Here is a 280,153-nt window from a genome sequence, read left to right as displayed (position 1 = left end):
CGGGCCCGCAGGGGCCAATGTGGGGCAGAGGCCGCAGCCCTAGGGGCCTACGCCAGGCAGGAGCTGGGCCTGGCCAGGCCGACTTCGGGACGCTTCGGGCCCGCACAGGCCATCAGCGGGAGGCAGGAGCTGGGCCCAGAGGGGCCGACGTTGAGGAAGGCAGCTTTGGGCCGGAAGGTGCCGTCGGGCTGGGCGGGAGCTGGGCCCGGAGAGACCACCGCGAGGCATGAGCTGGGCCCAGAGGGGCCAGCGTGAGGCAGGAGCTGGGCTTGTGGAGGCTGCCGGGCGGCCGGCACGAGCGTGGCCGGGGAAGGCCGCCGGGAGGCGGGAGGTGGGCGTGGAAAGGACGCTGAGAGGCGAGGCGAGGCGAGGCAAGAGGCGGGCCCGGAGCGCTGGACCGGAGGAGGCTTCGGGCCTACGAATGCCGCCGCCAGCTGGGCAGGAGCCGAGTCAAAGGACGCTGTTTGGAGGCGGGAGCTGGGCCTGCGGGCGCAGCCGCAAGCACAGAGCTGGGCCCGGAGAGGCCGGGAGGCAGCCACTGGGCGGGGGGAGGCCGACCTGAGGAAGTTCTGGGCCTGGAGAGGCCGCCACGAGGGAAAAGCTGGGCCTCAAGAGGCCGCGGCGAGGCACGAGCCGGGCCTAAGGAGGCCATCGGGACGCAGGAGCCGGGCCTGCGGAGGCTGCCGGGAGGCAGGAGCCTGGCCTGGGGAGGCCGCGGCCAGGCACAAGATGCGCCTCTTAAAGAGGCCCTCGGCAGGCGGGAGCCGGGCCTGCCGGGGCTGCCGCGAGGAAGGAGGAAACGTGGCCCGGGGAGGCCCACGTGAGGCCACAGCTGGGTCGGGAGAGGCCGCCGTCAGGCAGGAGCCGGGTCTCTCCGGGCCGCCGGGAAGCCGAAGGTGGGCCTGGAAGGCCTGAACGCAGGGAAGCCTGGGGCCTACAGAGGCTGCCAGGAGCTGGGCAGGAGCTGGGCCGAACGTGGTCGTCGTCAGGCAGGAGTTGGGCCCCTGGACGCAGCCGCGAGGGAGAGCCGGGCCCGGAGAGGCCGACTGGAAACAGTTCTGGGCCTGGAGAGGAGGCCGAGGGGCAAGAGCCGGGTCTGGAGAGGCCGCCAACAGGCAGGAGCTGGGCCTGAGGCGGCCAGGCTGAGGCCGGAGCCGGGCCCGCAGGGGCCAGTGTGGGGCAGAGGCCGCACCCCTAGGGGCCTACGCCAGGCAGGAGCTGGGCCTGGCCAGGCCGACTTCGGGACGCTTCGGTCCCGCACAGGTCATCAGCGGGAGGTAGGAGGTGTGCCCAGAGGGGCCGACGTTGAGGAAGGCAGCTTTGGGCCGGAACGTGCCGTCGGGCTGGGCGGGAGCTGGGCCCGGAGAGACCACCGCGAGGCATGAGCTGGGCCCAGAGGGGCCAGCGTGAGGCAGGAGCTGGGCTTGTGGAGGCTGCCGGGCGGCCGGCACGAGCGTGGCCGGGGAAGGCCGCCGGGATGCGGGAGGTGGGCGTGGAAAGGATGCTGAGAGGCGAGGCGAGGCGAGGCGAGGCAAGAGGCGGGCCCGGAGCGCTGGACCGGAGGAGGCTTCGGGCCTAGGAAGGCCGCCGCCAGCTGGGCAGGAGCCGAGTCAAAGGACGCTGTTTGGAGGCGGGAGCTGGGCCTGCGGGCGCAGCCGCAAGCAGAGAGCTGGGCCCGGAGAGGCCGGGAAGCAGCCACTGGGCGGGGGGAGGCCGACCTGAGGAAGTTCTGGGCCTGGAGAGGCCGCCACGAGGGAAAAGCTGGGCCTCAAGAGGCCGCGGCGAGGCACGAGCCGGGCCTAAGGAGGCCATCAGGACGCAGGAGCCGGGCCCGCGGAGGCTGCCGGGAGGCAGGAGCCTGGCCTGGGGAGGCCGCGGCCAGGCACAAGATGCGCCTCTTAAAGAGGCCCTCGGCAGGCGGGAGCCGGGCCTGCCGGGGCTGCCGCGAGGCAGGAGGAAACGTGGCCCGGGGAGGCCCACGTGAGGCCACAGCTGGGTCGGGAGAGGCCGCCGTCAGGCAGGAGCCGGGTCTCTCCGGGCCGCCGGGAAGCCGAAGGTGGGCCTGGAAGGCCTGAACGCAGGGAAGCCTGGGGCCTACAGAGGCTGCCAGGAGCTGGGCAGGAGCTGGGCCGAACGTGGTCGTCGTCAGGCAGGAGTTGGGCCCCTGGACGCAGCCGCGAGGGAGAGCCGGGCCCGGAGAGGCCGACTGGAAACAGTTCTGGGCCTGGAGAGGAGGGCGAGGGGCAAGAGCCGGGTCTGGAGAGGCCGCCAACAGGCAGGAGCTGGGCCTGAGGCGACCAGGCTGAGGCCGGAGCCGGGCCCGCAGGGGCCAATGTGGGGCAGAGGCCGCACCCCTAGGGGCCTACGCCAGGCAGGAGCTGGGCCTGGCCAGGCCGACTTCGGGACGCTTCGGGCCCGGACAGGTCATCAGCGGGAGGTAGGAGCTGTGCCCAGAGGGGCCGACGTTGAGGAAGGCAGCTTTGGGCCGGAAGGTGCCGTCGGGCTGGGCGGGAGCTGGGCCCGGAGAGACCACCGCGAGGCATGAGCTGGGCCCAGAGGGGCCAGCGTGAGGCAGGAGCTGGGCTTGTGGAGGCTGCCGGGCGGCCGGCACGAGCGTGGCCGGGGAAGGCCGCCGGGAGGAGGGAGCTGGGCCTGGAAAGGCCGCTGCAAGGCGAGGCGATGCGAGGCGAGGCGAGGCAAGAGGCGAGGCGAGGCAAGAGGCGGGCCCGGAGCGCTGGACCGGAGGAGGCTTCGGGCCTACGAAGGCCGCCGCCAGCTGGGCAGGTGCCGAGTCAAAGGAGGCTGTTTGGAGGCGGGAGCTGGGCATGCGGGCGCAGCCGCGAGCACAGAGCTGGGCCCGGAGAGGAGGCCGGGAGGCAGCCACTGGGCCGGGGGAGGCCGACCTGAGGAAGTTCTGGGCCTGGAGAGGCCGCCACGAGGGAAAAGCTGGGCCTCAAGAGGCCGTGGCGAGGCATGAGCCGGGCCTAGGGAGGCCATCGGGACGCAGGAGCCGGGCCCGCGGTGGCTGCCGGGAGGCAGGAGCCTGGCCTGGGGAGGCCGCGGCCAGGCACGAGATGCGCCTCTTCAAGAGGCCCTCGGCAGGCGGGAGCCGGGCCTGCCGGGGCTGCCGCGAGGCAGGCGGAAACGTGGCCCGGGGAGGCCCACGTGAGGCCACAGCTGGGCCGGGAGAGGCCGCCGTCAGGCAGGAGCCGGGTCTCTCCGTGCCGCCGGGAAGCCGAAGGTGGGCCTGGAAGGCCTGAACGCAGGGAAGCCTGGGGCCTACAGAGGCTGCCAGGAGCTGGGCAGGAGCTGGGCCGAACGTGGTCGTCGTCAGGCAGGAGTTGGGCCCCTGGACGCGGCCGCGAGGGAGAGCCGGGCCCGGAGAGGCCGACTGGAAACAGTTCTGGGCCTGGAGAGGAGGCCGAGGGGCAAGAGCCGGGTCTGGAGAGGCCGCCAACAGGCAGGAGCTGGGCCTGAGGCGGCCAGGCTGAGGCCGGAGCCGGGCCCGCAGGGGCCAGTGTGGGGCAGAGGCCGCACCCCTAGGGGCCTACGGCAGGCAGGAGCTGGGCCTGGCCAGGCCGACTTCGGGACGCTTCGGGCCGGCACAGGCCATCAGCGGCAGGCAGGAGCTGGGCCCAGAGGGGCTGACGTTGAGGAAGGCAGCTTTGGGCCGGAAGGAGCCATCGGGCTGGGCGGGAGCTGGGCCCGGAGAGACCACCGCGAGGCATGAGCTGGGCCCAGAGGGGCCAGCGTGAGGCAGGAGCTGGGCTTGTGGAGGCTGCCGGGCGGCCGGCACGAGCGTGGCCGGGGAAGGCCGCCGGGAGGCGGGAGCTGGGCCTCTCCGGGCCGCCGGGAATCCGAAGGTGGGCCTGGAAGGCCTGAACGCAGGGAAGCCTGGGGCCTACAGAGGCTGCCAAGAGCTGGGCAGGAGCTGGGCCGAACGTGGTCGTCGTCGTCAGGCAGGGGTTGGGCCCCTGGACGCGGCCGCGAGGGAGAGCCGGGCCCGGAGAGGCCGACTGGAAACAGTTCTGGGCCTGGAGAGGAGGCCGAGGGGCAAGAGCCGGGTCTGGAGAGGCCGCCAACAGGCAGGAGCTGGGCCTGAGGCGGCCAGGCTGAGGCCGGAGCCGGGCCCGCAGGGGCCAGTGTGGGGCAGAGGCCGCACCCCTAGGGGCCTACGCCAGGCAGGAGCTGGGCGTGGCCAGGCCGACTTCGGGTCGCTTCGGGCCCGCACAGGCCATCAGCGGGAGGCAGGAGCTGGGCCCAGAGGGGCCGACGTTGAGGAAGGCAGCTTTGGGCCGGAAGGTGCCGTCGGGCTGGGCGGGAGCTTGGCCCGGAGAGACAACCGCGAGGCATAAGCTGGGCCCAGAGGGACCAGCGTGAGGCAGGAGCTGGGCTTGTGGAGGCTGCCGGGCGGACGGCACGAGTGTGGCCGGGGATGGCTGCCGGGAGGCGGGAGCTGGGCCTGGAAAGGCCGCTGCGAGGCGAGGCGAGGCGAGGCAAGAGGCGGGCCCGGAGCGCTGGACCGGAGGAGGCTTCGGGCCTACGAAGGCCGCCGCCAGCTGGGCAGGAGCCGAGTCAAAGGAGGCTGTTTGGAGGCGGGAGCTGGGCCTGCGGGCGCAGCCGCAAGCAGAGAGCTGGGCCCGGAGAGGAGGCCGGGAGGCAGCCACTGGGCCGGGGGAGGCCGACCTGAGGAAGTTCTGGGCCTGGAGAGGCCGCCACGAGGGAAAAGCTGGGCCTCAAGAGGCCGCGGCGAGGCACGAGCCGGGCCTAGGGAGGCCATCGGGACGCAGGAGCCGGGCCTCCGGAGGCTGCCGGGAGGCAGGAGCCTGGCCTGGGGAGGCCGCGGCCAGGCACGATATGCGCCTCTTCAAGAGGCCCTCGGCAGGCGGGAGCCGGGTCTGCCGGGGCTGCCGCGAGGCAGGCGGAAACGTGGCCCGGGTGGGCCCACGTGAGGCCACAGCTGGGCCGGGAGAGGCCGCCGTCAGGCAGGAGCCGGGTCTCTCCGGGCCGCCGGGAAGCCGAAGGTGGGCCTGGAAGGCCTGAACGCAGGGAAGCCTGAGGCCTACAGAGGCTGCCAAGAGCTGGGCAGGAGCTGGGCCGAACGTGGTCGTCGTCGTCAGGCAGGAGTTTGGCCCCTGGACGCGGCCCCTGGACGCGGCCGCGAGGGAGAGCCGGGCCCGGAGAGGCCGACTGGAAACAGTTCTGGGCCTGGAGAGGAGGCCGAGGGGCAAGAGCCGGGTCTGGAGAGGCCGCCAACAGGCAGGAGCTGGGCCTGAGGCGGCCAGGCTGAGGCCGCAGCCGGGCCCGCAGGGGCCAATGTGGGGCAGAGGCCGCAGCCCTAGGGGCCTACGCCAGGCAGGAGCTGGGCCTGGCCAGGCCGACTTCGGGACGCTTCGGGCCCGCACAGGCCATCAGCGGGAGGCAGGAGCTGGGCCCAGAGGGGCCGACGTTGAGGAAGGCAGCTTTGGGCCGGAAGGTGCCGTCGGGCTGGGCGGGAGCTGGGCCCGGAGAGACCACCGCGAGGCATGAGCTGGGCCCAGAGGGGCCAGCGTGAGGCAGGAACTGGGCTTGTGGAGGCTGCCGGGCGGCCGGCACGAGCGTGGCCGGGGAAGGCCGCCGGGAGGCGGGAGCTGGGCGTGGAAAGGACGCTGAGAGGCGAGGCGAGGCGAGGCGAGGCAAGAGGCGGGCCCGGAGCGCTGGACCGGAGGAGGCTTCGGGCCTACGAAGGCCGCCGCCAGCTGGGCAGGAGCCGAGTCAAAGGAGGCTGTTTGGAGGCGGGAGCTGGGCCTGCGGGCGCAGCCGCAAGCAGAGAGCTGGGCCCGGAGAGGACGGGAGGCAGCCACTGGGCCGGGGGAGGCTGACCTGCGGAAGTTCTGGGCCTGGAGAGGCCGCCACGACGGAAAAGCTGGGCCTCAAGAGGCCGCGGCGAGGCAAGAGCCGGGCCTAGGGAGGCCATCGGGACGCAGGAGCCGGGACCGAGGAGGCTGCCGGGAGGCAGGAGCCTGGCCTGGGGAGGCCGCGGCCAGGCACGAGATGGGCCTCTTCAAGAGGCCCTCGGCAGGCGGGAGCCGGGCCTGCCGGGGCTGCCGCGAGGCAGGAGGAAACGTGGCCCGGGGAGGCCCACGTGAGGCCACAGCTGGGCCGGGAGAGGCCGCCATCAGGCAGGAGCCGGGTCTCTCCGGGCCGCCGGGAAGCCGAAGGTGGGCCTGGAAGGCCTGAACGCAGGGAAGCCTGGGGCCTACAGAGGCTGCCAGGAGCTGGGCAGGAGCTGGGCCGAACGTGGTCGTCGTCAGGCAGGAGTTGGGCCCCTGGACGCGGCCGCGAGGGAGAGCCGGGCCCGGAGAGGCCGACTATAAACAGTTCTGGGCCTGGAGAAGAGGCCGAGGGGCAAGAGCCGGGTCTGGAGAGGCCGCCAACAGGCAGGAGCTGGGCCTGAGGCGGCCAGGCTGAGGCCGGAGCCGGGCCCGCAGGGGCCAGTGTGGGGCAGAGGCCGCACCCCTAGGGGCCTACGGCAGGCAGGAGCTGGGCCTGGCCAGGCCGACTTCGGGACGCTTCGGGCCGGCACAGGCCATCAGCGGCAGGCAGGAGCTGGGCCCAGAGGGGCCGACGTTGAGGAAGGCAGCTTTGGGCCGGAAGGAGCCGTCAGGCTGGGCGGGAGCTGGGCCCGGAGAGACCACCGCGAGGCATGAGCTGGGCCCAGAGGGGCCAGCGTGAGGCAGGAGCTGGGCTTGTGGAGGCTGCCGGGCGGCCGGCACGAGCGTGGCCGGGGAAGGCCGCCGGGAGGCGGGAGCTGGGCCTCTCCGGGCCGCCGGGAAGCCGAAGGTGGGCCTGGAAGGCCTGAACGCAGGGAAGCCTGGGGCCTACAGAGGCTGCCAAGAGCTGGGCAGGAGTCTGGCCGAACGTGGTCGTCGTCGTCAGGCAGGGGTTGGGCCCCTGGACGCGGCCACGAGGGAGAGCCGGGCCCGGAGAGGCCGACTGGAAACAGTTCTGGGCCTGGAGAGGAGGCCGAGGGGCAAGAGCCGGGTCTGGAGAGGCCGCCAACAGGCAGGAGCTGGGCCTGAGGCGGCCAGGCTGAGGCCGGAGCCGGGCCCGCAGGGACCAGTGTGGGGCAGAGGCCGCACCCCTAGGGGCCTACGCCAGGCAGGAGCTGGGCGTGGCCAGGCCAACTTCGGGTCGCTTCGGGCCCGCACAGGCCATCAGCGGGAGGCAGGAGCTGGGCCCAGAGGGGCCGACGTTGAGGAAGGCAGCTTTGGGCCGGAAGGTGCCGTCGGGCTGGGCGGGAGCTTGGCCCGGAGAGACAACCGCGAGGCATAAGCTGGGCCCAGAGGGACCAGCGTGAGGCAGGAGCTGGGCTTGTGGAGGCTGCCGGGCGGACGGCACGAGTGTGGCCGGGGATGGCTGCCGGGAGGCGGGAGCTGGGCCTGGAAAGGCCGCTGCGAGGCGAGGCGAGGCGAGGCAAGAGGTGGGCCCGGAGCGCTGGACCGGAGGAGGCTTCGGGCCTACGAAGGCCGCCGCCAGCTGGGCAGGAGCCGAGTCAAAGGAGGCTGTTTGGAGGCGGGAGCTGGGCCTGCGGGCGCAGCCGCAAGCAGAGAGCTGGGCCCGGAGAGGAGGCCGGGAGGCAGCCACTGGGCGGGGGGAGGCCGACCTGAGGAAGTTCTGGGCCTGGAGAGGCCGCCACGAGGGAAAAGCTGGGCCTCAAGAGGCCGCGGCGAGGCACGAGCCGGGCCTAGGGAGGCCATCGGGACGCAGGAGCCGGGCCTGCGGAGGCTGCCGGGAGGCAGGAGCCTGGCCTGGGGAGGCCGCGGCCAGGCACGATATGCGCCTCTTCAAGAGGCCCTCGGCAGGCGGGAGCCGGGTCTGCCGGGGCTGCCGCGAGGCAGGCGGAAACGTGGCCCGGGGGGGCCCACGTGAGGCCACAGCTGGGCCGGGAGAGGCCGCCGTCAGGCAGGAGCCGGGTCTCTCCGGGCCGCCGGGAAGCCGAAGGTGGGCCTGGAAGGCCTGAACGCAGGGAAGCCTGAGGCCTACAGAGGCTGCCAAGAGCTGGGCAGGAGCTGGGCCGAACGTGGTCGTCGTCGTCAGGCAGGAGTTTGGCCCCTGGACGCGGCCCCTGGACGCGGCCGCGAGGGAGAGCCGGGCCCGGAGAGGCCGACTGGAAACAGTTCTGGGCCTGGAGAGGAGGCCGAGGGGCAAGAGCCGGGTCTGGAGAGGCCGCCAACAGGCAGGAGCTGGGCCTGAGGCGGCCAGGCTGAGGCCGCAGCCGGGCCCGCAGGGGCCAATGTGGGGCAGAGGCCGCAGCCCTAGGGGCCTACGCCAGGCAGGAGCTGGGCCTGGCCAGGCCGACTTCGGGACGCTTCGGGCCCGCACAGGCCATCAGCGGGAGGCAGGAGCTGGGCCCAGAGGGGCCGACGTTGAGGAAGGCAGCTTTGGGCCGGAAGGTGCCGTCGGGCTGGGCGGGAGCTGGGCCCGGAGAGACCACCGCGAGGCATGAGCTGGGCCCAGAGGGGCCAGCGTGAGGCAGGAGCTGGGCTTGTGGAGGCTGCCGGGCGGCCGGCACGAGCGTGGCCGGGGAAGGCCGCCGGGAGGCGGGAGGTGGGCGTGGAAAGGACGCTGAGAGGCGAGGCGAGGCGAGGCAAGAGGCGGGCCCGGAGCGCTGGACCGGAGGAGGCTTCGGGCCTACGAATGCCGCCGCCAGCTGGGCAGGAGCCGAGTCAAAGGACGCTGTTTGGAGGCGGGAGCTGGGCCTGCGGGCGCAGCCGCAAGCAGAGAGCTGGGCCCGGAGAGGCCGGGAGGCAGCCACTGGGCGGGGGGAGGCCGACCTGAGGAAGTTCTGGGCCTGGAGAGGCCGCCACGAGGGAAAAGCTGGGCCTCAAGAGGCCGCGGCGAGGCACGAGCCGGGCCTAAGGAGGCCATCGGGACGCAGGAGCCGGGCCTGCGGAGGCTGCCGGGAGGCAGGAGCCTGGCCTGGGGAGGCCGCGGCCAGGCACAAGATGCGCCTCTTAAAGAGGCCCTCGGCAGGCGGGAGCCGGGCCTGCCGGGGCTGCCGCGAGGAAGGAGGAAACGTGGCCCGGGGAGGCCCACGTGAGGCCACAGCTGGGTCGGGAGAGGCCGCCGTCAGGCAGGAGCCGGGTCTCTCCGGGCCGCCGGGAAGCCGAAGGTGGGCCTGGAAGGCCTGAACGCAGGGAAGCCTGGGGCCTACAGAGGCTGCCAGGAGCTGGGCAGGAGCTGGGCCGAACGTGGTCGTCGTCAGGCAGGAGTTGGGCCCCTGGACGCAGCCGCGAGGGAGAGCCGGGCCCGGAGAGGCCGACTGGAAACAGTTCTGGGCCTGGAGAGGAGGCCGAGGGGCAAGAGCCGGGTCTGGAGAGGCCGCCAACAGGCAGGAGCTGGGCCTGAGGCGGCCAGGCTGAGGCCGGAGCCGGGCCCGCAGGGGCCAGTGTGGGGCAGAGGCCGCACCCCTAGGGGCCTACGCCAGGCAGGAGCTGGGCCTGGCCAGGCCGACTTCGGGACGCTTCGGTCCCGCACAGGTCATCAGCGGGAGGTAGGAGCTGTGCCCAGAGGGGCCGACGTTGAGGAAGGCAGCTTTGGGCCGGAACGTGCCGTCGGGCTGGGCGGGAGCTGGGCCCGGAGAGACCACCGCGAGGCATGAGCTGGGCCCAGAGGGGCCAGCGTGAGGCAGGAGCTGGGCTTGTGGAGGCTGCCGGGCGGCCGGCACGAGCGTGGCCGGGGAAGGCCGCCGGGAGGAGGGAGCTGGGCCTGGAAAGGCCGCTGCAAGGCGAGGCGATGCGAGGCGAGGCGAGGCAAGAGGCGAGGCGAGGCAAGAGGCGGGCCCGGAGCGCTGGACCGGAGGAGGCTTCAGGCCTACGAAGGCCGCCGCCAGCTGGGCAGGAGCCGAGTCAAAGGAGGCTGTTTGGAGGCGGGAGCTGGGCCTGCGGGCGCAGCCGCGAGCAGAGAGCTGGGCCCGGAGAGGAGGCCGGGAGGCAGCCACTGGGCCGGGGGAGGCCGACCTGAGGAAGTTCTGGGCCTGGAGAGGCCGCCATGAGGGAAAAGCTGGGCCTCAAGAGGCCACGGCGAGGCACGAGTTGGGCTTAGGGAGGCCATCGGGACGCAGCAGCCGTGACCGCGGAGGCTGCCGGGAAGCAGGAGCCTGGCCTGGGGAGGCTGCGGCCAGGCACGAGATGCGCCTCTTCAAGAGGCCCTCGGCAGGCGGGAGCCGGGCCTGCCGGGGCTGCCGCGAGGCAGGCGGAAACGTGGCCCGGGGAGGCCCACGTGAGGCCACAGCTGGGCGGGGAGAGGCCGCCATCAGGCAGGAGCCGGGTCTCTCCGGGCCGCCGGGAAGCCGAAGGTGGGCGTGGAAGGCCTGAACGCAGGGAAGCCTGGGGCCTACAGAGGCTGCCAGGAGCTAGGCAGGAACTGGGCCGAACGTTGTCGTCGTCGTCAGGCAGGAGTTGGGCCCCTGGACGCGGCCCCTGGACGCGGCCGCGAGGGAGAGCCGGGCCCGGAGAGGCCGACTGGATTCAGTTCTGGGCCTGGAGAGGAGGCCGAGGGGCAAGAGCCGGGTCTGGAGAGGCCGCCAACAGGCAGGAGCTGGGCCTGAGGTGGCCAGGCTGAGGCCGGAGCCGGGCCCGCAGGGGCCAGTGTGGGGCAGAGGCCGCGCCCCTAGGGAACTACGCCAGGCAGGAGCTGGGCCTGGCCAGGCCGACTTTGGGACGCTTCGGGCCCGCACAGGCCATCAGCGGGAGGCAGGAGCTGGGCCCAGAGGGGCCGACGTTGAGGAAGGCAGCTTTGGGCCGGGAGGCGCCGTCGGGCTGGGCGGGAGCTGGGCCCGGAGAGGCCACCGCGAGGCATGAGCTGGGCCCAGAGGGGCCAGCGTGAGGCAGGAGCTGGGCTTGTGGAGGCCGCCGGGCGGCCGGCACGAGCGTGGCCGGGGAAGGCCGCTGGGAGGCGGGAGCTGGGCCTGGAAAGGCCGCTGCGAGGCGAGGCGAGGCGAGGCGAGGCAAGAGGAGAGGCGAGGCAAGAGGCGGGCCTGGAACACTGGACCGGAGGAGGCTTCGGGCCTACTAAGGCCGCCGCCAGCTGGGCAGGTGCCGAGTCAAAGGAGGCTGTTTGGAGGCGGGAGCTGGGCCTGCGGGCGCAGCCGCGAGCAGAGAGCTGGGCCCGGAGAGGAGGCCGGGAGGCAGCCACTGGGCCGGGGGAGGCCGACCTGAGGAAGTTCTGGGCCTGGAGAGGCCGCCACGAGGGAAAAGCTGGGCCTCAAGAGGCCGCGGCAAGAGCCGGGCCTAGGGAGGCCATCGGGACGCAGGAGCCGGGCCCGCGGAAGCTGCCAGGAGGCAGGAGCCTGGCCTGGGGAGGCCGTGGCCAGGCACGAGATGCGCCTCTTCAAGAGGCCCTCGGCAGGCGGGAGCCGGGCGTGCCGGGGCTGCCGCGACGCAGGCTGAAACGTGGCCCGGGGAGGCCCACGTGAGGCCACAGCTGGGCCGGGAGAGGCCGCCATCAGGCAGGAGCCGGGTCTCTCCGGGCCGCCGGGAAGCCGAAGGTGGGCCTGGAAGGCCTGAACGCAGGGAAGCCTGGGGCCTACGGAGGCTGCCAGGAGCTGGGCAGGAGCTGGGCCGAACGTGGTCGTCGTCGTCAGGCAGGAGTTGGGCCCCTGGACGCGGCCGCGAGGGAGAGCCGGGCCCAGAGAGGCCGACTGGAAACAGTTCTGGGCCTGGAGAGGAGGCCGAGGGGCAAGAGCCGGGTCTGGAGAGGCCGCCAACAGGCAGGAGCTGGGCCTGAGGCGGCCAGGCTGAGGCCGGAGCCGGGCCCGCAGGGGCCAGTGTGGGGCAGAGGCCGCGCCCCTAGGGGCCTACGCCAGGCAGGAGCTGGGCTTGGCCAGGCCGACTTCGGGACGCGTCGGGCCCGCACATGCCATCAGCGGGAGGCAGGAGCTGGGCCCAGAGGGGCCGACTTTGAGGAAGGCAGCTTTGGGCCGGGAGGCGCCGTCGGGCTGGGCGGGAGCTGGGCCCGGAGAGGCCACCGCGAGGCATGAGCTGGACCCAGAGGGGCCAGCGTGAGGCAGGAGCTGGGCTTGTGGAGGCTGCCGGGCGGCCGGCACGAGCGTGGCCGGGGAAGGCCGCCGGGAGGCGGGAGCTGGGCCTGGAAAGGCCGCTGCGAGGCGAGGCGAGGCGAGGCGAGGCAGGAGGCGAGGCGAGGCAAGAGGCGGGCCCGGAGCGCTGGACCGGAGGAGGTTTCGGGCCTACGAAGGCCGCCGCCAGCTGGGCAGGAGCCGAGTCAAAGGAGGCTGTTTGGAGGTGGGAGCTGGGCCACCGGGCGCAGCCGCGAGCAGAGAGCTGGGCCCGGAGAGGAGGCCGGGAGGCAGCCACTGGGCCGGGGGAGGCCGACCTGAGGAAGTTCTGGGCCTGGAGAGGCCGCCACGAGGGAAAAGCTGGGCCTCAAGAGGCCGCGGCGAGGCACGAGCCGGGCCTAGGGAGGCCATCGGGACGCAGGAGCAGGGCCCGCGGAGGCTGCCGGGAGGCAGGAGCCTGGCCTGGGGAGGCCGCGGCCAGGCACGAGATGCGCCTCTTCAAGAGGCCCTCGGCAGGCGGGAGCCGGGCCTGCCGGGGCTGCCGCGAGGCAGGCGGAAACGTGGCCCGGGGAGGCCCACGTGAGGCCACAGCTGGGCCGGGAGAGGCCGCCGTCAGGCAGGAGCCAGGTCTCTCCGGGCCGCCGGGAAGCCGAAGGTGGGCCTGGAAGGCCTGAACGCAGGGAAGCTTGGGGCCTACAGAGGCTGCCGGGAGCTGGGCAGGAGCTGGGCCGAACGTGGTCGTCGTCAGGCAGGAGTTGGGCCCCTGGACGCGGCCGCGAGGGAGAGCCGGGCCCGGAGAGGCCGACTGGAAACAGTTCTGGGCCTGGAGAGGAGGCCGAGGGGCAAGAGCCGGGTCTGGAGAGGCCGCCAACAGGCAGGAGCTGGGCCTGAGGCGGCCAGGCTGAGGCCGGAGCCGGGCCCGCAGGGGCCAGTGTGGGGCAGAGGCCGCACCGCTAGGGGCCTACGCCAGGCAGGAGCTGGGCCTGGCCAGGCCGACTTCGGGACGCTTCGGGCCCGCACAGGCCATCAGCGGGAGGCAGGAGCTGGGCCCAGAGGGGCTGACGTTGAGGAAGGCAACTTTGGGCCGGAAGGTGCCGTCGGGCTGGGCGGGAGCTGGGCCCGGAGAGACCACCGCGAGGCCTGAGCTGGGCCCAGAGGGGCCAGCGTAAGGCAGGAGCTGGGCTTGTGGAGGCTGCCGGGCGGCCGGCACGAGCGTGGCCGTGGATGGCTGCCGGGAGGCGGGAGCTGGGCCTGGAAAGGCCGCTGCGAGGCGAGGCGAGGCGAGGCGAGGCAAGAGGCGGGCCCGGAGTGCTGGACCGGAGGAGGCTTCGGGCGTACGAAGGCCGCCGCCAGCTGGGCAGGAGCCGAGTCAAAGGAGGCTGTTTGGAGGCGGGAGCTGGGCCTGCGGGCGCAGCCGCGAGCAGAGAGCTGGGCCCGGAGAGGAGGCCGGGAGGCAGCCACTGGGCCGGGGGAGGCCGACCTGAGGAAGTTCTGGGCCTGGAGAGGCCGCCATGAGGGAAAAGCTGGGCCTCAAGAGGCCACGGCGAGGCACGAGCTGGGCTTAGGGAGGCCATCGGGACGCAGCAGCCGTGACCGCGGAGGCTGCCGGGAAGCAGGAGCCTGGCCTGGGGAGGCTGCGGCCAGGCACGAGATGCGCCTCTTCAAGAGGCCCTCGGCAGGCGGGAGCCGGGCCTGCCGGGGCTGCCGCGAGGCAGGCGGAAACGTGGCCCGGGGAGGCCCACGTGAGGCCACAGCTGGGCGGGGAGAGGCCGCCGTCAGGCAGGAGCCGGGTCTCTCCGGGCCGCCGGGAAGCCGAAGGTGGGCCTGGAAGGCCTGAACGCAGGGAAGCCTGGGGCCTACAGAGGCTGCCAGGAGCTGGGCAGGAACTGGGCCGAACGTTGTCGTCGTCGTCAGGCAGGAGTTGGGCCCCTGGACGCGGCCCCTGGACGCGGCCGCGAGGGAGAGCCGGGCCCGGAGAGGCCGACTGGATTCAGTTCTGGGCCTGGAGAGGAGGCCGAGGGGCAAGAGCCGGGTCTGGAGAGGCCGCCAACAGGCAGGAGCTGGGCCTGAGGTGGCCAGGCTGAGGCCGGAGCCGGGCCCGCAGGGGCCAGTGTGGGGCAGAGGCCACGCCCCTAGGGAACTACGCCAGGCAGGAGCTGGGCCTGGCCAGGCCGACTTTGGGACGCTTCGGGCCCGCACAGGCCATCAGCGGGAGGCAGGAGCTGGGCCCAGAGGGGCCGACGTTGAGGAAGGCAGCTTTGGGCCGGGAGGCGCCGTCGGGCTGGGCGGGAGCTGGGCCCGGAGAGGCCACCGCGAGGCATGAGCTGGGCCCAGAGGGGCCAGCGTGAGGCAGGAGCTGGGCTTGTGGAGGCCGCCGGGCGGCCGGCACGAGCGTGGCCGGGGAAGGCCGCTGGGAGGCGGGAGCTGGGCCTGGAAAGGCCGCTGCGAGGCGAGGCGAGGCGAGGCGAGGCAAGAGGAGAGGCGAGGCAAGAGGCAGGCCTGGAACACTGGACCGGAGGAGGCTTCGGGCCTACTAACGCCGCCGCCAGCTGGGCAGGTGCCGAGTCAAAGGAGGCTGTTTGGAGGCGGGAGCTGGGCCTGCGGGCGCAGCCGCGAGCAGAGAGCTGGGCCCGGAGAGGAGGCCGGGAGGCAGCCACTGGGCCGGGGGAGGCCGACCTGAGGAAGTTCTGGGCCTGGAGAGGCCGCCACGAGGGAAAAGCTGGGCCTCAAGAGGCCGCGGCAAGAGCCGGGCCTAGGGAGGCCATCGGGACGCAGGAGCCGGGCCCGCGGAAGCTGCCAGGAGGCAGGAGCCTGGCCTGGGGAGGCCGCGGCCAGGCACGAGATGCGCCTCTTCAAGAGGCCCTCGGCAGGCGGGAGCCGGGCGTGCCGGGGCTGCCGCGACGCAGGCTGAAACGTGGCCCGGGGAGGCCCACGTGAGGCCACAGCTGGGCCGGGAGAGGCCGCCATCAGGCAGGAGCCGGGTCTCTCCGGGCCGCCGGGAAGCCGAAGGTGGGCCTGGAAGGCCTGAACGCAGGGAAGCCTGGGGCCTACGGAGGCTGCCAGGAGCTGGGCAGGAGCTGGGCCGAACGTGGTCGTCGTCGTCAGGCAGGAGTTGGGCCCCTGGACGCGGCCGCGAGGGAGAGCCGGGCCCGGAGAGGCCGACTGGAAACAGTTCTGGGCCTGGAGAGGAGACCGAGGGGCAAGAGCCGGGTCTGGAGAGGCCGCCAACAGGCAGGAGCTGGGCCTGAGGCGGCCAGGCTGAGGCCGGAGCCGGGCCCGCAGGGGCCAGTGTGGGGCAGAGGCCGCGCCCCTAGGGGCCTACGCCAGGCAGGAGCTGGGCTTGCCCAGGCCGACTTCGGGACGCGTCGGGCCCGCACATGCCATCAGCGGGAGGCAGGAGCTGGGCCCAGAGGGGCCGACTTTGAGGAAGGCAGCTTTGGGCCGGGAGGCGCCGTCGGGCTGGGCGGGAGCTGGGCCCGGAGAGGCCACCGCGAGGCATGAGCTGGACCCAGAGGGGCCAGCGTGAGGCAGGAGCTGGGCTTGTGGAGGCTGCCGGGCGGCCGGCACGAGCGTGGCCGGGGAAGGCCGCCGGGAGGCGGGAGCTGGGCCTGGAAAGGCCGCTGCGAGGCGAGGCGAGGCGAGGCGAGGCAGGAGGCGAGGCGAGGCAAGAGGCGGGCCCGGAGCGCTGGACCGGAGGAGGTTTCGGGCCTACGAAGGCCGCCGCCAGCTGGGCAGGAGCCGAGTCAAAGGAGGCTGTTTGGAGGTGGGAGCTGGGCCACCGGGCGCAGCCGCGAGCAGAGAGCTGGGCCCGGAGAGGAGGCCGGGAGGCAGCCACTGGGCCGGGGGAGGCCGACCTGAGGAAGTTCTGGGCCTGGAGAGGCCGCCACGAGGGAAAAGCTGGGCCTCAAGAGGCCGCGGCGAGGCATGAGCCGGGCCTAGGGAGGCCGTCGGGACGCAGGAGCAGGGCCCGCGGAGGCTGCCGGGAGGCAGGAGCCTGGCCTGGGGAGGCCGCGGCCAGGCACGAGATGCGCCTCTTCAAGAGGCCCTCGGCAGGCGGGAGCCGGGCCTGCCGGGGCTGCCGCGAGGCAGGCGGAAACGTGGCCCGGGGAGGCCCACGTGAGGCCACAGCTGGGCCGGGAGAGGCCGCCGTCAGGCAGGAGCCAGGTCTCTCCGGGCCGCCGGGAAGCCGAAGGTGGGCCTGGAAGGCCTGAACGCAGGGAAGCTTGGGGCCTACAGAGGCTGCCGGGAGCTGGGCAGGAGCTGGGCCGAACGTGGTCGTCGTCAGGCAGGAGTTGGGCCCCTGGACGCGGCCGCGAGGGAGAGCCGGGCCCGGAGAGGCCGACTGGAAACAGTTCTGGGCCTGGAGAGGAGGCCGAGGGGCAAGAGCCGGGTCTGGAGAGGCCGCCAACAGGCAGGAGCTGGGCCTGAGGCGGCCAGGCTGAGGCCGGAGCCGGGCCCGCAGGGGCCAGTGTGGGGCAGAGGCCGCACCGCTAGGGGCCTATGCCAGGCAGGAGCTGGGCCTGGCCAGGCCGACTTCGGGACGCTTCGGGCCCGCACAGGCCATCAGCGGGAGGCAGGAGCTGGGCCCAGAGGGGCTGACGTTGAGGAAGGCAACTTTGGGCCGGAAGGTGCCGTCGGGCTGGGCGGGAGCTGGGCCCGGAGAGACCACCGCGAGGCATGAGCTGGGCCCAGAGGGGCCAGCGTAAGGCAGGAGCTGGGCTTGTGGAGGCTGCCGGGCGGCCGGCACGAGCGTGGCCGTGGATGGCTGCCGGGAGGCGGGAGCTGGGCCTGGAAAGGCCGCTGCGAGGCGAGGCGAGGCGAGGCGAGGCAAGAGGCGGGCCCGGAGTGCTGGACCGGAGGAGGCTTCGGGCGTACGAAGGCCGCCGCCAGCTGGGCAGGAGCCGAGTCAAAGGAGGCTGTTTGGAGGCGGGAGCTGGGCCTGCGGGCGCAGCCGCGAGCAGAGAGCTGGGCCCGGAGAGGAGGCCGGGAGGCAGCCACTGGGCCGGGGGAGGCCGACCTGAGGAAGTTCTGGGCCTGGAGAGGCCGCCATGAGGGAAAAGCTGGGCCTCAAGAGGCCACGGCGAGGCACGAGCTGGGCTTAGGGAGGCCATCGGGACGCAGCAGCCGTGACCGCGGAGGCTGCCGGGAAGCAGGAGCCTGGCCTGGGGAGGCTGCGGCCAGGCACGAGATGCGCCTCTTCAAGAGGCCCTCGGCAGGCGGGAGCCGGGCCTGCCGGGGCTGCCGCGAGGCAGGCGGAAACGTGGCCCGGGGAGGCCCACGTGAGGCCACAGCTGGGCGGGGAGAGGCCGCCGTCAGGCAGGAGCCGGGTCTCTCCGGGCCGCCGGGAAGCCGAAGGTGGGCCTGGAAGGCCTGAACGCAGGGAAGCCTGGGGCCTACAGAGGCTGCCAGGAGCTGGGCAGGAACTGGGCCGAACGTTGTCGTCGTCGTCAGGCAGGAGTTGGGCCCCTGGACGCGGCCCCTGGACGCGGCCGCGAGGGAGAGCCGGGCCCGGAGAGGCCGACTGGATTCAGTTCTGGGCCTGGAGAGGAGGCCGAGGGGCAAGAGCCGGGTCTGGAGAGGCCGCCAACAGGCAGGAGCTGGGCCTGAGGTGGCCAGGCTGAGGCCGGAGCCGGGCCCGCAGGGGCCAGTGTGGGGCAGAGGCCGCGCCCCTAGGGAACTACGCCAGGCAGGAGCTGGGCCTGGCCAGGCCGACTTTGGGACGCTTCGGGCCCGCACAGGCCATCAGCGGGAGGCAGGAGCTGGGCCCAGAGGGGCCGACGTTGAGGAAGGCAGCTTTGGGCCGGGAGGCGCCGTCGGGCTGGGCGGGAGCTGGGCCCGGAGAGGCCACCGCGAGGCATGAGCTGGGCCCAGAGGGGCCAGCGTGAGGCAGGAGCTGGGCTTGTGGAGGCCGCCGGGCGGCCGGCACGAGCGTGGCCGGGGAAGGCCGCTGGGAGGCGGGAGCTGGGCCTGGAAAGGCCGCTGCGAGGCGAGGCGAGGCGAGGCGAGGCAAGAGGAGAGGCGAGGCAAGAGGCGGGCCTGGAACACTGGACCGGAGGAGGCTTCGGGCCTACTAAGGCCGCCGCCAGCTGGGCAGGTGCCGAGTCAAAGGAGGCTGTTTGGAGGCGGGAGCTGGGCCTGCGGGCGCAGCCGCGAGCAGAGAGCTGGGCCCGGAGAGGAGGCCGGGAGGCAGCCACTGGGCCGGGGGAGGCCGACCTGAGGAAGTTCTGGGCCTGGAGAGGCCGCCACGAGGGAAAAGCTGGGCCTCAAGAGGCCGCGGCAAGAGCCGGGCCTAGGGAGGCCATCGGGACGCAGGAGCCGGGCCCGCGGAAGCTGCCAGGAGGCAGGAGCCTGGCCTGGGGAGGCCGCGGCCAGGCACGAGATGCGCCTCTTCAAGAGGCCCTCGGCAGGCGGGAGCCGGGCGTGCCGGGGCTGCCGCGACGCAGGCTGAAACGTGGCCCGGGGAGGCCCACGTGAGGCCACAGCTGGGCCGGGAGAGACCGCCATCAGGCAGGAGCCGGGTCTCTCCGGGCCGCCGGGAAGCCGAAGGTGGGCCTGGAAGGCCTGAACGCAGGGAAGCCTGGGGCCTACGGAGGCTGCCAGGAGCTGGGCAGGAGCTGGGCCGAACGTGGTCGTCGTCGTCAGGCAGGAGTTGGGCCCCTGGACGCGGCCGCGAGGGAGAGCCGGGCCCGGAGAGGCCGACTGGAAACAGTTCTGGGCCTGGAGAGGAGGCCGAGGGGCAAGAGCCGGGTCTGGAGAGGCCGCCAACAGGCAGGAGCTGGGCCTGAGGCGGCCAGGCTGAGGCCGGAGCCGGGCCCGCAGGGGCCAGTGTGGGGCAGAGGCCGCGCCCCTAGGGCCCTACGCCAGGCAGGAGCTGGGCTTGCCCAGGCCGACTTCGGGACGCGTCGGGCCCGCACATGCCATCAGCGGGAGGCAGGAGCTGGGCCCAGAGGGGCCGACTTTGAGGAAGGCAGCTTTGGGCCGGGAGGCGCCGTCGGGCTGGGCGGGAGCTGGGCCCGGAGAGGCCACCGCGAGGCATGAGCTGGACCCAGAGGGGCCAGCGTGAGGCAGGAGCTGGGCTTGTGGAGGCTGCCGGGCGGCCGGAACGAGCGTGGCCGGGGAAGGCCGCCGGGAGGCGGGAGCTGGGCCTGGAAAGGCCGCTGCGAGGCGAGGCGAGGCGAGGCGAGGCAGGAGGCGAGGCGAGGCAAGAGGCGGGCCCGGAGCGCTGGACCGGAGGAGGCTTCGGGCCTACGAAGGCCGCCGCCAGCTGGGCAGGAGCCGAGTCAAAGGAGGCTGTTTGGAGGCGGGAGCTGGGCCTGCGGGCGCAGCCGCGAGCAGAGAGCTGGGCCCGGAGAGGAGGCCGGGAGGCAGCCACTGGGCCGGGGGAGGCCGACCTGAGGAAGTTCTGGGCCTGGAGAGGCCGCCACGAGGCAAAAGCTGGGCCTCAAGAGGCCGCGGCAAGAGCCGGGCCTAGGGAGGCCATCGGGACAAAGGAGCCGGGCCCGCGGAAGCTGCCGGGAGGCAGGAGCCTGGCCTGGGGAGGCCGCGGCCAGGCACGAGATGCGCCTCTTCAAGAGGCCCTCGGCAGGTGGGAGTCGGGCCTGCCCGGGCTGCCGCGAGGCAGGCGGAAACGTGGCCCGGGGAGGCCCACGTGAGGCCACAGCTGGGCCGGGAGAGGCCGCCGTCAGGCAGGAGCCGGGTCTCTCCGGGCCGCCGGGAAGCCGAAGGTGGGCCTGGAAGGCCTGAACGCAGGGAAGCCTGGGGCCTACAGAGGCTGCAAGGAGCTGGGCAGGAGCTGGGCCGAACGTGGTCGTCGTCGTCAGGCAGGAGTTGGGCCCCTGGACGCGGCCGCGAGGGAGAGCCGGGCCCGGAGAGGCCGACTGGAAACAGTTCTGGGCCTGGAGAGGAGGCCGAGGGGTAAGAGCCGGGTCTGGAGAGGCCGCCAACAGGCAGGAGCTGGGCCTGAGGCGGCCAGGCTGAGGCCGGAGCCGGGCCCGCAGGGGCCAGTGTGGGGCAGAGGCCGCACCCCTAGGGGCCTACGCCAGGCAGGAGCTGGGCCTGGCCAGGCCGACTTCGGGACGCTTCGGGCCCGCACAGGCCATCAGCGGGAGGCAGGAGCTGGGCCCAGAGGGGCCGACGTTGAGGAAGGCAACTTTGGGCCGGAAGGTGCCGTCGGGCTGGGCGGGAGCTGGGCCCGGAGAGACCACCGCGAGGCATGAGCTGGGCCCAGAGGGGCCAGCGTGAGGCAGGAGCTGGGCTTGTGGAGGCTGCCGGGCGGCCGGCACGAGCGTGGCCGGTGAAGGCCGCCGGGAGGCGGGAGCTGGGCGTGGAAAGGACGCTGAGAGGCGAGGCGAGGCGAGGCGAGGCGAGGCAAGAGGCGAGGCGAGGCAAGAGGCGGGCCCGGAGCGCTGGACCGGAGGAGGCTTCGGGCCTACGAAGGCCGCCGCCAGCTGGGCAGGTGCCGAGTCAAAGGAGGCTGTTTGGAGGCGGGAGCTGGGCCTGCGGGCGCAGCCGCGAGCAGAGAGCTGGGCCCGGAGAGGAGGCCGGGAGGCAGCCACTGGGCCGGGGGAGGCCGACCTGAGGAAGTTCTGGGCCTGGAGAGGCCGCCACGAGGGAAAAGCTGGGCCTCAAGAGGCCGCGGCGAGGCACGAGCCGGGCCTAGGGAGGCCATCGGGACGCAGGAGCCGGGCCCGCGGAGGCTGCCGGGAGGCAGGAGCCTGGCCTGGGGAGGCCGCGGCCAGGCACGAGATGCGCCTCTTCAAGAGGCCCTGGGCAGGCGGGAGCCGGGCCTGCCGGGGCTGCCGCGAGGCAGGCGGAAACGTGGCCCGGGGAGGCCCACGTGAGGCCACAGCTGGGCCGGGAGAGGCCGCCGTCAGGCAGGAGCCGGGTCTCTCCGGGCCGCCGGGAAGCCGAAGGTGGGCCTGGAAGGCCTGAACGCAGGGAAGCCTGGGGCCTACAGAGGCTGCCAGGAGCTGGGCAGGAGCTGGGCCGAACGTGGTCGTCGTCGTCAGGCAGGAGTTGGGCCCCTGGACGCGGCCGCGAGGGAGAGCCGGGCCCGGAGAGGCCGACTGGAAACAGTTCTGGGCCTGGAGAGGAGGCCGAGGGGCAAGAGCCGGGTCTGGAGAGGCCGCCAACAGGCAGGAGCTGGGCCTGAGGCGGCCAGGCTGAGGCCGGAGCCGGGCCCGCAGGGGCCAGTGTGGGGCAGAGGCCGCACCCCTAGGGGCCTACGGCAGGCAGGAGCTGGGCCTGGCCAGGCCGACTTCGCGACGCTTCGGGCCGGCACAGGCCATCAGCGGCAGGCAGGAGCTGGGCCCAGAGGGGCCGACGTTGAGGAAGGCAGCTTTGGGCCGGAAGGAGCCGTCGGGCTGGGCGGGAGCTGGGCCCGGAGAGACCACCGCGAGGCATGAGCTGGGCCCAGAGGGGCCAGCGTGAGGCAGGAGCTGGGCTTGTGGAGGCTGCCGGGCGGCCGGCACGAGCGTGGCCGGGGAAGGCCGCCGGGAGGCGGGAGCTGGGCCTGGAAAGGCCGCTGCGAGGCGAGGCGAGGCGAGGCGAGGCAGGAGGCGAGGCGAGGCAAGAGGCGGGCCCGGAGCGCTGGACCGGAGGAGGCTTCGGGCCTACGAAGGCCGCCGCCAGCTGGGCAGGAGCCGAGTCAAAGGAGGCTGTTTGGAGGCGGGAGCTGGGCCTGCGGGCGCAGCCGCGAGCAGAGAGCTGGGCCCGGAGAGGAGGCCGGGAGGCAGCCACTGGGCCGGGGGAGGCCGAACTGAGGAAGTTCTGGGCCTGGAGAGGCCGCCACGAGGGAAAAGCTGGGCCTCAAGAGGCCGCGGCGAGGCACGAGCCGGGCCTAGGGAGGCCATCGGGACGCAGGAGCCGGGACCGCGGAGGCTGCCGGGAGGCAGGAGCCTGGCCTGGGGAGGCCGCGGCCAGGCAAGAGATGCGCCTCTTCAAGAGGCCCTCGGCAGGCGGGAGCCGGGCTTGCCGGGGCTGCCGCGAGGCAGGCGGAAACGTGGCCCGGGGAGGCCCATGTGAGGCCACAGCTGGGCCGGGAGAGGCCGCCGTCAGGCAGGAGCCGGGTCTCTCCGGGCCGCCGGGAAGCCGAAAGTGGGCCTGGAAGGCCTGAACGCAGGGAAGCCTGGGGCCTACAGAGGCTGCCAGGAGCTGGGCAGGACCTGGGCCGAACGATGTCGTCGTCGTCAGGCAGGAGTTGGGCCCCTGGACGCGGCCCCTGGACGCGGCCGCGAGGGAGAGCCGGGCCCAGAGAGGCCGACTGGATTCAGTTCTGGGCCTGGAGAGGAGGCCGAGGGGCAAGAGCCGGGTCTGGAGAGGCCGCCAACAGGCAGGAGCTGGGCCTGAGGTGGCCAGGCTGAGGCCGGAGCCGGGCCCGCAGGGGCCAGTGTGGGGCAGAGGCCGCGCCCCTAGGGAACTACGCCAGGCAGGAGCTGGGCCTGGCCAGGCCGACTTTGGGACGCTTCGGGCCCGCACAGGCCATCAGCGGGAGGCAGGAGCTGGGCCCAGAGGGGCCGACGTTGAGGAAGGCAGCTTTGGGCCGGGAGGCGCCGTCGGGCTGGGCGGGAGCTGGGCCCGGAGAGGCCACCGCGAGGCATGAGCTGGGCCCAGAGGTGCCAGCGTGAGGCAGGAGCTGGGCTTGTGGAGGCCGCCGGGCAGCCGGCACGAGCGTGGCCGGGGAAGGCCGCTGGGAGGCGGGAGCTGGGCCTGGAAAGGCCGCTGCGAGGCGAGGCGAGGCGAGGCGAGGCAAGAGGATAGGCGAGGCAAGAGGCGGGCCTGGAGCACTGGACCGGAGGAGGCTTCGGGCCTACTAAGGCCGCCGCCAGCTGGGCAGGTGCTGAGTCAAAGGAGGCTGTTTGGAGGCGGGAGCTGGGCCTGCGGGCGCAGCCGCGAGCAGAGAGCTGGGCCCGGAGAGGAGGCCGGGAGGCAGCCACTGGGCCGGGGGAGGCCGACCTGAGGAAGTTCTGGGCCTGGAGAGGCCGCCACGAGGGAAAAGCTGGGCCTCAAGAGGCCGCGGCAAGAGCCGGGCCTAGGGAGGCCATCGGGACGCAGGAGCCGGGCCCGCGGAAGCTGCCAGGAGGCAGGAGCCTGGCCTGGGGAGGCCGCGGCCAGGCACGAGATGCGCCTCTTCAAGAGGCCCTCGGCAGGCGGGAGCCGGGCGTGCCGGGGCTGCCGCGAGGCAGGCGGAAACGTGGCCCGGGGAGGCCCACGTGAGGCCACAGCTGGGCCGGGAGAGGCCGCCATCAGGCAGGAGCCGGGTCTCTCCGGGCCGCCGGGAAGCCGAAGGTGGGCCTGGAAGGCCTGAACGCAGGGAAGCCTGGGGCCTACGGAGGCTGCCAGGAGCTGGGCAGGAGCTGGGCCGAACGTGGTCGTCGTCGTCAGGCAGGAGTTGGGCCCCTGGACGCGGCCGCGAGGGAGAGCCGGGCCCGGAGAGGCCGACTGGAAACAGTTCTGGGCCTGGAGAGGAGGCCGAGGGGCAAGAGCCGGGTCTGGAGAGGCCGCCAACAGGCAGGAGCTGGGCCTGAGGCGGCCAGGCTGAGGCCGGAGCCGGGCCCGCAGGGGCCAGTGTGGGTCAGAGGCCGCGCCCCTAGGGGCCTACGCCAGGCAGGAGCTGGGCTTGGCCAGGCCGACTTCGGGACGCGTCGGGCCCGCACATGCCATCAGCGGGAGGCAGGAGCTGGGCCCAGAGGGGCCGACGTTGAGGAAGGCAGCTTTGGGCCGGGAGGCGCCGTCGGGCTGGGCGGGAGCTGGGCCCGGAGAGGCCACCGCGAGGCATGAGCTGGACCCAGAGGGGCCAGCGTGAGGCAGGAGCTGGGCTTGTGGAGGCTGCCGGGCGGACGGCACGAGCGTGGCCGGGGATGGGTGCCGGGAGGCGGGAGCTGGGCCTGGAAAGGCCGCTGCAAGGCGAGGCGAGGCAAGGCAAGGCGCGGGCCCGGAGCGCTGGACCGGAGGAAGCTTCGGGCCTACGAAGGCCGCCGCCAGCTGGGCAGGAACCGAGTCAAAGGAGGCTGTTTGGAGGCGGGAGCTGGGCCTGCGGGCGCAGCCGTAAGCAGAGAGCTGGGCCCGGAGAGGAGGCCGGGAGGCAGCCACTGGGCCGGGGGAGGCCGACCTGAGGAAGTTCTGGGCCTGGAGAGGCCGCCACGAGGGAAAAGCTGGGCCTCAAGAGGCCGCGGCGAGGCACGAGCCGGGCCTAGGGAGGCCATCGGGACGCAGGAGCCGGGACCGCGGAGGCTGCCGGGAGGCAGGAGCCTGGCCTGGGGAGGCTGCGGACAGGCACGAGATACGCCTCTTCAAGAGGCCCTCGGCAGGCGGGAGCCGGGTCTGCCGGGGCTGCCGCGAGGCAGGCGGAAACGTGGCCCGGGGAGGCCCACGTGAGGCCACAGCTGGGCCGGGAGAGGCCGCCGTCAGGCAGGAGCCGGGTCTCTCCGGGCCGCCGGGAAGCCGAATGTGGGCCTGGAAGGCCTGAACGCAGGGAAGCCTGGGGCCTACAGAGGCTGCCAGGAGCTGGGCAGGAGCTGGGCCGAACGTGGTCGTCGTCAGGCAGGAGTTGGGCCCCTGGACGCGGCCGCGAGGGAGAGCCGGGCCCGGAGAGGCCGACTGGAAACAGTTCTGGGCCTGGAGAGGAGGCCGAGGGGCAAGAGCCGGGTCTGGAGGGGCCGCCAAGAGGCAGGAGCTGGGCCTGAGGCGGCCAGGCTGAGGCCGGAGCCGGGCCCGCACGGGCCATTGTGGGGCATAGGCCGCACCCCTAGGGGCCTACGCCAGGCAGGAGCTGGGCCTGGCCAGGCCGACTTCGGGACGCTTCGGGCCCGCACAGGCCATCAGCGGGAGGCAGGAGCTCTGCCCAGAGGGGCCGACGTTGAGGAAGGCAGCTTTGGGCCGGAAGGTGCCGTCGGGCTGGGCGGGAGCTGGGCCCGGAGAGACCACCGCGAGGCATGAGCTGGGCCCAGAGGGGCCAGCGTGAGGCAGGAGCTGGGCTTGTGGAGGCTGCCGGGCGGACGGCACGAGCGAGGCCGGGGATGGCTGCCGGGAGGCGGGAGCTGGGCCTGGAAAGGCCGCTGCGAGGCGAGGCGAGGCGAGGCGAGGCAAGACGCGGGCCCGGAGCGCTGGACCGGAGGAGGCTTCGGGCCTACGAAGGCCGCCGCCAGCTGGGCAGGAGCCGAGTCAAAGGAGGCTGTTTGGAGGCGGGAGCTGGGCCTGCGGGCGCAGCCGCGAGCAGAGAGCTGGGCCCGGAGAGGAGGCCGGGAGGCAGCCACTGGGCCAGGGGAGGCCGACCTGAGGAAGTTCTGGGCCTGGAGAGGCCGCCACGAGGGAAAAGCTGGGCCTCAAGAGGCCGCGGCGAGGCACGAGCTGTGGCTAGGGAGGCCATCGGGACGCAGGAGCCGGGACCGCGGAGGCAGCCGGGAGGCAGGAGCCTGGCCTGGGGAGGCTGCGGCCAGGCACGAGATTCGCCTCTTCAAGAGGCCCTCGGCAGGCGGGAGCCGGGTCTGCCGGGGCTGCCGCGAGGCAGGCGGAAACGTGGCCCGGGGAGGCCCACGTGAGGCCACAGCTGGGCCGGGAGAGGCCGCCGTCAGGCAGGATCCGGGTCTCTCCAGGCCGCCGGGAAGCCGAAGGTGGGCCTGGAAGGCCTGAACGCAGGGAAGCCTGGGGCCTACAGAGGCTGCCAGGATCTGGGCAGGAGCTGGGCCGAACGTGGTCGTCGTCAGGCAGGAGTTGGGCCGCTGGACGCGGCCGCGAGGGAGAGCCGGGCCCGGAGAGGCCGACTGGAAACAGTTCTGGGCCTGGAGAGGAGGCCGAGGGGCAAGAGCCGGGTCTGGAGAGGCCGCCAACAGGCAGGAGCTGGGCCTGAGGCGGCCAGGCTGAGGCCGCAGCCGGGCCCGCAGGGGCCAATGTGGGGCAGAGGCCGCAGCCCTAGGGGCCTACGCCAGGCAGGAGCTGGGCCTGGCCAGGCCGACTTCGGGACGCTTCGGGCCCGCACAGGCCATCAGCGGGAGGCAGGAGCTGGGCCCAGAGGGGCCGACGTTGAGGAAGGCAGCTTTGGGCCGGAAGGTGCCGTCGGGCTGGGCGGGAGCTGGGCCCGGAGAGACCACCGCGAGGCATGAGCTGGGCCCAGAGGGGCCAGCGTGAGGCAGGAGCTGGGCTTGTGGAGGCTGCCGGGCGGCCGGCACGAGCGTGGTCGGGGACGGCCGCCGGGAGGCGGGAGCTGGGCCTCTCCGGGCCGCCGGGAATCCGAAGGTGGGCCTGGAAGGCCTGAACGCAGGGAAGCCTGGGGCCTACAGAGGCTGCCAAGAGCTGGGCAGGAGCTGGGCCGAACGTGGTCGTCGTCGTCAGGCAGGGGTTGGGCCCCTGGACGCGGCCGCGAGGGAGAGCCGGGCCCGGAGAGGCCGACTGGAAACAGTTCTGGGCCTGGAGAGGAGGCCGAGGGGCAAGAGCCGGGTCTGGAGAGGCCGCCAACAGGCAGGAGCTGGGCCTGAGGCGGCCAGGCTGAGGCCGGAGCCGGGCCCGCAGGGGCCAGTGTGGGGCGGAGGCCGCACCCCTAGGGGCCTACGCCAGGCAGGAGCTGGGCGTGGCCAGGCCGACTTCGGGTCGCTTAGGGCCCGCACAGGCCATCAGCGGGAGGCAGGAGCTGGGCCCAGAGGGGCCGACGTTGAGGAAGGCAGCTTTGGGCCGGAAGGTGCCGTCGGGCTGGGCGGGAGCTTGGCCCGGAGAGACAACCGCGAGGCATAAGCTGGGCCCAGAGGGACCAGCGTGAGGCAGGAGCTGGGCTTGTGGAGGCTGCCGGGCGGACGGCACGAGTGTGGCCGGGGATGGCTGCCGGGAGGCGGGAGCTGGGCCTGGAAAGGCCGCTGCGAGGCGAGGCGAGGCGAGGCAAGAGGCGGGCCCGGAGCGCTGGACCGGAGGAGGCTTCGGGCCTACGAAGGCCGCCGCCAGCTGGGCAGGAGCCGAGTCAAAGGAGGCTGTTTGGAGGCGGGAGCTGGGCCTCCGGGCGCAGCCGCGAGCAGAGAGCTCGGCCCGGAGAGGAGGCCGGGAGGCAGCCACTGGGCCGGGGGAGGCCGACCTGAGGAAGTTCTGGGCCTGGAGAGGCCGCCACGAGGGAAAAGCTGGGCCTCAAGAGGCCGCGGCGAGGCATGAGCCGGGCCTAGGGAGGCCATCGGGACGCAGGAGCCGGGCCCGCGGAGGCTGGCGGGAGGCAGGAGCCTGGCCTGGGGAGGCCGCGGCCAGGCACGAGATGCGCCTCTTCAAGAGGCCCTCGGCAGGCGGGAGCCGGGCCTGCGGGGGCTGCCGCGAGGCAGGCGGAAACGTGGCCCGGGGAGGCCCACGTGAGGCCACAGCTGGGCCGGGAGAGGCCGCCGTCAGGCAGGAGCCGGGTCTCTCCGGGCCGCCGGGAAGCCGAAGGTGGGCCTTGAAGGCCTGAACGCAGGGAAGCCTGGGGCCTACAGAGGCTGCCAGGAGCTGGGCAGGAGCTGGGCCGAACGTGGTCGTCGTCAGGCAGGAGTTGGGCCCCTGCACGCGGCCGCGAGGGAGAGCCGGGCCCGGAGAGGCCGACTGGAAACAGTTCTGGGCCTGGAGAGGAGGCCGAGGGGCAAGAGCCGTGTCTGGAGAGGCCGCCAACAGGCAGGAGCTGGGCCTGAGGCGGCCAGGCTGAGGCCGGAGCCGGGCCCTCAGGGGCCAATGTGGGACAGACCGCACCCCTAGGGGCCTACGCCAGGGAGGAGCTGGGCCTGCCCAGGCCGACTTCGGGAAGCTTCGGGCCCGCACAGGCCATCAGCGGGAGGCAGGAGCTGGGCCCAGAGGGGCCGACGTTGAGGAAGGCAGCTTTGGGCCGGAAGGTGCCGTCGGGCTGGGCGGGAGCTGGGCCCGGAGAGACCACTGCGAGGCATGAGCTGGGCCCAGAGGGGCCAGCGTGAGACAGGAGCTGGGCTTGTGGAGGCTGCCGGGCGGCCGGCACGAGCGTGGCCGGGGAAGGCCGCCGGGAGGCGGGAGCTGGGCGTGGAAAGGACGCTGAGAGGCGAGGCGAGGCGAGGCGAGGCAAGAGGCGGGCCCGGAGCGCTGGACCGGAGGAGGCTTCGGGCCTACGAAGGCCGCCGCCAGCTGGGCAGGAGCCGAGTCAAAGGAGGCTGTTTGGAGGCGGGAGCTGGGCCTGCGGGCGCAGCCGCGAGCAGAGAGCTGGGCCCGGAGAGGAGGCCGGGAGGCAGCCACTGGGCCGGGGGAGGCCGACCTGAGGAAGTTCTGGGCCTGGAGAGGCCGCCACGAGGGAAAAGCTGGGCCTCAAGAGGCCGCGGCGAGGCATGAGCCGGGCCTAGGGAGGCCATCGGGACGCAGGAGCCGGGCCCGCGGAGGCTGCCGGGAGGCAAGAGCCTGGCCTGGGGAGGCCGCGGCCAGGCACGAGATGCGCCTCTTCAAGAGGCCCTCGGCAGGCGGGAGCCGGGCCTGCCGGGGCTGCCGCGAGGCAGGCGGAAACGTGGCCCGGGGAGGCCCACGTGAGGCCACAGCTGGGCCGGGAGAGGCCGCCGTCAGGCAGGAGCCGGGTCTCTCCAGGCCGCCGGGAAGCCGAAGGTGGGCCTGGAAGGCCTGAACGCAGGGAAGCCTGGGGCCTACAGAGGCTGCCAGGATATGGGCAGGAGCTGGGCCGAACGTGGTCGTCGTCAGGCAGGAGTTGGGCCGCTGGACGCGGCCGCGAGGGAGAGCCGGGCCCGGAGAGGCCGACTGGAAACAGTTCTGGGCCTGGAGAGGAGGCCGAGGGGCAAGAGCCGGGTCTGGAGAGGTCGCCAACAGGCAGGAGCTGGGCCTGAGGCGGCCAGGCTGAGGCCGGAGCCGGGCCCGCAGGGGCCAGTGTGGGGCAGAGGCCGCGCCCCTAGGGGCCTACGCCAGGCAGGAGCTGGGCCTGGCCTGGCCGACTTCGGGACGCTTCGGGCCCGCACAGGCCATCAGCGGGAGGCAGGAGCTGGGCCCAGAGGGGCCGACGTTGAGGAAGGCAGCTTTGGGCCGGGAGGCGCCGTCGCGCTGGGCGGGAGCTGGGCCCAGAGAGGCCACCGCGAGGCATGAGCTGGGCCCAGAGGGGCCAGCGTGAGGCAGGAGCTGGGCTTGTGGAGGCGGCCGGGCGGCCGGCACGAGCGTGGCCGGGGAAGGCCGCCGGGAGGCGGGAGCTGGGCCTGGAAAGGCCGCTGCGAGGCGAGGCGAGGCGAGGCGAGGCGAGGCAAGAGGCGAGGCGAGGCAAGAGGCGGGCCCGGAGCGCTGGAACGGAGGAGGCTTCAGGCCTACGAAGGCCGCCGCCAGCTGGGCAGGTGCCGAGTCAAAGGAGGCTGTTTGGAGGCGGGAGCTGGGCCTGCGGGCGCAGCCGCGAGCAGAGAGCTGGGCCCGGAGAGGAGGCCGGGAGGCTGCCACTGGGCCGGGGGAGGCCGACCTGAGGAAGTTCTGGGCCTGGAGAGGCCGCCACGAGGGAAAAGCTGGGCCTCAAGAAGCCGCGGCAAGAGCCGGGCCTAGGGAGGCCATCGGGACGCAGGAGCCGGGCCCGCGGAGGCAGCCGGGAGGCAGGAGCCTGGCCTGGGTAGGCCGCGGGCAGGCACGAGATGCGCCTCTTCAAGAGGCCCTCGGCAGGTGGGAGCCGGGCCTGCCGGGTCTGTCGCGACGCAGGCGGAAACGTGACCCCGGGAGGCCCACGTGAGGCCACAGCTGGGCCGGGAGAGGCCGCCGTCAGGCAGCAGCCGGGTCTCTCCGGGCCGCCGGGAAGCCGAAGGTGGGCCTGGAAGGCCTGAACGCAGGGAAGCCTGGGGCCTACAGAGGCTGCCAGGAGATGGGCAGGAGCTGGGCCGAACGTGGTCGTCATCGTCAGGCAGGAGTTGGGCCCCTGGACGCGGCCGCGAGGAAGAGCCGGGCCCGGAGAGGCCGACTGGAAACAGTTCTGGGCCTGGAGAGGAGGCCGAGGGGCAAGAGCCGGGTTTGGAGAGGCCGCCAACAGGCAGGAGCCGGGCCTGAGGCGGCCAGGCTGAGGCCGGAGTCGGGCCCGCAGGGGCCAGTGTGGGGCAGAGGCCGCACCCCTAGGGGCCTACGCCAGGCAGGAGCTGGGCCTGGCCATGCCGAGTTCGGGACGCTTCGGGCCCGCACAGGCCATCAGCGGGAGGCAGGAGCTGGGCCCAGAGGGGCCGACGTTGAGGAAGTCAGCTTTGGGCCGGAAGGTGCCGTCGGGCTGGGCGGGAGCTGGGCCCGGAGAGACCACTGCGAGGCATGACCTGGGCCCAGAGGGGCCAGCGTGAGGCAGGAGCTGGGCTTGTGGAGGCTGCCGGGCGGCCGGCACGAGCGTGGCCGGGGAAGGCTGCCGGGCGGCCGGCATGAGCGTGGCCAGGGAAGGCCGCCGGGAGGAGGGAGCTGGGCCTGGAAAGGCCGCTGCGAGGCGAGGCGATGCGAGGCGAGGCGAGGCAAGAGGCGAGGCGAGGCAAGAGGCGGGCCCGGAGCGCAGGACCGGAGGAGGCTTCGGGCCTACGAAGGCCGCCGCCAGCTGGGCAGGTGCCGAGTCAAAGGAGGCTGTTTGGAGGCGGGAGCTGGGCCTGCGGGCGCAGCCGCGAGCAGAGAGCTGGGCCCGGAGAGGAGGCCGGGAGGCAGCCACTGGGCCGGGGAAGGCCGACCTGAGGAAGTTCTGGGCCTAGAGAGGCCGCCACGAGGGAAAAGCTGGGCCTCAAGAGGCCGCGGCAAGGCATGAGCCGGGCCTAGGGAGGCCATCGGGACGCACGAGCCGGGCCCGCGGAGGCTGCCGGGAGGCAGGAGCCTGGCCTGGGGAGGCCGCGGCCAGGCACGAGATGCGCCTCTTCAAGAGGCCCTCGGCAGGCGGGAGCCGGGCCTGCCGGGGCTGCCGCGAGGCAGGCGGAAACGTGGCCCGGGGAGGCCCACGTGAGGCCACAGCTGGGCCGGGAGAGGCCGCCGTCAGGCAGGAGCCGGGTCTCTCCGGGCCGCCGGGAAGCCGAAGGTGGGCCTTGAAGGCCTGAACGCAGGGAAGCCTGGGGCCTACAGAGGCTGCCAGGAGCTGGGCAGGAGCTGGGCCGAACGTGGTCGTCATCAGGCAGGAGTTGGGCCCCTGCACGCGGCCGCGAGGGAGAGCCGGGCCCGGAGAGGCCGACTGGAAACAGTTCTGGGCCTGGAGAGGAGGCCGAGGGGCAAGAGACGGGTCTGGAGAGGCCGCCAACAGGCAGGAGCTGGGCCTGAGGCGGCTAGGCTGAGGCCGGAGCCGGGCCCGCAGGGGCCAATGTGGGACAGACCGCACCCCTAGGGGCCTACGCCAGGCAGGAGCTGGGCCTGCGCAGGCCGACTTCGGGACGCTTCGGGCCCGCACAGGCCATCAGCGGGAGGCAGGAGCTGGGCCCAGAGGGGCCGACGTTGAGGAAGGCAGCTTTGGGCCGGAAGGTGCCGTCGGGCTGGGCGGGAGCTGGGCCCGGAGAGACCACCGCTAGGCATGACCTGGGCCCAGAGGGGCCAGCGTGAGGCAGGAGCTGGGCTTGTGGAGGCTGCCGGGCGGCCGGCACGAGCGTGGCCGGGGAAGGCCGCCGGGAGGCGGGAGCTGGGCGTGAAAAGGACGCTGAGAGGCGAGGCGAGGCGAGGCAAGAGGCGGGCCCGGAGCGCTGGACCGGAGGAGGCTTCGGGCCTACGAAGGCCGCCGCCAGCTGGGCAGGAGCCGAGTCAAAGGAGGCTGTTTGGAGGCGGGAGCTGGGCCTGCGGGCGCAGCCGCGAGCAGAGAGCTGGGCCCGGAGAGGCCGGGAGGCAGCCACTGGGCGGGGGGAGGCCGACCTGAGGAAGTTCTGGGCCTGGAGAGGCCGCCACGAGGGAAAAGCTGGGCCTCAAGAGGCCGCGGCGAGGCACGAGCCGGGCTAAGGGAGGCCATCGGGACGCAGGAGCCGGGACCGCGGAGGCTGCCGGGAGGCAGGAGCCTGGCCTGGGGAGGCCGCGGCCAGGCACGAGATGCGCCTCTTCAAGAGGCCCTCGGCAGGCGGGAGCCGGGCTTGCCGGGGCTGCCGCGAGGCAGGCGGAAACGTGCCCCGGGGAGGCCCACGTGAGGCCACAGCTGGGCCGGGAGAGGCCGCCGTCAGGCAGGAGCCGGGTCTCTCCGGGCCGCCGGGAAGCCGAAGGTGGGCCTGGAAGGCCTGAACGCAGGGAAGCCTGGGGCCTACAGAGGCTGCCAAGAGCTGGGCAGGAGCTGGGCCGAACGTGGTCGTCGTCGTCAGTCAGGAGTTGGGCCCCTGGACGCTGCCGCGAGGGAGAGCCGGGCCCGGAGAGGCCGACTGGAAATAGTTCTGGGCCTGGAGAAGAGGCCGAGGGGCAAGAGCCGGGTCTGGAGAGGCCGCCAACAGGCAGGAGCTGGGCCTGAGGCGGCCACGCTGAGGCCGGAGCCGGTCCCGCAGGGGCCAGTGTGGGCAGAGGCCGCACCCCTAGGGGCCTACGCCAGGCAGGAGCTGGGCCTGGCCAGGCCGACTTCGGGACGCTTCTGGCCCGCACAGGCCATCAGCGGGAGGCAGGAGCTGGGCCCAGAGGGGCCGACGTTGAGGAAGGCAACTTTGGGCCGGAAGGTGCTGTCGGGCTGGGCGGGAGCTGGGCCCGGAGAGACCACCGTGAGGCATGAGCTGGGCCCAGAGGGGCCAGCGTGAGGCAGGAGCTGGGCTTGTGGAGGCTGCCGGGCGGCCGGCACGAGCGTGGCCGGGGAAGGCCGCCGGGAGGCGGGAGCTGGGCGTGGAAAGGACGCTGAGAGGCGAGGCGAGGCGAGGCAAGAGGCGGGCCCGGAGCGCTGGACCGGAGGAGGCTTCGGGCCTACGAAGGCCGCCGCCAGCTGGGCAGGAGCCGAGTCAAAGGAGGCTGTTTGGAGGCAGGAGCTGGGCCTGCGGGCGCAGCCGCGAGCAGAGAGCTGGGCCCGGAGAGGAGGCCGGGAGGCAGCCACTGGGCTGGGGGAGGCCGACCTGAGGAAGTTCTGGGCCTGGAGAGGCCGCCACGAGGGAAAAGCTGGGCCCCAAGAGGCCGCGGCGAGGCACGAGCCGGGCCTAGGGAGGCCATCGGGACGCAGGAGCCGGGACCGCGGATGCTGGTGGGAGGCAGGAGCCTGGCCTGGGGAGGCCGCGGCCAGGCACGAGATGCGCCTCTTCAAGAGGCCCTCAGCAGGCGGGAGCCGGGCCTGCCGGGGCTGCCGCGAGGCAGGTGGAAACGTGGCCCGGGGAGGCCCACGTGAGATCACAGCTGGGCCGGGAGAGGCCGCCGTCAGGCAGGAGCCGGGTCTCTCCGGGCCGCCGGGAAGCCGAAGGTGGGCCTTGAAGGCCTGAACGCAGGGAAGCCTGGGGCCTACAGAGGCTGCCAGGAGCTGGGCAGGAGCTGGGCCGAACGTGGTCGTCGTCAGGCAGGAGTTGGGCCCCTGCACGCGGCCGCGAGGGAGAGCCGGGCCCGGAGAGGCCGACTGGAAACAGTTCTGGGCCTGGAGAGGAGGCCGAGGGGCAAGAGCCGGGTCTGGAGAGGCTGCCACCAGGCAGGAGCTGGGCCTGAGGTGGCCAGGCTGAGGCCGGAGCCGGGCCCGCAGGGGCCAATGTGGGACAGACCGCACCCCTAGGGGCCTACGCCAGGCAGGAGCTGGGCCTGCGCAGGCCGACTTCGGGACGCTTCGGGCCCGCACAGGCCATCAGCGGGAGGCAGGAGCTGGGCCCAGAGGGGCCGACGTTGAGGAAGGCAGCTTTGGGCCGGAAGGTGCCGTCGGGCTGGGCGGGAGCTGGGCCCGGAGAGACCACCGCTAGGCATGACCTGGGCCCAGAGGGGCCAGCGTGAGGCAGGAGCTGGGCTTGTGGAGGCTGCCGGGCGGCCGGCACGAGCATGGCCGGGGAAGGCCGCCGGGAGGCGGGAGCTGGGCGTGAAAAGGACGCTGAGAGGCGAGGCGAGGCGAGGCAAGAGGCGGGCCCGGAGCGCTGGACCGGAGGAGGCTTCGGGCCTACGAAGGCCGCCGCCAGCTGGGCAGGAGCCGAGTCAAAGGAGGCTGTTTGGAGGCGGGAGCTGGGCCTGCGGGCGCAGCCGCAAGCAGAGAGCTGGGCCCGGAGAGGAGGCCGGGAGGCAGCCACTGGGCCGGGGGAGGCCGACCTGAGGAAGTTCTGGGCCTGGAGAGGCCGCCACGAGGGAAAAGCTGGGCCTCAAGAGGCCGCGGCGAGGCACGAGCCGGGCTAAGGGAGGCCATCGGGACGCAGGAGCCGGGACCGCGGAGGCTGCCGGGAGGCAGGAGCCTGGCCTGGGGAGGCCGCGGCCAGGCACGAGATGCGCCTCTTCAAGAGGCCCTCGGCAGGCGGGAGCCGGGCTTGCCGGGGCTGCCGCGAGGCAGGCGGAAACGTGCCCCGGGGAGGCCCACGTGAGGCCACAGCTGGGCCGGGAGAGGCCGCCGTCAGGCAGGAGCCGGGTCTCTCCGGGCCGCCGGGAAGCCGAAGGTGGGCCTGGAAGGCCTGAACGCAGGGAAGCCTGGGGCCTACAGAGGCTGTCAGGAGCTGGGCAGGAGCTGGGCCGAACGTGGTCGTCGTCAGGCAGGAGTTGGGCCCCTGGACGCGGCCGCGAGGGAGAGCCGGGCCCGGAGAGGCCGACTGGAAACAGTTCTGGGCCTGGAGAGGAGGCCGAGGGGCAAGAGCCGGGTTTAGAGAGGCCGCCAACAGGCAGGAGCCGGGCCTGAGGCGGCCAGGCTGAGGCCGGAGCCGGGCCCGCAGGGGCCAGTGTGGGGCAGAGGCCGCACCCCTAGGGGCCTACGCCAGGCAGGAGCTGGGCCTGGCCAGGCCGAGTTCGGGACGCTTCGCGCCCGCACAGGCCATCAGCGGGAGGCAGGAGCTGGGCCCAGAGGGGCCGACGTTGAGGAAGGCAGCTTTGGGCCGGAAGGTGCCGTCGGGCTGGGCGGGAGCTGAGCCCGGAGAGACCACCGCGAGGCATGAGCTGGGCCCAGAGGGGCCAGCGTGAGGCAGGAGCTGGGCTTGTGGAGGCTGCCGGGCGGCCGGCACGAGCGTGGCCGGGGAAGGCCGCCGGGAGGCGGGAGCTGGGCGTGGAAAGGACGCTGAGAGGCGAGGCGAGGCGAGGCAAGAGGCGGGCCCGGAGCGCTGGACCGGAGGAGGCTTCGGGCCTACGAAGGCCGCCGCCAGCTGGGCAGGTGCCGAGTCAAAGGAGGCTGTTTGGAGGCGGGAGCTGGGCCTGCGGGCGCAGCCGCGAGCAGAGAGCTGGGCCCGGAGAGGAGGCCGGGAGGCAGCCACTGGGCCGGGGGAGGCCGACCTGAGGAAGTTCTGGGCCTGGAGAGGCCGCCACGAGGGAAAAGCTGGGCCTCAAGAGGCCGCGGCGAGGCATGAGCCGGGCCTAGGGAGGCCATCGGGACGCAGGAGCCGGGCCCGCGGAGGCTGCCGGGAGGCAGGAGCCTGGCCTGGGGAGGCCGCGGCCAGGCACGAGATGCGCCTCTTCAAGAGGCCCTGGGCAGGCGGGAGCAGGGCCTGCCGGGGCTGCCGCGAGGCAGGCGGAAACGTGGCCCGGGGAGGCCCACGTGAGGCCACAGCTGGGCCGGGAGAGGCCGCCGTCAGGCAGGAGCCGGGTCTCTCCGGGCCGCCGGGAAGCCGAAGGTGGGCCTGGAAGGCCTGAACGCAGGGAAGCCTGGGGCCTACAGAGGCTGCCAGGAGCTGGGCAGGAGCTGGGCCGAACGTGGTCGTCGTCGTCAGGCAGGAGTTGGGCCCCTGGACGCGGCCGCGAGGGAGAGCCGGGCCCGGAGAGGCCGACTGGAAAAAGTTCTGGGCCTGGAGAGGAGGCCGAGGGGCAAGAGCCGGGTCTGGAGAGGCCGCCAACAGGCAGGAGCTGGGCCTGAGGCGGCCAGGCTGAGGCCGGAGCCGGGCCCGCAGGGGCCAGTGTGGGGCAGAGGCCGCACCCCTAGGGGCCTACGCCAGGCAGGAGCTGGGCCTGGCCAGGCCGACTTCGGGACGCTTCGGGCCCGCACAGGCCATCAGCGAGAGGCAGGAGCTGGGCCCAGAGGGGCCGACGTTGAGGAAGGCAACTTTGGGCCGGAAGGTGCCGTCGGGCTGGGCGGGAGCTGGGCCCGGAGAGACCACCGCGAGTCATGAGCTGGGCCCAGAAGGGCCAGCGTGAGGCAGGAGCTGGGCTTGTGGAGGCTGCCGGGCGGCCGGCACGAGCGTGGCCGTGGATGGCTGCCGGGAGGCGGGAGCTGGGCCTGGAAAGGCCGCTGAGAGGCGAGGCGAGGCGAGGCGAGGCAAGAGGCGGGCCCGGAGTGCTGGACCGGAGGAGGCTTCGGGCGTACGAAGGCCGCCGCCAGCTGGGCAGGAGCCGAGTCAAAGGAGGCTGTTTGGAGGCGGGAGCTGGGCCTGCGGGCGCAGCCGCGAGCAGAGAGCTGGGCCCGGAGAGGAGGCCGGGAGGCAGCCACTGGGCCGGGGGAGGCCGACCTGAGGAAGTTCTGGGCCTGGAGAGGCCGCCATGAGGGAAAAGCTGGGCCTCAAGAGGCCACGGCGAGGCACGAGCTGGGCCTAGGGAGGCCATCGGGACGCAGCAGCCGTGACCTCGGAGGCTGCCGGGAAGCAGGAGCCTGGCCTGGGGAGGCCGCGGCCAGGCACGAGATGCGCCTCTTCAAGAGGCCCTCGGCAGGCGGGAGCCGGGCCTGCCGGGGCTGCCGCGAGGCAGGCGGAAACGTGGCCCGGGGAGGCCCACGTGAGGCCACAGCTGGGCGGGGAGAGGCCGCCGTCAGGCAGGAGCCGGGTCTCTCCGGGCCGCCGGGAAGCCGAAGGTGGGCCTGGAAGGCCTGAACGCAGGGAAGCCTGGGGCCTACAGAGGCTGCCAGGAGCTGGGCAGGAACTGGGCCGAACGTTGTCGTCGTCGTCAGGCAGGAGTTGGGCCCCTGGACGCGGCCCCTGGACGCGGCCGCGAGGGAGAGCCGGTCCCGGAGAGGCCGACTGGATTCAGTTCTGGGCCTGGAGAGGAGGCCGAGGGGCAAGAGCCGGGTCTGGAGAGGCCACCAACAGGCAGGAGCTGGGCCTGAGGTGGCCAGGCTGAGGCCGGAGCCGGGCCCGCAGGGGCCAGTGTGGGACAGAGGCCGCGCCCCTAGGGAACTACGCCAGGCAGGAGCTGGGCCTGGCCAGGCCGACTTTGGGACGCTTCGGGCCCGCACAGGCCATCAGGGGGAGGCAGGAGCTGGGCCCAGAGGGGCCGACGTTGAGGAAGGCAGCTTTGTGCCGGGAGGCGCCGTCGGGCTGGGCGGGAGCTGGGCCCGGAGAGGCCACCGCGAGGCATGAGCTGGGCCCAGAGGGGCCAGCGTGAGGCAGGAGCTGGGCTTGTGGAGGCCGCCGGGCGGCCGGCACGAGCGTGGCCGGGGAAGGCCGCTGGGAGGCGGGAGCTGGGCCTGGAAAGGCCGCTGCGAGGCGAGGCGAGGCGAGGCGAGGCAAGAGGAGAGGCGAGGCAAGAGGCGGGCCTGGAGCACTGGACCGGAGGAGGCTTCGGGCCTACTAAGGCCGCCGCCAGCTGGGCAGGTGCCGAGTCAAAGGAGGCTGTTTGGAGGCGGGAGCTGGGCCTGCGGGCGCAGCCGCGAGCAGAGAGCTGGGCCCGGAGAGGAGGCCGGGAGGCAGCCACTGGGCCGGGGGAGGCCGACCTGAGGAAGTTCTGGGCCTGGAGAGGCCGCCACGAGGGAAAAGCTGGGCCTCAAGAGGCCGCGGCAAGAGCCGGGCCTAGGGAGGCCATCGGGACGCAGGAGCCGGGCCCGCGGAAGCTGCCAGGAGGCAGGAGCCTGGCCTGGGGAGGCCGCGGCCAGGCACGAGATGCGCCTCTTCAAGAGGCCCTCGGCAGGCGGGAGCCGGGCGTGCCGGGGCTGCCGCGAGGCAGGCGGAAACGTGCCCCGGGGAGGCCCACGTGAGGCCACAGCTGGGCCGGGAGAGGCCGCCATCAGGCAGGAGCCGGGTCTCTCCGGGCTGCCGGGAAGCCGAAGGTGGGCCTGGAAGGCCTGAACGCAGGGAAGCCTGGGGCCTACGGAGGCTGCCAGGAGCTGGGCAGGAGCTGGGCCGAACGTGGTCGTCGTCAGGCAGGAGTTGGGCCCCTGGACGCGGCCGCGAGGGAGAGCGGGGCCCGGAGAGGCCGACTGGAAACAGTTCTGGGCCTGGAGAGGAGGCCGAGGGGCAAGAGCCGGGTCTGGAGAGGCCGCCAACAGGCAGGAGCTGGGCCTGAGGCGGCCAGGCTGAGGCCGGAGCCGGGCCCGCAGGGGCCAGTGTGGGGCAGAGGCCCCGCCCCTAGGGGCCTACGCCAGGCAGGAGCTGGGCCTGGCCAGGCCGACTTCGGGACGCGTCGGGCCCGCACATGCCATCAGCGGGAGGCAGGAGCTGGGCCCAGAGGGGCCGACGTTGAGGAAGGCAGCTTTGGGCCGGGAGGCGCCGTCGGGCTGGGCGGGAGCTGGGCCCGGAGAGGACACCGCGAGGCATGAGCTGGACCCAGAGGGGCCAGCGTGAGGCAGGAGCTGGGCTTGTGGAGGCTGCCGGGCGGCCGGCACGAGCGTGGCCGGGGAAGGCCGCCGGGAGGCGGGAGCTGGGCCTGGAAAGGCCGCTGCGAGGCGAGGCGAGGAGAGGCAAGAGGCGAGGCGAGGCAAGAGGCGGGCCCGGAGCGCTGGACCGGAGGAGGCTTCGGGCCTACGAAGGCCGCCACCAGCTGGGCACGTGCCGAGTCGAAGGAGGCTGTTTGGAGGCGGGAGCTGGGCCTGCGGGCGCAGCCCCGAGCAGAGAGCTGGGCCCGGAGAGGAGGCCGGGAGGCAGCCACTGGGCCGGGGGAGGCCGACCTGAGGAAGTTCTGGGCCTGGAGAGGCCGCCACGAGGGAAAAGCTGGGCCTCAAGAGGCCGCGGCAAGAGCCGGGCCTAGGGAGGCCATCGGGACACAGGAGCCGGGCCCGCGGAGGCTGCCGGGAGGCAGGAGCCTGGCCTGGGTAGGCCGCGGCCAGGCACGAGATGCGCCTCTTCAAGAGGCCCTCCGCAGGCGGGAGCCGGGCCTGCCCGGGCTGCCGCGAGGCAGGCGGAAACGTGGCCCGGGGAGGCCCACGTGAGGCCACAGCTGGGCCGGGAGAGGCCGCCGTCAGGCAGGAGCCGTGTCTCTCTGGGCCGCCGGGAAGCCGAAGGTGGGCCTGGAAGGCCTGAACGCAGGGAAGCCTGGGGCCTACAGAGGCTGCCAGGAGCTGGGCAGGAGCTGGGCCGAACGTGGTCGTCGTCGTCAGGCAGGAGTTGGGCCCCTGGACACGGCCGCGAGGGAGAGCCGGGCCCGGAGAGGCCGACTGGAAACAGTTCTGGGCCTGGAGAGGAGGCTGAGGGGCAAGAGCCGGGTCTGGAGAGGCCGCCAACAGGCAGGAGCTGGGCCTGAGGCGGCCAGGCTGAGGCCGGAGCCGGGCCCGCAGGGGCCAGTGTGGGGCAGAGGCCGCACCCCTAGGGGCCTACGCCAGGCAGGAGCTGGGCCTGGCCAGGCCGACTTCGGGACGCTTCGGGCCCGCACAGGCCATCAGCGGGAGGCAGGAGCTGGGCCCAGAGGGGCCGACGTTGAGGAAGGCAACTTTGGGCCGGAAGGTGCCGTCGGGCTGGGCGGGAGCTGGGCCCGGAGAGACCACCGCGAGGCATGAGCTGGGCCCAGAGGGGCCAGCGTGAGGCAGGAGCTGGGCTTGTGGAGGCTGCCGGGCGGCCGGCACGAGCGTGGCCGGGGAAGGCCGCCGGGAGGCGGGAGCTGGGCGTGGAAAGGACGCCGAGAGGCGAGGCGAGGCGAGGCGAGGCAAGAGGCGGGCCCGGAGCGCTGGACCGGAGGAGGCTTCGGGCCTACGAAGGCCGCCGCCAGCTGGGCAGGAGCCGAGTCAAAGGAGGCTGTTTGGAGGCGGGAGCTGGGCCTCCGGGCGCAGCCGCGGGCAGAGAGCTGGGCCCGGAGAGGAGGCCGGGAGGCAGCCACTGGGCCGGGGGAGGCCGACCTGAGGAAGTTCTGGGCCTGGAGAGGCCGCCACGAGGGAAAAGCTGGGCCTCAAGAGGCCGCGGCGAGGCATGAGCCGGGCCTAGGGAGGCCATCGGGACGCAGGAGCAGGGCCCGCGGAGGCTGCCGGGAGGCAGGAGCCTGGCCTGGGGAGGCCGCGGCCAGGCACGAGATGCGCCTCTTCAAGAGGCCCTCGGCAGGCGGGAGCCGGGCCTGCCGGGGCTGCCGCGAGGCAGGCGGAAACGTGGCGCGGGGAGGCCCACGTGAGGCCACAGCTGGGCCGGGAGAGGCCGCCGTCAGGCAGGAGCCGGGTCTCTCCGGGCCGCCGGGAAGCCGAAGGTGGGCCTGGAAGGCCTGAACGCAGGGAAGCCTGGGGCCTACAGAGGCTGCCAAGAGCTGGGCAGGAGCTGGGCCGAACGTGGTCGTCGTCGTCAGTCAGGAGTTGGGCCCCTGGACGCTGCCGCGAGGGAGAGCCGGGCCCGGAGAGGCCGACTGGAAATAGTTCTGGGCCTGGAGAAGAGGCCGAGGGGCAAGAGCCGGGTCTGGAGAGGCCGCCAACAGGCAGGAGCTGGGCCTGAGGCGGCCACGCTGAGGCCGGAGCCGGTCCCGCAGGGGCCAGTGTGGGCAGAGGCCGCACCCCTAGGGGCCTACGCCAGGCAGGAGCTGGGCCTGGCCAGGCCGACTTCGGGACGCTTCTGGCCCGCACAGGCCATCAGCGGGAGGGAGGAGCTGGGCCCAGAGGGGCCGACGTTGAGGAAGGCAACTTTGGGCCGGAAGGTGCTGTCGGGCTGGGCGGGAGCTGGGCCCGGAGAGACCACCGTGAGGCATGAGCTGGGCCCAGAGGGGCCAGCGTGAGGCAGGAGCTGGGCTTGTGGAGGCTGCCGGGCGGCCGGCACGAGCGTGGCCGGGGAAGGCCGCCGGGAGGCGGGAGCTGGGCGTGGAAAGGACGCTGAGAGGCGAGGCGAGGCGAGGCAAGAGGCGGGCCCGGAGCGCTGGACCGGAGGAGGCTTCGGGCCTACGAAGGCCGCCGCCAGCTGGGCAGGAGCCGAGTCAAAGGAGGCTGTTTGGAGGCAGGAGCTGGGCCTGCGGGCGCAGCCGCGAGCAGAGAGCTGGGCCCGGAGAGGAGGCCGGGAGGCAGCCACTGGGCTGGGGGAGGCCGACCTGAGGAAGTTCTGGGCCTGGAGAGGCCGCCACGAGGGAAAAGCTGGGCCCCAAGAGGCCGCGGCGAGGCACGAGCCGGGCCTAGGGAGGCCATCGGGACGCAGGAGCCGGGACCGCGGATGCTGGTGGGAGGCAGGAGCCTGGCCTGGGGAGGCCGCGGCCAGGCACGAGATGCGCCTCTTCAAGAGGCCCTCAGCAGGCGGGAGCCGGGCCTGCCGGGGCTGCCGCGAGGCAGGTGGAAACGTGGCCCGGGGAGGCCCACGTGAGACCCCAGCTGGGCCGGGAGAGGCCGCCGTCAGGCAGGAGCCGGGTCTCTCCGGGCCGCCGGGAAGCCGAAGGTGGGCCTTGAAGGCCTGAACGCAGGGAAGCCTGGGGCCTACAGAGGCTGCCAGGAGCTGGGCAGGAGCTGGGCCGAACGTGGTCGTCGTCAGGCAGGAGTTGGGCCCCTGCACGCGGCCGCGAGGGAGAGCCGGGCCCGGAGAGGCCGACTGGAAACAGTTCTGGGCCTGGAGAGGAGGCCGAGGGGCAAGAGCCGGGTCTGGAGAGGCTGCCACCAGGCAGGAGCTGGGCCTGAGGTGGCCAGGCTGAGGCCGGAGCCGGGCCCGCAGGGGCCAATGTGGGACAGACCGCACCCCTAGGGGCCTACGCCAGGCAGGAGCTGGGCCTGCGCAGGCCGACTTCGGGACGCTTCGGGCCCGCACAGGCCATCAGCGGGAGGCAGGAGCTGGGCCCAGAGGGGCCGACGTTGAGGAAGGCAGCTTTGGGCCGGAAGGTGCCGTCGGGCTGGGCGGGAGCTGGGCCCGGAGAGACCACCGCGAGGCATGAGCTGGGCCCAGAGGGGCCAGCGTGAGGCAGGAGCTGGGCTTGTGGAGGCTGCCGGGCGGCCGGCACTAGCGTGGCCGGGGAAGGCCGCCGGGAGGCGGGAGCTGGGCGTGAAAAGGACGCTGAGAGGCGAGGCGAGGCGAGGCGAGGCGAGGCAAGAGGCGAGGCGAGGCAGGAGGCGGGCCCGGAGCGCTGGACCGGAGGAGGCTTCGGGCCTACGAAGGCCGCCGCCAGCTGGGCAGGTGCCGAGTCAAAGGAGGCTGTTTGGAGGCGGGAGCTGGGCCTGCGGGCGCAGCCGCGAGCAGAGAGCTGGGCCCGGAGAGGAGGCCGGGAGGCAGCCACTGGGCCGGGGGAGGCCGACCTGAGGAAGTTCTGGGCCTGGAGAGGCCGCCACGAGGGAAAAGCTGGGCCTCAAGAGGCCGCGGCGAGGCATGAGCCGGGCCTAGGGAGGCCATCGGGACGCAGGAGCCGGGCCCGCGGAGGCTGCCGGGAGGCAGGAGCCTGGCCTGGGGAGGCCGCGGCCAGGCACGAGATGCGCCTCTTCAAGAGGCCCTGGGCAGGCGGGAGCCGGGCCTGCCGGGGCTGCCGCGAGGCAGGCGGAAACGTGGCCCGGGGAGGCCCACGTGAGGCCACAGCTGGGCCGGGAGAGGCCGCCGTCAGGCAGGAGCCGGGTCTCTCCGGGCCGCCGGGAAGCCGAAGGTGGGCCTGGAAGGCCTGAACGCAGGGAAGCCTGGGGCCTACAGAGGCTGCCAGGAGCTGGGCAGGAGCTGGGCCGAACGTGGTCGTCGTCGTCAGGCAGGAGTTGGGCCCCTGGACGCGGCCGCGAGGGAGAGCCGGGCCCGGAGAGGCCGACTGGAAACAGTTCTGGGCCTGGAGAGGAGGCCGAGGGGCAAGAGCCGGGTCTGGAGAGGCCGCCAACAGGCAGGAGCTGGGCCTGAGGCGGCCAGGCTGAGGCCGGAGCCGGGCCCGCAGGGGCCAGTGTGGGGCAGAGGCCGCACCCCTAGGGGCCTACGGCAGGCAGGAGCTGGGCCTGGCCAGGCCGACTTCGGGACGCTTCGGGCCGGCACAGGCCATCAGCGGCAGGCAGGAGCTGGGCCCAGAGGGGCCGACGTTGAGGAAGGCAGCTTTGGGCCGGAAGGAGCCGTCGGGCTGGGCGGGAGCTGGGCCAGGAGAGACCACCGCGAGGCATGAGCTGGGCCCAGAGGGGCCAGCGTGAGGCAGGAGCTGGGCTTGTGGAGGCTGCCGGGCGGCCGGCACGAGCGTGGCCGGGGAAGGCCGCCGGGAGGCGGGAGCTGGGCGTGGAAAGGACGCTGAGAGGCGAGGCGAGGCGAGGCAAGAGGCGGGCCCGGAGCGCTGGACCGGAGGAGGCTTCGGGCCTACGAAGGCCGCCGCCAGCTGGGCAGGAGCCGAGTCAAAGGAGGCTGTTTGGAGGCGGGAGCTGGGCCTGCGGGCGCAGCCGCGAGCAGAGAGCTGGGCCCGGAGAGGAGGCCGGGAGGCAGCCACTGGGCCGGGGGAGGCCGACCTGAGGAAGTTCTGGGCCTGGAGAGGCCGCCACGAGGGAAAAGCTGGGCCTCAAGAGGCCGCGGCGAGGCACGAGCCGGGCCTAGGGAGGCCATCGGGACGCAGGAGCCGGGACCGCGGAGGCTGCCGGGAGGCAGGAGCCTGGCCTGGGGAGGCCGCGGCCAGGCAAGAGATGCGCCTCTTCAAGAGGCCCTCGGCAGGCGGGAGCCGGGCTTGCCGGGGCTGCCGCGAGGCAGGCGGAAACGTGGCCCGGGGAGGCCCACGTGAGGCCACAGCTGGGCCGGGAGAGGCCGCCGTCAGGCAGGAGCCGGGTCTCTCCGGGCCGCCGGGAAGCCGAAGGTGGGCCTGGAAGGCCTGAACGCAGGGAAGCCTGGGGCCTACAGAGGCTGCCAGGAGCTGGGCAGGACCTGGGCCGAACGTTGTCGTCGTCGTCAGGCAGGAGTTGGGCCCCTGGACGCGGCCGCGTCGGGAGAGCCGGGCCCAGAGAGGCCGACTGGATTCAGTTCTGGGCCTGGAGAGGAGGCCGAGGGGCAAGAGCCGGGTCTGGAGAGGCCGCCAACAGGCAGGAGCTGGGCCTGAGGTGGCCAGGCTGAGGCCGGAGCCGGGCCCGCAGGGGCCAGTGTGGGGCAGAGGCCGCGCCCCTAGGGAACTACGCCAGGCAGGAGCTGGGCCTGGCCAGGCCGACTTTGGGACGCTTCGGGCCCGCACAGGCCATCAGCGGGAGGCAGGAGCTGGGCCCAGAGGGGCCGACGTTGAGGAAGGCAGCTTTGGGCCGGGAGGCGCCGTCGGGCTGGGCGGGAGCTGGGCCCGGAGAGGCCACCGCGAGGCATGAGCTGGGCCCAGAGGTGCCAGCGGGAGGCAGGAGCTGGGCTTGTGGAGGCCGCCGGGCGGCCGGCACGAGCGTGGCCGGGGAAGGCCGCTGGGAGGCGGGAGCTGGGCCTGGAAAGGCCGCTGCGAGGCGAGGCGAGGCGAGGCGAGGCAAGAGGATAGGCGAGGCAAGAGGCGGGCCTGGAGCACTGGACCGGAGGAGGCTTCGGGCCTACTAAGGCCGCCGCCAGCTGGGCAGGTGCTGAGTCAAAGGAGGCTGTTTGGAGGCGGGAGCTGGGCCTGCGGGCGCAGCCGCGAGCAGAGAGCTGGGCCCGGAGAGGAGGCCGGGAGGCAGCCCCTGGGCCGGGGGAGGCCGACCTGAGGAAGTTCTGGGCCTGGAGAGGCCGCCACGAGGGAAAAGCTGGGCCTCAAGAGGCCGCGGCAAGAGCCGGGCCTAGGGAGGCCATCGGGACGCAGGAGCCGGGCCCGCGGAAGCTGCCAGGAGGCAGGAGCCTGGCCTGGGGAGGCCGCGGCCAGGCACGAGATGCGCCTCTTCAAGAGGCCCTCGGCAGGCGGGAGCCGGGCGTGCCGGGGCTGCCGCGAGGCAGGCGGAAACGTGGCCCGGGGAGGCCCACGTGAGGCCACAGCTGGGCCGGGAGAGGCCGCCATCAGGCAGGAGCCGGGTCTCTCCGGGCCGCCGGGAAGCCGAAGGTGGGCCTGGAAGGCCTGAACGCAGGGAAGCCTGGGGCCTACGGAGGCTGCCAGGATCTGGGCAGGAGCTGGGCCGAACGTGGTCGTCTTCAGGCAGGAGTTGGGCCGCTGGACGTGGCCGCGAGGGAGAGCCGGGCCCGGAGAGGCCGACTGGAAACAGTTCTGGGCCTGGAGAGGAGGCCGAGGGGCAAGAGCCGGGTCTGGAGAGGTCGCCAACAGGCAGGAGCTGGGCCTGAGGCGGCCAGGCTGAGGCCGGAGCCGGGCCCGCAGGGGCCAGTGTGGGGCAGAGGCCGCGCCCCTAGGGGCCTACGCCAGGCAGGAGCTGGGCCTGGCCTGGCCGACTTCGGGACGCTTCGGGCCCGCACAGGCCATCAGCGGGAGGCAGGAGCTGGGCCCAGAGGGGCCGACGTTGAGGAAGGCAGCTTTGGGCCGGGAGGCGCCGTCGGGCTGGGCGGGAGCTGGGCCCGGAGAGGCCACCGCGAGGCATGAGCTGGGCCCAGAGGGGCCAGCGTGAGGCAGGAGCTGGGCTTGTGGAGGCGGCCGGGCGGCCGGCACGAGCGTGGCCGGGGAAGGCCGCCGGGAGGCGGGAGCTGGGCCTGGAAAGGCCGCTGCGAGGCGAGGCGAGGCGAGGCGAGGCGAGGCAAGAGGCGAGGCGAGGCAAGAGGCGGGCCCGGAGCGCTGGAACGGAGGAGGCTTCAGGCCTACGAAGGCCGCCGCCAGCTGGGCAGGTGCCGAGTCAAAGGAGGCTGTTTGGAGGCTGGAGCTGGGCCTGCGGGCGCAGCCGCGAGCAGAGAGCTGGGCCCGGAGAGGAGGCCGGGAGGCAGCCACTGGGCCGGGGGAGGCCGACCTGAGGAAGTTCTGGGCCTGGAGAGGCCGCCACGAGGGAAAAGCTGGGCCTCAAGAAGCCGCGGCAAGAGCCGGGCCTAGGGAGGCCATCGGGACGCAGGAGCCGGGCCCGCGGAGGCAGCCGGGAGGCAGGAGCCTCGCCTGGGTAGGCCGCGGGCAGGCACGAGATGCGCCTCTTCAAGAGGCCCTCGGCAGGTGGGAGCCGGGCCTGCCGGGTCTGTCGCGACGCAGGCGGAAACGTGACCCCGGGAGGCACACGTGAGGCCACAGCTGGGCCGGGAGAGGCCGCCGTCAGGCAGCAGCCGGGTCTCTCCGGGCCGCCGGGAAGCCGAAGGTGGGCCTGGAATGCCTGAACGCAGGGAAGCCTGGGGCCTACAGAGGCTGCCAGGAGATGGGCAGGAGCTGGGCCGAACGTGGTCGTCATCGTCAGGCAGGAGTTGGGCCCCTGGACGCGGCCGCGAGGAAGAGCCGGGCCCGGAGAGGCCGACTGGAAACAGTTCTGGGCCTGGAGAGGAGGCCGAGGGGCAAGAGCCGGGTTTGGAGAGGCCGCCAACAGGCAGGAGCCGGGCCTGAGGCGGCCAGGCTGAGGCCGGAGCCGGGCCCGCAGGGGCCAGTGTGGGGCAGAGGCCGCACCCCTAGGGGCCTACGCCAGGCAGGAGCTGGGCCTGGCCATGCCGAGTTCGGGACGCTTCGGGCCCGCACAGGCCATCAGCGGGAGGCAGGAGCTGGGCCCAGAGGGGCCGACGTTGAGGAAGGCAGCTTTGGGCCGGAAGGTGCCGTCGGGCTGGGCGGGAGCTGGGCCCGGAGAGACCACTGCGAGGCATGACCTGGGCCCAGAGGGGCCAGCGTGAGGCAGGAGCTGGGCTTGTGGAGGCTGCCGGGCGGCCGGCACGAGCGTGGCCGGGGAAGGCCGCCGGGAGGCGGGAGCTGGGCGTGGAAAGGACGCTGAGAGGCGAGGCGAGGCGAGGCAAGAGGCGGGCCCGGAGCGCTGGACCGGAGGAGGCTTCGGGCCTACGAAGGCCGCCGCCAGCTGGGCAGGAGCCGAGTCAAAGGAGGCTGTTTGGAGGCGGGAGCTGGGCCTCCGGGCGCAGCCGCGAGCAGAGAGCTCGGCCCGGAGAGGAGGCCGGGAGGCAGCCACTGGGCCGGGGGTGGCCGACCTGAGGAAGTTCTGGGCCTGGAGAGGCCGCCACGAGGGAAAAGCTGGGCCTCAAGAGGCCGTGGCGAGGCATGAGCCGGGCCTAGGGAGGCCATCGGGACGCAGGAGCCGGGCCCGCGGAGGCTGGCGGGAGGCAGGAGCCTGGCCTGGGTAGGCCGCGGCCAGGCACGAGATGCGCCTCTTCAAGAGGCCCTCGGCAGGCGGGAGCCGGGCCTGCCGGGTCTGTCGCGAGGCAGGCGGAAACGTGACCCCGGGAGGCCCACGTGAGGCCACAGCTGGGCCGGGAGAGGCCGCCGTCAGGCAGGAGCCGGGTCTCTCCGGGCCGCCGGGAAGCCGAAGGTGGGCCTGGAAGGCCTGAACGCAGGGAAGCCTGGGGCCTACAGAGGCTGCCAGGAGCTGGGCAGGAGCTGGGCCGAACGTGGTCGTCATCGTCAGGCAGGAGTTGGGCCCCTGGACGCAGCCGCGAGGGAGAGCCGGGCCCGGAGAGGCCGACTGGAAACAGTTCTGGGCCTGGAGAGGAGGCCGAGGGGCAAGAGCCGGGTCTGGAGAGGCCGCCAACAGGCAGGAGCTGGGCCTGAGGCGGCCAGGCTGAGGCCGGAGCCGGGCCCGCAGGGGCCAGTGTGGGGCAGAGGCTGCACCCCTAGGGGCCTACGCCAGGCAGGAGCTGGGCCTGGCCAGGCCGAATTCGGGACGCTTCGGGCCCGCACAGGCCATCAGCGGGAGGCAGGAGCTGGGCCCAGAGGGGCCGACGTTGAGGAAGGCAGCTTTGGGCCGGAAGGTGCCATCGGGCTCGGCGGGAGCCGGGCCCGGAGAGACCACCGCGAGGCATGAGCTGGGCCCAGAAGGGCCAGCGTGAGGCAGGAGTTGGGCTCGTGGAGGCTACCGGGCGGACGGCACGAGCGTGGCCGGGGATGGCTGCCGGGAGGCGGGAGCTGGGCCTGGAAAGGCCGCTGCGAGGCAAGGCGAGGCGATGCGAGGGAAGAGGCGGGCCCGGAGCGCTGGACCGGAGGAGGCTTCGGGCGTACGAAGGCCGCCGCCAGCTGGGCAGGAGCCGAGTCAAAGGAGGCTGTTTGGAGGCGGGAGCTGGGCCTGCGGGCGCAGCCGCGAGCAGAGAGCTGGGCCCGGAGAGGAGGCCGGGAGGCAGCCACTGGGCCGGGGGAGGCCGACCTGAGGAAGTTCTGGGCCTGGAGAGGCCGCCATGAGGGAAAAGCTGGGCCTCAAGAGGCCACGGCGAGGCACGAGCTGGGCCTAGGGAGGCCATCGGGACGCAGCCGCCGTGACCGCGGAGGCTGCCGGGAAGCAGGAGCCTGGCCTGGGGAGGCCGCGGCCAGGCACGAGATGCGCCTCTTCAAGAGGCCCTCGGCAGGCGGGAGCCGGGCCTGCCGGGGCTGCAGCGAGGCAGGCGGAAACGTGGCACGGGGAGGCCCACGTGAGGCCACAGCTGGGCGGGGAGAGGCCGCCGTCAGGCAGGAGCCGGGTCTCTCCGGGCCGCCGGGAAGCCGAAGGTGGGCCTGGAAGGCCTGAACGCAGGGAAGCCTGGGGCCTACAGAGGCTGCCAGGAGCTGGGCAGGAGCTGGGCCGAACGTGGTCGTCGTCAGGCAGGAGTTGGGCCCCTGGACGCGGCCGCGAGGGAGAGCCGGGCCCGGAGAGGCCGACTGGAAACAGTTCTGGGCCTGAAGAGGAGGCCGAGGGGCAAGAGCCGGGTCTGGAGAGGCCGCCAACAGGTAGGAGCTGGGCCTGAGGCGGCCAGGGTGAGGCCGGAGCCGGGCCCGCAGGGGCCAGTGTGGGGCAGAGGCCGCACCCCTAGGGGCCTACGCCAGGCAGGAGCTGGGCCTGGCCAGGCCGACTTCGGGACGCTTCGGGCCCGCACAGGCCATCAGCGGGAGGCAGGATCTGTGCCCAGAGGGGCCGACGTTGAGGAAGGCAGCTTTGGGCCGGGAGGTGCCGTCGGGCTGGGCGGGAGCCGGGCCCGGAGAGACCACCACGAGGCATGAGCTGGGCCCAGAGGGACCAGCGTGAGGCAGGAGCTGGGCTTGTGGAGGCTGCCGGGCGGACGGCACGAGCGTGGCCGTGGATGGCTGCCGGGAGGCGGGAGCTGGGCCTGGAAAGGCCGCTGCGAGGCGAGGCGAGGCGAGGCAAGAGGCGGGCCCGGAGCGCTGGACCGGAGGAGGCTTCGGGCCTACGAAGGCCGCCGCCAGCTGGGCAGGAACCGAGTCAAAGGAGGCTGTTTGGAGGCGGGAGCTGGGCCTGCGGGCGCAGCCGTAAGCAGAGAGCTGGGCCCGGAGAGGAGGCCGGGAGGCAGCCACTGGGCCGGGGGAGGCCGACCTGAGGAAGTTCTGGGCCTGGAGAGGCCGCCACGAGGGAAAAGCTGGGCCTCAAGAGGCCGCGGCGAGGCACGAGCCGGGCCTAGGGAGGCCATCGGGACGCAGGAGCCGGGACCGCGGAGGCTGCCGGAAGGCAGGAGCCTGGCCTGGGGAGGCTGCGGCCAGGCACGAGGTACGCCTCTTCAAGAGGCCCTCGGCAGGCGGGAGCCGGGCCTGCCGGGGCTGCCGCGAGGCAGGCGGAAACGTGGCCCGGGGAGGCCCACGTGAGGCCACAGCTGGGCCGGGAGAGGCCGCCGTCAGGCAGGAGCCGGGTCTCTCCGGGCCGCCGGGAAGCCGAAGGTGGGCCTGGAAGGCCTGAACGCAGGGAAGCCTGGGGCCTACAGAGGCTGCCAGGAGCTGGGCAGGAGCTGGGCCGAACGTGGTCGTCGTCAGGCAGGAGTTGGGCCCCTGGACGCGGCCGCGAGGGAGAGCCGGGCCCGGAGAGGCCGACTGGAAAAAGTTCTGGGCCTGGAGAAGAGGCCGAGGGGCAAGAGCCAAGTCTGGAGAGGCCGCCAACAGGCAGGAGCTGGGCCTGAGGCGGCCAGGCTGAGGCCGGAGCCGGGCCCGCAGGGGCCAGTGTGGGGAAGAGGCCGCGCCCCTAGGGGCCTACGCCAGGCAGGAGCTGGGCCTGGCCAGGCCGACTTCGGGACGCGTCGGGCCCGCACATGCCATCAGCGGGAGGCAGGAGCTGGGCCCAGAGGGGCCGACGTTGAGGAAGGCAGCTTTGGGCCGGGAGGCGCCGTCGGGCTGGGCGGGAGCTGGGCCCGGAGAGGCCACCGCGAGGCATGAGCTGGACCCAGAGGGGCCAGCGTGAGGCAGGAGCTGGGCTTGTGGAGGCTGCCGGGCGGCCAGCACGAGCGTGGCCGGGGAAGGCCGCCGGGAGGCGGGAGCTGGGCCTGGAAAGGCCGCTGCGAGGCGAGGCGAGGCGAGGCAAGAGGCGGGCCCGGAGCGCTGGACCGGAGGAGGCTTCGGGCCTAGGAAGGCCGCCGCCAGCTGGGCAGGTGCCGAGTCAAAGGAGGCTGTTTGGAGGCGGGAGCTGGGCCTGCGGGCGCAGCCGCGAGCAGAGAGCTGAGCCCGGAGAGGAGGCCGGGAGACAGCCACTGGGCCGGGGGAGGCCGACCTGAGGAAGTTCTGGGCCTGGAGAGGCCGCCACGAGGGAAAAGCTGGGCCTCAAGAGGCCGCGGCAAGAGCCGGGCCTAGGGAGGCCATCGGGACGCAGGAGCCGGGCCCGCGGAAGCTGCCGGGAGGCAGGAACCTGGCCTGGGGAGGCCGCGGCCAGGCACGAGATGCGCCTCTTCAAGAGGCCCTCGGCAGGCGGGAGTCGGGCCTGCCGGGGCTGCCGCGAGGCAGGCGGAAACGTGGCCCGGGGAGGCCCACGTGAGGCCACAGCTGGGCCGGGAGAGGCCGCCGTCAGGCAGGAGCCGGGTCTCTCCGGGCCGCCGTGAAGCCGAAGGTGGGCCTGGAAGGCCTGAACGCAGGGAAGCCTGGGGCCTACAGAGGCTGCAAGGAGCTGGGCAGGAGCTGGGCCGAACGTGGTCGTCGTCGTCAGGCAGGAGTTGGGCCCCTGGACGCGGCCGCGAGGGAGAGCCGGGCCCGGAGAGGCCGACTGGAAACAGTTCTGGGCCTGGAGAGGAGGCCGAGGGGCAAGAGCCGGGTCTGGAGAGGCCGCCAACAGGCAGGAGCTGGGCCTGAGGCGGCCAGGCTGAGGCCGGAGCCGGGCCCGCAGGGGCCAGTGTGGGGCAGAGGCCGCACCCCTAGGGGCCTACGCCAGGCAGGAGCTGGGCCTCGCCAGGCCGACTTCGGGACGCTTCGGGCCCGCACAGGCCATCAGCGGGAGGCAGGAGCTGGGCCCAGAGGGGCCGACGTTGAGGAAGGCAGCTTTGGGCCGGAAGGTGCCGTCGGGCTGGGCGGGAGCTGGGCCCGGAGAGACCACCGCGAGGCATGAGCTGGGCCCAGAGGGGCCAGCGTGAGGCAGGAGCTGGGCTTGTGGAGGCTGCCGGGCGGCCGGCACGAGCGTGGCCAGGGAAGGCCGCCGGGAGGCGGGAGCTGGGCGTGGAAAGGACGCTGAGAGGCGAGGCGAGGCGAGGCGAGGCAAGAGGCGGGCCCGGAGCGCTGGACCGGAGGAGGCTTCGGGCCTACGAAGGCCGCCGCCAGCTGGGCAGGAGCCGAGTCAAAGGAGGCTGTTTGGAGGCGGGAGCTGGGCCTGCGGGCGCAGCCGCGAGCAGAGAGCTGGGCCCGGAGAGGAGGCCGGGAGGCAGCCACTGGGCCGGGGGAGGCCGACCTGAGGAAGTTCTGGGCCTGGAGAGGCCGCCACGAGGGAAAAGCTGGGCCTCAAGAGGCCGCGGCGAGGCATGAGCCGGGCCTAGGGAGGCCATCGGGACGCAGGAGCCGGGCCCGCGGAGGCTGCCGGGAGGCAAGAGCCTGGCCTGGGGAGGCCGCAGCCAGGCACGAGATGCGCCTCTTCAAGAGGCCCTCGGCAGGCGGGAGCCGGGCTTGCCGGGGCTGCCGCGAGGCAGGCGGAAACGTGGCCCGGGGAGGCCCACGTGAGGCCACAGCTGGGCCGGGAGAGGCCGCCGTCAGGCAGGAGCCGGGTCTCTCCAGGCCGCAGGGAAGCCGAAGGTGGGCCTGGAAGGCCTGAACGCAGGGAAGCCTGGGGCCTACAGAGGCTGCCAGGATCTGGGCAGGAGCTGGGCCGAACGTGGTCGTCATCAGGCAGAAGTTGGGCCGCTGGACGCGGCCGCGATGGAGAGCCGGGCCCGGAGAGGCCGACTGGAAACAGTTCTGGGCCTGGAGAGGAGGCCGAGGGGCAAGAGCCGGGTCTGGAGAGGCCGCCAACAGGCAGGAGCTGGGCCTGAGGCGGCCAGGCTGAGGCCGGAGCCGGGCCCGCAGGGGCCAGTGTGGGGCAGAGGCCGCACCCCTAGGGGCCTACGGCAGGCAGGAGCTGGGCCTGGCCAGGCCGACTTCGGGACGCTTCGGGCCCGCACAGGCCATCAGCGGGAGGCAGGAGCTGTGCACAGAGGGGCCGACGTTGAGGAAGGCAGCTTTGGGCCGGAAGGAGCCGTCGGGCTGGGCGGGAGCTGGGCCCGGAGAGACCACCGCGAGGCATCAGCTGGGCCCAGAGGGGACAGCGTGAGGCAGGAGCTGGGCTTGTGGAGGCTGCCGGGCGGCCGGCACGAGCGTGGCCGGGGAAGGCCGCCGGGAGGCGGGAGCTGGGCGTGGAAAGGACGCTGAGATGCGGGGCGAGGCGAGGCAAGAGGCGGGCCCGGAGCGCTGGAGCGGAGGAGGCTTCGGGCCTACGAAGGCCGCCGCCAGCTGGGCAGGAGCCGAGTCAAAGGAGGCTGTTTGCAGGCGGGAGCTGGGCCTGCGGGCGCAGCCGCTAGCAGAGAGCTGGGCCCAGAGAGGAGACCGGGAGGCAGCCACTGGGCGGGGGGAGGCCGACCTGAGGAAGTTCTGGGCCTGGAGAGGCCGCCACGAGGGAAAAGCTGGGCCTCAAGAGGCCGCGGCGAGGCACGAGCCGGGCCTAGGGAGGCCATCGGGACGCAGGAGACAGGCCTGCGGAGGCTGCCGGGAGGCAGGAGCCTGGCCTGGGGAGGCCGCGGCCAGGCACGAGATGCGCCTCTTCAAGAGGCCCTCGGCAGGCGGGAGCCGGGCCTGCCGGGGCTGCCGCGAGGCAGGCGGAAACGTGGCCCGGGGAGGCCCACGTGAGGCCACAGCTGGGCCGGGAGAGGCCGCCGTCAGGCAGGAGCCGGGTCTCTCCGGGCCGCCGGGAAGCCGAAGGTGGGCCTGGAAGGCCTGAACGCAGGGAAGCCTGAGGCCTACAGAGGCTGCCAAGAGCTGGGCAGGAGCTGGGCCGAACGTGGTCGTCGTCGTCAGGCAGGAGTTGGGCCCCTGGACGCGGCCGCGAGGGAGAGCCGGGCCCGGAGAGGCCGACTGGAAACAGTTCTGGGCCTGGAGAGGAGGCCGAGGGGCAAGAGCCGGGTCTGGAGAGGCCGCCAACAGGCAGGAGCTGGGCCTGAGGCGGCCAGGCTGAGGCCGGAGCCGGGCCCGCAGGGGCCAGTGTGGGGCAGAGGCCGCACCCCTAGGGGCCTACGCCCGGCAGGAGCTGGGCCTGGCCAGGCCGACTTCGGGACGCTTCGGGCCCGCACAGGCCATCAGCGGGAGGCAGGAGCTGGGCCCAGAGGGGCCGACGTTGAGGAAGGCAACTTTGGGCCAGAAGGTGCTGTCGGGCTGGGCGGGAGCTGGGCCCGGAGAGACCACCGCGAGGCATGAGCTGGGCCCAGAGGGGACAGCGTGAGGCAGGAGCTGGGCTTGTGGAGGCTGCCGGGCGGCCAGCACGAGCGTGGCCAGGGAAGGCCGCTGGGAGGCGGGAGCTGGGCGTGGAAAGGACGCTGAGAGGCGAGGCGAGGCGAGGCGAGGCAAGAGGCGGGCCCGGAGCGCTGGACCGGAGGAGGCTTCGGGCCTACGAAGGACGCCGCCAGCTGGGCAGGAGCCGAGTCAAAGGAGGCTGTTTGGAGGCGGGAGCTGGGCCTGCGGGCGCAGCCGCAAGCAGAGAGCTGGGCCCGGAGAGGAGGCCGGGAGGCAGCCACTGGGCGGGGGGAGGCCGACCTGAGCAAGTTCTGGGCCTGGAGAGGCCGCCACGAGGGAAAAGCTGGGCCTCAAGAGGCCGCGGCGAGGCACGAGCCGGGCCTAGGGAGGCCATCGGGACGCAGGAGCCGGGCCTGCGGAGGCTGCCGGGAGGCAGGAGCCTGGCCTGGGGAGGCCGCGGCCAGGCACGATATGCGCCTCTTCAAGAGGCCCTCGGCAGGCGGGAGCCGGGTCTGCCGGGGCTGCCGCGAGGCAGGCGGAAACGTGGCCCGGGGGGGCCCACGTGAGGCCACAGCTGGGCCGGGAGAGGCCGCCGTCAGGCAGGAGCCGGGTCTCTCCGGGCCGCCGGGAAGCCGAAGGTGGGCCTGGAAGGCCTGAACGCAGGGAAGCCTGAGGCCTACAGAGGCTGCCAAGAGCTGGGCAGGAGCTGGGCCGAACGTGGTCGTCGTCGTCAGGCAGGAGTTTGGCCCCTGGACGCGGCCCCTGGACGCGGCCGCGAGGGAGAGCCGGGCCCGGAGAGGCCGACTGGAAACAGTTCTGGGCCTGGAGAGGAGGCCGAGGGGCAAGAGCCGGGTCTGGAGAGGCCGCCAACAGGCAGGAGCTGGGCCTGAGGCGGCCAGGCTGAGGCCGGAGCCGGGCCCGCAGGGGCCAGTGTGGGGCAGAGGCCGCACCGCTAGGGGCCTACGCCAGGCAGGAGCTGGGCCTGGCCAGGCCGACTTCGGGACGCTTCGGGCCCGCACAGGCCATCAGCGGGAGGCAGGAGCTGGGCCCAGAGGGGCCGACGTTGAGGAAGGCAACTTTGGGCCGGAAGGTGCCGTCGGGCTGGGCGGGAGCTGGGCCCGGAGAGACCACCGCGAGGCATGAGCTGGGCCCAGAGGGGCCAGCGTAAGGCAGGAGCTGGGCTTGTGGAGGCTGCCGGGCGGCCGGCAAGAGCGTGGCCGTGGATGGCTGCCGGGAGGCGGGAGCTGGGCCTGGAAAGGCCGCTGCGAGGCGAGGCGAGGCGAGGCGAGGCAAGAGGCGGGCCCGGAGTGCTGGACCGGAGGAGGCTTCGGGCGTACGAAGGCCGCCGCCAGCTGGGCAGGAGCCGAGTCAAAGGAGGCTGTTTGGAGGCGGGAGCTGGGCCTGCGGGCGCAGCCGCGAGCAGAGAGCTGGGCCCGGAGAGGAGGCCGGGAGGCAGCCACTGGGCCGGGGGAGGCCGACCTGAGGAAGTTCTGGGCCTGGAGAGGCCGCCATGAGGGAAAAGCTGGGCCTCAAGAGGCCACGGCGAGGCACGAGCTGGGCCTAGGGAGGCCATCGGGACGCAGCAGCCGTGACCGCGGAGGCTGCCGGGAAGCAGGAGCCTGGCCTGGGGAGGCTGCGGCCAGGCACGAGATGCGCCTCTTCAAGAGGCCCTCGGCAGGCGGGAGCCGGGCCTGCCGGGGCTGCCGCGAGGCAGGCGGAAACGTGGCCTGGGGAGGCCCACGTGAGGCCACAGCTGGGCGGGGAGAGGCCGCCGTCAGGCAGGAGCCGGGTCTCTCCGGGCCGCCGGGAAGCCGAAGGTGGGCCTGGAAGGCCTGAACGCAGGGAAGCCTGGGGCCTACAGAGGCTGCCAGGAGCTGGGCAGGAACTGGGCCGAACGTTGTCGTCGTCGTCAGGCAGGAGTTGGGCCCCTGGACGCGGCCCCTGGACGCGGCCGCGAGGGAGAGCCGGGCCCGGAGAGGCCGACTGGATTCAGTTCTGGGCCTGGAGAGGAGGCCGAGGGGCAAGAGCCGGGTCTGGAGAGGCCGCCAACAGGCAGGAGCTGGGCCTGAGGTGGCCAGGCTGAGGCCGGAGCCGGGCCCGCAGGGGCCAGTGTGGGGCAGAGGCCGCGCCCCTAGGGAACTACGCCAGGCAGGAGCTGGGCCTGGCCAGGCCGACTTTGGGACGCTTCGGGCCCGCACAGGCCATCAGCGGGAGGCAGGAGCTGGGCCCAGAGGGGCCGAAGTTGAGGAAGGCAGCTTTGGGCCGGGAGGCGCCGTCGGGCTGGGCGGGAGCTGGGCCCGGAGAGGCCACCGCGAGGCATGAGCTGGGCCCAGAGGGGCCAGCGTGAGGCAGGAGCTGGGCTTGTGGGGGCCGCCGGGCGGCCGGCACGAGCGTGGCCGGGGAAGGCCGCTGGGAGGCGGGAGCTGGGCCTGGAAAGGCCGCTGCGAGGCGAGGCGAGGCGAGGCGAGGCAAGAGGAGAGGCGAGGCAAGAGGCGGGCCTGGAGCACTGGACCGGAGGAGGCTTCGGGCCTACTAAGGCCGCCGCCAGCTGGGCAGGTGCCGAGTCAAAGGAGGCTGTTTGGAGGCGGGAGCTGGGCCTGCGGGCGCAGCCGCGAGCAGAGAGCTGGGCCCGGAGAGGAGGCCGGGAGGCAGCCACTGGGCCGGGGGAGGCCGACCTGAGGAAGTTCTGGGCCTGGAGAGGCCGCCACGAGGGAAAAGCTGGGCCTCAAGAGGCCGCGGCAAGAGCCGGGCCTAGGGAGGCCATCGGGACGCAGGAGCCGGGCCCACGGAAGCTGCCAGGAGGCAGGAGCCTGGCCTGGGGAGGCCGCGGCCAGGCACGAGATGCGCCTCTTCAAGAGGCCCTCGGCAGGCGGGAGCCGGGCGTGCCGGGGCTGCCGCGAGGCAGGCGGAAACGTGGCCCGGGGAGGCCCACGTGAGGCCACAGCTGGGCCGGGAGAGGCCGCCATCAGGCAGGAGCCGGGTCTCTCCGGGCCGCCGGGAAGCCGAAGGTGGGCCTGGAAGGCCTGAACGCAGGGAAGCCTGGGGCCTACGGAGGCTGCCAGGAGCTGGGCAGGAGCTGGGCCGAACGTGGTCGTCGTCGTCAGGCAGGAGTTGGGCCCCTGGACGCGGCCGCGAGGGAGAGCCGGGCCCGGAGAGGCCGACTGGAAACAGTTCTGGGCCTGGAGAGGAGGCCGAGGGGCAAGAGCCGGGTCTGCAGAGGCCGCCAACAGGCAGGACCTGGGCCTGAGGCGGCCAGGCTGAGGCCGGAGCCGGGCCCGCAGGGGCCAGTGTGGGGCAGAGGCCGCGCCCCTAGGGGCCTACGCCAGGCAGGAGCTGGGCCTGGCCAGGCCGACTTCGGGACGCGTCGGGCCCGCACATGCCATCAGCGGGAGGCAGGAGCTGGGCCCAGAGGGGCCGACGTTGAGGAAGGCAGCTTTGGGCCGGGAGGCGCCGTCGGGCTGGGCGGGAGCTGGGCCCGGAGAGGCCACCGCGAGGCATGAGCTGGACCCAGAGGGGCCAGCGTGAGGCAGGAGCTGGGCTTGTGGAGGCTGCCGGGCGGCCGGCACGAGCGTGGCCGGGGAAGGCCGCCGGGAGGCGGGAGCTGGGCCTGGAAAGGCCGCTGCGAGGCGAGGCGAGGCGAGGCAAGAGGCGGGCCCGGAGCGCTGGACCGGAGGAGGCTTCGGGCCTACGAAGGCCGCCGCCAGCTGGGCAGGTGCCGAGTCAAAGGAGGCTGTTTGGAGGCGGGGGCTGGGCCTGCGGGCGCAGCCGCGAGCAGAGAGCTGAGCCCGGAGAGGAGGCCGGGAGACAGCCACTGGGCCGGGGGAGGCCGACCTGAGGAAGTTCTGGACCTGGAGAGGCCGCCACGAGGGAAAAGCTGGGCCTCAAGAGGCCGCGGCAAGAGCCGGGCCTAGGGAGGCCATCGGGACGCAGGAGCCGGGCCCGCGGAAGCTGCCGGGCGGCAGGAACCTGGCCTGGGGAGGCCGCGGCCAGGCACGAGATGCGCCTCTTCAAGAGGCCCTCGGCAGGCGGGAGTCGGGCCTGCCGGGGCTGCCGCGAGGCAGGCGGAAACGTGGCCCGGGGAGGCCCACGTGAGGCCACAGCTGGGCCGGGAGAGGCCGCCGTCAGGCAGGAGCCGGGTCTCTCCGGGCCGCCGGGAAGCCGAAGGTGGGCCTGGAAGGCCTGAACGCAGGGAAGCCTGGGGCCTACAGAGGCTGCAAGGAGCTGGGCAGGAGCTGGGCCGAATGTGGTCGTCGTCGTCAGGCAGGAGTTGGGCCCCTGGACGCGGCCGCGAGGGAGAGCCGGGCCCGGAGAGGCCGACTGGAAACAGTTCTGGGCCTGGAGAGGAGGCCGAGGGGCAAGAGCCGGGTCTGGAGAGGCCGCCAACAGGCAGGAGCTGGGCCTGAGGCGGCCAGGCTGAGGCCGGAGCCGGGCCCGCAGGGGCCAGTGTGGGGCAGAGGCCGCACCCCTAGGGGCCTACGCCAGGCAGGAGCTGGGCGTGGCCAGGCCGACTTCGGGTCGCTTAGGGCCCGCACAGGCCATCAGCGGGAGGCAGGAGCTGGGCCCAGAGGGGCCGACGTTGAGGAAGGCAGCTTTGGGCCGGAAGGTGCCGTCGGGCTGGGCGGGAGCTTGGCCCGGAGAGACAACCGCGAGGCATAAGCTGGGCCCAGAGGGACCAGCGTGAGGCAGGAGCTGGGCTTGTGGAGGCTGCCGGGCGGACGGCACGAGTGTGGCCGGGGATGGCTGCCGGGAGGCGGGAGCTGGGCCTGGAAAGGCCGCTGCGAGGCGAGGCGAGGCGAGGCAAGAGGCGGGCCCGGAGCGCTGGACCGGAGGAGGCTTCGGGCCTACGAAGGCCGCCGCCAGCTGGGCAGGTGCCGAGTCAAAGGAGGCTGTTTGGAGGCGGGAGCTGGGCCTGCGGGCGCAGCCGCGAGCAGAGAGCTGGGCCCGGAGAGGAGGCCGGGAGGCAGCCACTGGGCCGGGGGAGGCCGACCTGAGGAAGTTCTGGGCCTGGAGAGGCCGCCACGAGGGAAAAGCTGGGCCTCAAGAGGCCGCGGCGAGGCATGAGCCGGGCCTAGGGAGGCCATCGGGACGCAGGAGCCGGGCCCGCGGAGGCTACCGGGAGGCAGGAGCCTGGCCTGGGGAGGCCGCGGCCAGGCACGAGATGCGCCTCTTCAAGAGGCCCTCGGCAGGCGGGAGCCGGGCCTGCCGGGGCTGCCGCGAGGCAGGCGGAAACGTGGCCCGGGGAGGCCCACGTGAGGCCACAGCTGGGCGGGGAGAGGCCGCCGTCAGGCAGGAGCCGGGTCTCTCCGGGCCGCCGGGAAGCCGAAGGTGGGCCTGGAAGGCCTGAACGCAGGGAAGCCTGGGGCCTACAGAGGCTGCCAGGAGCTGGGCAGGAACTGGGCCGAACGTTGTCGTCGTCGTCAGGCAGGAGTTGGGCCCCTGGACGCGGCCCCTGGACGCGGCCGCGAGGGAGAGCCGGGCCCGGAGAGGCCGACTGGATTCAGTTCTGGGCCTGGAGAGGAGGCCGAGGGGCAAGAGCCGGGTCTGGAGAGGCCGCCAACAGGCAGGAGCTGGGCCTGAGGCGGCCAGGCTGAGGCCGGAGCCGGGCCCGCAGGGGCCAGTGTGGGGCAGAGGCCGCGCCCCTAGGGGCCTACGCCAGGCAGGAGCTGGGCTTGGCCAGGCCGACTTCGGGACGCGTCGGGCCCGCACATGCCATCAGCGGGAGGCAGGAGCTGGGCCCAGAGGGGCCGACTTTGAGGAAGGCAGCTTTGGGCCGGAAGGCGTCGTCGGGCTGGGCGGGAGCTGGGCCCGGAGAGGCCACCGCGAGGCATGAGCTGGACCCAGAGGGGCCAGCGTGAGGCAGGAGCTGGGCTTGTGGAGGCTGCCGGGTGGCCGGCACGAGCGTGGCCGGGGAAGGCCGCCGGGAGGCGGGAGCTGGGCCTGGAAAGGCCGCTGCGACGCGAGGCGAGGCGAGGCGAGGCAGGAGGCGAGGCGAGGCAAGAGGCGGGCCTGGAGCGCTGGACCGGAGGAGGCTTCGGGCCTACGAAGGCCGCCGCCAGCTGGGCAGGAGCCGAGTCAAAGGAGGCTGTTTGGAGGCGGGAGCTGGGCCTGCGGGCGCAACCGCGAGCAGAGAGCTGGGCCCGGAGACGAGGCCGGGAGGCAGCCACTGGGCCGGGGGAGGCCGACCTGAGGAAGTTCTGGGCCTGGAGAGGCCGCCACGAGGGAAAAGCTGGGCCTCAAGAGGCAGCGGCGAGGCACGAGCCGGGCCTAGGGAGGCCATCGGGACGCAGGAGCCGGGACCGCGGAGGCTACCGGGAGGTAGGAGCCTGGCCTGGCAGGCTGCGGCCAGGCACGAGATGCGCCTCTTCAAGAGGCCCTCGGCAGGCGGGAGCCGGGCCTGCCGGGGCTGCCGCGAGGCAGGCGGAAACGTGGCCCGGGGAGGCCCACGTGAGGCCACAGCTGGGCCGGGATAGGCCGCCGTCAGGCAGGAGCCGGGTCTCTCCGGGCCGCCGGGAAGCCGAAGGTGGGCCTGGAAGGCCTGAACGCAGGGAAGCCTGGGGCCTACAGAGGCTGCCAGGAGCTGGGCAGGAGCTGGGCCGAACGTGGTCGTCGTCAGGCAGGAGTTGGGCCCCTGGACGCGGCCGCGAGGGAGAGCCGGGCCCGGAGAGGCCGACTGGAAACAGTTCTGGGCCTGGAGAGGAGGCCGAGGGGCAAGAGCCGGGTCTGGAGAGGCCGCCAACAGGTAGGAGCTGGGCCTGAGGCGGCCAGGCTGAGGCCGGAGCCGGGCCCGCAGGGGCCAGTGTGGGGCAGAGGCCGCACCCCTAGGGGCCTACGCCAGGCAGGAGCTGGGCCTGGCCAGGCCGACTTCGAGACGCTTCGGGCCCGCACAGGCCATCAGCGGGAGGCAGGATCTGTGCCCAGAGGGGCCGACGTTGAGGAAGGCAGCTTTGGGCCGGGAGGTGCCGTCGGGCTGGGCGGGAGCTGGGCCCGGAGAGACCACCGCGAGGCATGAGCTGGGCCCAGAGGGACCAGCGTGAGGCAGGAGCTGGGCTTGTGGAGGCTGCCGGGCGGACGGCACGAGCGTGGCCGGGGATGGGTGCCGGGAGGCGGGAGCTGGGCCTGGAAAGGCCGCTGCAAGGCGAGGTGAGGCAAGGCAAGGCGCGGGCCCGGAGCGCTGGACCGGAGGAAGCTTCGGGCCTACGAAGGCCGCCGCCAGCTGGGCAGGAACCGAGTCAAAGGAGGCTGTTTGGAGGCGGGAGCTGGGCCTGCGGGCGCAGCCGTAAGCAGAGAGCTGGGCCCGGAGAGGAGGCCGGGAGGCAGCCACTGGGCCGGGGGAGGCCGACCTGAGGAAGTTCTGGGCCTGGAGAGGCCGCCACGAGGGAAAAGCTGGGCCTCAAGAGGCCGCGGCGAGGCACGAGCCGGGCCTAGGGAGGCCATCGGGACGCAGGAGCCGGGACCGCGGAGGCTGCCGGGAGGCAGGAGCCTGGCCTGGGGAGGCTGCGGCCAGGCACGAGATACGCCTCTTCAAGAGGCCCTCGGCAGGCGGGAGCCGGGCCTGCCGGGGCTGCCGCGAGGCAGGCGGAAACGTGGCCCGGGGAGGCCCACGTGAGGCCACAGCTGGGCCGGGAGAGGCCGCCGTCAGGCAGGACCCGGGTCTCTCCGGGCCGCCGGGAAGCCGAAGGTGGGCCTGGAAGGCCTGAACGCAGGGAAGCCTGGGGCCTACAGAGGCTGCCAGGAGCTGGGCAGGAGCTGGGCCGAACGTGGTCGTCGTCAGGCAGGAGTTGGGCCCCTGGACGCGGCCGCGAGGGAGAGCCGGGCCCGGAGAGGCCGACTGGAAACAGTTCTGGGCCTGGAGAGGAGGCCGAGGGGCAAGAGCCGGGTCTGGAGAGGCCGCCAAGAGGCAGGAGCTGGGCCTGAGGCGGCCAGGCTGAGGCCGGAGCCGGGCCCGCACGGGCCATTGTGGGGCAGAGGCCGCACCCCTAGGGGCCTACGCCAGGCAGGAGCTGGGCCTGGCCAGGCCGACTTCGGGACGCTTCGGGCCCGCACAGGCCATCAGCGGGAGGCAGGAGCTGGGCCCAGAGGGGCCGACGTTGAGGAAGGCAGCTTTGGGCCGGGAGGCGCCGTCGGGCTGGGCGGGAGCTGGGCCCGGAGAGGCCACCGCGAGGCATGAGCTGGACCCAGAGGGGCCAGCGTGAGGCAGGAGCTGGGCTTGTGGAGGCTGCCGGGCGGCCGGCACGAGCGTGGCCGGGGAAGGCCGCCGGGAGGCGGGAGCTGGGCCTGGAAAGGCCGCTGCGAGGCGAGGCGAGGCGAGGCAAGAGGCGGGCCCGGAGCGCTGGACCGGAGGAGGCTTCGGGCCTACGAAGGCCGCCGCCAGCTGGGCAGGTGCCGAGTCAAAGGAGGCTGTTTGGAGGCGGGAGCTGGGCCTGCGGGCGCAGCCGCGAGCAGAGAGCTGAGCCCGGAGAGGAGGCCGGGAGGCAGCCACTGGGCCGGGGGAGGCCGACCTGAGGAAGTTCTGGACCTGGAGAGGCCGCCACGAGGGAAAAGCTGGGCCTCAAGAGGCCGCGGCAAGAGCCGGGCCTAGGGAGGCCATCGGGACGCAGGAGCCGGGCCCGCGGAAGCTGCCGGGAGGCAGGAACCTGGCCTGGGGAGGCCGCGGCCAGGCACGAGATGCGCCTCTTCAAGAGGCCCTCGGCAGGCGGGAGTCGGGCCTGCCGGGGCTGCCGCGAGGCAGGCGGAAACGTGGCCCGGGGAGGCCCACGTGAGGCCACAGCTGGGCCGGGAGAGGCCGCCGTCAGGCAGGAGCCGGGTCTCTCCGGGCCGCCGGGAAGCCGAAGGTGGGCCTGGAAGGCCTGAACGCAGGGAAGCCTGGGGCCTACAGAGGCTGCAAGGAGCTGGGCAGGAGCTGGGCCGAACGTGGTCGTCGTCGTCAGGCAGGAGTTGGGCCCCTGGACGCGGCCCCTGGACGCGGCCGCGAGGGAGAGCCGGGCCCGGAGAGGCCGACTGGATTCAGTTCTGGGCCTGGAGAGGAGGCCGAGGGGCAAGAGCCGGGTCTGGAGAGGCCGCCAACAGGCAGGAGCTGGGCCTGAGGTGGCCAGGCTGAGGCCGGAGCCGGGCCCGCAGGGGCCAGTGTGGGGCAGAGGCCGCGCCCCTAGGGAACTACGCCAGGCAGGAGCTGGGCCTGGCCAGGCCGACTTTGGGACGCTTCGGGCCCGCACAGGCCATCAGCGGGAGGCAGGAGCTGGTCCCAGAGGGGCCGACGTTGAGGAAGGCAGCTTTGGGCCGGGAGGCGCCGTCGGGCTGGGCGGGAGCTGGGCCCGGAGAGGCCACCGCGAGGCATGAGCTGGGCCCAGAGGGGCCAGCGTGAGGCAGGAGCTGGGCTTGTGGAGGCCGCCGGGCGGCCGGCACGAGCGTGGCCGGGGAAGGCCGCTGGGAGGCGGGAGCTGGGCCTGGAAAGGCCGCTGCGAGGCGAGGCGAGGCGAGGCAAGAGGAGAGGCGAGGCAAGAGGCGGGCCTGGAGCACTGGACCGGAGGAGGCTTCGGGCCTACGAAGGCCGCCGCCAGCTGGGCAGGTGCCGAGTCAAAGGAGGCTGTTTGGAGGCGGGAGCTGGGCCTGCGGGCGCAGCCGCGAGCAGAGAGCTGGGCCCGGAGAGGAGGCCGGGAGGCAGCCACTGGGCCGGGGGAGGCCGACCTGAGGAAGTTCTGGGCCTGGAGAGGCCGCCACGAGGGAAAAGCTGGGCCTCAAGAGGCCGCGGCAAGAGCCGGGCCTAGGGAGGCCATCGGGACGCAGGAGCCGGGCCCGCGGAAGCTGCCAGGAAGCAGGAGCCTGGCCTGGGGAGGCCGCGGCCAGGCACGAGATGCGCCTCTTCAAGAGGCCCTCGGCAGGCGGGAGCCGGGCGTGCCGGGGCTGCCGCGAGGCAGGCGGAAACGTGGCCCGGGGAGGCCCACGTGAGGCCACAGCTGGGCCGGGAGAGGCCGCCATCAGGCAGGAGCCGGGTCTCTCCGGGCCGCCGGGAAGCCGAAGGTGGGCCTGGAAGGCCTGAACGCAGGGAAGCCTGGGGCCTACGGAGGCTGCCAGGAGCTGGGCAGGAGCTGGGCCGAACGTGGTCGTCGTCAGGCAGGAGTTGGGCCCCTGGACGCGGCCGCGAGGGAGAGCCGGGCCCGGAGAGGCCGACTGGAAACAGTTCTGGGCCTGGAGAGGAGGCCGAGGGGCAAGAGCCGGGTCTGGAGAGGCCGCCAACAGGCAGGAGCTGGGCCTGAGGCGGCCAGGCTGAGGCCGGAGCCGGGCCCGCAGGGGCCAGTGTGGGGCAGAGGCCGCGCCCCTAGGGGCCTACGCCAGGCAGGAGCTGGGCCTGGCCAGGCCGACTTCGGGACGCGTCGGGCCCGCACATGCCATCAGCGGGAGGCAGGAGCTGGGCCCAGAGGGGCCGACGTTGAGGAAGGCAGCTTTGGGCCGGGAGGCGCCGTCGGGCTGGGCGGGAGCTGGGCCCGGAGAGGCCACCGCGAGGCATGAGCTGGACCCAGAGGGGCCAGCGTGAGGCAGGAGCTGGGCTTGTGGAGGCTGCCGGGCGGCCGGCACGAGCGTGGCCGGGGAAGGCCGCCGGGAGGCGGGAGCTGGGCCTGGAAAAGCCGCTGCGAGGCGAGGCGAGGCGAGGCAAGAGGCGGGCCCGGAGCGCTGGACCGGAGGAGGCTTCGGGCCTACGAAGGCCGCCGCCAGCTGGGCAGGTGCCGAGTCAAAGGAGGCTGTTTGGAGGCGGGAGCTGGGCCTGCGGGCGCAGCCGCGAGCAGAGAGCTGGGCCCGGAGAGGAGGCCGGGAGGCAGCCACTGGGCCGGGGGAGGCCGACCTGAGGAAGTTCTGGGCCTGGAGAGGCCGCCACGAGGGAAAAGCTGGGCCTCAAGAGGCCGCGGCAAGAGCCGGGCCTAGGGAGGCCATTGGGACGCAGGAGCCGGGCCCGCGGAGGCTGCCGGGAGGCAGGAGCCTGGCCTGGGTAGGCCGCGGCCAGGCACGAGATGCGCCTCTTCAAGAGGCCCTCGGCAGGGGAGGCCTACGTGAGGCCACAGCTGGGCCGGGAGAGGCCGCCGTCAGGAAGGAGCCGGGTCTCTCCGGGCCGCCGGGAAGCCGAAGGTGGGCCTGGAAGGCCTGAACGCAGGGAAGCCTCGGGCCTACAGAGGCTGCCAGGAGCTGGGCAGGAGCTGGGCCGAACGTCGTCGTCGTCGTCAGGCAGGAGTTGGGCCCCTGGACGCGGCCGCGAGGGAGAGCCGGGCCCGGAGAGGCCGACTGGAAACAGTTCTGGGCCTGGAGAGGAGGCCGAGGGGCAAGAGCCGGGTCTGGAGAGGCCGCCAACAGGCAGGAGCTGGGCCTGAGGCGGCCAGGCTGAGGCCGGAGCCGGGCCCGCAGGGGCCAGTGTGGGGCAGAGGCCGCACCCCTAGGGGCCTACGCCAGGCAGGAGCTGGGCCTGGCCAGGCCGACTTCGGGACGCTTCGGGCCCGCACAGGCCATCAGCGAGAGGCAGGAGCTGGGCCCAGAGGGGCCAACGTTGAGGAAGGCAACTTTGGGCCGGAAGGTGCCGTCGGGCTGGGCGGGAGCTGGGCCCGGAGAGACCACCGCGAGTCATGAGCTGGGCCCAGAAGGGCCAGCGTGAGGCAGGAGCTGGGCTTGTGGAGGCTGCCGGGCGGCCGGCACGAGCGTGGCCGGGGAAGGCCACCGGGAGGCGGGAGGTGGGCGTGGAAAGGACGCTGAGAGGCGAGGCGAGGCGAGGCGAGGCAAGAGGCGAGGCGAGGCAAGAGGCGGGCCCGGAGCGCTGGACCGGAGGAGGCTTCAGGCCTACGAAGGCCGCCGCCAGCTGGGCAGGTGCCGAGTCAAAGGAGGCTGTTTGGAGGCGGGAGCTGGGCCTGCGGGCGCAGCCACGAGCAGAGAGCTGGGCCCGGAGAGGAGGCCGGGAGGCTGCCACTGGTCCGGGGGAGGCCGACCTGAGGAAGTTCTGGGCCTGGAGAGGCCGCCACGAGGGAAAAGCTGGGCCTCAAGAGGCCGCGGCAAGAGCCGGGCCTAGGGAGGCCATCGGGACGCAGGAGCCGGGCCCGCGGAGGCAGCCGGGAGGCAGGAGCCTGGCCTGGGTAGGCCGCGGGCAGGCACGAGATGCGCCTCTTCAAGAGGCCCTCGGCAGGCGGGAGCCGGGCCTGCCGGGTCTGTCGCGAGGCAGGCGGAAACGTGACCCCGGGAGGCCCACGTGAGGCCACAGCTGGGCCGGGAGAGGCCGCCGTCAGGCAGGAGCCGGGTCTCTCCGGGCCGCCGGGAAGCCGAAGGTGGGCCTGGAAGGCCTGAACGCAGGGAAGCCTGGGGCCTACAGAGGCTGCCAGGAGCTGGGCAGGAGCTGGGCCGAACGTGGTCGTCATCGTCAGGCAGGAGTTGGGCCCCTGGACGCAGCCGCGAGGGAGAGCCGGGCCCGGAGAGGCCGACTGGAAACAGTTCTGGGCCTGGAGAGGAGGCCGAGGGGCAAGAGCCGGGTCTGGAGAGGCCGCCAACAGGCAGGAGCTGGGCCTGAGGCGGCCAGGCTGAGGCCGGAGCCGGGCCCGCAGGGGCCAGTGTGGGGCAGAGGCTGCACCCCTAGGGGCCTACGCCAGGCAGGAGCTGGGCCTGGCCAGGCCGAATTCGGGACGCTTCGGGCCCGCACAGGCCATCAGCGGGAGGCAGGAGCTGGGCCCAGAGGGGCCGACGTTGAGGAAGGCAGCTTTGGGCCGGAAGGTGCCATCGGGCTCGGCGGGAGCCGGGCCCGGAGAGACCACCGCGAGGCATGAGCTGGGCCCAGAAGGGCCAGCGTGAGGCAGGAGTTGGGCTCGTGGAGGCTGCCGGGCGGACGGCACGAGCGTGGCCGGGGATGGCTGCCGGGAGGCGGGAGCTGGGCCTGGAAAGGCCGCTGCGAGGCGAGGCGAGGCGATGCGAGGGAAGAGGCGGGCCCGGAGCGCTGGACCGGAGGAGGCTTCGGGCGTACGAAGGCCGCCGCCAGCTGGGCAGGAGCCGAGTCAAAGGAGGCTGTTTGGAGGCGGGAGCTGGGCCTGCGGGCGCAGCCGCGAGCAGAGAGCTGGGCCCGGAGAGGAGGCCGGGAGGCAGCCACTGGGCCGGGGGAGGCCGACCTGAGGAAGTTCTGGGCCTGGAGAGGCCGCCATGAGGGAAAAGCTGGGCCTCAAGAGGCCACGGCGAGGCACGAGCTGGGCCTAGGGAGGCCATCGGGACGCAGCAGCCGTGACCGCGGAGGCTGCCGGGAAGCAGGAGCCTGGCCTGGGGAGGCCGCGGCCAGGCACGAGATGCGCCTCTTCAAGAGGCCCTCGGCAGGCGGGAGCCGGGCCTGCCGGGGCTGCCGCGAGGCAGGCGGAAACGTGGCACGGGGAGGCCCACGTGAGGCCACAGCTGGGCGGGGAGAGGCCGCCGTCAGGCAGGAGCCGGGTCTCTCCGGGCCGCCGGGAAGCCGAAGGTGGGCCTGGAAGGCCTGAACGCAGGGAAGTCTGGGGCCTACAGAGGCTGCCAGGAGCTGGGCAGGAGCTGGGCCGAACGTGGTCGTCGTCAGGCAGGAGTTGGGCCCCTGGACGCGGCCGCGAGGGAGAGCCGGGCCCGGAGAGGCCGACTGGAAACAGTTCTGGGCCTGCAGAGGAGGCCGAGGGGCAAGAGCCGGGTCTGGAGAGGCCGCCAACAGGTAGGAGCTGGGCCTGAGGCGGCCAGGGTGAGGCCGGAGCCGGGCCCGCAGGGGCCAGTGTGGGGCAGAGGCCGCACCCCTAGGGGCCTACGCCAGGCAGGAGCTGGGCCTGGCCAGGCCGACTTCGGGACGCTTCGGGCCCGCACAGGCCATCAGCGGGAGGCAGGATCTGTGCCCAGAGGGGCCGACGTTGAGGAAGGCAGCTTTGGGCCGGGAGGTGCCGTCGGGCTGGGCGGGAGCCGGGCCCGGAGAGACCACCACGAGGCATGAGCTGGGCCCAGAGGGACCAGCGTGAGGCAGGAGCTGGGCTTGTGGAGGCTGCCGGGCGGACGGCACGAGCGTGGCCGTGGATGGCTGCCGGGAGGCGGGAGCTGGGCCTGGAAAGGCCGCTGCGAGGCGAGGCGATGCGAGGCAAGAGGCGGGCCCGGAGCGCTGGACCGGAGGAGGTTTCGGGCCTACGAAGGCCGCCGCCAGCTGGGCAGGAACCGAGTCAAAGGAGGCTGTTTGGAGGCGGGAGCTGGGCCTGCGGGCGCAGCCGTAAGCAGAGAGCTGGGCCCGGAGAGGAGGCCGGGAGGCAGCCACTGGGCCGGGGGAGGCCGACCTGAGGAAGTTCTGGGCCTGGAGAGGCCGCCACGAGGGAAAAGCTGGGCCTCAAGAGGCCGCGGCGAGGCACGAGCCGGGCCTAGGGAGGCCATCGGGACGCAGGAGCCGGGACCGCGGAGGCTGCCGGAAGGCAGGAGCCTGGCCTGGGGAGGCTGCGGCCAGGCACGAGATACGCCTCTTCAAGAGGCCCTCGGCAGGCGGGAGCCGGGCCTGCCGGGGCTGCCGCGAGGCAGGCGGAAACGTGGCCCGGGGAGGCCCACGTGAGGCCACAGCTGGGCCGGGAGAGGCCGCCGTCAGGCAGGAGCCGGGTCTCTCCGGGCCGCCGGGAAGCCGAAGGTGGGCCTGGAAGGCCTGAACGCAGGGAAGCCTGGGGCCTACAGAGGCTGCCAGGAGCTGGGCAGGAGCTGGGCCGAACGTGGTCGTCGTCAGGCAGGAGTTGGGCCCCTGGACGCGGCCGCGAGGGAGAGCCGGGCCCGGAGAGGCCGACTGGAAACAGTTCTGGGCCTGGAGAAGAGGCCGAGGGGCAAGAGCCGGGTCTGGAAAGGCCGCCAACAGGCAGGAGCTGGGCCTGAGGCGGCCAGGCTGAGGCCGGAGCCGGGCCCGCAGGGGCCAGTGTGGGGAAGAGGCCGCGCCCCTAGGGGCCTACGCCAGGCAGGAGCTGGGCCTGGCCAGGCCGACTTCGGGACGCGTCGGGCCCGCACATGCCATCAGCGGGAGGCAGGAGCTGGGCCCAGAGGGGCCGACGTTGAGGAAGGCAGCTTTGGGCCGGGAGGCGCCGTCGGGCTGGGCGGGAGCTGGGCCCGGAGAGGCCACCGCGAGGCATGAGCTGGACCCAGAGGGGCCAGCGTGAGGCAGGAGCTGGGCTTGTGGAGGCTGCCGGGCGGCCGGCACGAGCGTGGCCGGGGAAGGCCGCCGGGAGGCGGGAGCTGGGCCTGGAAAGGCCGCTGCGAGGCGAGGCGAGGCGAGGCAAGAGGCGGGCCCGGAGCGCTGGACCGGAGGAGGCTTCGGGCCTACGAAGGCCGCCGCCAGCTGGGCAGGTGCCGAGTCAAAGGAGGCTGTTTGGAGGCGGGAGCTGGGCCTGCGGGCGCAGAAGCGAGCAGAGAGCTGAGCCCGGAGAGGAGGCCGGGAGACAGCCACTGGGCCGGGGGAGGCCGACCTGAGGAAGTTCTGGACCTGGAGAGGCCGCCACGAGGGAAAAGCTGGGCCTCAAGAGGCCGCGGCAAGAGCCGGGCCTAGGGAGGCCATCGGGACGCAGGAGCCGGGCCCGCGGAAGCTGCCGGGAGGCAGGAACCTGGCCTGGGGAGGCCGCGGCCAGGCACGAGATGCGCCTCTTCAAGAGGCCCTCGGCAGGCGGGAGTCGGGCCTGCCGGGGCTGCCGCGAGGCAGGCGGAAACGTGGCCCGGGGAGGCCCACGTGAGGCCACAGCTGGGCCGGGAGAGGCCGCCGTCAGGCAGGAGCCGGGTCTCTCCGGGCCGCCGGGAAGCCGAAGGTGGGCCTGGAAGGCCTGAACGCAGGGAAGCCTGGGGCCTACAGAGGCTGCAAGGAGCTGGGCAGGAGCTGGGCCGAACGTCGTCGTCGTCGTCAGACAGGAGTTGGGCCCCTGGACGCGGCCGCGACGGAGAGCCGGGCCCGGAGAGGCCGACTGGAAACAGTTCTGGGCCTGGAGAGGAGGCCGAGGGGCAAGAGCCGGGTCTGGAGAGGCCGCCAACAGGCAGGAGCTGGGCCTGAGGCGGCCAGGCTGAGGCCGGAGCCGGGCCCGCAGGGGCCAGTGTGGGGCAGAGGTCGCACCCCTAGGGGCCTACGCCAGGCAGGAGCTGGGCCTGGCCAGGCCGACTTCGGGACGCTTCGGGCCCGCACAGGCCATCAGCGGGAGGCAGGAGCTGGGCCCAGAGGGGCCGACGTTGAGGAAGGCAACTTTGGGCCGGAAGGTGCCGTCGGGCTGGGCGGGAGCTGGGCCCGGAGAGACCACCGCGAGGCATGAGCTGGGACCAGAGGGGCCAGCGTGAGGCAGGAGCTGGGCTTGTGGAGGCTGCCGGGCGGCCGGCACGAGCGTGGCCGGGGAAGGCCGCCGGGAGGCGGGAGCTGGGCGTGGAAAGGACGCTGAGAGGCGAGGCGAGGCGAGGCAAGAGGCGGGCCCGGAGCGCTGGAGCGGAGGAGGCTTCGGGCCTACGAAGGCCGCCGCCAGCTGGGCAGGAGCCGAGTCAAAGGAGGCTGTTTGCAGGCGGGAGCTGGGCCTGCGGGCGCAGCCGCTAGCAGAGAGCTGGGCCCAGAGAGGAGACCGGGAGGCAGCCACTGGGCGGGGGGAGGCCGACCTGAGGAAGTTCTGGGCCTGGAGAGGCCGCCACGAGGGAAAAGCTGGGCCTCAAGAGGCCGCGGCGAGGCACGAGCCGGGCCTAGGGAGGCCATCGGGACGCAGGAGACAGGCCTGCGGAGGCTGCCGGGAGGCAGGAGCCTGGCCTGGGGAGGCCGCGGCCAGGCACGAGATGCGCCTCTTCAAGAGGCCCTCGGCAGGCGGGAGCCGGGCCTGCCGGGGCTGCCGCGAGGCAGGCGGAAACGTGGCCCGGGGAGGCCCACGTGAGGCCACAGCTGGGCCGGGAGAGGCCGCCGTCAGGCAGGAGCCGGGTCTCTCCAGGCCGCCGGGAAGCCGAAGGTGGGCCTGGAAGGCCTGAACGCAGGGAAGCCTGAGGCCTACAGAGGCTGCCAAGAGCTGGGCAGGAGATGGGCCGAACGTGGTCGTCGTCGTCAGGCAGGAGTTGGGCCCCTGGACGCGGCCGCGAGGGAGAGCCGGGCCCGGAGAGGCCGACTGGAAACAGTTCTGGGCCTGGAGAGGAGGCCGAGGGGCAAGAGCCGGGTCTGGAGAGGCCGCCAACAGGCAGGAGCTGGGCCTGAGGCGGCCAGGCTGAGGCCGGAGCCGGGCCCGCAGGGGCCAGTGTGGGGCAGAGGCCGCACCCCTAGGGGCCTACGCCCGGCAGGAGCTGGGCCTGGCCAGGCCGACTTCGGGACGCTTCGGGCCCGCACAGGCCATCAGCGGGAGGCAGGAGCTGGGCCCAGAGGGGCCGACGTTGAGGAAGGCAACTTTGGGCCGGAAGGTGCTGTCGGGCTGGGCGGGAGCTGGGCCCGGAGAGACCACCGCGAGGCATGAGCTGGGCCCAGAGGGGACAGCGTGAGGCAGGAGCTGGGCTTGTGGAGGCTGCCGGGCGGCCGGCACGAGCGTGGCCAGGGAAGGCCGCTGGGAGGCGGGAGCTGGGCGTGGAAAGGACGCTGAGAGGCGAGGCGAGGCGAGGCGAGGCAAGAGGCGGGCCCGGAGCGCTGGACCGGAGGAGGCTTCGGGCCTACGAAGGACGCCGCCAGCTGGGCAGGAGCCGAGTCAAAGGAGGCTGTTTGGAGGTGGGAGCTGGGCCTACGGGCGCAGCCGCGAGCAGAGAGCTGGGCCCGGAGAGGAGGCCGGGAGGCAGCCACTGGGCCGGGGGAGGCCGACCTGAGGAAGTTCTGGGCCTGGAGAGGCCGCCACGAGGGAAAAGCTGGGCCTCAAGAGGCCGCGACGAGGCTTGAGCCGGGCCTAGGGAGGCCATCGGGACGCAGGAGCCAGGCCCGCGGAGGCTGCCCGGAGGCAGGAGCCTGGCCTGGGGAGGCCGCGGCCAGGCACGAGATGCGCCTCTTCAAGAGGCCCTCGGCAGGTGGGAGCCGGGCCTGCCGGGGCTGCCGCGAGGCAGACGGAAACGTGGCCCGGGGAGGCCCACGTGAGGCCACAGCTGGGCCGGGAGAGGCCGCCGTCAGGCAGGAGCCGGGTCTCTCCGGGCCGCCGGGAAGCCGAAGGTGGGCCTGGAAGGCCTGAACGCAGGGAAGCCTGGGGCCTACAGAGGCTGCCAGGAGCTGGGCAGGAGCTGGGCCGAACGTGGTCGTCGTCAGGCAGGAGTTGGGCCCCTGGACGCGGCCGCGAGGGAGAGCCGGGCCCGGAGAGGCCGACTGGAAACAGTTCTGGGCCTGGAGAGGAGGCCGAGGGGCAAGAGCCGGGTCTGGAGAGGCCGCCAACAGGCAGGAGCTGGGCCTGAGGCGGCCAGGCTGAGGCCGGAGCCGGGCCCGCAGGGGCCAGTGTGGGGCAGAGGCCGCACCCCTAGGGGCCTACGGCAGGCAGGAGCTGGGCCTGGCCAGGCCGACTTCGGGACGCTTCGGGCCGGCACAGGCCATCAGCGGCAGGCAGGAACTGGGCCCAGAGGGGCCGACGTTGAGGAAGGCAGCTTTGGGCCGGAAGGTGCCGTCGGGCTGGGCGGGAGCTGGGCCCGGAGAGACCACCGCGAGGCATGAGCTGGGCCCAGAGGGGCCAGCGTGAGGCAGGAGCTGGGCTTGTGGAGGCTGCCGGGCGGCCGGCACGAGCGTGGCCGGGGAAGGCCGCCGGGAGGAGGGAGCTGGGCCTGGAAAGGCCGCTGCAAGGCGAGGCGATGCGAGGCGAGGCGAGGCAAGAGGCGAGGCGAGGCAAGAGGCGGGCCCGGAGCGCTGGACCGGAGGAGGCTTCGGGCCTACGAAGGCCGCCGCCAGCTGGGCAGGAGCCGAGTCAAAGGAGGCTGTTTGGAGGCGGGAGCTGGGCCTGCGGGCGCAGCCGCAAGCAGAGAGCTGGGCCCGGAGAGGAGGCCGGGAGGCAGCCACTGGGCGGGGGGAGGCCGACCTGAGGAAGTTCTGGGCCTGGAGAGGCCGCCACGAGGGAAAAGCTGGGCCTCAAGAGGCCGCGGCGAGGCACGAGCCGGGCCTAGGTAGGCCATCGGGACGCAGGAGCCGGGCCTGCGGAGGCTGCCGGGAGGCAGGAGCCTGGCCTGGGGAGGCCGCAGCCAGGCACGAGATGCGCCTCTTCAAGAGGCCCTCGGCAGGCGGGAGCCGGGCTTGCCGGGGCTGCCGCGAGGCAGGCGGAAACGTGGCCCGGGGAGGCCCACGTGAGACCACAGCTGGGCCGGGAGAGGCCGCCGTCAGGCAGGAGCCGGGTCTCTCCAGGCCGCCGGGAAGCCAAAGGTGGGCCTGGAAGGCCTGAACGCAGGGAAGCCTGGGGCCTACAGAGGCTGCCAGGATCTGGGCAGGAGCTGGGCCGAACGTGGTCGTCATCAGGCAGAAGTTGGGCCGCTGGACGCGGCCGCGATGGAGAGCCGGGCCCGGAGAGGCCGACTGGAAACAGTTCTGGGCCTGGAGAGGAGGCCGAGGGGCAAGAGCCGGGTCTGGAGAGGCCGCCAACAGGCAGGAGCTGGGCCTGAGGCGGCCAGGCTGAGGCCGGAGCCGGGCCCGCAGGGGCCAGTGTGGGGCAGAGGCCGCACCCCTAGGGGCCTACGGCAGGCAGGAGCTGGGCCTGGCCAGGCCGACTTCGGGACGCTTCGGGCCCGCACAGGCCATCAGCGGGAGGCAGGAGCTGTGCACAGAGGGGCCGACGTTGAGGAAGGCAGCTTTGGGCCGGAAGGAGCCGTCGGGCTGGGCGGGAGCTGGGCCCGGAGAGACCACCGCGAGGCATGAGCTGGGCCCAGAGGGGACAGCGTGAGGCAGGAGCTGGGCTTGTGGAGGCTGCCGGGCGGCCGGCACGAGCGTGGCCGGGGAAGGCCGCCGGGAGGCGGGAGCTGGGCGTGGAAAGGACGCTGAGAGGCGGGGCGAGGCGAGGCAAGAGGCGGGCCCGGAGCGCTGGAGCGGAGGAGGCTTCGGGCCTACGAAGGCCGCCGCCAGCTGGGCAGGAGCCGAGTCAAAGGAGGCTGTTTGCAGGCGGGAGCTGGGCCTGCGGGCGCAGCCGCTAGCAGAGAGCTGGGCCCAGAGAGGAGACCGGGAGGCAGCCACTGGGCGGGGGGAGGCCGACCTGAGGAAGTTCTGGGCCTGGAGAGGCCGCCACGAGGGAAAAGCTGGGCCTCAAGAGGCCGCGGCGAGGCACGAGCCGGGCCTAGGGAGGCCATCGGGACGCAGGAGACAGGCCTGCGGAGGCTGCCGGGAGGCAGGAGCCTGGCCTGGGGAGGCCGCGGCCAGGCACGAGATGCGCCTCTTCAAGAGGCCCTCGGCAGGCGGGAGCCGGGCCTGCCGGGGCTGCCGCGAGGCAGGCGGAAACGTGGCCCGGGGAGGCCCACGTGAGGCCACAGCTGGGCCGGGAGAGGCCGCCGTCAGGCAGGAGCCGGGTCTCTCCAGGCCGCCGGGAAGCCGAAGGTGGGCCTGGAAGGCCTGAACGCAGGGAAGCCTGAGGCCTACAGAGGCTGCCAAGAGCTGGGCAGGAGCTGGGCCGAACGTGGTCGTCGTCGTCAGGCAGGAGTTGGGCCCCTGGACGCGGCCGCGAGGGAGAGCCGGGCCCGGAGAGGCCGACTGGAAACAGTTCTGGGCCTGGAGAGGAGGCCGAGGGGCAAGAGCCGGGTCTGGAGAGGCCGCCAACAGGCAGGAGCTGGGCCTGAGGCGGCCAGGCTGAGGCCGGAGCCGGGCCCGCAGGGGCCAGTGTGGGGCAGAGGCCGCACCCCTAGGGGCCTACGCCCGGCAGGAGCTGGGCCTGGCCAGGCCGACTTCGGGACGCTTCGGGCCCGCACAGGCCATCAGCGGGAGGCAGGAGCTGGGCCCAGAGGGGCCGACGTTGAGGAAGGCAACTTTGGGCCGGAAGGTGCTGTCGGGCTGGGCGGGAGCTGGGCCCGGAGAGACCACCGCGAGGCATGAGCTGGGCCCAGAGGGGACAGCGTGAGGCAGGAGCTGGGCTTGTGGAGGCTGCCGGGCGGCCGGCACGAGCGTGGCCAGGGAAGGCCGCTGGGAGGCGGGAGCTGGGCGTGGAAAGGACGCTGAGAGGCGAGGCGAGGCGAGGCGACGCAAGAGGCGGGCCCGGAGCGCTGGACCGGAGGAGGCTTCGGGCCTACGAAGGACGCCGCCAGCTGGGCAGGAGCCGAGTCAAAGGAGGCTGTTTGGAGGTGGGAGCTGGGCCTACGGGCGCAGCCGCGAGCAGAGAGCTGGTCCCGGAGAGGAGACCGGGAGGCAGCCACTGGGCCGGGGGAGGCCGACCTGAGGAAGTTCTGGGCCTGGAGAGGCCGCCACGAGGGAAAAGCTGGGCCTCAAGAGGCCGCGACGAGGCTTGAGCCGGGCCTAGGGAGGCCATCGGGACGCAGGAGCCGGGCCCGCGGAGGCTGCCCGGAGGCAGGAGCCTGGCCTGGGGAGGCCGCGGCCAGGCACGAGATGCGCCTCTTCAAGAGGCCCTCGGCAGGTGGGAGCCGGGCCTGCCGGGGCTGCCGCGAGGCAGACGGAAACGTGGCCCGGGGAGGCCCACGTGAGGCCACAGCTGGGCCGGGAGAGGCCGCCGTCAGGCAGGAGCCGGGTCTCTCCGGGCCGCCGGGAAGCCGAAGGTGGGCCTGGAAGGCCTGAACGCAGGGAAGCCTGGGGCCTACAGAGGCTGCCAGGAGCTGGGCAGGAGCTGGGCCGAACGTCGTCGTCGTCAGGCAGGAGTTGGGCCCCTGGACGCGGCCGCGAGGGAGAGCCGGGCCCGGAGAGGCCGACTGGAAACAGTTCTGGGCCTGGAGAGGAGGCCGAGGGGCAAGAGCCGGGTCTGGAGAGGCCGCCAACAGGCAGGAGCTGGGCCTGAGGCGGCCAGGCTGAGGCCGGAGCCGGGCCCGCAGGGGCCAGTGTGGGGCAGAGGCCGCACCCCTAGGGGCCTACGGCAGGCAGGAGCTGGGCCTGGCCAGGCCGACTTCGGGACGCTTCGGGCCGGCACAGGCCATCAGCGGCAGGCAGGAGCTGGGCCCAGAGGGGCCGACGTTGAGGAAGGCAGCTTTGGGCCGGAAGGAGCCGTCGGGCTGGGCGGGAGCTGGGCCCGGAGAGACCACCGCGAGGCATGAGCTGGGCCCAGAGGGGCCAGCGTGAGGCAGGAGCTGGGCTTGTGGAGGCTGCCGGGCGGCCGGCACGAGCGTGGCCGGGGAAGGCCGCCGGGAGGCGGGAGCTGGGCCTCTCCGGGCCGCCGGGAATCCGAAGGTGGGCCTGGAAGGCCTGAACGCAGGGAAGCCTGGGGCCTACAGAGGCTGCCAAGAGCTGGGCAGGAGCTGGGCCGAACGTGGTCGTCGTCGTCAGGCAGGGGTTGGGCCCCTGGACGCGGCCGCGAGGGAGAGCCGGGCCCGGAGAGGCCGACTGGAAACAGTTCTGGGCCTGGAGAGGAGGCCGAGGGGCAAGAGCCGGGTCTGGAGAGGCCGCCAACAGGCAGGAGCTGGGCCTGAGGCGGCCAGGCTGAGGCCGGAGCCGGGCCCGCAGGGGCCAGTGTGGGGCAGAGGCCGCACCCCTAGGGGCCTACGCCAGGCAGGAGCTGGGCGTGGCCAGGCCGACTTCGGGTCGCTTAGGGCCCGCACAGGCCATCAGCGGGAGGCAGGAGCTGGGCCCAGAGGGGCCGACGTTGAGGAAGGCAGCTTTGGGCCGGAAGGTGCCGTCGGGCTGGGCGGGAGCTTGGCCCGGAGAGACAACCGCGAGGCATAAGCTGGGCCCAGAGGGACCAGCGTGAGGCAGGAGCTGGGCTTGTGGAGGCTGCCGGGCGGACGGCACGAGTGTGGCCGGGGATGGCTGCCGGGGGGCGGGAGCTGGGCCTGGAAAGGCCGCTGCGAGGCGAGGCGAGGCGAGGCAAGAGGCGGGCCCGGAGCGCTGGACCGGAGGAGGCTTCGGGCCTACGAAGGCCGCCGCCAGCTGGGCAGGAGCCGAGTCAAAGGAGGCTGTTTGGAGGCGGGAGCTGGGCCTGCGGGCGCAGCCGCAAGCAGAGAGCTGGGCCCGGAGAGGAGGCCGGGAGGCAGCCACTGGGCGGGGGGAGGCCGACCTGAGGAAGTTCTGGGCCTGGAGAGGCCGCCACGAGGGAAAAGCTGGGCCTCAAGAGGCCGCGGCGAGGCACGAGCCGGGCCTAGGGAGGCCATCGGGACGCAGGAGCCGGGCCTGCGGAGGCTGCCGGGAGGCAGGAGCCTGGCCTGGGGAGGCCGCGGCCAGGCACGATATGCGCCTCTTCAAGAGGCCCTCGGCAGGCGGGAGCCGGGTCTGCCGGGGCTGCCGCGAGGCAGGCGGAAACGTGGCCCGGGGGGGCCCACGTGAGGCCACAGCTGGGCCGGGAGAGGCCGCCGTCAGGCAGGAGCCGGGTCTCTCCGGGCCGCCGGGAAGCCGAAGGTGGGCCTGGAAGGCCTGAACGCAGGGAAGCCTCAGGCCTACAGAGGCTGCCAAGAGCTGGGCAGGAGCTGGGCCGAACGTGGTCGTCGTCGTCAGGCAGGAGTTTGGCCCCTGGACGCGGCCCCTGGACGCGGCCGCGAGGGAGAGCCGGGCCCGGAGAGGCCGACTGGAAACAGTTCTGGGCCTGGAGAGGAGGCCGAGGGGCAAGAGCGGGGTCTGGAGAGGCCGCCAACAGGCAGGAGCTGGGCCTGAGGCGGCCAGGCTGAGGCCGGAGCCGGGCCCGCAGGGGCCAGTGTGGGGCAGAGGCCGCACCGCTAGGGGCCTACGCCAGGCAGGAGCTGGGCCTGGCCAGGCCGACTTCGGGACGCTTCGGGCCCGCACAGGCCATCAGCGGGAGGCAGGAGCTGGGCCCAGAGGGGCCGACGTTGAGGAAGGCAACTTTGGGCCGGAAGGTGCCGTCGGGCTGGGCGGGAGCTGGGCCCGGAGAGACCACCGCGAGGCATGAGCTGGGCCCAGAGGGGCCAGCGTAAGGCAGGAGCTGGGCTTGTGGAGGCTGCCGGGCGGCCGGCAAGAGCGTGGCCGTGGATGGCTGCCGGGAGGCGGGAGCTGGGCCTGGAAAGGCCGCTGCGAGGCGAGGCGAGGCGAGGCGAGGCAAGAGGCGGGCCCGGAGTGCTGGACCGGAGGAGGCTTCGGGCGTACGAAGGCCGCCGCCAGCTGGGCAGGAGCCGAGTCAAAGGAGGCTGTTTGGAGGCGGGAGCTGGGCCTGCGGGCGCAGCCGCGAGCAGAGAGCTGGGCCCGGAGAGGAGGCCGGGAGGCAGCCACTGGGCCGGGGGAGGCCGACCTGAGGAAGTTCTGGGCCTGGAGAGGCCGCCATGAGGGAAAAGCTGGGCCTCAAGAGGCCACGGCGAGGCACGAGCTGGGCCTAGGGAGGCCATCGGGACGCAGCAGCCGTGACCGCGGAGGCTGCCGGGAAGCAGGAGCCTGGCCTGGGGAGGCTGCGGCCAGGCACGAGATGCGCCTCTTCAAGAGGCCCTCGGCAGGCGGGAGCCGGGCCTGCCGGGGCTGCCGCGAGGCAGGCGGAAACGTGGCCCGGGGAGGCCCACGTGAGGCCACAGCTGGGCGGGGAGAGGCCGCCGTCAGGCAGGAGCCGGGTCTCTCCGGGCCGCCGGGAAGCCGAAGGTGGGCCTGGAAGGCCTGAACGCAGGGAAGCCTGGGGCCTACAGAGGCTGCCAGGAGCTGGGCAGGAACTGGGCCGAACGTTGTCGTCGTCGTCAGGCAGGAGTTGGGCCCCTGGACGCGGCCCCTGGACGCGGCCGCGAGGGAGAGCCGGGCCCGGAGAGGCCGACTGGATTCAGTTCTGGGCCTGGAGAGGAGGCCGAGGGGCAAGAGCCGGGTCTGGAGAGGCCGCCAACAGGCAGGAGCTGGGCCTGAGGTGGCCAGGCTGAGGCCGGAGCCGGGCCCGCAGGGGCCAGTGTGGGGCAGAGGCCGCGCCCCTAGGGAACTACGCCAGGCAGGAGCTGGGCCTGGCCAGGCCGACTTTGGGACGCTTCGGGCCCGCACAGGCCATCAGCGGGAGGCAGGAGCTGGGCCCAGAGGGGCCGACGTTGAGGAAGGCAGCTTTGGGCCGGGAGGCGCCGTCGGGCTGGGCGGGAGCTGGGCCCGGAGAGGCCACCGCGAGGCATGAGCTGGGCCCAGAGGGGCCAGCGTGAGGCAGGAGCTGGGCTTGTGGGGGCCGCCGGGCGGCCGGCACGAGCGTGGCCGGGGAAGGCCACTGGGAGGCGGGAGCTGGGCCTGGAAAGGCCGCTGCGAGGCGAGGCGAGGCGAGGCGAGGCAAGAGGAGAGGCGAGGCAAGAGGCGGGCCTGGAGCACTGGACCGGAGGAGGCTTCGGGCCTACTAAGGCCGCCGCCAGCTGGGCAGGTGCCGAGTCAAAGGAGGCTGTTTGGAGGCGGGAGCTGGGCCTGCGGGCGCAGCCGCGAGCAGAGAGCTGGGCCCGGAGAGGAGGCCGGGAGGCAGCCACTGGGCCGGGGGAGGCCGACCTGAGGAAGTTCTGGGCCTGGAGAGGCCGCCACGAGGGAAAAGCTGGGCCTCAAGAGGCCGCGGCAAGAGCCGGGCCTAGGGAGGCCGTCGGGACGCAGGAGCCGGGCCCGCGGAAGCTGCCAGGAGACAGGAGCCTGGCCTGGGGAGGCCGCGGCCAGGCACGAGATGCGCCTCTTCAAGAGGCCCTCGGCAGGCGGGAGCCGGGCGTGCCGGGGCTGCCGCGAGGCAGGCGGAAACGTGGCCCGGGGAGGCCCACGTGAGGCCACAGCTGGGCCGGGAGAGGCCGCCATCAGGCAGGAGCCGGGTCTCTCCGGGCCGCCGGGAAGCCGAAGGTGGGCCTGGAAGGCCTGAACGCAGGGAAGCCTGGGGCCTACGGAGGCTGCCAGGAGCTGGGCAGGAGCTGGGCCGAACGTGGTCGTCGTCGTCAGGCAGGAGTTGGGCCCCTGGACGCGGCCGCGAGGGAGAGCCGGGCCCGGAGAGGCCGACTGGAAACAGTTCTGGGCCTGGAGAGGAGGCCGAGGGGCAAGAGCCGGGTCTGCAGAGGCCGCCAACAGGCAGGAGCTGGGCCTGAGGCGGCCAGGCTGAGGCCGGAGCCGGGCCCGCAGGGGCCAGTGTGGGGCAGAGGCCGCGCCCCTAGGGGCCTACGCCAGGCAGGAGCTGGGCTTGGCCAGGCCGACTTCGGGACGCGTCGGGCCTGCACATGCCATCAGCGGGAGGCAGGAGCTGGGCCCAGAGGGGCCGACTTTGAGGAAGGCACCTTTGGGCCGGGAGGCGCCGTCGGGCTGGGCGGGAGCTGGGCCCGGAGAGGCCACCGCGAGGCATGAGCTGGACCCAGAGGGGCCAGCGTGAGGCAGGAGCTGGGCTTGTGGAGGCTGCCGGGCGGCCGGCACGAGCGTGGCCGGGGAAGGCCGCCGGGAGGCGGGAGCTGGGCCTGGAAAGGCCGCTGCGAGGCGAGGCGAGGCGAGGCGAGGCAGGAGGCGAGGCGAGGCAAGAGGCGGGCCCGGAGCGCTGGACCGAAGGAGGCTTCGGGCCTACGAAGGCCGCCGCCAGCTGGGCAGGAGCCGAGTCAAAGGAGGCTGTTTGGAGGCGGGAGCTGGGCCTGCGGGCGCAGCCGCGAGCAGAGAGCTGGGCCCGGAGAGGAGGCCGGGAGGCAGCCACTGGGCCGGGGGAGGCCGACCTGAGGAAGTTCTGGGCCTGGAGAGGCCGCCACGAGGGAAAAGCTGGGCCTCAAGAGGCCGCGGCGAGGCACGAGCCGGGCCTAGGGAGGCCATCGGGACGCAGGAGCCGGGACCGCGGAGGCTACCGGGAGGCAGGAGCCTGGCCTGGGGAGGCTGCGGCCAGGCACGAGATGCGCCTCTTCAAGAGGCCCTCGGCAGGCGGGAGCCGGGCCTGCCGGGGCTGCCGCGAGGCAGGCGGAAACGTGGCCCGGGGAGGCCCACGTGAGGCCACAGCTGGGCCGGGATAGGCCGCCGTCAGGCAGGAGCCGGGTCTCTCCGGGCCGCCGGGAAGCCGAAGGTGGGCCTGGAAGGCCTGAACGCAGGGAAGCCTGGGGCCTACAGAGGCTGCCAGGAGCTGGGCAGGAGCTGGGCCGAACGTGGTCGTCGTCAGGCAGGAGTTGGGCCCCTGGACGCGGCCGCGAGGGAGAGCCGGGCCCGGAGAGGCCGACTGGAAACAGTTCTGGGCCTGGAGAGGAGGCCGAGGGGCAAGAGCCGGGTCTGGAGAGGCCGCCAACAGGTAGGAGCTGGGCCTGAGGCGGCCAGGCTGACGCCGGAGCCGGGCCCGCAGGGGCCAGTGTGGGGCAGAGGCCGCACCCCTAGGGGCCTACGCCAGGCAGGAGCTGGGCCTGGCCAGGCCGACTTCGGGACGCTTCGGGCCCGCACAGGCCATCAGCGGGAGGCAGGATCTGTGCCCAGAGGGGCCGACGTTGAGGAAGGCAGCTTTGGGCCGGGAGGTGCCGTCGGGCTGGGCGGGAGCTAGGCCCGGAGAGACCACCGCGAGGCATGAGCTGGGCCCAGAGGGACCAGCGTGAGGCAGGAGCTGGGCTTGTGGAGGCTGCCGGGCGGACGGCACGAGCGTGGCCGGGGAAGGCCGCCGGGAGGCGGGAGCTGGGCCTGGAAAAGCCGCTGCGAGGCGAGGCGAGGAGAGGCAAGAGGCGAGGCGAGGCAAGAGGCGGGCCCGGAGCGCTGGACCGGAGGAGGCTTCGGGCCTACGAAGGCCGCCACCAGCAGGGCACGTGCCGAGTCAAAGGAGGCTGTTTGGAGGCGGGAGCTGGGCCTGCGGGCGCAGCCGCGAGCAGAGAGCTGGGCCCGGAGAGGAGGCCGGGAGGCAGCCACTGGGCCGGGGGAGGCCGACCTGAGGAAGTTCTGGGCCTGGAGAGGCCGCCACGAGGGAAAAGCTGGGCCTCAAGAGGCCGCGGCAAGAGCCGGGCCTAGGGAGGCCATCGGGACAAAGGAGCCGGGCCCGCGGAGGCTGCCGGGAGGCAGGAGCCTGGCCTGGGTAGGCCGCGGCCAGGCACGAGATGCGCCTCTTCAAGAGGCCCTCGGCAGGCGGGAGCCGGGCCTGCCCGGGCTGCCGCGAGGCAGGCGGAAACGTGGCCCGGGGAGGCCCACGTGAGGCCACAGCTGGGCCGGGAGAGGCCGCCGTCAGGCAGGAGCCGTGTCTCTCCGGGCCGCCGGGAAGCCGAAGGTGGGCCTGGAAGGCCTGAACGCAGGGAAGCCTGGGGCCTACAGAGGCTGCCAGGAGCTGGGCAGGAGCTGGGCCGAACGTGGTCGTCGTCAGGCAGGAGTTGGGCCCCTGGACGCGGCCGCGAGGGAGAGCCGGGCCCGGAGAGGCCGACTGGAAACAGTTCTGGGCCTGGAGAGGAGGCCGAGGGGCAAGAGCCGGGTCTGGAGAGGCCGCCAACAGGCAGGAGCTGGGCCTGAGGCGGCCAGGCTGAGGCCGGAGCCGGGCCCGCAGGGGCCAGTGTGGGGCAGAGGCCGCGCCCCTAGGGGCCTACGCCAGGCAGGAGCTGGGCCTGGCCAGGCCGACTTCGGGACGCGTCGGGCCCGCACATGCCATCAGCGGGAGGCAGGAGCTGGGCCCAGAGGGGCCGACGTTGAGGAAGGCAGCTTTGGGCCGGGAGGCGCCGTCGGGCTGGGCGGGAGCTGGGCCCGGAGAGGCCACCGCGAGGCATGAGCTGGACCCAGAGGGGCCAGCGTGAGGCAGGAGCTGGGCTTGTGGAGGCTGCCGGGCGGCCGGCACGAGCGTGGCCGGGGAAGGCCGCCGGGAGGCGGGAGCTGGGCCTGGAAAGGCCGCTGAGAGGCGAGGCGAGGCGAGGCAAGAGGCGGGCCCGGAGCGCTGGACCGGAGGAGGCTTCGGGCCTACGAAGGCCGCCGCCAGCTGGGCAGGTGCCGAGTCAAAGGAGGCTGTTTGGAGGCGGGAGCTGGGCCTGCGGGCGCAGCCGCGAGCAGAGAGCTGAGCCCGGAGAGGAGGCCGGGAGGCAGCCACTGGGCCGGGGGAGGCCGACCTGAGGAAGTTCTGGACCTGGAGAGGCCGCCACGAGGGAAAAGCTGGGCCTCAAGAGGCCGCGGCAAGAGCCGGGCCTAGGGAGGCCATCGGGACGCAGGAGCCGGGCCCGCGGAAGCTGCCGGGAGGCAGGAACCTGGCCTGGGGAGGCCGCGGCCAGGCACGAGATGCGCCTCTTCAAGAGGCCCTCGGCAGGCGGGAGTCGGGCCTGCCGGGGCTGCCGCGAGGCAGGCGGAAACGTGGCCCGGGGAGGCCCACGTGAGGCCACAGCTGGGCCGGGAGAGGCCGCCGTCAGGCAGGAGCCGGGTCTCTCCGGGCCGCCGGGAAGCCGAAGGTGGGCCTGGAAGGCCTGAACGCAGGGAAGCCTGGGGCCTACAGAGGCTGCAAGGAGCTGGGCAGGAGCTGGGCCGAACGTGGTCGTCGTCGTCAGGCAGGAGTTGGGCCCCTGGACGCGCCCCCTGGACGCGGCCGCGAGGGAGAGCCGGGCCCGGAGAGGCCGACTGGATTCAGTTCTGGGCCTGGAGAGGAGGCCGAGGGGCAAGAGCCGGGTCTGGAGAGGCCGCCAACAGGCAGGAGATGGGCCTGAGGTGGCCAGGCTGAGGCCGGAGCCGGGCCCGCAGGGGCCAGTGTGGGGCAGAGGCCGCGCCCCTAGGGAACTACGCCAGGCAGTAGCTGGGCCTGGCCAGGCCGACTTTGGGACGCTTCGGGCCCGCACAGGCCATCAGCGGGAGGCAGGAGCTGGTCCCAGAGGGGCCGACGTTGAGGAAGGCAGCTTTGGGCCGGGAGGCGCCGTCGGGCTGGGCGGGAGCTGGGCCCGGAGAGGCCACCGCGAGGCATGAGCTGGGCCCAGAGGGGCCAGCGTGAGGCAGGAGCTGGGCTTGTGGAGGCCGCCGGGCGGCCGGCACGAGCGTGGCCGGGGAAGGCCGCTGGGAGGCGGGAGCTGGGCCTGGAAAGGCCGCTGCGAGGCGAGGCGAGGCGAGGCAAGAGGAGAGGCGAGGCAAGAGGCGGGCCTGGAGCACTGGACCGGAGGAGGCTTCGGGCCTACGAAGGCTGCCGCCAGCTGGGCAGGTGCCGAGTCAAAGGAGGCTGTTTGGAGGCGGGAGCTGGGCCTGCGGGCGCAGCCGCGAGCAGAGAGCTGGGCCCGGAGAGGAGGCCGGGAGGCAGCCACTGGGCCGGGGGAGGCCGACCTGAGGAAGTTCTGGGCCTGGAGAGGCCGCCACGAGGGAAAAGCTGGGCCTCAAGAGGCCGCGGCAAGAGCCGGGCCTAGGGAGGCCATCGGGACGCAGGAGCCGGGCCCGCGGAAGCTGCCAGGAGGCAGGAGCCTGGCCTGGGGAGGCCGCGGCCAGGCACGAGATGCGCCTCTTCAAGAGGCCCTCGGCAGGCGGGAGCCGGGCGTGCCGGGGCTGCCGCGAGGCAGGCGGAAACGTGGCCCGGGGAGGCCCACGTGAGGCCACAGCTGGGCCGGGAGAGGCCGCCATCAGGCAGGAGCCGGGTCTCTCCGGGCCGCCGGGAAGCCGAAGGTGGGCCTGGAAGGCCTGAACGCAGGGAAGCCTGGGGCCTACGGAGGCTGCCAGGAGCTGGGCAGGAGCTGGGCCGAACGTGGTCGTCGTCAGGCAGGAGTTGGGCCCCTGGACGCGGCCGCGAGGGAGAGCCGGGCCCGGAGAGGCCGACTGGAAACAGTTCTGGGCCTGGAGAGGAGGCCGAGGGGCAAGAGCCGGGTCTGGAGAGGCCGCCAACAGGCAGGAGCTGGGCCTGAGGCGGCCAGGCTGAGGCCGGAGCCGGGCCCGCAGGGGCCAGTGTGGGGCAGAGGCCGCGCCCCTAGGGGCCTACGCCAGGCAGGAGCTGGGCCTGGCCAGGCCGACTTCGGGACGCGTCGGGCCCGCACATGCCATCAGCGGGAGGCAGGAGCTGGGCCCAGAGGGGCCGACGTTGAGGAAGGCAGCTTTGGGCCGGGAGGCGCCGTCGGGCTGGGCGGGAGCTGGGCCCGGAGAGGCCACCGCGAGGCATGAGCTGGACCCAGAGGGGCCAGCGTGAGGCAGGAGCTGGGCTTGTGGAGGCTGCCGGGCGGCCGGCACGAGCGTGGCCGGGGAAGGCCGCCGGGAGGCGGGAGCTGGGCCTGGAAAAGCCGCTGCGAGGCGAGGCGAGGCGAGGCAAGAGGCGGGCCCGGAGCGCTGGACCGGAGGAGGCTTCGGGCCTACGAAGGCCGCCGCCAGCTGGGCAGGTGCCGAGTCAAAGGAGGCTGTTTGGAGGCGGGAGCTGGGCCTGCGGGCGCAGCCGCGAGCAGAGAGCTGGGCCCGGAGAGGAGGCCGGGAGGCAGCCACTGGGCCGGGGGAGGCCGACCTGAGGAAGTTCTGGGCCTGGAGAGGCCGCCACGAGGGAAAAGCTGGGCCTCAAGAGGCCGCGGCAAGAGCCGGGCCTAGGGAGGCCATTGGGACGCAGGAGCCGGGCCCGCGGAGGCTGCCGGGAGGCAGGAGCCTGGCCTGGGTAGGCCGCGGCCAGGCACGAGATGCGCCTCTTCAAGAGGCCCTCGGCAGGGGAGGCCTACGTGAGGCCACAGCTGGGCCGGGAGAGGCCGCCGTCAGGAAGGAGCCGGGTCTCTCCGGGCCGCCGGGAAGCCGAAGGTGGGCCTGGAAGGCCTGAACGCAGGGAAGCCTCGGGCCTACAGAGGCTGCCAGGAGCTGGGCAGGAGCTGGGCCGAACGTCGTCGTCGTCGTCAGGCAGGAGTTGGGCCCCTGGACGCGGCCGCGAGGGAGAGCCGGGCCCGGAGAGGCCGACTGGAAACAGTTCTGGGCCTGGAGAGGAGGCCGAGGGGCAAGAGCCGGGTCTGGAGAGGCTGCCAACAGGCAGGAGCTGGGCCTGAGGCGGACAGGCTGAGGCCGGAGCCGGGCCCGCAGGGGCCAGTGTGGGGCAGAGGCCGCACCCCTAGGGGCCTACGCCAGGCAGGAGCTGGGCCTGGCCAGGCCGACTTCGGGACGCTTCGGGCCCGCACAGGCCATCAGCGGGAGGCAGGAGCTGGGCCCAGAGGGGCCGACGTTGAGGAAAGCAACTTTGGGCCGGAAGGTGCTGTCGGGCTGGGCGGGACCTGGGCCCGGAGAGACCACCGCGAGGCATGAGCTGGGCCCAGAGGGGCCAGCGTGAGGCAGGAGCTGGGCTTGTGGAGGCTGCCGGGCGGCCGGCACGAGCGTGGCCGGGGAAGGCCGCCGGGAGGCGGGAGCTGGGCGTGGAAAGGCCGCTGAGAGGCGAGGCGAGGCGAGGCAAGAGGCGGGCCCGGAGCGCTGGAGCGGAGGAGGCTTCGGGCCTACGAAGGCCGCCGCCAGCTGGGCAGGAGCCGAGTCAAAGGAGGCTGTTTGGAGGCGGGAGCTGGGCCTGCGGGCGCAGCCGCGAGCAGAGAGCTGGGCCCGGAGAGGAGGCCGGGAGGCAGCCACTGGGCCGGGGGAGGCCGACCTGAGGAAGTTCTGGGCCTGGAGAGGCCGCCACGAGGGAAAAGCTGGGCCTCAACAGGCCGCGGCGAGGCACGAGCCGGGCCTAGGGAGGCCATCGGGACGCAGGAGCCGGGCCCGCGGAGGCTACCGGGAGGCAGGAGCCTGGCCTGGGGAGGCTGCGGCCAGGCACGAGATGCGCCTCTTCAAGAGGCCCTCGGCAGGCGGGAGCCGGGCCTGCCGGGGCTGCCGCGAGGCAGGCGGAAACGTGGCCCGGGGAGGCCCACGTGAGGCCACAGCTGGGCCGGGAGAGGCCGCCGTCAGGCAGGAGCCGGGTCTCTCCGGGCCGCCGGGAAGCCGAAGGTGGGCCTGGAAGGCCTGAACGCAGGGAAGCCTGGGGCCTACAGAGGCTGCCAGGAGCTGGGCAGGAGCCGGGCCGAATGTGGTCGTCGTCAGGCAGGAGTTGGGCCGCTGGACGCGGCCGCGAGGGAGAGCCGGGCCCGGAGAGGCTGACTGGAAACAGTCGTGGGCCTGGAGAGGAGGCCGAGGGGCAAGAGCCGGGTCTGGAGAGGCCGCCAACAGGCAGGAGCTGGGCCTGAGGCGGCCAGGCTGAGGGAAGAGCTGAGCCGGTAGAGGCCACTGTTCGGCAAAAGCTGTGGTTGTTCGGGCACCAAACACACACGCGCTGTTCCTTTCGAGGCTTATTTCAGGTGGATTTAGGCCTGCAGAAGCCATTATCAGGAGGCAGCAGCCTGGCCTATATAGATAGGCCTATATAGATAGGCTGTGAAAAGTTAAGTGCTTGACCTGCAAAGGCCACGATGGCAACATCTGGGCCTGGCGGGTCCACTGTGAGTCAGCGGCGCATCCTGAAGAGGCGTACAACAGGCAGGATCTCGGCCTGTGGAGAGGCATCCCCTGATCCTAAACAGGGCAATGTGAGGGATCACGTGGCCCACAGAAGCCAGTGTGAGGCCAGATCTTCGCTTGGAGAGTCCGAGAGAGGCACGAGATGGGCCTAAACAGGCCATTGCGATTCAGCACCTGGGCCTATAGAGGCCAGTGTGAGGCAGGAGCTTGGCCCGGAGAGGCCGGAAAACGTATGAGCTTGTCCTAAACTGTCCAGTGTGATGGAGGAGCTTGGTCTGTCGAGGCCGTCGGGTGGCAAGCTGTAACTTGGACTGGGATAGCAACTGTGACGCAAGGGCTGGGCCTCGGGAGGCTGGGGGAAGGCAAGACCTAGGCCTGGAGAAGCCATCGTCAGGCAGTAGCTGGGCCTGTGAAGGCCACTGGGTGGCATGATCTGGGCCTGGAAAGCTTGACTTGAGGAAGCTTTAGGCCTACAAAGGCCGCCAGGTGCTGGGCAGGAGCCGAACCAAAATAGGTTGTTGTGAGTCAGGAGATGGGACTGTAGACAGAGGCTGGGAGGAAGAACTGGGCCTGGAGAAGGCACAGAAAGGCAGCAACTTCACCTTGCGAAGCCGAACTGAGGAATTTCTGGGCCTGGAGAAGCCACCAAAGGGAAAAGCTGGGTTTGGATAGGCCGTTTTGAGGAATGAGCTGGGCTTCAAGAGGCAATGAGATGCAGGAGCTGGGCCTCTAGAGGCTGCCAAAAGGCAGGATCTTCATCTGGGGTGGCCACCTTGAGGCATGAGATGAGCCTAACCAGGCCATTAGAGGCAGGAGCTGGGCCTACTGGATCCTGCCATGAGGCAGGCAGAAACTTGGTGTGGGAAGGCCAGCATAAAGCAAGAGTTGGGTCCATCAAGGATGCCGCAATGCAGGCAGAAACCTGACTTTGGGAAGCTGCCATGAGGAAAGAGCTGGGCCTGTCAAGGCCACTGGGAGGCCAAAGGTGAGCCTAGCAAACTTGACTTTTAAGAAGTCTGGGGCATATAGAGGCCACCAGGTGCTGGGCAGGAGCTTGGCCAAAAGAGGGTGTTGTGAGGCAGCAGTTGGGCCTGTAGACACAGCCAGGAAGAAGAGTTGGGCCTGCAGTGGCTGATCTGAGGACATTCTGGGCCTGGAGAGTATGCCAACGGGCAAAAGCTGGGCCAGGAAAGGCCGCCGTAAGGCATGAGCCTGGCCTAAAGAGGCTATTGGGAAGCAGGACTTGGACCTGTATATACCGCCAGGAGGAAGAGCTGGGCCTGGAGAGGCCACCATACAGCAGAGGCTGGGTTTATAGAGGCCAACAGGAGGCAGGAGCTCAGCTAGGACAGGCTGACTGGAGGACATTTGGGTGCACAGAAGCCACTCAGAGGCAGGAGCTGGACTTTGACAGGCTGCAAGAGGCAGGACCTGCCCAAAGGAGGCCAGTGTGAAGGAGGAGCTGACCTATCACCACTGCCTAAAGACAGGCAGAAACCACCTGGAGAAGCCTCCATGAGGTAAGAGCTTGGCCTGGAGAGGTCCCTCAGAGCCCAATGAGCTGGGCCTGTAGAGGCCATTGTCAGGTCGGAGCTGGGCGTGTCCAGGCCAGTGGGTGGGCCTAGAGAGCTTGAATTGAGGAATTTTCAGGCCTACAATGGCTGCCGTGAGCTGGACAGGAGCTGGGCAGAAAAGTTTATTTGAGGGAAGTGTTGGGCCTGCAGACGGAGCCAGGAGGAGGGGCTCGACCTGGAGAGGCCGTCATGAGGCAGAAGCTTGGCCTCTATAGGCCAACGGGGGACAGGAATTGGGCCAGGAGTGGCTCACTTGAAGATAATATTGGAGAAAGTGGCAGATCATCAGGCATTAGATTCTCACAGGGACAGCGCAACGTAGATCCCTCACATGCACAGTTCACAATGGGGTGCGTGCTCCCATGAGAATCTAATGCTGCTGCTGATCTGAGAGAAGGCGGAGCTCAGGCGGGAATGTGAGCAACGGGGAGTGGCTGTAAACACAGATGAAGCTTCCCTCATTCAACACCATTCACCTCCGGCTGTGTGGCTCCTTACAGTTCCATGGCTCCGGCGTTGGGGACTCTGCCCAAGTACATCCAAAAGGACCCTTCCACACCAGTCTTCATAGTGGTCAAGTGCAGCAGCCACTTAGCTCCCAAGGCATGTGCCACAGCTGGCATTTCATCACAATCAACAGTAAGTGGTAGCTTGAGTCATTGTGAGGTCACTTCCTGGAAATCAACAGCATCCCATTTCCCATTGGCAAGGAGCTCAGCACGGCCCCTTGGATAACCAAACCGATCCCCAAATCCCTTCTGTGTGGGTCTGTCTCCTGGGACCCTTCATAGCATCAACTCTGTATTAGTCAGGGTCCAATCAGGAGATTACATAAACCACTCAAAAGCCCAAAGTGCTAAAATTTAATACATATAATTATTCATTATAACAGGGGAACAGCATAACGAGAGACTGGCTAGCACAAAGTAAAGAGAATTCTAGAGAATATGGGACTAGCCAAAGTCAGGCACGGTGGCTCATGCCAGTAATTTAAGAAGCCAATGCAGGAGGATTGCTTGAGGCCAGGAGGTAGAGTCCAGCCTGGGCAACACCCTGTCTCTATCCAAAAAAAGAAAAAAATTAGCTGGGTGTGGTGATGCATACTCATAATCCCAGCTACTTGGGAAGCTGAAGTGTGAGGGTAGTTTGAGCCTGTGAGGTCAAGGCTACAGTGAGTCATGATTATGGCACTATAGTCAAGCCTGGGTGACAAAGCAAGACCCTGTCTCAAAGAACAAAACAACAACAACAACTATTTGCAGACAGAAAATTAATAGGGCTAATAAGGTATAAGGAAACATGTTGAAATGTGACAAATAAAGTAATAATAAAATCATCAAACAAAAAATAACTTATTAAATTATAATACCCTGTGCTGGCCAAGATGCAGTGAAATGGGCACTTTCTTATACAATGAGGGGTGTTTAAATTGTATATAAGCCTTTCACGGTATAGCTTCCAATTGTTTATTTATTTACTTATTTTTTTGAGATGGAGTTTCACTCTTGTTGCCCAGGCTGGAGTGCAATGGTGCGATCTCGACTCACCACAACCTCCACCTCCTGGGTTCAAGCGATTCTCCTGCCTCAGCCTCTGAGTAGCTGGGATCACATGTGTGTGCCACCACACACCCAGCTAATTTTGTATTTTTAGTAGAGACGGTTTCTCCATGTTGGTCAGGCTGGTTATCGCAAGCCACAACTCAGGTGATCCACCCACCTCAGCCTCCCAAAGTGTTGGGATTACAGGCGTGAGCCACCACACCTGACCAGCAATTTTTTTTAAATAATAGAGACACTGTCTCACCATACTGTCTCCTACAAATCCTGGGGTCAAGCAATCCTCCTGCCTTGGCCTCCCAAAGTGCTGAGATTATACCTGGGAGGCACCCAAAACCTTGTCAATTTACATCGAGGACAATGAGAATGTCCGTTCACCATGACTCACTGTAATCTTTCTTCTGGAAATACCTTGGAAGACAACTGAACCTAAACAAAAGGTCATCTGCACAAACACAGTGAAAATCTGGGAGGAACTGAAGACAGAGTGGTTAAGTGAAATAAGAAACAGTTATAAGAAATTAAACTATCTATGCTATTTATAGGCACCTGGTAGAAGGACAGTTAATGTTAGCTGCTACTTTTTTGTTGTTTTGAGACAGGGTCACTCTGTCACTCAGGCTGGAGTGCAGAGGCCTGATCATGACTCACTGCAGTCTAAGCCTCCCTGGGCTCAAGTGATCCTCCCACCTCAGCCTCTCAAGTAGCTGGGACTACACGAACATGCCACCACACTAGGCTAATTCATGTATATTTCCGTAGGGATGGTGACTCCCTTGATTTCTGAGACCTGTCTCAAACTCTTGGCCTCGAGCCATCCTCCTGCTTCAACCTCCTAAAGTGTTGTGATTACCGGTGTGAGCCACCACACCTGGTCAGCTGCTACTTTTATATTATATCACTAAATTCAAAGTTATTTGTCGTTAAAAATGATCATTTTCAAGGCTGTGGAACAATATGTGTCCTACACCATAACTGTAAAAACATATACGGTCGTCCCTCGGTATACAGAAAGGATTCTTCGTTCCAGGCCCCCATCTCTGCATATACCAAAATCTATGCATACTCACGTTTCGCATTCAGCCCTTTGGAACCCATGTATAGGAAAAGTCCAGATATTAGTTGGGCATTGTGGCAAGCGCATACAGTCTCAGCCACCTGGGAGGCTGAGGTGGGAGGACTGCTTGAGCCTGAGAGGTCGATGATGCAGTCAGCTGTGATAGCACTACCGCACTCCAGCCTGGACAACAGAGCAAGACCCTGTCTCAGAAAAAAAAAAAAAAAAAAAAAAGGTTAGAAATTGTAATGACGTCTGTTGGGCAAAATTCCATATAAGCAAAGTATAAATTAATGGAGCAATTGGTGAGAAATCACTACGATTGACTTTCTGGAGTTTCTGACAATAAAGGTAAGAAAAATGCAAAACAAAGAGACAGAGGGAAAAAAACAAATTAGCGAAGGATTCTACGTGTTTAATAGGATGACACTGGCCATGTTCGTGCAGCAGCAGTATGTCACAATATGACATACCTTGGAGAGAAGTTAGCAGATGAGGAAGTTGACAAAAATGATGAGAGATGCAAAATACTGATGGCGATAGTCAAGTAAACCACGAAGAATTTCCATAACTGACATCAGCAAAGTGGGAATATTGTACAGTGTGTGTTGAAGTTCCTGTACAACATTGTTTATTTGCCTTCTGTTTGTCTGTAAGGAATGTAATTTACTAAAAGTTCTTCTTGCTGTCGAAAGAATATGTGTAAGTCATTAGAATTTATTCTTCTGTTTTTCTACTTTTATCTTCTGGCCATCATCCCACAGCCTTAATTTGGAAATCTGTTTATTTTTAGAAAATCAAACAAGGGCTTGTTGTCATGGTTCATACCTCTAGGATGGGAGGCAGGGGTGGAAGGGTCACTTGAGGCCAGGAGTTTGACACCAGCCTGGCCAACAAAGTGAGACCCCATGTCTACAAAACAATTTAAAGAATAGCCAGGTGTCATCATGTATAACTACAGTCCCAGCTACTCAGGAGGCTAAGGCAGGAGGAGCCTTAGCCTAGGAGTTCAAGGCTACGGTGAGCTGTGATTGAACCACTGTACTCCAGCCTGAGTTGCAGAGGAGACCCCATCTCCTAAAACAAAACAAAACAAAACAAAAAAAGAAGGAAAGAAAATAGGTAAAGTAGCAAGTTGTACATGGCTAACTCTGAATATGTCTAAACTACATGTTCCCAATCTTTTTGGGTCTAGCATCCTTTTACATTTTTTAACTCTATTGAAGACGTCTTAAGCCTTTTTCTTTATATAAATAATTATATTAAAATTAGAAAATAAGACAAAAATTTTAAAATATTATTCGTTACATATTAATAGTAAAACCATTTCATGTTGATATAATACAGGACACATTTTTAAAATATATATTCATTACACATGAATAATAAAACCATTACGAGTTGACGTAAGTAATACTTTTTTTGGGGGGGGGAAACAAAGTCTGACTCACTCACTCACACTGGAGTGAAGTGGCACGATCTTGACTCACAGCAACCTCCGCCACCTGGGTTCAAGCAATTCTCCTGGCTCAGCTTCTCAAGTAGCTGGGATTACAGGCGCCCACCACCATGCCTGGCTAATTTGTATGTTTTTTCAGTAGAGATGTGGTTTAGCCATGTTGGCCAGGCTGGTCTCAAAATCCTGACCTCAGGTGATCACCTCGGTCTCCCAAAGTGCTGGGATTACAGGCGTGAGCCATTGTGCCCACACTAATTAATATATATATTTATATGTAAATATACATTAATATATATTTACATATTTACATAAATATATTAATATATTCACATATATATTAATGTTTACATACCAATATATATTTGCATATATATTTATATATTAATATACTTACATATATATTTTTATATATTAATATATATTTACATATATATTTGTATATATATATGTTTTTTTCAGACAGAGTCTCGCTCTGTCCTCCAGGCTGGAGTGCAGTGGCACAATCTCGGCTCACTGCAAGCTCCATCTCCCAGGTTCATGCCATTCTCCTGCCTCAGCCTCCCCAGCAGCTGGGACTACAGGTGCCCACTGCCATGCCCGGCTAATTTTTTTGTATTTTTAGTACAGATAGGGTTTCACCGTGTTAGCCAGGATGGTCTAGATCTCCTGACCTCGTGATCCGCCCGCCTCGGCCTCCCAACAGATTCATGTATTTTTTAAAACACTGATTAGTCAGGCAGCAATACTGGGCAGGGGTCTCCTCATTCCCAGCGATGCAAATCCCACTGCACGGCTCCGGGGTTGCAAGGGCTACAGAGCCTAAAGGCTCTAACTTATGATTTCATTACTTAATTTGTATTGTGACACAGGGTCCTGCTCTGTCGCCCAGGCTGGAGAGCACTTGTGCACTTATAGTTCACTGAAGCCTCGACCTTCTGAATTTAAGCCATCTTCCTGCCTCAGCTCCCCACTGGCTGGTACCACAGTTGAGTGCCACCATACCTGGCTGTTTTTTAAAATTTTTTTGTAGAGTGAGGGGTCTTGCTATGTTGCCCAAGCTGGCCTCAAACACCTGACCTCAAGAGATCTGCCCACCTCAGCCTCCTGAGTAGCTGGGACTACAAGTACACGTCGCCATGCCTAGCTACATTTCATTTTACTAAATTTTGAAAAATATTTTTATTGAGAGGAAGTCTTGCTATGTTGCCCAGGCTGGTCTCGAACTACTGCCCTTAAAAGATACTCTCATCTCTGCCTCCCAAACAGCTGGTACTACAGACATGAGCCACTGTACTGAGCCTGAAGAGATTTCTTTAATCTAGTATCCCATACTTAATAGGACTGGGAAAGGCAGTAGTGTTTTTAAAAATTACTTAATAATTCAGTTTGACCCCTGCCTTCTCTCACACCCCACATCCAGTCTGACAGGAAATCCTGTTGACTGTCTTCAATATGTACTGAAGATCCCCACCCAGCAACTCCCTGGCCTCCTCCCCTACTTCTCTCCTCTGACCATCTCTCAACACCACCAAGACCCTGGTCAGGACCACTATCATCTCTCGCCTGGATGTTGCCACAGCTTGGCCCCCATGCTTCTACCCAAATCTTCCCACAGCCTTTCTCAACTCAGCAGCCAGAGAATGCTTTTAAATCGGCAGACAGATCATGTCGCTTCCCTGCTCAGAACCCTCCCGAATTTCCTATCTAGCCCAGCAATAACCTCCCAGGGCTTACACGGTCTGTACTGATCCCTGCCCAGCAACTCCCTGGCCTCCTGCCCTAATTCTCTCCCTCTTTCCTTCTGCTCCACTGGCCTCCTTCCAGAGCCTCAGACACACCTCAGACACCTTATTCTGTTGTTTCTGCCTACAATGCTCTTCCCTCAGCACCTTGGCCAACTCCTTCCCCTCCTTCAAGTCTTTGCTCGATTTTTACTTAGGAGGCCACCCCTGACTATTCTATTTAACATTGCCATCTGTCCCCATGCCGACCATGCTTATTTATTTATTTTGTGGAGACAAGATCTCACTCTGCCACCAAGGCTTGAGTGCAGTGGTGCAATCACAGCTCACTGCAACCTCCAAATTCCCGGGATCAAGCAATCCTCCCACCTCAGCTTCCCTAGTAGCTGGGACTTCAGGTGCATGTCATCATGCCTGGCTGATTTATTATTTTATTTTGTCTTATTTTAAGATGGAATTTCACTCTTCTCGCCCAGGCTGGAGTGCAATGGTGTGATCCTGACTCACTATAACCTCCACTGCCCAGTTTCAAGGGTGTCTCCCACCTCAGCCTTCCTAGTAGCTGGGATTACAGGTGCGTACCACCATACCCGGCTAACTTTTGTATTTTCAGTAGATATGGGGTTTTGCCATGTTGGCCAGGCTGTTCTCGAACTCCTGACCTCAGGTGATCTGCCTGCCTCAGCCTCCCAAAGTGCTGAAATTACAGGCGCAAGCCACTGCACGGAGCCATTTTTAAAATTTTTTGTAGAGACAGGGTCTCACTATGTTGCCCAGGCTAGTCTTGAACTCCTGGCCTCGAGTGATCCTCCTGCCTGGATTCCTAAAGTGCTGGGATTACCAGCATGAGCCACCATGCCTGGCTTCATGTTCATTTCTTCTTGTGGCTGCAACAAACTTTCCTACATTTAGTGGCTAAAAACATCACAAATCAACCATCTTCAAATTCTGGGGGCCAGAAGCCCAAACTAGGTCTATTAAAGCTAAAGTCAAGGTGTCAGCAGGGCTGCATTCCTTTGGAAGGCTCTAACATGTTCTCTTGGCTTTTCCAGCTTCTAGAAGCCACCCCCATTCCTTGGATCATGGCCCCTTACTCCATCTTCAAAGCCAGAAGTGAAGCATCTTCAAATCTCCCTCTCTGACCTCGGCTTCTATCACATCTCCTACTCCAGTTCTGACTCTCCTACCCTCTTTCTTTTATAAAGATCATTGTGATTCACCTGAGGTCAAGAGTTTGAGACCAGCCTGACCAACAGGGAGAAACCCCATCTCTACTAAAAATACAAAAATTAGCCGGGTATAGTGGCGCATGCCTGTATTCCCAGCTACTCTGGAGGCTGAGGCAGGAGAATCGCTTGGACCCAGGAGGTGGAAGTTGTGGTAAGCCGAGATCGTGCCATTGCACTCCAGCCTGGGCAACAAGAGTGAAACTCCGTCTCAAAAAAAAAAAAAAAAAAAAAAAAAAAATCCTTGTAATTGCTGGGCACGGTGGCTTCCACCCATAATCCCAACACTTTGGGAGGTCAAAGCAGGAGGAACACTTGAGGCCCAGAGTTTGAAACCAGCCGGGACAACATAGTGAGGCCCCACCTCTACAAAAAAATAAAAATAAATATTAGCCAGACATGGTGGTGTATGCCTGTACTCCCAGCTACTTGAGAGGCTGAGGTGAGATGATCGCTTTAGCCCAGGAGTTTGAGATCAGCCTGGGCGACATAACTAAATTTCATCTCTACAAAAATGAGCTGGGCATGGGTGACATGCATGTGTAGTCCCAGCTACTTAAGAGGCTGAGGTGGGAGGATCACTTGAGCTCAGGAGGTCAAAGCTATAGTGAGCTATGATCACATCACTGCACTCCAGCCTGGATGACATGGGGAGATTTTGTCTCAAAAAAAGAACAGAAAAATATATTTGGTCTCTGTCCCTGGTTCCTGGCACAGAGCTTCTAAAGCTCTTATAAAGACCTCAGTGTTAGAGGTGATAGGAGCATCTTTTGTTTTAATATTTGGTCTTTGTCCCAGGTTTCTAACACAAGAGCCTTTAAGAACTTTGGGATCTCCAGCATGACAAGAATGCATTTGGGGATATTGTTGAGATGATGAGTGGCTGCAAGCTCCTAGATTTCTTTAGGAGGAGGGCTGATTGCCAGAAAAAGCAACCACATGATTAGAGGCTTGGAACTTTCAGCCTCACCCGCTTAACTACAGGAGGCAAGATGGGCTGGAGATTGACTTAATCACCAGTGGCCAAGGATTTTATCAATCGTGCTTGCATAATAAAGCCTCCATAAACACCCTGAACAACAGGGATTGCACAGCTTCTGGGTTGCTGAACATAGGAGATGCTGGGAGAGTAGCATGTTCAACAAAGTGCATGGGAGCTCTGTGCCCCTCCCCACTTACCTTGCCCTGGGCATCTTTTTTTTTTTTTTGAGAAAGTGTCTGGCTCTTTTATCCAGGATAGAGTGCAGTGGCACAATCTTACCTCACTGCAACCTAAGCCTCCCCAGTCCCCAGATCAAAACATCCTCCCACCTCAGCTTCCTTAGTAACTGGAACTACAGGTGCATGCCACCACACTCAGTTATTTATTTATTTATTTATCTATCTATTTATTTATTTATTTATTGAGACAGAGTCTAGTTATGTAGTAACTGGAACTACAGGTGCACACCACCGCACTCGGTTAATTTATTTATTGAGACAGAGTCTAGTTCTGTCGCCCAGGCTAAAGTGCAGTGGTGTGATCTCAGCTCACTGCAACCTCCACCTCCCAGGTTCAAGCGATTCTCCTGCCTCAGCCTCCTAAGTAGCTGGGATTATAGGTGCGCGCCACCACGCCTGGCTAATTTTTGCATTTTTAGTAGAGACGGGGTTTCACCATGTTCGTCAGACTGGTCTCGAACTCCTGACCTCGTGATTCGCCCACCTTGGCCTCCCAAAGTGCTGGGATTACAGGCTTGAGCCACTGTGCCCAGCTTTTTAAAAATTTTTTACAGAGACAGGGTTTCACCATGTTGCCCAGGCTGGTCTCAAACTCCTGAGTTTAAGCAATCCTCCTACCTCAGCCTCCCAAAGTGCTGGGATTACAGCGTGAGCCACTGCATCTGGCACGTACATCTCTTTCATTAGCTGTTTCTGCGATGTATCCTTTACAAGGAACCAGTAATAGGAAATGTGGTGGCTCACATCTGTAATCCCAGCACTTCAAAGAGGCTGCGGTGGGAGGATCGCTTGGGCCCAGGAATTTGTGGCCAACCTGTGCAACATAACAAGACCCATCTCTACAAAAAATAAATTAGCCAGAAATAGTGGTGCAAGCATGTAGTCTCAGCTACTAGGGAGGCTGAGGTGGTCAGGACCACTTGAGCCCAGGCAGTCGAGGATGCAGTGAGCTATGACTGCACCACTGCACACCAGCCTGAGCAACGAAATGAGACCCTGTCTCTCAGAAAAAAAGGAAACAAACTGTTTTTCTGAGCTCTGTAAGCTGCTCTAACAAATGATTAAACCCCAAGAGGGGGTCATGGGAACCCCTGATTTGTAACAGGTTGGTCAAAAGTGCAGGTGACAACCTAGGACTTGCCATTGCAATGTGAAGCAAGGGTGGTCTCGTGGGACTGAGCCCGTAACCTGTGGGGTCTACGCCAACTCCATGAAGTGTCAGAATAAAACTGTAGGATACCCAGTTAATATCCACAGCATTGGAGAACTTGGTGTAGAAATTCCACACATTCAGTCAGAAGTGTCTGAGTAGAGACAAACACGGGCTTTTCTTTCACCTGTCTACCTGCTTAACTGCATAGGAGAGGCAACACGTGGTGCTCACGAACAAAGCAAAGATTAAAGTCAGACCAGACCCGACATTTGACTCAGTCTTAATATCCAGGTGAGCTTGGGCAAATCACTCATTATTCCTAAGTCTTCATCACTTCATTCACAAAATGGGGATAAACTGTGGCACCTACCTGTGATTTTGTGAAAATTAATGAAATACTATGCTTGATGTTATTGTGATCATTATAACTATTCCAAACTATTTGACAAAGACAGTGATAGATGATAACATCAAAAGATTAGAAACTGTAATGAGGCCTCTCAGGCAAAATTCCATACAAGCAAATTACTATCTCTCCAAAGCATTCCTGCCACACTTAATTCACCATTCCCTGAATAAAACGTGCCTTCTTTATCGTCCAGGTCTTTACAGTGCTGGTCTCCCTGCTTGAGCAGCTCACGCCATCCCAGCCCATTCCCCATCCCTCCACCTCCCCCCTTCTCTGCCCACTCTCATACAATTCTTCCTCATCTTTCAGGACCCAGCTTCAATGTCACCTTAACTGGATGCTTCTCTCACCCTCCAGAAATGCTTCCTATTGCATTTGATGCATGAACTATTATTTGATCATTTTTGAGTCATAGTCCAAGTCTTTTTGTAACTGAATAACATGCTGCCCAGTCAGTCTCTCTTCCTGGACTCTGAAGTCTTTCATGGTAGATCCAGCTGGAAGTGACAAAAAGATATTCTTTAAAAAAAAAAAAAAAAAAAAAAAAAAAAAAAAAAAAGGATGACACAGACACAAGTTCTTAGACGTTTTAAATGGTATATGAAAAGCAAACAAAATTCAAAGGCTTATGGGGAACACTTAGGAAGCAAAGAATTACTGGGAACTTCATAAAGGGTTAATTATTTTTTTTTTTTTGAGACAGAGTCTTGCTCTGTTGCCCAGGCTGGAGTGCAGTTGCGTGATCTCGGCTCACTGCAAGCTCTGCCTCCCATGTTCACACCATTCTCCTGCCTTAGCCTCCCAAGTAGCTGGGACTACAGGCACCTGCCACCACACTTGGCTAATTTTTTGTACTTTTAGTACAGACGGGGTTTCACCATGTTAGCCAGGATGGTCTCGATCTCCTGACCTCGTGATCTGCCTGCCTCAGCTTCCCAAAGTGCTGGGATTACAGGCGTGAGCCACCATGCCCGGTCTAATTTTTATTTTATCTTATTTTTTGAGACTGAGTTTCATTCTGTTACCTACACTGGAATGCAGTGGTGCAATCAGGGCTTACTGCAGCCTCGATCTCCTGGGCTCAAGTAATCTCCCATAATTTTTATTTGGTTTAAGAAACTCAGTCTTGGTTGAGCGTGGTGGCTTACGCCTGTAATCTCAACACTTTGGGAGGCTGAGAGGGGTGGATTACTCGAGCCCAGCAGTTTGAGATCAGCCTGGGCAACATATTAAGACCCTGTCTCTACGCAAAAAACAGAGTGAATTCGTGAAAGGCAATTTTTTCCACACACTGGGGGTGGAGGGAATGACTTCAGGATGATTCAAGTGCGTTACATATATTGTGCACTTTATTTCTATTATTATTGCATTGTAATATACAATGAAGTAATTCTACAACTCATGATAATGTACAATCAGTGGGATCTCTGAACTTATTTTCCTGCAACTAGACTGTCCATCTGGGGTGATGGGAGAAACAGGCATTAGATTCTCATAAAGAGCGTGCAACCTAGATCCCTTACATGCACACTTCACAACAGGGTTCGTACTCCTATGAGAATCTAATGCTGCCGCTGATCTGACAAGACATGGCACTCAGGTGGTCATGTGAGCGATGGGGAGGGGCTATAAATACAGATGAAGTTGCCCCTCACTCACCCACTGCTCATCTCCGGCTCTGTGGCCCTGCGGATGGAGACCCCTACTCCAGTGCATTCAAAAGTATCCATCGCATACCATTCTTCAGACTCATCTATACTACCGCAGTGGTCAAGTGTAGCACCCCTTAGCTTGAATGGCATATGCCTCAGCTGGCATTTCATCACAATCAACAGTAAGTGGTAGCTTGAGTTATCGTGAGGTCACTTCCTAGAAATCACCAGCATCCCATGTCCCATTGGCAAGGAGCTCAGCTCTGCTCCTTGGATAACCAAACCTATGCCCAAATCCCATCTGTGTGGGTCTATCTCCTGGTACCCTTCCTAGCATCAATTCTGTATTTCTAGGAGTCCAATCAGGAGATATAAACCACTCAGAAGTTTAAACTAAAATGGGCATGGTGGCTCACACCTGTAATCCCAGCACTTTGGGAGGCCAAGGCAGGTGATCGCTTTGAGCTCAGGAGTTTGAGACCAGCCTGGGAAACATGGCAAAACACCATCTCTACAAAAAACACAAAAATTAGCCAGGCGTGGTGGCACGTATCTGTAATTCCAACTACTCTGGAGGCTGAGGAAGGAGAACTGCTTGAGCCTGGGAAGTGGAGGTAGCCGTGAACAGAGATCGTGCCACTGCACTTTAGCCTAGGTGATCGAGTGAGACCCAGCACCAATAAAAAACAAAAAAAGTAAAAAATATATATATATGTAAATTTAATATAAAAAGTATTAATTATAACAGAGGATTGGCATAATGACTGACATACTAGCACAAATGAAGACGACTCTAGAGAATACAGAACTAGCAGAGGCCAGGCATGGTGGCTCATGCCTGTAATCCCAGCAATTTGGGAAGCCTAGGCAGGAGGATCGCTTGAGGACAGGAGTTGGAGACCAGCCTGGACAACATAGTGAGACCCTGCTGTCTACCAAAAAATTTTAAAAAATTAGCCAGATGTGGTGGTGGTGCACACCTATAGTTCCGGCTACTTTGCAGTCTGGGGTGGGAAGATCCCTTGAGCCTGAAAAGTCTAGGCTGCAGTGAGTATGGGTGGATTTTGGTATACACAGAAATGGGGGAGCTGGAACTAATCCCCCCCATATACCAAGGGACAAACTGCATCTGTTTTTACAATTATACTGTAGGATACATTATGTTCCATGACAATGGTAATTTTTAATGACAGTTTTTAGTTGAGTGGAATTACCATAAAAATAATAAAAGTAGCAGCTAATATTTACTGAGCCGTTACTAGGTGCCTATAAATACCATAAATTTTTAAATTCCCCATAACTCTTCCTTATTCCACTTAACCACTTTATCTTAAATCACTCATGTTTGCTTCAGTAGCACATATACTAAAGTTGGAACAACAGATTGTGGCATGGCCTCTGTGCAAGAACGACATGCAAATTTGTGAAGCATTCCATATCTTTTTTAAAAGGAGAAAAAAATTCACTGTGTGCATATGACCTTTTGTTTAGGTTGAATTATATCCAAAGATGGTATTTCCCGAAGTGAGATTACTGTGAGTCACAGGGCATGAGCATTCTTATTACACTTGATGCAAATTGTCGAGTTTTCAGGCATGGTGGCTGTCTGCTTATAATTCCAGCACTTTGGGAGGCTGAGGTGGGAGGATTGCTTGAGCCCGGGAAGTTGTGGCTGCAGTGAGCCATAACTGCACCACCGCACTCCAGTCTGGGCAACAGAGTGAGATAGAAGGTTGACTTTTTAACAGAATTTTTCTGTTCACTTGAAGATATGGCCAGGACTATGCTATACGAAAATTTTCATAAAATAATTATCTCATCCAATTAATGTTGGAATTGGGAACAGAAAATGTTTTGGTGACTATTTATTCCTTCACTTGCTGTTATAGAAACTATTGCCAGTGGGCACTTAACAACCAAGTGTCATCTCTGAGCTACTCACAATGAAAGGTGATGTCTGGGGCCCAGTTGTGTTGAGGTCCCCATGTCTGGGCTATGGGTGCTGAGTGGGACTTACTTGTCCATCCATTTTCTGTATTCCAGCACTGGGAAACTTGGGTTTATCCATCTTGATAAGAGGTCATTTAAATTCCACCTGGCAAAAACCACAAATGGAAAAAAGGCCATGAAACTACAGGCTAGCCCTTGTTCTCAAAAGAATATTTAGCTTAGGTGGTTCTGTAAAAGAGGAATCACATTGTTGAAAACTCATCGCAGGTCAGGTGAGGTGGCTCACACCTGTAATCCCAGCCCATTGGGAGACTAAGGCAGGAGGATATCCCGTGAGGCCAGAAGTTCAAGACTAGCCTGGGCAACACAGCGAAACCTCATCTCTACAAAAAATTAGAAAATGAGCTGGGTGTGGTGGCACATTCCTATAGTCCCAGTTACTTTTGAGGCTGAAGTGGGAGGATCAAAGTGGAAGCTGCAGAAGTAGAAGCTGCAGTGAGCTCTGATCTCACCACTGCACCCCAGCCTGGGTGACAGAGTGAGACCCTGTCTCGACACACACACACACCCCCCCATCTCAACACACACACACACACACACACACACACACCCCCATCTCAGTCAGCCTGGGTGACAGAGTGAGACCCTGTCTCGACACACACACACACCCCCCCATCTCAACACACATACACACACACACACACACACACACACACACACACCCATCTCAGTCAGCCTGGGTGACAGAGTGAGACCCTGTCTCGACACACACACACACCCCCCCATCTCAACACACACACACACACACACACACACACACACACACACACACACACCCATCTCAGTCTGCCCAGCCTTGACTAGCGAAAAGGGTCTTCTGGTTACAGAAGAGGTATGCTCTTTTTTTAGGACAGGGAGGGACCAGAAAGCTTGTTCACAGCCTTTCCCTCATTCTCTGCTTAGTTTTCCAAGAACCTTCAGGTGGAAAGGGAGTCCTTGGGGAAAAGACCTAACTCATCAGGTTACCAAAGGAGAAATATGCATCCTTTGTCAATTAATAAATGGAACACCTGCCTTAAAAACCAGGGAGTTCTGCTAGGGTGAATCACTCCCTACGACCCTGACCTGTGTAGGGAACATAAAAACCTAGAGTTTGGGGACCTATAATATTGAAGGCCACATTGCAGATGTGGAGACCTTACCAAAGTACAGCCTTTCCACAAGGAACTACCAAACACCAGCTGTCTGTCTCCATGGGCCACCGCCGTATCTCTGGCTCTCGTTTCCCCCAGAGATGCTCTATTCCAGCCTTCTCTCACATTTTGTATCCCGCACAGTTCCTGGCATAAGGAGTTACAACATAGCAGGCTGCTATGTTAATGGTGATCTACTGCAGATCCAACCTGAAATTCCGGCAGGGCGCTTTGTGTTTGAGAAATTAAAGGGGAGAGAATGGACCCAGCCTGCTAGAATATAAAAAATTTAAAGAAGAAAAAAATATTAAAATAAAATTTTCTCCTAAAGAGCACTCAAAAGCACACTCCCACTAAGGCTGGATCTATTTATCTCTCTCTTGCTTTTTTCTTTCTGAGATAGGGTCTCACTCTGTCACTCAGAATGGAGTGCAGTGGCAAGATCACCACTTACTGCAGCTTTCAACTCCTGGGCTCAAGCTATCCTCCCACTTCAGCCTCCCGAGTAGCTGCGATTGCAGGTGCATGCCACCATGCCTGGCTAATTTTTAAATTTTTTGTAGAGACGGGGTCTCGCTATGTGGCCCAGACTGGTCTTGAACTCCTGGGTCAAACTAATCCTCCTGCCTTGGCCTCCCAAAGTGCTAGGATTATAGGCTTTAGCCACTGTGCCCAGTCTATTTACCTTTCTATAACTCATATATTAAATCTTCCTCCTTAAATCACCTCCTACCCACCCATCTGCAGGGATAGCAAACACAGGTCTCAGAGGGTCAGGCAACCTACAGGAGGGAATGAGGCCAGAGTAATGTGGGAGACCTGGGGGAACTGTAGCAAATTGCAAGGTATTCACTTCGATAGTTCTTCAACACTGTGATGGTCAAACCAAACACAGAAACAGGAAGCCCAGTTCAGTCGCCAGCAGCCAATGTGGGATATTTGATCCACGTGCTACGGAGCAAACTGCTTACGATGACCTGGTCTCCACCAACCTGCTCTTCAAGTCCAGCCGCTCCTGCCCAAGTCCCTACGCTCTACTGACATGACCCACATTCACAGTACTCTCCTGAAACTTTGCTTGTTCACTCTTTTTTTTCTTTTCCCCACGAATTTTTTTTTTCTTTTTTTTACTTTTTTTGAGACAGAGTCCCCTTCTGTCACACAGGCTGAAGTACAGCAGGATGGTTGTGGCTCACTGCAGCTTCCATCACCTGGGCTCAAGTGATCCTCCAACCTTAACCTCCCAAGTAGTTGGGATTACAGCCATGTAACACCACACCCGGCTAAATTTATTATTTTTTCTTTTTATTTTGTTTTTCAGATGGAGTCTCGCTCTGTCGCCCAGACTGGAGTGCAGTGGCATGATCTCGGCTCACTGCAACCTCTGCCTCCTGGGTTCAAGCGATTCTCTTTCCTCAGCCTCCCGAGTAGCTGGGATTACAGGTGTGTGCCACTATGCCCAACTAATTTTTATATTTTTAGTAGAGACGGGGTTTCACCATGTTCGCCAGGCTGGTCTTGAACTCCTGACCTCAGATGATCTGCCCACCACGTCCTCCCAAAGTGCTGGGATTACAGATGTGAGCCACCGTGCCTGGCCAGTTTATTATTTTTTCTAGAGACAGGGTCTCACTATGTTGCCCAGACTGGCCTTGAACTCCTGGGCACAAGCAATCCTCTGGCTTCCACCTCCCAAAGAGCTGGGATTACAGGCTTGCACCAACACATCAGGCCCTAACAAACACTTCTTGAGCTCCTACTAAATACCAGGCACTATAATAGGTGCCCAGGAAACAGCAGTGAACAAGGTATAAGAGTTACTGCCCTTGGCCGGGCGTGGTGGCTCACGCCTGTAATCCCAGCACTTTGGGAAGCCGAGGCAGGTGAATCACCTGAAGTCAGGAGTTCGAGACCAGCCTGACAAACATGGTGAAACCCTGTCTCTACTAAAAGTACAAAAATTAGTGGGGCATGGTTGTGCATGTCTGTAATCCCAGCTACAGCTACTCGGGAGGCTGAGGCAGGAGAATCGCTTCAACCCAGGAGGCGGAGGTTGCAATGAGCTGAGGTCGCGGCGCTGCACTCCAGCCTGGGCAACAAGAGTGAAACTCTGTATCAAAAAAAAAAAAAGAAAAAAGTTTCTGCCCTCACAGAGCTTATAGGGTAGCAGGATCCCTCATGAATGGCTTGGTGCCCTCCACAAGGTAATGAGTGAGTTCTCTCTCTACTAGTTCATGTGAGAGCTGATTGTTTAAAGAGCCTGGCACCTCCTCCCCTCTCCCTTGCTCTTCTCAACAAGTGACATGCCGGCTCCTCCTTCACCTTCCGCCATGAGAGGAAGCCTCCTGAGGTCCTCACCAGCAGATGCTGGTACTATGTGTTTTTTTTTTTTTTTCTGAGACAGGGTCTCACTCTGACACTCAGGCTAGAGAGCAGTGGTATAATTATGGCTCACTGCAACCCCGACATCCTGGGCTAAAGAGGTCTTTTTACCTTAGCCTCCCAAGTAGCTGAAACCACAGGCATGCATCAGTGCACCATCATACCTGGCTATTTTTTTTTTATTTTTAGCAGAGACAAGATCTCACCATGTTTCCCAGGCTGGTTTCAAACTTCTGGGCTCAAGCAATCCTCCTGCTTCAGCATCCCAAAGTGCCGAGATTACAGGTATGGGCCACTGCGCCCAGCCTGGCACCATGCTACTTGTATAGTCTGCAAGACCGTGAGCCAAATAATCTGTTTTTCTTTATAAACTACCCAGCCTGAGGTGTTTCCTTATGGCAATGCAAAATGGACTAATGTAGGAATCACAGGCCAACACTTACCACACTGTGATGAGCACATGACAATAGTACAGAGTGGGACTGAAACGTTCCCCAGGGGCTTCTTGCATCATAGAGAGTAGGGTGAGACATCTTGGCTGAGGCTAAAGGTGAGCAAAGATGAGAGTGAGAGAGTGATGATGGAGGTAGGGAGAGGGTTTCCTAAAGGACCAATAAAGTTCCCCAAGGAAACTAACATTCCTTGTGGCTGGAGGGTAGGGATTTGGGGAGGGTGATGCAGGATAAAACTGGGAAGGTGAGCGGAGACCAGCTCTTACCAGGCCCTGTGGCCAAATTAGTTTGGACTTTGTCTTAAAGGCAATGGGCAGTCACCAGCAGGTTTTAATCAAGAACTATTTTGACCCAAATTTGCCTTTTAGGAGAATTCCTCTGGTTTCAGTGAACAGGCCGAAGTGAGCAAGCCTACTAGGAAGACAATTGGAGGCCCTCACGATAAACCGGTGTAAAAGAGAATAGGGCCACGCATGGTGGCTCCTGCCTGTAATCTCAAAACTTGAGAAGTCCAAGGTGGGTGGATGGCTTGAGCCCAGGAGTTTGAGACCAGCCAAAGCAATGTGATGAAACACATCTCTACAAAACACAAAAATTAGCTGGGCATGGTGGCTCGTACCTGTGGTCCCAGCTACCCCAGAGGCTGAGGCGGAAGGATAGCTTGAGCCTGAGAGGTTGAGACTGCAGTGAGCCAAGATCAAACCACTGTGCTCCAGCCTGGGAAACACAGGGAGACTGTCTCAAAAAAAAAAAAAAAAGAAAAGAAAACAAAAAGAAAAAGATCTCATTCTTCACTTATTAGTGCCCTAACATTATCATGAGAATCTTGGTGACACAGTGAATTCAACTGTCATGGTAATTCAGCAACCCACACGTTTAAGTTTGTGTTTGATTACCAATAATATCACCCCTGTGGATACAAGAAATAAGGAATTGTGTTTGGGCTATCATGGAAGCTCTCTGGATTTCAGACCATGACTTACGCTGAGAGGTAAAGACTTGAGCTTTTTGCTTTTCTCTCTGTAAGTGCTCAAGTGCAGCGGTCCCCAATCTTTGGGGGACCAGGGACCAGTTTTGTGGAAGACAGTTTTTCCATAGACTCGGGGCAGCAAAGGTCAGTTTTGGGCTATATAAAGCACATTACATTTATTGTGCACTTTATTTCTATTATTATCACATTGTAGCATATAAGAAAATAATTATATAACTCACCATAATGTAGAATGAGTGGGAGTCTTGACCTTCTTTTCCTGCAACTAGATGGTCCCATCTGGGGGTGATGGGAGACAGTGACAGACCATCAGGCATTAGATTCTCCTAAGGACACAGCAAGACAGATGCCTTGCATGCACAGTTCACAACAGGGTTTGTGCTCACATGAGAATCTCATGCTGCCGCTGATCTCACAGGAGGCAGAGATCAGGTGGTAACGTGGGGAGCGGCTGTAAATACAGATGAAGCTTCGCTCGCACACCCTCTACTCACCTCCTGTTGTGTGGCCCAGTACAGGCCTGTGACCCAGGGATCGGGGCCCCTGCTGAAGTGCATCCAAAAGGATTCTTCCCACACCAGCCTTCATAGTGGTCAAGTGCAGCAGGCACTTACCTCCCAAAGCATGTGCCTCAGCTGGCATTTCATCACAATCAACAGTACGTGGTAGCTTGAGTCATTGTGAGGTCCTGGAAATCAACAGGATCCCATGTCCCATTGGCAAGGAGCTCAGCACTGCCCCTTGGAAAACCAAACCTATGCCCAAATCCCAGTTGTCTGGGTCTATCTCCCGGGACCCTTCACAGCATCAATTCTGTATTTGTCAGAGTCCTAACAAGAGACATAAACCACTCAAAAGTTTAAAGTGTTCAATTTAAAATAAAAAATTATTAATTTAATTATAACAGGGCAACAGCATAATGAGAGATTCGCTACCAAAAAGTAAAGAGAACGCTAGAGAATATAGGACTAGCAGAGGCCAGGCACGGTGGCACATGTTTATAATTTCAGCAATTTGGGAAGCCAAGGCAGGAAGATTCCTTGAGGCCAGGAGTTTGAGACCAGCCTGGGAAACACAGTGAGACCCTGTCTCTACCCAAACTAACTAACTAACTAACAAAAAAAAAAAAAAAAACAACCTGGGTGTGGTGGCACACACCTATAGTCCTAGGTACTTAGGAGACTGAGGTGGGAGGATTGCTCTAGCCCAGGCGGTCAAGGCTGCAGTGAACCATGATTTTGTCACTGCACTTTAGCTTGAGCAACAGAGGGAGACCCTGTCTCCAAAAAAACAAAGAGTATAGGACCAGCTGATATAACAAGCAGTGACTGTCCCTACTGTCCCAACGCTGAGATACTACGATCAAGGAAAAGACTCCCCACTATGGATGAGATCCAGCCCCCCCTTGGAGAGAGCACACTCATGGGTAATTCAATAGCAGAATTGCTGCATTACCACATGGTCGAACATGCTAGCAATCTGCCCTCTGGAATTTGCTGAAAATTCACCCTCTGCGGTGCTAGATTAAGCTATTAATGAACAGTTGTCTCACTACAAATCCACCCAGGCAGATGCAGAGAAACTGCTGGTCACTGGGTGCTGCTGAGCACCGTGCAGGGCAGGAGCCCGGTGAGGGAGAAGCTCAGTGCCTGTGGAGATTCGCACACCACAACCAGAAAGAAAAGCCTCTTACAAAGTCCCTCTAGTACTACGTACTGACAACATTTAATCATGTACCAGCTGACAGAAGAAGCATTTAAGGAACCCACCTCTATGTCTGCAGATCAGGCAGTGAAGGGTGAATATGGAACTGATGGGCAGTCATTGGATGGACAGCTGGTACATGACATATTTCCCTCTACCAAGAAAGAAAGGGAAGAGAGAAAAGAGAGAGAGGACCAGGCATGGTGGTTCACACCTATAATCCCAGCAGTGTGGGGGGCCAAGGAAGGTGGATCACTTGGGTCCAGGAGTTAGAAACCAGCCTGTGCGACATAGTGAAATCCTGTCTCTACTAAAAATAAAAGAAATTAGCTGAGTGTGCTGGAGTTTGACTGTAGTCCCAACTTCTCAAGAGGCTGAAATAAAAGGATCACGAGTGTCTGGAGGTTCGAGACTGCACTGAGCCGTGTTCACACTCCTGCCTAAGTGACACAGCGAGATCATGTCTCAAAAAAAGAAATGTTGGTGAAAATGTGGAGAAACTGGAACCCACATACATTACTGGTGGGAACACAAAATGGTTTAACTACTTTGGGTGTTTCTTTTCTTGTCGTTTTATTTATTTATTTATATTTTTACTTTTTTTGTGTGACAGAGTCTCACTCTTTTGCCCTGGCTGGAATGCAGTGGTGTGATCCTGGCTCACTGCAACCTCCACCTCCTGGGTTCAAAAAATTCTCCTTGCCTCAACCTCCCAAGTAGCTGGGATTACAGGCATCTGCCACCATACCCAGCCAGGCTGGTTTGAACTCCTGACCTCAAGTTATCCACCCGCCTCGGCCTTTCGAACGCTGGGATTACAGACATGAGCCACCGCACCTGTCTTCTTGTCATTTTAATTTGATTTTTCAAAAACCGAGACAGGGTCTTGCTATCTTGCCCAAGCTGGTCTCTCTTTACTCGTAGGCTCAAGTGATCCTCCCACCTCAGCCTCTCATGTAGCTGGGATTACATCAGTCACTGCACCTGACTGGTGTAACCACTTTGGAGAACAGTTTCTCAAAAGGCTAAATGTACAACATCATAGAATGCAACAATTTCTCTCCTAGGTATATATCCCAGAAAAATAAAAATGTACGTCCACCCAAAAACTTGTACATGAATCTTCATAGCAGCATTATTCATAACAGCCAATACATGCAAACAACCCAAATGTTCACCAACTGAAGAATAAACAAAATGTGGTGTGTCTCTACCATGGAATATTATTCAGCCATAGAAGGAACGAAATACTGACACATGCTATGACAGGAAGGAACTCTGAAAACACTGTGCTAAGAGGGAAAAAAAAGCCAGCCACAAACGATCACATACTGCACAATCCTATTTATATAGAAGGTCCAGATTAGGCAAATCTATGGTGACAAAAAATAGATCAGTGGTTGCCTATGGGGAACACAGAAGCATGGGGGGAGTAAGCCACTAGCTTACTCCCCTCCATGTTCTTAGCTAGTGGCTAAGAACAGTGGATTTCTCTATAGGGTAATGAAAGCTTCTAAAATGGATTGTGGTGATAGATCACAGCTCCATGAATATTCTAAAAACCACTGAATTGCATACTTTGATAAATAAATTGCATGGTATGTGAACTACATTTCAATAAAGTTGTTATATAAAAAAAAGAAAATAGTGGGCTGGACACAGGTGGCCCATGGCTGCCTATAATCCCAGCACTTTGGGAGGCTGAGGCAGGAGGATCACTTGAGGACAGGAGTTTGAGATCATCCTGGGCAGCACAGCACGATCCCATCTCTACAACAAAAAAACAAAAAATTTAGCTTTGCATGGTGGTGTACGTCTGTAGTCCAAGCTACTTGGGGAGGCTGAGGTGGGAGTATTGCTTGAGCCCAGGAGTTTGATTCTTCAGCGAGCCATGATCACACCACTGCATTGCAACCTGAGTCAGAGCAAGATCCTGTCTCCAAAAACGAAAGAAAAGAAATGCAAGTTTTTATCACTTTGTGAGAGTAACCAAGTTTGTAAAGAAACACATAAGAACAAGAGCACTGAATGGTGAGAGTGGGAGGCTGGTTAGGCTCACTGCTAGCTAAGGGACTTCTGGAAAATTCATTAGTAAAATCACAGCTCTGGGGGTCAGTCAGGCAGCCAAATGATGAATGTTAAATCCATTACAAATGCCCATCGTCTTTCTTTACATCCCTTCTAATGAAAAATTCCTAAGTGCCTAAATAGCAAGTGTTCTCAAATGATAGCAGCTGTTTATTAAAGAAATAACACCTCAAATTTTAAAAACCATGAGTCAAATATTATTCTCTTCCTCCCATTTTACATGTGTGCCACCTAAAGAACAGAGAATTTAAGTAATTTTTCTAAGTGGCAGAGCACAGATTTAAATCCTATCACTTTGGCCTCAGAGTTTGTGCTTTATTTTATTTTATTATTTTAAAATTCACCTTTTTTAAAACCAAGAGGCTTATGCAAAATTCTGATAGGATTCAAAAAAAACCTCTTGCTTTTCCTGACCGTGGGTCAAGGCAGGGCTCGTGCTGCATTTTCTTTACTTATAATTGGATAGAGACATGATGACAGGAGCTCTCTTGGTCATTGTGCACCAGAAAGGAGAGTGAAGAGAAGCACAGGGAAGCCAGTCTTACCATGTTTGAGCAACTGAACCAATGTCAGCCTCAGCCTACCTGCACAATTACTTTTATGTGAGAAAAACAGGCATCTCCCTATTTTGATAATCACAGCTAGCTACAGTAGCAAACAATCCTAAAGCTACTCTTGGTAACATTATTCCTAGAGCCTCAATCCTTTTAACTCATTATATTAGCTGTTCATTTCTCTGTTTTTCCTGACATCTAATTGATAACCAAAAGCTTATGTTATTAAATAAGCTTTGGATTAACAGGATCAATGAATGAAGAGTTTCAAGATACCAAAAAAAAGTTCACAGAAGTACCTGCCAAATGTGCCAACTGACTACTATGAACTAATTTACTTTTGAGAAACAGGCTATTTCTTATTTGCTACTGACAGTGCCTATAAAAATGGTGCACATTAACTGGCTGTTTTATTTTCTCCCCAGTCTTAATATCTAATATCCACAGACTGAGATTAGGGCACCAGCGTATACAATGTAACTTCATACTAGACTTCGAAGGGGACACGAAGTGTAGAAATCATAATCTTCTCCATAAAGTTCCTGTCACCTTGGAATTAACCTCCCCTTTACATAGTCTCATTGTTCACCTTGTTCAAATCTTCATAGGTTCAGGCTCAGGTCTCTGTGCTCGCGCAGTGTGTCTTTTTACCAAAAGGAACACCTCATGCACTTTTCCAAAAGGAGAAAAGTAAAGGTTTGAATGGATTTTTAGTTCTCGGCATTTTTGAACAGAAATAATCAGGTATTAAGTTGCTCAAAGATGCCCACAAGCTTTCATAAGAGAAACATCTAATTCATAACCAAGAGTTTCTGTTATTAAGTAAGTTTTCCTTTAACAGGATCAATGAATGAAGAGTTTAAATACTCGCTCTAATCCCCATTCAGTCATCTGGTATACTCTCTGTGAGGTATACTCTTAGTCATCTGGTATCCTCTCTCTGAGTATGCCAGCTGATTAAATGGAAATTATTGCACCACTAAACACCAGTACTGCAAACTCTTATTTAAAAAATCAACACCTAGGACATAAAAAAATGATCCTAGGCTGGGCACGGTGGCTCACGCCTGTAATCCTAGCACTTTGGGAGGCCGAGGCAGGCAGACTGCCTGAGCTTAGGAGTTTGAGACCAGCTTGGGCAACATGGTGAAACCCCATCTCTACTAAAATATAAAAAATTAGCCGGATGTGGCGGTGTGCGCCTGTAGTCCTAGCTACTCGGAAGGTTGAGGCAGGAGAATTGCTTGAACCTGGGAGGCTGAGGCTGCAGTGAGCAGAGATCATACCACTGCACTCCAGCCTGGATGACAGAGCGAGACTTTCATCTCCAAATAAAAAAAGAATGATCCTAACGCAGTTATTTCCTTTTGCATCTATGAGGAGATGGAAGAAATACCCATATTTGATGGTTGGTTGGGAACTGTCTTTGGTATTGTAGGAAGTATTTTAATACTGTGAACATGAAAAGATGAGAACCCTGCAGACCCCGTGGGCATGGAGAGAAGGAAGTACATTAGAGGGTGTCGTAGGAAATACTTTGATTCCAGGCACCGCTGTTTAAACCACCCCTTAAAAGAATAAAAAAAACAAAGACAAAAGATGAAACATTCCATGTGACCCTCTGCACCCTTATTTGTTGTAATAAAGGAAAAGCATTTTAGGGATTTTCTTGAGTGCAGTTTATGACGTGATCCATGTTATTTACTTCCTGTTAATAATTTTCAAAATTTCAATTACAGACATTCAGAAATTTAGCTTTATCACAGGCAGCTGTTCACAGGTAAAACTAGTTTGGTTACCTTCATCTGTATAAACATGAAGCTAGTGAGCTGACATAACTATTAAACTGGAGAATCAACAGAAACACGCCAAGGACTGGCCCTTACCTTCCACAGTGACCTCAATGTCAGGAAGCTTTTCATTACTCTCAGGGCTTCGTGGTCTTTTTAGAAACTGTGAAGCTGTAAAATAAAGCACAGAATTACTTTAGTATATTGTAGAAAAAAATACAGAAAGAGATGCTTTATAAGAGCAGAGTATTAAAATTCATTCAGTTTGGCTCTTTTCAAAGAAACCTGCAGAATTAAACTTGTAGTGTAATCCTCCACAGGCGGCTCAACAAAGCCACGGAAAGACGAATGAACTGGGATTGCAAATGTGACACTTCCAACAAAATTTTTTTTAAAGAAAAAGAGGTCCATTAAATAAAATACCTTAAAAAGCCAAGAAACTAACTGCAAGTCCCACAAAGAGAGTGGCCAATGATTCTGTGTGATTTAAGAAATGCGGATAAAGAATGTCTTAATGCAGTGAAATATAATACGAAATACAGGTAATCTCTTACCTTTGATGTTTATTTTATTAGCCACTCCAGGAGGCAAGTAGGAAATAACTAGTTCAGGTCTAGAAAGAAACTTACTTTTTACCAACAATGGTGGCCTCACAGCTAGTAAAACGGTTGTGATATGACCAGGGTTTTTTCCTAAAGCTGTTCACAGAGTCATCCTGTAATGTCACAATAATTCCTATCATCGTGGATGAAAACCCTGACTTTTCCTTCCTATGACTGGCAAGTAGTTGTCTGAAGAGTAAATTACTTCTTTCATGAAAAAGAAAATTAACACTAGTGTGCTTTCTTCAGCCACTAAAGTTCTGCAGAAATGCAGATATAACAAGAAAAACTCAATCATCAGGCTGGGCACGGTGGATCACACCTGAAGTCCCCATACTTTGGGAGGCTGAGGTGGGTGGGTCACCTGAGGTCAGGAGTTTGAGACCAGCCCGGCCAACTTGGTGAAACATCATCTCTATGAAAAATACAAAAATTAGCCGGGCATGCTGGTGCATGCCTGTAATCCCAGCTACTTCGGAGGCTGAGGCAGGAGAATCACTTGAACCTGGGAGGCGGAGGTTGCAGTGAGTTGAGATCTCGCGCCATTGCACTGCAGCCTGGGCAACAAGAGTGAAACTCGGTCTCAGAAAAAGGAAAAGAAACTCAACCATCAATATTTACTTGCTAATAAGACTGACCCAGGAATAACAGAGCAGATAAAACCCAGCAGATTAAACTTCATTCAAGTACTAAGGCATAGTGCATGCCACCACAGTGTGTCTGAACATCATGGAGGCAGTGGTCACTATTCTTGCACCGATGAAGATGACTGAGTACAGGATGGGGAATGGCAGGGGCAATGGAGAGTGCCAGGACTGCGGCTCAGAGCCAGGCTTTTCCATCAAGGACTTACAGCCACACCTGTCACCTCTAGCTAGAAAAACATTTTAGTAGAAATGTCATTTTATTGTTTTAATTCCAGAAATGACAACAGTGGCAAATAGAACTTACTTTTTATTGTTGTTGTTGTTGAGGCAGAGTCTCGCTCTGTCACCCAGGCTGGAGTGCAGTGTTGTGATCTTGGCTCACTGCAGCCTCTGCCTCCCAGGTTCAAGTGATTCTCCTGCTTCAGTCTCCCAAGTAGCTGGGATCACAGGTGCCCGCCACCATGCTCGGCTAATTCTTTGTATTTTTAGTGGATACGGGGTTTTCCCATGTCTGCCAGGCTGGTCTCGAACTCCGGACCTCAGGTGATCTGCCCGCCTCGGCCTCCCAAAGTGCTGGGATTACAAACATGAGCCACCACACCTGGCCTAAAACTTACTTTTTACCAACAAACTTGATTTTATTACTCCCACGGACGATCCTTTCAAGTCATGGAATTCCAAACCAGGAGGGCTTCAAAAGGGAATCCTGTCTGGCAAACCTTCTACACACACGAACTCGGGGTTTGATTCAAACACAGGATATGGTTCTTTTACTGCCTCAGTGAGTCCAAGAGCTTAAGCTGAAAGAGAACATAATTTGTGGAAAACAAAATTTGACACAGACATTCTTTTACTTGTATCTGCATTCTCAAGTACATTATGGACAAATTGTCTACAATCAAGCAATATTCACTTCATATTGAAGGCATTTTGCTTAGGATATTGGGCAAATCTGAAGAACAAGCCTAAAAATTAAGTACTTTTGGGAGGAACATTTTAACCCTTTCCCTCAAAAGGAGAGTTATGTTAGTAGCCAAAATGACCTCTGTGTTCTAAGCAGAAATGACCGAAGGCCATTCCACATACCAGTGGCCCCTGGCAGCCTTTGCATTCCATCAAGAGTCAGGGTAGCTGTTCAAAGACAGGTGGTGTCTATGATGCAACTAAGCAGCACTCAGTAAGTTCATGTCATCAGGCACACAGTAGACAGGATTCCTGATAAGAGACAGGAAACATCAGCACCAGGTATTGAGATAATGGACAGGAATGCCCCAGGAATGCTGTGAGTGCTCCCCAGTCCTTACTTCCTTCTCCATGACAGATACACCCAAAACTGAAACACACTTTCTTGCTGAGCCTGTTCAGAATCGTTCAAGACAGCACTCCAGGAAACCTCTGTCAACAAATCTAAGTATTTGCCGCATGTGTTAGCCAGATTTGAAGTACAGACAGTGGAATGACACTTATCCCAATGCCTCCCTTCCTCTCCCATCCTGACACATGAGAAAGCTGAATCCAAGAGAAATGAAGTCACCTGCTTGGTTTCAATAGCAAGTGTAGTAGTAGAAATAAACCAAAATCCAGTTTCTGGGACCTTCCTTTTTTAGGTCCTAAACTTCTACAATTCATTCAGACATAACCCTTCACTGATACGTTATTAAATTAAAGACCAACAATAGGGGAAGGACTATGAGTCCCTTCATGTTCATATAAAAGGGCAAGACTCATCTCCAAAAAATAAAAAATAAAAAAATATTTCAATTAAAAAAAATAGTGTGATGGTCTTTGGCGATGTTTAAATAGAAAAGAAGAGTATCACTTTCAAATAAGCTGACAGTTTCTGAACACGTAATAACCAGGGTCACAGAATCAGAGGCCAGTGAGAAGATTCAAAAGTACCCCTGTGAGCCCCCGTGACACATACACCACCAGGAAAATTTCCTGTTCCTGTCCCTCCAACGAATCCACAGCAACATAATGTCGGCAAGTGACACGATCTGCCTCCCCTATCTCCAGGCAGCCACAGGGAAAGTGAAGAGCAAAGGGACCATTCCCTGTGTCACTGATAAGTGAGGCTCAATGGGAAACACGCAGCATGAGGGGCACCCAAAGTTAGCTGACAAGTTCAGTATCTCCCCTTTGTCTTCCTGCTTCAGGTATTATCTGCATCTTCTGCTCTTTTCATGATAAGGAAAGAAGCAGCAATAGCAATAGCGTGTCTAAATGTGGGACTACCCATCGAGCATCATGGAACTTAATATAGAAGTTTATACAACCCTCGGAGCTTTCAGAACCTGGTGTCCTAACACGTACATCCAAGTTTTCTAAAGCTCTTGACCAAGGTAGTAGACTGTGAGCCCCCAGGAGTTCACACAGGTTTTCTAGGATCTTCACACTGCTAACCACAGTCATGGCAACGCCTTCATTGCCTTTTTAAACAATTGTTTTCCCAATTGTCCCCTTAAAATTGGGCAGTATAGGCTGGGCACGGTGGCTCACGCCTGTAATCCCAGCACTTTGGGAGGCCAAGGTAGGCAGATCACATGAGGTAAGGAGTTTCAGCCTGGCCAGCATAGTAAAACCCTGTCTCTATTACGAAATACAAAAATTAGCTGAGCATGGTGATGGATGCCTGTAATCCCAGCTGCTCCGGAGGCTGATGTTTGAGGTATAAGAATCCCTCGAACCCAGAAGGCGGAGGTTACAGTGAGCCGAGATAGTACCAGTGCACTCCAGCCTGGGCAACAGGAGTGAAACTCCATTACAAAAAAAAAAAAAAGAAGCAAGCCCAAATCTTTTTTGTTTTTTGAGATGGAGTCTTGCTTTGTCGCCCAGGCTGGAGTGCAGTGGCGTGATCTCGGCTCACTGCAAGCTCTGCCTCCCCGGTTCACGCCATTTTCCTGCATCAGCCTCCCGAGTAGCTGGGACTACAGGCGCCCGCCACCACGCCCAGCTAATTTTTTGTATTTTTAGTAGAGACGGGGTTTCACCATGTTAGCCAGGATGGTCTCGATCTCCTGACCTCGTGATCCTCCCGCCTCAGCCTTCCAAAGTGCTGGGATTACAGGCATGAGCCACGGCACCCAGCCAGGCCCAAATCTTAAAGTAAAACTTTTAGCATAGAATATAAGAATTGGTGAGAATTCCATTCCCTGGTTACTTACCCCATAGGCTGAAGAGCTGCCTCTGCCTCTAAGGATCAGGGCATTCTGTTTTTGATAGCAGAACCTAAGTCAGAATGCAGCACAATCCCTGAAAAATAGAACATCAGGGTGAGTTATCCTGACCTTGAGATTGCTTCTCTAGCTCTTTCATTAAAAAAAAAAAATATATATATATATATATATATATATGAACCAAGAAGCCGATCCCCTCTTGCCACCTCAGTTATTTGAACTCAGCTACTCAAGGTCTATTTTGTCAAGATCAAGGGCTCCCATGAGTGACGGTGAGGCAGATCTGATCACTCAGAGGGGGAAAGGTAACCTTATAAAACCTGAAGATGTGAAAGGAGAACGTAGCTGTTGCTCAGAAACTCCACTAGCCCATCTTGAAAAGAAATTATCTACAAACAGAGTAATTCCCAGTTTCCAATTCTAGGCCTTATAGTTTTGCTGAGTGTCCCTAAAGAAGTTTTCTTTTCCTTTTTTTTTTTTTTTTTTTTTTTTTTTGGAGACAGTCTTGCCCTATCCCCCAGGCTGGAGTGCAGAGTGCAGTGGTGCAATCTCGGCTCACTGCAACCTCCGCCTACTGAGATCAAGCAGTTCTGATGCCTCAACCTCCCAAATAGTGGAGACTGCAGGTACATGCCACCATACCCGGCTGATTTTTGTATTTTCAGTAGAGATGGGGTTTCCCCATGTTGGCCAGGCTGGTCTCGAACTCCTGAACTCAGGTGATCCGCCTGACTCAGAAGCCCAAAGTGCTGGGATAACAGACGTGAGCCACCACGCCTGGCCTTCTGCTCTCTCTTATTTTGCCCACCTAATGTAAGAAAACTAAGCTAAAATACATTTTTTAAGCAAACCAAAAGGAAGCTCTCTAGGTGGTATGGCTACTATACTCAGGAGACTTGAACTTTCCTTGACCCAAAAATGGCTGTCTGGAAGTCAGCATCCTCAGAGTACACTTCAGATGCAAACTAGAATACATCAGTGTAAACTAAGGAAGCCCACAGCCTTCGCTTGCGTAAAACTAGATGCAACAGGCCGGGGGCCGTGGCTCACGCCTGTAATCCCAGCACTTTGGGAGGCCGAGGCGGGCAGATCACGAGGTCAGAAAATCAAGACCATCCTGGCTACCACGGTGAAACTCTGACTCTACTAAAAATACAAAAAAATTATCCGGGCGTGGTGGCTGGCTCCTGTAGTCCCAGCTACTGGGGAGGCTGAGGCAGGAGAATCGCATGAACCCGGGAGGCGGAGCTTGCAATGAGCCGAGATCGCGCCACTGCACTCCAGCCTAGGCGAAAAAGCGAGACTCCGTCTCGGGGGGGGAAAAAAAATACACCAAGCGTGCACCACGCCTGGCTAATTTTTGAAACTTTTCTACAGACGGGGTTGCGTCACGTTGCCCAGGCCAGTCTTGAACTCCTTAGACCAAGCCATCCTCCCCCTCGGCCTCCCAAAGTGCTGGGATTATAGGGTTCAGCCAGCCTCATGTTTTCTTTAAGCAGTCCCTCCCTGTTGCACACTTGGATAGTTTATTTATTTATTTATTTTAAACAGTGTTTACCTCAGTCTCGCAGGATGGAGTGCTGTGATGGGATCATAGCTCATGGCAGCCTTGAACCCTGGGGTTCAAGGAGCTGGGAAGTTGAGGTGAAACTACTGAAATGGGGTCGCGCCCAGTTGCTCAGGCTGCTCTTTAACTCCTGGCCTGAAAGGATCCTTCCGCCTCGGCCGCATCCAGACATAGTTTTCTAGTTTTGACCCACATAAACACTGTGCTGGGTCGGAGTTTGTCAACTACCCATCTCCAGCCAGCAACACAAAGGACCTGGCAGGGAGGTCGCGGTTACCAGGCTCCGCTCTAACGAGAAAACAGCCTAGCTCCAGGCACTGTACCGTCACTGTGACGTCGCGGAACGCCCGGTGCTGTGACGTCCCCGAAGACACGCGCCTGTGACGTCGACGAAGGCCCACCCCCGCGACGCCGCCAGAGGCCCGCCCCAATCGGAACTCGAGGCGGGGCTGCGAGGGGGTGGGCGGGGTCCTCCAGAAGCGCGCATGCGCAGGCGGGTGGCCACAGGCAGCTGGTAAGCTTCTGCAGGCTCAGACCCGGCGGCAGGCACCAATAAACTACAAGGGGAGCTTTACCACTGCCTGGATTACTACTACCTGCGCGACTTCCCGGCCTGCGCGTTGGGCGCAGCAAGGGCTTGAGGCTACTGGAGCACGCGCTGCGCACCAACCTGCTGGCGCCTGGCGGGCACAAGGACAAGGTGGCGCAGAAGCTCCTCAATGGACAGCACAAGTCCGCTAGAGCCAGCTGCAGCCCTTGCCACGCACTCGCCTCACCTGAGGCTGTGTAGGTGTGGCCCCCAACACCTAACCCAGCCAGGTACCGGGGACCACAGCAGCGTCCCCTGCCGCCCAGCGCCGCTCATACTCGGCAGGGTTGGCCCCCTCTGCGGCTGCCCCGCATTAGGGAGCTGCAACCCCTAGCTTGACCTCTGATGGCTGTTGCAGCAACATTAAAACCTTTGGAAATCTGTAGGGTGGTAGAAGGGTCTAGGAAACAAAGAAAACATCTCATTAAAAATAAAAGCGATCGGGCCAGGTGTGGTGGTTCACGTCTGTAATCCCAGCACTTTGGGAGGCCAAGGGAGGTGGATCGCGAGGTCAGGAGTATAAGATCATCCTGGCCAGGATGGTGAAACCCCGTCTCTACTAAAAATGCAAAAATTAGCCAGGCGTGGTGGCGGGCACCGATAATCCAAGCTACTAGGGAGGCTGAGGCAGAGAATTGCTTGAACCCGGGAGACGGAGGTTGCAGTGAGCCGAGATCGCTCCACTGCACTCCAGCCTGGGCGACAGAGCGAGGCTCCGTCTCAGAAAGAAAAAAAAGAATTGCTTGAACCCGGGAGGTTAAGGTTACGGTAAGCCGACATTACGCCACTGCACACCAGCCTGGGTGACAGGACAGAGTGAGATCATGTCTTTAAAAAAATATATATGCAAGTGAGAGCTTTCCTTCCAGTGCTCATGCTCAAACTGAGTAAAGTAATTGGGCCGGCCCGGTGGCTCAGGGGCCCTTAATTCCAGCACTTTGGGAGGCTGAGGTGGGCGGATCACTTGAGCTGAGGCGTTCCAGACTAGCTTGGGGCAACATGGTGAAACCCTGCCTCTACAAAAATACAAAAAATTAGCTGGGCATGGTGGCGCAGGCTTGTAGTCCGCACTGCTTGCGGGGCTGAGGCAGTAGGATCGCTTGAGCCCGGGAGGTGGAGGCTGCAGTGAGCGGTGATCTCGCCACTGCACTCCAGCCTGGGCGACAGAGTGAGACACTGTGTCAAAAAAGAAAAAGAAACTAACTGATCTATGTTTTTGTCTGATTTCCTACAGGATACCAAAGGACCTGTTCAAAGTATTTTCTGTAACTCCAACTGTAACCTGGTTCTAGAAGGAGAGAATCCATGTTTGGTAAACAGAACTTTTCACCCTGACTTCAGTTTACTGCTTCGATATCTTTTCCTTACTAATTGATTGTTAATTAAGTCCTGCCTAGCAAGTATAAAAACCTCTGCCTCCTGGGTTCAAGCAATTCTTCAACCTCAGCCTCCCCAGTAGCTGGAATTACAGGTGCCCACTACCACGCCCAGCTAATTTCTGTGTGTGTGTTTTTTTGTTTTTTGTTGTTTTTTTTTTTTTTTGAGACGGAGTCTCGCTCTGTTGCCCAGGCTGGAACGCAGTGGCGCGATCTCGGCTCACTGCTAGCTCCGCCTCCCGGGTTCACGCCATTCTCCTGCCTCAGCCTCCGAAGTGGCTGGGACTACAGGCGCCTGCCACCACGCCCGGCTAATGTTTTGTGTTTTTAGTAGAGACAGGGTTTCACCGTGTTAGCCAGGATGGTCTCGACCTCCTGACCTCGTGATCCCCCTGCCTCGGCCTCCCAGAGTGCTGGGATTACAAGAATGAGCCACCGTGCCCAGCCCACATTTTAGAAAATGAATTCTAAGGCACAGAGAGTTCAAGTACCTTTCCAAAGATGACACAGCTAATTAGACAGCAGACCAGGTGGCCTGACCCCAGGACTTTTGCCCTTGACCTCTACACTACCATGTCGAGCACAGCAGTAAATATTTCATACAGTTTCATCCAGATTTTTCCTGTTGGTTGTGGTAAACCACATATTGTTGTTTTGAGACAAGGTCTTGCTCCGTTCCCCAGGCTGCTAGTGTGAAGTGACACAAACATGGCTCACTGCAGCCTCAACCTCTGGGGCTCAGGCAATCCATTTCAGCTTCCCAAAGTGCTGGGATTACAGGAATGAGCCATCATGCCTGGCCTCACACTATATTTTAATGTTTTTTTTGAAAATGGAAACTTTTACCAATGACTCACTTCATTCAAACTAATGATAAGGAAATGATGTTACTCTCTTTTGTTTTGTTTTTGCATTTTTTTTTCTTTTTTGAGACAGGGTCTTGCTCTGTTGCCCAGGCTAGAGTAGGTAGTGCAATCATGGCAGCCTCGACCTCCCAGACTCAAGCAATCCTGCCCCTGCTTCCCAAGTAGCTGAGATTACAGGTGCATGCTACCACGTTTGGCTAATTTTTGTTGTAGAGACAGAGTTTCACCATGTTGCCCAGGCTGGTCTCAAACTCCTGGTCTCAGCTATCCTCCACCCTCAGCCTCCCAAAGTGTTAGGATTACAGGCATAAGCCACTGTACCTGGTTGATGCTGTTCTTTTTAAATGCATTTTTACTTTTTTTTTTTTGAGACGGAGTCTCACTCTTTCTCCCAGGCTAGAGTGCAGTGGTGCAGTCTCGGCTCCCTGCAGCCTGGTCTTGAACTCCTGACCTCAGAAGATCCACCCGCCTTGGCTGCACACAGTGATTTTGCTCATTTTAGATACTAGAACTTTTTAATTTAAAAAAAAAAAAAAATTCTTTTTTTGAGCTGCAGTGCAGTGGCATTATCTCGGCTCACTGCAACCTCTGCCTCCCAGGTTCAAGCGATTCTCCTGCCTCAGCCTCTTGAGTAGCTGGGACTACAGGCGCATGCCACCATGCCCAGCTAATTTTTGCATTTTTAATAAAGACAGGGTTTCACCATGTTGGCCAGGATGGTCTCGAACTCTTGACCTCATGATCCACCTGCCTCAGCCTCCCCAAAGTGCTGGATTACAAGCATGAGCCACTGCGCCTAGCCAAAACAAAACAAAAAAAATTTTGAGACACAGTCTGTCATGCAGGCTGGAGTACAGTGGCAGAGTCACAGCTCACTGCAGCCTGAGTCCGGGAGCTGAGGCTGCCTTGAGCCATGATTTTGCCATTGCACTCCAGCCTGGGTGACAGAGAGGCCTTGTCTCAAAAAATCCATCCATCAATCAATCAATTGTTCCACTATAGGTAATCTGTCATTTGCTGTTTAACTACTTTCAAGGTTTTATCTTTAATTCTGAGAGGTTTGTGACATATCCTTGCATAATTCATCTAATTTATCCTGTTTGTGGTTCATTCTCCTTCTTAAATCTGTGGCTTTCTGCCTTTGAAAATTTGGGGGAGATTTTCAGCTGCTATTTAATATTTTTTTAGCCATATGCATTTTTCTCCTCTCCTTCTAGGACTCCAGTGACAAGAATGAAAGATTTTTTTTTTTCTTTTACCGTCCCACAGGTCCCTAAGCCTACACTTTAAAGGTTCAGTTTTCTCTCTGTTGTTCACATTGGGAATTTCTATTGATCTATATCCCAGTTAATAGATCCATTCTTCAGTCACTGCAATTCTAATATGAATTCTTTTTTTTTTTTTTTTTGAGATGGAGTCTCTCTTTGTCGCCTAAGCTGGAGTGCAGTGGCACCATTTTGGCTCATTGCAACCTCTGCTTCCCAGTTCAAGTAGTCATTCTTGTGCCTCAGCCTCCCGAGTAGCTGGGATTACAGGCATGCACCGCCATGCCCAGCTAATTTTTGTATTTTTAGTAGAGACGGGTTTCACCACATTGGCCAGGTTGGCCTCAAACTCCTGAGCTCAGGTGATCCACCCGCCTCAGCCTCCGAAAGTGCTGAGATTACAGGTGTGAGCCACTGTGCCCGGCCCTCTAATATGAAATTTAAGAACTTCCAGTTATTATCATTTGCAATTCTAAAATTTCCATTTGGTTCATGTCTCCAGTGGTTTTGCTGGGGCTTTTTCATTTGTTTGAAGCATGTTTCTCTTTACTCATTGGTGAATTTTTATGATGTTTTCTTTAAAATCTTTGTCAGATAATTCCAACATATGTGTCATTTGGTTCAGATATGATGTTTTTTTGTTTTTTTTTTTTGACACAGAATCTCGCTCTTGTCAGGCAGTCTGGAGTGCAGTGGTGCAATCTCGGCTCACTGCAACCTCCACCTCCTGGGTTCAACCTATTCTCCTGCCTCAGCCTCCTGAGTAGCTGGGATTACAGGCTCCCAACACCATGCCTAGCTAACTTTTGTACTTTTAGTAGAGATAGGGTTTCGCCATGCTGGCCAGGCTGGTCTCAAACTCCTGACCTCAGGTGATCTGCACCCATCGGCCTCCCAACATGCTGGGATTGCAGGCTTGAGCCACTGCACCCGGCCATTTTTTTTTTCTTTTTTCTTTTTTTTTTTTTTTTTTGAGATAGAGTCTAGCTCTGTCTCGCAGTCTGGAGTGCAGGGCGCAATCCTGGCTCACTGCAACCTTCGCCTCCGGGGTTCAAGCAATTCTCCTGCCTCAGCCTCCCGAGTAGCTGGGATTACAGGCGCCCACCAACACGCCTGGCTAATTTTTATATTTTTAGTAGAGACCGGGTTTTGCCGTGTTGGCCAGGCTGGTCTCAAACTCCTGACCTCAGGTGATCTGCCTGCCTTGGCCTCCCGAGGTGCTGGGATTACAGGCAGGAGCCACTGCGCCCAGCTGGTGAGTGATTTTTTATTGTGTCTTGAAAGTGTGGGGTGTTATATTAGGAGGCTCTCAGTCTGATTTAAATATTCTTTAGCCAACATCACAGTGGTGGGAAAAGGGAGTTGCGACCTCATTACCATGGGTAGAGGCAGAAATCCAGGCTCCCCTCTCAGCCCCCACCAATACCACAGAGAGGGTGGAGAGGACAGGAACAAACAATTCATTCTCACCTGGCAGGGCTGGAAGTTCAGTCTCCACCCAACCTCTACTGACACTGTGGAGAAAGGGAAGTGCCCTACACTTCCAAGAGCAGGGGGAGGAGTTTCAGTTTCCCCATTCAACCTTTTTTAACACAGAGAGGAACCTGGGGAAAAACTAAGTACAAATTTCTTTTTTCGCTGGGGTGGGGCATAGAGGCTCATGCCTGTAATCCCAGCACATTAGGAAGCCAAGGTGGGAGGACTGCTTGAGCCCAAGAGTTTAAAACAAGCCTGGACAGCTGGGCGCGGTGGCTCACGCCTGTAATCCCAACACTTTGGGAAGCTGAGGCGGGTGGATCACAAGGTCAGGAGATCGAGACCATCCTGGCTAACACGGTGAAACCCCGTCTCTACTAAAAATACAAAAACTTAGCCAGGTATGGTGGCACGCACCTGTAGTCCCAGCTACTTGGGAGGCTGAGGCAGGAAAATCGCTTGAACCCAGGAGGTGGAGGTTGCAGTGAGCTGAGATCATGCCACTGCACTCCAGCCTGGGCGACAGAGCAAGACTCCATCTAAAAAAAAAAAAAAAAAAAAAAATAGTGAGATGCTGTCTCTATAAAAAATTTTAAAATTACCTGGGTGCAGTGGCACACATGTGTAGTCTCAGCTACTCAGGTGGCTGAGAAGGGAGGCTAGCTTGAGCCCAGGAGGTCCAGGCTGCAATGAGTAATGTTTGCAACACTGCACTCCAGCCTGGGTGACAGAGCAAGACCTTATCTCATAAAGAAAAAGAAAAAACAGAATTTCACGATGGCAGCTACAGAGCCCTAAAGTCCAAGCACAGGGCCCTATGCAGTCACACCTTTGTGCTTCTCACTCAATTTTCTGTTTTTCATAACGATCCTGAAAGCTCTTGTTCTCTATAGGTGATTTATATTTGTTTCTATTGTAAATTAATTATTTCTCCATAATATTTGCTAAGTAGTTAGTAATAATATATAGGAAAGTCATTTTGTACAGTTAGTTTTTATGGTTATTTTAGAATTTCATCTCTAAGATGGAGATGAAATTCTATAGTTTCAATATAAATTCCTTTGGGTTTTTTTTCCTTTTTTTTTTTCCTGTGAAAAAGTCTCACTCAAGCCAGCATGCAGTGTTGAGATCACAGCTCACTGCAAGCTGAAATTCCTGGGCTTAGGTGATCTTCCCACCTTAGCCTCCCCAGTAGCTGGGACTACAGGTACACACTACCATGCCCAGCTAGTGTTTTATTTTTTGTAGAGATGGGGGTCTCGCTATGTTTCCGATGTTGCTCTCGAACTCCTGGCCTCAAGCAGTCCTGCTGCCTTGCCTCCAAAAGCGATTACAGGCGTGAGCCACAACACCCAGCCTTCTCTTGGGTTTTCTACATAAAATAACCATCTACAAATAATAGCTATTATTTGTTCTAAGTTCAGACAACAACCCCATGAAGCAGTAATATTATTAACTCCATTTCACAACTGAGGGATCTGAAACATGAGATTTGTTCAGGGCCAATGAGCTAATAAGTAGCAGAATAAAATTCAAAACCAAATCCAAGCCTTCCAGCTCCAGAGTTCATGTCCTCACCACCAGACAATAATAGCTCTATACTGATTACGTTAACTCCTTTTTTCTCTACTTTTATTTCTGTTAGAAGACTGAGTACCTTGGTAGAACTGCCAGAACAATGTTAATTGTGGTGACAGCAAATATTCTTGTCTTCTAATTTTAACTGACAAATGTCTCCAATGTTTCGTTTTTAGGAATGATGATGGCTGCAGCTTAACCAGAAAACCTCTGTAGCATGAGAGTATTAATAATAATGTATATTTTCCTAAGAAAGAATCAAATCAATTTTTGGAAGAGGGATGGATTGCAAAACTTTAGTAATAAAGACTTCTGTTCCAAAGGTTTATTCTAATCACATTTACCCTACATAAAATACCAACACCTTCTTGTTGCAAACACAGAAACTCCAGCCGTTGTATTGACACTGACTTAAGAGAAATAGAAACCTCTATATAAGGCAAGAGTCCACACCAGAATAATTCGACCAATATGAGAAACCTCCAAAAAAATCAATTCAATGACCTACTTTAAAGATATGTGAGAGTCCCCAAAAAGTCAGTTTTTGTGGGAAGTTGGTATGCAGTTGATATGGTGCAATCTTGGCTCACTGCAACCTCAACCTCCCGTTTCAAGCGACTCTCCTGCCTCAGCCTCCTGAGGAGCTAGGATTACAGGCACCTGCTACAATGCTCAGCTAATTTTTGTACCTGTTTTGAGATCTTTTAGGCAATTTATCAGAAATGCTCCCTATACATCCTGGCTTCCCCCCCGCCCCCCTTACTTCCCAGGGTCTTAGCACAGAAAACCAAGTCAATAAGCTGCACCACTCCAAATTGATTAGCTTCACAGTACATTTAGTCGAAAGCAAATAAGCAGAGTTTAGTAGGAAGAAAAAGGAAGAATTCAGGTCAGGAGTGGTGGCTCATGCCTGCAATTCCAGCTCTTAGGGAGGTCGAGGTTGGAGGATTGCTTGAGCCCAGGAGTATGAGACGAGCCTGGGCAACATAGTGAGACACCATCTCTCAAAAAAAAAAAAAAAAAAAAATTAGCCCAGTGTGATGGTGCGTGCCTGTGGTACCAACTACACAGCAGGCTGAGGTAAGAGGATTGCTTGAGCCTGGGTGGTCAAAGCTGCAGTGAGCTACGATTGTACCACTGCACTCCAGCCTGGGTGACAGAGTGAGGCCCTGTAGCAAAAAAAGAAAAAAAAAAGTGGGGGAAGTATTCAGCCTTATTAACTTACAACTACTCAAAACACTGAGGCAGAAGGATGGCTTGAGCCCGAGGGATTGAGGCTGCAGTGAGCTACGATCACACCACAGCACTCCAGCCTGGGCAACAGAGCAAAATCCTGTAAAAAAAAAAAAAAAAATTCAGCTACTAGAATCCAACACACTTAGGTCTACAGTGGCCAACTCTACAGCACATGGATTTTCACCAGCTACAGAAATCACAACATTCACACCTGCTAATTGGCAGAGGGGATCAAGTAAGGGAATAAATTTAATCTCAAAATAACATTTTAATTCTCCCAGAGAAAAATTTCACTACCCACGACTACCACTAAGTCCAAGCAGTGGGCTCTCATGAATGCCCACCCTTTTCCAACAAGCCTGGGGGACAGTGAAGGGTGCTGAACCACGTAGTGACAGCATCGCTGGAGAGGCAGTGTGCCTCTATGGGTGCACATCTGCCAGCTACTTGGAACATCATAAAAGAGCCAAGGCAGCTTAATTTTACACCAAATTCTTGCCACTAGCAGGAATAAAACTTTCAGACTCTGGCCAGGTGGTGGGGTATACCAAAGGGTTCTTTCAGCTCTTAGATCATCCCTGAGGTCAGCTTCCTGGGGAACCCTCCTAGGCCCATCTGCCATGAAAGACAACATGTGGGGGACAGACACATTGGGCAGTGCACAGGCCTTATCTTAACTTCTGAGTGCTTTTATTCCCTTACTTATGAGGCTACTGTGTGAATTATATAACTTTTGCTTATTTTATTGTTTGGTTCCTTTAATCTTTTAATTCTAGGTTATAATTACTGTTACTATGTCTTGATCTATTTATTTTTCTTTTCTACTTATATGGGACTTATCACAAATAAGAATTGGGTAAGATTGGGTAAGATTTTTTTTTTTTTAAAACTTACTTTTTATTGAAAGTATCTTGCATTCATGATGGATGCTTTCTGGGTTTTACCACATATTTTAACGTAAAAAGTTAAATTATTTTTTACATGCAAGTAGTGTGAATAATTTTCTCCACATGGGAACACTGATTATAAAAAGATGACATCCCACATGGGTTAAGTGTCTTTTTAATTGAAAAGCTAACAAACTGTCCAGTTACATTTCTCCCAAAAAACCACAAACTGGGTAGTAACTGAGTCTCTAGGCAATATATTTAAAACTAAGAGGATTAAAAATAAAATTAAAGAAAAAGAAAACAAGTCCTCAGATGCAATGAAGGAAGCCCTGCTACATACAGGCTAATCGTTACTGTGGTACTCCTTGACTGCAGGAGGCTGGAAGACATCCTAGTAACTCCACTCAGAACATTTACTTCAAGAAGCCTTTTTCCAGTTTCCAACTCATGAATAAAGATAATATTTTGTTAATTCTATTCCAGAAAACTTTTTTGCAAGTTGTTTTATTTACAATGCCAACTTTTAAAAGGTCACTAAAGTTAACTGGACAATAAACTAGGCAGACATTACTTTACAAAAAAGAGGGAAAGCCCAAAATGCCACTTATAGAGAACCCACAGTTCAGTTTTATTCAGAGCAAAGAAAAAAGAAACTTTTGATCATACTAGAAGAAACTCAGCCATAGGTTTGGAATCTGTACTCAAACTGCACATGCAATGAGGATAATATTCTGCTAATACAATTGACTTGCCACTGCATTTGTCTACTGTTTGTCTAATATTAACAATTATAAACAGAGCAGTGCAACTAGTATTTGGAACAATCCTTACAGTGTTACAGTGTCAGGCACAACATTTCACTTCTCTTCACACCACTGGTTCTCTTTGCGTACCTGGGCTTCCTCCTCTTCAGTAAAGTCATTTTTGGTATTGAAGGTCCTGCGAATCTCCTCAGGAGTTCTCCCCTTGATCATATTGGCAATAGTCTTGCATGTAACATCAAGCAAACCTTTGATGTCTAAGTAGTTTGCAGCCAGAATGAGTTCAAAAAGTGTTCCTTGGGCAACTTTCAGGAATTCTTGGTCCCAAACAGGGATATCGTCTGTTTGCTTTTCTTTGTTCTCATCATCTTCAGGGGGAGGAGGGTCATCCTTGTGGTGGGTGTACCACTGAATGACCTTTTTAAATATTGCTGCATTCACATTTGGTAGAGGAACTGGGTCATCTCCTTCATCATCCATTCCCAAATCTTCCAACATGGTCTTGATAGTCACAGATTGTTTGGCAATCTCCACATCAACTTCAAATATCTCTCCATCAGAACTCTGCAACTTAATTGAAGGCACAGTGTTTGGTGTTAAGGAGACGGCCAGCGGGAGGCTGATGAGAGCTGGGAGGCATCAGCGGAGGAAGAGAAAAGTGGAGGACAAAGCCACTACCAACTTATTTTTTTTTTTTTTTGAGACAAAGTTTTCTTCTTATTGCCCAGGCTAGAGTGCAGTGGTGCAATCTCGGCTCACTGCAACCTCCGCCTTCCAGTTTCAAGAGATTCTCCTGCCTCAGCCTCCCAAGTCGCTGGGATTACAGGTGCCCGCCACCATGCCCAGCTAATTTTTTTGTATTTTTAGTAGAGACAGGGTTTCACCATGTTGGTCAGGCTGGTCTCGAACTGCTAACCTCGTGATCCACACACCTCGGCCTCCCAAAGTGCTGGGATTACAGGTGTAAGCCACAGCGCTCGGCCCAAGATTGGGTAAGATTTTTAAAGCCATTTTTAATACCTTCATTTATCTTTGGACTTCTGCCTTTTATTGGTGATTTTTATTCTCTCTTTTAAAGTTTAAACCACTTTCTTGTTAATCTTTATTTTTCAATGTTCTTTCATCTGGCATCCTGTTCATCTTTACTGCTGACATTTTGAAAGCGAGTAAAAAGTGAATTATGTTTTATCTGGATGTGTGTGTGGCTGCTATTGCCATAAGGCACGGCTGGGGTGGAAAAAGGGAGAGAAAGGAAGGAAAAGGAGAATAAAGGAAGACAAACACCCCCAGGGATCTCTTCCACATGCTTCATCCTGCAGAGACCCCTTCCTAGCATCCTCTGGCCTGAAGGAAGTCTTCGTGGAACTCTTTGGATTCCCATCCTGGTGTGTGATTCCATGATTTGCACTGCTTCAAAGTCTCAACTAGGAGACATGCGAGGAGAAAGCAACACACAGGAAACTCACTGCTGTCTAATAATTTCCCTCCCCAGCCTGCCTGCTATGATTTACTTTTCAGAGCCCTGCATAATTGCTCTATGTCTTCTCCCAGGGCTCTGCCTTCTCATGAATAGGAAGCACAGAGCTGAGTGCGCGCTCCATCTCTGCTGGATCCAGGTGTCCAGGCTTATCTTTAATGGAGTTGTGAAAACAAAGGCTATACCTCCAGGTCATGGCTTCTCAACATGGACACTCCTGACATTTGGGGCTGAATAATTCTTTGTTTAGGGAACCATCTTCTGCACTGTAGAATGTTTAGTAGCATCCTTGGCCGCTACCCACTAGATGTTAGTAGCACCCCCACAGCTGTGACATTTTAAAATGTCTCCAGGCCCGGCTTCGTGGCTCACACCTGTAATCCTAGTACTTTGGAAGGTAAAGGTGGGAAGACCAATTGAGTCTAGGAGGTTGAGAACAGTCAAGGCAACATGATGAAACTCTGTTTCTACAGAATGTAAACAACAATTAGCTAGGCATGGTGGCCTGTGGTCCCAGCTACTTGGGAGGTTGAGGCGGAAAGATCGCTTAAGCCCGTGAGGTCAAGGCTGCAGTGAGCCATGATCGTGCCACTGCACTCCAGCCTGGGTGACAGAGAGATCCTGTCTCAAAAATAAATAAATAAAAATGTCTCCAGATGTTGTCAAATGAACCCAGGACCACTAGTGCCTGGCTGAGAACCACTGGCCCCCATAGCCACACAAAAGTCATGCAGGCGGAGCCAAATAGGAAAGCGTGTCTGTCAACAGATGAATGGATAAAGAAAACGTGGCACACAGACACAGTGGAGTACTATTCAGCCATACCAAAGAATGGGATCCAGTCATTTGCAACAACATGGATGAAACAGGAGGATATTATGTTAAGTGAAGTAAGCCAGGCACAGAAAGACAACCATCGCACGTTCTCTCTCACTCACTGGTGAGAGCTAAAAAATTAAAACAACTGAAGGATGTTTTACCAGAAGGATGGTTACCAGAGGCTGGGAAAGGTAGTGGGGGGCATGGGGGATAGTGGGGATGGCCAAGGGGCACCAGAGAAGTTAGAAAGAATGAATAAGACCTAGTATTGCTAGCACAGAAGGGGAACTGTAGTCAAAAGTAATGTAATTGTATATTTAAGAGTAATTAAGAGAATATAACTGGATTGTCTGTAACATAAAAGCTAAATGCTTCAGAGGATGAACCCCTAAGGTGATTATGACTCACTACCTGCCTTGATCACAATAGCTCATGGAACTGATAAATACATACACCTGTTACGTACACACAAAAATTAAAAATTAAAAAAACAAAACAGAGAGAAAGGGAAATTTCCACCATCAGACACAGGCCCTGACACTCTCCTTGTCCTAAACTCTTGGAGCTAAGAGGAGCTGATGATGGACTCTCTGGTCCCCTTCCTGGGGTGACACACACTTCCTTTCAGAAGTCCTGAAGAGTGTTCGACCTCAGGGCAGAGGACTTGATGACTCTCAAAATTTTATGCAGTTCTCTTCAACAGACCTCGTATTTGTTACCTGTCAGCCCAGAACATGAGTTCTCAGCCCTAGAAGAATGTGACCCACACTGCGTAACTTGACAGGCAGCCTCTCCTATCGAGTCTCAATATTTTTGGAACACAGCTACACTTCCCTGATCTCTCGGGCCACCCACCTCTACTTTCACCACTGATGGGTCACACAAACACTTGCCACCAGCTGACGCCCCGATGAACCATGCCCTACCTGGGTGAAAGAAGCCAGGAAGGCCGGGACTTCCCTATTAGCAACAGGTCATAAAGGCTACGTCGGCTTGGACAAAACTCCCATGGAACACTCTAAATGTAAACCAGCTGATCTTGAACTTTCTAGTAAGAGTCGGGAAAAACACAAGTCCCAGGTCCATATTCAGGCTTTTAGAAGGCCTCCAGCTTCAATCTCTTTTTTTTTTTTTTTCCACCTTCAACCTCTTATGAGGTTCCCTGAGCAGAAGGTGTGGGGGGTGGAGTAGTCATGACCTATACCATAGCCTAGCACAAAAGCTTGCAAGAAAAAAACAAACACATAGTATTGACCTGGGCCACTTGGATTCTACCTCCAGAACTTGCACAGGAAATTACAGAAACCAGTAATTTACTTAACAACAGGAGTTGACACGGGAAGATACACAAAGAGAAGCAGAATCCGAGAAAGTGGAAGAATCACATCAGCAGAGAATGCCTGGAGCAGACCCTCTTGTGTGTAGAGGCAGTAAGATAGCCCACTCCCTGGAGGACCGTTGGGGCTAAGGTCCTGAAAGACTCCACCAGATTCTTTATAAACCTGATAATACCTTAAGCAAACCTCCATTTCTTCTGTAGCTTGAGTGAATCTCTGGTTCCTATAACAAAAGGAGCCTACTCGATGGCCAGCCTCCAACACTACTATTATCAGTTAACCCACTTCCTTTCCAGTAGAATTTCATTAACAATGTCTACATGAGCAAGCCTTTCCAAGGCCTCTTTCTAATAAAGGAGACACTGGCCAAAGATGAACATCTCTCCGTTAAGATTTTTTTTTTTTAATTGAAATGTTTGTGTTGCACTCTTGCTGGGTCATTCCCATGAATGAGAAACAAACCTTATTAGGAGGATGGACCTGTCTAGAACGGCAGCACCACATCAACCTGGGGAACTTCATTTATTTCCTGATAAAACCAGAAAAATAACTCACAGCACTTCTCTAACAACCAGTCAGAAGCATCATTTTATTATGTTACTCCAGCATGGGGATTACCTTATCAGTTCCCTTCCTCTCTCCAAAATTATTTTGAATATATAAATGCAACTGAATCTTAAGAAATTTGTTCTATCATGGAAACAGTCAGCTGAATAAAAAAAAATACATAAAAAAAGAACAAAAAAAATTACTCTATCTGTATTTGACCTTAGTTTAGATCAATGTCCAAGAAACGAGACCATAATCCCTGAAAATAAAGGGGGAAAAGAGTTAACCTGCTCTTCTGAATGCCATCAAATTCATAAAACTAACAATCTTACAAATCACTTTTACTACATTCCAATGTACCTTCAACAATCTGCATTTTACAAAGTTATAGACTAATATTACATTAAAATGTTAACTTTAAGGGGAAAACATTCCAATAAAAAGGCTCTTGGTTTCACTGACCTGTGATCGCCTTCACCAGCGTATCAGACACTTCTGGGATGTCTTCATTAACAGGGACACACAGCATCTGAGGCGTAACCCAGTGCAGGGCTCTAAAGGGAGACAGACAGTAAACAAGAGCTCCAAGGACAAACCATGACCATTCGTCTTGTCACCTCCTTCAGTTTAGAGAAAGCCTGAGGCATCACTGACCACTCAGACAATCCCAGGCGCACACACATCACCCTTCCATGTACTAGGAGGTCAAATGACATGACAAAGCAGCTAGGATCCTAAAATGAGACTTCTCTTCTATACTTATCACAAGAATGGAAGGAGAAATACTTATCACAAGAATGGAAAATAGGTGGCTTAGTGGCTCTTCAAACAGGAGAAATCTGAGGCCATATCCAGGTCTCTGATATGAACTAGTGATGCCTTACAAATAAACATGGTGATATTTGTACCAGTTAATTACCTTTACTTTAGTACACTAATTTAGAAGTCTACTAAATTATTACAGAACAAGAACACATCACACTTCTGAGCAAAAGAAAAACATCAAATCCAAGTTGAGCAATTTTCTAAAACATATTATTATACAGCATATATGCTTAAGTACTACAGTATACACATTCTAAGTTAGTATAGCTATCCCATCAACATTTCAGGTGGGCTCAAGAATGAATACAAAACCTCAGTTTTTAGTTCTGATAAAAATGAAAGATGTATGTCACATGAACTCTGAATTTTTCCATGTTAAGATATCTATCATGGTTCCTAACTTAAAAAAAAAAAATCAATAACAGCTCGCTTGTTTTAACTCCAAATGTTTTACTCTAGAGAGAAAAAACATCGAGAGAAAGACAGCTACTTACTTACACAGTCTAACTACATTTCTGAGGGGCAAGAAAGCAAGCTTTTCTCCTTTACAAACTGAATTCAATATCTAAAAATTATTTCAACACAAGTCCACTGCTTATTAGCCTAGTGATTGCTGACCCCAGCTAGAATATAGCTAAACAGTTAAACACCCTGCTGCTTTTCTAATTTCCTTTTTCTTTCTAAGACTTCCTTACTGCATAGAAGGAACTTTTGGAGCTAATTCTGAGTTTAATGGTTATAGAATGTTACAACAGAATTAATCCCTATTTACAAAATGAATTCCTTTACAGGGAGTCTCATGAATTATTACCACTGAAATTATGGATCAGAAATTATGGATAAAAGAAACAGGTGTGGAAGTCACAACTACTTGACATTGGCAAAATCTAGCTGTGTAACCTGGACAAGTCACTTATCCTCTTTGGCTCCCAACTTCCTCATCTATAAAATAAAGGGACTGAAATGCCACAGCTGCTAAATCCCTTTCATTGTCTAAATTCTATCTGTCCTTTCTCTAACTGAATGAAAAAATTCAAAACCAAATACAAAAAACAAAACAGAATTCAACAACAACAACGCTTAAAATTACTGCCACTGGACCTAACAATGGTTGCACAGAGTTAAAGGTCTACTATGGCAGTTTATACTATTTACAAGGTCACAAGTCAAAAAGGCCTGTTACTAAAGCACATAATTCAAGTGGCTCAAGGTCAGAATTTCCACACAAAGATGATCCAAACACCACTGAGTTGCAGTGGAAAAGTACTAGCCTGAGAGTTGGGTTTTAGCTTGATTCAGAGGCTTTTCTTAGGTAAGTAATTTAACATCTCTTGGTCTGGATTTTCTCAGGTATAAAATGACAAGGTTGCACTATATTATCTCTAAGACCTTTCCTCAAATCAAAACTCTATGTTTCTATGTGATTATTCTCAACCTACCCCTTTGTAATGCATCCCTTCCAAAAACAGCTTGGTCTGTTTATAGATTTCTTGGCCTGTCTTGTGGAAGGTCTTGAGAAATTCTATGAACTCCTTAGACACTCTTAACCCATTTCAATGCTGGTTTGCCGGTTTATGGAAGGACTGGGAGCTTTTGCTTCCTGAATTTCTGCTGGGAAAATTAAACATAGTAAGTTTCATGACATAAAAGATCCATGCATGGAATTACTTTAAGCATCTTACCTAAGGTTATTTAAATTATGTTTCATCAAAGTTAAACTTGAATTTAAATCATTTTATGTTTGAATGGTTGGACAACTTTCCTTAAAGTAAACTAAATCTGCTTTACAAGTAGAAAGTATGGGTAGACAAAACTACATTATCTAAAAGATATTCCTACTGAAATAAAAGTTGTTCTATTAGTATTTTCTTTGCCAAAATCTATCATGCTTTGATCTATATATTCAATCATGAACACTGAAATGGCACCACTAGGCTTCTCAAAGACTGCTGGAGTTTATAAAACTAGTCAACAAATAGAATCACAATCAATAGAAGCACTGAAACGTTAGATGACTTATAAATGTTAGACAACCTTTCCAAATCCCATTTTACTTGACAAAAAGGTAAAGGTTAATGTGTTTATGTGGAGACTCACAATTATTTACTCACCATTTCGTTGGTGAGTCATACTGATCAAAGTGAAAGAACGCATCCAAAGTATTAATAGCATGATGAACACGACAAAGCACACAATGAAGAGACAAGGGAAACATGCACTACACTATCCCACCGGCTGGGCAGACAATTCTTTCCCCTCTTCAAATAAACACACTGAAAGGAAAATGGGACATTTACACAAGAGAGATAAGGATGTTGTAACAGGCAGTAAGTGCTTTCAGAAAGTATGAACTACCACGTGGTCTTTGACCACATTCTAAGCCTCCTGATTTTGAACTATGCTCTCTAATGTTTATAAGGAATTTAAGTTCCCCATATCCCAATGATTTCCTAAAAATAATTTTTTAAAAAGGTATGTTTTATTTGATTTGATTTTTTTTTTTTTTTGAGACAGAGTACTGCTCTGTCGCTCAGGCCGGAGTGCAGTGGCAAGACCTCAGCTCACTGCAACCTCTCCCTCCTAGGTTCAAGCGATTCTCCTGGCTCAGTCTCCAACTAGCTGCAATTACATGCGAGTGTCACCACACCCAGCTAATTTTTGTATTTTTTTTTTTTTTTTTTTGAGACGGAGTCTCGCTCTGTCACCAGGCTAGAGTGCAGTGGTGTGATGTCGGCTCACTGCGACCTCCACCTCCTGGGTTCAAGCGATTCTCCTGCCTCAGCCTCCCAAGTAGCTGGGACTACAGGCGTGTGTCATCATGCCCAGCTATTTTTTCTATTTTTAGTAGAGATGGGGTTTCGCCATGTTGGTCAGGCTAGTCTCGAAGGCCTGACCTCAGGTGATCCGCGCGCCTCGGCCTCCCAAAATGCTGGGATTACAGGCGTGAGCCACCGCATCTGGCCAGAAACAGTATGTTTTAAAGATATTAACCTACCTATTCTACAGTTTCTTAATTTTTTTTTTTTTTTGAGACGGAGTCTCACTCTGTCGCACACGCTGGAGCGCAGTGGATCTCAGCTCACTGCAACATCTGCCTCCCAGGTTCAAATGATTCTCCTGCCTCAGTCTCTCAAGTAGCTAGGATTACAGGCATGACCCACCACGCCCAGCTAATTTTGTATTTTAGTAGAGACAGGGTTTCACCATGTTGACCAGGCTGGTCTCAAACTCCTAACCTCAGATGATCCTCCTATCTCAGCCTCCCAAAGTGCTGGAATTACAGGTACAAAACACTGCGTCTCGCTCTCAGAGTAATTCCTTATAATCTTTGATCTTCAGGACTTTCTTTTTTTTTCTTTTGAGACGGGGTTTCACTCTTGTTGCCTATGCTGGAGTGCAATGGCGCGATCTTGGTTAACAACCTCCACCTCCCGGGATCAAGCGATTCTCCTGCCTCAGCCTCCCGAGTAGGTGGGACTACAGGCATGTGCCACCACGCCTGGCTAATTGTGTATATTTAATAGAGAAGGGGTTTCTCCATGTTGGTCAGGCTGGTCTTGAACTCCCGACCTCCGGTGATCTGCCCGCCTTGGCCTCCTAAAGTGCTGGGATTACAGGTGTGAGTTACTGTGCTTGGCCTAACATTTCTATTTCTCCAAAATTTTCTATTAATAAAATCTTACATGTACCAAATGAAATATGTACATTTTAGCATTACTGGTAATAGCAAAAGACTGGAAATAACTGGCCATCACTGAGGGACTAAATAAATTATCCTTTAATCCATAAAATAAAATGCCATAGGGTTTTAAAATTAAAAAGTATGCTTCTTGTGTACTGATATGGAAAGAGCTCATAAATGTATTAGAAGCAAAAACATAAATTAGCAACATAGTGATATGCTTTCTCTACAAAAAGTAAAAACATTAGCCAGGCATGGTAGTGTGTACCTATAGTGCCAGCTATTTGGACGGGCTGAGGCAGAAGGATCCCTTGAGCCCAGGATTTTGACCGCACTCCAGCCTGGGTGACAGAGTGAGACCTGGTCTCAAAAAAAAAAAAAAGTAAGGTATGTACACTGTGCTATGTTTTATATAAAACAGGGGGTAGTGGGGTAAGAACACACGTGTTTCTAAATTAGAATAAAAGCACAGAAAGAGGATACACAAGAAACTAATAACAAAAGTTCTGTGAAAGTAGGGGAACAACAGGCTGGGCGCAGTGGCTCACGCCTGTAATTCCAGCACTCTGGGAGGCCGAGGTGGGCGGACCACGAGGTCAGGAGATCAAGACCATCCTGGCTAACACGGTGAAACCCCGTCTCTACTAAACATACAAAAAATTAGCTGGGTGTGGTGGCGGGCGCCTGTGGTCCCAGCTGCTTGGGAGGCTGAGGCAGAAGAATGGCATGAACCCGGGAGGCGGAGCTTGCAGTGAGCCGAGATCGCGCCACTGCACTCCAGCCTGGGTGACAGAGACAGACTCCGTCTCGAAAAAAAAGAAAGTAGGGGAACAATAGCAGTGGTACTTAGGAACTAGAGGGGCGAGAGACAAAGTAAAAAGGAAACTTCTCACCATACCTGTTACGTTTGGGTCATTTGGATATACTACCTATTTTTTTAAGCACATAAATAAATCAGGTACAATCTAATTCAAAACAAAAAGGGCAACATCTTTTCTAAAATATTTTTTATGTAAATAAAAAACCAAAGACTGTGCTGACATCTGTATGATTAGGAAAAAAATCTTTATCAAAAATCCTTCTCTGTCTCATAATTCCGCTTCTAGTCATGACGGAATACTCTGATGGCATCAGGTTTACCCTACTATCTTAACAATTGCAACGTCAAATATATGAACGAAAGGTTTTCAGACATTGGACGGCAGGTAAACAGCAGATTAACTCCTGAAAGACGGGAAACAAACACAATCTGTCCTACAGTGTCCCAGCTCACTGCTGGGAGAGTTTTAAAGTCTTGGCACAAGGAGAGGCCACTCAAACAGAGCCTAGCTGACTTGCTGAATTGAGCAGATAGCATTTGGAGTTCAGGGAGGCCAATGTGACCAGAATTTGCATGGCAAAATATCATGCAAACGCTACGGAGGGGAGAGGGCTACACAGAAAAAGCTCCAGGTATCTGCAGAGGGTTCCCTGGAGTGTGGCTGAGTACTACACATGCGTATGAGGAAACTACCCAAGATGAGAGAAAGAACCACCAAGTAACATGTAGAACCACAGCACAAAGGACGGGAGGAAGAAATATAAGAATCCTGTTTTAAGATTCTTATATGTAAAGTCATATAATACTATCGTTAAAAAAATATTTTTCTGTAAAGTGGTATAAATATTATTTGAAGGTAAGTAAGTTAAAGATGTATTCTGTAAAGCCCAGAACAACCAGTAACAAAAACCAAACAAAACCAAACAAAACAAAACAGAACAAAGAGGGGTAGCTAACAAGCTGATAGTGGAGATAAAGGTGTGGTCATAAAGAAAGCAAGAAAAGAGGAGAAAAGGACTAAGACGAGATGAGATAAACACAAAGGGCAAGATGACAGGGGTAAAACTTCCCTTATCAAAAATCACATTAAATGTAAGTGCTATAAACAGTCTGATTAAATGTCAGAGATTATCAGATTAGATTAAAAAACAAGACCTCGCTTCATGTTGTCTGTAAGAAATTTACTTTAAATATAAAGATACAAATATGTTAAAAACTAATGAAAGGAAGAGGATACTCTGAAACAATGAAATAGAGCTTAAGTGGTTATACCAATGTTAGACAAAGTAAACTTAAGAACATGGACCATATTATCAAGAACACAGAGAGGTATCTCATCATAAAAAAGGGGTTAATTCTTCAAGAAAACACAGCAATCCTAAATTTGTATATACTAATAACACTGTTTCGAAACACATAAAACAAAATTTGATAGAACTGAAAGGAGAAACAAATTCACAATGATATTTGGAGATTTCAATACTCCTCGCTTAGTAATTGACACAGAGGTATTTTTAAAAAGTCAGTAAAGACAGAAAACTTGAATGATGTTCTCAACCAACCTGACCTACCTGACACTGATAGAACACTCAACCCAATAAAAACATAATACATATTCCATCTGACAAAATAATAATGGTAGTATAAACTTACCTACAGGTAATGTCTATTATGTACTAGGTACTTTTACAATGCTATTTTGTATAATCCTCACAAGTCCATCAGGTAATACACTTATGATATTTACAAATGAGGAAGCTGAGGCTTGAATATGTTGAGTAACTTGAATAATGTTGCAGTCACTTATAAAGACTGGAATTTGAACCCAGGTCTGTGCGCTTAAATCCAAAGCCTGAGCTGTTGACTATGCTACAACTACCTCAGTAAGCCAAAGAGAGGACTGAAGACTCTTTAGAATAACACCAATCCCTCTTACTTTGGAGGTCTGTACACCAGTCAGAGACAGGAAAACCCTACTCATTTCCTTTAATGCTTTGCTTACAACATGCTTCCCTCCCACACATACTTTTCCAAAGAGACACTTTTGCTTAAAAAAGAAAAAAAAATCTCCTTTTAAAATGTAAATGAAGATTAATTCTATTAACTACTTATGATCATACAAGTTACTAAAATCAACACTTTGCTGTTTTTCTCTAAGCTTCCTAAAAGTCAACCCCTACTAAGAGGCCAGAAGTTTGGATTAGAGAGGAGAAAGTGAGAGACAGTTGAGGTGTTCGGTACGCAGGGAGGAGGTGAGTTATGTCTGAACAGCCAATAGGGATTCAGTGTGTAAGGTGAAAGAAGTGAAGAAGAAGGAAATATGGAAAAGAACAACCTCACGCACATTACAGTTTATAGTTTTGGCTAGGGCTCAAATGGCAAGTGCTTGCTCTTCAACTTAGTCACCTTGCGTTGTTTTTTTCTTCTTTTTTTTTTTTTAATCAGGGTCTCGCTCTGTCATCCAGGCTGGAGTACAGTGGCACGATCACAGCTCACTGCAGCCTCAACCTCCCAGGCTCAAATGATCCTCCGACCTCAGCCTCCAGAGTAGATGTGGCTACAGGCACTAGCCCGGCTAATTATTATTATTATTTTTAAGAGATGGGATCTCACGATGTTACCCAGGCTGGTCTTGAACTCTTGGGATCAAGCAATCCTCCTGCCTCAGTCTCCAAAATGCTGGGATTACAAGCATGAGCCACTGGACCAAGCTGCACTTTATGTTTTTAATACAGAAACAAAGCTTGTATTTCAGGAATAGCAAGTAGACCATGATTATCAAGCCTTCAATTGCCCAATCTTTTTTTTTGAGGCGTCTCACACTCTGCAGCCCAGGCGAGAGTACACTGGCGCATTCTCGGCTCACTGCAACCTCTGCCTTCCAGGTTCAAGTGATACTCCTGCCTCAGCCTCCCGAGTAGTTGGGATTACAGGCATGGGCCATCATGCCCGGCCAATTTTTGTATTTTCAATAGAGACAGGGTTTTGCCATGTTGGCCAGGCTGGTCTCCAACTCCTGGACTCAAGTGATCTGCCCGTCTCGGCCTCCCAAAGTGTTGGGATTACGGGCGTGAGCCTCTGTACCTGGCCTGTCTCCATGCTTCTTCCACAGCCTGCAGAACTGTGAGCCAAATGAACTTCTTTCCTTTATAAGTGACCCAGCCTCAGGTATTCTCCTGTAGCAATGCAAAGGGATTAAGCCATTGTTTTATGTACCTTACAGGATAGTTACCAAATTCAGGAAAATTTACACTGATACAATACTTTTACTCAATTGAAAATCCATATTCCAAGTTTCTCAATTGTTCACAATGAGCAGTTCACAATTTTCCCAGCCTTTGTTTCTCTCGGCATGACACTTCTGAAGAACACAGGCCAGGTATCTTGCTGAATGCCATTTAGATTGGGTGTCCTCATGACTGGATTCAGGTTGTTACAAATTTTCGGCTTAAATATTTCATAAATGATGTTGTGTTCTCAAAGTGTCATGTCTGGAAGCACACATGACATCTATCCTTGCCTCCTACATCCCCATTTTATAGTTACCATTTCTCCATTTATAATTAATAAATAATCTGGCTGGGCATGGTGGCTCACACCTGTAATCCCAGCACTTTGAGGCTGCAGTGGTGGGATCACTTGAGGCCAGGAGTTCAAGACCAGTCTGGGCAACATAGCGAGACCCACCTCCCGTCTCCACAAAAAAAAGGAAAAAAAGAAAAATAAATAAATACATAAATAATTCATAGGCAGTGAATTTGAGATCATGCTCATAACTTGTTTCCTGGGAAACTCCCTCCCCCCTCATCCCAGATTTAGCACCCAGATAAACTTTACCTGAATCAATTTTTACTACGAACATGACTGTAACCTCTCATTTATGTATTTCTCTATTTTATTTTTTTATTTTTTTTTATTTTTGAGACGGAGTCTTGCTCATTACCCCGGCTGGAGTGCAATGGCATGATCTTGGCTCACCACAACCTCCGCCTCCCGGGTTGAAACGAGTCTCCTGCCTCAGACTCCCAGTAGCTGGGATTGCAGGCATCTGCCACCACACCTGGCTAATTTTGTATTTTTTTTTTAGTAGAGACAGGTTTCTCCATGTTGGTCAGGCTGGTCTCGAACTCCCAACCTAAGGTGATCCGGCCACCTCGGCCTCCCAAAGTACTGGGATTACAGCGTGAGCCCCTGTGCCAGCCGTATTTCTCTATTTTACTAGTTAAATTAACACACGGATTATGATTTTGTTCAGTTATACTTCATTTATTGTCCTTATTTATTGATTTATTCACTTTATTTTTTTTTAAGACGGAGTCTCGCTTGTTGCCCAGGCTGGAGTGCAGTGGCACGATCTCAGCTCACTGCAATCTCCACCCCCTGGGTTCAAGCGATTCTCCCGACTCTGCTTCCCAAGTAGCTGGGATTACAGGCACACACCTCCACACCTAATTGGTATTTTTAGTAGAGATAGGGTTGCGCCATGTTGGCCGGGCTGGTCTCGAACTCCCGACCTTAGGTGATCTGCCCACCTCGGCTTCCCAAAGTGCTGGGATGACAGGTGTGAGCCACCATGCCCAGCCTTATTGTCCTTGTTTATTTTGACACTCAAATTATCCCAGACTTAGCCAGTGGAAACCCCTCCAAGCTGGCTTCTAGATCTTCTGAAATGTAACCAAAATATTGAAGGGGCCTTTTTTCCCCTGCCCCAGCCCCAGAATCAGTCATTTCTCTAAGAAGCCCTGGCTCACTTTAATGAATAATACTATTTAGAATCTAAGGTCTGGGAGGTATCGGCATTTTAACTCTAAAAAAGAAAAGATATGCTTTGGAGGATCACTGTCTTCAGATCCGTTTGTGAAAGAGGTACACAAGATTCTACGTGGGATGACAAGATTACAGGAGTTCTGAAAGAAAAGGGCACTTTGGAATGTATAAGCAAGTATCTCAGCTTGGCCAACCCCTATGACTTCCTCTATACAGATCACTCACCCTGACTGTGGAGATTAAAACACTTTAACTGAGTCTTTACAGTCAAGACATTCCATCTACTTTCTCTGAAAGTGAATCCAACTCTAAAAAAAAGTGAAAATATTCTTAAAATTCCTTAGAAGGTTATTTGTATTTTGTCTGCTACCAAGCTGCTATGTATGGCGTAAAAGCTTTCCTTTATGCTACTAACAGAAACAAGTAAAATACCAAGAGCAAGGGCATCACGGACTAAAGAAGATCAAGATTACAGAATCCAAAAAGTCTGTTTCTAGTCTAGACCCAATACATTAAAACTGCACTTAGGCTAACCTTATCCAAACACAATGGCCAAACAAGTAATCAGTGTGAAATGCAAAATTTACCTGGCTAAGTTATATTAAGTGATCTGTGAAACAAAGACATAATGGAATCTTCTCTTCTAACATAAATTTTCAAATACTTTAAGGTCTTTATCCCCAAAGCTTTCTACTGACAAAAAGCAACTAAAGAACAAAAAATAGAAAGTACAAATCTACCATTCAAAAAGATGGGGGGTGGGGGGAAACAAGAACAAAGGTAAAAACCATTCTGCATACATATTTTTAAAATAAAAGTCACTTCGATTGTTTCTTTTTTTAATTAATTAATTTTTTAGAGATGGTATCTCATTCTGCTGCCCAGGCTGGAATACAGCGGCACAATCACAGCTCACTGCAGCCACTAACTCCTGGGCTCATGTAATCCTCCTACCTTAGACTTCCAAGTAGTTGGGATTATAGGTAGGTACAAGCCACTGCACCCAACTCCAGAATTGTTTCTTTTTAAAGTACAGACTCTGCACTAAACCGTAAATTTTCTTTCCATGCACACTCTACAGAGTATCATGCACACTCTACAGAGGCTTTTTGGACGCAGGTTTTTAAAACCACCAAGGAGAGTCAGCAAATATAAACGACAATTATGTACTTAAGTAACAGAAACTTAATTATATATATATGTATATTTACTATTTATTATACACATTAAATAACCTGGGTTTCTGAAGTATACACATTGAATAAAGGAATATAATGGAAAAATATTGACCCAGGAGTTAGGAAACCTGAGTTCTCATGCACAAACTCATTGTGCAACCTTGGGTAAATTAGTTAACCTTTATGGACTTTCATACTGTCATCTGCAAAATGAGGCTATTAGAGCTGATAATTTGATAATTTTTTTTACTATTTCATCTGTTATCATAAATACTTACCATTTCACTACATATCATCAAGAAACAGACTTTAAACTAAATAGGAATGAAGGATCTTAATAATAAATGGCCTTGAGCTCCCTGCAAGATTATTCTATCAGAAGAATAACTTGAATTTTAAAAAAGCTAACTCTTACTGGAGATCTACTGTGTGTGTCGGGCACTGTGCTAAGCTCTTTACATATGTCAACTAATTGAATACTCATCAAATTTCTCTGATAGATATTACTGTCCCTCAGTGTGGGCAAGACTTGGAGTGGTTAGTCCGCCCAGGGTCACAAAGCTGGTAAATGACAAAGCTAGGACTCAAATCAAGAGTGACTCCAAAGTCACCTTACTAACCACCTGAAAATTTCACCTCCTGGCAAAATCATGAGCTGAATACATTCTTATTTAATCTCTGGCAGGTGCTAATTTTTTTCCCCTTTTTAGTAGAGACAAAATAGCTAAAACTGGCAGCCAACCAAGAAACAGCTTCAAATTAATCACGTAATCATGCCACTGTGCCCGGATAATTTTTGTATTTTTTTGTAGACATGGGATTTCACCATGTTGCCCAGGCTGGTCTCAAACTCCCGAGCTCAGGTGATCCATCCATCCTGGCCTCCCAAAGTGCTGAGATTATAGGCATGAGCCACTGCACCTGGTATCCATGTCTTAAAGAGAACTGTGTTTTTGGTAAGCAATATTTCCTTTTATTTCCTTATAATAAAACAAAAGGAAACAGCAAAAGTCACAAAACCTAGAAGACTGGCAAGGGTCTTAAGGGGTAACACTGTCTTATTATTCATTCCCCTGCCTCCAGGGGAGACCTCATTACAATTACCCCAGGGTAGGAACTGGGGAGCAAGAGAGGGGGCTCCCAGAGAACAGGTCTTCTGACAGCATCAGTGTTGGTTCCCAGTCTCCCTCATTATTTCACATTAACTGTATAACTCTGAGTAACATCATAAATTTTCAGACACCGAGGCCTAACAACAGAGATTCTTTCTTTCTTTATGTTGGGCCATTTCAACTGGCTTGTCTGCTCAATTGTAGAACAACCGCGACTTACGTGACAATCTTCTTGCTGGTCATGTGGCATTTTAAGAAGCCGGATGAATATGATCACCTACATACAAATCCATGCACTGGAAAATAGCTACTATGGCTCACTTTCATCCCTCCAGGAGCCCAATGTGGGCCTTTTCCTATATGTTCTCAAGACACAAGCTGTCTCTCAAATAAGCTCTCGGGCAGAAAATCTCTCTCTCAGATGACTTTCAAGCTTAGAAATCACCATTTCTGACAAGCTATGAACAGTGAGGGTATTATACCACAGAACAAACCAGGATCCACAAAAAAAGGCACAAAAAACAAAACATCCCAAGAGACAGTCACTTGCATAGGGATGAATTTCATAAACAAAACTATCTATTTCAATTCTCTTTATTCCTCCTATAGAGTAAACAAATTTCTCTGAAACACAATGTCTTTCAACTAAAGAGAGTATTGGTTTCATATACTGTCTGACCCTCAAACCCAATTTCAGTCTCAAATCTGAGCTGATGTTCTCAAAAAGTTGACAGAAATTACAAAGCTGAGCCTATGAGCACTGGGGATCTACTCTGTGTCTCACTCAGGCAGAGAAGAAAAAAAAGAGTATCAGAACATTACCCTTCTTTGATCCGACCCTAGAAGACGCACTGAAGATTTCTTCACTGTGGTAACCTTGCGGGTCTTCTCGTTGGTTTTTCTTCAAACTTGGAGAATGTGAGGGATTGGGCCCCTTGGCTGCTCTGACTGCTGGCAAAGGCCTCTTCTTCTTCCCGCTGGAGTCTGTAATTCAAGAGAGGATTAGAACGATCTAGATATTCTCCAAGATTTCTCTGTATCTGAAGGTTATTACTCCATTAATTCAGGAGGATCTAAAGATTTTAGAACTAGAGACTAAATACGCCAAATCAGTCTGAGGTCTCACATAGCTACAGGATGGACGGCTCTTCATGCACTGAGGATTTCAAATGGCATCTTCTCATGCTCATTCAGCAACTGCTCTAGGGTTACATGAAAGAAATCAAGTCTAGTCCTTTTCCCCAACAAGCTCAGTGAAATAAATAAAGTCTAGTCCTTTTCCCTAACAAGCTCAAGGTTGGAACAAACAAAAAGCTAAGTAAACAACTGCTATATAATGGGACAGCTGCTACATCAGAGAGTAAAAATTGCGTGCTGTGAGAACACAGGAAAGAACAACGCAATCTGCTGGAGGAGTCTGATGAGGCTTTACAACGGTGATGTTTGGGGTGAGTCTTAAAGGACAAATAGGATCCTTTTTTTGTTTCTGTTTTTTTGTTTGTTTGTTTTTTGAGACAGAGTGTCACTCCATCACCCAGCCTGGAGTGTAATGGCACGATCGCAGCTCACTACAACCTCTGCCTCCCAAGTTCAAGCAATTCTCATCCCTCAGCCTCCCAAGTTATTGAGACTACAGGCACAAACCACCACGCCTGACTGATAAGGACGATTAGGATTCTAAGTGAAAGGATATTCCAGGAAGAAGGAACTACAAATGTGCAAGCCTGTGGTTTGCTTCACAACAAGCTGAATGTAGCCAGAGCACTGGGGGTGTGATGAACTGTGATGCTGGCTACACAGGAAGGCACCAGAGGGTAAGGAATCTTGATTGCTAAGCCCACTGCTAAGCCTATTCTGGATTTCATCATGTGGTGGGGAAGCAAGAAAGACTGCAAATCCAAGAAGTTATTGTTGTCAGATCTGTGCTTTAGAAAGATCATGCAGGTAGCTATGTGAACAACTTGAAGGATAGAGAAACTAGAGACACGGACAGGAATTACACGTATATTATAAAGGTTTAAGTAAAAGAAAATAAATACCTGGAAAAGAAGAGGAGCAAAGATAAAATGCAAAAGACTTTTCTGAGTTGCAACAAACAGAACTTGGTCAAATTGTAGGTGCCAAGGGAGGTTAAAGAGAAATCAAGAGTGAAACCAAGGCTTTTTAGCTAACTTGGTAAACAATGATGCCATTAATTGACTCAGGAGAAGGGTTAGGAGGAAAACGTTCAGAATGGGGAGAATAATGAATAAAAGCAATAAATTTGGCTTTGGATTAGCTGCATGTGAACCATCTGTAATAAATCCCAAACACAGGCCGGGTGCGGTGGCTCACGCCTGTAATCCCAGCACACTGGGAGGCCAAGGCGGCCAAATCACTTGAACTCAGGACTTTGAGACCCGCCTGGGCAACACGGTGAAACCCTGTCTCTACATAAAATACAAAATTTAGCTGGGCGTGGTGGCATGCTCCTGTAGTCCTAGCTACTTGGGAGGCTGAAGCAGGAGGATCACTTGAGCCCAGGATGCAGAGGATGCAGTGAGTTGAGAATGCACCACTGTACTCCAGCCGGGGTGACAGAGCAAGACCCTGTCTCAAAACAAAACAAAAAACTCAAGCACTATCTATAAGACAGTGGTTCTCCAAGCGTGATTCCCCAGACAGCAGCAGCACCATCACCAGGCAACTTGTTACAAATGCAAATTCTCTAGGCTTACTCCCAAACTACTAAAATCAGAGACTCTGAGGGTAAGGTCCAGCAATCACTGCTTTTACAAGCTTTCCGAGAGATTTAGCAGGGTCACAATTAAAAGCAGTAAGAAATAGAAACAAAAATCACAGGTGGAGGTGCTAAGTCTGAGGATGGAATCGGGACACTTCTTTCTCTGGGATAGACAAGAAGTTAATATAAAGGTATTAGGACATTTTTATGTGGCGAGGGGAGGAAGCTGAGACAGTTCGTGCCTAGCGGCCTCTACTCTGTTTTTGAAACAGGATCCGCTACTGACAATGTCAGGCATGCAGTGGAAACCCTGAGGAGATCATTCATGTTCTCGGCTAAAATTTTCTCTCTTTGATTGACCACAGTCACTGAAAGCAATGTGTAATTTCTAATTCTCTGAGCTCACCACAGGTGCCAGCAAAGGAGTCACTCAACAAATATTGGCTGACTGGATGAAAAAACAAAAAACTAGCAAGAAGAGTTGGCAGAATTCCATTTGCCTTTCTTCTGTTGAAGCAGTTTTAGAATTTCTAAAATGCTCTGGCAAAGAATTAACATTATTCATGGCATTTTATTAGTTCCTATGCTCACTAGCCATCCCATCATTTAATTTTTTTTTTTTTTTTTTTTTTTTTGGAGACAGAGTCTCACCCTGTCGCCCAGGCTGGAGGGCAGTGGCACAATCTCAGCTCACTGCAACCTCCGATACCTGGGTTCAAGCAATTCTCCTGCCTCAGCCTCCCAAGTAGCTGAGATAACAAGTGCACACCACCACGCCTGGCTAACTTTTTAAATATTTTTAGTAGAGATGGGGTTTCACCATATTGCTCAGGCTGGTCTCAAACTCCTGACCTCAGATGATCCTCCCGCCTCAGCCTCCCAAAGTGCTAGGATTACAGGCGTGAGCCACTGTGCCTGGCCCATTATTTAATTTTTAACATCATTGTATTTCCAGATAATAAAAACTGCCTTTGACTAACCTAATTTTTAAGGAAAAGTTAAATTTCTATAATGCAAGGACTATGTATACAAGTCAACAGATTTCTACTACTGTGTTTTATCACTGAGCTAGATGCCACGCTGAATATATTAAAAGAATGAGGGAAATAATGCTTGATCAGTGCCATTTGCAAGCCCTGCACTAGGTACATCATATTTATTAGCTCATTTAATCTTCACCAGGAAATATGCCTATCTCCATTCTTCCACTCCAAGGAGCTTATTGTCTACATTTGAGAACTAAGACTAACACAACCCAAAGAATATAATCAGAAGTTAAGACATACACAAAATGAAGAAACAACTCAAAGCTGTTCATTAAAGGTTGACTGAGAAGAAGAGGGGAAAACATCCTTTTCCTTAATTTTAAACTGACTTGCTGATAGGTCAAAGCAGAAATTTTAAAAAATGTATTTGGATGGTGACAGAAGTATGTATCCAGTCACGTCACTGTTCAACCGCCCCTAATTAAGTCCTTCTACCGCTCCGCCAGCTCCCAGTCCTCCTGAATCTCCTTCTGCCTAGCTTTGTGGTACTCTTCCCCCCAGCACTTGGAGCAGAAACCCTGCCAGGCAGGGTTGCCGTAGTAACCACATCCTTTCTTGCACAGGAGGTCCGACTGATGCACATGAATTCCTCCGCGTTCAGACTTAAGGCTCATCTTCTTCCTGCTAACCAATGAACAAACAACAAAGTGCTGTTGAAAAGGAATTATCATTCTACTAACTAAAATATTACCAATTATGAAGAAACAGGGAGTGATTCCATTATCTTCAAGCTGTAAGAGAGGGAAGAAGGGAATGAGGGAGGGAAAGAGGGGAGGAAGGAATAAAGAAAAAGGAAAAGTTAACTATGGTAAATTCCTGAAACAGTCATATTAAAGACTTATTCCCTGCCGAAAATACACAGAACCCATGAAGAAAGGGCTAACATTGGATTAAATACCTAAATGTAAAGGCTGGAAACTAGAAAACTTAGGGGAAAAGCTTCCCGACACTGGATTTTGCAATGACTTCTAGGATATGACACCAAAAGCACAGGCAACAAAAGCAAAATCAGACAAATATATTAATTACATCAAAATTTAAAATGTCTGCACAACACAGGAACCAACTGACAGAGTAAAACTGAACAACACACAGAATGAGAGAACATATCTGCAAACCACATATATAATAAGGGGTTAATATCCAGAATATAAGGGAACTCCTACAAGCCAATAACAAAAAAAATAATAATAATAATCTGGTTAACAAATGGGAAAAGGACTTCAATAGACAATTCTCCAAAGCTATAGCAACAGCCAACAAACATGTGAAAAAATGCTCAACATCACTAATCATCACGGAAATGCAAATCAAAACCACAATGAGATATCACTTCATATCCATTAGGATGGCTACTGTAAAAGAAAACAAACCCAGGATGGGCACAGCGGCTCATGTCACTTTGGGAGGCCAAGGTGGGAGGATCACTTGAGGCTAGGAGTTCAGGACCAGCCTGGGCAACAGAGCAAGACCCCATCTTTACAAAAAAATACAAAAACTAGTGGGGTATGATGGCGTATGCCTGTAGTCCCAGCTACTCGGGAGACTGAGACAGGAGGATCGCCTCTCCAGGAGATGGAGGCTGCAGTGAGCTATGGATCACATCACTGCACTCCAGCCTGGGTGACAGAGCGAGGCCTTGTCCAGAAAGAAGAGAAGAGAAAAAAATTGAAATAATATCATACTTTCCAAAGTCAGTTTTCTTTTCTACTGTATAATATTTAAACTCATTTGTTCATAGTCTCACAGCTGTATGGTAAATCGCTATGTAACAATTTCCTTTCAAACTAAAACCACATGGTCCTCATTCTTCTCCACAATAACTGCCAAACAAGCACAGTAAAAAACCAGCACTCTACAGCATTCATTCAAGAGACTCACATGTGCAGATAAAATTAGGCCCTATATCTTGGAGGTCTCATTAATTTAACTCAAACATTTACTAAGTGCCAACTGTGTGCAGAGAATTAAGCTAGATGGCACTGGTGATGCAATGGATAGAACACGTCCTTGCCCTCATGAAGCTCATAACCAAAAGTACAGGCAGACTGAAAAACGTGGAAAAAGAGAAAGTGTTAGGAAACTGTTGAGGAGTAACACACATACAAATTCTGACCTAGGGAGTATAGAGAGACCACTTGGGGATGCTGGTGATAGACCTTAAAGAGCCTTGTGTTGAAAGGGTCTTGGAAACATGACAGAAAGGGGAAGGATATTCTGGACAGGAAGAATGCCTTTCACAGAAAGCTCAGAAGCAGGGAGGCAAATGTAAAATATGAATGATATAGTATAGACAGAAGGTAAACTAAACAAGTTAGGTGGCAAGTCAAATCATGATGGATTTTTAAAACTCGAAGCTACCGAGTGCGGATGGAAAGTCACCAGCTATCAAACCTGACAGTATGCAATGTGCACTACTTTTGAGGATTCTGAAAAGCAAAATGGAGAAGTGGGGAAGACCAGAATTGAAAGTATCACCCAGCCGTCTAAGAGATTACCACTTTCTCCCATCCAATACCACCAGCCAACCTGGAAATGGGCCCCACAGCACAGAGAAAGCTCCTCTAGTTCGGGCTCCAGGCATGTGAAAGGGAACTCCTAACAGCCAGAAAGAATATGGGGATCCCCCCACTTACCATCTCCCCCTTCTCTTGAGCCACAGTGCCCAGCAATCGTGTGCTCTCTCTGCAGCTATGGCTGAAATGAGAGTGCAGGAGCCAAACTCTGAGGCAGGAGAACTATCAATTTTTCCCAATCTCTATCCTTGGTCTCAAATGTGCAGGCAGTGGTGGAAAGACATGGCAGAGTGGGGTAACTAAATCCACAGTTTTCTGGACAAAAGAAAGAAAATATGAGCCCTTTGAGAACACAAAGTGTGAAAAAAATTGCTGAGGAGAACTCCAGAAAGCAATTTCTAGGCTTACCCCTAAGCTGCATATGCATGGATCTGACGCTATTCAGTACCAAAGGTTTCCAAATTGGAACTAACAGAGAGACCACTATGCAGGTCTCAGATCAGCACATACACGAAACAGATGGAAACAGCACTACGAAACTCTAAACAATATACTGACATTAAAGCCACAACCCACAGAACCTGTATACCAAACTTGGCAACACAACAAAACACTTTTGCTCTGGGAATAACTGTTTAGAAAATGAAAAGACAAGCTACGGAATGGGAGAAAATAATTGCAAATCACCTATTTGGCAAAGAACTTACATACCCAGAATGTATAAAGAACTCTCAAAACTCAGTTGTCAGAAAACAAACCACCCAATTTAAAAATGAGCAAAAAGTCTCAACAGACACTTTACCAAAGAAGTTATACACACCGGTGTCCCACATTTCCGTGAGAAGCCTTTGCTACATACTGCCCAGTCAAAGATGTTTGTATATTGAACATCCTTACAAGAGAAAGATGATAGCTCCTTCCACAGCAGAAGATAATTTGTTAACTGTCCAGTACAGTAAATATAATGTCTCCCTTCATATCAAAGGTTTGAAACATCTGTTTGCCACCTCTTATGAGAGCTGAGTTCCCTGAGCTCGGATTTCCTACTCGTGTCATTGCCCACAGGGAACTTACAGGGCAAAGGGTACTCCACGTGGACATGAGGCTGGTTCTACTGATGTCCTGTGACCTGTGTCCTCTTCTTTTGCCTCTAACCCAGGAGTTTCATGTCTTGGGCCAATATCCATGAAACCGTGGAGACTAACTTGCTACGTTTAAGTAGGGAGAACTCAAAATTCAGGTCCCTTGCAGTTATTGACATGGTGGCAAATAAGCATATGAATAGTTGTTCAACATTGTTCAGTCATTAGAGAAATGCAAATTAAAACCGCCATGAACTGTCACTCAAATCGATTAGAATGGCTAAAATAGAAAATACTGACACAGTCTTGGCAACGTGGCAAAACCCTGTTTCTACCAAAAAAAAAATACAAAAAAAATTAGGGAGGGATGGTGGTGCATGGTTGTGGTCGCAGCTACTCAGTAGGCTGAGGTGGGAGCATCACTTGAGCCTGGGAGGTGGAAGTTGCAGCAAGCCAAGATCACACCACTGCCCTCCAGCCTGGGTGACAGAGTGAGACTCCACCTCAGAAAAAAAAAAAAATACTGACAATACCAAGCGGTAGCAGGGATGCAGAGCAACTAAAACCCTCATACCTTCCTAGTGGAATGCAAAATAGTACAGACACTAGAGAAAACACTTTTATGGTTTCATAAAAATGTATACATACAACGACCATCCAACCATGCAATCCCTCTCCTGGGTATTTCCTCTAGAGAAATAAAAACTGCTATTTACTCAAAATTCTGTACATAAACAGTTATAGTAGCAATATTTGTGATGACAAAAAAATGACAACTAAAATATCCTTCAATGGGTGAATGAATAAACAAACTATGGTGCATCCATACAACAGAATGCTACTCAGGAAAACAAGAACAACAGGTATTAGTACACCCAATAACTTCGATGAAATCTCAGAGGCTTTCTGCTGATAGAAGCCAGCATCTTAGTTCCTTCTGGCTGCAGTAACAAAATACCATAAACTGGGTAGGTTATAAAAAACAGAAATTTATTTCTCACAGTTCAGGAAGCTGGAAAGTTCAAGATCAAAAAGTCAACAGATGTTGGTGTCTGGTGGTTCACTGAAGGTACCTTCTCCCTGTGTCCTCACATGGCTAGGCTCTCTGCGGTCTCTTATAGGTGCACTAATCCCAATCATGAGGGCTCCACTTTCATGAACTAATCACCTCCCAAAGGCTCCGCCTCCTAGTACCATCGCCTTGTGGATTAGAATTTCAACATATGAATTTGGAGGACACACAAAGATTCAGACCATAGCAGTCATCTTAAAAGTTTACATTCTGTATGATTCCATTTAAGAACTAGGGGTAGGAAAGGATGTGACTATAAAGGATCAACACAAGAAAGTTTTTTGGGGTGATGAAACTGTTCTGTATTCTGATTGTGGAGGTGTTTACATAAATCTAATAAAATTTTAAAATTCACAGAACATTATACTCCTTCTGAATCAATTTGACTCTACGATAAAAACAAAAAACAAAAAACAACAACCTCAGCCGGGCATAGTGGCTCACGCCTATAATCCCAGCACTTTGGGAGGCCGAGGTGGGTGGATCACCTGAGGGCAGGAGTTCGAGACCAGCCTGGCCAACATGGCAAAACCCCGTCTCTGTTAAACATACAAAAATTAGCTGGGCATGGTGGCAGACATCTGTAATCTCAGCTACTCGGGACGCTGAGACACGAGAATCGCATGAACCTGGGAGATGGAGGTTGCAGTGAGCCAAGATCATGCCATTGCACTCCAGCCTGGGCAACGGAGGGAGACGCCGTCTCAAAAAAAAAACAAAAAAAACAAAAAAAACCTTGAGAGGCAATGTCTAGGTTGGATTAGGGAGAAGTACAGAACAGGAGACACAGATGCTGACCAAGAGACAACTACAATTAGAGGACTTGAGGTAACACAGTGGGTAGCCAGGCGTGGTGGCGCTTGCCTGTAATCCCAGGTACTCAAGAGACTGAGGCACGAGAATCGCTTGGACCTGGGAGGCAGAGGCAGAGGCTGCGGTAAGCCGAGATCGCACCACTGCACTCCAGCCTGGGCAACAGAGTGAAATCCTGTCTCAAAAATAAATAAATAAATAAGAGGTAACAACTGGGAAGGGAAAGACGACGGATGGTAATCTACCTTAGAGGTCAGATCTATAAGAGTTATTTAATGAGACTTCGCAGGGAGAGGGAAATGTAATTAGAAAGAACTCTCAACTTTACTGTTTACTTCCTCTACAAGGTTAAAGCCTCCCAAAGTCAGGATTTAGATCTAAGACACCAGCCATTTATAAATAGTAGATGAGGATTAGGTAGAAACAAAGAAAATAAGAAGTAGAAAAAAAAGAAGAAGAAAAATAGTCCTAAAATGTTAACCTGCAGAAACTTTAAAGACCATCTACGACGTCCTATTGTAAGAGATGAAGATACTAACATTAAGAAATCATAACTTATTCCATCAAAAAGATATTAAGTGGCAGAGACATCACTAAGCTTCCTTTTCTTTTTTTTGGAACACAGGGTGTGTCATTCAAGCTGGAAAAGCTGGAGTACAGTGGCGTGATCACAGCTCACTGCAGCCTTCACTTCCTGAACTCAAGCAATACTCCCACCACTCAGCCACCATGCCTGGCTAATTGTTGTATTTTTTTGTAGAGGCGGTGTTTTGCCATGTTATCCAGGCTGGTCTTGAACTCCTGGGCTCAAGTAAGCCTACACTTAGAATACCAAGTCCTGGGATTCAAATTATTTTGAAAGTCTAAGCTAATCTTCTCGCCATTATCATCCTGATGTCCCTTATCTTCCCTTCCAAGAGAAATGGGCAAAAGGAAATACCTATTTTTTCCATAGATCAATTAAGTTATTAAAATTTGTACTATAAGTATGATAACACTAGTTGATGTTACTAAAATGAACATAGTTTGGGGAGTCTGCCTAGCACATGTGCAAATACCTCCTGTGTATCAGGAAACTGTCCTCCGAATCCAAAAAGATAAGCTGGCAGAAGCTATGTTTGTATAATTTGAATGGTCCCCCAATTCAGGGTCACAGCTGATTGCCCCAAACTGTGTCAGAGTCTTTTGCTTCGAATTTTGGAAATGGGACTAAGTCGGGGCTGTTCTCTTAAATGATGGAGCTGTGTGACATGACCATCTTCCATCAAGTGGTCCAAGTATCAGGACAGTCTACAGAATGAAATAGACATACGCCAAGAAGCAGAGAAAGGTAGAAGGTCCTGTACGTCCTGAGTGATTTTAATCTCCCAGTTCCAATCCCTGACTAAGGTTTAGCTGCACGCCCACCCTCAGATTCTGAGTCATACCCCCGGTCCCCTAACTGCTTTTTTCTTTTTTTAATCAAGCTAGTTCCAGTACAGCCTATTATCTATGCCAAAAGACTGGTACAGATGCTCTTTAAGAGCTAGAAAAAAAATAAAGGAGTGCTCTGTGGATTACTTGGCACACATTAAAAGCTCAGCATGTATTAGACAGAAACAATAACAACAGCTTCGAGTCTAAGAAGACTGATTTGGTGTGGACCATAAAATCACAGAGATCAGTCAAATCTGCACTCAAACCCCAGCTCTGCCACATACTAGAAATGTGACTTTAGGCAAACTATGTAATATTTCTGAAACTCCCTTTCCTATCTCCCTCTCCAGCCTCTCTGCTCCTCTCATTCTCTATCTTTTCACCAAACTCAGCCTCATAGGACCTGTGCACCCATGACCTTCACTCTCTGGTGCTACAACTGTGATTATGTCACCTTACACTGCAAAAAAAGACTTGGCAGATATAATTAAGTTGACTGATAATGGAAATAAGGAGATTATCCTAGATTATCTAGATGGGCCCAACAAAAGCACATCAACCCTAAAATGCTGAAGAGAACAAGGACCCAGAATGGCCAAAACAATCTTCAAAAAGAATGTAAGAAAACTGACATTTCCTGATTTGAAGTTACTACAAGGCCATAGGAATTACTACAGCGTGGTACTGGTACAAGGACAGTCATAGAAATCAACGGAATAGAACTGAGATTCCAGAAATAAACCCACACGTCTTCTGTCAACTGATTTTCCACAAAAGTACCAAGACCATTCAATGGAGAAAAAAGAGTCTTTTCAACGAACAGTGCTGGGAAAATTGGATAGCCACGTACAAAAGAACGATGTTAGATGTTAGATGCTTACTTCATACCGTGTACAAAAATTAACTCAGAATCAATCAAAGACCTAAATGTAAAAGCTCTCAGAAGAAAATATAGAGGTAAAATTTTCATACTGGACTTGACAAAGGATTCTTAGATATGACACCAAAAGCAGGAGCAACAAAAGACAGATAAATTGTACTCCAACAAGATTTTAATCTTTGTGCTTCAAAGGACCTTATCAAGTGAAAATAGAACCCACAGAATGAGGGAAAATATCTGCAAGTCATTTATGTAATAAAGAACTCATAACCAGAACATATAAAGAGTTCTTATAACTCAATAATAAAAAGTAAGTAACAATTGTTTCAGCGGGTAAAAGATCTGAATGGACATTTCTCCAGAAAGAAAGGCAAACAGTCATGAGTATGTGAAAAGATGTTTCACATCATCAGTCATCAAGGAAACGCAAAACGAAACCATAATGAGATGCCACTTCACATCCAGTAGGGTGACTAGAACCAAAAAGTCAGAAATAACAAGTGTTGGCAAGGATGTGGGGAAACTGGAACCCTCATACATTGCTTGTAGAAATGTAAAATGGTACAGCCATTGTGGAGAAGTCTGGTCATTTCTCAAATGATTAAACAATATTACCATAGAAACCAGCAATTTCACTCCTAGACTAAGAGAAATAAAAACATGTGGCCACAGAGAAACTTGTACATGAATGTTTGTATCAGCATTATCCGTAATAGTCCAAGAGCAGAAACAACCCAAATGTACATCAGATGATGAATTAATAAACAAAATGTGGAATGAAGTACTGATATATGCTACAACATGGTGAACCCTGAAAATATGCCAAGTGAGAGATGCCAGTTATAAAAGACCACCCGTTATATGATTCCATTCATCTGAACATCCATACCACGGAAATCTAGAGAAAACAGAAAATAGACTGGTGGTCACTGAGCACTAAGAGGGGAGAGGATGGGAATAAAGGGGATAGAGAAAGGGCATGGGTTCCTTTTTGAGATAATGAAAATGTTCTAAAGTTGGCTGTGGTAATGGTTGTCACTTAATTGTGCACTTTTAAAACGGAGAATTGTATAGTATGTGAATTATACCTCAATAAAGCTGTCTTTTTAAAAAACAGAAGAGACAGAATGTGAAGTTAGAGAGAGTCAAAGCACTATTGATGGTTTTGAAGCTGGAGGAGACTAAAAGCCAAGAAATTTGACTGGCTTCTAGAAGCTGAGAATGACTTCTGGCTGACAGCCAGCAAAGAAATGAGGACCTCAGACCTTCACCACATGAAAATGAATTCTGCCAACATGAGTGCGTCTGGAAGGAGACTCTCCCTATCACCTCCAAATAAAAACCCAGGCTGGCCGATGCTTAATTCTGACCTCCTGAGGTCCTCAGCAGAATACCCAGCGGAGCCTGCTTGGACCTCTAATCTACACAACTTAAGAGATAATAAATGAGTGCTATGGACTAGGGGCGATGGCTCACGCCTGTATTCCCAGTACTTAGGAAGGCTGAAGTAGGACGACTGATCGAGGCTGGGAATTTGAGGTTGCAGCGAGCTATGACTGCACCACTGAACTCCAGCATGGGCAACAGAGACCTTGTCTTTTAAAAAAATAAAAATAAAAAATAAATGAATGTTGTTTTAAACTGCTATCCTTTCCACTTCCCCCTTTGTTGGGAGAGGCTTTGCACATGCTGTTCCAATGTGAGGAATGCTATGCTCCTTGCTGTCCAGGTGGTGGTTTCTTTCTCATTGTTTAGATCTAAGCTTTCACGTCAGATTGTGAGAGGCCTTCCCTAGCCTCTGTGAAATACTACCTACCCCAACCTACCCAACCCTCTCCTCTGTCCTGGGCCAAATGCCACTTCTCCATGTCCTATTATTATTCTTTGGGAGGGGTAGAGACGGGTTCTTACCACGTAGCCCAGGCTGGCCTTGAACTTCTTACAGATGTGAGCCACCATGCCCAGCCTTCATGTCCTATTTCTTTTTTTTTCTTTCTTTTCTTTTCTTGAGACAGGGTCTCACACCCTGTCACCTAGACTAGAGTGCAGTGGTGCCATCATGGCTCACAACACTCGACCTCCCCAGGCTCAAGTGATCCTCTCACCTTAACCTCTTGAGTAGCTGGGACTATAGCATGTGGCGCCACACCTGGCTAAGTTTTATATTTTTTGTAGAGACAGGGTTTCGCCATATTGACCAGGCTGATCTCGAATTCCTGGCCTCAAGTGATCCACCCACCCTGGCCTCCCAAAGTGCTGGAATTATAGGCATGAGCCACTGCACCCAGCCTCCATGTCCTATTTCTAATAAATATTTTTTATTTACTTATTTACCTGTTGGTCTGTCTCCCTCACTGCCAGAATGCAATTTGCTGAGGACAGAGACCTTATTTTCCTTCTCCACTGTTACATTTCTAGTGACTCAAATAGAACCAGTGTGGTGTTATAATATATATTGACTTCTGTCCACGGTTCCTGGCTGGTAACTACCATAGTGCTCATACTAGACTTTTTTTTTTTTTTTTTTTGGAACAGGATCTCACTCTGTTGCCCGAGCTGGAGTGCAATGGTAAGATCTCGGCTCTCTGCAACCTCTGCCTCCCGGGTTCAAGCGATTCTCCTGCCTCAGCCTCCTGAGCAGCTGGGAATACAGGCGCCCGCCATTAAGCCCGGCTAATTTTTTGTATTTTTAGTAGAGACGGGTTTTCACTATGTTGGCCAGGCTGGTCTCGAACTCCTGACCTCGTGATTCGCCCGCTTCCGCCTCCCAAAGTGCTGAGATTACAGGCATGAGCCACCATGCCGGGCCCTCTCTCTTCTATTTAAAAGGACAGGCACAGCCTTTGGAACTGAATGTCTTTCCTCAGGCCTCACAATAGAAAATGAGGAAAGTTCATTCTAACAACTGGCTGCCTTAAGAAACAGAATTTGGGATTCTTTCCCTTCCAGCTCCTGTTGAGTCAAAGGCAAAGGCAATAACCCAATAAATGTGGTGAGACAGTAAATGGAAACTGACATAAACACAGCAATAAAAGCCTACTTCCTTCTTGACAATCAATACATAATGGAACGGGTATGATTTTACACCATAGAAGATCAGAGAATAACAGAATTTGGGCTGAAGAAAGCTTAGAAAGAAGCCACAACATTTTCCATACCTTTTGATTTTCAAAACGATTCTTAAGATTTGTCGAGAGTATTTGTTTTCAATTGTTTCAGTGAGGCTCAGTTTGACCACATGTAACCAAAACAGAGAATTTCATGGAGGATGGTCACAGGATTGGCTTAGAAATGTAATCCTGTGAGCTGCCCCGTTTTATAAAGGATAAGGTTCCGATGGCTGCACCGAATGCTTCTCCTTTCAATGAGGCTGGGCCGAGTTGGGCTCCCAGCGGCTAGGGCATTTTTAGTCCATCTTGGTCTCTCACCTCTGCCTCCTGCTTAGCTGTCAGAATGCCAGGCGGCTGTGCAGCCCAAAGCAGCCCATTCCGTTTTAAACTTGCTCAGTTTGCAATCAGGTAACCCGCTACTGACAACAGAACCCTCAAGGCCTGTTTATATGCGGTTCTCAGGTTTAGGTCTAGGGAAGTTTCCAGGAAGCTTAGTGTTCGGGGAGGAATTCGTTTTGCTTTTGCTAATCAAAGAGACACAAAAGCACAGCCGAGTCCCGAAGCTGGCACACGGGAAATCGAGTACCACTGTCCCCTCACCACAGCATGCAACAATCATTTGGGGAGCGGGGAAAATGTCCCCACCTTCCCCGAGCCTGGGGCACCCTTCATCCCACGGCCCCAGCTAGTAGTGGTCTCGACACCACGCTCGATGCAGGCTCACATGCCAAAGCTGGAAAGGGGAAGTCCAGCCCCAAGTAAAGCGACGGAGGAAGGACACAGTGGCAGCCAAGGGCTGACCCCTAACCCCAGTTCCGAAAGACAGTGTGGAAGAGCGTCAGCGCGGCAGCCCTTAAAGCACTCTGCTGGTCTGGCCGCGGCCCCTCCCCTGTGCACCCCCACCTGCTGTGAAGCTCCCCAAGCTCCTTCTTGCCCAAATGCTTTGGAAACTGCCAAAGGACACTCAGAGGCCAGGGAATGTGACAGGCAAGCATAAACATGTAGAAGAGATGGCACCAACATAGCAGGCACGCAGGGCCGGCGCTCGCAGGGGTCGAGGATCTGGAGCCAGGCCCCCGCCGCGGCAGCTGCGCCAGTGGTGCCAAGACCAAGCAGGCGGCGTCGACGCACACCGGGCACCGAGTCTGCAAAAGGGGCCCTGAGCGGACTGCCGGACATCTCGCAGACTGCGGGCAGCGATCGTGGCGGCCGCCTCCCCGGGGCTCCACGGCCGACCTGCCGCCTGCCGCGGCCATCCCCGGCCCGCTCCTGTCAGGCCCCCCACCGGAGCCCCAGAGGCGCCCGCTCTGCGCGGCCGCGCAGCCCAGCTGCATGGAGCCCAGCGCAGTGCCCCGGCCGGCCAAGCCAGCCACGGCGCGGGAAACCGCGGCCCACCAAGGCAAGGGCAGGAAGGAGATGGCGGCGGCCTCAGCTCAATATTTTTTTCTCAAAGGCATATCATAGTTTTAGCTTTGCTGCAGCCATTTCATCCATAATCACTTCCTGTGGCTGGGTAAAGTGATACACACATACACACACATGCGCACACTGGTTTAGAGAAATACAAAACGCAATGCCTAGACCTGAAATGTATTTATTTAGATTTGTTAGATGGTTCAATCAAGTAAATACTTGTATTATGCTTTAAGCTTTTAAGAAATCTCTTGTATCTAAAATATAAGACACCTATGTAAATGACATCCAACTGAGCTGGATCAGGCCAATGTACTGAAAAAGGGCCACCACATGTTGCTACAGGGCCTCACCCTGTTGGCCAGGCTGGTCTCCAACTCCTGGGCTCATGTGATCCACCCACCATGGCCTTCCAAATTGCTGGGATTACAGGTGTTAGCCACCACGCCCAGTCTAAATTCTCAACATAAATAATAAAAGCCAGAAGATAATTTGACAGTGCTGAAAGATTCTAAAGTATGACGGCTTTAAAAAAAAAAAAAAAAAGCTGAAAGAAAAAACCTGCCCACCTAGCAACCAGTGCTCAGTATCTGTTTCCTTTAAAAACTGATGGCAAAGGTCTGGTGCAGTGGCTCACGCCTGTAAGCCCATCACTTTGGGAGCCCCAGGTGAACAGATCACGAGGTCAGGAGATTGAGACCATCCTGGCTAACATGGTGAAATCCTGTGTCTACTAAAAATACAAAAAATTAGCCGGGCATGGTGGCGCATGCATGTAATCCCAGCTACACGGGAGGCTGAGGCAGGAGAACCGCTTGAACCTAGGAGGCGGAGGTTGCAGTGAGCTGAGCTCCTTCCACTGCACTCCAGCCTGGGAAACAGAGTGAGACTCCATCTCAAAAAAAACAAAACAAAACAAAACAAAAAAACATAGCCCAGCGCAGTGGCTCATGCCTGCAATCCCAGCACTTTGGGAGGCAGAAGAGGGAGGAAATGAGGTCAGGAGTCCAAGACCAACCTGGCCAACATAGTAAAACTCCAACTCTACTAAAAAGACAAAAATTAGATGGGCATGGTGGCGCGCACCTGTAGTCCCAGCTACTCAGGAGGCTAAGGCAGGAGAATCACTTCAACCCAGGAGGTAGGGGTTGCAGCGAGCCAAGACTGCGCCACTGCATACCAGCCCAGGCGACAGCAGGTGACTCCATCTCAAAAAAAAAAAAAAAAGATGGCAAAATAGACATTTTCAGATGAGAAAAAAAAATTGTTATGGGAAGACATCCACTGGAAGAAATACCAGGGGGAGCTCTTCAAACTGAACGGAAAATTACCCTACCCCAACTGAAACACAGAGATGCAGAGGAAACCTGGCCCAAAATACAACTTTTATATCCACTGGGTAACACAAAAATTTGTGTGACTCACTTTACTGCAGTGATGTGGAACCAATCCCGTAATATCTCCAAAGTATGCCTGTAATATTTTACAGCAGCCCTACGGAAAAAAAATATACCTTCCAATAAGAATTGTTAAAAACTCTACAAATAATTAGAAGAAATGAGTTTTCCACAAATTTACATCGAACTGTGGGTTCACAGCATCATTCATTCTTTACAAATAGGGCAATCATACACTCCAGTTAGCAAGCAACAGTCCTGGCCTAAAAGCACCCCCTTTGATTCTCAAAAGTGACCTCCTTTGGATAATAAATTGCATGGTCATTCTATGTATGAACCTACTTAGAATACCCTTCTGTCTGTTCACCTTCAAATCCTACTCTGTTCAAGGATCAAGTGACATCTGACTCCATCTTCCCCACTAACAGGATAATTTTCCCTCCAGTTCCTGTAGCTTTTCATAAATACAGCCATTATAATACTCACGTCCTATTACAATTACTTGCTTACATATCCACCCCATGCTCTCAGCCACTTAGCACAGTGCCAGGAACTGAGCAGTCAACAGTGCCTGGAGAGGCCGCCGGAAGGGGAAAGCTGGGCCTCAGGAGGCCGCGGCGAGGCACGAGCCGGGCCTGAACAGGCAATGGGGACGCAGGAGCCGGGCCTGCGGAGGCTGCCGCAAGGCAGGAGCGGGGTCTGGGGAGGCCACGGCGAGGCACGAGATGAGCCTCTTTAAGAGGCCCTCAGCAGGCGGGAGCCGGGCCTGCCGGGGCTGCCGCGAGGCAGGCGCAAACGTGGCCTGGGGAGGCTGACGTGAGGCCACCGCTGGGCCGGGAGAGACCGTTGTCAGCCAGGAGCCGGGTCTCTCCCAGCCGTCGGGAAGCCGAAGGTGGGCCTGGAAGGCCTGACGTAGGGAAGCCTGGGGCCTACAAAGGCTGCCAGGAGCTGGGCAGGAGCTGGGCCGAACGTGCTTGTCGTGAGGCAGGACTTGGGCCGGTGGACGCGGCCGGGAGGGAGAGCCGGGCCTGGAGAGGCCGACTGGAAACAGTTCTGGGCCTGCAGAGGATGCCGGGAGGCAAGAGCCGGGCCTGGAGAGAGGCCGCCCACGGGCAGGAGCTGGGCCTGAGGCGGCCAGGCCGAGGCATGAGCTGGGCCCGGAGGGACCAGTGTGGGGCAGAGGCCGTGCCCCTAGGGGCCTATGCCAGGCAGGAGCTGGGCCTGGCGAGGCCGACTTCGGGACGCTTCGGGTGGGCCCGCACGGGCCATCAGCAGGAGGCAGGAGCTGGGCCCAGAGGGGCTGACGTTGAGGAAGGGAGCCTTGGGCCGGGAGACGCCGTTGGGCTGGGCGGGAGCCAGGCCTGGAGAGGCCGCCGCGAGGCACGAGCTGGGCCTGGAGGGGCCTGCGTGAGGCAGGAGCTGGGCTTGTGGAGGCTGCCGGGAGGCCGGCATGAGCGTGGCCGGGGAAGGCCGCCGAGAGGCGAGAGCTGGGCCTGGAAAGGCCGCCGCGAGGCAAGAAGCGGGCCTGGAGAGCTGGACCGGAGGAGGCTTCGGGCCTACGAAGGCTGCCGGGAGCTGGCCAGGAGCCGAGTCACAGAAGGCTGTTCGGAGGCAGGAGCTGAGCCTGCGGGCGTGGCCGCGAGCAAAGAGCTGGGCCCGGAGAGGAGGCCAGGAGGTGGCCACTGGGCCGGGGGAGGCCGACTTGAGGAAGTTCTGGGCCTGGAGAGGCCGCCGGAAGGGAAAAGCTGGGCCTAAGGAGGCCGCGGCAAGGCACGAGCCAGGCCTAAACAGGCCATGGGGATGCAGGAGCCGGGCCTGCAGAGGCTGCCGCAAGGCAGGAGCGGGGCCTGGGGAGGCCGTGGCGAGGCACGAGATCAGGCTAAGCTGGCCATCGGGAGGCACGAGCTGGGCCTGTCAGGGCTGCTGTGACGCAAGCGGAAATGTGGCCCGGGGAGGCCGACACAAGGCAAGAGCTGGGCCCGGAGAGGCTGCTGTCAGGCAGTAGCTGTGCCTCTCCAGGCCGCTGGGGAGCCGAAGGCGGAGCCTGGAAGGCCTGACTTAGAGGAACCTGGGGCCTACAAAGGCTTCCAGGAGCTGGGCAGGATGTGCCGAACGTGGCTGTTGCGAGGCAGGAGCTGGGGTGGCAGGGACAGCCGGGAGGGAGAGCTTGGCCTGGAGAAGCCGACTGGAAACAGTTCTGGGCCTGGAGAGGATGGAGAGTGGGAACAGTTGGGCCCGTGGAGCCTGCCAACAGCCAGGGCAGGAGCTAGGCCTGAGGCGGCCACGCTGAGGCAAGCGCTGGGCCTGGTGGGGGTCCACTGTGAAGAGGCAGAGGCCGTGCCTCTAGGGTCCTACGACATGGAGGAGCTGGGCCTACCGCGTCCGACTTCAGGACAGTTCGGGCCCGCAGAGGCCATCAGTGGGGGGCAGTAGTTGGGCCCTGGAGGAGCCGACTTGAGAAAGCCTTGGACCGGGAGATGCCAACAGTGTGGGCGGGAGCTGGTTCTGGAGATGCCACCGTGAGGCGTGAGCTAGGCCTCGAGACCCCAGTGAGAGTCAAGGCACTGGGCTCGTTGATGCCGCCGCCAGGAGGCCGGCAGGAACACAGCTGCAGAAGGCCGCCGTGAGGTAAGAGCTGGGCCTGGGAAGGCCGCTGCAAGGCCAGAGGTGGGCCTGGAGAGCTGGCCTGGAGGAGGTTTCGCGCCTAAGAAGGCCGCCAGGAGCTGGGCACGAGCCGAGTCAAAAGCGGCTGCCTGCATGCAGGGGCTGGGCCTGGAAAACAAGCCGAGAGGCAGCCCCCAGGCCAGGGGAGGCTTGCAGACTTGGGCCTGGAGAGGCCGCCACGAGGGAAAAGCTGTGCCTTTGAAAAAGGCCATGGAGAGGGACGAGCTGCGCCTAAAGAGGCCATTGGGACGCAGGAGCCGGGCCTGCGGAGGCCGCCGAAAGGCAGGAGCCCGGTCTGGTGGAGGCCGCGGTGAGGCATGAGATGAGCCTAAAGAGGCCATCGGGAGGCAGGAGCTGGGCTTGTCGGGGCTGCCGCGAGGCAGGCGGAAACGTGGCCCGGGGAGGCCGACGCAAGGCAAGAGCTGGGCCCGGAGAGGCCACTGTCAGGCAGGAGCTGGGCCTCTCCAGGCCGCCGGGCAGCCGAAGGCGGGGCCTGGAAGGCCTGACTTAGAGGAGCCTGGGGCTTACAAAGGCTGCCAGGAGCTGGGCAGGAGCTGGGCCGAACGTGGCTGTTGCGAGGTAGGAGCTGGGCTGGCAGGTGCAGCTGGGAGGGAGAGCTGGGCCTGGAGAGGCCGGCTGGAAACAGTTCCGGGCCTGGAGAGGTGGTGAGAGGCAAGAGCTTGGCCCATGGAGGCTGCCAACAGGCAGGGCAGGGGCTTCGTCTGAGGTGGCCACGCTGAGGTAAGAGCTGGGACTGGGGTGTTCCGCTGTGAGGAGGCAGAGGCCGTGCCTCTAGGGGCCTACGACAGGCAGGAGCTAGGCCCAGAGAGGCTGACTTCAGGACACTTTGGGCCTGCACAGGCCATCGGCGGGGGGCAGGAGCTGGGCCCTGAAGGGGCCAACTTGAGAAAGCCTTGGGCCGGTCGGGGTGGGCGGGAGCTGGGCCTTGAGAGACCACCGTGAGGCATGAGCTGGGCCTCGAGACCCCAGTGTGAGGCAGGCGCTGGGCTTTTTGAGGCCGCCGGGAGGCTGGCAGGAACACGGCCGGGGAAGGCCGCCGTGAGGCAAGAGTGGGCCTGGGAAGGCTGCTGCGAGGCCACAGGTGGGTCTGAAGAGCTGCGCTGGAGGAGGTTTTGGGCCTACGAAGGCCGCCAGGAGCTGGGCACGAGCCAAGTCAAAAGCGGCTGTCCGCAGGCAGGTGCTGGGCCTGGAGGTGCAGCCGCGAGAGTGTGCTGGACCTGGAGAGGAGGCCGGGAGGCAGCCACCGGGCCTAGGGAGGCTTGCCAACTTGGGCCTGGAGAGGCCGCCACGAAGGAAAAGCTGGGCCTTTGAAAGAGGCCATTGTGAGGGAGAAGCCGGGCCTAAAGAGGCCGTCAGGACGCAGGAGGCGGACCTGCGGAAGCCGCCGAAAGGCAGAAGCCTGGCCTGGGGGAGGCCGCGGTGACGCACGAGATGAGCCTAAAGAGGCCATCGGGAGGCAGGAGCTGGGTCTGTCAGGGCTGCCGCGAGGCAGGCGGAAATGTGGCCCGGGGAGGCCGACGCGAGTCAAGAGCTGGGCCCAGAGAGGCCGCTGTCAGGCAGGAGCTGGGCCTCTCCAGGCCGCCGGGGAGCCAAAGGCAGGGCCTGGAAGGCCTGACTTACAGGAGCCTGGGGCCTACAAAAGCTTCCAGGACCTGGGCAGGAGCTGGGCCGAACGTGGCTGTTGCGAGGCAGGAGCTGGGCCAGCAGCCGCAGCCGGGAGGGACAGCTGGGCCTGGAGAGGCCAGCTGGAAACAGTTCTGGACCTGGAGAGGATGGCGAGAGGCAAGAGCTGGGCCTGTGGAGGCTGCCAACAGGCAAGGCAGGAGCTTGGCCTGAGGTGGCCATGCTGAAGCAAGAGCTGGGCCCGGAGGGGGTCAACTGTGAGGAGGCAGAGGCCGTGCCTCTAGGCCCCTACGACAGACAGGAGCTGGGCCTGGCGAGGCCGACTTCAGGACGCTTTGGGCCCGCACGGGCCATCGGCGGGAGGCAGGAACTTGGCCTGGAAGGGCCGACTTGAGAAAGCCTTGAGCTAGGAGATGCCGTCGGGGTGGGCGGGAGCTGGGCCTGGAGACGCCACTGTGACGCCTGAGCTGGGCCTAGAGAGGCCAGTGTGAGGCAGTAGCTGGGCTTGTTGAGGCTGCCGCGAGGCCGGCTAGAAAATGGCCGGGGAAGGCCACCGTGAGGCAAAAGCTGGGCCTGGGAAGGCCGCTGTGACGGGAGAGTGGGGATGGAGTGCTGGACTGGAAGAGATTTCAGGCCTACGAAGGCCGCCAGGAGCTGGGTAGGAGCCGAGTCAAAAGAGGCTCTTTGGAGGCAGGAGCTGGGCCTGTAGGCACAGCTGCAAGAGAGGGCTGGGACTGGAGAGGAGGCCGGGAGGCAGCAACTGCGGTGGGGGAGGCCGACTTGAGGAATTTCTCGGCCTGGAGAGGCCACCAAAAGGGAAAAGCTGGGCCTAAGGTGGCCGTTCTGAGAAATGAGCTGGGCCTGAAGAGGCCATCAGGATGATCAGGACGTACAGCTCGGCCTCTGCTGCAGAGGCTGCTGAAATGCAGCAGCTTGGTTTGGCGAGGCCACGGTGAAGCATGAGATGAGCCTAAAGAAGTCACTGGAAGGCAGTAGCTGGACCTGTCAGGACATGGCGTTCAGGTGGTTATGCGAGCGATGGGGAGGGGCTATAAATACAAACGAATTTTCCTCTCACTTGTCTGCTGCTCACCACCAGCTCTGTGGCCCTGTGGTGGAGACCCCTGCTCAGGTGCATTTGAAAGGTTCCGTCCCATGCCATTCTTCAGAGTCATCTTTATTGCCACAGTGGTGAAGCATAGCATCCGTTAGCTTGCATGGCATATGCCTCGGCTAGCATTTCATCACAATAAACAGTAAGTGGTAGCTTCACTCATTGTGAGGTCACTTCCTGGAAATCACCAGCATCCCATGTCCCATTGGCAAGAAACTCAGCACTGCTCCTTGGATAACCAAACCAAGGCTGAAATCTCATGTATATGTGTCTATCTCCTGGTACGCTTCCTAGCATCAATTCTGTATTTCTAGGAGTCCCATCAAAACATATAAACCGCTCAAAAGTTTAAACTGGAATGTGCACGGTGGCTCACACCTGTAATCCCAGCATTTTGGGAGGCCAAGGCGGGTGGATTACTTTGAGCTCAGGAGTTGAGACCAGCCTGGGAAACACGGCAAAACCCTGTCTCTACAAAAAGCACCAAAAAAAGCACAAAAATTAGCCAGGCGTGCTGGCACATACCTGTAATCCCAGTTACTTGGGAGGCTGAGGACGGAGAATTGTTTGAGCCTTCGAAGTGGAGGTTGCAGTGAGCAGAGATCGCGCCTCTGCACTCCAGCCTTGGTGGCAGACTGAGACCCAATACCAAAAAAAAAAAAAAAAAGTAACTTTAATATAAAAAATATTAATTATAACAGAGGATCAGCAAAATGAGTGACACACTAGCACAAACTACAGACAACTCCAGAGAATACAAAACTAGCAGAGGCCAGGCATGGTGGCTCATGCCTGTAATCCCAGCAATTTGGGAAGCCTAGGTAGGAGGACTGCTTGAGGCCAAAAGTTGGAGACCAGGCTGGGCAACTTAGTGAGACACTGTGTCTACCAAAAAAAAAATAAAAAAATTAGCCAGGTATGGTGGTGGTGCACACCTGTAGTTCCACCTACTTGGGAGTCTCGGGTCGGAAGATCCCTTGAACCTGGGAAGTCTAGGCTGTAGTGAACCAAGATCATGCCAGTACACTCTAGCCTGGGCAGCAGAGTGAGACCCTGTCTTAGGGAAGGGGAGGGGAAGGGAGGAGAGGGGAGGGGAAGGGAAAGGAGGGGAGAGGAATGCTAATCCCCCTATAAGAATCTTCAATTCTCCTGCCCTCTCTGGAACCTCACTTGTCAGTTCTTCCTCCCACTTCCCTGTATGTTTAACCTGTCCCCTGCTTTTAGCTCCTTCCCACCAGCATTTAAATTACTCAAACTTCTTCTATTTTAAAAAACTCTCCCTAAACTCAGTGTGTTCCCTGCTTTAGGTCTCCAGCACACCCACTGAGCTATCTGCTCCCCCTGGTGCCTTCTCCACACAGCAGCCTGAGCCATGTCTCTAATACGTGAATCTCATCACGTTACTCCCCTGTTTACATCACTTCTCTTTGCCTTTGGGATTAAGTCCAAACTCCTTAACAGGCCCTGCTCTGCCCTGCCTTGCAAGGCAGCCTCCCTGCTTGCCCCTCTCCATTTTACCTGCTGTGGAGTCCAACTGAGCCTCATCTGCCCCTTGAATGCCCACTCTCTCTCTCCTCTGGGAGCCTGCGAAGTGGGTGATGCCCTCTGCTTAGAATACGCTTCCCCTTATCCACTCTCTTCCTGGCTAGCTTCAGCTCCTCTGTCACTTGTCCGCGTTAGCACCACCTCCTCCTGGAAGTCTTCCTTGACTCCCCAGATTCTCAGAAGCATGGGAAGCGAGGTGCTCCTCCCATAAATGAATGGAGATTAGGGAGTGTGTGTTATTCATGTTTAATTCACCAGTGCTTACCTCAGTACCTGGCGCAAAATAGTCACGGTGGTGGCCAAAGTATCATGGTGGTGGCCAAAGTAATGACCCCCCACCAACTGCTCATGTCCTATGTTACACCGCACAATTACATAGGAAGGGGGAATTAAGAGTACAGATGGAATTAATGTTGCTAATCAGCTGACCTTAAAACAAGATTATCCTGCAGTATCTGGATGAGCCTATGTAATTACAAGCGTTCCTTAAATGTGGAAGAGGGAGGCAGAAGGTTAAGAACCAGAGATATTGGGCATAATGGCTCATGCCTGCATTACCAGTACTTTGGGAGGCCAACACAGGAAAATCCCTTGAGTGCAGGAGTTCAAGGCCGGCCTTGGCAACATAGCAAGGCCCATCTCTACAAACAAACAAACAAACAAAAAGTCAAAATTCACCGAGTGTCATGGCACTAACCTGTAGTCCCAGCTACTGGGAAGGATGAGGTGGGAGGATCGCTTGAGCCTGGGAGTCTGAGGTTACAATGAGCTGTGATTGGACCACTGAACTCCATCCTGGGTGACAGAGCAAGGTCCTGCTTCTAAAGAAAAAAACAAAAGGACATTGGAATCAGGGTCCCCTCCATCCTAAGGTGCCTACAAGACATCTCTCTCCGCAAATGAGTGAACATCATCCTCCAGCTCCTCACAGAGTGGAGCAGCAGGAAAACTCCCTCACCTCATTTCTGTGCTGCTTGGGAGGCCTGGACAGCTCAATGACCAGCTCCTTGTGGAAGAACCAATTGGGAAATGGCTCGAGTTGAGCTAAGGAGAATTTGGTTCTTTCTTATGGTTCTCAATAGGCAAGGTAGGGGCCAGGCATGGTGACTCATACCTGTAATCCTTGCACTTCGGGAGGCCAAAGTGAGAGGATCGCTTGAGGCCAGGAGCTCAAAACCAGCCTGGGCAACATAGCAAGACCCCGGTGGCATGCACTTGTGGTCCCCACTACTTGGTAGGATGAGGTGGGAGGACTGATCACTTGATCCCAGGAGTTTCAGTCTGCAGTGAGCCATGATGATACCACTGCACCCCAGCCTGGCTGACAGAGCCGGACCGTGTCTCAAAAAGTGAAAGAGACTATACGCAGGCAACCACACATCTGGCTAATTTTTAAATATTCTGTTGAGATGATGTCTTGCTAGGTTGGTCTAAAACTCCTGGCATCAGGCCAGACATAGTGGCTCATGCCTGTAATCCCAGCATTTTGGGCGGCTGAGGCGGGGGGATCACCTGAAGTCAGGAGTTTGAGACCAGGCTGACCAACATGGCAAAACTCCGTCTCTACTAAAAATACAAAAATTAGTCGGGCAGTAGTGGCATGTACCTGTAATCCCAGCTACTCAAGAGGCTGAGGCAGGAGAATCGCTTGAACCTGGGAGGTGAAGGCTGCAGGCAGCTGAGATCGCACCACTGCACTCCACCCTGGGCGAGAGTGAGATTCTGTTTCAAAACAAAACAAAACAAAACCTCCTGGCATGGAGAGATCTTCCTGTCTCAGCATCCAAATGCCCTGGGATTATATTTTTTGTTTACCATAATTGAAAACACTTGTTCTTATACTGCTTTAAGGTATAAAGAAAAAAAAATGGACAATAACAAATGTTGGTGAAGGCCAGGCATGATGGCTCAGCCTGTAATTCCAGAACTTTGGGAGGCTGAGTGGGCAGATCACTTGAGGCCAGGAGTAAGAGACCAGCCTGGGCAACATGGTAAAACCCCATCACTACACAAAAATATAAAAATTAGCCAGGCATGATGGCGTGTACCTGTAATTCCCAGCTACTCAGGAGGCTGAGATGAGAAGATCATTTGTGCCTGGGAGGTCAAGGCTGCAGTGAACTGTGATGGCATCACTGTACTGCAGCCTGAGAGACAGAGCAAGCCCCTGTCTAGAAAAAAAAAAAATGTCAGTGAAGATGTGGAGGAACTGGAACCCACATACATCACTGGTGGGAATATAAAATGGTGTAACCACTTTGGGTATTTCTTTTCTTGTCATTTTAACTGGATTTTTTTAAGAAAAATCAAGACAGGGTCTCACTGTCTTGCCCAGGCTGGTCTTGAACTTGTGTGCTCAAACCATCCTCTCAAATGAGCCTCCCGAGTAGCAGGGATTACATGTGTGAGCCATTGCACCCAACCGGTGTAGCCACTTCAGAAAACTGTCTGGCAGTTTCTCAAAAGGTTAAATGTAAAATATAATGTAACAATTTCACTCCTAGGCATATATCCCAGAGAAATCAAAATATATGTCCACACAAAAACTTGTACTGCAATCTTCATAGCAGCATTATTCATAATAGCCAATACGTGGAAACAACCCAAATGTCCACCAACTGATAAATGGATCAACAAAATGCAGTGTGTCTCTACCATGGAATATCATTCAGCCATAGAAAAAATGAAACACTGATACACCCTATGACATAAAGGAACTTTGAAAACATTGTGCTAAGAGGGAAAAATGCCACAAAAGATCACCTATTGTACAATTCTATTTGTCCAGATTAGGTAGTGACAGAAAATGAATCCATGGTTGCCTGAGGCTGGGGGCAAAGGCAGGTTGGGAGAGTGGAGGTAATGGCTAAGGGTGCAGATTTCTCTACAGAGTAATGAATGGTTCTAAAAGTGACTGTGGTGATCGATGCACACCTCTGTGAATATTCTAAAACATTCTGAACTGCAGATTTCAATAAATTGAATGGTATGTGAATCACATTTTAATAAAGCTATTATTTAAAAACATAATAATAAGGGGCTGGGCACAGGTGCTCATGCCTGCCTGTAATCCCAGCACTTTGGAAGTCTGAGGCAGGAGGATCACTCGAGGTCAGGAGTCTGAGACCAGTCTGAGCAACCTAGCAAGAGCCCATCTCTATGAAAAAATAAATACATAAATAAACAAATAATTAGCTGGGCATGGCGGCACATGTCCGTAGTTTCAGCTACTCGGGAGACTGAGGTGGGAGGATGGCTTGAGCCCAGGAGTTTGAGGCTGTAGTGAACCATGATCATGTCACTGTACTGCAGCCTGGGCCACAGATCAAGATCTTGTCTCTAAAAAGGAAAGAAAAGAAATGCAACTTTGTATCACTTTGTGAGTGTAGCCAAGTTTGAGGAGAAATAGATAAGAATAAAAGAGCACTTGAATAATGAGGGTTAGCGGCTGGTTAGGCTCAGTTGCCAGCTAAGTGGCTTCTGAAAAATTCATTAGTAAAGTTACAGCTCTGGGGACAGTCACGCAGTCAAACAGTGAAGCTAAATTCATTATAAATGCCCATGGTCTTCCTTTACATGCCTTCTAGTGAAAAATTCCTAAGTGCCTGAACAGCAAGTCTGCAATGATAGCAGCTGTTTATTAAAGACTACAAAAAAGAAATGGCATCTTCTTCAAGAATGACAAAGTGTTTCATGAGAAAGAAGCTCTAATTTTGCATTTGTTCAAGTACTGATTAGATTTAGCCAATATGAAACCAATCTTGGATAAAGTGCAAACAACACAATTTCATTTTCTCATTAATCAAAACTGATTAGGTAGTCTAATGTCAATTCTGATCTTATTAAAAAGTGATCAGATAAAAAAAATTACGGAATGATGAAACCAATAAGATGTTACAACCTGTTGCAAGGAGAATTCCAAAACCCACACATATCTGAGACCATCAAGTATGAGGAAATATATCTGATTACTAAAATTAAACTGATTATATAGCCAACAACAATTAGGCAGGGGTCTCCTCATCCACAGCCACACAAACTCAATCATGCAGCTATGTGGTTGCAAGGCCTCCACAGCCTAGAAGGGACTGGTCTGACTTGAAATTTCATTTTATTTGTATTTGTATTTTGAGACAGGGTCCCGCTCTGTCACCCAGGCTGGAGTGCAGTGATATAATCACAGCTCACTGCAGCCTCGTCCAACTGGACTCAAGAGATTATCCTGCCTCAGCCTACCCCTAACTGGGAATACAAGCAAGTGCCACCATGTCAGGCTATTCTTTTTTTTAATTTTTGTAAAGAGAGGAGTCTTGCTGTTGCCCAAGCTGGCCTCAAACTCCTAGCCTCAAGAGGATCTGCCCACCTCGGCCTCCTGAGTAACTGGGGCCATAGGTACACAGCACCATGCTCAGCTGTATTTAATTTACCGTATTAAATTTCTCTATTTCGTTTTTGTAGAGAGGATGTCTTGCTATGTTGCCCAGGCTGCTCTCCAACTCCTGGGCCTTAAAACATACTCCCGTCTCTGCCTCTCAAACTGTCAGAAGTATAGGTGTGAGCCACTGCACCTGGCCCGACTTGAGATTTCTTTCATCTAGCATCCTTTACTTGGTAGGACTGGGAAAGGCAGCAGTGGTTTTTAAAATTACTTAATAATTCAATTAGAATCAAGCTCAACCTTGACCCCTGCCTTATGTCACAGCCCACACCCAGTCTGTCAGGAAATCCTATTGGCTGACTTCAACATCTATCCAGGTTCTGACCATCTCTCACCACGGCCATGACCCTGGTCAGGACCACTACCATCTCCCACCCGGATGCTGCCACAGCTTGGCCCCCATGCTTCTACCCCAATCTTCCCACAGTCTTTCTCAACTCAGCAGCCAGTGGGTGCTTTTAAATCAGGAGACAGATCATGTCGCCTCTCTACTCAGAACCCTCCTGCGGTTCGCATTTCAGTCAGAATAAAAGTCAAAGCCTCAGCAATAACCTCCCAGGGCTTACACCATCTATACTGATCACCGCCCAGCAACTCCCTGGCCTGCTCCCTTACTTCTCTGCCTCTCTCTCTCTGCTCCACTGGCCTCCTTCCAGAGCCTCAGACTCACCAGGGAGTTTCCTAATGCCTTTATCCTGTTGATTCAGCCTACAACGCTCTTCCCTCAGCACCTTGGCCAGCTCCATCACCTGCTTCAAGCTTTTGCTCAATTTTCACTTGTGAGGCCAACCCTCACCACTCTATTTAACATTTCCATCTGTCGTCCGTCCTTCCTTTTTTCCTTCCTTCCTTCTTTCCTTTCCTTCCTTCCTCCCTCCCTCTCTTCCCTCCCTCTTTCTTTCTCTCTTTTCTCTTTCTTTCTCTCTCTCTTTCTTTCTTTCTTGAAAGAGGGTGTTGCTCTATTGCCCAGGCTGGAGTATAGTGGCTCAGTCACAGCTCACAACAACCTCAACCTCCCAGACTTAAACAATCCTCCCACCTCAGCCTCCCTAGGAGCTGAGACTACAAGTGCATGCCACAACATCTGGCTAATTTAACAAAAATTTTTTTCAATAAGAAGTCTCACCATGTTGCCCAGGCTTGTCTTACATTCCTGGGCTCAAGCGATGCTCCCATCTCAGCCACCCAAAGTGCTGAGATTACAGGTGTGAGCAACTGCCCCTGGCTCATGTTCATTTCTTCTTGCTGCTGCAACAAACTACCCTACATTTAGTGCCTTAAAACACCAAAGATCTGCCATATTACAGTTCTGGGAACCAGAAGCCCAAACTAGGCCTATTAAGGCTAAAGTCAAGGTGTAAGAGGGGCTGCATTCCTTCTGGAGGCTCTAGAGAGAATGTGCTTCCAGCTTCTAGAAGCCACCCCATTCCTTGACTCACCCTGAAGGTAGCCCCTGACTTCATCTTGAAGGCCAGAACTGCAACATCTTCAAATCTCCCTCTCTGACCTCTTCTTCCATCATCACATCATCTTCTCTAATTCTGAGAATTAATGAAATATTATGCTTGATGTTACTGTGATCATCATACCTATTCCAAACTATTTGACAAGGACAGTGATGGATGATCACACCAAAAGATTAGAAATTGTAATGAGGTCTCTTGGGCAAAATTCCATAAAAGCAAATTGCTGTCTCTCCAAAGCATTCCTGCCACTCTTACTTCACCATTCCCTGAACAAAATGTGCCATCTTCATTATCCAGGTCTTTACAGTGCTGGTTTCCCTGCCTGGACAGCTCACTCCATCCCACCCCAGCCCATTCCCCATCCCTCCACCTCCCCCTTCCCTCCTCACTCTCATACAACTCTTCCTCATCTTTCAGGACCCAGATTCAATGTCAACTTAACTGGAAGCTTCTCTCACCCTCCAGAAGTGCTTTCCATTGTTCTTGATGTATGCACTATTATTTGATCATTTTTTAGTTATAGTCCAAGTCTTTTTGTACCTGAATAACATGTTGCCCAGTCAGTCTCTCTTCCTGGACTCTGAAGTCTTTCATGGTAGATCCAGCTGGAAGTGACAAAAAGACATTCTTTAAAAAAAAAAAAAAAAAAAAAAAAAGGAGGGATGGAACAGACAGACATCAGTACTTAAAAGTTTTAAATGGTATGTGAAAAGCAAACAAAATTCAAGGGCTTCTAGGAAAAACATAGGACGGAAGGTGTTAGTGGGAAATATGATAAAGGGTTAATTTTTATTTTATTTTATTCTTTGAGAAAGGGTCTTGCTCTATTGCGTGGGCAGGACTGCAGTGGTATAATCACAGCTCACGGCAGCCTCTACCTCCGGGGCTACAGCAATCTTCCCACCTGATTTTTATTTTATTTAAGAAACACAGTCTTACTCTCTTACCAAAGCTGGAGTGCAGTGGTGTGATCACAGCTTACTGCAGCCTCAACCTCCTAGGCTCAAGTGATCCTCCAGTCTCAGCGTCCCATGTAGCTGGGACTACAGCTGTGCACTGCAATGTCCAGCTCATTTTTTAAAAATTTTTAATAGAAACAAAGTGTCACTATGTTGACCAGGCTGGTGATGATCTCCTACCCTCAAGCAGTTCTCCCACCTCAGCCTTCCAAAGTGCTGGGATTACAGGTTGAGCTGCCACATCTGGCTGAGGGGATTAATTTTTAATTATATAAAGAGCTCAAAGCAAATATTAGAAGGAGCCTAAATGCCTACAGTGGCTGACTGGTAAATTGTGATACATCTATATAATAAAATATTATGCAACCATGAAAAGGATTAAGATAGATCAATAGGTATTGGCATAGATGTCCACGAAATATGAAAATGTGAAGTGATGTCCAATTAGCCTATATATATCTTGAAGAATATGGCCCATTTTTGCAATAGCAATTATTTCCTGAGATAAAATTGCGGGTCTAAAGAGTGAAGGAAAATTTTCACTTCTTTATTTAAAAGTATTTACTATTTTTATAATTTCATAAAAAATAGATAATCAAATTAGTAAAAGACACATTAACTCTATAAATAAAGGGAAAAGACACAGACAGCCCAGGCATGGTGGCTCACACTTATAATACCAGTACTTTGGGAGGGGGTGGTGGGAGGATCGCTTGAGGCCAGGAATTCCAGAACAGCCTGGAAACATAGCAAGACCTCGTCTCTACTAAAAATCAAAAAAATTAGCCAGGTATGGTTCCATGTGCCTATAGTCTCAGCAACTGAGGTGGAAGGATCACCTGAGCCCAGGAGGTCAAGGCTGCAGTGAGTCAAGACTGTACCACTACACTCAAGCCTCGGCGACAGGGTGAGACTTGGTCTCAAAAATAAAAAAAAGACAATGAAGAAATAAAGCTGATAAGCTAACACAAGGAAAGATATTAAAATATGACAAATAAAAACGAAGTAATACTAGGTCTTTTACTTATTAAAAATAGTCAAAAAAATAACTTGTTAAATTATAATACCCTGTGCCGGCAAAGATGCAATGAAATGTGCATTTTCTTTTTTTTTTTTTTTTTTTGAGACAGAGTCTCACTCTATCGCCAGGCTGGAGTGCAGTGGCGTGCTCACTGCAACTTCCACCTCCTGTGTTCAAGCGATGCTCCTGCCTCAGCATCTCAAGTAGCTGAGATTACAGGCACAGGCCAGCACGCCCAGCCAATTTTTGTATTTTTAGTAGAGACGGGGTTTCACCATGTCGGCCAGGGAGGTCTCGATTTCTATCTCGTGATCCACCCACCTCAGCCTCCCAAAGTGCTGGGATTACAGGCATGAGCCACTGCGCCTGGCCTGAAATGGGCAATTTTTTTACACTATTAGTGGTGTTTAAATTGTATATAAGCCTTCCAGGGTAAAGCTTGGCAGTCTTTTTAAAATAATACAGACAGTGACTCCCTATACTGCCTCCTCTAACTCCTGGCTTCAAGCAATCCTCCCTCCCACCTCAGCCTCCCAAAGTGCTGGAATTAAAGGCAGACAGCCACCATGCCTGAAAGCTCGACAATTTACATCAAGTGTAATAAGAATGCTCATGCCCTGTGACTCACAGTAATCTCACTTCTGGAAATATCATGTTTGGATATAATTCAAACAAAAGGTCACAGGTACCCAGTGAAAATCTGGGAGTAATTTTTTTCTCTTTTTTTAAAATACATGGAATGCTTCACAAATTTGCATGACATTCTTGCACAGAGGCCATGCCAATCTCTCTATTGTTCCAACTTTAGCATATGTGCTACCGAAGCAAGCATGAGTAATTTAAGATAGCGTGGTTAAGTGGAATAAGGAACAGTTATGGGAAATTTAAAAATCTATCGTAGTTATAGGTACCTAGTAACAGCTCAGTAAATATTAGCTGCTACTTTTATTATTTTTATGGTAATTCCACTCAATTAAAAACTGTCATTAAAAATTACCATTGTCATGGAACATAATGTATCCTACAGCATAATTGTAGAAACAGACACAATTTGTCCCTTGGTATATGGGGGGATTGGTTCCAGCTCCTCCATTTCTGTGTATACCAAAATCCACACATACTCAAGTTTTCAAGTCAGTCCTGTGGAATCCACATATAGGAAAAATCGGAAAATTAGTGAGGTGTAGTGACAAGCACCTGTAGTCCCAGCTACTTGTGAAGCTGAGACAGGAGGACTGCTTGAGCCCAGGAAGTTGTGGCTGCAGTGAGCCATAATTGCACCACTGCGCTCCAGTCTGGGCAACAGAGTGAGATAGAAGGTTGACTTTTTAATAGAATTTTTCTGTTCACTTGAACATATGGCCAGGACTGTGCCATATGAAAATTCTTCATAAAATAATTATCTCTCACCCAATTAATGTTGGAATTGGGAACAGAATATGTTTTGGTGACTATTTATTCCTTCACTTGCTGTTATAGAAACTATTGCCAGTGGGCACTTAACAACCAAAAGTGTCATGTCTGAGCTACCCACAATGAAAGGTGATGTCTGGGGCCCAGGTGTGTTGAGGTCCCCATGTGTGGGCTATGGGTGCTGAGTGGGACTTACTTGCCCATCCATTTTCTATATTCCAGCACTGGGAAACTTGGGTTTATCCATCTTGATAAGAGGTCATTTAAATTCCACTTGGCAAGAACCACAAATGGAAGAAAAGCCATGAAACCACAGGCTAGCTCTTGTTCTCAAAAGAATCTTTAGCTTAGGTGATTCTGTAAAAGAGGAATCACATTGTTGAAAACTCATCACAGGTCAGGTGAGGTGGCTCATACCTATAATCCCAGCCTATTGGGAGACTAAGGCAGGAGGATCCCGTAAGGCCAGAAGTTCAAGACCAGCCTGGGCAACACAGTGAAACCTCATCTCTACGAAAAATTAGAAAATGAGCTGGGTGTGGTGGCACAGTCCTATAGTCCCAGCTACTCTGCAGGCTGAAGTGGGAGGACGAAAGTGGAAGCTACAAAAGTGGAAGCTGCAGTGAGCTCTGATCTCACCACTGCACCCCAGCCTGGGTGACAGAGTGAGACCCTGTCTCTACACACACACACACACACACACACACACACACACACACACTTTCATCTCAGTCTGCCCAGCCTTGACTAGTGAAAAGGGTTTTCTGGTTACAGAAGAGGTATGCTCTTTTTTAGGACAGGGAGGGACCAGCAAGCTTGTTCACAGCCTTTTCCTCATACTCTGCTTAGTTTTCCAAGAACCTTTATGTGGAAAGGGTGTCCCTGAAGAAAGCACCTAAATCATCAGGTTACTAGAGGAGAAATATGCCTCCTTTGTCAATTAATAAATGGAACGCCTGCCTTAAAAACCAGAGAGTTCTGCTAGGATGAATCACTCCCTACGACCCTGACCTATGCAGGGAATGTAAAAACCTGGAGTTTGGGGACCTACAATATTGAAGGCCACATTGCAGATGTGGAGACCTTACCAAAGTACAGCCGTTCCACAAAGCACTACCAAACACCAGCTGGCTGTCTCCATGGGGCACCGCTGTATCACTGGCTCTCATTTCCCCGGGAGATGCTCTATTCCAGCCTTCTGTTACATTTTGTATCCCGCACAGTTCCTGGCATAAGGACTCACAACATAGCAAGCTGCTGAGTTAATGGTGATCTACTGCAGATCCAACTTGAGATTCCAGCAGGGTGATTTGTGTTTGACAAATTAAAGGGACCCAGCCTGGCACTGGCCAGCTTAGCAGTCTGAAGACATAAGCTGCTCAAACTGACTACAGTGCCTCTGATTTTTCTGAGTCTGCCCTTGCTCCTAGGGCTCTTTGGATGAAATCAATTTCTCCTTGTTGAAGAAATGGCTTGCTAGAATATAAAAAATTTAAAGAAGAAAATAAAATTTTCTCCTAAAGAGCACTCAAAAGCACACTCCCACTAATGCTGGATCTATTTATCTCTCTTGCTTTTTTTTTTTTTCCCCTGAGATAGGGTCTCACTCTGTCACTCAGACTGGAGTGCAGTGGCGAGATCACCGCTTACTGCAGCTTTCAACTCCTGGGCTCGAGCTATCCTCCCACTTCAGCCTCCCGAGTAGCTGGGATTACAGGTGCATGCCACCATGCCTCGCTAATTTTTAAATTTTTTGTAGAGAGGGGGTCTCGCTATGTGGCTCAGACTGGTCTTGAACTCCTGGGTCAAACTAATCCTTCCGCCTTGGCCTCCCAAAGTGCTGGGATTACAGGCTTTAGCCACTGCGCCCAGTCTATTTATCTTTCTACAACTCATATATTAAATCTTCCTCCTTAAATCACCTCATACCCACCCATCTGCAGGAATAGCAAACACAGGTCTCAGAGGGTCAGGCAACCTACAGGAGGTAAGGAGGCCGGAGTAATGTGGGAGACCAGGGAGAACTGTAGCAAACTGCAAGGTATTCACTTCGATAGTTCTTCAACACTGTGATGGCCAAACCAAACACAGAAACAGGAAGCCCAGTTCAGTTGCCAGCAGCCAACGTGCGATATTTGATCTACATGCTACAGGGCAAACTGCTCAGGATAAATGACCTGGTCTCCACCAACCTGCTCTTCAAGTCCAGCCGCTCCTGCCCAAGTCCCTACGCTCTACTGACATGACCCACATTCACAGTACTCTCCTGAAACTTTGCTTGCTCACTCTTTTTTTCCCTAACGAATATTTCTCTTTTCTTTTTCTTTTTTTTACTTTTTTTGAGACAGAGTCCCCCTCAGTCACACAGGCTGAGGTACGGCGAGGTGATTATGGCTCCCTACAGCTTCCATCAACTGGGCTCAAGTGATTCTCCCACCTCAGCCTCCCAAGTAGTTGGGATTACAGCCATGTAACACCACACCTGGCTACGTTTATTAGTTTTTTCTTTTTTTTTTTTTTTTCAGACGGAGTCTTGCTCTGTCGCCCAGGCTGAATGGAGTGCAGTGGCATGATCCTGGCTCACTGCAACCTCTGCCTCCTGAGTTCAAGCGATTCTCTTTCCTCAGCCTCCCGAGTAGCTTGAATTACAGGTGTGTGCCACCATGCCCGACTAATTTTTTGTATTTTCAGTAGAGATGGGGTTTCACCACGTTGGCCAGGCTGGTCTTGAACTCCTGACCTCAGGTGATCTGCACACCTTGGCCTCCCAAAGTGCTGGGATTACAGGCGTGAGCCACCACGCCTGGCCAGCTTATTATTTTTTCTAGAGACAGGGTCTCACTATGTTTCCCAGGCTGGCCTTGAATTCCCGGGCACAAGCAATCCTCTGGCCCCCATCTCCCAAAGCGATGGGATTACAGGCTTGAACCAACACATCAGTCCCTAACAAATACATATTGAGCACCTACTATATACCAGGCACTATAATAGGTGCCCAGGAAACAGCAGTGAACAAGGTATAAGAGTTTCTGCCCTTGGCCAGGAGCAGTGGCTCACACCTGTAATCCCAGCACTTTGGAAAGCCGAGGCAGGTGAATCACCTGAGGTCAGGAGTTTGTGACCAGCCTTACTAACAGAGTGAAACCCCGTCTCTACTAAAAGTACAGAAATTAGTGGGGCATGGTTGTGCATGCCTGTAATCCCAGTTACTTAGGAGGCTGAGTCAGGAGAATCGCTTGAACCTGGGAGGCGGAGATTGCAGCGAGCTGAGGTCGCGGTACTGCACTCCAGCCTGGGCAACAAGAGTGAAACTCCGTCTCAAAAAAAAAAAAAGAAAAAAGAAAAGAAAAAGAGTTTCTGCCCTCATGTAGCTTATAGGGTGGCAGGAAATTGATACAGTTTGAATGTTTGTCTCCTCCAAATCTCATACTGAAATTGAATCCCTAATGTTGGAGGTGGTGCCTGGTGGGAGGTGTGTGGGTCATGGGGGCAGATCCCTCATGAATGGCTTGGTGCCCTCCCCAAGGTAATGAGTGAGTTCTCTCTCTACTAGTTCACGTGAGAGCTGGTTGTTTAAAGAGCCTGGCACCTCCTCCTCTCTCCGTTGCTCCTTCTTCTCAGCAAGTGACATGTCGGCTCCTCCTTCACCTTCCGCCATGGGTGGAAGCCTCCTGAGGTCCTCACCAGCGGATGCTGGTACTATGCTTTTGTTTTTCTGAGACAGGGTCTCACTCTGACACTCAGGCTAGAGAGCAGTGGTGTAATTATGGCTCACTGCAACCCTGACATCCTGGGATAAAGAGATCTTTTTACCTTAGCCTCCCAAGTAGCTGGGACCACAGGCATGTGTCAATGCACTACCATGCCTGGCTATTTTTTTTTATTTTTACTAGAGACAAGATCTCACCATGTTTCCCAGGCTGGTTTCAAACTTCTGGGCTCAAGCAATCCTCCTGCCTCAGCACCCCAAAGTACCAGGATTACAGGTGTGGACCACTGCGCCCAGCCTGGCACCATGCTACTTGTATAGTCGGCAGGACTGTGAGCCAAATAAACCTTTTTTCTTTATAAACTACCCAATCTGAGGTATTTCCTTATAGCAATGCAAAATGGACTAATCTAGGAATCACAGGCCAACACTTACCAGACTGCGATGAGCACATGACAGAAGTATAGACTGGGACTGAAATGCTCCCCAGGGGCTTCTTGTTGCATCACAGAGAGTGGGGTGAGACATCTCGGCTGAGGCTAAAGATGAGCAAAGATGAAAGCGAAAGAGTGATGATGGAGGTAGGGAGAGGGTTTCCTGAAGAATGACCAGTAAAGTCCCCCAAGGAAACTGACATTCCGTGTGGCTGGAGGGGAGGGTGGTGCAGGATAAAACTAGGAAGGTGAGTGGAGGCCAGCTCTTACCAGGCCCTGTGGCCACATTAGTTTGGACTTTGTCTTAAAGACAATGGGCAGTCACCATCAGGTTTTAATCGAGGACAATTCTGACCCAAATTTGCCTTTTAGGAGAATTCTTCTGGCTTCAGTGAACAGGCTGAAGTAAGCAAGCCTATACAAGTCAGGAAGACAATTGGAGGTCCTCACAATAAACTAGTGTAAAAGAGAACAGGGCCGGGCATGGTGGCTCCTGCCTATAATCTCAAAAATTGGGAAGTCCAAGGTGGGTGGATGGCTTGAGCCCAGGAGTTTGAGACCAGCCTGAGCAATGCGGTGAAACCACATCTCTAAAAAAAACACAAAAATTAGCCGGCCATGGTGGCTCATCCCTGTGGTCCCAGCTCCCCTGGAGGCTGAGGCAGAAGGATAGCTTGAGCCTGGGAGGTTGAGACTGCAGTGAGCTAAGATCACACCACTGTGCTCCAGCCTGGGCAACACAGGGAGACTGTCTCAAAAGAAAAAAAAAAAAAAGATCCCATTCTTCATTTATTAGTGCCCTAACATTCTCTTGAGAACCTTGGTGACACAGTGAATTCAACTGATTCAACTGTCATTGTAATTCGGCAACCCGCACATTTAAGTTTGTGTTTGACTTCCAATGATATCAGCCCCGTGGATACAAGAAATAAGAAATTCTGTTTGGGCTATCGTGGATCTTAGACCATGACTTATGCTGAGAGGTGAAGACTTGAGCTTTTTGTTTTTCTCTCCGTAAGTGCTCAAGTGCAGTGGTCCTCAGTTTTTGAGGCACGAGGGACTAGTTTTGTGTAAGACAGTTTTTCCATAGACTCGGGGCAGCAAAGGTCAGTTTTGGGATATATCAAGCACATTACATTTATTGTGCACTTTATTATTATTTCATTGTAGCATATAACAAAATAATTATATAACTCACCATAATGTAGGATGAGTGGGAGGCCTCAGCTTGTTTTTCGGCAACTAGATGGTCCCATCTGGGGGTGATGGGAGACAGTGGCAGACCATCAGGCATTAGATTCTCCTAAGGACACAGCAAGACAGATCCCTTGCATGCACAGTTCACAACAGGGTTTGTGCTCACATGAGAATCTGATGTTGCCGCTGATCTCACAGGAGGCAGAGATCAGGTGGTAACGTGGGGAGCGGCTGTAAATACAGATGAAGCTTCGCTCGCCCACCCTCTGCTCACCTCCTGCTGTGTGGCCCAGTACAGGCCTGTGGCCCAGGGATCAGGGCCCCTGCTGAAGTGAGCAGATCACACCACTGTGCTCCAGCCTGGGCAACACACGCTGGAGAATCCAAAAGGATTCTTCCCACACCAGTCTTCCTAGTGGTCAAGTACAGCAGCCACTTAGCTCCCAAGGCATGTGCCTCAGCTGGCATTTCATCACAATCAACAGTAAGTGGTAGCTTGAGTCATTATGAGGCCACTTCCTGGAAATCACCAGCATCCCATTTCCCACTGGCAACGAGCTCAGCGCTGCCCCTTGGATAACCAAATCTATGCCCAAATCCCAGTTGTGTGGGTCTATTTCCCAGGACCCTTCCTAGCATCAATTCTGTTTTTGTCAGAATCCAAACAGGAGACATAAACCACTCAAATGTGTAAAGTGTCAAATTTAAAATAAAAAAAATACTAATTATGACAGGGCAAAGGCATAATGACAGACTGGCTACCAAAAAAAGAACTCTAGACAATATAGGACTAGCAGAGGCCAGGCATGGTGGCACGTGTTTTACATAGTATCATTGTTCACCTTGTTCAAATCTTTATAGGTTCAGGCTCAGGTCTCCGTGGTTGCGCAGTGTGTCTTTTTACCAAAAGGAACACCTCATGCACTTTACAAGGAGCTCCTTCAGGAAAGGATGGCACCTCGTGTAGAGGAGAGATCTCTGATCCTCTCATCTTTTTCAAAAGGAGAAAAGTACAGGTTTGAATGTATTTTTAATTCTTCGCAGTTCTGAACAGAAATAATCTGGTATTAAGTTGCTAAAAGATGCCTACAAGCTTTCATAGGAGAAACATCTAATTCATAACCAAGAGTTTATGTTATTAAGTAAACTTTCCCTTAACAGCATCAATGAATGAAGCATTTAAATACTCGCTCTCATCCCCATTTAGTCATCTGGTATACTCTTTGTGAGGTATACTCTTAGTCACCTGGTATCCTCTCTCTGAGTATGCCAGATGATTAAATGGAAATTACCGCACCACTAAACACCAGTACTGCAAACTCTTTATTTAAAAAACTGACACCTAGGACATAAAGAATGATCCTAGGCCAGGTGCGGTGGCTCATGCCTGTAATCGTAGCACTTTGGGAGGCCGAGGCGGCAGATTGCCTGAGCTCAGGAGTTCGACACCAGCTTGGGCAACATGGTGAATTCCCGTCTCTACTAAAATACAAAAAATTAGCTGGACGTGGCAGAGTGCACCTGTAGTCCCAGCTACTCAGGAGAAAGAGGTGGGAGAATTGCTTCAACCTGGGAGGCAGAGGCTGCAGCGAGCTGAGATCACGCCACTACACTCCAGCCTGGGGGACAGAGCGAGACCTCCATCTCCAAAAAAAAAAAAAAAAAAAAAAAAAGAATGATCCTAACACAGTTATTTCCTTTTGCATTTATGAGGAGATGGAAGAAATACACATATTTGAGGGTTGGTTGGGAACTGTCTTTGGTATTGTATGAGGTATTTCAATACTGTGAACATGAAAAGATGAGAACCCTGCAGACCCCGTGGGCATGGAGAGAACGAAGTACGTTAGGGGGTGTCGTAGGAAACACTTTCATTCCAGGCACTGCTGTTTAAACTACCCCTCAACTTTCTTTCCTTAAAAGAATAGAAAAAACAAAGAGGACAAAAGACGAAGAAACATTCCACATGACCTTCTGCACCCTTATTTGTTGTAATAGAGGAAAAGCATTTTAGGGATTTTCTTGAGTGCAGTTTATGATGTGATCCATTTTATTTATTTTTTGTTAATCATTTTCAAAATTTCAATTAAAAACATTCAGAAATTTAGCTTTATCAAAGGAAGCTGTTCATATGTACAACTAGTTTGGTTACCTTCATCTGTATAAACACATAGCTAGTGAACTGACATAACTATTACAATGGAAAATCAACAGAAACATGCCAAGGAATGGCCCTTACCTTCCACAGTGACCTCAATGTCAGGAAGCTTTTCATTACTCTCAGGGCTTCATGGTCTTTTTGGGGACTGCAAAGCTATAAAATAAGCACAGAATTACTTTAGTCTATTGTAGGAAAAAAATACAGAAGGAGATGCTTTATAAGGGCAGAGTATTAAAATTCATTCAGTTTGGCTCATTTCAAAGAAACCTGTGGCTGGGCGTGGTGGCTCATGACTGTAATCCCAGCACTTTGGGAGGCCGAGGCGGGTGGATCACAAGGTTAGGAGTTTTGAGACCAGCCTGGCGAAAATGGTGAAACCTCATCTCTACTAAAAAAAAAAAAAAAAAAAAAAAATACAAAAAATTGACTGGGCATGGTGGCACACACCTGTAGCCCCAGCTACTCGGGAGACTGATGCAGGAGAATTGCTTGAACCCGGGAGGCGGAGGCTGCAGTCAGCCAACATTGCGCCACTGCGCTCCAGCCTGGTCGACAGAGCGAGACTCTGTCTCAAGAAAAAAAAAAAAAAAAAAAAGAAACCTGCAGAATTAAACTTGTAGTGTAATCCTCCACAGGGGGCTCAACAAAGCCACGGAAACATGAATGAAGTGGGATTGCAAATGTGACACTTCCAATAAAATGGTTTTTTAAAGAAAAAGAGGTCCATTAAATAAAACACCTTCAAAAGCCAAGAAACTAACTGCAAGTCCCACAAAGATAGTGGCCAATGATTCTGTGTGATTTAAGGAATGCTGATAAAGAATGTCTTAATGCAGTGAAATATAATACGAAGTACAGGTAATCTTCTACCTTTAGTGTTTATTTTATTAGCCATTCCAGGAGGCAAGTAGAAAATAACTAGTTCAGGTCTAGAAAACCAAGAAATGTTACAGTAGCCAGTACAATGGTGGTCTCACAGCAAGTAAAATGGTTGTGATATGACCAGGGTTTTTCCCTAAAGGTGTTCACAGAGTCATCCTGTAATGTCACAATAATTCCTATCATTGTGGATGAAAACCTTGACTTTTCCTTCCCATGACTGGCAAGTAATTGAATGAAGAGTAAATCACTTCTTTCATGAAAAAGAAAATTAACACTAGTGTTCTTTCTTCAGCCACTAAAATTCTGCAGAAACACAGATATAATAAAAAAATCATCAGGCCGGGCACAGTGACTCACACCTGTAGTCCCAACACTTTGGGAGGCTGAGGCGGGTGGGTCGCCTGAGGTCAGAAGTTTGAGACCAGCCTGACCAACTTGGTAAAACCCCGTCTCTACAAAAAATACAAAAACTAGCAGGGCATGGTGGCGCATACCCGTAATCCCAGCTACTCGGGAGGCTGAGGCAGAAGAATCACTTGAACCTGGGAGGCGGAAGTTGCACTGAGTAAAGATCGCGCCATTGCACTCCAGCTAGGACAACAAGAGTGAAACTTTGTCTCAAAAAAAAAAAAGGAAGGAAACTCAATCGTCAATATTTAGTCGCCAACAAGACTGACCCAGGAATGACAAAGCAAATAAAACCCAGCAGATTAAACGTCATTCAAGTACTTAGGCATAGTGCAAGCCACCACAGTCTGTCTGAACATCGTGGAGGCAGGGGTCACTATTCTTGTACTGATGAAGATGACTGAGTATGGGATGTGGGGTCAATAGAGAGTGCCAGGACTGCAGCTCAGAGCCAGACTTTTCATCAAGGACTCACAGCCACACTTGTCACCTCTAGCTAGAAAAACATTTTAGTAGAAATATCATTTTATTGTTTTAATTCCAGAAATGACTACAGTGGCAAATAGAAATTACTTTTTTATTGTTGTTGTTGTTGTTGTTGAGGCAGAGTCTCACTCTGTCACCCAGGCTGGAGTGCTATGGTGTGATCTCGGCTCACTGCAGCCTCTGCCTCCCAGGTTCAAGTGATTCTCCTGCTTCAGCCTCCCAAGTAGCTGGGTTTCCAGGCACCTGCCACCACGCCCAGCTAATTCTTTGTATTTTTAATAGATATGGGGTTTCGCCATGTTTGCCAGGCTGGTCTCAAACTCCTGACTTCAGGTGATCTGCCCGCCTCAGCCTCCCAAAGTGCTGGGATTACAGATGTGAGCCACCATGTCCCGCCCAGAATTTACTTTTTAACAACAAACTTCATTTTATTACTCCCACGAAGGATCCTTTCAAGTCATGGAATTCCAAACCAGGTAGGGCTTCGGAAGGGAATCCTGTCTGGCAAGCCTTCTATATACAGGAAATTGGAGTTTGATTCAAACACAAGATATGGTACTTTTACTGCCTCGGCGAGTCCAACAGCTTGAGCTGAAAGCGCAAGAGAACATAATTTGTAGAAGATGAAATTTGACACAGACATTCTTTTATTTGTATCTGCATTCTCAAGTACATTATGGACAAGTTCCCTACAATCAAGCAATATCCACTTCATATTGAAGGCATTTTACTTAGGATATTGGGCAAATCTGAAGAACAAGCCTAAAAAATAAGTACTTTTAGGAGGAACAATTTTAACACTTTCAATCAAAAGGAGAGTTATGTTATTAGTCAAAATGACCTCTGTGCTCTAAGCAGAAATGACCGAAGTCCATTCCATACAGCAGTGGTCCCTGGCAGCCTTTGCATTCTCATCAAGAGGCAGGGTAGCTGTTCAAAGACAGGTGGTGTCTATGATGCAACTAAGCAGCACTCAGTAAGTTCCAGTCATCAGACACAGAGTAGTCAGGATTCCCGATAAGGGACAGGAAACATCAGCACCAGGTATTGAGATAATAAACAGGAATGCCCCAGGAATGCTGCGAGCACTCCCCATTCATTACTTCCTTCTCCATGACAGATACGCCCAATCAACTCAAACACACTTTCTTGCTGAGCCTGCTCAGAATCGTTCAAGACACCACTCCAGCAAACCACTGTCAACAAATCTAAGTATTTGCCACACGTGTGTTAGCCAGATTTGAAGTACAGACAGCGGAATGACACTTATCCCAACGCCTCCCTTCCTCTCCCATCCTGACACATGAGAAAGCTGAATCCAAGAGAAATGAAGTCACCTGCTTGGTTTCAATAGCAAGTGTAGTAGTAGAAATAAACCAAAGCCCGGTTTCTGGGACCTTCCTTTTTTAGGTCCTAAACTTCTACAATTCATTCAGACATGACCCTTCATTGATATTAAATTAAAGACATACTGCAGGAGAAAGACGATGAGTCCCCTTCATGTTCATATGAAAGAGCAAGACTATCTCCAAAAAATAAAAAATACCAAAATGTTTCAATTAAAAAAAAAAAAAGCGTGATGGTCTTTGGCGATGTTTAAATAGAAAAGAAGAGTATCACTTTCAAATAAGCTGACACTTTCTGAACATGTAATAACCAGGGTCACAGAATCAGAGGCCAGTGAGAAGATTCAAAAGTACCCCTGTGAGCCCCCGTGACACATACACCACCAGGAAAATTTCCTGTTCCTGTCCCTCCAACGAATCCACAGCAACATAATGTCGGCAAGTGACACGATCTGCCTCCCCCATCTCCAGGCAGCCACAGGGAAAGTGGACAGCAAAGGGATCATTCCCTGTGTCACTGATAAGTGAGGCTCAATGGGAAACACGCAGCATGAGGGGCACCCAAAGTTAGCTGACAAGTTCAGTGTCTTCCCTTTGTCTTCCTGCTTCATGTATTATCTGCATCTTCTGCTCTTTTCATGATAAGGAAGGAAGCAGCAATAGCAATAGCGTGTCCAAATGTGGGACTACCCATCGGGCATCACGGAACTTAATATAGAAGTTTATACAACCCTGGGAGCTTTCAGACCTGGTCTCCTAACACATACATCTAAGTTTTCTAAGGTTCTTGACCAGGCAGTAAGACTGTGAGCCCCCAGGAGATTACATAGGTTTTCTAGGGTCTTCACACAGCTAACCACAGTCGTGGCAACTCCTTCACTTCCTTTTTAAGCAAGTGTTTTCCCAACTGTTCCCTTAAAACTGGGCAGTTTAGGTTGCGTGCGGTGGCTCACGCCTGTAATCTCAGCATTTTGGGAGGCGGAGGTGGGCAGATTACTCGAGGTCATGAGTTTGAGACCAGACTGGCCAACATGGTAAAACCCCGTCTCTACTAAAAAATACAAAAATTAGCTGGGCGTGACGGTGGATGCCTGCAATCCCAGCTGCTCGGGAGGCTGAGGCACAAGAATCCCTTGAACCCAGAAGGCAGATGTTGCAGTGAGCCAAGATTGTGCCACTGTACTGTAGCCTGGGCGACAGAACAAGACTCCATCTTAAAAAAAAAAAAAAAAATTGGGCAGTTTAGAGCCTCTGATATAGGAAGTGAGTGTGCACAATGATTAGTGGCGACGAGCTAATAAGCATCATTAACTAGGCTATGGTGGTTTTTTAAAATTGTGACTGGCCGGGCGAGGTGGCTCACGCCTGTAATCTTAGCACTTTGGGAGGCCAAGGCGGGCAGGTCACCTGAGGTCGGGAGTTTGAGAACAGCCTGACCAACATGGAGAAAGCCCGTCTCTAGTAAAAATACAAAATTAGTCAGGTGTGGTGGTGCATGCCTGTAATTCCAGCTACTCGGAAGGCTGAGGCAGGAGAATCCTTTGAACCCAGGAGGTGGAGGTTGCAGTGAGCCAAGACTGCACCATTTCACCCCAGCCAGGGCAACAAGAGTGAAACTCCATCTCTAAAGAAAAAAAAAAATTGATACCCAGCAGATGGTGAGGCATCCATAATGTGACCAGGTGCCAAGGATATCCCTAAGGGTGGAACTACAGTGAAGTCTCCCGAATTTCCTACCTTGGGCCCCTTCCCTGGGCCCACCCCCTACCCATATAACCACATACTCATTCTTCTTTCCTAAACACAAACGGTTGAGGGACACTCAAAGCAAAAGCAAGCGCTGTACTCACTTCTTAACCGACCCAGCCCCTCCTCCAACCCCAACACATAGGAAGAACTTATGTTAGCCTTGAAAATAAGAAACACTTACAATCCCACAGTTACTTTTCCAGGCTGCCTTTTTAAACCACTCACATGGCAGAAACTGTTATTCTCCAGGCCAGCAGCTATTTGTAAAACTGGTCTGCCTCCCTATTTTCACACCAAAAACACTAATTATTTAGTAGAAAAGGGAGTATTCTATATCAGACAATTAGCAAATCACCTAGAATTTCCAACCCCTCCACAGAGACACACAAACAAGGGAACCCAATTTGTTGTCTATAATAAACAGGATGTTCTACCCACCGCTGAGCCCCAGAGGTTGCTACTAGATGACTAATCCCTAGCAGTAATGGCTACAATGGCCCAGTTCCCTATTTTATTGCTGTGTGCAGAAATTTCAAAGGCACTCCTCTCCCACCTTCATCTTCCCTTACATACTTTTGCACATCAATCCATTAAGAATCTGAAGTGTAATTTATCTTATTCACTATTATCCTGTTAAATTGCTCTACGGCTGCCATGGGAGTAATTGCAGTGATCAGTGATTCAGATATCTTGAGCAAAGGGCCTTAAGTAGGTTTCACTATTAAAATTTCCAAAGGTTTTATTATTGAAATAAACCTGAGAGAGAGCAGTATGCCTCCATGGGGCAGTCATACTAATGACTCTTGAGTTATGAAAAGATGTCAGACTCATCATCAATGTTGTGCTTGTGAGTACGAGTAACTGGGAATTTATCAACCAATAAAACCAACTGGGATTCTAAGAATGAAGAATAATAATCTCATTTTAAGTAGCATATGCAGTGCTGTGCAACCCTTTAAAAAGCTGCCTTTGGCTGGGTGCGGTGGCTCACACCTATAATCCCAATAGTTTGGGAGACCAAGGCGGGCGGATCACCTGAGGTCAGGAGATCGAGACTATCTTGGCTAACACGGTGAAACCCCGTCTCTACTAAAAATACAAAAAATTATCCGGCTGTGATGGCACATGACTGTAATCCCAGCTACTCAGGAGGCCGAGGCAGAAGAATCACTTGAACCCAGGAGGCAGAGGTTGCGGTGAGCCGAGATCACGCCACTGCACTCCAGCCTGGGCAGCAAGAGCCAAACTTTCTCTCAAAAAAAAATAAAAATAAAAAAGCTGCCTTTGACCGGGCACAGTGGCTCAGGCCTGTAATCCCCAGCATTTTGGGAGGCCAAGGAGGGTGGATCACCTGAGGTCAGAAGTTCGAGACCATCCTGACCAACATGGCGAAACCTTATCTCTACTAAAAATACAAAAATTAGCTGGGCATGCTGGTGCACGTCTGTAATCCCAGCTACTCAGGAGGCTGAGGTGGGAGAATTGCTTGAACCCAGGAAGCAGAGGTTGCAGTGAGCCGAGATCGTGCCACTGTACTCCAGCATGGGCGACAGAGCAAGACTCCGTCTCAAAAAAACAAAGAGCTGCCTTTGCTTACTGAAGTATTGCTTGTAAGAGCAAATACTGGAAATGACTGAAGTGCACATGTATAAGGAACTGATTCAATAAAGTAGGAGGCAGCCATTCACACAATGGAATACTATGCAGCTCTGATTTAAGAATGAGAAAGCTTTCTCTGTACCAACAAGGAAAGATCCCCAGGACATACTGTTAAGGGCAAAACAGTACAGAACAGGTTATATGAGCTACCTTTCATGTAAAAGAGTATGAGGGGGTAAGAACATACGTTCATATTGCTTTTATTTACATAAACACTGGACGGATACACAAGGAACTATTAAGAGTGACATATGATAAGGTGGAGGAGTTCTACACGGTGCACCAGACAGGGCTGGAAATAATATTAAACATCTCAACATATGCCTTTCAAAATAACTTCATATTTTTAATTTACCTTTACTACCTATTTGTTTGGGTCAGGGCTCCATTTCCTCCACTTTGGGACCAGGTAATCAGGCTTCAGACTACCTACCTCTGCCTGTCAGAAGTCACTAACCTCGTGAAAGGAATAATTTAGGTTAAAGGAGGAGCAAAGCTATTACTCAACTGTTTCCTTAGAACGGGAAAAACTGGCCCGGACATGGTGGTTCACACCTGTAATTCCAGAACTTTGGGAGGCCGAGGCAGGCAGATCACGAGGTCAGGAGATCGAGACCAGCCTGGGCAACATAACGAAACCACGTCTGTACTAGACATACAAAATTAGGGCCAGGCATGGTGGCTAATGCCTGTAATCCCAGCACTTTGGGAGGCTCAGGGGGAGGGAACATGAGGTCAGAAGATCGAGACCATCCTAGCTAACACGCTGAAACTCTGTCTCTATTAAAAATACAAAAAAATTAGTCAGACATTGTGACAGGGACCTGTAGTCCCAGCTACTCAGGAGGCTGAGGCAGGAGAATGGCGTGAACCTAGGAGACGGAGCTTGCAATGAGCCAAGGTAGTGCCACTGCACTCCAGCCTGAGTGACAGAGCGAGACTCCGTCTCAAAAAACAAAACAAAACAAAACAAAAACAAAAAACAAAGAAAAACTGATAAAACATGTGGGCCCCTAAAATTTGAACATTTAAATGCAAGACTGGATTAAAATATCTTTAAAACATATAAAAAATGTACAAAGAGCAGAGGTGTGAGTATATGCTAAAAAATATATAAGGGGAGTGAAAGAGCAAGATAGTGGTCCTCCTTCCTTGCTCTCTTTACAGTTTGATTTCATCCCTGGCTTTTCATAATGGAAAGAGGGTAGATATGCATCTAGGTCTAGGATTACAACTGTAAGTGTTTATTTGTTTCTTTGTTGAGATAGAGTCTCACTCTGTCACCCAGGCTGGAATGCAGTGGTACAGTCTCGGCTCACTGCAACCTCTGCCTCCCGGGCTTAAGTGATTCTCCTGCCACAGCCTCCCCAGTATTACAGGCACCTGCCACCACGCCTAGCTAATTTTTGTATTTTTTGTGGAGACAAGATTTCACCATGTTGGCCAGGCTAGTCACCCCTAACCTCAAGTGATCTGCCTGCCTCAGCCTCCCAAAGCACTGGGATTACAAGCATGAGCCACTGTGCCCGGCCTGGATTGCAACTATTTTAAGACCATATTCAGCACAAGTGCTTTTTTTTTTTTAATTTTTGAGATGGAGTCTCACTCTGTCACGCAGGTTGAGTGCAATGGCATGATCTCGGCTCAATGCAACCTCCACCTCCCGGTTCAAGCGATTCTCCTGCCTCAGCCTCCCAAGTAGTTGGAACTACAGGATCCGCCACAACGCCTGGCTAATCTTTTGTATTTTTAGTAGAGATGGGGTTTCACCATGTTGGCCAGGCTGGTCTCCAACTCCTGACCTCAGGTGATCCGCCCACCTCAGCCTCCCAAAGTGCTGGGATTATAGGTGCGAGCCACCGCACTTGGCCACAAGTGCTATTTCATTAAATACTTCTGTGGTCCCCCTTCCCCAGACAAAAAGAAAAAAGGAAAAAAGAAAGGGGAAGCCATTATTCAGGGCCGGTAAAGGGTTTATCTAGCTTTGTGGTATAAAAGAACCTGTAATAATTAATTAATAATACTTAATATTTAATAAATTTAATAAATATATTAATATTTAACAATCTTTACTGGATTTAATAAATTTATTAATATTTAGCAATATTTAATAAAATTAATCCACTGTCTAGCCCTTACATCAAAACACCAAGGACAACTAGGCCCTCCTACCTCCTCGCAGCTTCAACTAGATAAATGCAAACATGTTGGCTCATGCCTGTAATCCCAGCACTTTGTTTTTTCTTTTTTTTTTTTTGAGTCGGAGTCTCATTCTGTCACCCAGGCTGGAGTGCAGTGGTGTAATCCCAGTTCACTGCAACCTCCGCCTCCAGGTTCAAGCAATTCTCCTGCCTCAATCTCCTGAGTAGCTGGGACTGCAGGCACATGCCAACACGCCCGGCTAATTTTTTGTATTTTTAGTAGAGATAGGGTTTCACCATGTTGCCCAGGCTGGTGTCGAACTCTGAGCTCAAGTGATCCACCTGCCTTGGCCTCCCAAAGTGCTGGGATTATAGGCATGAGCCACCGTATTTGGCAATCCCAGGCTTTACTTTGGAAAGCCAAGGTAAGAAGATCACTTGAGTCCGGGAGTTCGAGACCAGCCTGGACAACATGGGGGAGATGCTGTCTCTACAAAAAAAATAAAAAATTAGCTGGGCTTGGTGGCATATACTTGTGATCCCACACTTACTTGGGAGGCTGAGGTGGGAGGATCACTTGAGCCTAGAGGGTTGAGGCTGCAGTGAGCTACAATTCTGCCACTCGACTCCAGCCCAGAAAACAGGATGAGACCTTGTCTCTTAAAAAGATAGGCCAGGCATGGTGGCTCACGCCTGTAATCCCAGCACTTTGGGAGGCCGAGGCGGGCGGATCACGACCATCCTGGCTAACACAGTGAAACCCCATCTCTACTAAAAATACAAAAAATTAGCCGGGCGTGGTGGCGGGCACCTATAGTCCCAGCTACTCGGGAGGCTGAGGCAGGAGAATGGCATGAACCTGGGAGGTGGAGCTTGCGGTGAGCTGAGATCGCAACACTGCACTCCAGTCTGGGTGACAGAGCAAGACTCCATCTCAAAAAAAATAAATAAATAAAATAAAATAAAATAAAAAGATAAATGCAAATTTGAATCACCTACAGAGTTAAAAGGCCACAAATGTTCCAATGTTAGCAGGGAGTCTAGGAGGGAGGAAGCCTCCACGTCTGTCCCAGTCAACCTAACTAAGAGAAAGAGGTTGGCAGCCAGAGGAACAGGTAAGGCAAGCCTTCATTTGAGACCATCAGCTTCTGCAGAAAAAATATTCCATGGTCATGGGATGACCTGACTGAGATGCAAACTGTCCATACAGCTAGTTTATCTTTGCCTCCTCTCTAGAGCCAAAATGTATTGGAAGTGAATGCCATATGAGACCTATCCCTGCCCTCCTCATCATACACGCTTTTTAGGAGAGCCCACACTAGCTGATGACTCTGGAATTCTGGCTACCATGAGTCTGGATATGACGCCGCTGAGCTCTGTCTTTCCAACTACCTTTTAGACATCTCTGCCTGGATGTCCTGAGCATCGTGTGTCCAAAGGTGAATTCCTTCTCCCTGGCAATGTGTGTCCTCTGTATCTCCACTTTCCCTGTCTCAATAAATGGCACTGCCATGCACCAAGATACCTGAACCAGAAACCTGAAGGGCATCCTACAGTCCTCCTTCTGCCCTACTACTATTTCTATTCAACGTGTCAACAATAAGCTGTCCTGATATTTTATCTCCTAAATATCTCTCAAAACCTCACTTCCCTTTCATATTCACTGGCACCCCTTTTTCAGCATCTCATCACTCATTCAACAATATTTAATGAGTATAAGGCATTTATTCTGTTTCTAAACAGAACAAAAACAGTGTGATCTTTGTTTTCTGGTGGCTCAAGAATTACTTATTTTTTTTTCTTTCTTTCTTTCTTTCTTTTTTTTTTCCCTGAGATGGAGTGTTGCTCTGTCGCCCAGGCTGGAGTACAGTGGCGCGATCTCAGCTCACTGCAACTTCCGCCTCCCAGATTCAAGCAATTCTCCTGCCTCAGCCTCCCAAGTAGCTGGGATTACAGCTACGCACCACCACACCTGGTTAATTTTTGTATTTTTAGTACAGATGGGGTTTCACCATGTTGGCAAGGCTGGTCTCGAACTCCCGACCTCGTGATCCGCCTGCCTCAGCCTCGCAAAGTGCTGGGATTACAGGTGTGAGCCACCACACCCGGCCTCTTTCTTTTCTTTGGAAGTTATTTGGGTGGGGGCTATGTTTATAACTCTGAATCTGACTTTGGATTTTGTCACCAAGATTTTACCTGGCACGCAGTCACTCACTACTTTCCATAAGAATGGAGGGGCCGGGCGCGGTGGCTCACGCCTGTAATCCCAGCACTTTGGGAGGCCCAGGCGGGTGGATCACGAGGTCAGGAGATCGAGACCATCCTGGCTAACACAGTGAAACACCGTCTCTACTAAAAATATAAAAAATTAGCCGGGCGTGGTGGCGGGCGCCTGTAGTCCCAGCTACTGGGGAGGCTGAGCCAGAAGAATGGCGTGAACCCGGGAGTCAGGGGTTGCAGTGAGCCGAGACCGCGTCATGCACTCCAGCCTGGGCGACAGAGCGAGACTCCGTCTCAAAAAAAAAAAAAAAAAAAAAAAAAAAAGAATGGAGGGAGGAGGCAGGGAGAGAAGTCACGCAAATCTATCATGCTGTTTCACACTGATCGACTTGTAAAAGGGTTAGGAAAGGAGACCTAACATGCAGCCTAAAATGCAACTTAGGGATTCTCCATAGATTCCAAGTGTCTACATTCTCCTTGTCATCTATTAGCAAAGAGAACGCAATGCTGGCTGTTTTGCTGTATAAAATAATCTAAGAGATTCAGGAAATTTCTTCAGAATGGTCTCACCAATAGAATGGGAATTGTTACTTCTGGAAGAATTTCCATTAGCCCTTTGAAATCCTTCAACATTCATTAAGGCCAAAGAGTTCTCACCTAATTTAATCTGATGGGTATGTGAACAGAGTCTTTCTAGGGAATACAGACTCCCAAATTGTTCAGCTGGGAAGTAAGGAGGGAAGTTATTACTCAAAATCAAAGGGAAATGAAAAGAGGCCAACCTAGAATGTCATTATTCTTTCTTGGGTTGGGGAAATGGGTTCCAGAGTCACTCTGTGACCTTTATTACATGACCTCCTTATTAGCATCTAAAAGCTACCAGTGTTGAATGCAGCCAGCTAGGTTCTCTTCTAATGTAATAAAATCTGCTTCAGCAAAGCTTATGTGGAGCCATCTCCAGACTCCAGAAATAATAGGCTATAAATTACTGGATCTCCCGTTTGATACAATGAAGTATAAGCACAGTCCTGCATGACCCCTCTACATACTACTCTGAGTGGCTGGAAGTGAATTTGACACAAGAACTGCAGCGAGCGCAAAGCGGAGCTAGATCCAGGATTAATGCACTTGAGCCTACTCCTCACTACTCAACTATAAGTTCAGTTCCAGAACCCAAGAAGTGGGTGGGAAACAAGGCTCCTGGCTTTTTCCCTAGTGTCTGCATCTCTTTCACATTTCTTATCTCCTTGCAAAGAAACTAAACAGGTTCAACTAGAATAATTAAATGATTAAACCCTATACAGAGAATCTCCAGAGATTCACAAAACTTCACTCAAGATTGTTACACAGACAACCCTGACGATGACTTGATGCACCAGTGATCTACAATATTTGGGATCATTCCAAATTCCCACCAAGGATCCGCCTATATCAACATGGGAGCCAAGGACCAACCATTCAAATGGGCCCTGCTGCCAAGCCTTTTTTATAATGCCATCTCTTCATATTGTTCCATTTAACAAACCTGCTGCCCATCATCTATCCTTAAGTCCCTTCGTCAATGGTACACAGCCAGAGTATGCTACTCCCTAGCAGGAAATCAACAGGATGACCTGCTAAACAGCATTCAGAAAATGCTGAGACCCATGAATTACAATAGGAAAGAAAAGACAGAGAATTAGTCAGCCAGGTACATGCTGTGCCAAAAATGCACTACAACCCCCACCCAATTCTGCCTAATCCTAGCTGGGATGATAGCAACCCGACGGACAGGCCTACAAGATCTCAAACTAAAACAGAAACTTCTGAACTGGGTTCTTTAGAACCCAGGAAGCAGCAGTAAATCATTAAAGAACAGATAAGATCTTGATGAGGTGAGGGAGGGTTTCAGATAAATGGAATGCTGGTAGAACACAGGGCCCAAAGGAGCAAAAGTTAACTAAACCCAGGTAGAACCTTGTTTACTAAAGTATTAGGCAACTAATACTCTACAAGGTAACTTGTTTATTAGAGTATTAGAATAGGGGCAACTATTCTAACCGGAGAAATTGGCTCCAGTGAGGGTGGGTTGGCAATCCAAGGTATGACATGCATAGGGCTGGCAAAATTCAGGGTGACTAGAGCAAAAGCTTCAGAACCAGAAAGACCACATCTGGGGTAGAGCACAAAACTCTCAAGAGATGAGTCTTTGTAAGAGTGAGGCAGAACTACATGGCACTTTTAGGAGATCTGCTGATGCCCAGCAAGAGCATACCGGCTATAAGCAGGGATGCAGGCGAGGAGGTTCACAAAAGTGATTCAGTCCAAGAGCCCAAACTGTGTTCTCTACTAAAAGGAATCAAGGCCCCCTAGAGAAATGGCTGACTCCACACATAGTGCAGTATATAGATCCTGGAACATCTTTTTTGTCAGAAAGCAAGGAAGCCATCAAAGTCCAACAGGATCATATCAAGAAGACATGAGAGTCAACTTGAAGAGATAATTATTAACCTAGATGAGACAATGTAAGCATCCAAAACAATTAATAAATAATGACTGCAATGGCCTGAAATACATCAAATGCAAACAATAATCTATGAGTTCATGACGATATTTAGAAAAAAAAAAAAACTATTGGTCACTGAAGTGTATAAGTTACTAGGTCACTGACTCATTATTCTGAAAAGTGACTTAAAATGGGAGGTGGGGTGGAGAATCATGTATTTATCCAGTTTTTCCTGTACAAACATAAATGTTTACGGAGACTGAAACAGATAAAACAAGTCTGGCAAAATGGAGACAACTGCTTAACCTGGGGGTTGGGTACATGGAGGTTCATTTATTTCTTTTGGGTATATGTGAACCCCCTCCAAAAAAAGCACAAGACAATGTAAGCTAAGCAGCTTAGGGTTCAGGCAAGGTTTCTGCCTACAAGAGACACTAGGATATGAGGAAATCACACCTCAGCGTAACTCCTGGGCATCTGGCAGACCCTGAGGGGAGCTCCTGAAAAGGGGAATGGAGACTCTGCCTGGGACACATGAAGTCTGAGGAGGACTCAAACAGGTAGGCAAATACAAAGGTCTAGTATGAGGGGCATCTTCAGGGCCAGAAATGAGGGTCTCAATGACACAGACAATATAATATTTTTAAGAAGTGGGCAGGGTGGGATTGTCTGTAAAGAAGACACAGTAAGAAAAAACAAAGAGGGCTCAGGGTGAAGCTGCTGGCTGGCACTCCCCAGTGTAGAGAGGATACGGGCAGGGGCCTCAAGAGACTGAAAATGAGACAGGGAGGAGCCAAGCAAGAGCCCACAAGGTTTGAAAATTTCCATAAAAATAGTTTTTAAAAGAGTATTGGGGAGCAGGTGACAACCACCTAGAATTCTGCTGAGAAGCAGAATAAAAGTGGGGCAGAGAGCGACTTTGGGAGGCAAAAGATGTTGTAGGAAAGATCAAAACTAAGTATTTGAGGTGCTGATGAAGTGTCTAAGGAGCAAGATAGAAAAGAGAGCTTCGCTGAGGCTTCATCTTCAAATGCTGCGGTGGCTGCTGTCAAAGCTCTCTCTGTTACCGCAGAGCGGCACCCAGGCACAAGTACAGCCCAATAAAAAGGATTCCCGACAGTGTCACTCCTCCTGCATAAAATCCTTGACTGTACAGAAAAATGTACTCAGTAAAAAGCATATGGGTTTCCATTACCTGACTCTCTCTCCTCTTACGTAGGATTAAAACTTTAATAATCTGTGCATATTAAAAATGGTAAGACGGCCGGGCATGGCAGCTCACGACTATAATCCCAGCACTTCGATGGGCCGAGGCAGGCGGATCACCTGAGATCAGGAGTTCGAGACCAGCCTGACCAACATGGTGAAACCCCATCTCTACTAAAAATACAAAAATTAGGCAGGCCTGGTGGCAGCCGCCTGTAATCCCAGCTACTCGGGAGGCTGAGCCAGGGAGAATTGCTCGAACCCGGGAGGAGGAGGTTGCAGTGAGCTGAGATGATGCCAGTGCACTCCAGTGTGGGTGACAGAGCAAGACTCCATCTCAAAAAAAAACAGCTAGCAGGTACCATTGGCTATGGGGAGACTAGGGATACGATCTTGCGGCAATCCTTCCATTTTAGTAAATCTAAACAGTGTGATTCCATTCTGTTTTGTCCCCACTCCACTCCAGAGCCAAAACTAGTAAGAAAATCAATTCTATTTCTATTTCTTTCAAAACACATCTAACAATAAGAGATGATATGCACAGCTCCATACTGTAAAAGAAAAACTTCTTATGTCCTGGGTATCACAGACATTTGATGAATGCTTGTTCAGGTGACTGGTGTAGACTTCAATAATAACCCATTCAATGCATTATGCCAGATAAATCTTGCATCTCAAAAGTAGGACAAACATTGTTCTTTTAGTTCTGTCTACCCATAAATGCAATATTTACATGTATTTATAATGGGTTAATAAACATAAAATGAGTTTACTGTTCTAGAGAGTATTAGAATTTTGAAAACATGAATTCTCCTGTCCTAGCACATAATTAATAGTTACAGGCATATTATTTAATATGGAAGGTATCATTAAAAAATGTTAAGCATTAGGTAATTATTGCACATAATCTTCTAATCCGACTTAAGACTGAATGCCTACCTCCTGAAGCTGGTTTGTCAAGCTGTAAATCTTCATGTGTTGAATTCATAAGTTCATGTCTGAAAAGTAAGAATAAACACTTAATATTCACTAGGCAATATTCAGCAAACTAATATCCACTAGTATATATTTCACATTTAATCACCAAGGGTGGTTTTGAAAGACAAGGCAGGCTGGGCACGGTGGCTTACGCCTGTAATCCCAACACTTTGGAAGGCAGAGGCAGGCAGATCACGAGGTCAGCAGTTTGAGACAAGCCTGGCCAACATGGTGGCACCCCATCTCTACTAAAATTACAAAACTCAGCCGGGCATGGTGGCAGGTGCCTGTAATCCCAGTTACTCGGGAGGCTGAGGCAGGATAATTGCCTGAACCCAGGGGGTGGAAGCTGCAGTGAGTCGAAATCATGCCACTGCACTCCAGCCTGGGTAATAGAAAGAGACTCCATCTTGGAAAAAAAAAAAATTAAGAAAAGACAATCCAGATGATTGAGCACAACTAAATCTTCATCTGAGGTTTCTATAGAGTAACAAAACAAAATAATATTGTAAATTGTCTCATAAGCTGCTTCATGGAGCATGTGTCCTCACAAGTAAAGTGGTAACTTTGCAACCCACAGGTCTTTGAAGCATATTACAAAAATCTTAAATGGGATCCTTTAATATCACATTGCATTCAAGACTATCTTCCTCCACACAACTAGAAAAACAATCATATATTCCCACATATGCCACAAAAATCTCAGGCCTAAAAACAAGACACGGATACTGTTTTCTTTAGCAAAAGTAGCAGAAAACTGTGAAAGAAAATGTCAGTTGCATGCTAGTCAGGTGCGGGCAGTGTTCATGTTTCAAAAGCTAACACTGGCATGACTGACTCAATGTTGGACCCAGATATATTAAAAAGTGGAAGATAAAAATACTTAAAATAGGCCGGGTGCAGTGGCTCACATCTGTAATCCCAGCACATTGGGAGGCTGAGGTAGGTGGATCACCTGAGGTCAGGAGTTTGAGACCTGACCAACATGGAGAAACCCTGTCTCTAGTAAAAATACAAAATTACCTGGGCTTGGTGGGACATGCCTGTAATCCCAGCTACTCAGGAGGCTGAGGCAGGAGAATCACTTGAACCTGGGAGGCAGAGGTTGCAGTGAGCCGAGATCACACCATTGCACTTTAGCCTGGGCAACCAGAGAGAAACTCCATCCAAAAAAAAAAAAAAAAAAACCCATAATATAAGTCAAACTTCAGTAAATATAACCGTAGTGGTAAATATTTGTCAACAATAAAAAAGATGTATTACTCACAAGAGAGATAAGAGTCAAATAAGAATCCAGGAGTCTTACTTTTTAATCACAAAACAAATCCTTTCCATTGCAAGTAATATCCTCTCAAGGCCAGGAATTCTGTAAGTAGATAGCCTTCCTAAAAAAAATTTCTGGTGGGGCAAAGTGGCTCACATCTGTAATCCCAGCAATTTGGGAGGCCAAGGCGGGTGGATGATGAAGTCAGGATTACCAGACAAGCCTGGCCAACATAGTGAAACCCTGTCTTGGCCAGGCACGGTGGCTCACACCTGTAATCCCAGCACTTTGGGAGGCCGAGGCGGGTGGATCACGAGGTCAAGAGATCGAGACCATGCTGGCTAACACGGTGAAACCCCATGTCTACTAAACGTACAAAAAATTAGCCGGGCGTGATGGCGGGCGCCTATTGTCCCAGCTACTTGGGAGGCTGAGGCAGGAGAATGGCATGAACCCGGGAAGCGGAGCTTGCAGTGAGCCGAGATCGTGCCACTGCACTCCAGCCTGGGCGACAGAGCGAGACTCCGTCTCAAAAAAAAAAAAAAAAAAGAAACCCCATCTTTACTAAAAATACAAAAAAATTAACCGGGCATGGTGACTTGCACCTGTAGTCCCAGCTACTCAGGAGACTGAGGCAAGTGAATCACTTGAACCCAAGAGGCGGAGGTTGCGGTGAGCCGAGATTGCTCCACTGCACTCCACTCTGGGCACAGAGCAAGACTGTGTCTCAAAAACAAAAACAACAACAACAACAACAACAACAATTCCTGGCCTGGCATAGTGGTCCATGCCTGTAATCCCAGCACTCTGGGAGGCTGAGGCAGGAGGATCACCTGAGTTCAGCAGTTCCAGACCAGCCTGGCCAACATGGTGAAACCCCATCTCTATTAAAAATACAAAATTAGCCTGGTGTAGTGGCGGGCGCCTGTAATCCCAGGTACTCAGGAGACTGAGGCAGGAGAATCGCTTGAACCCAGGAGGCAGAGGCTGCAGTGAGCTGAGATCACAGCATTGTACTCCAGCCTAGATCATGCCACTGCACTCCAGCCTGGGCAACAAGAGTAAAAACTCCGTCACAAAAAAAAAAAAATAAATAAATAAATAAATAATTCCTGTGGGGAAGGCCTTCTACATAAAGATCTTCAGCTTGAGACTGGAAAAAACGGGTGGACCTTTGGCTTTTACAGCTTGAGCTATAAAGACAGAAAGAAAAAAGGGTATCATTTAAACACAATATGTAGAAAAGAATAATTATTGAATCTGTATTGCTCTTTAATTTTTATAACTTGATCTTTACTTCTGTTACTGTAACTGAGTCCAAAGAAAAATATTATGAGTAAAATAAAAACACCACCAAAAATGCTAATGTTCTGTTCATCAAAGTCTGCAGTGAAATATCCCATTACAGATAGGTGCAGTGACTCACACCTGTAATCCCAGCACTTTAGGAGGCCAAGAAAGGTGAATCAACTGAGGTCAGGAGTTCCAGACCAGCCTGGCAAACATGGTGAATCCACGTCTCTACTAAAAATAAAAACGTAGCCAGGCAAGGTGGCAGGCACCTGTAATCCCAGCTACTCGGGAGGCTGAGGCAGGAGAATCGCTTGAACCCAGGAGGCAGAGGCTGCAGTGAGCTGAGATCACAGCATTGTACTCCAGCCTAGGCAACAAAAGCAAAACTCTATCTCAAAAAAAAAAAAAAAAAAACAGTAAGAGAATTGTGGAGCAGATGGAGCTGAGTCCTACTCATTGTATTTACTTTCCTAAAATAAAACAACATTATAAAAAACATATGACCGGGCGCAGTGGCTCACGCCTGTACTCCCAACACTTTGGGAGGCCAACGTGGGAGGCTCACCTGAGGTCAGGAGTTTGAGACCAGCCTGGCCAACATGGTGAAACCCCAACTCTACTACAAATGCAAAAATTAGGCAGACCTGGTGGCAGGTGCCTGTGATGCCAGCTACTTGGGAGGCTGAGCCAGGGAGAATTGCCTGAACCTGGGAGATGGATGTTGCAGTGAGCTGAGAGATCACGCCACTGCACTCCAGCGTGGGCGACAGAGCAAGACTCCATCTCAAAAAAAAAAAAAGAAAAGAAAAGAAAAGCTAGCAGGTGCCATTTGCTATGGGGAGACTAGGGATATGATCTTGCGGCAATCCTTCCATTTTAGTAAATCTTAACAGTGTGATTCCATTCTGTTTTGTCCCCACTTCACTCCAGGGGCAAAACAAGTAAGAAAACCAACTCTATTTCTATTTCTTTCAAAACACATCTAAACAATTAAGAGATGATATGCATGGCTCTATACTCTAAAAGGAAACATTCCTGTGTCCTGGGTATCATGGACATTTCATGAATGCTTGTTCAGGTGACTGATGTAGACTTCAGTAATAACCTGTTCAATGCACTATGCCAGATAAATCTTGCATCTCAAAAGTAGGCCAAATTTTGTTCTTTTAGTTCTGTCTACCCATAAGTGCAACATTTACATGTATTTATAATGGATTAAAAAAAGAAAATGAGTTCACTGTTGTAGAGAGTATTAGAATTTTGACAAATGAGGCCGGGCGGGGTAGCTCTGGCCTGTAATCCCAGCACTTGCGGAGGCCGACATGGGTGGATCATCTGAGGTTGGGAGTTTGAGACTAGCCTGACAAACATGGAGAAACCTTTCCACCTCTATTAAAAATACAAAATTATCCGGGTGTGGTAGCGCATGCCTGTAATCTCAGCTACTCAGTAAGCTGAGGCAGCAGAATTGCTTGAACCCAGGAGGCAGAGGTTGCGGTGAGCCTAGATTGTGCCATTGCACTCTAGCCTGGGCAACAAGAGCAAAACTCCGTCTCAAAGATTAAAAAAAAAAAGTAAAAAAAAAAAATTTTGACAACATCAATTCTCCTGTCCTGGAACATAATTAATAGTTACAAGCATATTATTTCATGTGGAAGGTACCATTTTAAAAAAAACAATGTCAAGCATTAAATAATTATTGCACATAATCTTTTTTTTTTTTTTTTTTTTTGAGATGGAGTCTCACTCTGTCGCCCAGGCTGGAGTGCAGTGGCGGGATCTCGGCTCACTGTAAGCTCCGCCTCCCAGGCTCATGCCATTCTCCTGCCTTAGCCTCCCGAGTAGCTGGGACTACAGGCGCCCACCACCATGCCCGTCTAAGTTTTTGTACTTTTAGTAGAGATGGGGTTTCATCCAGTTAGTCAGGATTGTCTCGATCTCCTGACCTCATGATCCACCCACCTCGGCCTCCCAGAGTGCTGGGATTACAGGTGTGAGCCACCATGGCCGGCCTGCACATAATCTTCTAATCTGACTTAAGACTGAAGACCTACCTCCTGAAGCTGGTTTATCAAGCTGTAAATCTTCATGTCTTAAATTCATAAGTTCATGTCTGAAAGGTGAGACTACTTAATATTCACTAGGCAATATTCAGCAAAGTAACATCCACTAGTACATACTTAACATTGAATCACCAAGGGTGGTTTTGAAAAGACAAGACAGGCTGGGCACGATCGCTCACACCTGTAATCCCAGCACTTCGGGAGGCCGAGACTGGCAGATCACAAGGTCAGGAGTCCTAGACCAGCCTGGCCAACATGGTGAAACATTGTCTCTACTAAAACTACAAAAATTAGCCGTGCGTGGTGGCAGGTGCCTGTAATCCCAACTACTCAGGAGGCTGAAGCAAGAGAAGTGCTCGAACCCAGGAAGTGGAGGCTGCAGTGAGCCAAGGTCATGCCACTGCACTCCAACCTGGGTGACAAAGCAAGACTCCATCTCAGGGGAAAAAAAAATTAAGAAAAGAAAAGACAATCTGGATGCTCGAGCACCACTAAACCTTCATTTGAGGTTTCTACAGAGTAACAAAACAAAATAATAATTGTAAACTGTCTCACAAGGTGCTTCATGGAGCATGTGTTCTCACAAGTGACCTACTTTACAACCTACAGGTCTTTGAAGCATATTACAAAAATCTTAAATGGGATCCTTTAATATCACATTGCATTCAACACTATCTTCCTCTACACATCTAGAAAAACAATCATATATTCCCATATATGCTATAAAAATCTCAGGTCTAAAAGCAAGACATGGATACTATTATTTTTAGCAATAAGTAGCAGAAAATTGTGAAAGAAAATGTCAGTTGCATGCCAGTCAGGTGCGGGCAGTGTTCATGTTTCAAAAGCTAACACTGGCATGACTGACTCAATGTTGGACCCAAACAAAAAATGGTAGATAAAAATACATACAATACGCCGGGCGCGGTGGCTCAAGTCTGTAATCCCAGCACTTTGGGAGGCTGAGGCGCGTGGATCACAAGCTCAGGAGGTCAAGACCAGCCTAGCCAATAATGGTAAAACCCCGTCTCTGCTAAAAATACAAAAATCAGCTGGGCATGTTGGTAGGCACCTGTACTCCCAGCTACTCGGGAGGTTGAGGCAGGAGAATTGCTTAAAGCTGGGAGGTGGAGGTTGCAGTGAGCCGAGATTGCGCCACTGCCCTCCAGCCTGGGCTACAGAGCAACACTCTGTCTCAAAACAACAACAAAAAAACATAAAATAACTCAAACAATTAAATATAACCCTAGTGGTGAATGAACATATGTCAACAATAACAAAGATATATTACTAAGAACAGAGATAGGAGTCCAACAAGAACCCAAGAGTCTTACTTTTTAATCACAAAATGAATCCTTTCCTTTGCAAGGAATTCCATAAGTAGACAGCCTTCTTAAAAAAGATTCCTGGCGGGGCGAGGTGGTTCATGCCTGTAATCTCAGCACTTTGGGACGCTGAAGCGGGAGGATCACCTGAGGTCAGGAGTTTGAGACCCGCCTGGCCAACGTGGTGAAACCCCAACTCTACTAAAAATACAAAAATTAGGCGGGCGTGGTGGTGGGTGCCTCTAATCACAGCTACTCAGGAGGCTGAGGGAGGAGAATTGCTTGAACCTGGGAGGCAGATGTTCAGTAAGCCGAGATCATACCATTGCACTCCACCATGGGCAATAAGAGTGAAACTCTAGCTCAAAAAAGAAAGAAATATCCCATTGCTTTAAGGCAATGTAGACACAGCCAGACTTTCTACAAAAATCTGAACCACATTATAAAGCCAAAAAAAATCACCATCTAATTTTATTTAATACATACAGTACTAAATGGAAGAGGTAATATTTTCAAAACATAAACATTAGTGTAACCTTATTGGACTTTTACAAATAATTTTTTACATAACAGAAGCTGAAGATTCTTGTGAACTGCAACATTTCAGCAAGCATTTATTTACTCAAAATTAAAATAATAACAACAGCTATAAAAAGTCAAGAGCTGGCCAGGCGTGGTAGCTCACGCCTGTAACCCCAGCACTTTGTGAGGCTGAGGAAGGTCGATCACCTGAGGTCAGGAGTTCCAGACCAGCATGACCAACATGGTGAAACCCCGTTATCTACTAAAAATACAAAAACTAGCAGGGCGAGGTGGCACTCGCCTGTATTTCCAGCTACTGGGGAGGCTGAGGCGAGAGGATTGCTTGAACCTGAGAGGTGGAGGTTGCAGTGAGCTGAGATGGTGCCACTGCACTCCAGCCTGGGTGACAGAGCAAGACTCTCTCTCAAAGAAAAAAAAAGTCAAGAGCATGGGAAGTATTAAAATCAAACATAATCAACGGTCTCCCATCAGAACAGCTCCATTTTTTGGCTATCATTGTGTTAATGTCTATTTGCTAAACATTGATATTTGTACTAACGTTTCAAGTGTACCATGTAACACGTTAGTGCTGACTTAGGTTTAATATCCTTTGCTGTACACTAAACTTCAGTATTATATATCACAACAAAACTATCTTTCCCTAAGGTAATTACCACTAATATTGCATTAAAATTATGAAATGTGAAGTTTGTTTTTATAACTTCACAACAGCTGAACATTATTGTCTTTAAACAAAATAATCTAATCAATCACCATCACAATAAAAGCCCCACAACATAATCTGTTTCACCTTATAAAAAGCACTGACATTTATAAAATGGTCATAGTCAATTTATAAAACTGTAATAGCAAATTATTTTTACTCAGAATAGTACTAACTATAAGAAAAACATAGGCCAGGTGTGGTGGCTCACGCCTGTAATCCCAGCACTTTGGGAGGCAGGTGGATCACTTGAGGTCAGGAGTTCGAGACCAGCCTGGCCTACAAGACAAAAAACTCTGTCTCTACTAAAAATACAAAAATTAGCTGGGCGTGGTGGTGCACGCCTGTAATCCCAGCTACTTTGGAGGCTGAAGCAGCAAAATTTCTTGAACCTGGGAAGCAGAGGTTGCAGTGAGCCGAGATAGTACCACTGCACTCCAGCCTGGGTGACAGAGCGAGATTCTGTCTCAATCAATCAACCAATAAAAACATAAGAAGGAAACATTTACTATGTATTTATATGCCTGGTATTATGTGAAGCACTTTACTATCTTATCAAATCTTCGGGATGGATCTTCAGTTCTCATGAACACAAAAGAGGATATTAAGGCTCAGAAAGGAGAAGAGATGTGGCCAGGCTGTGTCCCCAGAGCCTAAGACGTTACCACTACGTTACGGTGCTTCCAAATAGCACGTTATGAGGTTTTTGCTTTAAAATGAACCAATAAAAAACAAAGGCAAAAAAGGCGTACGCTATTAAAAAGTGGAAAAAACACTAAAAGAACCTTAAGCTCATAACTAAAAATATTATGGAAAAGTTATTTAATTCATTAGTAAATTTACTCTAATTCTAGACTTTCATTGAGGGGTAGGTTATATTACTCACGATGAAGAAAAAATGTTCAAGTATATTAACATAAACATCATCAACATGGTTTATCACGTTTAAATATTCACTTAAATCACTTCAGTTAAAATTCTGCATGTCATACAATTCTATAGCTTGCTAGTAGATTGCAAAATAAAGTCATCCAAATAAAAACGGCAAAACACACGATGTTTTTCACTGGTTGTTGCTATTTTTAGGTGAGCATTTACTATATACCATCAGAGAGACGATAATAACAAATTGCTAATTTCTTTCATCATTATATAAAGGTGGCTTTAGGATAAAATAGGATAAGGGAAAAGAAGAATTTGAAATCTAACGTCAACTCAGCGATGCATCAAGACAAAGGCAGAAACAATAGGGGCATCTTGGTGAATACCGAATTTTTTCTTCAGACAGAATTTTGCTCTTGTTGCCCAGGCTAGAATGCAGTGGCACCATCTTGCCTCACTGCAACCTCCGCCTCCCAGGTTCAAGCAGTGCTCCCGCCTCAGCCTCCCAAGTAGCTGGGACTAAAGGCATGTGCCACCACGCCCGGATAATTTTGCATTTTTAGTAGGTCAGGCTGGTCTCGAACTCCCACCTCAGGTGATCTGCCTGCCTCGGCCTCCCAGAGTGCTGGGATTACAGGTGTGAGCCACTGCACCCGGCCGAATAACGAATTTAACATAGCAGATTGAGAGAAACAATTAGTTTAAAAAAATATTATTTGGCTGGGCACGGTGGCTCACGCCTATAATCCCAGCACTTTGGGAGGCCGAGGTGGGTGGATCACAATGTCTAGAGTTTAAGACCAGCCTGGCCAAGATCGTGAAACCTTGGCTCACCTAAAAATACAAAAATTAGTGGGGCATGGTGGCGGGCACCTGTAATCCCACCTGCTCGGTAGGCTGAGGCAGAGAATTGCTTGAACCTGGCAGACAGAGGTTGCAGTGAACTGAGATCATGCCACTGCACTTCAGCCACAGTGACAGGGCGAGACTCCATCTCAAAAAAAAAAAAAAATATATATATATATATATATATATATATATATATTTTTTCAATCAAATCCCTAAGATCCAGGGCTTTGCAATAAATATATAAAGAAATCCCAAATAGCCACACTGAAAGTATAAAAGAAATGCTAATTGATAATTAGAGAAATACAACTTTTCCTTAGCTTTCTAGCAATCTAGAAACAAAGAAAGTTTCTAATATTTAGACAGACACTACAAAGTGCCTTACATGGAAAGACGTGTAAGGATGGCATGACTCACCAGCAGCCCTGGGCTTGTCCACAGTACCCCCATGATGAAACAGCAACTCCATTGTGTAAATGCTCATGAACAAACTATTACAGGACTTTTCCAGTTTAGACACACCATATTTTCTTTCAGACAATTCTTCAACCTGTTTACGTAGATCAGTGATACGACTATTCCATTTCTCTGAAAACTGACCAGAAGTTGATTCTCAATAATACATCCCTATATCACAGCAGCAATAACATATAATGACTTATTTCCTGTATTTTACATTCTAACAGACCATATCATTTTACTGCTTTCAAAAAAAATTTTCCCCTTTTTGGTGGTTCTTAGAATTAGTTTAATGGGAGACTATAAGAGAAGTTTTAAAGTTTAGTACCTCTTTTTAGCCTTTTAATTTATGAAAAGCAGGAGGGCAGAAAAGATCAATCAAATTAAACATGACAACAGGGAGGCCACAATGAGGAGGTCTCCAGGGGTCTTTTAGCAAACTTCCTAAAACATGTCTCAGCTGTATGGAAATAAGATTTTACAGTGGCGGTGGTACAGGCCTATAATCCTAGCACTTCGGGAGCAGAGGCTGGGCAGATCGCTTTGAGCTAAGCGCAACATAGTGGAAAACCCCCTCCCCTCCCCCACCCCCCAGTCCCGCCCCCGTCTCTACCAAAAATACAAAACTTAGCCAGGCGTAGTGGCAGGCGTCCGTAGTCTCAGCTACTTGGGAGGCTGAGGGAGGAGAATTCCTTGAACCCAGGAGGCGGATGTTGCAGTGGGCTGAGACTGCACCACTGCCAGCCTGGATGACAGAACAAGACTCTGTCTCAAAAAAGAAAAAACAAAAACACAAGGTTAAGAGGAACCCCAGACCTTACAGATACAAGTTTCACAGGGACCCCAAAGCAAAAATCCCAACCCTTTTTCTCCCAATCATTGAAACACCAGGAGGGTGTAATAGTTTTGCAGCCTAGCTGTAGCAGGCTGATGCCCCCAAGATGCCCACATCATAATCCGATGAACATGACCTTATATGGCAAAAGGGGCTTTGCACGTATAATGAAGTTGAGAGTCTTTGGCCAGCTTGTCGCCACAGGGTTTATGTACTCACCTGGATCCTTATAAGAGCAGAGCAGGTGATGGAGAGTGGTGGGAGGTGTAGTGATGAAAGCAGGAAACTCGAGTCATTCGAGAAGGGCAGCACAAGCTGAGGAGTACAGGCCACCTCCAGGGCCAGGAAACGGATTCTCCCGCAGAGCCTGGGAAGGCACTGAGCCTGCTCCCACCTTGACTCAGTGGGACTGACTTTAGAATTCTGGCCTTCAGAACTGGAAGGGAATATCTCTGTGCTGTTTTAAGCCACTAAGGGTGTGGTAATTTGTTGCAGCAGCAACGGGGAACTAGTATTGTAGTGAAGCCTCAAAACCCACCTGAAGGGGCCAGGCGCAGTGGCTTACGCCTGTCATCCCAGCACTTTGGGAAGCCGAGGTGGGCAGATCACTTCAGGTCAGGAGTTCCAGACCAGCCTGGCCAACATGGTGAAACCCCGTCTCTACAAAAAATACAAAAATTAGCCAGCTGTGGTGGCGCATGCCTGTAATCTCAGCTACTCAGGAGGCTGAGACATGGGAATTGCTTGAACCCGGTGGGGGCAGGCAAAGGTTGCAGTGAGCAGAGATTGCACCACTGCCCTCCAGCCTGGGTGACAGAGTGAGACTGCGTGTAAAAAAAAAAAATAACCCCCACCTGAAGGAGGTTTCCAGTTCTGCCAGCAGTCTCCCACCCAACCCCCAAAAAGCAGACATTCCTTTGCTGTGGGCCATGGAGAGGCAGAAGGAAGCGCCTCCTCATGGCAGAGGCCTACCCAGGAGAAACCCAGGGGAAGGCACTGCCGGGCCAGCCCCTCTGCCAAAGCCATTTTCTTTTTTCTTTTTTTTTTTTTTTGAGACACAGTTTCACTCTGTCTCCCAGGCTGGAGTACAGTAGCACGATCTTGGCTCACTTCAACCTCTACCTCTCCAGTTCAAACGATTCTCCTGCCTCAGCCTCCCAAATAGCAGGGATTATAGGGGCGTAGCACACCTAGCTAATTTTTTTATTTTTAGTAGAGATACGGTTTTGCCATGTTGCCCAGGCTGGACTCGAACTCCTGGCCTCAAGTGATCCACCTGTCTCAGCCTCCCAAAGTGCTGGGATTACAGGCATGAGCCACCGCACCTAGCACTCGTCAAGGCCTTTGATGGCAGGTTTTTCCAGGTGATCCGTCCTTGTCTGGTCTGGCTCTGTCACACTCTCCCTCTCACCAAGTCCAAACCCCTAGCTAGTTTTCAGAGGAGGAGAGTGTGTACCCACCAAGTTCGAACCCCTAGCTAGTTTTCAGAGGAGGAGAGTGTGTACCCCAATCCCAGCTTGGTATGGTTCAGATCTGTATTTAACTCATGAAGCCTGGCTGCTCCCCAGGCCCTGGAGAAAAAAAGGGTCTCGATGCAGGTATGATACAGGACGGGCCTGTCCCCAGGACCGTGTAAGAGGGAAGCCCAATGTGCCACCAGGTTGGCAGGACTGGGGAAGGGAAAGTGTTATGGTAGCCCCAAGTCTAAAAAGAGGCAGCAGAGGGAGCAGGACAGTGCTCCCATGGAACTCAAGCCGCTGCCTGAGTGAGGTGAGGGAAGAGTGCATCCACTGACATCAGGGGGCAGAGAGGCGCGGTTCCAGCGCGGCTTTTCCCGCTTCTTGCCATGTTACTCTGATCCCCTTCAGTTGAGCCCGCCCATTTTGGGCCCAGGGTTGCCGCTGGGGCCTGTAACCAAATGCAGCCCCCCATGGCCATGGCCCCAGGAGTGGGGCAGAGCAGGGAGGAGTCCTGGACTGAGGAGACCCAAGGGCAGGAAGGAATGGGCCTCAAACTCCAGGAGGGGGTCCTTCTCATGGGTCCTGCTTTCTGGCCTCTCCTCGCTTACCCCTGGGCTGATCACCCTGGGAAGAACTGAGCCAAGGTTTCTCACCCTCAAGTCCGAGAGGTTCAATTACCGGGCCCTTAGGGAGGTGTCAGCCCCCTGAAACGATGCAAGGTGCCCGGCCTAATTTTTATATTTTTAGTAGAGATGGGGTTGCACATGTTGGCCAGGCTGGTCTCGAGTTCCTGACTTCAAGTGATGGCCTGCCTAGGGCACCCAAAATGTTGGCATTACAGGCGTGAGCAAACGCGCTGGGCCAGCCCTATTTATTTCAGCCTATACATTTTGCACTTGTTAAAAGTATTTGAACATACAATTCTGTTTTCTTTAAGCAGTCCCTCCCTGTTGCACACTTGGATAGTTTTTTTACTTTTTTAGACAGTGTTTACCTCAGTCTCGCAGGCTGGAGTGCTGTGATGGGATCATAGGTCATTGCAGCCTTGAACTTTGGGGTTCAAGTATCTGGGAAGCTGAAGTGGGACTACAGAGACGGGGTCGCGCCATGTTGCCTAGGCTGCTCTTTAACTCCTGGCCTGAAAGGATCCTTCCACCTCGGCGCCCGGATATAGTTTTCTAGTTTTGACCCACAGAAACACCGTGCTGGGTCAGAGTTTGTCAACTACCCTTCTCCAGCCAGCAACACACACAACATGGCGGGGAAGACGCGGTTACCAGGCACCACTCTGAATTCAGACAGAAGAGCCCAGCTCCAGGTACTGTAGCGTCACTGTGACGTCGGGGAAGGCCTGGCGCTATTACGTCGCCGAGGGCACGCGCCTGTGACGTCAGCGAAGGCGCGCCCCAGTGACGACACAGACACCCGCCCCTCATGTGGAACCAATCGGAACTCGAGGTGCGGCTGCCCGGGTGTCCAGAAGCGCGCATGCGCAGACGCGCGGCCACAACGGGCCGCTCAGTGTTCGCAGGCTCCGACCAGGCCGCCAACACCAGTAAGCTACAAGGAGGAGGTTTACCACTGCCTGTGCTACTACTACCGGCGCGACTTCCCAGCCTGCAACGTAGGGCGCAGCAAGGGCCTGACGCTGAGCGAGCAGGCGCTGCACACCAAGCGGTTGTCGCCGGGCGGGCACAAACAGATGGTCAGGCAAAAGCTCCTCAATGGCCACTGCAAGCCAGCTAGCTCCGGCTGCAGCCGTTGCCGCACACTCGCCTCACCTGAGCCTGGGTACGTGCGCCCCCCAACACCTCCTCCAGCCAGGTCCCGGGGACCCCGCAGCGTCCCCCGCCGCCCGGCGCCGCTCATCCTGGGCAGGCTCGGCTCCCTCTGAGGCTGCCCTGCTTTAGGGAGCTGAACCCCCCCATCTTGACAGCTGATGGCCGTTGCAACAACATTAAAGCCTTTGGAACTTTGTAGCGGGGCTACAAGGGGCTAGGAAACGAAGAAAACATCTTTTTAAAAATATAAGCTACCGGGCCGAGCGCAGTGGTTCACGCCTGTTATCCCAGCACTTTGGGAGGCCGAGACGGGTGGATCACGAGGTCAGGAATTCAAGACCGTCCTGGCTAGCATAGTGAAACCCCGTCTCCACCAAAAATACAAAAATTAGCCGGGCGTGGTAGCGGGCACCTGTAATACCAGCTACTCGGGAAGCTGAGGCAGAGGCAGAGAATTGCTTGAACCCGGGAGGCGGAGGTTGCAGTGAGGCGAGATCGTGCCACTGCACTCCAGCCTGGGCGACAGAGCGAGACTCCGTCTAAAAAAAAAAAAAAAAAATTGGTATTCTGATGTATATTGCACAGTGTGTCAACCTCAAATAATAAACAGGGTCAGAATCTAAAGGGAGTTTATTCATGCACAGAGTTTAAGGAGGGCCACCTGGGAAGCACGGATACCCAAGAGTGGAAGACAGTGTTCCAAGGCTTAGAAGTTTGGGATCACTTGCATAGAGAAAGTTTAGGGAAGCTTAGCAGAATTTCAGCATCTCTCCGTTTAAGGCTTAATATATAGTTAAAACAATCTGATTGGTCCAGGTGGTCTTTCTTTCACTCTGTCACCCAGGCTGGAGTGCAGTGGTGCAATCGTAACTCATTACAGCCTCAGCCTCCCTGGCTCAAGCGATCCTCCCACCTGGGCATCCCTAGTAGCTGGGACTACAGGCATGCACCAACACACCTGACTAATTTTTGTATTTTTTGTAGAGACAGGGTTTCACCACATTGCCCAGGCCAGTCTCAAATTCCTGGGCATAAGCAGTCATCTCACCTCGGCCTCCCAAAGTACTGGGATTACAGGCATGAGCGACTGCACCCAGACGAGGTGGTCTTTTTTCCGGGAAAGGTGTATTTTACCTTCTACACTGAAGATGTACTTACATCATGGGGTCTTTTGTGCCATCTGGTGTGAGTTAGGTACAGAACAATAAAGGAGGCAGTTAATCTGTAACAAAGATAAGTGATTGTAAGGAGAGGAGGACTAGTCTCTGGTCTCTCATAGTCATTTGCAGAATGAAAATAATAAGGAAGGAATAAATTATAATTTAAGAAGCAGAAGTTACAAACATGCTATGTGACTCGGTCAGGGTGTAACTTCCCTCTTGGCATGATAAATTTATAGAGGGTCCTGATACTTTTTTTTTCTTTTATACTTGCTAGATTCTCTGCACTGTTGATCCCACAACAATTCTTCCAGGTAGATGCTGCTATCCACTTTTTTGTTGTTTGTTTTTGAGACAGAGTCTTGCTCTGTCATCCAGGCTGGAGTGCAGTGGCGTGATCATGGCTCACTGCAACCTCTGCCTCCTGGGTTCAAGCAATTCTCCAACCTCAGCCTCCCCAGTAGCTGGGATTACAGGTGCCCACTACCACACCCAGCTAATTTTTGTGTTTTTAATAGAGACCAGGTTTCACTTTGTTGACCAGGCTGGTCTTGAACTCCTGACCTCAGATGATCCACCCGACTCGGCCTCCCAAAGTGCTGGGATTACAGGCATGAGCCACCGTGCCCCGCCCACATTTTAGAAAACGGATTCTAAGGCACAGAGAGTTCAAGTACCTTTCCAAAGATGACACAGCTCCTAAAGTGCTAGGATTACAGGCATGAGCCACTGCTCCCAGCCTTTTAAACTCAATTTAAATTATAAATGTGATCACTATAGAAAATATGTGTGTTATTTATCTGCTGCTATGTAACAAATTACTCCAGACCTAGTGGCTTAAAATAAATACTTAGGGCCAGGCACAGTGGCTCATACCTATAATCCCAACACTTTGGGAGGCCGAGGTGGGCAGATCACTTGAGTCCAGCAGTTTAAGATCAGCCTGGGCAACATAGTGAGACTCCATCTCTACAGAAAATGCAAACATTAGAGGATTTTGCATGTGTGTGTTTTTCTATTTACACATGTGTGATATGAAACAGTTAAATGATAGACAACTGTGTAACACATGGAGCAGGTGCAGTGGCTCATGTCTGTAATCCTAGCACTTTGGGAGGCCAATGTGGGAGGATCGCTTGAGCCCAGGAGTTCGAGACCAGCTTGGGCAACATGACGAAACCCTTTCTCTACAAAAAATTTTAAAAAGTAGCCAGCCGTGGTGGTGCACGCCTCTAGTTCCAGCTACTGAGGAGACTGAGGCAGGTGGATCGCTTGATCCCAGGAGTTTACAACCAGCCTGGGCAGCAAAGCAAGACCCCATCTCTACAAAAAATAAAACAATTAACTGGATGTGGTGGTACATACCTGTAGTCCCAGCTATTCGGGAGGCTGAGGTGGGAGAATCGCTTGAGCCCAAGAGGTTGAGGCTGCAGTGGGCTGCGATTGCACCACTGCACTCCAGCCTGGGCAGCAGAGCAAGACCCTGTCTCTTGAAACAAAACAAAAAACTATGTACCACATGAAGGAAAAAGCTCCAATCACATCCTCCTAAGGCAACCACTAGTATTCCTAGTACCTACCCTTTGTATGTTTTTCTCTATGTGCTAACTCATGTGATGACTATTTTAAACAAATTGTCCCGTGTTCTCACCTGGATTTTTTTTTTTTTTTTTTTTTTTTTGAGACGGAATCTCACCCTGTTGCCCAGGCTGGACTGCAGTGGCTTGACCTCGCTGCAACCTCCACCTCCCAGGTTCACGAGATTCTCCTGTTTCGGCCTCCCGAGTAGCTGGGATTACAGGCACTCACCACCATGCCTGGCCAATTTATATTTCTAGTAGACACGGGGTTTCCCCATGTTGGCCAGGCTGATCTCGAACTCCTGGCCTCAAGTGATCCACCCACCTCGGCCTCCCAAAGTGCTGGGATGACAAGCATGAGCCACCGTGCCTGGCCGAGGACTTTGTCTTGTTCCCATGTGTCCTCGGTGTCTACAACAGACTAGCTTGGGAGGTATATGCAAAATGATCTCAGCCTGCTTCTGTGTGAAGGCCAGGGTGGGCACCTGTATGGAATCAGGATCCCTGATCCCATTGGAGTGGGTGCCGTGCATCAGAGTTGGGGTCCCCTAGCCCTCCATTCCCCAGCTATCTGGTCTGACGTCAGCAGTGCAAGGCTTAGGAGATGATGAACATGGCTTCCCGGCATCCTCTTTTCTCTTTTAGACAAAGGCTTGAGTGAGGACCCACGGCCTGAGGAGAGGCCCGTGGAGGGTGAGGCACTGTCTACCCCCAACGTTTTACGCCCACCGCCACCCCATGTCTCCTCCCCTGCCCTCCATCTACCCTTGGCCTCTGGGTCTCTTCCTTCTCTCCATCCCATCTTTCTCCAGCACCCTGGTTTGGGGGTGGGAGTCCTGTGGGCTGCCTGAGATGGGAGGAGATTTAAGGATATGTCTTCTAGAACCAGGAGGTACCTGGTCAGAGCTGCAAGCAGTTCCCACTGCTAAGGGAAATTACAAGACTTTGTTTGCTGCTTTCCACAAAGGTTTCAAGACTGGGAACTGAGCCTCCTCTATCTGAACAAGTAGAATAGAGGCCTGAAAGCACAAAATTGGCTTTGTGTCCAGCAGACACACCCATTTTCAGAAAGGTGAGAATTCACTCCCTGCTGAGAATGGAAGTAGGACAGAGAGAGAGGGAGGCCAGCGTGAGGGTGGGTCTGTTTCACCTCTGGAGTATCCTGGAATGGAATGAGGGAGTGTCAGAGGAGAGAATTGTCACTTCCCCAAACCTAGCCTGGCAGGAGGAAGCATGAAGTCTTCCACTGCCACCTGGTGGCGGCGTGCTCAATTTGCAGGCTTAGTGTGTACCCGCTAGTTCTGTCACATACTATACTCAGTCACATACCTAGAAAGACCCATGGTCACTCCTAGTCCACAGAACCTTCCAAATCTTCATTCAGGCTGGTGGTGCCCTAGATTTGATTTCACAAACAGGAAAGTGAGCCCTGTCTGGCTCACAGGAATTGTGGATCTGTCTGCGTGTGCCATTTCTGAGGAAGTAAGTTGCCCACCGCCACCGCCCCAGCCCCAGCCTTCCCCCATTCCAAGATCTCACCACAGGGCCAATCTTGGTACCAGCAGAGCAGGAACATCAGCCGAGAAGCTGCCACCAAAGAGCCTTAACAGACTGCCTTTTGCCTTCCAGACAGTCAAGGTGACGTGATCCGGCCCCTGTGGAAGCAGGTGGAGTTGCTCTTCAACACAAGATACGGTGAGCAAGAAGTGGGACAGGGTTAGGGGCATCCCAGCCCCCTCCAGTGGCCCTGTTTGCAGAAGGGCTTTGGACCCATCCCCTTGCCAGCTCCCATCCCAGCTGCTCTCTGGGCAGGGACAAGGGAGGGAGGGAAGGGAGGAGCTGGGACCCTCCTTTAAAAAAAGAGAATAAGATAAGATAACCTTAGTGGTGTGCCAGGCATGAGGCTAGGTGCTTCCCCATGTTTTTTTGTTTTGTTTTGTTTTGTTTTTTTTAGACAGAGTCTGACTCTGTGGCCCAGACTGGAGTGCAGTAGCACAATGTCGGTTCACTGCAACCTCCGCCTCCCAGGTTCAAGTGATTCTCCTGCCTCACCCTCCCGAGTAGCTGGGATTGCAGGCGCTTGCCACCACACCCGGCTAATTTTTGTATTTTTAATAGAGACAGGGCTTCACCATGTCGGCCAGGCTGGTCTTGAACTCCTGACCTTAAGCGATCCTCCCACCTCTGCCTCCCAAAGTGCAGGGATGACAGGCATGAGCCACTGTGCCCAGCCCCCCGTGTTCTTCTATCCCACCTCACAAAATCCCCATGTCCTAAGACCCACTTTACAGGTGAGGAGCACTGAGGCCTCGTAAAGGAGTGTGACTCATCCAAGGCCCCACACCACTCAGTGGCAGAGATCAGGCTCATTCCAAGGCGTGGGTGTTGGTGTTGTAGAGATGAGGTCTTGCTATATTGCCCAGGCTGGTCTTGAACTCCTGAGCTCAAGTGTTCCTCCTGCCTCAGCCTCCCAAAGTGCTGGGATTACAGGCAGGAGCCACCACTGCTCCCAGCCTAAAAAGGTTTTTAAGGCTCATGACACACTGTACTGAGTTGCTCTCTGGAAATGTTACAATTTTTGCTTCTCAGGGAGGTACATTTTTCTGTACGCTCATAGGCATGAAATGCAAAAATGCAATCCTAAATTTTTATCTTGGCCCCATGTGCTGGCTCACATCTATAATCCCAGCACTTTGGGAGGCCAAGGTGGGAGGACTGTTTGAGCTCAGGAGTTTGAGACCAGCCTGGGCAACATAGTGAGACCCGACTTCCAAAAACAACCCCAAACTAAATTTTTCATTTTTGACACATTTCAAATGACGTTTATTACTAATGAAGATGAATATTTGTCATCCCTTGTTGGCCCTTTGTATGTCTAAATGGTGAATTGTTCATTCATGTCCTTGGTGCATTATTTAATGTTTTAAATGTTTCTTCTTCTTTTTTTTTTTTCTGAGATGGAGTCATGCTCTGTCGCCCAGGCTATAGTGCAGTGGCGCCGTCTTGGCTCACCACAAGCTCTGCCTCCTGGGTTCACGCCATTCTCTTGCCTCAGTTTCCTGAGTAGCTGGGACTACAGGTGCCCGCCACCATGCCTGGCTAATTTTTTGTATTTTTAGTAGAGACAGGGTTTCACCGTGTTAGCCAGGACGGTCTTGATATCCCGCCCTCATGATCCGCTCACCTCGGCCTCCCAAAGTGCTGGGATTACAGGCATGAGCCTCCGCGCCCGGCCTAAATATTTTTTTCTTTACTTATTTGAAGAAGTTCTTTAACCTTTTGTCTGCCACATGGAGTTTGTCATTGGTCTTCTTGTTTTTGATTTAAAAAAACTATTCATTCCTAGATGGGCATTACCCTTATTAAACAAATAATAAAATGTGTGATATAATGATACATTTAAAACAAGACAACCAATATCTTGATGTACATAAAGATAAACTTCAGAAGACAAACATTAAATGTTTCAACACACATTTGAATGAACTTTACTTACAAATTGTTTAGTTGGAAAAGAAATTTGTGTTCAAAAAATGTTTTCACTGGTGGAAAAATAAATCTAACAAAAACAGTATATGAAAACACTGATTTACAAAGCCAAAATATATCTTAGTTTCATTTCCTGTGTGCCCTCAATGTGATTGTCTCTATTTTTTTTTTTTTTTTTTAACAGAGACCGAGGTCTCACTGTGTTGTCCAGGTTGGTCTTGAACTCGTGGCCTCAAGTGATACTCCTGCCTCGGCCTCCCAAAAGGCTGGGATAACAGGACTGAGCCACTGCGCCTGGCTGAGGTTCTCATTAAATGAAAATAAAGGCCAGGCACGGTGGCTTATACCTGTAATGCCAGCCCTTTGGGAGTTTGAGGTGGGTGGATCACCTGAGTTCAGGAGTTTGAGACCAGCCTGACCAACATGGTGAAACCCCATCTCTACTAAAAATATAAAAAATTAGCTGGGCGTGGTGGCAGGCACCTGTAATCCCAGCTTCTCGGGTGGCTGAGGCAGGAGAATCGCTTGAACCCAAGAGGCAGAGGTTGCAGTGAGCTGAGATTGTGCCACTGCACTCCAGCCTGGGTGACAGAGCAAGACTCTGTCTCAAAATAAATACACGCCCACACCAGGCTGGGCTTGGTGGCTCATTCCTATAATCCCAGCACTTTGGGAGGCCAAGGTGGGTAGATCTCTTGACCCGTGGAGTTTGAGACCAGCCTAGGCAACACAGTGAGACCCTTGTCTCTACAAAACATAAAAAGTTAGCTGGGCGTGGTGGCTGCTACCTGTGATCCCAGCTACTTGGGAGGCTGAGGTGGGAGGATTGCTTGAGCCTGGGAGGTCAAGGCTACAGTGAGCTACGATCGCACTACTGCACTCCAGCCTGGACAACAGAGTGAGACCTTGTCTCAAAAATACAAACATGTGGCCGGGCACGATGGCTCACGCCTGTAATCCCAGCACTTTGGGAGGCTGAGGCAGGCAGATCACCTGAGGTCAGGAGTTCGAAACCAACCTGGCCAACATGACGAAACCCCGTCTCTACTAAAAATACAAAAATAATTAGCTGGATATGATGGCGTATGCCTCTAGTCCCAGCCACTCGGGAGGTTGAGGCAGGAGAATCTCTTGATTCCCAGAAGCAGAGATTGCAGTGAGTCAAGATTGTGCCACTGCACTCCTGCCTGGGCAACAGAGCAAGACTCTGTCCCAAAAAAAAAAAAAAAATACATGGATGCATATATACATATACATATATACATACATACATACATACATACCAACACCAGGTTCGATGCCTGACTTGAGTGCCCACCAGACCCCGCCCCCAGCAGTCAGCTTGGCTACCATCCACCAACACCCCCCAAGCAGATTCTGACCTCTTAAGGCAGAGGTGGGCTGTTCATCCCAGAATCCCCACATCGTATCAGGCCTCTCCCTGCAGTTCTCTGGGAGGGAGGGAATTAACCAAATCATCCGTCTCAGGGTTCCTGCCACCTTCATTCCCCAGCCCCCTCTCCAGATTCTTAACACTTTCCAGGCCCTGCAGGTCTCAGTCCCCCACAAGCAGTGATCAAACCCCTACTGTGCCAAGCCTAGGAGCCCAGGGCTCCCAGATGGTGAGGAAGGGGGATACCCAGATGCTCACCCCAGGACAGTGAGCAGATGCCTGGCTTGGCCACCCCTGGAGATTGTGGTCCCTGGAGACAGGGCACGAGGAATCTCTCTCCCTGGTGGAGGTGGGGAGCACCATCCTGGAGGGCCAGGGGTGATGGGGGCAGGGATGCCTTCCGCAGTGGCAACCGCAGTGGGCCCCAACCGCCTGGAGGGGCAAGGCTGGGGCAGGGTGGCCATGGACTTGGCTGACAGGTGTCATTTCCTGCTTCCCTTCACAGGTCAGACAAGGGCGGCATGTCTGAAGACTGTGGGCCAGGTGAGAAGTACCAGGGCCCACTGTGTGTGTCATGGGCTGGGAGGGCAACCACCAGCCCTACCCGCAGCTTTGGGGAGAAGCTCAACTCAGCCCATGAGCCTGGAGTACTAACGAGCCTCCTCTGCCCACCTGTATCTCCCAGGCCTCGCAGCGCCAAGGTGCAAGGCATACTGGGAGCTTACTGGGGTGGGGACGTGGAGAGCTAGGTGCTGGCATCACCACTGCCTCCTGTCAATGCCCAGACCCAGGCTGCAGGTTCTTGAACCAGCAGCCTCCCCTCTGGGGGGCCTCAGTTACCGGGTCTGTAAATTGGAGCCCCTAAGCCTGGCCTGAGGGGCCCCCAACCTCCAGTTCCGGTCTGGGCAGAAGCCAGGGGAGTGACATGACTTGTCCTAGGTAGGGCCTCACTAACAAGTTACAGACACCAGAATGTTCTGGAAAGACTCACTCTGCCTGGTCAGGCTCCTGCCAGACTTGACCAGATCCTTCTTTTCCTCCTTGCAGGAACCTCCGGGGAGCTGGGTTGGCTGAGGCCGATCAAAATTGAGCCAGAGGATCTGGACATCATTGCAGTCACTGTCCCAGGTAAGCGACGGGCATCTGACCACCCCCTGCAGAAATCAGGGCCGTACCATTAGCCTCCTGAGGGTCTGCCCTGGTGAAGAAGAGGCCTCCAGGCCACTCTTTCTCTCCATGGATTCTGAGAACCACCTGGGTATTGTGAATTCTTTCTCTGGCCACATCTGCCCCCTGCATTGTGAACCAGTGTTCTTAGCTCTGACGTTCCAGAAGATCCCCTCAAACATCACCCCCCTGGCTTGGCTTCCCTGGGATTTGTGAGGCTGGAGAGAAGAAAAAGGCATGAGCCTGAGAGGCTCCAAGTTGGACCCTACCCCCTGCCAAGCCTCATTTTCCACATCTTCAGAGGAGAGGGTAGATTTGGGCACTGGAGCCTCAGTATGGGGTGACTGTCAGAAGCCAAGAGGATGCCGGATGCAGTGGCTCATGCTTGTAATCCCGGCATTTTGGGTGGCTGACATGGGAGGATTGCTTGAGGCCAGGAGTTGAAGACCAGACTGGGCAACATAACAAGACCCCCCATCTCTACGAAAAATACAAAACATTAGCCAAATGTGGTGGTGTGTGACTGTCAGTGCAGCTTCTCAGGAGGCTGAGGCAGGAGGATCACTTGAGCCCAAGAGTTGGAGGCTGCAGTGAGCTGTGATCACACCACTGCACTCCAGCCTGGGCAACCAGAGCAAGAACCTGTCTCAAAAAAAAGAAATGGCCGGGTGCAGTGGCTCACGCCTATAATCCCAGCACTTTTGGAGGCCAAGGTGGGCGGATCACCTGAGGTCAAGAGTTCGAGACCAGCCTGGCCAACATGGTGAAACCCCATCTCTACTAAAAATACAAAAATTAGCCAGGTATGGTGGCTCACGCCTGTAATCCCAGCTACTCAGGAGGCTGAGGCAGGAGAATCGCTTGAACCCGGGAGGCGGAGGTTACAGTGAACCGAGATGGCGCCACTGCACTCCAGCCTGGGCGACAGAGCGAGACTTCATCTCGAACAAAAATAAAAAAAGAGAAAGAAAAGGACCCTTGTCTCTGGGGAGACTGGGCTGAGTGGTCTCTGAGGGAGTATGACAGGAGTATGACAGGCAGAAGACACCCGTGTCATTTGGAGTTTTGTCTTCAGACCCCTCTCCAACATCTGGGGAAATGACAGACTCGATGCCTGGGCACCTGCCATCGGAGGACCCTGGTTATGGGATGGAGATGCTGACAGGTAAGAAGTGGAGCTGGGCTGGTGGTTCTTGGGACTCATCTCCCCGGGGAGCAAAGGGAAAGGGGTGGGCCAGGCAGACCCCAGGCTTTTCTTGGTATTGACCGCCTCTAGTAGAGGAAACCCAATATAGGCCTGACCCCAATCCAAGGCTGGGTTCCTTTTGGAAACCTCAAGTAGGCTCTATTTATTTATTTAGAGACCTTGGGCATTTCACTTCATCTTTGTGTGTTTCCCTATTTTTTTTTTTTTTTTTTTGGAGATGGAGTTTCACTCTTGTTGCCCAGGCTGGAGTGCAGTGGCACGATCTCGGCTTAACGCACCTTCCGCCTCCTGGGTTCAAGCGATTCTCCTGCCTCAGCCTCCTGAGTAGCTGGGATTACAGGCACATGCCACCACGCATGGCTAATTTTGTATTTTTAGCGGAGACGGGCTTTCGCCATGTCAGTCAGGCTGGTCTCGACCTCCTGACCTCAGGTGATCCACCTGCCTCAGCCTCCCAAAGTGCTGGGATTGCAGGCCCGAGCCACCACGCCCGACCATAGGCTCCATTTATAACAAGGCCCAGCATCCTTCCCAGGAGCCACCTATTGGGAATAATTTGTCCATTTATCCAACAACTAGTTATTGAGCATCTATTGTGTACCTGGTCCCATGTAAGGGGCTGGAGACAAAGCAGTGAAGCAAGCAGAAGTCCCCACCTCCTGGAGTTCACATCCTCATGGGAAGAGATAGATGGATAGTAAGCAAATAAGTAAAATAGGCAGGCTAAGGTGGCTCATGCTTGTAATCCCAACACTTTGAGAAGCCAAGGCGAGGGGATTACTTGAGGCCGGGAGTTCAAGATCAGCCTGGGCAACATAGAGAGACCCATCTCTTAAATTTTTTGACATGGATCCTCACTCTGTCGCCCAGGCTGGAGTGCAGTGGCGCGATCTCAGCTCACTGCAACCTCCGCCTCCTGGGTTCAAGCAGTTCTCCTGCCTCAACCTCCTGAGTAGCTAGGATTACAGGTGCCCGCCACCACGCCTGGCTAATTTTTTTGTATTTTTAGTAGACACGGGGTTTCACCATCATGACCAGGCAGGTCTCGAAATCCTGACCTCAAATGATCCTCCTGCCTCAGCCTCCCAAAGTGCTGGGATTACAGGCGTGAGCCACTGTGCCCTGCCTCAACAAATATTTATTGAGCAGCTGCTGTGTACTAGGTCCTATGTAAGGGGCTGGGGAAAAAGCAGTAGACCAAACAGATGTCCCCACCTCCTGGGGTACACATCCTCGTGTGGAGAGATAAGCAGTAAACAAATAAGTAAAATAGGCAGGGCAAGGTGGCTCACGCTTGTAATTCCAGCACTTTGGGAGGCCAAGGCGAGGGGACTGCTTGAGGCCAGGAGTTCGAGACCAGTCAGCAACATAGCAAGTCCCCATCTCTACTGAAGAATTTTTTTTAATTGACTGATGCAGTGGCTCGCACCTATAATCTCAACACTTTGGGAGGCCAAAGCAGGAGGATCACTTCAGCCCAGGAGCTTGAGGCTAGCCTGGGCAACATGGTGAAACCCCATCTCTACAAAAAGTACAAAAATTAATTGGGCATGATGGTGCATATCTGTAGTCCCAGCTACTTGGGAAGCTGAGGTGGGAGGATTGAGTGAGCCCAGGAGGTTGAGGCTGTGGTGAGCTGTGATGGTGCCACTGAGCAAGACCCTGTCTTAAAATAAATAAATAAATAGGTCAGACGCATTGGCTCACACCTGTAATTCACCACTTTGGAAGGCTGAGGCGGGCAGATCGCTTGAGGTCAGGAGTTGAAAACCAGCCTGGCCAGCATGGTGAAACCCCGTCTCTACTAAAAATACAAAAATTAGCTGGGCGTGGTGGCACATGCCTGTAATCCCAGCTACTCAGGAGGCTGAGGCAGGAGAATCACTTGAACCCAGGAAGCAGAGGTTGTAGTGAGCCAAGATTTTGCCATTGCACTACAGCCTGGATGACAGAGTGAAACTCTGCCTCAAAATAAATAGATAGATAGATAATACTAGATACATAGATAGATAAAAATTAGACAGGCACGGTGGGACCTATGTTTAGTCCCATCTACTCGGGAGGCTGAGGCAGGAGGATCCATTGAGCCCAGGAGCTGGAGCCTGCAGTCAGCTATGATGGTGCCACTGCACTCCAGTCTGGGAGCCACGGCAAGACACCGTCTCAAAAAAGCAAAAATAGACTGGGCATGAAGACTGAAGACTGCGTAATTCCAGCACTTTGGGAGGCCGAGGCGGGCAGATCACCTGAGGCCAGGAGTTCAAGATCAGCCTGGCCAACCTAGTGAAACCCCATCTCTGCTAAAAAGACCAAAAACATTAGCTGGGCATGGTGGCAGACACCTGCAGTCCCAGCTACTTGGGACGCTGAGGCAGGAAAACCTCTTGAACCTTGGGAGGCAGAGTTTGCAGCTGAGATCGCGCCACTGCACTCCAGCCAGGTCAACAGAGTGAAACTCTATTTCAAAAACAAAGAAAGAAACAAAAATAGGGAACAAGGTAGGATGCTTAGGATGTAACACTAAGAAAAAGAAGAAAAATTGATTGTGCTTTGCTTACAACTGTGTTGCAAACATAATCACTGGGGAAAAATGAGGGTATACCAAAACAGTAGCAGTGTTAGGCAAAATGATTTGCGTTTTTTATTTTCTAAATCAGTTAGGATGCACTTCTAATACTTTGGTAATGAAGAAAAAACCATGCTTTGTCCAGCACAAACTGGGCATGACTAGACTTGACAGCAGTCTGTGGTGTAGCTATCCAGAGAGTTTGGTTGACGCCAGCCTCAGGCTGAGATGACAGCATGATGTGGTGGCTAAGGAATTGACATGGCACCCAGATGGGTTTCACAGTGGTGTTAGAAAACACCATGGAAGCCAGGCACGGTGGCTCACGCCTGTAATCCCAGCACTTTGGGAGGACGAGGCGGGCGGATCATGAGGTCAGGAAATCGAGACCATCTTGGCTAACACGGTGAAACCCTGTCTCTACTAAAAATACAAAAACTTTGCCGGCCATGGAGGCGGGTGCCTGTAGTCCCAGGTACTCGGGAGGCTGAGGCAGGAGAATGGCGTGAACCTAGGAAGAGGAGCTTGCAGTGAGCCGAGATCGCGCCACTGCACTTCAGCCTGGGCAACAGAGCGAGACTCCGTCTCAAAAAAATAAAAAAAAAAAAAAGAAAGAAAAAGAAAACACCGTGAAAGCCTCCATGCAGCACTCACAGCCAGAGGCTGAGTGGCACTGCAGGAGCTGGGGGCCTTGGATGAGCATAGCACCACTGCTGTTTGTTTCACAGAGCAGAACACAGACTTAGCCAGGTTCGGGCTCAGCCACCTCCCCAAGGTCACACAGCCCTGGGCTGGAACACATGTTTCCCATGCAGGGCTCCTTCCCAGACACCCCAGTCAAACCTGATGAATTAAGAAAATTCTGGCTGGGCGTGGTAGCTCATGCCTATAATCCCAGCACTTTGGGAGGCCGACGCGGGTGGATTACCTGAGGTCAAGAGTTCCAGACCAGCCTTGCCAACATGGCAAAACCCCATCTCTACTAAAAATACAAAATTAACTGCGCATGGTGGTGCACACCTGTAATCCCAGCTGTTTAGGAGGCTGAGGCAGGAGAATCATTTGAACGCAGGAGGCGGAGGTTGCAGTGAGCCAAGATCGCACCATTGCACTCCAGCCTGGGTGACAAGAGTGAAACTCCATCTAGAAAAAAGAAAAAGAAAAGTCTAATGGTGGTGCACGCCTGTAATCCCAGGTAATCCAGAAGCTGAGGCAGGAGAATCGCTTGAACCCAGGAGGCAGAGGGAGCAGTGAGATCAGACTGCACCAATGCACTCCAGCCTGGGTGACAGAGTGGGACTCTGTCTCAAAAAGAACAAAACAACATAAAGGAAAATTCTGAGATGTCCAGGACCACCGTGGACTAAAGATTTTGCATGTGTATGCTTTTTCTGTTTACACATGTATGATATGAAACAGTTAAATGATAGACAACTGTGTAACACATTGAGCAGGTGCAGTGGCTCATGTCTGTAATCCTAGCACTTTGGGAGGCCAACATGGGATGATCTCTTGAGCCCAGGAGTTCGAGACCAGCTTGGGCAACATGGCAAAACCCTTTCTCTACAAAAAATTTTAAAAAGTAGCCAACCGTGGTAATGCATGCCTCTAGTTCCAGCTACTGAGGAGACTGAGGTGGGTGGATCGCTTGATCCCAGGAGTTTACAATCAGCCTGGGCAGCATAGCAAGACCCCATCTCTACAAAAAATAAAACAATTAATTGGATGTGGTGGTACGTACCTGTAGTCCCAGCTGTTCGGGAGGTTGAGATGGGAGAATCGCTTGAGCCCAAGAGGTTGCAGCTGCATGGGCTGTGATTGCACCACTGCACTCCAGCCTGGGCAGCAGAGCAAGACGCTGTCTCTTGAAACAAAACAAAACCAAAAACTATGTAACATATGGAGGAAAGCTCCAATCACATCCTCCTAAGGCAACCACTAGTATCCCTAGTACCTATCCTTTGTATGTTTTTTTCTATGTGCTAACTCATGTGATGACTATTTTAAACAAATTGTCCCGTGTTCTCAACTGTGTTTTTTTTTTGTTGTTTTTTTTTTTTAGACGGAATCTCACCCTGTTGCCCAGGCTGGAGTGCAGTGGCACGACCTCACTGCAACCTCCACCTCCTGGGTTCTGGCGATTCTCTTGTCTCAGCTTCCCGAGTAGCTGGGATTACAGGCGCCTGCTACCACGCCTGGCTAATTTTTGTATGTCTAATAGAGACAGGGCTTCACCGTGTTGGCCAGGCTGGTCTTGAACTCCTGACCTTAAGCGATCCGCCCACCTCGGCCTCCCAAAGAACAGGGATTATAGGCATGAGCCACTGTGCCCAGCCCCCCATGTTCTTGTATCCCATCTCACAAAATCCCCATGTCCTAAGACCTACTTTACAGATGAGGAGTACTGAGGCCTGATAAAGGGGTGTGACTCATCCAAGGCCCCACACCACTCAGTGGCAGAGATCAGGCTCATTCCAGGGCATGAGTGTTGGTGTTGTATACATGAGGTACCTGGTCAGAGCTAGGAGCAGTTCCCACTGCTAAGGGAAATTACAAGGCTTTGTTTTTATTACACACCCTGCTGCTTTCCACAAAGGTTTTAAGACTGGGAACTGAGCCTCCTCTATCTGAACAAGTAGAATAGAGGCCTGAAAGCACAAAATTGGCTTTGTGTCCAGCAGACACACCCATTTTCAGAAAGGTGAGAATTCCCTCCCTGCTGAGAATGGAAGTAGGACAGAGAGAGAGGGAGGCCAGCGTGAGGGTGGGTCTGTTTCACCTCTGGAGTATCCTGAAATGGAATGAGTGAGTGTCAGAGGAGAGAATTGTCACTTCCCCAAACCCAGCCTGGCAGGAGGAAGCATGAAGTCTTAACACAGTTCCACTGCCACCTGGTGGCGGCGTGCTCAATTTGCAGGCTTAGTGTGTACCCAGTAGTTCTCAGTCACATACTATACTCAGTCACATACCTAGAAAGACCCATGGTCACTCCTAGTCCACAGAACCTTCCAAATCTTCATTCAGGCTGGTGGTACCCTAGATTTGATTTCACAAACAAGGTTGTGAGCCCAGGAATTGTGGACCTGTCTGCGTGTGCCATTTCTGAGGAAATAAGTTACACCACTGCCACCGCCCCAGCCTTCCCCCATTCCAAGATCCCACCACAGGGCCAGTCTTGGTACCAGCAGAGCAGGAACATCAGCCGAGAAGCTGCCACCAAAGAGCCTCAACAGACTGCCTTTTGCCTTCCAGACAGTCAAGATGACGTGATCTGGCCCCTGCGGAAGCAAGTGGAGCTGCTCTTCAACACATGATATGGTGAGCAAGAGGTGGGACAGGGTTTGGGGGCATCCCAGCCCCCTCCAGTGGCCCTGTTTGCAGAAGGGCTTTGGACCCATCCCCTTGCCAGCTCTCATCCCAGCTGCTCTCTGGGCAGGGACAAGGGAGGGAGGGAAGGGAGGAGCTGGGACCCTCCTTAAAAAAAAAAAAAGAATAAGATAAGATAACCTCAGTGTGTGCTGCTGGGCATGAGGCTAGGTGCTTCCCCACTTTTTTTTTTTTTTTTTTTTTTGACACCGAGTCTCACTCTTACCCAGGCTGGAGTGCAGTGGCGCAATGTCGGCTCACTACAACCTCTGCCTCCCAGGTTCAAGCAATTATCCTGCCTCACCCTCCCGAGTAGCTGGGATTACAGGTGCCCACCACCACACCTGGCTAATTTTTGTATTTTTAATAGAGACAGGGCTTCACTGTGTTGGCCAGGCTGGTCTTGAACTCCTGACCTCAAGCGATCCACCCACCTCGGCCTCCCAGAGTGCAGGGATGACAGGCATGAGCCACCGTGTCCAGCCCTCGTGTTCTTGTATCCTATCTCACAAAATCCCCATGTCCTAAGACCCACTTTACAGCTGAGGAGAACTGAGGCCTGGTAAAGGGGTGTGACTCATCCAAGGCCCCACACTACTCAGTGGCAGAGATTAGGCTCATTCCAAGGTGTGGTGTTGGGCCACACCAGCATGTGGGATTGCTTATGGTGGCAGGAGGGACACTCGGGCGGCCTTACTGGAAGGGTGAGGCTGAGTGGACTCAGGGGGAAGCAATGCCGAATCTCAGCAGCCATTAGTGGTGGCTTCTGTGCTGCCTGGGCATGAGGGCATGGACCCAGTGTGGGCCTTGGGGTAACCCTGGGTTGAGTTCTCATCCCCTGGCTCTGCCGTTCAGTGGCTCTGTGACCTCAGAGAAGTCATGTCCCCTCTGATCTCCAGGTTCCTTTCCTGCAGGCTGGGGAGCCACTCTTTCCACCTCCCAGGAAGGCTGGCAGGCCCTCAAAAGGGCTCTGGCAGCTTTGCCCCCTACACAGGCACGGGACACGGGTTGAGGCTCCTGGCCCCATGGCACCAGGTGGCCTTACAGCAGCCATGTCTCTGCAGCCAAGGCCATTGGCATCTCGGAGCCCGTCAAGGTGCTGTACTCCAAGTTTCTGATGCACCTGGAGGAGCTGTTTGTGGTGGGGTTGTCTGAAGGCATCTCCCTCCGCAGGCCCAGCTGCTTCGGGATCGCCAAGCTCTGGAAGATTCTGGAGGCCAGCAACAGCATCCAGTTTGTGATCAAGAGGTAAGGCCTGACCAGGTCCCTGGGAGACAGCACCAGGCCTGCTCAGCACCCGGGGCAGGAGCAGCACCAAATCACCATCAAGCGATTCTTGTGCCTCAGCCACCCGAGTAGCTGGGACCACAGGTGTGTGCCACCATGCCCAGCTAATTTTTTTATTAATTGATTGATTGATTTTATTTTTTTAGAGATAGGGTCTGGCCACATTGCCCAGACTGTTCTCAAACTCCTGGACTCAAGCCATCTCCTGCCTGGGCCTCCCAAAGTGATTACAGGCATGTGCCACCGCGCTTGGCCACTATTTCTTGTTTCCTTTAGACAGAGTCTCACTCTGTCTCCCAGGCTGGAGTGCAGTGGTGCAATCTTGGCTCACTGCAACCACAGCCTCCTGGGTTCAAATGATTCTCCTGACTCAGCCTCTCGAGTAGCTGAGACTACAGGTGCCCGCCACCACGCCCGGCTAATTTTGTATTTTTAGCTGAGATGGGGTTTCACCACGTTGGCCAGGCTGGTCTTGAACTACTGACCTCAAGTGATCCGGCCACCTCAGCCTCCCAAATTGCTGGGATTATAGGCATGAGCCACCGCACCAGGCCTTTCTTTTCTCTCTCTTTTTTTTTTTTCTTTGACAGCAAGGTGTTAGATGGGTTTGGCTGCAGTTGGCAGATATGAGGCTACCCAGGGCTGCCAGACCCAAAGCCACCGAGCTGACCCCTCTCGCAGTCTCAGGAGAGCAGTGTTCAGTTTGCCCAGATGCAGAATGGGAACGTCCCATCAGCTCACGGGTTCTCCAGGCTGGCGTGTTGGTGTCCTGGGCCAGGGGCTGGGGGCAATGCCCCATTGTCCCAGGATGAGAAAGTCCGGCAGTGGCTTCTCCAGGCTCTTTCTGTTTCCTTGAGCATGTCGTGTTTTTGCCACTGAGGTCCCGGGGCAGCACCCATGGATACACCCTGTGTGCCCAGCTAGGATAAAAAGTCCCTTTGGAGAAGGTGGTAGCAGTTATTGAGTAAAAATGTGGTCGGAGGATTTCAGGAACAGTGGTTCATGCCTGTAATCCCAGCACTTTGGGAAGCTGAGGTGGGAGGATTGCTTGAGCCCAGGAGTTCAAGACCAGCCTGGGCAACATAGCAAGACTGTGTCACTACAAAAAAATTTTTTTAAGCTCTAGTGTAGCAGCACATGCCTGTAGTCTCAGCTACTCAGGAGGCTGAAGCAGAAGGATCACTTGAGGCCAGGAGTTCAAGACTAGCATGGGCAACATAACAAGACCCCATCTCTACAAAAAAATTTTAAATTAGCTGGGCATGGTGGTGCACACCTGTAATCTCAGCTACTCAGGAGGCTGAGGTGGGAGGATCACTTAAGCCCAGGAGGGGTTTGGAGGCTCCAGTCTATGATTGCACCACTGCACTCCAGCCTGGGTAACAGAGCAAGACCCCTACTCAAAAAAATAAAAAAACAAAACAGGGAATGGGAGAATCATATTTCCATTTTGTGTTTGTTACTTCTGTGTTACTGTAATAGCATACATTTAGGCTTGGTTTATGGTGGGGCACGATGGCTCACGCCTGTAATCCCAGCACTTTGGGAGGCCAAGGCGGGCAGATCACTTGAGGTCAGGAGTTCGAGACCAGCCTGGCCAACATGGCAAGATCCCATCTCTACTAAAAATACACAAATTAGCCAGGCGTGGTGGCTCATGCCTGTAATCCCAGCTGTAATCTCCCTGTCATCAGGAGACTGAGGCAGAAGAATCACTTGAACCCGGGAGGCGGAGGTTGCATTGAGCTGAGATGGTGCCACAACACTCCAGCCTGGGCAACAGAGTAAGACTCTGTCTCAAAAAAAAAAAAAAAAAAAATAGGCTTGGTTTGGTTGAAAGCAGCAAGAAAGAAGAGACTCTTAAGGGTTTGTTCCTCCAGGGGAGTAGATGGTTCTCAAACTGGGAGACTCACAGTGTCATTTCTGCATAAAGTGGTGAGGAGATCTGCTGGGACAGGGAGCTCTTCTGCAGGGCCTGCTCTATGCCAGGAGGGAGGCTGCTGCTCCACGACACAAAAAGAGCAGATAGCAAAAAGCTACGCAAAAGGGCTGGAGAGCAAGAGTTGTGACCGTGCAGTAGAATCAAAGGCTTCAGCAGGCCAGGATGAAATGCAGCCACATGCCCGGTGTGTCTGGGCATATTAAAAGGAAGATTGAGCTGGGCACAGTGGCTCATGCCTGTAATCCCAGCACGTTGGGAGGCTGAGGTGGGCAGATCACTTGAGATCAGGACTACTAAAAATACAAAAATTAAGTCCAGGCACGGTGGCTCACACCTGTAATCCCAGTACTTTGAAAGGCTGAGGTGGGCGGGTCACCTGAGGTCGGGAGTTCGAGACCACCCTGACCAATATAGAGAAACCCCATCTCTACTAAAAAATACAAAATTAGCTGGGTGTGGTGGTGGGTGCCTGTAATCCCAGCTACTCGGGAAGCTGAGGCAGGAGAATTGCTTGAACCCAGGAGGCAGAAATTGCAGTGAGCTCAGATCATGCCATTGCACTCCAGCCTGGGCAACAGGAGCAAAACTCCGTCTCCAAAAAAAAAAAAAAAAAAAAATTAGCCAGGCTTGGTGGTGTGCACCTGAAGTCCCAGCTACTTGGGAGGCTGAGGTGGGAGGATTGCTTGAGCCAGGAGTTCGAGGCTGCAGTGAGCCATGATTGCACTACTGCACTCCAGTCTGGGTGACAGAGTAAGGCCCCGTATGAAAAAAAAAAAATGTAAATACATTCTGGCCAGGCATGATGGCTCACGCCTGTAATCCCAACACCTTGGGAGGCCCAGAAAGGAGAATTGCTTGAGCCCAGGAGTTTGAGACCAGCCTGGGCACTGTATCGAGACCCCATCTCTACAAAAAATTTTAAAAATTTTCACACCTGTAATCCCAGCACTTTGGGAGGACAAAATGGGAGGGTCGCTTGAGGCCAGGAGTTCGAGACCAGCCTGGTCAACATAGCGACCCCGTCTCTATTTGATTTTTAGAATTAAAAAATTAGCCAGGTGCAGTGGTATGTGCCAGTAGTCCCAGATACTTGGGAGGCTGAGGCGGAAGGCAGAAGAATTGCGTAAGCACAGAAGGTCCAGGCTGCAGTGAGCTATGATGGCATCACTGCGCTCCAGCCTGGGTGACAGAGCAAGACCTCGTCCCTTTAAAAATACAAAGAGGCCGGGCGTGGTGGCTCACGCCTGTAATCCCAGCACTTTGGGAGGCCGAGGCAGATGCATCACTTGAGGTCGAGAGTTCGAAACCAGCCTGGCCAACATGGTGAAACCCCATCTCTACTAAAAATACCAAAAATTAGCTGGGCGTGGTGGTGCTCACCTGTAGTCCCAGCTCCTCAGGAGGCTGAGGCTCAAGAATCACTTGAACCTGGGAGGTGGAGGTCACAGTGAGCTGAGATCGCATTACTGCACTCCAGCCTGGGCGACAGAGCGAGACTCCTTCTCAAAATAAATAAATAAATATATAAATAAATAAAACACAAAGAGACAAACAAACTAAAAAACCATCCTGGGTGCCTGCCAGGTCCTGGGCTTGCAGCCCAGCAGTAAATGCCACCAAGTTGCCCTGGAGTTGCCTATGTAACCCAGACAAAATCACAATATTATGTCAGGTAGAGGTAACTGCTGTGACAGGATATAACTCAGAGTGAGGGAGAGAGAGGGACAGGAGGAACCTGGAAAAGGAGGTGACGTTGGAGCAGCGACCCAATGAAGTGAGAGGGCCAGCCAGGTGCATAAAGAGTGTGGGAGCAGGCCAGGTGCGGTGGCTCACGCCTGTAATCCCAGCACTTTGGGAGGCCGAGGCAGGCAGATCACAAGGTCAGGAGTTCGAGACCAGCCTGACCAACACGGTGAAACCCTGTCTCTACTAAAAATACAAAAATTAGCCAGATGTGGTGGCGCGTGCCTGTAATCCCAGCTACTCAGGAGGCTGAGGCAGGAGAATCGCTTGAACCCAGGAGGTGGAGGTTGCAGTGAGCCGAGATCATGCCATTACACTCCAGCCTGGATGACAAAGGGAGACTGTCTCAAAAAAAAAAAAAAAAAAAAGACTGTTGGGACAGAGAAAAAGTCATGCAAAGTCCCAGAGGCAAGAACGTGCTTCTGTGTTTGAAGGCTCGCAAGGTGCCCTTGTAGCTGGTGTAGGGTGAATGAGGGAAGGATGGTGAGGTTAAGGCCGAAGAGGTAGCAGGGTACCAGGCACAGTGGCCCACACCTGTAATCCTAGCACTTTGGAAGACTGAGGTGGGAGGATTGCTTGAGCTCAGGAGTTTGAGACCAGCCTAGGCAACATAGTTAGACCCTATCTCTATAAAAAAAAAGAAAAATAGGTCAGGAGCGGTGGCTCACGCCTGTAATCTCAGCACTTTGGGAGGTCGAGGAGGGTGGATCACCTGAGGTCGGAAGTCCAAGACCAGCCTGGCCAACATGGTGCAAACCCATCTCTAAAAATACTGTCGTGGGGTGAGGGGAGTGGGGAGGGATAGCATTAGGAGATACACCTAATGTCAATGACGAGTTAATGGGTAAAGCACACCAACATGGCACATGTATACCTATGTAACAAACCTGCATGTTGTGCACGTGTACCCTAGAACTTAAAATATAATTAAAAAAAAAAAAAAAACAGAAAAAAAAATACTAAAATTAGCCACGTGTGGTGGTCGGGGTCAGGGGCCTGTAATCTGTAATCCCAGCCCCTCGGGAGACTGAGGCAGGAGAACTGCTTGAACCTGGGAGGCAGAGGTTGCAGAGAGCTGAGATAGTGCCACTGCACTCCAGCCTGGGCAACAAGAGCAAAACTCTGTCTCAAAATAAAAAAAGAAAAGGAAAAGGTAGCAGGGGCCAGATCACATGGGTTTGGGGCCAGCTTAAATAGTTTGAATTTTATTTTTAAAAAATTCTTAGAGACAGGGTCTCATTCTGGTTTGTTTTTGTTTTTGTTTTTGCTTTCAACGACACTCCCTCAAACCATAAGCCAGGGGCCCCCGGGCAGCTTGAGGTTAGGTGCCAATTCAACAGCAAGTCCTCATGAATGACATTTTTTATGGTTTTGTGCAGAGACACCTTGTGCTCATGAGCATTGGTTTTTTTTTGTTTTGTTTTGTTTTTTTGTTTGAGACAGAGTCTCGCTCTGTACCAATCCAAAGCCTTTTCTAGCTCCTGAGACTATGGTTCAAGGCAGGGCTATGCTTCCCCCTCCCAGCCCTGGCCCGTGACCCCAGCTCTGTGCCTGGCACTGTTCAGAAGCCTAAGAGATGCCCACCGCCAGAGCGGGCACCAAATCCTCATCTACTGGGGACCCAGGGAGTACCCTCCCTGAGAGTTTGGCCTTTGGGCTCACTCCTGGGCAGAGACTCCTCGGTGCTGCTGCTTGATTACCCCTGTGACAGAGAGCTCATTACCTCTCCAGGCCCATTACCTCTCCAGAGAGCTAATTACCTCTCCACTCCATGGCCTACCCTGCCATCCCCCGACAGCCCCCTTCTGGCCAGCATGATTTTCCCAGTGTCCTCTGCCCACCACAAACCCCAGCCCCCCAACAGGCTTGCTCTAACAGGACAAGTTGTGCTGAAGATGGAGACTTTAGAAGCAGTGCAGTATGATAAAGAACATTGACTCATGTCTGGGCAAGGCTTTCTAGAGTCTGTGGAGCTAAAGACATTAGTGTAATACAAAGCTGGGCTTGGTGACTGGCGTTTCCGACTGCAGTGACACAGCAGCTCTCAGACGTGAGCCGTAGATCTCAGACCTTTCCAGAAGCTTGGAGTTCTTCTTATGTAGTGGGCCCCAACTGTTTCTACTCCTTTTCTTTTCTTTTCTTTCATTTTGAGACGGAGTCTTACTCTGTCACCCAGGCTGGAGTGCAGTGGCGCTATCTCAGCTCACTGCAACCTCTGCCTCCTGGGTTCAAGCGATTCCCCTCCCTCAGCCTCCCGAGTAGCTGGGATTATAGGAGCCTGCCACCACACCCAGCTAATTTTTGTATTTTTAGTAGAGACGGGTTTCACTAAAGTTTTACCCAGTCTTGGTTGAGGAGGGAGGGGCCAGGCCAGGTCAGTGCACCCCGTCCTCCTGATAAAGGGGGTCTGGTTGACCTCAGTGAATAGATGAGGTTGGAGGCGAGTGGGTTCCTAACCACAGAAGGAGGGGTGTCTGCATGGGGACCACAAGCGTGGTGGTAAGATGTGGGGGGTGTCTACCCCGCCTTAAATAGTGCAGTGCCTCTCCTGACCCTTTTTTTAATATTATATATATATAGAAAGAGAGAGCGAGACCAAGTCTCACTTTGTTGCCCAGGCTGGAGTGCAGTGGCACGATCTCCGCTCACTGCAACCTCCACCTCCCAGGTTCAAGCTATTCTCCTGCCTCAGCCTCCCGAGTAGGTGGGATTATAAGCACGTGCCACCATGCCTGGCTAATTTTTGTATTTCTAGTAGAGATGGGGTTTCACCATGTTGGCTAGGCTGGTCTCAAACTCCTGGCCTCAAGTGATCCTCCTGCCTTGGCCTCCCAAAATGCTGGGATGACAGGCATGAGCCACCATGTCCGGCCTCCTGACCCTTTTTAAGCCACCCATCCACCTCCATCTCCACCAAGGGCTGTGTCCTGGCCTCCCAAACCCAGATTTGCAGGGGCTGTCCCTGCAGGGCGACATGCCACATGATGAGCACTGAGGGCTGGCCAGAGCCTCCAGGGCGGGCCAGGCATGGTGGCTCACACCTGTAATCCCAGCACTTTGGGAGGCCAAGGCAGGAGGATCACTTGAGGTCAGGAGTTCGAGACCAGCCTGACTAACATGGTAAAACCCCGTGTCTACTTAAAATCCAAAAATTGGCCAGGCATGGTGGTACACAGCTGTAATCCCAGCTACTTGGGAGGCTGAGGCAGGAGAATCACTTGAACCCAGGAGGCAGAGGTTGCAGTGAGCAGAGATCGCACCACCGCACTCCAGCCTGGGCGACAGGGCGAGACTCTGTCTCAAAAAAAAAAAGTACTTAGGGTACAGTGATGTGGCGGCTGCCAACAGGCCACAGGAGCCCCCAAAAGGGGGATCAGGAGGGTGAGGGGTAGTTGGAGAGAGTTGCCTGGAGTAAGGAAGGCCCTGCTTGGGCCTCAGGGGAAGATGGGACTTTGAGAGGCAGAGAGGAGGGTGGGTTGTGTTTGGCAGGGGAATGGCAGGGGTTGAGGGGTCACTGGATGCCATTGCCATAAGTGTGTTTCCAGAGCTCTCAGAGGGGCAGAATGGTCAGATGATGTTGGAAAGGTGGAGACAGTGGAAGCTGCAGCAGCACAGTGCAGTGAGTGTGCCTCCAGTGGACACCCGGCTGAGAGGTCACTGGGTTTCTGGCCCTGCACTGGGTGCTTTATGCGAGTGCCTTTCACACATATTTCGGGAGGTCCTGCTGGGGCAAGGCAGTATTCTAGGAACTAGGGTTACAGCGGAGTGCAAACAGAGGAGGCATCTCATTTAGTCTTCATACCTAGGAGGTAGACGCTAGAGCTCACTTACAGAGGGGTAAACTGAGGCTCAGTGTGAGTGATGTATTAATACTCTGTGTCCCAGAGCTAGCAGGTGGCCGTGGCCCCAGCCCTCAGGGATGGACCTGCCAGCCCCTTTCCAGGCATTGGCACCCAAGCCAGGTATCCGCCTGGAGAACCAGCTCCACACTTACTCATGCCACTAGTCATGCTGGGCTGGGAACATGTCCAGGCTCCTGGGAGTCTCGGAGGGTTCACCAGAAGTCATTGAGTGCTACTCCTGCACCAGAATGGGCTTTTCTCAAACCCTCCCTCACATAGTGCCCAAAGCCTGGCCTGGGCCAGCACCGGCAGTTCCAAGGTGAATCGGAGTGGAAGCTGGGGTCTGCTGGGGGAGGCAGAGGCAATAGCAGGCCCCTTCATTTGGAGGCAGTTGTCCCAGGGCAGGTGGAGGGGTGGCAGATAGTTGCGGAGAGGCAGGTGGCTGGGGACAGTGCCCAGGAGTCAGCCTTCAGGGTCCCAGGCAGCATGTGGGCCATGGGAAAGTGCCATCTCGTTCAAGTCCCTGTACCCGTCTGACTAGCCGTGGGAATCTGAGCCTTCACTTCCTTACCGCCAAGATGGACAAGCATACCTGCCTCGCCATGTGATCTGAATATGGAAAAAGATGGGCAGTGCTAGGTGAGCTGGAAGGACTGTTTTCCCCCAATTGCTTTTTTTTTTTTTTTTTTTTTTTTTTTTTTGAGATGGAGTTTAGCTCTTATCGTCCAGGCTAGAGTGCAATGGCGTGATCTCGGCTCACTGCAACCTCCACCTCCCAGGTTCAAATGATTCTCCTGCCTCCGCCTCCTGAGTAGCTGGGATTATAGGCGTGTGCCACAGCATCCAGCTAATTTTTGTGTTTTTAGGCACCCTAACATGGTGAAATGCCAGGCTGGTTGGCCGGGCTCGTCTCCAACTCCTGGCCAGCCTCAAGTGATCCGCCCATCTTGACCTCCCAAAGTGCTGGGATTACAGGCGTGAGCCACCGCGCCCAGCCACCTTTCTTTTTGTCCTCGTTTGCAAATACAGAATGGACCTGAGTCTACAAACTCAGAAGTGCGAGACATGTATTTTTATTTTTATAAAATTGAACTGGACTCCTACCAAAAGCCCCCAGTGCAGAGTGGCAGAAACTTTATCGGAGTCCATTTTGGATCATCGTTTCCTTTGGGCTTGTACCAGGGCCTGGAACCTTCTGTGAGGCCCACCCAGTAGGAACTTCCACACCACAGACAGACTGAGCATGAGAAGGTCCGTGCTTGAAAAAGGCCTAACAGTGGGATCTCGGTGCAAGGATGGGAGAGTGGAAACCAAGTGGTGAAGAGATGACTGTGGCACTCAGCAGGGAATTCCTGCGAGGGTGAGGCTTCGGGAAGTTTCTAGGGGGACAAACCCTGTTAAGAATGGCTCTAGGACCGGGCGTGGTAGCTCATGCCTATAATCCCAGCACTTTGGGAGGCTGAGGCGTGCAGATCACGAGATCAGGAGTTCGAGACCAGCCTGGCCAACATAGTGAAACCCCGTCTCTACTAAAAATACAAAAAAATTAGCTGGGCATGATGGCGGATGCCTGTAATCCCAGCTACTCGGGAGGCTGAGGCAGGAGAATCGCTTGAAACTGGAAGTCGGAGTTTGCAGTGAGCCAAGATCATGCCATTGCACTCCAGCCTGGGCAACAAGAGTGAAACTCCGTCTCAAAACAACAAAGCAAAAAAAGAAAAAAAGAATGGCTCTAAACCAGGAACAGTGGTTCACCCCTGTAATCCCAGCACTTTGGGAGGACGAGGTAGGAGGATCACTTGAGGCCAATAGTTTGAGGTCAGCCTGGGCAACATAACAAGACCCCGTTTCTACAAAAAATTTAAAAACTAGCCAGGCACAGTGGCGTGCACCTGTAGTCTCAGCTACTCAGGAGGCCAAAGCAGGAGGAAGGCTTGAGCCCGGGAGGTGGAGGTTGCAGTGAGCTGAAATTGTGCAACTACACTCCAGCCTGGGTGACAGAGCATGACGCTGTCTGAAAAAAAAAAAAAAGGAATCGCTCTGAGACTTTTTTTAGGTCACTTATTGAAGGTTCCCATGGAAGCCTTTCCTAACAGAACCACACCAAGAAGGTAAAAATTCTGAAAGAGATTATGCTTTTTTGTTTTTGTTTTGTTTTGTTTTGTTTTGTTTGTTTTAAGATGGAGTTTCACTTCTTGTTGCCCAGGCTGGAGTGCAATGGCACGATCTTGGCTCACTGCGATCTCCACCTCCCAAGTTCAAGTGATTCGCCTGCCTCAGCCTCCCGAGTAGCTGGAATTACAGGTATGCACCACGACACCTGGCTAATTTTTGTATTTTTAGTAGAGACAGGGTTTCACCCTGTTGGCCAGGCTGATCTCAAACTTCTGACCTCAGGTGATCAGCCCGCCTCAACCTCCCAAAGTGCTGGGATTACAAGCGTGAGCCACCGCGCCTGGCTGAGATTGTGCTTTTTTGAAGATGAATTAGTCATTAAATTGCAAGAGCCCCACTGCACCCTGGAGCTGTGGGCCTCCCCAGTGTACGGTGAGAGTACAGCCACTCCTGGACTGGTTTTGTTCTGGGTCAAAAGAGATGACTCAGGCCAGACGTGGTGGCTTATACCTATAATCCCAGCATTTTGGGAGGCCAAGATGGGAAAATCACTTGAGCCCAGGAATTTGAGACCAGCCTGGGCAACATAGCAAGATCCCATCCTGCAAAGACATTTTTTTAAATTAGCCAGACATGGTGGGGACGAACACCTGTACTCCCAGCTACTTGGGAGGCTGAGGTGGGAGGATCCGTTGAGCCTAGGAGTTGGAGGCTGCAGTGAGCCATGATTCCAGCGTGCGTGACAGAGTGAGATCTTGTCTCTAAAAAGAGAGAGAGAGAGAGAGAGAGAAGCCCAGAATGTCTTTCATGTTTTCCCAACTGGGGACATCACATCTGCCCTCAGTGCCTCAGTTTCCCCATTAAAATTTAGAAGCCCTGCCTGCTCTGACATGCTGAGTGGCAGGCAGGCGTCTGGCTGGAGAGGAAGGCATACTTGGACTTGGACCAAGCCTCAGGGGGCAGTGGGTCAATTTCAGGCCTCAGGTCAAGGGAGCTGTGGGCCAGGGATTTCTGGGGGCCAGGGGTACTGGAAGGCACCAGGCTGAACCAGAGGGGACCTAGTGGGGGGCCTGGGGTTACAGAGGGATGGGGGGGCTGGGTCCCCCAACTCGTACCAGAAGGAACTCCAGCCCTGCCTGCAAGGGGCTGAGACAACCCACGCTCGACCCTGAGGGCTGAACACCACTGGTAGCTGGTAGCTCTATACTGCCCAACCAGGCCACACCCCACCTGCCCGCAGTGGCACTGAATTAAATTAGGGAGACTCTGCCAGGCACGGTGGCTCACGCCTGTAATCCCAGCACTTTGGGAGGCTGAGGCGGGTGGATCATGTAAGGTCAGGAGTTCGAGACCAGCCTGGGCAACATGGTGAAACCCCGACTCTACTAAAAATACAAAAATTAGCTGGGTGTGGTGGCGGGCGCCTGTAATCCCAGCTACTTGGGAGCCTGAGGCAGGAGAATCGCTTGAACCCAGGAGCTAGAGGTTGCAGTGAGCTGAGATTGCGCCACGGCATTCCAGCCTGGCAACAGAGCGAGACTCTGTCTTAAAAAAAAAAAAAAAAAAAAAAAAAAGAGACAGGTGGAAAGCCCACAGGTGAAAAGGTGAAGCCCAGGGAGAAACTCACTAAAGGAGGTGATTAGTTGCACCAGCCTCTGCTGGGAAGTCAGTCCTAACGCCTGAGAATAGACGGAGGGGCTAAGCAACAGGTTGCAGTGGGATGGTTCAGAGCAGTTTTGGAGGAAGTGGTGGGGACCAGAGTGGAATAGTGGGCTCAGGAGAAAATGAGAAAGGCAAGTGATTGAATCTGCCAAGGACAGATCACCTTTTAGAGGGCAGGAGAGAATGAGCAAGAGTGGAGAGTGGAATGGATGCAGAGAGGGCTTTATTTTTTTGGTGGAGGGAGGGGACAGAGTCTTGCTCTATCACCCAGGCTGGAGTGCAGTGGCGCAATCTCGGCTCACTGCAACCTCCGCCTCCCGGGTTCAAGTGATTCTCCTGCCTCAGCCTCCCAAGTAGCTGGGATTATAGGCACATGCCATCACACCGGACTATTTTTTGTATTTTTTAGTGGAGACAGGGTTTCACCATGTTGGCCAGGCTGGTGTCAAACTCCTGACCTCAAATGTTCCACCCGCCTCAGCCTCCCAAAGTGCTGAGATTACATATGTGACCCACCACACCCACCCAAGAGAGGGTTTTAGAGGTAGGAACAGCAGCTGCATGATCTTCAGCAGATTCAGTAGAGAGGGAAGTGAGCTGTGGGAGAGGAAGGAGGATGGGGGGAATGGCAAGAAAAGGAGCACCCTGCTTAGAAAGGGAACGGAGCCGGGTGTGGTGGCTCACGCCTGTAATCCAGCACTTTGAGAGGCCGAGGCAGGAGGATCACTTGAGCCCGGGAGTTTGAGACCAGCCACATAGCAAGACCCCGTCACTATTTTTTTGGGAAAAAAAAAAAAAAAAAAAAAGGAGCAAGAAACTGGATGGGTAGAAGGGGGTTGCTGAAGGCTCATGCAAGATCCTCTCTGCCTGCTCCTTCTCTCACGCAGGGACAGGGGAGGGTGATGAGTCAGTGGACTGAATATCCCCATGGGGATGAAGGATGGTTGGGGTCAGGGTCCTAGAGGGAGGGCTGGAAGGAGGGAAGGAGACGGCCAGAGAAGGATATAGGACACAGAGGTGCCGCCGTGGATCACCAAGAGGTTCAGGACTGGCCAGAGGGAGGATAAGAGGTCAAGGTACGTGTGGGGCACTTGGATGACGCATCTGTGCCTGCACACAGCTGAAATCCCCAGGAAATAAGACGGGAGCAGGGTGGGTTTCTGCAGCTGAGGTGAAACCAAAGTGCCAGCTCACTGCCACCCTCAGTAAAGACTAACTTGCCCTTCCCCACAACTCCCCTCCCAGAAGTAGCTTGCTTTCCTCTGCCTGCCATACATCGGGGGGCTCAGGGAAAGCTTCCTCTCCCTGGGCAGTTGGTGTTCCCTAGGCCAAGGCCAGTCCCTGCAGAGATGAGGAGCTGGGAAATCCCCTCTTCCCATCCCGCACGTCGACGCGAGCCAGACCCTGTGCTGCGAGCTTTTCACACACAGCCTCTTAGACGCTTAGCCTGTGAGGCGGGTGCTGTTGTCCTTCCCATTTTGCAACTGAGAAAACAGCCTGAAAGAGACAAAAACCAGGTAGTTAGCATGAGCCGAAAGCCACTCCCTGGTCTATGCCGTTCTGCAGCCTGAGCTTGGGGTGGCCAGGCGGGGTTGTGCAGTGGGGGGAAGGAGAATAGCCCCCAGAAATGCTGCCGGAATGGTAAAGGGCCTGGACTGCAAAGCTAGTGACTTGAGCTTTATTTTGTGGCACTGGAGGTTTTCCCAGTCATTGTAATGATACAATCAGATTTGCGTTGTCTTCAGGTTACCATGGTAACCGTACTTCCACCCACCAAGAGTGGGATTGGAGAAGGCAAAACTAGGCAGAGAAGCCAGGGAGTGTTGAGAAGGTCTGAACCCAGAGAGTGGGCAGCTGGGCCCCAAGGTGGATGGGGGACTCCAAAAGGACGGAGCTGGCAGAGAGAGACCTGCCCGGGGCATCAGAGAAAAGGGCGACTGTGCAGGAGCAGAGTAGATGAGGTGGGGGAACCTTTGGGTAAGAAGAGCTGAGTCAGGAGCATTGAGGCAGTGGTTTTCAAACCTCAGAAGCAACAGCAGGGCTGGGCGCAGTGGCTCAGCCTGTAATCCCAGGACTTTGGGAGGCTGAGGCGGGTAGATCACCTGAGGTCGGGAGTTCGAAACCAGCCTGGCCAACATGGTGAGACCCTGTCTCCACCAAAAAATACAAAAATTAGCCAGGCATGGTGGCAGACGCCTGTAATCCCAGCTAGTCAGGAGGCTGAGGCAGGAGAATGGCGTGAACCTGGAAGGTGGAGGTTGCAATGAGCCGAGATCAAGCCACTGCACTCCACCCTGGGCGACAGAGTGAGACTCCGTCTCAAAAAAAAAAAAGGCCAGATGCAGTGGCTCACACCTGTAATCCCAGCACTTTGGGAGGCCAAGGCAGGAGGATTGCTTGAAGCCAGGAGACCAGCCTGGGCAACATAGTGAGACCCTGTCTCTACAAAAAATGTAAACAATGAGCCAGTGTGGTGGTGCACATCTGTAGTCTCAGGTACTCAGGAGGCTGAGGAGGGAGGATCGCTTGAGCCCAGGAAGTCAAAGCTGCAGTGAGCTATGATCACACCACTGCACTCTAGCCTGCCAGACAGAATGAGACCTTGTCTTTCAAAAAAAAATTCTAGAATTGTTCTTGAATAAAAGTGGTTAACATCTTTTAAAAACTTTGGAAGGTAGTGAACTCCCCATCACTGGAGGCATTTCGCAGAGGTTGAGCTGCCACTCACCAAAGAGGCCTCTTCCTATAGGGCTTGCTGCAGGAGAGGAGAAAGGGACAGGAGAGCCCTGCCTGTTTGGGAGGGGCTGTGGGGAGGACTAGAACCAAAGAGGGGCCCCTCTACCCACCAAATCCACTTCTCTTTGCTGCCCCGCCACCAGCTCCCCGCACCTCCTCCCTGCGTATGAGCCCAGCCGCCCCTCTCCAGCTCCCTTTTGGGCAAACACGAGATCTCTCCCCGGACCCAGGCTAGCTTCCGCTCCTTTTAGTTCTCCTCTGACCCTGGGGGTACAGCTGTCCCTGCCAGCTTGAGGGGACTCTGGGAAGGCAGCGCCCCACCTCTCCTTCCCCAGAGCAGGGGCTCCAGACCCCAGGGATGGAGCAGAGCTGCCAACTTCCTGTGTGACTCCAGCAAGTCAGGCTTGCCTACCTGAGCCTCAGTTTCCCTACTTGTGAAATAGAAAGAGGCTGCGGCAGGAGAATCGCTGGGACCCAGGAGATGGAGGTTATTCTGTGTCAAAAAAAAAAAAAAAAAAAAAAAGGTATCAGCAGGGCTGGGTCCTTCTGGAGGCTCTAGGGGAAAATCTGTTTCCTTGTCTTTTTTTTTTTTTTGAGACAGAGTCTTGCTGTGTCCTTCAGGCTGGAGTGCAGTGGCGCGATCTCGGCTCACTGCAACCTCTGCCTTCCAGGTTCAAGCAATTCTCCTGCCTCAGCTTCCTGAGTAGCCGGGATTACAGACACGTGCCACCATGCCCAGCTAATTTTTGTATTTGTAGTAGAGACGGGGTTTCACCATGTTGCCCAGGCTAGTCTCGAACTCCTGACCTCAAGTGATCTATCTGCCCACCTTGGCCTTCCAAAGTGCTGGGATTACAGGCGTGAGCCACTGAGCACTGCCTCGTTTTAAGGATTAAATGAATCCATGCAAAGATCAAAGAGCAGTGCCTGGCACAGAAGAGCTCAGCTTCTCTAAGTTACCAAGTGCCCATGAGGAGTCGGGCATTTTTTTTTTTTTCTGGGACGGAGTCTTGCTCTGTTGCCTAGGCTGGAGTGCAGTGGCACGATCTCAGCTCACTGCAAGCTCTGCCTCCTGAGTTCAAGCGATTCTCCTGCCTCAGCCTCCTGAGTAGCTGTGACTACAGGCGCGCACCACCTCACCCAGCTAATTTTTTGTATTTTTAGTAGAGACAGGGTTTTGCCATGTTGGCCAGGCTGGTCTTGAACTCCTGGCCTCAAGCGATCTACCTGCCTCGGCCTCCCAAAGTGCTGGGATTACAGGTGTGAGCCACCGCGCCCAGCTGGGTTCAGTAATTCTTAGCATATTGCCATTTTCCCTGCTCTCTCTCTGTCTCACACACACACACATATACACACACACACACACATACATACATACACACACACAAATAATTTCTCTTTCTTTTTCTCCATTTGAAGTAAGTTGCAAACATCTTGACTCTTCATGCCTAAATATTTCAATGCACATCTCCGAAGAACAACACTATTATCTTACATACTCACAATAGTATCATCGCACTTACAAAACTGAGTAATTCCCTGTCATCCAATATATGGTCTTTATTCAAATTTCCAAAAATGTCTTCTGTGCCTGTTCTCATTCATGATATAATCATTTTTCACTGGTTGATTTCTTTTTTAATTTTTTTTTTAAGGACAGTCTCCCTCTTGCCCAGGCTGGAGTGCAGTGGCACAGTCATAGTTTACTGCAGCCTGGACCTTCTAGGCTCAAGCCATCCTACCACCTCAGCCCCTCGAGTGGCTAGGACTACAAGCACACATGCTACCATGTCCAGCTCATATTTTATTTTTTATTTTTGTAGAGATAGGCTGGAGTGCAGTAACACTATCACATAGCTCACTGTAGCCTCCAACTCCTAGGCTCAAGCAATCCTCCCGCCTCAGCCTTCGAGTAGCTGAGAATACAGCCGGGTGCCACTGCACCAGCTACTCTTAAATTTTTTGTAGACAGAGTCTATGTTGCCCAAGGCTGGTCTCCAACTCCTGTCCTCAAGTGATCCTCCTGCCTTGGCCTCCCAAAGTGGTAAGATTACAGGCATGAGCCACGACACCAGGCTCATGGGTTAATTTTTTTAAATTATTTTACTGCGTATAATGTTTGCCTAAACAAAAATTATTTCATTTTGCTTATAATTTTACTTTTTTTTTTTTTTTTTTGAGATGGAGTCTCGTTCTGTCGCCCTGGCTGAAGTTGTGTGATCTCAGCTCACTGCAACGTCCACCTCCCGGGTTCAAGTGATTCTCTGGCCTCAGCCTCCCAAGCAGCTGGGACTATAGGCGCCTGCCACCATGCCCAGCTAATTTTTTGTATTTTTAGTAAAGACGGGGTTTCGCCGTGTTAGCCAGGATGGTCTCCATCTCCTGAACTTGTGATCCACCTGCCTCAGCCTCCCAAAATGCTGGGATTACAGGCGTGAGCCACCACGCCCAGCCTATAATTTTACTTTTATAACAAAGGCATGTTATTGAATAGAGTCTGGGACTTGCTATTTACCACTTAGCTTTGGTTGACATAATGTCGAAGTGTGTAGCTGTAGCCTCTTAGTTCTCGAGACTCTATAATCTTCCATTGAGTGGAATTTTACCATGATGCAGTTCCTCACTCTCCTCTCCTTGGGCTGCTTCCATTGTTTTGCTGTTACTAAGAATGCAATTAACACTTATAGCCGGGCGTGATGGCTCATGCCTGTAAACCCAGTACTGTGGGAGGCCGCGACTGGAGGATCCCTTGACCTCAGGAATTTGAGACCAGCCTGGGCAACATGGCAAGACCCCATCTCTACTAAAAATACAAAAAAAATTAGCCAGGCATGGTGGCACGCTTGCTACTCAGGAGGCAGAGGTTGCAATGAGCTGAGATCATGCCACTGCACTCCAGCCTGGGCAACAGAGCGAGATCCTGTCTCAAAAAAAAAAAAAAAAAAAAAAAGCAGCGGAAGAGAAGCATAGATCCATTAAAAAGTTTAAGGCCCAGCCTGGTGGCTTATACCTGTAATCCCAACACTTTGGGAGGCTGAGAGGGAAGGACTGCCTGAGGCCAGGAGTTTGAGATCAACCTGGGCAATGTAGCAAGATCCTGTCTCTACAAAAATTTTAAAATTAGCCAGACGTGGTGGTGTGCACCTGTAGGTCCACGTACTCAGGAGACTGAGGCAGGAGGATGAGGTCAAGGCTTCATTGAGCTAGGATCGCACCACTCCATGGGTGACAAAATGAGACTACATCTCCAAAAATATAATTTTTGAAAAGCAGAGGAAGAAGGCCAGGTGCAGTGGTTCACGCCTATAATCCCAACACTTTGGGAGGCCGAGGTGGGTGGATTGCTTGAACCCAGGAGTTCAAGACCAGCCTGGGCAACATGGTGAAACCCCATCTCTACTAAAAATACAAAAATTAGCCAGGCATGGTGGTGCATGCCTGTAATCCCAGCTACTCAGGAGGCTGAGGCAGGAGAATCGCTTGAACCCGGGAGGCAGAGGTTGCAGTAAACTGAGATCGTGCCACTGCACTCCAGCCTGGGCAACAGAGTGAGACTCCATCTGAAAAAAAAAAAAATGCAGAGGAAGAGAAGTGGAGATTCCCCCATTCCAGCAGCCTCCTTCTCACCCCCACTGGAGTTTTGGATTTGGGGGTTTGATGGCTCTGGCATGTCTAGGCCCTAGAGGGGTTCAGAAGGAGGGGTCTTGGGGACACAGAGAGTACTTCAACAACTCAATCCCACTTTAAGACAGTTCCCTTTGGGCTGGGCACGGTGGCTCACACCTGTAATCCCAGCACTTTGGGGGAACGAGGCGGGCAGATCAACTGAGGTCAGGAGTTCGAGACCAGCCCGGCCAACATGGTGAAACCCCATCTCTACTGAAAATACAAAAATTAGCCGAGCGTGGTGGCTCGTGCCTGTAGTCTCAGCTACTCGAGGGGCTAAGGCAAGAGAATTGCTGGAACCTGGGAGGCGGAGATTGCAGTGAGCCCAGATCATGCCGCTGCACTCCACCCTGAGCGACAGAGCAAGACTCCATCTCAAGAAAAAAAACGACAGTTCCCTTTGTAAAATGGGTCAAGGCTTAAGGGCCCCTCCTGCACGCAGTGTCCAGGCTCAGCCAGGTCTGATGGCAGGAGAAGCACAGACTCATGATCACTGGCCTGGGCACAGGTCTCTGCCCCACTGCAGCTTGGCCCTCCTCTCTCCAGGCCTCAGTTATCTCATCCATGAAATGGAGCTGATGGAATTCCTGCTAAACCTGTGCACAGGCCCTACAAGGGGTTAAAAGCTGAACCTGAATGTACCTTTTTTATTTTTTCGAGACTGGGTCTCACTGTCACCCAGGCTGGAATGCAGTGGTGCAATCGCTGCAGCCCTGAACTCTGCCCCGGCCTGGCAGTGAGTTGTGGCTCTGTGAAGTGGTTCAGGAGGGGAGAGGAGGGCTATTATCCCACGCTTCTGCTACAGATCGCAGTCTCTCCCCTCTAAGCCGCGCTTGCCCTTCGCTGGCTGCGTCTCCCTGCTGTGAATGGTCGTAATTACCAATATGAGATCGTCAGTCTGAGCTGAAGACCTCTAACTAGGCAGGGAGAGGCCAAGGCTGGCCAGGGCTCTTGCACTTTGCCCCAGGAGAGAGCCGCAGAGCCAGCCCAGGCATCACCCCAGCCAGTTGGTTTAAAATTGTGTACATAGCATGGCTGTGATTCAGTGAGCCTGGTTGTCTTTTTTTCCCCCTTCGCAAAATTCAGTTACTCTTTGAGCTAACAGACAGCAGGTTGGAAAAGATAAGCTGAGAGTTGCCCAGGCAGCGTTAAAGAGAGAGGAGACCGAAGAACAGCATGAGCAGGAAGGGGCAGGAAAAATGTCAAGGGAAGGCCTGTCCACCAAAGGCGTCACTGCCCAGGGGCAGTGGGCAGGAGGTCACTGCTGCAGGGATGGGTTCTTTCAGCAGGACTTTCTGCACAGCACTAGGGGCAGACCATGAGGTGAACCCCCACACACACTGAGTCCTAACTATGACATTTCCAAACAGAACACTCTGAAATGTTTGCAGCCGTGGGTGTCATTTACAGCCAGCCTGGGTTCAGGAAAGCTCAGGCAGGTGCCCCCAAGAATAGGTTTGCTGACTTGGCGTTCCGGACAGTAAACTAAACCCACTCCCCTAACCCCTTTTTTGTTTTGTTTTTGTTTTTTTTTTTGAGATGGAGTTTTGCTCTTGTTGCCCAGGCTGGAGCACAGTGGTGCAATCTCGGCTCACTGCAACCTCCGCCTCCCAGGTTCAAGTGATTCTCCTGCCTCAGCCTCCCGAGTAGCTGGGATTACAGGCACCCGCCACCACGCCCAGCTAATTTTTTTGTATTATTAGTAGAGATGAGGTTTCACCATGTTGGCCAGTCTGGTCTTAAACTCCTGACCTCTAGTGATATGCCCATCTCAGCCCTGCAAAGTGCTGGGATGCCAGGTGTGAGCCACCGCGCGCCCGGCCCATTGCTGCTGTGCAGATGAGGACATCAAGTGGTTCAGGGACTTGCCCAGGGTCGCGAGCTGATAGCAGAGATGGGATTTGAACCCAGGCAATCAGTCTTGGGTAGACCACTGGGCTTGTGGCCCTGGCCTTGCAGGGCCCGGTGTTGCGCCTGCCCCCGCAGTGTTCTCAGCAGCTCTCTGAGGCAGTTCTCTGATCCGTGTTTTTCCCGTGAGCAGATAAGACTCAGAGGTGACCAGGCATGCTGGAGCTGCCCTGCCCCACCTGAGGCCGAGGCCACCACTGCCCACAGCAGTCCTTGGGGAACTCCCTGGTGGTGACAAGATGAGGGTGGCAGGAGCCTGGCTCTGTCGGGAAAGGGTACTCATGACCCACCTGAAGCTCTCTGAGGTGCTCAGCTGGTCTGGGCATGGTGGCTCATGCCTGTATCTCAGCACTTTGGGAGGCCAAGGTGGCTGGATTGCTTGAGCTTAGGAGTTGAAGATCAGCCTGGGCAACATAATAAGACCTTGTCTCTACAAATAATACAAAAATAAGCCAGGCATAGTGGCACACACCTGTAGCACCAGCTACTCGGGAGGCTGAGGATGGAGGATGGCTTCAGCCCAGGAGGCGGAGGTTACAGTGAGATTGCTCACTGCACTCCAGCCTGGGCAACAGAGCCAGATCATCTCAATTAACAAACAAACAAAAAACACCTGGCTGGGGCATCTAGGTTAGCAAGGATCTTAGCATTCTCCCTCCCTCAGGGCTAACCAGGGTGTGTGGGCAAGCTGTCTCGGTTGCAGCGGTGGCCACGATTCCTGTCGGGAGAGACTGGCACCAGCCTGCACACCTCAGAGCCCCAACAGGAATATCTGTTCAGATCGAGATGTTGCCCTTTCCCCTGCAGGGCACGGCTAGAGCACAGACACAAACCCAGTGTCAGGTCCCCAGACATGGCAGGGGACAGGGGAGTCGGTCTTCACCTGTGGTTCAGGTTCCCTCCCAGACAGTGAGTCACTTATTTGCCCAAGGAGCTGCCTCTGGTGCACTCACAGTTCCCAGAAGAGCTGGGATGGGACTACAGGTGTGCACCACCATGCCCAGCTTTTTTTTTTTTTTTTTTTTTTTTTTTTTTTTTTTTTGTGGTAGAAACAGGTTTTCCCTATTTTGCTCAGGCTGGTCTCAAACTCCTGGCCTCAAGCAATAGTCCCACTTCAGCCTTCCAAAGTGCTGGCATGACAGACATGAGCCACTATGCCCAGTCTGTAGTGCTTTTTGGTATGTGAGATTAGATCCAGCAGGCCCAGAGTCTCAAATTAGGAAACAGATTCAGAGAGGTTGAGTGATTTTCCATACACCACACAGCATTAGGGGTTAGAATCAAGATTGCCTTCCTGTCTAATGAGCCAGGGACCTTCCCCATCCCTGGCCCTGGGGATCCCCCTTTTCCCCAGTGTATGCAGGAATTCAAGCAGGAGCTCATCCAATCCAGCTCCCACCAGATCCTGCCCTACCCCATTTCCTTCAGAAACTCATGATTTAAAAAAATGTAACCTGGGCGACATAGCAAGATCCCATCTCTACAAAAAATGGAAAAATTAGCTGGGTGTAGTGGCCTGCACCTGTAGCCCCAGCTACTGCACTCCAGCCTGAATGACAGCAAGACCCTGTCTCTAACAAAAAAAAAAAAGTAATCCTCTTTCCTCTAAATTAAATAAAGAGGTAGGAAAATGCAAGAGCAGCTACAGAGAAAAATCAGTGTTCTTCCGGAGCTTGATGTTGACTGAGCTGGAGAATCCCATGGGCAAGGTATACTGTGGGCTTTGCACAGTGTCTGCACATAGTATGTGCCAAGCTTGTTTTTTATTTTTTAATTTTTGTTTATTGTTAGTTTGAGACAGGGTCTAGCTCAGTTGCCCAGGCTGGAGTGCAGTGGTGCAATCATGGCTCCCTGCAACCTTGACCTTCCAGGCTCAAGCGATCCTCCCACCTCTGCCTCCCAAGTGGCTGGGATTACAGGCACACACCACCATGCCCAGCTAATTTTTGTTTGTTTGTTTGTAGAGACAGGGTCTTGCCATGTTCCCCAGACTGGTTTCAAACTCCTGGCCTCAGCCTCCCGAAGTGCTGGGATTACAGGCATGAGCCACTACATCTGGCCAGTTCTTGGTATTATTGACAAAGGCATTTAGCCCCACTCCACCCCTCCCACACTCCAGAGGTGGTCAGGACGCCTCCCCAAACCGCCAGCCCCCTCAGCCAGCCCAGCCCCACTTTCCTGACACGCATACTCCTGCCACTTCTGGTTCACCGCCTGGGACCTGTACCTCATGTAGAGCTGCCATAGTGTGCTATTGACTGCCCCATAGTGTCACTGCTGGTTAGCCGCAGCCTGGTTTAGGGTTGCACTTCTCCCCAGACCAGGCAAGACTTGGAAGGAACAGGGGAAGTTTCCTGATTGGCTAATGCTTGTTGAGCACCTGAAATTACAGGATACTACAAGTTTCCTTGTGTCTTACTTGCCGCTCCTAACTGCCTTGGAGGTCTGTGTGATGAGCCCCAGAGTGCAGATGAGCCCACATCCTTGGAGCTTTGGGCCCCGTGTGGTGGTCACCTCCTCTGGGAAGCCCTCCCTGCTATAGGCTCCCGTGGGCCAGGTAAACCAGAAAGTGCCTGAAACAGGTCTCAACCGATTTAGAGATTTATTTTGCCATGGTGGAGGACACAGCCAGGAAAAAGAGACTCAAGCTGCAACAGGGTCTGTGGCCTGTGCTTTTTTCCAGAGAGGATTTTGAGGACTTTGGTATTTAAAGGGGAAAGGGGCTGGGCACAGTGGCTCACGCTTGTAATCCCAGCATTTTGGAAGGCCAAGGCAGGTGGATCACCTGAGATCAGGAGCATAATGGGCAGCATAATGAAACCCCATCTCTACTAAAAATACAAAAAATTCAACAGGCGTGGTGGTGGGTGCCTGTAATCCTGGCTACTCTGGAGGCTGAGGCACAAGAATCACTCGAACCCGGTAGGTGGAGGCTGCAGTGAGCCAAAATCATGCCACTGCACTCCAACCTGGAAAACAGTGAGACTCTGTCTCAAAAAATAAAAAAATAAAAGGAGAAGAGGAATAGTTAATGATGTATTCATCCTGTGCTCAGTAAATCTGCATTTTACATAAGATAATGTAAACAGAATAGAGGAAGTCAAATACATATTTGTCTTGGGTGGACAGAGCGATGATTTCTATTCTTGTCTTTGCCCCCTGCCTGTGAAGATAAGCTGTGAATTTACATGACCAGGGTGAGGGAGGCCACCGGGGAGATAGGTGACCTTCTGTCTTAACAGCCATCTGCTTAGGGACAAAAGGCTGTTGTGTGACTCAGTTCCCAAGCTTAACATTTCCCTTTGGCATAGTGAGTTTGGGGTCCCATGTTTTTTGTTTTTTCTTGAGACAGAGTCTTGCTCTGTCACCCAGGCTGGAGTGCGGTGGCGTGATCTTAGCTCACTGCAGCTTCCACCTCCCAGTTCAAGGGATCCTCCTGCCTCAGCCTCCTGAGTAACTGGGATTACAGGCATGCACCACCATGCCCAGCTAATTTTTTGTATTTTTAGTAGAGACACGGTTTCACCACGTTGGCCAGGCTGGTCTGGAACTCCTGACCTCAAGTGATCCACCCACCTCGGCCTCTCAAAGTGCTGGGATTATAGGCGTGAGCCACTGTGCCCGGCCTGGGCCTCATCTTTGAGGGGCTTGCTAAGCTTCTTTCTGTCCTGCAGGCTTCGTAGAGCTCTGACTTTGAGTCTCGCTCTGTCCCAGCACAGGAGAAGACAGAGGCGTGGCATTGTGGGCTGAAAGCAACGGATTTAGACGAAACTATCTTAAAGATTAAGGTTTCTTTCTATAGCTACTGTAGGGGAGGCCGGGCATGGTGGTTCATGTCTATAATCCCAGCACTTTGGGAGGCTGAGGCGGGCGGATCACCTGAGGCCAGGAGTTCAAGACCAGCCTGAGCAACACGGTGAAACCCTGTCTCTACTAAAAATACAAAAATTAGCCAGGCATGGTGGCAGGTACCTGTAATCCCAGATACTCGAGAGGCTGAGGCATGAGAATCACTTGAACCCAGGAGGCGGAGGTTGCAGTGAGCCAATATCGTACCACTGTACTCCAACCTGGGTGACAGAGCAAGACTCTTTAAAAAAAAAAAAAGAAAGAAAGAAAAAGAAAGGAAAGAAAGAAAGAAAGAGGGAGGGAGGGAAAGAAGGAAGGAAAGAAAGAAAAAGAAAGAAAGAAAGGGAGAGAGAAAGAAAGAAAGAACGAAAGAAAAACTGTAGGGGAATCTGAGACATCAGGAAACCCAGGGCTCATGGTAGAGTGGAAAGACCAGGGCTTTGGGGTCGACATATGGTAGAGTGGAAAGACCAGGGCTTTGGGTTCGACACATGGTAGAGTGGAAAGACCAGGGCTTTGGGGTCAACACAGAGTACTCCTGGTGCTTAGTGGCTGTGTGACCTTGGGCAAGTTTCTTTACCTCTCTGAGCCTCTGTGTCCTTGGCTGCAGTGTCTAGGAAAGCATCTGCACACAGTGATGTGTGTGGTCCAGGCCATCCTTTCTCTGTTCTGTGCACACACGGCTGTGCCTGCTGAGAATCCTGCCACCAAAGATTCCTCAGTGGCATGGGGACAGATGGAACGTACTGTTGCTTCCCTGCAGGTTCTAGGAGCTGATCTTTGGGCCCAGGACTCCATCACCGTTGTCTGCATGGGATTTGGACAAGGGTGGCCTTGATCCTTCCCACATCCCAGTCCTGAAAGGAAGGGCCATGTTGGGCCACAGGAGATGAGGGTTCTAGGGGATGTGGAGTGTGGGGTCTTGGTGTGGCTGAATTAGAGGCATTACTCCATGAGATAGGGACACGGGAGGAGGATGTTGTCTGGAATGGCTGATGTTTGCGGTGTCTCTGGGTACCCAGGAGGGCTGGCAGGCCGTGCCTGAAGACAGATGCAGCAACTCAGAGATGTGTGGAGATTCCTGAGTGTGGGTGTGGACGGAACAGGCCAGGGACCTGCAGGGACCTGCAGGGTTTGGGAGGACCTGAGGGGGTGGGTGTTGGAGCCCTGGGAAAAGGAGGAACCAGGCCAAGCAGGTGCCCAGCCTCTGTCCTGTGGGAAACTCCCTGCTCTTTGGGGCAGCCCCCACATTGGGAATGGGGCCTCCATTCTGGCAGCTTGTGCACGGGAGGCCAAGCCACCCAGATAGGGTCTGCAGACTCCAAGCAGCACAGAGCACCAGCCCAGGAGATGCAGTTCCCAAGGCAGCCTCCTAAACAGAAGTGAGCTCTTCCCAGAGTTTTCAAGATTAAAAGAGCCAGGCACAGTGACTCACAACTGTAATCTCAGCACTTTCGGAGGCTGAAGCAGGAGGATCACTTGAGCCTAGGAGTTCGAGAACAGCCTGTGCAACAGAGAGAGATTGTCTCTACAAAAATTTTTTAAAAACTTAGTCTGGCATGGTGATTCATGCCTGGAGCCCCAGCTACTAGAGAGGCTGAGTGGGGAGGATTGCTTGAGCCAAAGAGTTCAAGGCTGCAGTAAGTCATGATGGCACCACTATACTCCAACCTGGGAAACAGGGTGAGACCCTGTCTCAAAAAACAGGAGCCAGGCTGGGCACCGTGGCTCACGCCTATAATCCCAGCACTTTGGGAGGCCAAGGTGGGCAGATCACCTGAGCTTAGGAGTTCAAGACCAGCCTGGCCAACATGGCAAAACCCCATCTCTACTAAAAATACAAAAATTAACCGGATGTGGTGGCAGGCGCCTGTAGTCCCAGCTCTCAGGAGGCTGACGCACGAGAATAGCTTGAACCTGGGAGGCAGAGGTTGCAGTGAACCGAGACTGCGCCACTGCACTCCAGCCTGGGCAACAGAGTGAGACTCTGTCTTGGAAAAACAAAGAGAAAAAAAAGTCATTTTGTTCCAACAACTCATCAGTCTGCTCTGCCCTGTCTCATCCGGCCCTGGCTCCCTGCCTGCTTCTAGCTTCACCCCTCCAACATTTCACCCTTACCCAACCTGCCTGCCCCAGAGGCCCAGCCCATGTGACCCCATGCTTCTCAGAGAGAGTTCCTGTTGGACATGCAAGCCACCCTTCCTGCAATCCCAGCCCCGTCCTCAACCCTGGCACAAACCCACAGGCTGCTGCAGAGCTCTGCCCCAGACCCCATCTCCAGCCCAACCACCCCTCAGCCTTACAGCCCAGGTCAGGCCCCGTCTCCAGGGCTAACTGACCCCAGCAGCTCCTCTAGGCTACAGGAGGGGAGAGCAGAGCACGCTGGGGCTCAAGCAGCAGATAGGCCGTGACGGTTGCCAGGGCAGTGAGCAGGGAGAATGCACAGCCCCCACACTCCCAGACACAGTCTGTTTCCCATTCACAGACCTTGGCCAGTGAGCAGTCAGGGGATTTCCAACAGCCCAGCAGTCACACCGGCCCCTGTGCACAGACCCCGCTAGGCCCATCAGTTGTCTCCCCTGTACCACCCCCATGTTCAGCCACTTCCAGGACAAGGGATCTTTCTTTTTTTTTTTTCCTTTTTTTTGTTTTTTGGAGGCGGAGTTTTGCTCTTGTCGCCCAGGCTGGAGCGTAATGGTGTGATTTCGGCTCACTGCAACCTCTGCCTTCCGGGTTCAAGCAGTTCTCCTGTCTCAACCTCTTGAGTAGTTGGGATTACAGGTGCCCGCCACCACACTTGGCTAATTTCTGTATTTTTAGTAGAGACGGGGTTTCTCCATGTTGGCCAGGGTGGTCTCGAACTCCTGACCTCTGGTGATCTGCCCGTCTCGGCCTCCCACAGTGCTGGGATTACAGGCATGAGCCGCCGCACCTGACCAGCACAGGATCTTTCACCCTTGAGTGCCTGTGCATGGCTTGTCCTTCTGCCCCAGTGTCTTCCCACTGCCACTCCATCCTTCACAAACTCCTACCTGCCTTTTCAGAGCCCTTTTTTGTTGTTGTTTTCATTTTTGTTTGAGACAGGTCTCTGTCTCCCAGGCTGGAGTGCAGTGACGTGATCTCTGCTCACTGCAATCTCCACCTCCCAGGCTCAGGCGATTCTCCTGCCTCACCCTCCCGAGTAGCTGGGACTACAGGTGCCTGCCACCATGCCCAGCTAATCTTTTTGTATTTTTAGTAGAGACAGGGTTTCACCATGTTGGCCAGACTGGTCTCGAACTCTTGGCCTCAAGTGATCTGCCTGCCTCTGCCTCCCAAAGTGCTGGGATTATAGGCATGAGCCACCAATGTCAGGCCTTAAGAGCCCATTCAAGCATCCTGCTCTCCTGGGGGAGGTCTCCCCAGACTTGCCCAGACAGGGTGGTCATCCTCATTCATGCCTCTTGTCTCCTAAGTGTGTCTGTTGTACTTTGGTGACCAGGTGACACCCCTTCTGGCTGGGAGACCCTCAGGGGAGCAGCCCTGCCTTTTTAGGTTGTTTTGTGCCCAACACAGGGCCTATGCTGGGGACACTGATAAGAAAATGTCGGATGGGCTGGCCACCGTGGCTCACACCTGTAATTCCCGAAATTTGGGAGGCCAAGACGAGGATCGCTTGAGGCCAGGAGTTCAAGATCAGCCTGGGCAACATAGTGAGACTCCATCTCTACCAAAAATTTAAAAAATTAGGCATGGTGGCACACATCTGTATTTCCAGCCACTCAGGAGGCTGAGGCAGGAGGATCACTTGAGCCTGGCATTTGGAGGCTTCCGTGAACTATCTGATTGCACCGCTGACTTCCAGCCTGGGTGACAGAACAAAACCATGTCTCAAAGAAAGAAAAATGGATGGATGGACAGACCAACAACTGGGGCTAGAAACCAGCTACAGCTGGGCACAGTGGCTTATGCCTGTAATCCCAACATTTTGGGAAGCTGAGGCGGGTGGATCACCTGAGCCCAAGAGTTTGAGACCAGCCTGAGCAACATGGTGAAAACCCGTCTCTACTAAAAAATACAAAAATTAGCTAGGCATGGTGGTGCGTGCCTGTGATCCCAGCTACTTGGGAGGCTGACACAGGAGAATCACTTGAACCTGGGAGGTGGAGGTTGCAGTAAGCTGAGATCGTGCCACTGCACTCCAGCCTGGGCAACAGAGCGAGACTCTCTCAAAAAGTAAATAAATTAATTAATTAAAATAAATAAGTAACTAAACAAACAAACAGCTGCATGGGAGTAGGCAGGGCCGGCAGAGAATGTTTTGGCAGGTCAGGGATGCCTGGTGGGAGAAGCAGCAGGTCTGGTGGCCAAGCCGGTGCCAACTGTCATGCCCCCTTGTCTTCCTCTTTAGATGAAGATGACACCAACAGACTCGGGGAGAAGGTGATCCTGCAGGAGCAGGTGAAGGAACTCTTCAACGAGAAATACAGTCAGTGTCTGTGGTCAGGGTCAACACACCAAGCCCTCCTCCGGGGAAAGGGGGAGGTCCTCCCTCCCTCTGCAGCCAGCCTAGCCTTCAGGAGCCCCCAGCTGGCCTGCCTGCTCCCTGGGGACATGGCTGCTCTGCCCATGACCCACATTTTGTGTATGTTGATTTTCTTTTTTTTTTTTAAACAGGGTCTCACTCTGTTGCCCAGGCTGGAGTACAGTGGTGCGATGTCTGCTCACTGCAGCCTACACCTCCTGGGCTTAGGCAATCCTCCTGCCCCAGCCTCCCAAGTAGCTAGGACTACAAGTGTGCGCCACCACTCCCGGCTAATTTTTCTATTTTTAGTAGAGATGAGGTTTCACCATGTTGCCCAGACTGGTCTTGATCTTCTAGGCTCAAGCGATCTTCCCACCTCGGCCTCCCAAAGTGCTGGGATTACAGGTGTGAGCCACCACACCGGCTAATTTTTGTATTTTTTGGTAGAGATGGAGTTTCACCATGTTGGCCAGGCTGGTCTCGAACTCCTGACCTGAAGTGATCTGCCCGCCTCAGCCTCCCAAAGTGCTGGGATTACAGGCGTGAGCCACTGCACCCAGCCTCCGTTATTACTACTATACCATATATCCTTACAGTCTTTTGGGTTTTGGTTTTTGTTTTGAGACAGGGTATCACTCTGTTGCCCAGGCAGGAGTACAGAGGTATGATCATGACCCACTGCAGCCTCAACAGGGTCTCACTGTGTTGCCCAGGCTGGTCTTAAACTCCTAAGCTCAAGTGATCCTCCTACCTTGGCCTCCGAAAGTGCTGGGGTTACAGTCGTGAGCCACCACACCCAAACTGTGTGGCCCAGTCTTTTTTTTTTTTTTTTTAATACAATAGATGATTCGCTTATTTTCAGAACAGTACACAAAGCAACCTGGAAAATATGAAAAGATAGAAGAAAAGAAGCTGTAAGTCTCCTATGAAGGTCAACACTTCGATGTGTTTCTTTATATTTTTAAATTATTATTTTATTAATATATTATTACTTTCTTTTTGAGATGCAGTCTCATTCTGTCGCACAGGCTGGAGTACAGTGGCATGATCTCAGCTCACTGCAACCTCCACCTCCCAGGTTCAAGCAATTCTCCTGCCTCAGGATTCTGAGTAGCTGGGACTACAGGCACACGCCACCACGTGTGGCTAATTTTTTTTTATATTTTTAGTAGAGACGGGGTTTCACCATATTGGTCAGGCTGGTCTCGAACTCCTGACCTCAGGTGATCCACCCGCCTCGGCCTCCCAAAGTGCTGGGATTACAGGCATGAGTCACCGCACCCAGACACTTTTTTTTTTTTTTTTTGTATTGCACAGGTTAGTCTCGAACTCCTGGGCTCAAGCCATCCTCCCACATCGGCCTTTCTTTTTTTTTTTTTTAAGATGGAGTTTTGCTTTAGTTACCCAGGCTGGAGTGCAATGGCACGATCTTGGCTCACTGCAACCTCCACCTCCCAGGTTCAAGCAATTCTCCTGCCTCAGCCTCCCGAGTAGCTGGGATTACAGGCATGCGCCACCACCCCAGCTAATTTTGTATTTTTAAGAGACGGGGTTTCTCCACGTTGGTCAGGCTGGTCTCGAACTCCCGACCTCAGGTGATCTGCCCGCCTCAGCCTCCCAAAGTACTGGGATTACAAGCTTGAGCTACCGCGCCCAGCCCGCCTTCAATGTTATATTACACATTTTGTTTCTTTGTTTTTTTGAGATGAGGTCTTGCTCCATCACCCAGACTGGAGTGCAGTGGCACCATCTTGGCTCACTGCAACCTCTTCTTCCTGCATTCAAGCAATTCTTGTGCCTCAGCCTCCCAAATAGCTGGGATCACATGTGCCCGCCACCACACCCGGCTAATTTGTGTATTTTTGTAGAGACAGGGTTTCACCATGTTGGCCAGGCTGGCCTCGAACTCCTGACCTTAAGTGATCCGCCTGCCTTGGCCTCCCAAAGTGCTGGGATTACAAACATGAGCCACTGTGCTGGCCTACATGTTTTTCTAAATTAAGATAATATTTGCATGTGTCAAAAAAACCCAAATTGTTCAAAATCAAAAAGTGGAGGTTTCCCTTTCTCCCACAGATAGTTCACCCCCAAAAGTAACAACTAGAAAATGCAGGAAAATGGCCAGGTGTGGTGGCTCACGCCTGTAATCCCAGCTACTCAGGAGGCTAAGGCAGGACAATCGCTTGAACCTGGGAGGTGGAGGTTGCAGTGAGCTGAAACCACGCCATAGCACAACAGCCTGGGCAACAGAGCGAGACTCCATCTCAAAAAAAAAAAAATTAATTAATTAAAAAATAAATTAGCCGGGCATGGTGGTGTGCACCTGCATTCCCAACTACTGGGAAGCTGAGGCAGAAGGATCGATTGAGCCCAGAACTTTGAGGCTGCAGTGAGCTAGGATGGCACCACTGAACTCCAGCCTGGGCAAAAGAGTGAGACTGTCTCAAAAATAATAATTGATAATAATGCTGTGATGACTATCCACTTGCATAAATCTGGGCACACATTTCTGATCACTTGGTCAGACAATATCCTCGCTTTATAGATGAGGAGAGCAGACCCAGAGGAATGATTTGCCGGCCCAGGTCCATCGTCCAGGGCCTATATAGGGAATGCTCTGTCGGGACGGTGTGTTCCCCACTTTTATTTCGGTGTTACCAGGCTCCCGCAGCAGCAGCAGCAGCAGCAGCAGCACATCTCAGGGAGCAGGTGAGAAGGGGGGGAAAACGGCCAGACGCAATGGCTCATGCCTGTAATCCCAGCACTTTGGGAGGTGGAGGCAGGCAAATCACCTGAGGTCAGGAGTTCAAGACCAGCCTGGCCAACATGGCGAAACCCCATATCTACTAAAAATATAAAACTTAGCTGGGCGTGGTGGCGGGCACCTGTAGTCCCAGCTACTCAGGAGGCTGAGGCAGGAGAATGGTGTGAACCCAGGAGGTGGAGGCTGCCATCAGCCAAAATTGTGCCACTGCACTTTGGCCTGGGTGACAGAGCGAGACTCCATCTCAAAAAAAAAAGAGGGGACAACCTCATTTTCTAACTGCCACCTCATTTATTTCTTTTTCAGACCCTTTGCAGAAATCTGCAACGATGCCAAGGTGCCAGTTGAGTCGGAGGTGAGGAAGCCACCCTTCTGCCCCATGGGGACTACAGACTGTTCCTTTTGAAAAAAGGTAGAGCCGGGTGCAGTGGCTCATGCCTATAATCCCAGCACTTTGGGAGGCAAGCAGATCACTTGAGGTCAGGAGTTCAAGACCAGCCTGAGCAACATAGTGAAACCCCATCTCTACTAAAAATACAACAATTAGCTGGGCGTGGTTGTGGGCACCTGTAATCCCAGCTACTTGGGGGACTGAGGCAGGAGAATTGCATGAACCCGGGAGGCAGAGGTTGCAGTGAACTGAGTTCACGCCCCTGCACTCCAGCCTGGGCGACAGAGCAAGACTCCATCTCAAAAAAAAATGAAAAAGACAGAGACACCAGGAGTTGGAGGCTGCAGTGAGCTATGATTGTACCACTGCACTGCAGCCTGAGCAACAGAGCAAGACCCTGTCTCTAAAAAAAAAAATTTAATAAATTTTTTAAAAGCAAAGATAGATGTGGTCCAGGTGGGCATGCAATAGATGGCTTACCACCTTGAAAAAAATATAGCCCCTCTCCACCCTGGTGCCTCCCCAGGGAGCCTGAGGTCTCCATGAATGAGGACAGGTATCCCCAAGAGGCCCCTGGAAACCTGCAGGTGCCCTGCAGAGGGGAGGCCCTGCCATAGCACCAATGAGTGTATGAGGTCAGCTAGAAGGACAAGAGGCAGGCTGGGCCTCAGGGAGGATCATGGGGGCCTCCTGGGTACCAGACGGGTAGCATGTGACCGACAGGGGTAAGGCAGGCGGGCACTGCCAGAGACTGGCTGGACCCCGTCCGTTCTGCTGGCATCTGCAGGGCATACAGAACCTTTCACCAGGCACCTGGGGGCCCCCTGGCATGATGGTTCCGATTAAGGTGTATGATGGGACTCGGGAGAAATTACTCTCCCCCTCCCCCTCCCCCTCCCCTCCCCCTCCCCTCCCCCTCCCCCTCCCCCTCCCCTTTCTTCGGTGTCCCTCTCCTTCTTTTTTCGGTCTCCCTCTGTTGCCGAAGCTGGACTGTACTGCCGTGATCTCGGCTCGCTGCAACCTCCCTGCCTCGGGCTCCTGTGACTCTCCTGCCTCGGCCTGCCGAGTGCCTGGGATTGCAGGCGCGCGCCGCCATGCCTGAATGGTTTTTGTATTTTTGGTGGAGACGGGGTTTCGCCGGGTTGACCGGGCTGGTCTCCAGCTCCTGGCCTCGAGTGATCTGCCTGCCTCGGCCTCCCGAGGTGCTGGGATTGCAGACGGAGTCTCGCTCACTCAATGCTCAATGGTGCTCAGGCTGGAGTGCAGTGGCGTGATCTCGGCTCACTACAACCTCCACCAACCAGCCTCCTGCCTTGGCCTCTTAAAGTGCTAAGATTACAGCCTCTGCCCCGCCGCCACCCCGTCTAGGAAGTGAGGAGCGTCTCTGCCTGGCCGCCCATCGTCTGGGATGTGAGAAGTCCCTCTGCCCGGCCGCCCCGTCTGGGAAGTGAGGAGCGCCTCTGCCCAGCCGCCATCCCGTATAGGAAGTGAGGAGCGTCTCTGCCCGGCCGCCCATCGTCTGGGATGTGAGGAGCGCCTCTGCCCGGCCACCCTGTCTGGGAAGTGAGGAGCGCCTCTGCCCAGTCGCCCAACGTCTGGGAAGTGAGGAGCGCCTCTGCCCGGCCGCCCTGTCTGGGAGGTGAGGAGTGCCTCTGCCCGGCTGCCACCCTGTCTGGGAGGAAGTGAGGAGCACCTCTGCCCGGCTGCCCCATCTGGGAGATGAGGAGCACCTCTGCCCGGCCGCCCCGTCTGGGAGGTGAGGAGCACCTCTGCCTGGCCGCCACCCCATCTGGGAGGAAGTGAGGAGTGCCTCTGCCCGGCTGCCCCATCTGGGAAGTGAGGAGCGCCTCTGCCCGGCCGCCACCCCATATGGGAAGTGAGGAGTGCCTCTGCCTGGCCACCCCGTCTGGGAGGTGAGGAGCGCCTCTGCCCGGCCGCCCCGTCTGGGAGGTGAGGAGTGCCTCTGCCCGGCCGCCACCCCGTCTGGGAGGAAGTGAGGAGCACCTCTGCCCGGCTGCCCCATCTGGAAGATGAGGAGCACCTCTGCCCGGCCGCCCCGTCTGGGAGGTGAGGAGCGCCTCTGCCTGGCCGCCACCCCGTCTGGGAGGAAGTGAGGAGCGCCTCTGCCTGGCTGCCCCATCTGGGAAGTGAGGAGCACCTCTGCCCGGCTGCCCCATCTGGGAAGTGAGGAGCGCCTCTGCCCGGCCGCCACCCCGTCTGGGAAGTGAGGAGCGCCTCTGCCCGGCCGCCCCGTCTGGGAAGTGAGGAGCGCCTCTGCCCGGCCGCCCCGTCTAGGAGGTGAGGAGTGCCTCTGCCCGGCTGCCACCCCGTCTGGAAGTGAGGAGCACCTCTGCCCGGCTGCCCCGTCTGGGAGATGAGGAGCACCTCTGCCCGGCCGCCCCGTCTGGGAGGTGAGGAGCGCCTCTGCCTGGCCGCCACCCCATCTGGGAGGAAGTGAGGAGCGCCTCTGCCCGGCTGCCCGGTCTGGGAAGTGAGGAGCGCCTCTGCCTGGCCGCCCCCTCTGGGAAGTGAGGAGCGCCTCTGCCCGGCCGCCCCGTCTGGGAGGTGAGGAGCGCCTCTGCCTGGCTGCCACCCCGTCTGGGAGGAAGTAAGGAGCGCCTCTGCCCGGCCGCCACATCTGGGAGGTGAGGAGCGCCTCTGCCTGGCTGCCACCCCGTCTGGGAGGTGAGGAGCGCCTCTGCCCGGCCGCCCCGTCTGGGAGGTGAGGAGCGTCTCTGCCCGGCCGCCCCGTCTGGGAGGTGAGGAGCGCCTCTGCCCGGCCGCCCTGTCTGGGAGGTGAGGAGCGCCTCTGCCCGGCCGCCCTGTCTGGGAGGTGTACCCAACAGCTCCGAAGAGACAGCGACCATCGGGAGCGGGCCATGAGGACGATGGCGGTTTTGTTGAAAAGAAGGGGGGGAAGTGTGGGGAAAGGAAGGAGAGATCAGATTGTTGCTGTGTCTGTGTAGAAAGAGGTGGGCATAGGAGACTCCATTTTGTTCTGACTAGAAGAAATTCTTCTGCCTTGGGATGCTGTTGATCTATGGCCTTTCTCCCAGCCCCGTGCTCTCTGAAACATGTACTGTGTCAACTCAGGGTTAAATGGATTAAGGGCAGTGCAAGATGTGCTTTGTTAAACAGATGCTTGAAGGCAGCATGCTCTTTAAGAGTCATCACCACTCCCTAATCTCAAGTACCCAGGGGCACAAACACTGCAGAAGGCCGCAGGGACCTCTGCCTAGGAAAACCAGAGACCTTTGTTCATGTGTTTATCTCCTGACCTTCTCTCCAGTATTATCCTATGACCCTCCCATATCCCCCTCTCCGAGAAACACCCAAGAATGATCAATAAATACTTCATAAATAAAAAAAACAAAAAAACAAAAAAACAATCTGCAGTTTTTGACGTGGTGGCCAATAAGCACATGAACAGTTGATCAACATTGTTCACTCATTAGAGAAATGCAAATTAAAGCCACCATGAGATATCACTCAAACCTATTAGAATGGCTAAAATAGAAAATACTGACACAGCCTGGGCAACATGGCAAAACCCAGTCTCTACCAAAAAAATACAAAAAAAAAAATAGGCAGCGATGGTGGTGCATGGCTGTGGTCCCAGCTACACAGTAGGCTGAGGTGGGAGGATCACTTGAGCCTGGGAGGTGGAAGTTGAAGCAAGCCAATATTACACCACTGCACTCCAGCCTGGGTGACAGAGTGAGACCCCACCTCAGAAAAAAAATAAATACTGACAATACCAAGGGGTGGCAGGGATGCAGAGCAACTTCCTAGTGGAATGCAAAATAGTACAGACACTAGAGAAAACACTTTCATAGTTTCTTAAAAATGTATAACATACGATGACCATCCAACCATGCAATCCCTTTCCTGGGTATTTCCTCTAGAGAAATAAAAACTGCTATTTACAAAATTCCATACACAAACAGTTATAGTAGCATTATTTGTGATGACAAAAAATGACAACTAAAATATCCTTCGATGGGTGAATGAATAAACAAACTATGGTACATCCATACAACAGAATGCTACTCAGGAAAACAACAACAACAGGTATTAGTACACCCAACAACTTCGACGAATCTCAGAGGCTTCATGCTGATAGAAACCAGCATCTTAGTTCCTTCTGGCTGCAGTAACAAAATACCATAAACTGAGTAGGTTATAAAAAACAGAAATTTATTTCTCACAGTTCAGGAAGCTGGCAAGTTCAAGATCAGGAAGTCAACAGATGTTGGTGTCTGGTGGTTCAATGAAGGTACCTTCTCCCTGTGTCCTCACATGATGGGAGGGGGAGACAGGCTAGGCTCTCTGCGGTCTCTTATAAGGGCACTTACAAGCCCCAGTCATGAGGGCTCCACTTTCATGAACTAATCACCTCCCAAAGGCTCCGCCTCCTAGTAGCACCACCTTGTGGTTTAGAATTTCAACATATGAATTTGGAGGACACACAAAGATTCAGACCATGGCAGCCACCTTAAAAGTTTTCATACTGTATGATTCCATTTAAGAACTAGGGGTAGGAAAGAATGTGACTATAAAGGATTAGCACAAGAAAGTTTTTTGGGGTAATGAAACTGTTCTGTATTCTGATTGTGGAGGTGTTTACATAAATCTATTAAAATTTAGAAATTTGCAGAACATTATACTCCTCCCAAATCAATTTTACTCTATGATTTAAAAAAAAAAAAACCCTCAACCGGGAACGGTGGCTCACACCTATAGTCACAACACTTTGGGAGGCCAAGGCAGATGGATCACCTGAGGTTAGGAGTTCGAGACCAGCCTGGCCAACATGGCAAACCCCGTCTCTATTAAACATACAAAAATTAGCCAGGCGTGGTGGCAGACGCCTGTAATCCCAGCTACTCAGGAGGCTGAGACAGGAGAATCACTTGAACCAGGGAGATGAAGGTTGCAGTGAGCCAAGATCACGCCACTGCATTCCAGCCTGGGCAACAGAGCGAGACGCCATCTCAAAAAAACAAAAAACAAAACAAAACACTTGAGAGGTAATTTCAAGTTTGGATTAGAGAGAAGTACAGAGCAGGAGACACGGATACTGACCAAGACACAACTACAATTAAGGACTAGAGGTAACACAGTGGGTAGCTAGGTGTGGTGGTGCTTGCCTGTAATCCCAGCTACTTGGGAGGCTCAGGCATGAGAATCACTTGGACCCGCAAGGCAGAGACTGCAGTAAGCCAAGATCGCACCAGGGCACTCCAGCCTGGGCAACAGAGTGAAACCCTGTCTCAAAAATAAATAAATAAATAAATAAATAAATAAATAAATAAATAAATAATCTTGCCATTATCCTGTGTCCCTTTTCTTCCCTTTCAAGAGAAATGGGCAAAAGGAAATACCTATTTTTTCACATAGATCAATTAAGTTTTTTAAGTTTTGTACTGTAAGTATGATAGTACTACTCAATGTTACTAAAATGAACATAGTTTGGGGAGTCTGCTTAGCACATGTGCAAATACCTCCTGTGTATCAGGAAACTGTCCTCTCAATCCACAAATATAAGCTGGCAGCAGCTATATTTGTATAAGGTGAACGGTCCCCCAATTCAGGGTCACAGCTGATTGCCTCCAAATGTGTTAGAGTCTTTTGCTTGGAGTTTTGGAAATGGGACTAAGTCAGGGCTGTTCTCTTGAATGACGGAGCTGTGTGACATGATCATCTTCCATCCAGTGGTCTGAGAATCAGGACAGTCTACAGAGTGAAATAGACATACCCCAAGAAGCAGAGAAAAGTAGAAGGTCCTGTACGTCTTGAGTGATTTCAATCTCCGAGTTCCAATCCCTGGCTAAGGTTTACGTGCACGCCCACCCTCAGATTCTGAGTCACACACCCTGGTCCCCTGTTTTTTTCTTTTTTTCTTAAGCTGGTTCCAGTAGAGCCTATTACCTATCCAAAAGACTTCTACAGATGCTCTTTAAGAGCTAGAAAAACATAAAGGAGTGCTCTGTGGATTACTTGGCATACATTAAAAGCTCAGTATTTATTAGACAGAAACAATAACAATAGCTCTGAGTCTAAGAAGACTGATTTGGTGTGGACCATGAAATCACAGAGATCAGTCCTATCTGCACTCCAACCCCAGCTCTGCCACGTACTGGAAATGTGACTTTAGGCAAACTGTGTAACATTTCTGAAACTCCATTTCCTATCTCCCTCTCCAACCTTACTGCTCCTATCATTCTCTACCTTTTCACCAAACTAAGCCTCATAGGACCTGTGCGCCCATGACCTTCACTCTCTGGTGCTACACCTGTGATTATGTTACCTTACACTGCAAAAAGGACTTTGCAGATATAATTAAGTTGACTAATCATTAAAATAAGGAGACTATGCTAGATATCTAGATGGGCCCAATGAAAGCACATGAACCCTAAAATGCAGAAGAGAACAAGGACCCAGAATGGCCAAAACAATCTTGAAAAAGAATGTAAGAAAACTGACATTTCCTGATTTCAAAACTTACTACAAAGCCATGGTAATTACTACAGTGTGGTACTGGCACAAGGACAGTCATAGAAATCAACAGAATAAATTGAGATTCTAGAAATAAACCCACAATTCTTCTGTCAACTGATTTTCCACAAAAGTACAAAGACTATTCAATGGCGAAAACAGAGTCTTTTCGGCCGGGTGCGATGGCTTGTGCCTGTAATCTCAGCACTTTGGGAGACCGAGGCAGGCGGATCATGAGGTCAGGAGATCGAGACCATCCTGGCAAACATGGTGAAACCCCGTCTCTACTAAAAATACAAAAAAATTAGCCAGGCGTGGTGGTGGGCGCCTGTAGTCCCAGCTACTTGGGAGGCGACCACCTCAGTCTCCCAAAGTGCTGGGATTACAGGCATGAGACACCACGCCCAGCCCCAGGCTTTTGTTATAAGGCTGGGTGTGTTAGGCCTCATGGGCAGCCTCTCTGACTTTCTCCTACCCTCCTTTTACCTGCCCCAAGGCAGGACTCTATTCTGGATTCGTCTTAAACCCTCCCCAAAGAGGATCCAGCTCTATACTCTGAGGGACGAATGCTGATGTCAGGAAGCCTCCATAAAAAAGAGAACTGGGCCCAGGAAGCTTTCAGATAGCTGCACAGTGGAGGTTCCTAGAGGGTGTGTGCCCAGGGAGGGCATGGAAGTTCTGCACCTTCCCCCATTCCTCGCCCCCCAGCATCTCCTTCACCTGGATCCTTTGCAATATCTGTTGTAATAAACCGGTAAACATAAGCATCTCCCTCAGTTCTGTAAACCACCTCAGCAAATTAATTGAACCTAAAAAGGGAGCCATGGGAACCCCAACTTGAAGCTGGTCAGTTAGAAGTCCTGGAGGCCTGGAGTTGCAACTGATGGGGGTTAGGAGGGGCAGTCATGGGGACTGAGTCCTCACCCCATGCGATCTGACCCTATCTCCTGGTAGATAGTGCAGGAAGTGAACTAGAAGACACCCAGCTGGTGTGGTGTGTAGGGGAAGAATCCCCACACATATGGTCATGGAAGTCTTCTGTGTTGATGATTGCTGTGGCATGAGCAGAGGAAAAATACAGTTTGAGGGGTTTTTTCCCTGCACAAATGGGCGTATCATAGGTTCTCAAATCTGTTGCAAGAACAATAACTGAATGAATAAGGTTATTGTAGAGACTATAGAATAACATGGCTAAAAAGCAATGATACACACTAAATGCTTAATAAATACAAAACTCCCTTCCCTGGGGCCAGGTGCAATGGTTCATGCCTATAATCCCAGCACTTTGGGAGGCGAAGGTGGGAGGATGGCTTGAAACCAAGCATTCAAGACCAGCCTGGGCAACATAGCAAGACCCTGTCTCTATTATTTAAAAATGTTCAAAAATCTCTTCCCCTCATGAGTGATTAGCCATTTCTTCCCCCATGAGTGATTAGCCATTACATTAAAATTATACATGCTGGATGGGCGCGGTGACTCACGCCTCGAATCCCAGAACTTTGGAAGGCTGAGGTGGGCAGATCACAAGGTCAGGAGTTTGAGACCAGCCTGGCCAACACAGTGAAACTCCGTCTCTATTAAAAATACAAAAATTAGCCGGGCATGGTGGTATGCTCCTGTAGTCCCAATTACTCAGGAGGCTGAGGCAGGAGAATCACTTGAACCCAGAAGGCGGAGGTTGTGGTGAGCTTAGGTCATGCCACTGCACTCCAGCCTGGGCAACAGAGCAAGACACTGTCTTAAAAAAAAAAAAAAAAAAATTATACACGGTAACCAACTTTACAAGGGAAAATAAACATCATCTATGGGATGGTTAAACAAACTGGGGCATGACCACATGAGAGAATACCTAACACTAAAAAGAACAAACTATTAACACATGTAAAGACCTGGATGCTCAAGAGCAAAATGCTGAGTTTTTTAAAAAGTGCATCTTAAAAGGTCACATACTCTAGGATTTCTACAACCTTTCCAAATGACAAAACTACAGATATGGGGGACAAATTAGTGCTTTTTCCAGGTTAAGAGTGGTGAAGGCAAGGGAGAGGAGGGGAAGGAAAATGGTGTAAGCAGTTAACCCAGCAGGCCTGAGTTGCTCAAATGATGCACATTCTCAGACGGGTCTGCTTGGTCAGGTGGGTTAGACTGGCCCTTGGTCAGCTCCTAGAAACTGAGGTCTTGTACTAGCCCTACGCCCTAAATGATAAGTGTGTTTTGTATGGTTACGGTACTGAACCACACTGTCCAGCTTGTCTAGATATTTTGTGCAAACTGTATGATTTATGGTAAACACCTGATTTCCTTCTGGAGTTGCTCTAACAGTGATAGTCACAAAGGGACTATATGCCTATGTGATATGGTTTGGAACTGTGTCCCCACCCAAATGTCATGATGAACTGTAATCCCCAATGTTGGAAGTGGGGCCTGTGAAAGGTGATCTGATCATGGGGCAGTTACTCATGAATGATTTCACACCATCCCCTGTGGTTCTGTGCTTGTGAGATCTGGTTGTTTAAACATGTGTAGCACCTTCTCTCTTGCTCCTGCTCCCACCAGGAGAGATACTTTGCCCCCACTTTGCTTTCCACTATGATTGGAAGCTTCCTGAGGCCTCCCTAGAAGCAGAAGCTGCAATGCTTCCTGTACAGCCTGTAGAACTGTGAGCCAATTAAATCTCCTTTCTTTATAAATTACTCAGTCTCAGGTATTTCTTTATAGCTATGTGAGAATGAACGAACTAATATACTATGTGACCAGCCTCCAATAAAAACCCTGGATTCTGAGGCGTACATGAGCTTTCACAATAAAAAACACTTCACACATGTTGTAGAGTTTACGGCTGGGGAAGTAAGCACATCCTGGGCAACTCTGCTGGGAGAAGACTCTTCGAATCTTAACAATGCTGGTGTCCTGTAGAATCTGCTCAATGCACAACTACCTTTTATTAATCCTGCTTTGTAGCCCCTCACTGTAACAAACCATAGCAAGGAATAAATATGTCCTGTGAGAGCCTCAAGCGAATTACAAAACCTGGGGGCAGCCCTGGGGACTGCTGACACAGGATGTGACTAAAAGGGCATGAGGGAAGTCTTTAGGGTAATGGAATAGTTCTGTATTTTGACTATGGTGGTGGCTACAGGAATCTACGTATGAGATAAAATGTGCATGACACTATACACATACATTGCACAAATATCAATTTCCTGGTTTCACATTATATTATAGTTATGTAACATGTAACCATTAAGCAAACCAGAAGAGTACACAGGACTTGTCTGTACTATATTTATAGCTTCCTATGGATTTGAAGTTATTAATTATTCCAAATTTTAAACTTTTGTTAAAAATCACACATGAGGCTGGGCGTGGTGGCTCACGCCTGTAATCCCAGCACTTTGGGAGGACAAGGTGGGCAGATCATGAGGTCAGGAGATCGAGACCATCCTGGCTAACACAGTGAAACCCTGCCTCTACTAAAAATACAAAAAAAAAAATTAGCCGAGCATGGTGGCGGGCGCCTGTAGTCCCCACTACTCGGGAGGCTGAGGCAGGAGAATGGCGTGAACCTGGGAGGTGGAGCTTGCAGTGAGCCGAGATTGTGCCGCTGCACTCCAGTCTTGGTGACAGAGCGAGGCTCCATTAAAAAAAAAAAAAAAAATTCACACATGAACTTTTTAATAAAAATAAACACCTATCATGGGACCAATGTGTATCAGTTAAACACATGACTCAGATCATTCTGCTGCATCTAAGTATAAAAAGAGAGCAAGGGTACTACCAAAAGAGAGTGCCATCATTTGAAAGGCTATGTAGTGGTGGTGACAGCTGTAATGGTAGAAGGTAGGAGAGTCAGCACACCCAGATTGGACATCAGAGCTACAGACAGCACATCCTGTAAACACAGGAAGAAACATGGGGGATCAACTGCACGAAACTCAACTCTTTCTCTCCTGGGCAGACAGACCTGTCCATAGACAGGTAACCACCACCAGCACTGCTTCCAGGAGGGAGCTCCGAGGGGCCACCCGCAGCTCCTGTTGGAGCACTGCACTCCAATAAATAGGAGCTTGATTGAGCAACCTGGACATAAAGAATGCACAATTCAATTGGTTCCACTTATGTCAGGGAAGACAGAGTAAAAATGATCTCTGCTTCTGGGACAGTTAGGATTCTGTAAATTGTGCCCCAGGGCTGGGATATATTCTGGGTCCATGTACCCTAAAAAGGACAGACAGGTACAAAGCTCACTTACAAAGCTCACAGAACTATTAGTGTTCTTTCTTAAGGTTCTGGATGCAAACCAGTTTCATCTCAGAAAAGCAAAACAAAATCACTTTGCAGATGTGAATATTTTCCGTCTATCCTTTTTGAGCGGGCCCTGCTTCCTATTCCTGGGTTCAATGTCATGCCCTCACAGGTCACTCCTATCTCCAGGCAACTCATCTGGGACTTACAGGAAACATCCAATCAATTCTAGTAAAACAATAAGCTATCCTTTGACCTCAGTTAAGGAATAAAACTTATGGGTGATTTTTTTCCCTTCAATTTTTTTTTCCAGTTAGAAAAGTAAAGAATACTCATTATTTACAAAACCCGATATATATAGACAAGTAGAAAAAAAATGTGTTAGTCATCATCCAGAGACAGTTACTATATGTGGTACATATTCCTATAGTGTTCCCTCTGCACTCATTCACCAAATATTTATATACTGATTGATTACTGTATGACAGGCACTTGGGACACAAGCACTTGGGACAGGCACTTGGGATACAAATGTAATTAAAAATAAATCGAACAGTTTGCTAGAAACAGAAACGGAATGCCAAAGGGTATGTGCATTTAAAATTTTGACATATACCAAACCAGTCTGACAAAATATTACTATTTACATTCCCACCTACAGTGTATGAGAATCTGGTTTCCCATAACCTCATAACGATAACATTATTGAACTTTAATTTGTCAATCTGACAGGCAAACAAAAAAAATCATTTAATGTGCATTTCCCTAAGGTTAGCCATCTTTGCAGATATTTATTGGCACTAATATATTTTCTTTGAAGAAATTAACTGATTTTGCTCATTTTTCTATGTCATTACTATTTTCTTTCGATTTATAGGTACTCTTCTTATATATCTTTCAGTCCTCAACTTCATGGTATGAAGATGCCATCATTCTAATAAAAGACTTATTAGCATTTGCAATCTGTAATCCAAGGTTCACCAACTTTCATATGATTAAACATAATGCCTCCAAAATGAATGTGAATGTCGATGTCAGAGTTTTAATGTTAAATAAAACAAAACATTATTTGTCCAAACGTTAGCCTTGGAAAATAATTCCAAATGATAATCAACTCCCTAGAATATAACGTAGAGTTGATTGCTGCTGGAATGAGCAGAGCAAGCAGTGGAGCATTCTCAAGGAATGAGTTCTAGACAATAGTCTTTTATTGTACTAGACCACGCCCTCCTTGGTTAAGCAAAATTGTAACTCTAATCTGAGGATGGCATTTTCCAGACTAACAGCTCAAAATTACATACAAGATAATCTGGCTACTGTAGCCTACTTTGTACCATTCTCTACGCCCTCGCCCAGGGAAGTAGCACAAATGGTCAATTTATTCACTAAGTCACTGACCAAAAATTATTTCTCTTAACTCCACCTAAAGTAACAGCAACCTGCAATACATGAGATGGTCTCTGTTAAAGGCATTTCTTAAGTTTCTTTTCTTTTCTTTATTTGACATATGGTCTTGCTCTATAACCCAGGCTACCGTGCAGTGGCATGATCACAGCTCACTGTAGCCATGACTGCCCAGGCTCAAGTGATCCTCCCCACTTTAGCCTCCCAAGTAGCTGGAACTACAGGTGTGCACCAACAACTCTGGATAATTTTTTTTTTCAGACGGAGTCTCATTCTGTCGCCCAGGCTAGAGAGCAGTGGCGCGATCTTTGCTCACTCCAAGCTCTGCCTCCCGGTTGACGCCATTCTCCTGCCTCAGCCTCCAGAGCAGCTGGGACTATAGGCACCCGCCACCATGCCTGGCTAATCTTTTGTATTTTTATTAGAGATGGGGTTTCACCAGTTAACCAGGATGGTCTTGATCTCCTGACTCCATGATCCGCCTGCCTTGGCCTTCCAAAGTGCTGGGATTACAGGTGTGAGCCACCGCGCCCGGCCAACAGAGACAGGAACTCGCTATATTGCCCAGGCTGGTCTCGAATTCCTGGCCTCAAGCAATCCTCCCATCTTGGCCACACAAAGTGCTGAGATTAGAGGCATGAGCCAGTGCACCCAGTTCAGAACTTTTTTCTCAAAGGCATATCATAGTTTTGGCTTTGCTGCAGCCATTTCATACATACTCACTTGCTGTGGCTGGGTAAAGTGATACACACATACACACACGCCCACACTAGTTTAGAGAAATACAAAACACAACGCCTAGACCTGAAATGTATTTATTCTGATTTGTTAGATGGCGCAATCAAATAAATATTCGTATTATGCTCTAAGCTTTTAAGAAATCTCTTCTATCTAAAATATAAGATACATATGTAAATGACATCCAACTGAGCTGGACTGGCCAATGTACTGAAAAAGGGCTACCACATGTTGCTACAGGGCCTCACCCTGTTGGCCAGGCTGGTCTCCAACTCCTGGGCTCATGTGATCTGCCTGCTGTGGCTTTCCAAAGTGCTGGGATTACAGGTGTGAGCCGCCATGCCCGGCTTAAATTCTAAACAGAAATAATAAAAGCCAGAAGATAATTTGACAGTGCTGAAAGAATCTATAAAGTATGATGGCTTAAAAAAAAAAAAAAAAAGCTGAAAGAAAAAACCTGCCCACCTAGCATCCAGTTCTCAGTGACCATTTCCTTTAAAAGCTGATGGCAAAGGCCTGGCACAGTGGCTCACACCTGTACTCCCAGCACTTTGGGAGGCCGAGGTGGGCAGATCACGAGGTCAGGAGATGGAGACTGTCCTGGCTAACATGGTGAAACCCCGTCTCTACTAAAAATACAAAAAATTAGCTAGGCATGGTGGCATGCGCATGTAGTCCCAGCTACACGGGAGGCTGAGGCAGGAGAATCGCTTGAACCCAGGAGGCGGAGGCTGCAGTGAGATGAGATCGTGCCACTGCACTCCAGCTTGGGCGATGGAGTGAGACTCCATCTCAAAAAAAAAAAAAATGGCCTGGTGAGTTGGCTCATGCCTGTAATCCCAGCACTTCGGGAAGCAGAGGCGGGTGGATCACCTGGGGCTGGGCAATCTGCCAGGATCATATGATACAGGGAAGAAATGAGGGTCTGTATTACATTAAGAGAATCCTGGCCAGGCGCGGTGGCTCATGCCCGTAATCCCAGCACTTTGAGAGGCTGAGGCGAGTGGATCACCTGAGGTTGGGATTTTGAGACCAGCCTGACCAATATGGAGAAATCCCTTCTCTACTAAAAATAAAAAATTAGCCAGGCATGGTGGCGCATGCCTGTAATCCCAGCTACTCGGTAGGCTGAGGCAGGAGAATCGCTTGAACCTGGGAGGTGGAGGTTGTGTTGAGCCAAGATCGCACCATTACACTCCAGCCTGGACAACAAGAGCGAGACTCCATCTCAAAAAAAAAAAAAAAAAAAAAAGATGGCAAAGGCCAGGCCCGGTGGCTCATGCCTGTAATGAGCCAGCACTTTGGGAGGCCAAGGCAGGCAGATCACGATGTCATGAGATCGAGACCATCAGGCTAACACAGTGAACCCCCATCTGTACTAAAAATATGAAAAATTAGCCAGGCATGGTGGCGGGCACCTGTAGTCCCAGCTACTCAGGAGGCTGAGGCAGGAGAATCGCTTGAACCAGGAAGGCAGAGGTTGCAGTGAACTGAGATCATGCCAATGCACTCCAGCCTGGGTGACAGAGTGTGGCTCTGTGTCAAAAAAAAAAGAGTCCCGAGCAGTAGCTCATGCCTGTAATCTCAGCACTTTGGAGGCCAAGGCAGGCGGATCATGAGGTCAGGAGTTCAAGACCAGCCTGACCAATATGGTGAAACTCTATCTCTGCTAAAAATACAAAAATTAGCCAGGCATAGTGGCGGGCGCCTGTAATCCCAGCTACTCAGGAGGCTAAGGCAGAAGAATCGCTTGTACCCAGGAGATGGAGGTTGCAGTGAGCCAATATCACGCCACTGCACTCTACCCTGGGCAAGAGAGAGAGACTGTCTCAAAAAAAAAAAAAAAAGAAATAAAAGAAATAAAGTAGATATGCCTGAGACTCGGTAATTTATATAAAAAAAAGAGGTTTAAGGGACTTACTGTTCACCATGGCTGGGGAGGTCTCACAATCATGACGGAAGGCAAAGGAAGACCAAAGGCACATCTTCCATGGTGGCAGGCAAGAAAGCATGTGCAGGGGAACTGCCCTTTTATAAAACCATTGGTTCTTTTAGACTTATTCACTATCATGAGAACAGCATGGGAAAAACCCGCTCCCATGATTCAGTTACCTCCTACTAAGTCCCTGCCACAACACGTGGGGATTATGTGAGCTAAAATTCAAGATGACATTTGGCTGGGGACACAGCCAAACCATATCATTGGTTTTTCCCCAGGTTCCCCCACATAAGTCAGTGGATGCCGATGGATATTTGTGACAAAGGGCACCACTGAGATCTAGACACTGAATACACTGAGGTCCCAGCTCCTGCTCTGCCAGGATACCCTCTCCCACCTGCTAGGAGCTCCCCTCAACAATCTCCCTGTTCAGGAGGTGCCCATATATTCAAGAGAGAGTTTTCATAACTTTCTTTCTTTCTGTTTTTTTTTTTTTTTTTTTTTTTGAGACAGAGTCTTGCTCTGTCACCCTGGCTGGAGTGCAGTGACATGGTCTCAGCTCACTGCAAACTCCACCTCCAAGGTTCAAGCGATTCTCATGCCTCATCCTCCTCAGTAGCTGGGATTACAGTGCACGCCACCACACCCGGCTAATTTTTTGTATTTTTAGTAGAGGTGGGTTTTTGCCATGCTGGCCAGGCTGGTCTCAAACTCCTGATCTTGAGTGATCCACCCCAGTTGGCCTCTCAAAGTGCTGGGATTACTGGCATGCGCCATCATACCTGGCCAGTTTTCATAATTTTCTTTACTTCCACTATGGTGGGAGAACTGGCTTCAGAGAAGGCCATCCTGGACTGGTGAGGTGGCCCAACCAGGAACAGGTTTCAATGAGGTGTTTTAGAGGCAGTGATGCCTGTGCACCCTGGTGAGAAGGAGTGTGGCATGAACATCAGGAACCAGACTTCACCCTAGAAAGAAGGAGAGGCCACAGGTGGGGGCTGAAGGAGCAGTTCTCACAAGCCATCCTGTGGGCACTGGGGCCACACCATGCACCTTGGTGCACAAGTGTCAATGTGGTTG

The 280,153-nt window shown here is 55.2% G+C and overlaps 2 protein-coding genes, 3 long non-coding RNA genes, 1 other non-coding gene and 2 pseudogenes across 13 annotated transcripts; 3 read left to right on the top strand and 5 right to left on the bottom strand.

The window, feature by feature from the left end:
* Positions 1-84,677: 84,677 nt before the first annotated feature.
* Positions 84,678-119,417, bottom strand: LOC129040619 (uncharacterized). 4 transcript variants are annotated; one of them, XR_010127071.1, is made up of 12 exons: positions 119,052-119,417; positions 117,482-117,569; positions 115,404-115,532; positions 114,622-115,117; positions 113,165-113,239; positions 107,427-107,620; positions 107,154-107,211; positions 105,933-106,033; positions 101,907-102,059; positions 98,663-98,809; positions 91,116-91,305; positions 84,678-89,160 (listed from the first exon to the last, which is right to left on the bottom strand). It is a non-coding gene; the product is annotated as an uncharacterized LOC129040619 (long non-coding RNA). The 4 variants fall into 4 exon arrangements; XR_010127069.1 differs by lacking the exon at positions 98,663-98,809 and adding an exon at positions 108,702-108,790 and having other exon boundaries at positions 101,982-102,059; positions 107,547-107,620; positions 119,052-119,397; XR_010127068.1 differs by having other exon boundaries at positions 84,679-89,160; positions 107,547-107,620; positions 119,052-119,397.
* LOC129041792 (U6 spliceosomal RNA) lies at positions 101,310-101,407 on the top strand (annotated as a pseudogene).
* A 146-nt stretch (positions 119,418-119,563) lies between the features above and the next one.
* On the top strand, positions 119,564-126,608 carry LOC129040620 (uncharacterized). 2 transcript variants are annotated; one of them, XR_008503689.2, is made up of 3 exons: positions 119,564-119,850; positions 120,884-120,961; positions 126,387-126,608. It is a non-coding gene; the product is annotated as an uncharacterized LOC129040620 (long non-coding RNA). The 2 variants fall into 2 exon arrangements; XR_008503690.2 differs by having other exon boundaries at positions 119,564-119,879.
* Positions 126,609-128,492: 1,884 nt separating this feature from the next.
* On the bottom strand, positions 128,493-129,733 carry LOC129041457 (S-phase kinase-associated protein 1-like; the record flags this gene model as incomplete). Its single annotated transcript, XM_054497036.1, has 1 exon — positions 128,493-129,733. A coding segment is annotated over one exon (540 nt), but the record flags the coding sequence as incomplete, so codon positions are not given.
* Positions 129,734-148,993: 19,260 nt separating this feature from the next.
* Positions 148,994-215,431, bottom strand: LOC129040618 (uncharacterized). The gene is made up of 19 exons (XR_010127072.1): positions 215,126-215,431; positions 213,210-213,331; positions 212,891-213,107; positions 211,795-212,601; positions 203,762-204,912; positions 203,479-203,546; positions 202,417-202,475; positions 188,759-189,262; positions 186,974-187,048; positions 185,577-185,725; positions 184,736-184,840; positions 183,539-183,642; positions 176,542-176,606; positions 175,975-176,076; positions 171,704-171,819; positions 170,795-170,918; positions 169,078-169,187; positions 163,159-163,227; positions 148,994-150,052 (listed from the first exon to the last, which is right to left on the bottom strand). It is a non-coding gene; the product is annotated as an uncharacterized LOC129040618 (long non-coding RNA).
* On the bottom strand, positions 160,845-161,654 carry LOC134739816 (uncharacterized; annotated as a pseudogene).
* Positions 178,710-178,813, bottom strand: LOC129041773 (U6 spliceosomal RNA). The gene has a single exon (XR_008503926.1). It is a non-coding gene; the product is annotated as a U6 spliceosomal RNA (small nuclear RNA).
* A 202-nt stretch (positions 215,432-215,633) lies between the features above and the next one.
* LOC129041060 (general transcription factor II-I repeat domain-containing protein 1-like) lies at positions 215,634-269,583 on the top strand. 4 transcript variants are annotated; one of them, XM_063667295.1, is made up of 8 exons: positions 215,634-215,922; positions 220,282-220,347; positions 224,582-224,662; positions 225,777-225,866; positions 231,727-231,792; positions 233,014-233,088; positions 264,165-264,213; positions 265,235-269,583. In XM_063667295.1, the coding sequence occupies exons 1-5, from the start codon at positions 215,856-215,858 to the stop codon at positions 231,786-231,788; spliced, it is 366 nt and encodes a 121-aa protein (XP_063523365.1). In that variant the 5' UTR covers positions 215,634-215,855; the 3' UTR covers positions 231,789-231,792; positions 233,014-233,088; positions 264,165-264,213; positions 265,235-269,583. The 4 variants fall into 4 exon arrangements, with proteins under 4 accessions (XP_063523365.1, XP_063523367.1, XP_063523364.1 ...); XM_063667297.1 differs by having other exon boundaries at positions 232,905-233,088; positions 265,618-269,583; XM_063667294.1 differs by having other exon boundaries at positions 264,165-269,583.
* The last annotated feature ends 10,570 nt before the right edge of the window (positions 269,584-280,153 follow it).

Source organism: Pongo pygmaeus, chromosome 6 (assembly GCF_028885625.2).
Source record: "Pongo pygmaeus isolate AG05252 chromosome 6, NHGRI_mPonPyg2-v2.0_pri, whole genome shotgun sequence".
In the NCBI taxonomy this organism is placed as follows: domain Eukaryota; kingdom Metazoa; phylum Chordata; class Mammalia; order Primates; family Hominidae; genus Pongo; species Pongo pygmaeus.
This window is presented reverse-complemented; position numbering and strand designations above follow the sequence as displayed.

What these genes read in the sequence shown, in the direction of transcription:
- LOC129041060 (XM_063667295.1), top strand. Translation starts at nt 215,856, where the DNA reads ATGGCCACTGCAAGCCAGCTAGCTCCGGCTGCAGCCGTTGCCGCACAC. An exon ending in GCTCTTCAACACAAGATACG is followed by an intron (nt 220,348 to 224,581) that starts GTGAGCAAGAAG and finishes TCCTCCTTGCAG; the next exon opens with GAACCTCCGGGGAGCTGGGT. An exon ending in CATTGCAGTCACTGTCCCAG is followed by an intron (nt 224,663 to 225,776) that starts GTAAGCGACGGG and finishes TTTTGTCTTCAG; the next exon opens with ACCCCTCTCCAACATCTGGG.